The sequence below is a fragment of the Coffea arabica genome, chromosome 6c (assembly GCF_036785885.1).
Source record: "Coffea arabica cultivar ET-39 chromosome 6c, Coffea Arabica ET-39 HiFi, whole genome shotgun sequence".
Taxonomy (NCBI): Eukaryota; Viridiplantae; Streptophyta; class Magnoliopsida; order Gentianales; family Rubiaceae; genus Coffea; species Coffea arabica.
Genome location: NC_092320.1, coordinates 7,327,061 through 7,608,533, shown reverse-complemented (window position 1 = coordinate 7,608,533; position 281,473 = coordinate 7,327,061). Strand labels below are relative to the sequence as shown.

The following is a 281,473-nucleotide window of genomic DNA, read 5'->3' as shown; positions in this document are numbered from 1 at the left end:
GTATGTACAAATTAACAAAAAAAGTCTAACTTGCCTTTTGAATTGTATAAGTATCCAACGGAAACAGAAGAAATAATTCAAGCAATCATTCTGGTTGAAATAATTGTGCAATGGGCTGTCCAGTATCTCCACCAACTGCCATGACATAATACAAATATTCATCAATATCTTGAAAGAGACTTCATTAAATGTCTTGACAAAATCCTCATTAGCAACAAAGCAACAGGATTATAGTTAAGCTACACCCAGAATATCAACCTATAATTGATTTTCATTTTAACGAAAAAACAATATTCTTTAAGCAAATAACTAATCAGTCTTGAGATGGTAATACCTGGCTCCCCTAAAAAGGAATTCTAAAAACATGATTATTTTCAGCTTAAGATTTCCAATTCATGGTCACCCCAGAAAAATGGTCAAAAAATATATACAGCATTCTAGTGCAAAACAACTTCCATCTGAATAGTGTTCATACAAGGTTTTGAAGTGTCCTCAATAACTTTGAGACAATGCTTTTTTGTTGTGTTAATATATGAATGCATCATTAAAGCCAAGAAAATTACTGGCTCCATTACTAGAATCATTTATAGTGTTAAGAAGCGCATGACAAACATTCTGCCGTTATCGAATGTATGGTCATAATTTTAAGTTCACTATAGACAACTGTTTTCCCACAATTTATTTTCCTCGAAGACACGTAGCAGAGCAACAACATACTCACTAAGCTGTACACGTTACATGCTTCAAGTTCCATTTGCTAAACTCAGTTGCTATTTTTGACAGATAATCCATCAAGCAGCACACATCTTTCAAGCATCTAGCAATTTGAATTACAACTGATCCTCTATCAACAAACTGAATGGGAAACAAAAAGCACTCAAAACCACTCTTCTGGTTTGCTGAATCACAGTGACTACTACTAAATTACAAAATTCATCAATTGGCGTGCATGAACAAAACACAGAGATAGTGTGGGAGTACCTTTGACAAAGCAAAAAGTTGAGAATGCATCCCATTTTGGTCACGATTGAAATTCGGTCCAAGGCGATCCATTAGCGAAACAAAGCACCAGAATGATTCTGATTCATCTTTCATTACAAATAATATTGGAGAAAGAAGATCACTCATACCCTATAAGATCAAGAGAGTAAAAAAACATAAGTAATGACATAAACAAGTCGACTAGCTGCCATTTCTTATAAGACCACTACTCTCTTCAAACTAAACATACTAAACCCAAGAAAACTCCTGATCTAATAATAATGCTAAAGATTACACTACTGAAATGGAGAATAAAATTTTCATTATGAAACACCAATCTCTGATCACAATTTGTGAAGAATGTAAACAATCTGTGTGAGAATTTAGAGATGAATCGATTGCAGTGGCATTATAAAATTTACAGTCTGTTCTTTTTACCCCAATAATAAGTCAATAGAATTTTAGAATGACAAATTGAAATCTTAGCTTTCCAAATACAAGTATTCCTCTTGAGACAGGATTTCTTTCAAAAGTCCTTGAAAGAAAGGTTAAGTACTAATGGACAAGCACAAGAATTTTAAATGACATTATTCCGGGGGGATTTTGCAATCCCACATGCTGAACGATTAGAAATCCCACTTAAATTTCAATCCCAATAGAATTTGGTAGATTATTTTAAGATACTGTAATATTAAAAGGATTAGTAGTTTCTTCTACTTTCGATTTGATGCATGCTCTTTTTCAGGTAATATAGAACAAAACTCATATCTTAAAATCCAACGAACCCTTTAGCAGTATCCAGATTTTTCATCTAACTGATCAGCAAATGGTAAAGAAGGTGTCAAAAAAAGATGTTCTTAAGATCCATGCAATCCTTGGACTGCAAGAAAGTTATCCTACAGCAGTACACATCGCAAAAACACTTGGGATATCTTCAAGTTGCAAAACTAAGGAAAAGAATTTCTGTTGTGTGTTCAATTTTGTTGTTCAATGTTGTTACATAATCTATAAATTGGGTGTAAGACACATTAAATGCACAAAGCTATTGTTAAAAGTCCTCCAGCTATCTCAATCCACGAGGTTGCACCAACAAAATCAATTGAAGCAAAAACTGTTTATCTACCTGTCTGTTGTCACGATCAAAGTTGTAGAATAAGTGAGCAGCATATAAAAAATATATAAATCAGGTATATGGATTGTTTAGTTGAAGAAACCTATTATTAGAAGACCTAGAGCTATCTATTAAACCATAAGTCGCACCAACAAAACTGATTGAAGCAGAAACAGATAAACTACCTGACAGTACCCAAGATCAAAGTTGTAGAATGAGTAAGTGAGCAGAATGTCATGTAAAAGATTCACATTTGGATTGTCATCGCCATCATAGAATGGAAGTGACCTGTCAGTCCTCACCTTTAAAGCAAAGGATGAGATGATTAGAGGTAACATGCGATAGTTGCTTACTAACACTGACTGCAAAAATTTATGACAAGCAAAAGAACAAGATCAAGCATACCACATCTTTCTCAATGAGGCCTTTCCTCTCCCTAAATTTTGTAAATTTTCTTGCCTGCGCAGGTGATATGCTCTACATAGGAAAATCCGGCAAACATCAGATTTTCCTGTGATACGTACCAGCCCAGATTCTTGAACATTATGTGAGTATTAAGTTTCAAGAGATAACAGAAATCAAATGGACACCTTGTAAACAGAAATGGAATTCTTCCCTATCACTCTGTTGGATACAAGCATAAACCTAACAGATGCAATGTTTTGGATCAATTTGTATGGGTGTTCTTCTATCTAGTAATACTCCACAATAACATTTGATCACAATAGCACAAGAGTTTTGAAATATATACCTGATGTATTGACATCACAAGCAATACACATCACCTGAAAATATAGTACTCGCTACTCAGTTTACCCTTTCTCTGGCACAAGTATGCAGTTTCCTTTCACTATGTATTCTCTAATGACCCATTTCTCTCTTCAACCAAATACATGGGAACAGAGAATTTTTCAATGTGGATTTCGAGCTGCTTTATTAAATCAAAGTTTTAGATAAGGTTGGAGGTATATCTTCCAGAACAGAACCTAAGGAATGAATCAATATAAGATTCAAACTTTTCTGAGTTGCAAAACTTTTTAACAGTCCCATAATTTAGGTATTTACCCAAGTTGATCAAATTTCACCAAACAACTATAACTCTGAAATCACTTATGAAGAAGGCTGTTAAAGGTTTTATCAGGATTTATTGATTTACTGGAACTTCTCAATAACAATTACAGATCTTTTTCCCGGGAGCAGTAGCAGGTGTAGGGGGAAAAAAAAAAAAGTTGTAAAATAAGAAACCAAAGAGAACAGAAAAGCATAGGTTATGAACAGAAAAGATAAGAGTTTAACGTTAAAACGTAACCACTTAGTATTCAAAACATTTTCTGATCCAAGGCCCCCAACTTCATCAGTAGATTAAATGATTTGCAAACCTGCCATTGGTTTTTTAGAGTCTCATACTCCAACTTCTTAACCGACACAAGATATTCCCTCTCTGCATATGTTGAATCATATGCATGGTACTCCAACAAGCATGGCCAGAGCTGAAATCATGAGAAATAAAGTTAACTTCCCATCCTGTTTTGACTAATCAATCTACAAAATGAGAATTGATAATTCAATGGATAGCTCTGGTTTTCTATACAGACCTCTTTCCGCAAACTATGCTCCACTCCACCATAAAAGATTCTTTTCTTCAATGCTTTTTCATCCATCACTCGCCCCTCAGAATCCAAAAAAGTTGCCCACTGCAAGTATACTTAAAAAATTAAGAACCCACAATCTGAACCAAGGAGGTCATCCACAAAGTTGTATGCTGGAAACTATGTTGAAAGATCATACAAGCATTGCATATACAAAACTAAATGCAGAAAAGGACTTATCAGTAAGAAATGAGCCAAAAGTTGAACAAAAGGACTTTGTTCACTATTAAAAGAGAAGGTGCAGTGGAGGAAATCAAAGCACAATTCAATAGAAACACTAGACAAGAAAACCACTAATCAATAGCCACAGAATAACTTGAACATAACATCTCTCTCAGTATCTATTACTGATGACCAATAATATCTGCCAGAAAGCCTACTGAAGTTGATGAAAGTAGGTAAATCATTAAGTTCTTCATCAATGAAGGCAGATTCTTACGCATGCATGTTCAAGTGATGGTTTTCCAGATTACCAGCAAAACGAAGGACTTCAAGGTGGTTTCAGAAAAGACATGTTATATCATAAGCGCCCTAAAGATAATGCAAACAACAACTAGTGGAAGCATAAAGCAAAACCTCACCTCTTCGGGTCCCAAAGGAGGCTGACGTGGTTTTCCCCAAACTAGTGACAATTTGTCTAACTGCCAGAAGAAATTTGTTATTTAGAAATTACAGTCCAAGGAAATTTAAACTTACTACAAATTGACGTTCATAATACCACTAATTGGTGTCAAAACATGTAAATCAATAGAGGCAATGCTCATAAATCATTACGTAAGGTACAAAATTATCAACAGAAGAAGTAAACATAAAGCTTAAAAGGAAGATCCTATCACTCTTAAATCATGATAACAATGCTGTCATAAAGACAATCTTAGATAGTTTTTAACCATCATAATACTACATTTGGCATCCAAACTCTGTAAACAGTACATTCCATTTACTCTAGGAAAGCCCTACTCCTTCAAAAGTCATCGTACGCTAAACAACATCATCTCTCTCCTTTAAATTCCAGCCTTTTTGTGTTCCAAAATGAAGAGCCATGTGTATGAGCAATGCCTGCTATCATTAAACTTTTTGAGAGTCCCAGCCCTTTGAAGCTCATAAAAAGGATGGCTCACTCAAAGAAACAAGAACAATGCTTTTAGGTATTGATAAATGCCAAATTAGTCCATATAATCAAGACTAAAATTCAGCGACTGCTTCCTTTCATCCATTCATGAGGACCATCCAAATTTTCTTGTGATTGTAAGACATGGGAAACAGTATCTTCTGAAGATTTGGCATTGAGAAACTTCATTTTTCTCATCCTCCAACTTGCCCCTTTCCTCACAGTACTTGCTTGTAATACTCCAACTGCATGTTTTTAGCACATGGATGTGAAGGTTCATGTAGAACACTTAACAGCTTTACAGCTGCACAGATACAAGATGATATCAAATTTTACTGCTAGACTATTGTGATGCAAACAGTTCAGGAACCCCAAACTGGTTCAGAAACCTCCACACAAAGGACTTGTGAGTATTCTATGCGTAACTGAAAACCCTAAGAAGTGATCCACTTCAGAAGGGAATGGAAATTAAACTCCATCCCATCAGCCCGTAGATGATAAAAATGTGGCAAAAGTACCCCAAACCCTTGGCACATTCTAGAATTATTGTGTACACAACTTAAACTAAAAAACTCAACAATTAAGTCCAACTATAAGGAGGAGGTAACCCAACAAGGTAAAAAAGCACACAGAACTTTCAATAAAACCAAGGGCTCCTTGTTGTACCTCCTTACAATTGACAAGCTCAAAAACTCCGACATTTGTGGCAGCTTCTTCATCACGATTTTCATTCCTATGTGAAGTTTTCTGTTTAAAATGGACAAAGGCCTGCATCAGACAGTCCGGGCGTGGAAGTTTACACTAATCGGAACAATGTACTTCTGGATCACACTCGTAATACACCTTAAACTTCAAATACATTAGGCAACCGAGCATTTGAGTCTTTAAAAATCATTGGTCAACATGCAAACAGCCACATAAATTCCTCAACAGAAGCTTCTAAGATCTAGGATTGAGCAACTTGTTTGGCTAGAGAAACCAGAATATATCCATTATATACCTTCCTCCCTCCTCCAATCATTATATTCTATCAACTCCGGAACAAAAACCAATGGTGCCTATGGTATTTTACTTCAATAATGATTCTTGGACAACAAATTGAGAATTCTTTAAACAGTACTGAAGCAGATAGGGAAAAGTAGACAGAACACCTCCAGAGAGTCTGACACTACAGGGACTTCATCAGGAACCTTTGGGGAGTCATTAGATGCTGGAATTTGAGGGTAATCAACCAAAGATTGATCTTGTTTCCTCCTCTCATTAGCAACATAGCCATCCATATGTGCTTCTCGAAATAGTTGTGATGTTGTTTCACGGGCAAATCTGGTCACGAGAGAGAATTTTTCCAGAACCTGGATTGAAAGATCTCGAGCAGGATCATTAGTCTTCTGCCGCTGCCTCCCATTCTGACGGACACCACTAGAGATGCTATCAAAAGCACTCCCGTCAGTCTTCTCTTGATTTCCACTTGCTGGAGATTCATTAGACGTGACAGAAGTTGATGGACTATTTAACACAGAAACAGCCCTGGGTAGCTCCAAGGAAGATAAAGTTCTCTGAATAAAAGAATGTTGACTATATTATTGTAAGATTAATTGTTCAAATAGGCTATTAGTGATAAAATTCATCTCAAGAAATTAAAAATAAGACAAGAATTTTCTATTTGCAAGCAAAAGAAGTTGCTTGAAATGAAGTGCACCTGAAGGGGATCCTGAAAATCATTCACAACAAACACATTTGCATCTTCCGCTGACCTGGAAAAGCAAATATCTTCTAAGAATCTAGTCAAGTTCAAACAGTAAAAGCTTTCCAAGAAAAACTTGAAAGTAATCCAGTTGCAATCTCCAAAATCAGAATGGGGTCACTGTAGACCATAACAGAAAGTGGTTACATCATCAACAAGTCAATCACTGAGGCTGTTACAACCTTCAAGTATCTTTATAATGTTCTTTGCTATTATTTAAAGGAGCTCATTTAAGGCGAACACTACCAGTTAGCTTTTATTATTATTTTTTTACTTCTTTCTGCTCTGCCAGCAAAGATTGAAATAGAAGAGAAAGAAAAAGGAACCAAAGGCCAATGTAACTTCACTCCCATCTATCAAGCAGAATGGCTGCTTTATAGAGCACTTTGTGAATTGAATTTGGAACCACTTAGTTGCAGCAAGTGACCATAATCAAGGGAATAGAAGATTGCTTTAAAGAAAAGAAAATTACCAGACCAGTCATAAAGAAAGAGTACCTACCTCACAAGAAAAGAATGTTGCTTAACTGTTGCAAGAAACTCTCTAACACCACCATTATAGAAGTAAAGAGGAGGAAATGCTAGGCCTGAAAATAATAAGTCCATCAAAATAACTACGTAAACGACACAACAATTCCTTTTAAGTGCAGGCACATAGCTGATACTAAGACCAGTAGAAAAATCACTAAAATAAGAACCCACTTGGAGCAAGTAGCATACCAATTTACCAATTTAGAACATACGAGGTACTAAAACAATAAGATTATCAACAACATGAAATTGCAGTAAGCAACAATTGTGCAGGCAACATTAACCACATTAGTTTGCTCAAAAAGAAAGAGAGAGAAGACGACCCAATAAGAAAGTTCAACTGTGAACCACGTTAGAACAATCTGTAACATAGAGAGGGAGGGAAGAACAAATATTCAACATCTATCAACTATTGCTACATATGAAACCATTAATTTGTTTAGTCAAGTCATTTAAAGAATCCATACTTTTTGAAGGAACTAAAACCCATGTAATCGCATATAAGATGGAAGTATTGATCCAGATGAAAGACACATCAAAGTTTTTTAGCGTACCTGAAGTCAAAACTACAATAATATACTGCCACCCAATTGTGGGATTGTGCCTGCGAATTGACTTGATGTCCGAGAATGGTACTGCTCTTATAGTATAAAGATTCTTATCTGCAGAAGGCATTCATCAATGGAAACCATGAAATTCAATAACTAACCTATAAGAAACTAACAATCCATACAAACATCTCAGAATTATCAGAAACCAACCACATGATACTTCCTAAAGCTATTTCAATACCTAATTGATGATTGACGTGCTTCAGAGAAAATCACTCAAAAGGATTATTGACCATAAAGCATTCTAGTAGCTTGCACATTTTATGTTTAGAAGTGTATATCAACCAAGAGAGAACTTTACATGGACAAACAAAAATCAGTTACAAGACTAGGTGCACTCAAAACTCTTATCTAGGTTGCAACAGGACTAAACACACATAGCATCCTTGATCATAAGGCACATTTCCATGTCACAGCCACTATACTAGTTCTATGGCAGAGAAGATGCTTTAGTAAATTACGTTTTCATTCTTCAAACTAGGTAAACAAGCAAAAGAGTCTCAAGCTTCATTACTTGAATACAATTTGACAATTATTCAATATTTCAGTTAAGTCATCAGGAATACTGGTATGTTCAGTTTTCTAAGTACTCACAGTGCATATCAAAGATTTACTCCTTGAAAAATACCAGGATCTTAATAGATTTAATAACAAGCACATGCAGAGACTTCCTCTTTTATCCTAATGTTAGGTTGATTGAAACATGTGCAGAATCATCAGGTCAATAATTCCAATAGTTAATTACTGCTTAGCGAAGGGAAGTTGTATTAATTACCAAGAAATACATTTGAACTTGCAAAAATGCATAATCCAACTAGTAAGTTGTACCTTTCTCTGTCAACCTTGCATTTGAGTTTTGCCCTTTGTATGGGATCCACGTCTAAAATGTAATAAGCACCATCAAAACCAAAATAGAAAGATTCAACCACTTAAAGTAGACAATACATAGGAGATGGGATACAAAAAACACTGCATCTGATATGATTTCACATTTAATCCACAAACTCTATATGATTAGAAACGTTAATTTCATCTCTTAGGTTCAAAATCATGCTCAGTGTCAAAAACTTTAGCATTTGGAATCTAAGATTGGGGTATAATCATACTCATATTTTAGCGAAACATGCTGTTCCAATTTCAATTCAGTAGCCCTGCTAAATTAAATGCCACATCAAAAGACGCCAAAAAGACTAAAACTAATGTTCAGATATTATAGTGACTTCAATTACAATACATGACGTTCGATTGCCTCCACTAGGTAAATTGACAAAACGCTTTCAAATATTAAAAGTAATATTTTGTATGGTGTCAATAAATTTCTAGCTTTTTGCACTTTTTTCCCTAATTTCCGTTTGATGGAAGTCAACTTAGTCTCACAGCTCCACTCAATATATGCATTTTATCCCCATGACGAATACAAGCTATTTAACACAAGCAGGTAATGTCAAAACATATAATGTAGATGAAATTAGGAATAAAGCAATTAAGCAGCAATAAATTACCATTACTGTCGACACATGACCACAATTCAAAATTGACAAATTAGTATTACCATAAAGAGAGCAGTCCCTTGCTTAATCAACTTCAATCGGCCGCGGATCCTCTCGGACGCAAATTGAGTAGGATGAATTGTCACATTATCTTTCAAATACACGATCTCAGCACCGTCGGTTTCACCCGACGAGCTCCTTCTTCCACTATCACTCCTAGCAAAGCTTGACGAACCCTAAATTTCACATACGCACATAAACAACCAAATTAACTCTAAAAAATTGCGCATATAACCTAAGAATACAATTAGACCTAGTTCAAAATAATCGACAGTCAAATACAATGGAAAGAACGACAATCCGTGAGAATGATGATCAATCAATAATGAAATAGAAAGTTGTTGAAAACGAAAACTTACTTGTTGCATAGATGCGGCGTAATCGGCGTCGTCGGAGAGATCGTTAACCTCTGTTTCATGCATTGCCGTGGAATTCTTACTCTGTGTTATTGGGGTCTGTGTGCGAGAAAGAATAAAGGAACGGGGAGAGAGAGCGCGAGAGAGAGCTGGAATTTTATCCCCCACTTTTCCTTCGACAGGAAGGCAGGCAGAGGCGGGGCAAACTGGTGATGTGGAAGAAGACTATAGGCGGTGTTTGAGCGGAATTTTGCGCTGTGTCGTCTACGTGTTCGATTGGATTGGGAAGTGAAACGTCATTTGACCACTTGGGTCCCAATCAAGCGTTGCGAAACTTTTATTTTGGTGAAAAAGAAAAGAAAAATTTAGATGAGCACGGCTCCAGCTCACCAGTCTTGGGCACTCTATGAGCGCGGGCGGTGGTTGTTTTGACTTTTGAGTGGAATCTGACTTTTGGCCTGTCAACATTTCGGGTTTAGATTCGGACCTGAATCCAAACCTGTTTACCCTGATAAAAATGTGGATCGGATATAAAATATTGGATTCTGACCTTTATTTTACCTGTATCCGTTTAAATGAATAATAGTTATAAAAAATATATATACATATTATATTATATGTATACATATTAGTAATTATAAAATATATATACATATTAATATATAATTTCAGGTACAAGTATATTCCGAACTCGATTGGATCCAAATATGAGAGATCGAATATAAGATTCATTAGGTGTGCAGGTCTAATCCGGAACAAAAATAAATAAACAGATTTGGGTTCGGAATATTCGATTCCAGCCCGAACTTGACCCATTGACTAGTCTAATCAGGGCATGTCTTGAGATAGACCTATTATAGAGGTTCATGTCGATCTTTTGTGAGAAAGTATCCCATATTTGGCAATTAAGCCAACTTGTATTGGCATCACAAAACTTTCTTTCTTTCTCAATCTATTAGCATTTATACTTTACCATCATCTTGGAATCCTATCAATAAAAAAAAAAAAAAAAAAACTTTGTGTGCACGATCTTCAATTTCATTAGTTTGCTGTTGTTATTGGTTGGACATAAATAGAATGGATATAAGATGCTAACAGTGTAAAACATTCAAATTTAAAGCTTATGATAGAAGTTAAAAAATATTAATAGCCTTGTTTGGATTGCCACCATCTTGAAATCCTATCAATTATACTTACCATCAATTTGGAATCCTATCAATAATGCAAAAAGCATTTTGTGTGCACAATTCTCATTTCCATTAGTTTTACTATTGTTATTGTTGGACATAAGTAGGACAACTATGAGATATTAACGGTATAAAATGTTCAAAATTAAAGTTTATTATATAAAGTAAAAATTAGTGTTGTTCAGATTGCTAGTTTCTATAGAAAAATGTTCTCTGTACATTTTTCAATCATTTTTTTATCTTATATATATCTCTACTGTATATATTTCATCAAAAATTTTAAAAACTTACAATTCAAATGAGCTTATACAAATTTGCAAAATGAAATTAGTCCATAAAACTACGACATACCAACGTACCCGCTATTTCAAGGTGCTTTTAAGTTGAAATTTTGAACTTTTGAAAACCAAAGGACACCAGTCCCAGCTAATGTCCGGTGCACTTAAGTAGGTAATAGAATAATCCATACAAGCAATTTAGAATCTAATGTGCAACCTTACCAAACATTAGAAATTGTTTTACTTTCGTCAATGGTTTCCAAGACCTCACAACAACTTCTAATGAAGTTCATCTACATGTACTTTTGACACAACACACTGTTAAACAACCAACCTAAGGCCACAAACGAGTTAAATCGAGTCTAATTTTACCGTAATCAAGTCGAGTCTCGATTCAATTACCAAACTCGAAATTGAGCTTGAACTCGATCTCAAATTTGAGTAGAGTCAAGCTCGAACTCGAGTCTACTCGATCTTTTTAAAAATAAAAATAATTATTTTTTTATTTTAAAAATGAATAAAATAGTAATTTTAAAAATAAAAATATTTTTTTATTTTTAAAAGATCGAGTAGATAGTAATTTTTTCTAATAAATAATAAAATATTAGAGATATATACGATATTTCTCTATTATATATATATATATAATTATGTGGCTCGCTAGCTAATGAGTTTTCTATACTCGAACTCAATCTCGAATCAGGTTCAAGCTCAACTTGAGAGCTCGACTCTACCTCGATATTAATCGAATTCGAGTTGAGTTTTGACCAAGTTGACTCATGAACGATTTGATTCGTTTGCAACTTTAAGCCAGTGTATTGGTTGGTTTGGTGAAAATAAATCCGAGAATCAAGCCACGAAATCTCATTATTTTTCACTTATTGCTTACATACTCTCGTTTGATACAGAAGATTCTTGTTGACTTTTAGTTTAATGATAGTCGAAGACAAGTAGCTAATTTTAGTACTTCTTTCGTCCCTCTACCATAGTTATTAAACCCGGCCCGGGGAGGAACCCGGTGAAAGAAGTGGGTCAACGGGTTACTGGTTCAACCAGTGGGTGAGTGGTCCAACCGGTGGGTCACTAAATATACTTAAATATTATATTTTATAATTTTTGATATGGTTGAAATTATAATAAACTATACCATAATAAATACTCAGTTAGTCCAATTTATTCTAAAATCATTAATTCTTATAAGAATTAACGAATTCTAAATTTAATTAGTAATCAATCAAATATCTAAGTGTAATTATCTAATTTATTTACGAATTTTAAGTACAAAAAGTTATTAAGAATAATGTGTGTCTTTAAAATGAATTGTCTAATATGCTTCTTTTTAAATCCATTCATAACTTATAGAATTTGGGGAATAATAAAATTTTATTATAAGATTCCAAACAAATTTGTTTTGCTAAAATAAAATAAGAACAAAGGTATAATATATAATATCGAAGGGCTAAATAAGCACCAAAGGAGTTGCTGGTCCAGTGGTGAGGGCGCGGTGTTCTTCTGCATAAGGTTCGAAGTTCGATTCTTCCTAACAGCATTTTCTAAAAAATTTGACACAACAACCGGTTCCTTATAAAATCGTCCGGTTCAACCGAGTCGCCGGTTCGTTGACAAGTCAACGGGTTCCTTGCACAAACGATCTAATTATCAACCCAGCCCGGTTTCATGGCCGGTTCACCGGGTTGACCGGTTGAACCGCCGGGCCGGGTTTAATAACTATGCCCTCTACAATACTTTTGGCTTTTTTCACATAGTTAAACAAATCAACTACTTTTATTGGAAGAGTAAATCTAATCAATTATTTTTTAAAAATTAATTTAGTCAATATTAGGAGTATGACTAATCATCATATCTTTACATTAATTGCAACAACAATACTGATGAAAAGTTGTACCATTCAAGATTTCAATCAAAGTAATTATTGAATATGATAAATTATAGTCAAGGGTAACAAGTATATTAAATAAAAATATTTTAGTGAAATTAAAAGTTAACTACTCCTTCCATCCCACGTTTATAGTCTTGATTCATCTGTATCAAATTACAGTCCACCTTCCAATTAAAAAATATAAGTTAACCTTTAACTTTTTAAAATACCCTTATTTAATATATTTATATAAGTATATATAGTCTACCTTATTTAACGCAGTCAACTTTTTTAGCAATAATTTCTTTGATATATGTCTTGACTGGTGCAATATACCATCATTATTGGTAGTATAATTAATGTAAAGGTGTAGTGATTAATGATACTCCTAATATTAATTTAAGGGTATTTTAGAAAAACACTAAATTAGAATTACTTTTCTAACAAAGTTAACTAATTTTTAAAAAATTGTGTAAGAAAAATTAAAACTATTAAAGTGAGATGGAGGGAGTATAATATTTTAATTAGAAAGTGGATTATAATTTGAGATGTATGAAAAAGGGAAAAAAAAACCTATTAAACTAGGACGGATGGATTACTGACCACTGGTGTACCGGTCCGTATGAACAGTGTCTAGGAACTAGGAAGCTGGAAATTTTGCAATTTCAACTTCCTTATTATGTCGAGCACATTCCCCTAGAAGTGTCGTTAAATTCATTTAGAAACTCAAGGAATTTATTATGCATGACGCTTCACATGATGCATTGAGAATATAACAAGAGAAAGCTTTCTCCAATAATAATGGTAATTTCAACTATAGCTTCCTTGAGCCAAGGGTATTGTGTTCATCTCATTTAGCCCCTGTCATTTTTTGCCCGGAAGCATTTTTAACTAGTCATTTTGTCGTCGAGTAATGATGTGTTTTCTCTGTAATGTATCAGCAGTGATTCAGCACTATGAATATATGTGTGCACTTGAAATTTTCTCGACAGAATATGTACGTCATCTGCAACTTTTTGTGCTTATGCTTTATAGCTTTATGGGGGTTTACATTTTTCCGAGTGTTGAAACATGCTTCAATGAACTTAAAGGACAGGGAATCAGAATAGAAAAAAGAAATTCTGATAAGATCCCTTTTACGAGCGACCTGTTTCTTAGAAAAGATTTATCACAAATTGCTTGGTTTGACAGCGATAGACTGACATTTCCTTGTGAAGTTCGTGAATTATTTACAGGAGAGGAAAACGTAAATTAGGCGCTGTTCTTCGTGCTCTATGAATTTGAGGTATATATATGTGCATAAACAAACTCAAACTAGTACATATTTGCATTTGATGCCTGGGTAGTGATATACTGAGCCAAGAGGTCTTCTAAGTAAACTGGATCCGATCCAAGCAAGACGATGAAAAGGAAAACGATGAGATCATAGAATTCTTAAGCGTACTACGTTTTAGCAAGTCGTGGCTATAAAACCCATGGATCGGATCTTCGTGCTTATAATTCTCGAATTGAATATCTTACACGTATATGTAAATCTGTTTGGTCTTTTCGGAGACATAGATTAGTTGTTAGACGGATGAAATAAAGATACGGGATAACACGATGATGACACTATTTGCTTCTGACTATGTATGCTTCCGTGATTAAGTTGCTTAATCCAGAGTAATAGAACTACTGATTCTCCCCGTATTTCTATTGTATCAGGCAAGCATGGTTTGACGTAAAGGAAATTTTAACTAGAGGGATGCACGGCTGATGATGTTCCACGTCCAGAAAGATGGTATTCTTAATAGATTCATGATCTTCGACAAGATCGTGATCTTGTTAGGCCAAATTTTGAAAGTTTGGAAATCGCAAGGTTTTTAACCAGCGGCTGGTTCTGTAACTTAAAAAGACAGAACATATACAGCAGCAGCAGATCGAATTGCAAACGGAAGGCAGAAGAGAACTGAAGGGGATTGGAAGGAAGGGGGAGGCATCGGTTAATTAATGATAGGACTCAGGTAGATTTTGAGAGTCCGAGGCATTGTACAAGTGCTCCATGGTATTTGTTCTTGGGAAATTTTGCCTACGATCAAACGGCGGATCCCAACCGTAATAACCGAAAAAATATACTCTCGTACAAAGTTGCGGTCCACTAGAATGCATTGGTTTGGCAGTCTTTTCAGAAAGTAAAAGCCATCTATTCAACCACTAATTAAGGCAAATTCGCAAGAAAGCTTTCGGGCTCTTCTAGGAGATAAACATGCCTGCATTTCTGGACAGACTACAGGGGGGATCAATCATGCATCCACACACACACACGACACAGCTGAAGAAAGTGAGAGAGAGGGCCTTGTGGGGGGTGCAGCAACTCGAGTTCGTGGGCAGAAATGTTCTCAGTGTCTTCGCAAACTGACAAATGACGTTGGCCAAATTGACATGCATGATTGAGACACAACTATCAAGCATCAACTGCATCATATATAGAATAGCCAAGGTTTTGTTGCTTGAATCCGATTCATTCCGAGTTCGAGTTGAGTCTGTAAATTGGTTGGCGACCTTGTACCGTTTTATCAAAATATATAGATCGTATATCTCAGTCCTCAAGCCAATTGTTTGCTCTCTTTGAGATTGAAATAGTACGGTGTGGTGAATGAGGTTTCATGCAAAAAGGCTACTGGTGGAAGTTTATGTGGTGAAAAATTTCGGGTTTAAGTTTTATTAACCAAGGAAAAGTAAATCAAAGTTGGTAATTGTGATATTTTTATCGTCAATCGAACTTCGTTTCTTGACAATATAATTTGCTTTTGGGCTGACAAAAGAAGAAGTAGAAGCTTGCGTACGAAGAGGCTGAAAAGCAAACCAGACAATAATTTTAGTGTTTATAATACCACTACTAAGCGGGACTGAGACAACGTAATCCCGCTAATTGAATTAAACGAAAATGTTTAGTAGTATGACGAGAACAGCTCGCCTAAACGCACTAACTAGTAACTACTAGCAGCAGCAGTATGTAACTTTGAAAACGATGGGTTGCTTCGTTTTTCTCTCCTTTTGGTTTCAACTCCCATAAGAGGATTCAACCATCCCCACAAGAATATATCGTACTCTGAAAAATTTCAACCCATTCCTATCGTGAAGCAGCCAAGAATTGTGTCATGTTCTCCAGCAGAATTGAAGAGCCACCATGACAAACAAGGAAATTTTTTTTCTTCAGAAATGAGAAATCAAAGGGAAATAAAAAGGCCCACTAATGTTAGAAAGAAATCTTTGGTGAGAGGAAAACAGGGATATTTCTTAGCCCACCACTTTGATTAAGATTTAAGCATTATTAGAGCACACAAACTGGTCATATGTTGCTCTCAACATGACATGAGACAACAAAAATAAAGACAAGACAATCCATTACTAGTAAAAAAAAAATTCAAATGTAAAGCCATACAATAGAAACAAAGCCAACTTTTGACCATCTTTTCCACTTCTAGTCTTTGCAAACACACACAGAATGAGAGAGAGAGAGAGAGAGAGTCCTTAGGATGAGGGGTTGAGAATAGTAAACCAAGTTGATGAGGTGCAATGGCTTAAGGCGTGGGGGAATCTGTTTGGTTAGTGGCACGCGAACTTATCTACAAAAATCATGAGAGAGAGGGAGACAGAAGAGGGGTACCTGGGTAAGATTTGAGGGTAAGGAATTTCTAGAGAAAAAGAAACAAAAAAAAAAAAAAAGAGGCTTTCGGGATTTCCCAAAATCATCATAAGGGAAAAAGGTAGAGACCCGACGAGGATGAGGAAGCCAGAGGGCAAACGGAAAGGCCGAAAGGGTAGAAATTCAAGATGATTGTCCCCCAGTGCAGGCCCAAGGCAAAGGCTTCTTTAGCGCCGGTGTCCCCGCTTTGGCTCATGCGATCTTTAGTGATTAGAATAGGTGTTTATCAATTTGTGACTAAAATCATTAAGTTATTAAGATTGTGTCTCACATAATTTGTTATTTGATGAAGATATTTGCATATAAAGGGTTTGATTGATGTCACATTGCAACTTCATACGTACGCAGCTGCAGCTTCCTTCCGAAACTTCTTTGTATGTATGTATGTATGTAGACAATCCTACGCTGACATTCTGCACTCCTGTTCCCAAGGTATTTCTCTCTTTTTCCCTTGTCACCTTAGTGCCTTTGCTTCCTTCTACGTAATACAGTAGTATATTATTGTTTCTGCTAGCTCCCAAGCTTGTTGGTCTTTTGATAGATGGCTAACTTTAACATATAGAAAGTCTTACGCGCGGTACACGGCTCTATCTCATTATTCTACACATACCGTCACTACACCATAAATTATACTCCAACTGATGACTTTTGTTGTGCAAACTACTCAGCCGGCCACCCAACGGACGAAAACGAAATAAATGAAAACTGATCAAACCAAACCATTGATGTAATTAATGCAGGATATACGTAAAAAAGAAGGGATCAAAGAGGGTACACATAAAATTCTTCAAAATGGTAAATTAGAATAAGCCCTCGTGTTCCCGCATTTTGAGATCATATGCATGCTGCTCATGCCAAAGAAAAAAAGTTAATCAATGCGAGGACTATGAGCAATCATTAATAGAATGTTGTACAGAAAGCAGGGGGTTTGCAAATAAGCCAATGTAACGATCTCATTCTCTGGAAAACATCGTTAATTAAGTAGAAGCATGAGCATGGTCTAAAAGTGGGGAGCTTAAAATAACAATAGACAGAAAGTTGAGGTACAATGAAAAGGGGGGGTTGCCTGGGTTGGTTTTTTTGGTGGAGAATATTTTTTTCAGGTGCATGCGCGAGAGAGAGAGAGAAGGGGAGTCTTAGTCCAAGTGTTTGATTTTTACTCATTTGAGTGCAAACTAAGCATGACGAACCCTAAAGTAAGCTGCTCCCCTTAGACATCATTCTCCTCACCTTCTTCACCTTCCCATCCCGAGGCAAACCCTACCAGTATACATTCTCCCCTTCTTCTCCATCCTTCTTCGCTCTCCTCAGTAGTCCACAATCCTCAAACTTCTCCCCCTCTCTTTCCTTCACAAGATTCAGATTACGATGTCCTGCATATGACCCATTAATGTTGTCGTTGCAGGTTTATTCTTGCAAGTTTGTTTGCAGCCACGTTCATGATTATGCTATTTGCCCTTCTCGATTGATTCCATTCTTTCTTGACCTAAAGTAGAGGATATGTGTAGCAGCGGCTACTTATTCCTCAGTCAACATTCTCAAGCGTATGTTTTCCGACAATTTTCAGTGTCACTATTTTGTGTGAAACTGGCCGGATGAGGCTTTAGTTTATCAAGTTCTTTTTTTCTTCTTTGAATGATCTTCAACCTTGGTCTCCGTTTTGAAGTTGGAAAGGGATTATGATTAATTTTCATATCTTGATCGAACTTGAATAAACAATTTTTTTTTTTTTTTTGCATTTTTTTCTTGACGTTAGGCTTTTATATGGTTCAAACTATATATACGTGCAATATAAAATTGTTTTCACCTCAAAAGTCCAGAGTTTACTAGGATATGTAAATCATGATTTGACAGATTTTATGATCCCTACTTCAACATTAATGCCACCACCCAACCACCAACACATGTAATATGTATGCATTCGCCCACATCTTTTACTCCAACGTTGAACCCCCTCAATTAATCAAGCCTTTGTTGGATCTTTCCATCGTAAGTCCCCACATCTCCACTTAAACCAAGCACTATACATCATGTTGTTTTGCTATATCCGACCATAAGACCAATTCTTTCAACTTGATCGATATGCCTTTCTATGTTCCTCAGCGGGCGCATGCAGCTGAAACTGAAAGCCAGCTTCGTCTGGGATGCGACCACGTACGTGGTCATTTGGCGCAGCAGTACGTGTTTATGAAGATACAAACATGGTAGCTAGCTAGAGAGCATTATTTCGTAATCTAAAGTAGTTGAGGGAGCAAAATGGGAAAGCGATATTGGTGAGGTTCAATCCGAAGACGGATTTACGCAAGGTTTATCGATCGTAAACTCCGATCTCAGATTGAGCCGCGCCAATATCACTTTCTGTATGTGATGATCATCTGTTATTCCATTTGCACTCCAGACTTTAGAACCTTAAATATTGCTCTCTCTCTTTCTCTCATTATACTCCATACAAATGAGGGGACTATTACTGTTTGATTGCTAGAATAGTCGCATGACTCCATTGTTGCATCTTTTTCTACATGCCACCCAGTTTTAGTTCCTCCTCGAATTGATACTTTATGATCTGTTGCAGTGCTAGTTGCAAGGACACAAATCATGCAGCTGTGGGATTTACTACAAAGAAGCACCCAACTTTTTGTCTAAGCTGTTCTTTTGCATCCTAACCTTAAACATACTTAATACTATGCTAGCTTACATCAGTCTAGTTGAGGACTTCTCTATATATATATTATCCAAAAGGTTTTTGATGTACAAAAAGTTTATTGCTCAAGGTACGTATAGCATGTGGTAAATTTATATCTATATATATATATATATATATATATATATATATATATATATATATGACTCCAGGTGACCTATATATCCGATGACTTTATTTTGAATAATTCCAGTTTCTTTGGACGAGTTTACCTCAGTGCAGATCAAGATTGACCTGTAAACTTTTTATGCCTAAAAAAAAAATGAAAAGCGCTTAGCTAGGGAATACAGTAAAATATCTTGCATGGTTTATGTGCTTGCTCTTTGAAGCATCTTGCTTCTGTCTTTCAAATGAAACAGTTTCCATCCATCCAGTTTACAAGTGCGGAACCCGTTATATAGAAAGCATTGCCTGCTTGATTTTCCTTTACATTATTGATTGCAGAGACCGCCCGCCCCGTCAAACGCATGGTCGAGATGAAGTCAAGAACTCGGGCAATAAATTAAGCTGCTGATCAAACAGTTTCCAACTTACTAGAACAATGTGGAGGAGTTTGAGAAGAGAAGCTAATTAATTAGATTGATACATTAGGAAAATCCCATTATTATCTTGTTTCCGCGTGTTGTTATATCCCACTACATCTTTGTCACCGAAAAGTATTTCATCTTTTCTTTCTTTCTTTTTTTTTGACCCAACTTTATGGAATAGATTGAAAAATCCAGAGCAGCCACGCGCGGGCCTTTTACCTTTGCTATTTTCTAAATTTAGAGTGTGTGATTATATATTGAATTATATTCATTTATTCTTTTGTTACTGCTTTGTTGAAATTAAAAAATAATACCTTTTTAATATGATTACAAGAAACCCATCACACAAATGATGGTCAGCAGAGGAATAATGATAATAATAATAATATAATAACATCACAACAAATAACTCATATCATATATTATGTTGGGATGAAAACCAGCATTAGTCTCTACCTGTTGTGATCCATCAATCTGGGAGAAAAGGCTCTAAAGTCTGTGGGGACATCACGTAAGTTTCTATTTTCCTTTTCAAAATTACCTTAAGATTCAAAAATATATATATTTTTTCATTTTTATCTATATGAATTCCATATTTCTTTGAAAGTTTTCTGGGTTTTAAATTGGCGCTTACTTGTGATATGAATTCTGGTAAATTCCCAATAAAATCGGGGGTGCAATTGTAGAACAAAGTAAAAATCCACTTGAAATCCTCGGTGACATGTTTTTCTATGCCAATCCAATGCCACCTATAGTATTACACCAAGTGTCCTGTTATTATTTACACTTTAATTTTCTAATAATTCAACTTGGTTTGGTTTAACCAAGTGTAAATAATAACAGGACACTTGGCACAATATTATAGGTGGCATTGGATTGGCATAGAAAACATGTCACCGAGGATTCTAAGTGGTAAAAATCTTGAAATCTGTCTTGTGATTTTCCTTTTTTTTGTTTGGCTACAATCAAATACCTGATCGATAAGCCCCCGCGTGAATGGTCCAACGGTAACGCTTCTTACCGGTGACTCTTAAGGTCCTAAGTTCGAATCTCTGCTCCGCTGGATTCCTCCGCGCACTTATCGTGTTCATGTCAGGTTGGGGCGCCGGACCCGGATCGCAGGGGATTAGTCGGACCCCGTAAGAATTGACCCGGACACCCCTGTGTCAAAAACAAACCTGATCGATAAACTCTCAAAGAAAGTCCCCAAACAGAAGAACTGAGCAGTAAAATAATATCGTTAAATTCCAAATGCTGCTTGCTGCTAAAGGCCCAGCCATAAAGCTCGGAAAGTCCAAACTGCCACAACCAAAGTTTGAGTTTCCTGACAAGACGAGCATTATACTGGTGGTGGCGTGTGATTTATAAGAATTCTATATAAGTTTAAATTTATTTAAATTTTTTTCTATTAAAAATGAAAAAAAAAAAGTCATAGTTGTATCTTGGAATGAATGGAAACTTTTCTAAAGTTTCCTACCAATCCCACCGAATCAACAGCTGATTCAGGTCCTCCAAAAAAGTAAGCTCTAATATGAATATGATCGTCAGTCTTTGCCATTTGCAATTCGACTGGACACTGGACTCATTTTTCGGGAGACTCGTCGAACACTTCACGACGGCAAGTTATTAACAATTTAGGCTTTATTTGGATTGCCCTTTTTTTTTTCAAAAAAAATTATATTTTTTTATGAATACATTTTTCAATCACCTTTTCACCCCACATACATTAAATCACTACAGTATACTTTCCTATAAAAATTTTAGAAAATAACAATCCAAATGTGCGCTTAAATTCTAAAAGCAGGCTTAACCATGATATGTGTATGCATCATAAAACATCCATGTAAATTCTAAAATGATAATGGGTTTGTTTGTGCGAAGTAGTGGATTGTCCGTTTCTTTGCAGACAAATGAAGAAAGAAAAATCACCCTCAATTTCAATTTGTTGCAAAGGATAAGTTTGTGGCTTCTGCATCAGCTAAAAATATGGCATTCTCAAGAAAGATACTATAAAGTCTAAAACTACTCTGTGGTTGTGACTTTTACCGGCCATGTAAGGTAAAGTTAATGAATTAGATAAAATTTAAAGAGAATTGGTTATCTCATCAAGAATATGTGGTTAGGTCAATGTGTAAAGCATACCAGATTCTATCTTGAGCTTGACAGACACTCGAATTTTTAAAAAGGTGAATTTTCATGGATACAGATGTAGTTGCTGCCCGGTTGGTGGTGTGTTTTCTTCAAGCTACGCAAGCATATTCTTGCTTTAGACATGGTGTGTGTTTTCTCAATGATGTTAGGAATGAAAGCACTGGTGTTCCATGAAAAGCACAAATGACCTCTGCATTTCAATTTAATTAATTTGCAAGATGAACGTTAACAACCTGAAGCAGGTAGTACTCAAAAAGCAGCAAACAACAATCCCGGAAAAGAGAGTTTTCTGGCGACAATGGTATTTTCTAATTACAAAACACAGGGACTAGAAGACATTCTGCAAATCAAACTGTTAGATCTCAACGCTAATCAACCCTGAGCATCTAAAGAAAAGGAAGATAAACCACCTCCCCTTCTGCATTAACCTCATAACACATATTCTCATCAACATTCTACCACGGCCTTCGTATGAACTTGTTGGAGGCTTTGATCCACTTGAGGCAGTTCAGGACCTACTGTTATTTACCGTGCTGCTTCCCAGAATTCAATGGAGAATCTCTGATACTCCTTGATTGGCTGCAGCTGAGTTGGTGAATTCCATCATTTTTCTTCCTACGCCTTCCTGGTTGAGAAAAGCGAGAGTGATAAGATAGTATAGCAAGATCATTGAGGTCTTGGAGTGGGGTTAGAACTTTCACAACTTCATCCATTGACGGGCGGGATTTAGGATCCCTGCTTAAGCAGTTACAAGCTAGCTGAGAAACCTTTTGGACTCCTTTAAGGGAGTAATTAAGTTCCAGACGGGGGTCAACCAGTTGGTAAACCTTTCTCTTGTCAGCTAAATATGGCCGAGCCCATGTCACAAGATTTTGTTCTCCACTAGGGCGCTTTTTGTCCATAGACCTCCGACCCGTCAAAATCTCCAGGAGCACAACACCAAAGCTATAAACATCACTCTTTGAAGTCAAGTGCCCTGATGGAAATCAAAAGCCAAAATTATATTGCTCTTGCAAATACCAAAACCTCTTTAAGAAGGGATGTTTTGGGCTATGTTATTAGGTAATCTAAATTACATATACACTAGAATTTGGGTGCTTAAGTGGTAAAATCATTTGGGAGTGAAGCCGATTGCCAACTTAACAAACATAACAATGCACTGTTCTGAGATATTCAATGTAGTTTTGAATGAGTCACTGATTTCAAAATCTTAGAGTGCCTGAGATAGTGTAAAGATACTTTTCAGCGTGTGATGAGCAACAACAAGATGCAGCTAAGCAAGTTGAGTGAATCCCAAGGAGCTAAGTTTCCTCCCCCCCCCCCCCCTCTCCTTTCCCACTACCCCAGAGAGGGAAAAAAAATGAAGTAAAATCCCCTGAACATAATGGAATGGGGAACAGTGAATAGACGTGTTTATATACATATGAAAATTCAAATCTTTGTGTGTATACCTGTCATTACATACTCTGGTGCAGCATAACCATATGTTCCAACAACCCTTGTAGAGACATGTGTTTTGTCTCCTTGAGGGCCTGCTTTTGCTAGCCCAAAATCTGAAAGCTTTGCATTATATTCCTGTGAAATCAATCATACTGTCAGAATGTAATTTATGTTCTTGATAAAGCAAATTGTCTTTTACAATTTTGAACACCTACCGAGTCAAGCAGAATATTAGATGTCTTGAAATCTCTATAAATTACAGGTTCAGGGCCTCCATGGAGAAAGGCTAAGCCTCTTGCCGCACCAAGGGCAATTTTAATCCTGTTGGACCATGGGAGAGGTATGGTCCCTTCAATTATTTTCACAACAGCATTTGTTCGATGAAACAAATTAGGATCAGTTAGAGGTACAATATGGTAGTAAGCAATGTCAAGAGTAATTTATGCACGGATCCCTATAGGTAAAGTTCTTATAATAGAAGATTTCTCCACAATCAGAATTAGGCATCAGGTCATGGGTGGCAGAGAAATCCAATTGGAAATGCACCCTAGCAAGTTCAGTAAGAAGCTGCAAAGATCAAAGTCTACTTTGTCCATGGATTATGTCTGTGCTGCTTTGACTTTCATATTCATTTTAATATAACTGTTTGATAGACATTAGCACAACATTCCAACATGTTTGGATCATCAGTCTTGAAGAGGAATAAGAAAAATTATAGTGTCCATATTCATGGAAATGCAATCAGCTAGCACAGTACACATTACATTTCATTATCATGTTAAATGAATCTCCCATCAGTTTCACATGTTACATTTTTTGCCAGATGTATAGGCTACAACTTGAGATATTCCACTTAACCGAAAAGATTTCAAGTAATGACATAACTGTACGATAAACTTTAAAATATATCCACGCTTACTTCTAAAAAGATGATTTTCAAGGCTTCCCCGTGTCATAAACTCATAAACAAGCAGCCTCTGATCATCTTCTATGCAATATCCAATGAGTTTAACAAGATTAGCATGATGAAGCTGTCCAAGGAAGTCTACTTCAGCCTGCATGAACAAAAACTCACTTGTTGTATGTGCCATTTTGGGATCTTAATCCTTCAATTTGACATTATTCTACTAACCACGACCAGATAATCTACTAACCACCCATTCTCTGTGGCCTTGCAGTCCATCTGGCTTCAAGCTCTTGACTGCAACAGTGGTTCCAGACCCAGGTTTGGCTGGAGCTGTTCCATTTTCCTCTATCCATCCTTTGAAGACATACCCGAATCCACCCTCACCCAAAATGCTATCTGGTCTAAAATTTCCTGTTGCGGCTTTCAACTCTTGGAAGCTAAACTGAAGCAGCTGGCAAGGTGCTTTATTCTCTGTTGGCAGAGGATCAGGATGAGGATTATTAGAAGAGTTTTGTGCTTCATCTGGAGCACACATCTCGCGGTTGCTGGCATTAAGGTATCTTGTCTCTGTAGCTGCACTAACAGAATACCAATGGTAAGACAGCAAATCCGGTTGATTTTCTTGATATCAAGAGACAAACATTAGAAAGAAAGAAATTATCTGTATGAGTCCCAATAAATGAGAAGAGTAGAACAAACAAATACAATAAGCTGACAGGTAGTTAAACTCTAATATCATTCAGCAGAGCATCAGAAACATTCTCGAGCAGAGAAAAGAAAACCGTCGCATATTTTTATAGATATATACTTTCATCCTGGAACTGCTAAACAGGAGATTTGGATGCTAATGTATCCACTTATAAAGTGCTCAAAGCTGAAAATTGACGGATATGCTTTTACATTTTCAGTTCCAAACTACAGCTTCAAATGGTCTTGATAAGCATATACGTGGAAGTCAAGAGAGCAGTTCATCGAATTGTGTCAGACGGCGAGGGAGAGAGAGACAGAACCGGTAAAAAGAATTGATTAGGTAATCTTTTGCAGTAAATTAAGGCAAGCAAAACATGAAATAAGATTAATGGCAAGTAAAAAGAAAAGGAGACCCTTTATGATAGCAAGAATTTGGAAGAGATTTATGTTATTGGGCTCAAATATTGAACGAAGAACAGGAAATAGGAAACATTACTGGACAAAATTCAAACAAATCACTTTTTACACAACATAAGTAGTATCAATACCTGCATCATAAACAAGACTGGTCCTTGGGATGGAATTAGCAGAGTTTTTGGGATCAGAGGACTTGCAGGCACCACTAAGACTGAGCCTCAGAGCAGCCCAGCAACCACACTTCTTCTCCATGGTATCTTACTGCCTTAGCATTTCATGACGTCTAACCAAAATTTCTTGAAATGTCTAGAGAATCCACAAAATGGGCAAAGATTCAGTATGTCCACATATGGGGGAAAGCGCGGTACAGAAGACCAAGAATAGGAGTGCAGGAGCCAAAAGAGTGTGAGGAAAGGGGAAGAGAGAGAAGGGAATTGATTGTTATTGCGGTTGCTTTGGGCGATTGTAAGCATCATCATCACCATCATCGCAGTGTGTACAAAAAGAACTTTTTTCCCACCACTTTTGCTGTGGGGAATGCCAATCTCTCACTGAGAATTTTCTCAGTTAAGAATATGGAATTACCAAAAGGGGCGGTGACTATTTGATTTTAGTGAATAAGGTGATTCTCTTTTTTTTTTTTTTTTTTTTTTATCGACACAGGGGATGTGCATTTATTTTTAGGTGTTCCATGTTAACTCAAGCAGGCTTTCCTCCGAGACTGAGAGTTTGCTTTTTTGTTTTTTCCCTCACAATCAGCATTTTGGTAAAGCCATTCCCTTTTTACTTTTTGCATAAAAGAAAATCCCGAGTTCTTTTGTGTTTCGGAATAATCTGGGAGTCCTGTTTGCTCACATTGCATTTTCATGTACAAATTGCTCATATGTGCCATTGCCAGCTAGTTTTCTTTATGTACGTTCATGAATCCAGGCCAGTTTTGATTCTTTTCTCATCTCGTATCAAAGTGTTCTTTCCGTCTCAATAGCTTAAGCATGACCAAGAAAAAGCGAAATTTTGCGAATAATAAGGAAATTACTTGCAGCTCTTCTTGAGAATCTTTTATTTATTTTATTTATAATAGCGTCAAGTTGGAAAAATTCTGCGGTAGGGATGGCAATAGGGCCGGAGATCCCTCTCCCGTCCCTTGCTTTTAAAATTTTCTTTTATTTATAATAGCATCGAATTGGGAAAATTCTGTCATTTGATGGCAATGGGGTGGGGGATCCCTCCTCGGCGGTCGGATGTTCTAAAATCTCCCCGGCCCAGTTCCCGCTTTTTCTATCCATATACCCTGCCTATACCCCTACGGGTGCCCTCACTATTGTGTAATTATACTTTTTATGCATATAAAACATTAATGACAACGTTATAAATTATTTTTTAAAATTCTTAACTAAATATTCAATGTAAAATCAAGGTTAACAATCACTTTGATCTTTTTTTAATTCATTTCTCTACTTTTAATAGGAAATCTAAACTTACAATCATTATGTTTAAACAATGTAAAAAAATTGAAGTAAACTAAAAAATAATTAAATAATAATGTGTTTATGTATATATATGTATAAAACAATAATATATAGATAGTATTTTTGTTCAATTTTTATATTGATAACCTGCTCCGTTGAAATGAGGGGAGAAAAATCTATCCGGCCCTGCATTCCTATTCTACCACCGCTAGTTATGCACTTGACATCAAAAGTAGAAAGAAACTAACGACCAATAGAGCAAAGGAATTGATTCATACAGACACATGTCCAGGTCATTATGCTTGTCCGGCATTATCATTATCTCCTTTCATCAACATTATTATCATTGCCTTTGTTCTCTTTTTGAGATTAAATTCTGAAAACCCGTCAGTAACAAGTTATTGCAAATCGGAAAACTGCGACGTTTTGTAGTGTAAATCAAGGCATTTCATTGGCGTAGCTACACTCAGCTGAGGGAATCTTACATATATCAATTGCCTCTTCTTATAGTTTGGCTAATTATTCCATTGCAAAGAAAATCTTTGGTTATTTCCTTTCTTTTCTTTTCCTCCTCCTCCTCCTCTCTTTCCCGGAACCCAATTTTGTTATTTATAAAGTTCCTCTCTTCCCACGTATTGCCTCTCTAAAAAATCGAAACATGCTTGCTATTGATCACAAAAAAAATTATAAGAATTCCAAATAGTGAAAAGGTGCCACCAAACAAAGAAAAATGTATAAAAGTTTTTTAAACCAATGGAATAATATATAAGGTTTGATCAGAATGATTTGTGATTCAATCCATAAGAATTTGGATTCAAATTTCACTATTAGCTAAACCATCATTATTCATTAGCGAACAATTTGTAAGAACGATTGTGAGTTGGGTGTTTTTGGATTGCAATTTTTCTTGAAAATTTGTTACGTTTTCCGTGAACACATTTTTCAATCACTTTTTTATCTCACATATATCAAATCGCTACAGTAATTTTTCTACAAAAAGTTAAAAAAAATGCAATCCAAACAACTCGTGTAACCAAAAAAAGATCTCATGTTTTTTCATCCCCCAACTTTTTACTCTCAGCTTTTAGGGTTGTTGCTAAATCATGAGGCCTTGGTATTGATATCTCACATTATTTGCACACAATTTGGAATTTGTCTCAGCTAATCCTGACTTTTCTGTATGTTATCTACGATGTACCTCAAAGAATTGTGTTAAGAGAAATGTTTCTTTCTAGCGATTGCCAGCATATGGTGCAGATGGGCAGCTATGATTAAAGATCTTTTCAAATTATTATTTGAGACAATTTTGCGAAAAAAATATTATAACATTTTTTTGATGTGATGTATGCGAAATAAAAAAATAATTAAAAAATATATTAATGATATAAATAAATTATTGTGTGTGTAAATAAGGTGTAATCCAAACAAAGGATTAAATTAGTGCGGTTTGTGCTCCTAAATTTGGGGTTATTTAAGTTCTCTAACCTGAAGAAGCCAATATATATATATATATATATATATATATATATATATATATATATATATATATATATATAATTGTGTGGTCAAACCCACGGAACAATAATGGTCAACAGCATATTTGAGTGCAATCCCATCAATCCCTCCATCTCGGCTCTTTCTTCCCTAACACTTTAAGCATATGTGGAGTTTTTTAATATTATTATCATACTCCCAAATAGGAGAAGAATGGGAGCTTACGATTGGTCGGTTTCTCCTCAAGGTAAAGGGCGCTTTCGAAAAGGCAGGTAGATACAAACATGCAGGCACCTGTACTAAAGTGGACAAACAACCTGGTAAGGGGTCATTTCATCAACCACCATAAAAACAACTTGTATTTTATGATGCTTGGAACGAAGAAAAGTTTCTGTAATTGAGACATCCCACACTATTTTTTTAGGGATAATATCAGAAATCTTCCCCAAAGTTTTTCTTAATATCACTTAGTATCTTCTAAAGTTTTGAAAATATCACTTACTTCCTGCACTTTTGCTATTTGCATAATAAAATTTTTAAAAAATCCTAAACTATCCTTTTGCTCTTTTTGCTAAACAAAAGTACTCTTAAAAGTCACCATCTAAAAAACAATTGTCATGTACTACCACCATAACATAAAGTCATAGCTCGTAAAATTACAAAATTGAAACAAAAATATACTTATAAATAAATATATTAGCACCAGTTCAACTTTATATAATCAAAACTAATTTTTTATGAATCTTGTTTTTTTTTTTTCAACTTCTTCTCAACTCATGATTCAAGCCTTTAAATTATACTAAATTGCTATAAAAATCAAATCAAAATAACCAAAAAAATCATACAGTACTCTATGACAATCACTCAAATAAAAAAGGATTAATTGCATTTACCTCCCCTGAGGTTTGATCATATTACCAATCAATCCCTGTAATTTATCTAAATAACAGTCTCACCCTTTGAATGATCAAACAATTAACAAAAACCCCCTTAATGTTGAAAATGCCCTTATTGAGGCCATGTTGCATTAAAAAAAGAACATATTTTTATTTTATTAACCCTGAAACAATCCAAAAAAATAGAAAAAAATTTTTGCTTATTATTTTATAAAAATCATATCTTTGCTTCTATAAATAGTTTTGAATCAATAATTATTTTAAATCTTAAAAATAAATATTAAAAATTAGATAAATTGAAAGAACAATAAAAAAAGAAGAAATTATTTTAATTCCTGAAGTATGGTTCAAATTGAGGAAAACATGCCCTGTGCTCTTCGCAACATGGCTTGAACCACAAATTAGAACCATACTTGAGGATTTAAAATAATTGCTTCTTTTTTATTTTTCTTTCAATTTATTTAATTTTTAATATTCATTTTAAAATTTAAAATAATTATTGATTCAAAACTATTTATGGAAGCAAAGATATTATTTTTATAAAATAATAAGCAAAAACTTTTTTCTATTTTTTTGGATTACTTGAAGGTTAATAAATAAAAATATGTTCTTTTTTTAATGCAATATGGTCTCAAAAATGACATTTTCGGCATTAAGGGAATTTTTGTTAAATATTTGATCATTCAAAGGGTAAGACCGTTATTTGAACAAATTACAGGGATTGATTGGTAATATGATCAAATCTCAGGGGAGATAAATGTAATTAACCCAATAAAAAAGATAGACAACATTTACTTTACGATCATTTACAAAAAAAAAAATCAAATCTCATGGTTGTCTAAAAAAATAGACAAGATAGAATGTTAGAAAAAGGAAAAAGAGAAAGAAATGACTTGTGTTCCTTTTCCTTTAATTACTTGAGCTCTATTTATTTTATATGTGTCACGTAAGAAGTGAGGGTTAATATAGTTATTTTGTAATTAATAGGGGATGTAAGTGATATTTGTAAAAAATTACGGGGCTAAGGGCTATTAAGAGAAACTTCAGTGGAGCTTTTTGATATTATGCCATTCTTTTAAACCTCCTTTCTCTTTCTTGGTTTATCATGTTGCCGACTGCTCTTGCAATTCGTAACTTGACCGTGCCTTGCTGGAAAGGTGACGAGTGATGAATATTTGCCCCACTAAGTCGTAGGACCAGTTCTAGGCCCTACCCCATGCCGGACAATGTACTGCCTGGGGATTTTTGTTTTGAAAAGAGAGAGAGAGAGAGAGAGAGAAGAGGATGCAGCCAGCTGCATGGTGCACCCAACTTAAAGTTGATGGTCATTTCATGGCAAACAGGGATTAACCCTTGGAGGTAAAAAGTCTCAGAACCGCGTGTATAATTGGATAAACACTCAAGAAACCCTGCAAATTTTGTAAAGAATGTTGTGATAGTCTTGCATTCAATTGAATGACTTTACTTCTCGTTCAGCTAATATAGCATAAATTTCTTTCAAGCTAAAACTTTGTCACGCTAAAACATTGATTGTTTGGATAGTACTTTTATCACAAAAAATGCTACAATAATTATTTCAAATAATACACTGTCCATTATTGTCTATTTCCATCGGAAAAATTACCAAGTCCAGCATATGTTATGACTTCTCAAGTACAGTCACCAACATGGATAAGGTTTACATGTTTCTCCTTATCTTTTTGGTGTATTATATTAGACGTATGTTTCATTTTGTCTTCCAAAATATTGGGAGGCTCAAGAAAGAAAGGACAAATGTTGCAAGCCAAATAGTCGAATTTGCGCATGTATACTTTGAACAGACGAGCATTACAACTGATCTAATTCTGGGAAAGTGCAATTGATGTGCAGAAGTATCATGCATTTGATAATCACTCTTGAAAGGTTTAACACTGCATGAGCCATAATAGTCGAATTTCTTGTTTGGATTGCTGTTTTCCGTCAAAAAATTACGTCGTTTTTCGTGATCACATTTTCCTATTACTTTTTTCTCTCACATACATCAAATCGTTACAGTAATTTTTTCATGAAAAATCATGAAAAATGCAATCCAAACACAATCGAAGTTTTTTTTATACAATTTTATAATAATTGTGATGTTATATTTAGTTATTGTTTATGTAGGCCTGTTCCTTTTTTTTTTTCTCGATAAATAGAGGAATTAAGTTAACAGCAAACAAAATGAAGCAATTAAGGGTTGTTGAGTACAGCCATCCAAGTTAAAGTTAAGCCCCTACTAAAGAAATGAGGCGGATAAGAAGAACCTCTTGCTCGTTGTACTTCTTTGTCAATGAGTCTGGACAAGGGTTGGCTTCCTTATAATTATTACGCCATCAGCGCTTTTAGTATTTACAGGTATAATAGTTGTCTCTCCTTCTCTCTAACTTGGGAGGCAGACTACTCTTAACTCCTGCAACGTTTTGAATTTTACATTTTGAACTGGCATCTTAATTGACATATTCTAGATTGAGAACCGCTCGAAACAGCTGTTAGTAACAACCGTCACTTGCCTTCAACCTTGCCATTTTACCACGCTAATGCTTGCCTGGTGACTAACTAGAGCCGTCGTTGCCCAAACGGAAGGGTGGCCGTATAAAATTTGTTCAAAGATTCCATATAGATTTGATGGGCAGCTAAGAAATATCATCTTTAGGTTGAGAACTTGTAATTTGATTTAGATGCATATTGTCCACGGTTTGATAGTTCTGAGTATTAAATTTAAACATCCTTTCCGATTTCCCCCAAACGATTTTCGTCGAGTAAATAAAAGTGCAAATGATTGAACATAAATAACAACTTGTTTTGGAATTGATTTATCAACTATTTGAAAATAGGTTGTGTTTAAATTGTATTTTTCATGGAAAAAATACTATAGCGATTTGATGTAAGTGATGAAAAAATATAATAGGGAAATGTGATCACGAAAAATAACATAATTTTCCGACGAAAAACTGCAATCCAAACAAGTCCTAGTGGATTTAGACACAACTAGGATGACCCTTTTATTCTTTTTTCCCCTATTTTGAGAGTCCACTTGACTCAATAACAATAACTGTTAAAATATTACAAATGCAAATTAAATTAACTAAAGACAATAATGTTAGATTTTTTTTAAAAATCATTAAAAATAGAAAACATATTAATTTTTACTATAGTTATTAAACTCGATCCAGAGTTCAATCCGGAGAGGTGATCGGATTATGGGCTATTGGTGCAATCGCGAGTTGTACAATAGTTATATTATATAATATAATAATAAATTTTAAATTATAAAAAGTAAAATTTTTAAGTTAGTGATTCAGTCTGCTATTTAGTTGATAGTTTTTTTCGATTCATCGATTAAATCGTCAGATCGTTGGGCAATAAACGACTCTTTTGCTTAACTGATTTAATTAGCAATTCAGTTCGCTGGGTTGATTGGTTCAACGTCGAATCAGATCGAGTTTTTATATAATATATATGATTTCTACTAAAATATCGGAGAACCCATGGGATCTAAATAAAACCATATAAATTCCGCCACATTTCTTCTTTATTCGGCAGCCATTGAACTCGAGGATCTGTTTCTTAAAAAAACTTCGACGATTTCAGCAACCAAAAACGTAACGCCAAAAACTAAGCCAGGAAATCCCGCCGTTATCCTCACGCAGGCTTCCCTAACCAACCAATAGACATCAAACGTGTTTAACAAAACAACCATAGTTGGCACCTCCGTGGCACTTTCCAAGTCAAAAACTGCCGTCACTACCCAAACAGCATGTCACTTTAATCACCGGCGTCTCGTATATAAACTCGATGTCAGAAAGTTTGATAGGTTCCGAGTCAGAATCCATGAATCACTGCATGCCTAATCTCTCACCTACTTGACGCCAAATTTCATTTCTAAGTATCTGTAATTTATGAATTTAATTTGTTCTTTGATTCCTGATAGTAAGGAAAAAATAGGAATACAGAGATTATGTGGTAAAAATTAAAAAAGGAAAAAAAAAAGTATCAGTACTAAAAAGCTGTGAAATTTTTAGGGAAAAATTGGTGGTGGTGGTGGTGGATCTGTAAGAATCTGCTGCATGAGAGAAGAGGGGGAGGAGGAAGAGGCATAGGTTAGGAGAGGTGAGAGCAGACGAGTAGGACTAGAGTTGAGAGATTGAGGCGGCACAACATGTCTGCAATATTGTGCGGCAAGAGATCGAATTTCTTTGAGGATTTGCAATCGTCACCTTCTTCGACATCGCCGCCGCCCGTTTCCAAGAGAATTCGCTGCTCATCTTCTTCGCCTGTTAGATTTTCTCCGCCTCGGTCCACCGCCGCCGGAGGAGCCTCCTCTTCCTATTTTTCTGCTAATTTATTTACAGGTGTTTCGTTTAATTCTTCGGCCCTTGATCATCTTATTGGCCTCTTCCCCGATATGGACAAACAGGTTAATTTCCATTTCTTCCTGCTTTTTTTGTCTGTAATTTCCAAATGCTTTAACTTAAAATAACCTTTATTTTAATATGTAATTTGGCTTAGCTAACGAGTACTAGCTCTCATCATTGCTGTGATTCCTAACTTAGTTCGTTCGTCTCATGATAATCAGGTTTATATAGGTGTTAATTAGTGATGTGAGTTTAGTTAGAAGGTATTGCCTGTCATGATTGGGAGCTACAAATATGAGGTGAATACATCGTTGAACAAAATAGAGATTTTTTCATTAGTATTTTTGTTGACAGGGAACTAGCTTAAATGCTTCAGACAGAGGCTTTTAGATTCATCTAATGCACTTGATATGCGGAGATGATGCTGAAAGATACTTCTGTTTGGAAGTTTGTGAGGCTGGTATGTTCAACTTGCTTTTTAAGGAGACCCTGTGCTGGGAAATGTGTCTTCTAAAGGATTGCACTTTCTAAGCCCACTGCGTTGGGAAGCTATGATAAGAGGTGTGGAAGGGTAGTGGGGGATGCAGATTAGGCTGGGGCCTTCACTCAATGGAATTGGAGGACCAAGGATGGAATCATTTTTGTCTGAGATTCTAGCTGGCTGTGATTTGTTTTTTTAGTAGTGGAGTTTTAAAATCGCATGCTTTTGTTTATCATATCCCTTGTAAGTTATTAGATTACAAACAATACATAAATTGCTAAAAATCCATATTATACCATGCCCATGCCATTCTACTGAGTGGTGGAAGTTTGTGAATTCCGGATAGCGAAGCAGCTGGGAAGTAAGAGTAGACTGGTCCCAAATATTTGGACGACCATTGACCAACGTGTCCTTTAAGGTTTTAACAAGCTCTCATGTTGCCTCAAGTTTTTAAGTTAGATCTAGGACCAATAGTGGTAATTGAAGTGATTATAGTGGTGACTTCTTGTGCATGTTAAGAGTACTTCTAATAGATTGAAGACGGAAATATTATGTTTGTTGCTAGAGGACATCCTTTTCTACCGTGCAACTACTGTGTCAAAGTAATGCACTTTTTTCTTATGCTATACCAAAAAGTTGTCCAAGTTGAACGGTCGAAGGAAACTACTTGTGGGATTTTTTAATTTCTTAAGCAAAATAAGTAACATATGGTAATTCTAAAACCTAACAAGTTCCAATCTTTCTTGGAAGAGATTGTTGGCCTAACGAATGCACATCTCACACTTTTGTTTCGATATGTCCCTAGAGAATGTTTAAATGGCATAACCAACTCAGATCAATAACTTACGATATAGGCGCAGACCCACTAAATAAGAGTCACACTTTGTGCTCAAGGATGAAGTTTTTACATGTTATTAACTGTTACTTGAACAATTCCTAATTAAGAAGTTATTACCATTTAAAGTTCTTATGATGGTATTTAAGTTTAATTGAACCAACTAAATCTTTTGACAAATGAAGCATTCTCTTAAATGAAGTTATTGAAGCTTAAAGCAGTCACACTACCTTAGGAACTGGATATGGTGAGAAATCTTATGATTTTTGCATATATAATGTGGGTTTTGCAACAATTTATTAGAATTCTCATTGAATGTTACCTTCAAAGTGGATTTTTTCTTTTAGTTCATGTACTTTAAAGATATATTTGAGTGCCAATGGATTGTTTGAGGTAATGGATAGCTTTTTGATGTTTAGGTTTCAGAATGGTCTCAATTTATTGTTTGATGACCAAGTTTCATTCTTTTGGGGTTTGTAGTATAATTTGGTTTTAGTTTCCTTACTGCACTTGCACTGTCTTTTTTCTTTTTGGTTTTCTTGTTTGACATCTGCTCGCATTAACTCTTACACTTTGCCAGCAGAATATAAGACTTTAGGGTGTTGCAACCAATTGTTATAGAAATGACATGAAGTTCAGTGCATTGAAATGATACACATTATATATTTTACAAGTGCCATGTATCTATGTTGTAAGCTAATCTTTAACAAGAAGCATTAGCAAGACCTTATTTGAATTTAGTCTGACAAATTACGAACATGGCCAACCCAATTATCTGCAAGTTTGTTCTGTACTGAAATTTAGAATCTGTTTGCATTCTGATGACCCAACTTCTAATAATTGATATGCTAGTGTTCATAAACTTCTAGCGCTTGCTGTTTCAGTTGTTGCTGATACCTGTTGTGTGCCTGGTTGTTTAAATTTTATTCCATTGCCAGAAGAGTAAGAGCTTGGTCATTAGCAACTAACAACTTCTTGTTAATGCTTTTAATTGACAGCTACTTGAGCGAGCACTTGAAGAATGTAGTAATGATTTGGACTCTGCTATTAGGAGCCTAAATGAGCTTCGGTTGACTTCTATGGAGAATTTGGAATCTGCTGCAAGCAATGATGCAAAGGAGGTCCATGTCCAACTCCCAGATAAATGTAGGCCTTGATACTTGGTATTTTTCATAACAATTTACCTAAAATCCATTTTGTTTCTCCCAAAGCCCCCCCCAACCCCTTAACCGGGGGGGGGGGGGAAGCCCTATTTATCACATTGATGCCAAAGAATGTAAATCTTGCAAGTACTTGTTTGTGTCCAGCTAATTTTTTTTCCTATATTTGTACTAAACAGTCAAAGACAAACACAAGAATCTTCCTTGCACAATCATAGAAGGAAGGCTCACACTTAGTAGACCTGGTCTTTAAAGACCCAATGGCCTAGATTGTGCCACACCATCTCACCAAGTGGTGTGGCACAATCTGGGCCACTTGGCCTTTGTAGACCAGGTCTACCCACGTTTTGGCCTAGAAGGGATATTTATCATGCATCTTCTTTTGCAGATTGTGCAATAAGCAACGGGGAGTCTGCCTCTGTGCAGGATGCATCAGCCTCAGAAAAGCACTCCATTGACAAAGCAGAATGGGTTGAGCACTTTGTTGGAGAAATGATGAGTGCTTCAAACATAGATGATGCTAAAGCTCGTGCATCAAGGACTCTTGAAGTTTTGGAGAAGTCCATTCGTGTACATGCAACTGTAGAGGCAGCCCAGAGCTTTCAGCAGGTGTTTTATCTACTTATGCTTACTGTTGGATTGTCACTTTCTTGTTTTGTGCATTCTTTGGTCTCAGTTTTTTTGTTCTTGCAAGTAGACATTTTAGGTTGTGGCCTTTTTGTTTTTTGCTTCATTTCTTTTGATTGATTTTGTTGGCCTACAGATCTGTACAAGTAAATTATATCTGGTTCTCAGACCTGTTCTTTTGCTTATGTGATGCTGTAGGAGAATGTTATGCTTAAGCAACAGCTTCAGGCACTGATGCAGGAAAACAACGTTTTGAAGAGAGCAGTTTCTATTCAACATGAGCGACAGAAGGAGTTTGATGACAGGAGTCAGGAGTTGCATCACTTAAAGCAGCTGGTGGCTCAGTACCAGGAGCAGCTCAGAACACTAGAGGTAATTGCAAAATTCAATAATTTTGTGTATATCGTCCAATTCTGTGTTTAACTGCATGAAACCTTTATCGCGTGCGGATTGCTTTGTTGTTTAAAAGGTGAAAGTATCTCTAATTTGCTTGGCATGAAGCAGGAGCAACCCAATATTTTGAAATACTACATACCACCATCTGTTTACTAGAGAGTTTTTCCTCCACATGTTTGTTAGAGACAAGCTGTTAACTTTTCCTTTTTTTTTTTATTTTTAATAATAAGCTGTTAACTTAATTAGAAGGAAAAAAAAAAAGAGTACCCCTCCTTTCCTCTTCCCCTTGTAGGACAGTAGACACTGCTCCTTCAGTTGCCAGGTGGTTTTTCCCTCGCTTATCCGAAATAAGCATAGAGCTACAGTACCACATATTGCAATGATAAACTTTCTTTTGCTCTACAAACTCGGCTAGCAGAAAGCACTTTACCTTACCTGGTGTTATCCAGTCTATTGCTCATGGAAATGAGGGCCGTGCCATCTCTCTGACATAAGTCAGAAAAAAGTGGTAAAAGAAACTTTCTTTGTGAGCACAAATGTTTCCAGGCTGCAAGCCACATCTGTTACATCTTAAATGTGACGATGATTCTATAGAATAGTTGCGCCACTTCAAATGTTGGCTACCATGAAGCTGGTTATGTGTTGGTTCATCACTTTACTTTGGAACAGTAAATAATCCTCGACATGGAGATTGCCCAACTTTTTGTATTGGTTTTAAAAAAGCTATTACTTAAAGTATCCGGAGCAAAAATTTCCTTTAGAATCCCCAAAATTAAGAATAAAATGAGAAACGCATGCAGTTACTTTTAGAGGGAAAATTAGATTGTTTACGTTCAAAACTTTTTCTGCAGGAAATCTTTTAACCCAAAATTTCCTTGAACTTGAGTCCCACATGGTTTCCTTGAAATAGGCTTTTACCTATGTGTTCTTATGCAATTTTGACTGCATAGTTTCTTGGTTGTATCTTTGAATTGTTTTCTGCTGTTGCGTTTCTAGCGTACTGAGGCTTAGTTTCATTTTGAGGCCATTTGATAGTTCTCTGATGGTTTCATGTTCATCAGGTCAATAATTATGCTCTTTCAATGCACCTCAAGCAGGCTCAGCAAAATAACTCAATTCCAGGACGCTTTAACCCTGATGTCTTTTAAAGATCTTTGTCACATATATTTGATTATGTTGTGAGAAAAAGCAGAGGAAGGAGATGTACTCCCTTTGTGGAAGTTGTAGATCGTTTTCCTGAGATTGTTTTAATAAGATCTCGACATTATTTTGATTTTCCTGCAAGGGCCGTCTTTTTGATCTCTCACAATCTGAATTTGTGTCATGCTGGTATGTACGTGTGCGTCTGGTAGTTTCTTCGAACAAACCGAGGCTAAATATGTGATCCGATAATCTGCTCATTCGACGAGAGGTGGTGAGAACTGCTATTTGTTCTCGGAAACAATTGATGCACGTGCGCTTGGCTCCTTCACTCTCTATTTCTTCTACTGCTTTTCTGAATTTCAATCATATTTATTTATTTTTCTTCTTTTTTTTTTTGGGACTGTTGCTTGAGTTCATTGGTTGCTGGAACCGGAATCCTGTTGAGGATCGCACCGGAGTCAGTTGTACTGGCTAACAGCCTTGCATTTCCACCATTGGTTGTTAGATTCTTGGCTTCTTCTCATGGTAACTGATCTTATTCCCGAACAGCGTATGAGTTCAACCACTTTTTGAACAATATGGATTCGGGGTGGTTCTCGATGAGAACATATTCTATCTCCAATATCTGTTGTTGGAACTAAAGATGCTTTGCGTCCTAGTTACTTCCTAAGTAACTGATAGGAAAGAGCAGCGGAAAAACCAGTGCACTGCTAAAAGCCCAATCCTCACCCAGCTCCTCAGTTCCTCAGGCCAATCCTCACCCATCCTGGCTACAACTCCGACCGTAGAAATACAAATAGAGCCCCCCAGGCACCAGCGCTGCAACAAGTCAGCAAGAATGACGGTTGCGTTCGTTCCGGTAAATTAACCTGGATAACAGACTGTGTGTTTGGATAGGAGATTGTTTGAAATAATTACCGTAACACTTTTTATAATATAATAATATGTATGAGAGATAAAATGGTGATTGGAAGAATAAAAAAGTGAGTTGAAAATTATATATTTACGATACAATCAAATAATTTGGAGCCAAATATTGAAGCGTTCTTGGTTAACTTCCAACTACTTGATGCACTTCAAGTTCGAGAGAACAGATGTGGATATGGGGGTGGCATGCTATTAATTCAGAGGCGGAGGTGGGAGAAATCGTTTGACACGTAATTGGAGTAGGTTGTAAACAGTAAGATTTGACCATTTATGCTATAACCGACGCTCGTTGTGGATTAATTCAGATAGTTTTGGTCTACGGAGTTCTGGAAAAACCGACATCTTTGCTGTTTGTACTCACGATTTTAGCTTATTTGTAATGGTAGTAAACCGCCAACATCAGCCAAAGAAACAAAGAATTTACAGATATCAGATGTGAATTAAAACCATGACTTGGACAGACAGTCAGTGTTTCAGCAGAAAGGAAAAACTTTCGAATCTGGATAGACAGGAGAAGCAGAGACTTCAATGGTGATCCATCCAACTGCCATGTGTTTGCTAAACTTGATTCTTCACCTATGTTTCAAACAGCAAACTCGGCAGTAGGTATTGCTAGAAGCCTAAGCGCTAGTGCTAAAACCTAACCGTAAGGAGGATGATATACGTCCAATTACCTGTACAGTCTTGAGAAGAAAAGGAGGGGTATTGCAGTTGAGTGATTGAACAAAGTTAAAATTCTTTCCTAACCTTGATGGATTTAGGAGAAAGAACAGAAGCAAAAAGACTCATTCTTCAGGAAGCTGGAAGAAGCCGATGACCAGCTTTCATCATCCTCTTGAACTCGTCAAAATTAACCATGCCATCTCCATCCACGTCTACTTTTCTAATCATCTCTATACAATCTTCCAACTTCTTCCCCTCTTTAAACCCCAAGGAGGACAAGACCAGCCCCAGTTCTTCCACCGTTATCAACCCATCTTTATTTCCATCAAAAACAGCAAAAGCCTCCTTCAATTCATCCTCCCTACTCACCTCCTCATCCTCATCATCAGTGACGTCTCTCTCCTGTTCTTCCTCGTTCATTTCTCCTCTACCGATCAACGAATCAAAAGACTCACAGAACTCTTCAAGATCAATCAATCCATCCCCATTCGAATCAACCCTTCTAACCATATCTGCAATATCACTCTCAGTCATGCCCATCCCAATATTGTTAAGTGAATCTTTTAGCTCTTGCTTTGTGATGTATCCGTCATTGTTCTTGTCAAAAGTAGCAAAAATACTTCCTAGCTGAACCTTCTTGTTATCAGCACTTCTTCTTTTATCCACTTTCTTGCCAGACTTTGTCTCCAAAAAGTCAAAGCTGTTTGCTGCATGCGAAGAAGGGTTTCTGATTTTAGCACAATAAGATTGAAACCATGCAAGAAACTTCTTTCTATTGAAGTTTGTACTGATCAAACCAGCAACGAAAAGAAGCACTAATAGCAAGATAGCAGTCCACATCTTCTTTCTTCTTCTGTTTCTTCTTCAATTTGGATGCAACAGAAGAAAATACTACTGTATTGTTGAACTAGTATGACAGAGAAGACGGGCGGAAGAAGAAGAAAAATGAGAAAGAAGGAAGTCCAAAAAGAAGACGATATGGCCTCGGTTGGAGAAGCGAATTTTGGGCATGGAGGAAATTATGGATTTAAGTATTGGAGCATTAAACAAGTTACGCGTCATTCGGTGGAGAGAACCTTTTGAGTCTTTTTTTTCTGATGATCCCACAAACCGCGTGAAACCGTATTAACTGAAAATTAAATCTTGATGTGTACAGAGCCGTATAAAACAATGCCCTGTGTCTGCTGTGATGCTGACAATTATCAGAAGCCAATATGTACTTTGCATTAAATGTGGTTTCTTCAATCAGAAATGAAAAGGCATAGATCCGACAGAATACGGAAGTTAATACACATATAATAATCATTTACACAAAAACTAAAAATATAAAAATTCACGCATATAACGTGTGATGCTTCGAGCTAATTATTGTGTACTGTGGACTGTACTACTTTCTCATTGTGCAGAGGGTATGGTTCAAGATGTAATTAGTCGTCGTTTGTTTGGTAGACTAAACCACTCCTCGAGACAATTTGCCTGCAAATTATTCACTTTTTAACCCCATTGAGTCCTTACAAGACCTTGCCGCAATAGGGGGGCATATATTGGGTTTGTTTGCATTGCTTCATATTTCTTCAATTTTATTTGCTTACATCATCTTTACAATTTTTAATACACTTTTTTATCTTCCCAATATCTTTTTATCTCACATACATCACATCACAAAAAGTGCTACAGTAAAAATATCCCAAATAATCCCAAATAACTTACAATCCAAACAGACCCAATATAAGTAATGCCCCCTTGGCCTAGCTTTTGTTGTCCCCTTTTGGAATTCCAAAATATGTATCACGTTAAAAACAAAAGGGAAAATGTACATCCGAGCTTTGTGATTTCCATGAGTAGAAACGCATATACTGTCCACTTATATTGATCCTATTTGTAGACAGTATAATACAAGATAGAAACAGATAGCCAAGAAGATGGCAATGAGAAAGCGTTAAATTACTTTCAACTAAGAGGTTTCGTATTAGAAATGTACATATATATTGCACGTGAAAACGAATAAAAGACAAAGCAAAATTAAAATCTGAAGGGTAAAAGGCAAGTTACCTTCAAAGGTGTATTAGTCATAAAGCAAAAGAATCAACAGGAAATACCAAATGATTTAAGAAAAGATATATTGTTTGCCAATAGTGGCCGAATGAAAACAGCAGTATTTCATAGAATTATTTTGGGATTCATCTTTTGACACCAATGTGGGAAAAATAGTTTAATAAAATGCATAGAAATACTACGAGTACTTTCTACAATATTTAGATGCAAAAAGATGATGACATGGAAAATAATTAAAAGACAGGCACTATTAGTGAAAATGAGAAGGTTTGGGTTTTGACATGGAGAGAAATTCTCTAGCCAAGCACATTTTCTTCCCTGTAGCATGAAATAAAAATATTTTTCGATTTGGAAGAGATATATATATAAAGATCAATCAAGGCTTACGGTGGTGAACGGCAATTGCAGTTCCAAACTTGCAATAGAGAATAGGGTGCAGATTAATTATGAAGGAGAGGTGTGAATGAGTTGAAGCTAGTCCTTGAGTTTTACTGTGCCTTCTAAACGTATATATGCAAGGCCTTTATATATACATATATGTACCCTCAAGCCTTAACATCAAGGTTTTTCCAAGAACATGGGAATCATCATGTGGTGATCAGATGAAGAAGTGTTCTTTCAAGCTAACGTAACCCCAGGGCCTAGCTCCATCGAACATCCAGAAGGCGTGTACCTCGTACCAGTGCTAAATTGTGCTGCACCTTTGGTTTGATGATTATTATGCTCTTTTGTTTGTCTTTTGATGTTTTCCTCATGGGAAGTAGGTAGGTAGTGGGGGGGGGGGGGGGGGTGTTTGGATTATTGGAATTTGGATGATGATGTTCAACACAAAATGCTTTGTCGCGCAACCTGAAATCGAAACCCCTTGACATACTCTACTGCGTTGCCCTTAATCCTTGTGTCCATGAACATAAATAAATAAATGAGTTCGTTCTCCAACAATTTGATTAACACAAGTCAGTAGAAAATGGAGTACTTTGTGGACCTTGAAAGCTTCCTGCTGCAACAAGATATGTGGGTGCGGGTGAGCTTTCTAATTCTATCAGTATTACTATTATCCTTCTTTTTTTTTTCCGTATTCCTACCTATATAGACTATACCCAAGATGTTGAGTTTCTTGAATATATATATTAATAGCTTTGTTTGGTAGGTACAGTGGTGAAAAAGCTTGAATAATATTCCAACGCAATGCATCTCACATATAGACTATAGGATATCTGTCCCAAGGAGATCATCCGCGCAAGGCATTGCATCGGATGCTTTGCTTTGGAAATGCATATGTGAAGGGTGGATTTCTACGTGTCTTGGTTTGTGGCCCTCCAAAGGGGAGATTCGGCTAGCAAAAGTGATTCCACTGTGAAGGGCGCCTAGTTTCAGTTGAGTCGGTAGGAACTAGGAAATTAAGGTTCCTTTTATAGCCTCTATATTATATGTGAGAGCAAACTTTTTCGACGGTGTTAAAACTTAAAAGGGATGCTTCTCAAAAAGTTCAAATAATGGATTATGGACCGTCGTTATTTGGATGAGATAGTTAAGGTTTATTAGGCAACTATGCATATGATTTAGATGATTTTATTATCAATTTAGTGATAATATGATGCTCTGTGTCAGATAAATACAAAATATTAAAAAGTGAGGGTGAGAATTTTTGTGATGTCAAAATATTAATAGTTATTAGATCTTAAGAAAACAAAAAAAAATTAAAACATGATGTTTATGAAGGAAAAATAACAATATAATAAAAAGTGAGACAGAAAATAGCACAGAATGTGAGACAGAAGATCCGTCGTTGCATGTCAAATTATATCATATGTCCGCATCAAATTTGTTGGTTGTCTTCTTCTTCTTTTTTTTTGTCAGCAATGATACATTTGTATACCCTACTCTATCCTAATCTATGCATGAGATCCTCGGTGACATGTTTTCTGTGCCAATTCAATGCCACCTATAATATTGCGCCAAGTGTCCTGTTATTATTTACACTTTAATTTTCTAATAATTCAACTTGGTTTGGTTTAACACAAGTGTAAATAATAACAGGACACTTGGCGCAATATTATAGGTGGCATTGGATTGGTACAGAAAACATGTCACCGATGATCCCAATTGCCTAATCTAAGGGGGAGGGGGAGCCTAAGGAGGCTGTCGTAGGAGCTAGTGGGTATACAGACCCAACTAGACTAAGAGAGTGCTATGACACAGCCCTTAGATTTTTTTCGCTGCAAGTGAAATTCGAACCCTTACCTGCAGCCCAAAAAGGGACTTAAATCTCTCTCTGGTGGCCACTGAGCTATTGGCCCAATGGTTTGTTGGTTGTCTTCAAAGCAGCAAGAATGGGCCGTCGGGTACCCAATTTTCGCTCTCTTTCTCTTTTCGAATCTTATTAGAGTCAGTGGACTTCTCAATGAGTGGGTCTCTTCACCTGCATGAGCCCAGCCCAATTTTTCCCACCGCGGTGTTTACTTTGCTTCTTGGAAAACTTAAGGCCCAATACCAGAATTCTTCAATTTTAATGAGAAATTCTGTTCCCACGCAGAGGTTCCAGAGTAGATGAGTTTGAGCTCAAATTATTATCGGATCCTCCGGATGAGATTCGGGCCTTACTATCCTCAGATTGTATCAAATTGACTCATCTTAGCGCTACAGCCTCCATCAGAAACGGTAGGGCAAACTTGAAAGGGAATTCAGACTTGATTTGCAATGGTCCCTGTCAAAATGGCCATCTACGATTAAATTTTAGTACATTCAACCTCGAAAGAAAAAAAAAGGGATAATATCAGAAACCTCCCTTGAGGTTTCTCTTAATATCACTTAGCACCCTTGAGATTTTAGAAATATCACTTACCTCCCCACTAATAATTATAAAAAGACTATATTAACCCTCACTTAACACATAATTTACAACATATTAAATAAATGAAACTCAAAATTAAAAAAAAAAATGGAAGTCACTTACTTCTTTTTCCCTTTTCTCCATCATTCTCTCTTACTCATATTTTTTGAATGAATATGCAATATTATATTATAAATTATAACAAATTAAATTTTATTTATCTTTTACTTTTTGTGATTGTGATAAAGTAGGGTACTATTTATTTGCTTATTTTGAGTTGATTTTTTTTATAATAATTGGTATAATTTACTGGTTTGAGCAAGGGTTAAGAATATGGTGGAAAAAATATAAATTCATAAGAAATCGATTTTGAACATATCGAATTAAATTGATACAAATGTATTTCTTTTCAAATATCATTTTTATTTTTCAAATTTATATTTTTATGGGGTATAGCATTGTGATGTAATAGTACTACAAGAGATTGCTTTTGAAGTGATGGTTTTCTTGAAGTGAACAAAGTGACTTAGAAACATTTTTATTTAGTAAGTGAATGGGTAGTTTAGGGTTTTTAAAAATTTTGTTACACAAATAACTAAAGTAAGGGAGGTAAGTGATATTTTTGAAACCTTAGGGGTATTAGGTGATATTAAGAGAAACCTAAGGGGAGGTTTCTGATATTATCCCAAAAAAAATAAAAGGGAAAAAAAATGGTAGTAATAGTTAGGGAAGATTTTGATTTATTACTCTTTTCATTAAAATTAATTGACCAAGAAGTAAAATACTTAAAACGCTTGAGCGAATCCAAGCCCGAAGTGACCAAGAAAGGATCTTAAAGTACGGTGCATTTCTTGGAAAACCCAAGGCGAGACCACGGAACTTGAAAACCAACTAGGCCGGCGGGGGAGGGGACCAATTGCGTGCTGGGCCTGACGCGGAAGCCATTTTCCTAGGTACCAATAATTCGACCGTGTTAAACGGCAATTTTTGTGAAAGATTTAGGGGGAAAAAAAAAAGAAGACGAAGAAGAAGAAGAGAGTACCAATAATTCGAAACAAGAGCAGTATGTTCACGAAAGATATGGTTGTCTCAATTTACATATGGGTGGGGATTGGGTGCCCCTCTGTGCCCTGTACGAACAGGAAAGTTTATCAGATTGTACCCAAAATTAAAAGCCCAATCATTTTGTCTCATTTTCCAAATTTTTATCCGAAGAAAATAACCCAAACACCAAGGTTACAAAAGCAGCCATACAGTGCTACTCAAGAAAATATTTTTATCCTTTTTAATATGGCCCTTAGAGGCCTCGGAAATTATGAGTCCCGAGTACAAAAATCTCCCTTCTCCTTCCCACCTTTTAAATCTCGCCCTTCCTCCACTTAAAAGATATACCCTAAACTTAATCTTGGTTCATTTCCAAAATGTTCATTCCTGACCTTAATTTAATCGTTGTTGGATCAAGGATACACATAGAAATTTTGACAAATATCGTATTGAAGATTTTTTTTCTTTTTCTCATTTGATACCTAATTCAACCCGGTAATTTTTTACCTCTTTTTTTTTTTTTTTGGGAGGTGGTGGGGGGAGATAACAATACTGGTGACAATCTTGGCAGTTCATGGTCCATGTAAGGGTTGTATTGACTGGACATTTTCAGTTCTGCCACTGTCGCAGTAGGATCCAACTATTAGCACGGCCCAACTGTTCCTACTATCCAAAAAGTGGACTCCGCGGCCCGACTATCGACCCCATCTGCTTCTGGACCCAATGGAACGAAGAAGACGACACTGGCAAATTGCAATTATCATTTCCGTCCCGTTGTTAGTACGGCGTGATTCTTTTGATGGATGACGCCAGCCAACGCATATGCAAGATTTTCAGAAGTTGGTGTTCCATTTCTGGATCATGATATCCTATTTTAGGTTGTATTTTAGGATATTGAGATCTATAAAACTGTCAAAAGCATATACTTTTTATGCTTGTTTAAGTTAATTAAAACACGTGCAAAGAAATTTAGAGAGTGCAATGCTAATCCAAAAGATAAGGTTCCTCAATCATGATTATAGGTTTTTATGATACGACGACGAAATGCAATTTAATTGATAAGACGATTCACCTGTAAATGATAAGTTGCGAATTCGAAACATCAAGGGAATAAGTGAGTAACCACTCTTGATCCTCTCAGCAAAAAAATAAAATAAAATGTTTTAATCATATTATAGGATGATGTAAGAATTATGTAACATGAATTATCTACTACTCTATTAGTATATTCGATACAGACAAAAATAGTTAGTTTTGTGGTCTAACTAGAATTTCTGAGATAATAATTTCTAGGATTCCCTGTCCCCTTGAATGCTAAGCACTGTTCCTTCTATTGCAAACAATTTTCAACGCCCTTATTTCACATGTCCACTTATATTAAGTGAAAATTGGGTATTGGATGAAAATAGTTACGGTTGAGGCTTGTGTTTTATCTTATTTTTTGGTTACTATTTTATCTTGTTTTAATTCTTTTTTTGGCGATGATGTTATTCTTCTTGTGCATTGGGAATATTGCTTTGATTAATTTATTTCCTGGTTATGACCTTAATGACTAAGACCAAAACTTGTTTCTTTGAAAAGTTTTATCCTTTTTGTAGAGCAGCTGTGCTTTAAATGGTTTGTTTTGCCATTTTCACTTTTCATAACTTGCAACAAGCCCCCAAAAAAAAAAAAAATCATATCATTCAAGTCAAAAAAATTTCAAATATAACAAAAGAATGTTTAAATTGATAGATTTCTTCAGATTATAATTAACTATCCTGCCTAATCTCCTAAATTTAGGCACAGATTTCTTAATCTGGTAGGTTTATTTTAGATTTATAAGTATCCCCCTAAGTTCCCAAGGCCGAGCATGCTCATAGGACTTTGTCTCGAGCACTAATTTTTAACTTGATATTTGAAGCCCTAAAAACAAAGTAAGTGTGGTACTTTTGGTAAGAAAAGATATTTTTATGTGTTAAAAGTGCTTTTAATTTATTTGATGATTATCATGCCATAAGATTAGGAGAGGAGTTTTTTGCGTTAAAAGCACTTTTAGTAATAGCTCAATTTTGGTGCTTTTTAGAATAGTTTTTGTGATTTAAAAAATAAAATATTAAATTTAATCATTTTGTGCTATATTATGAACTAAATAAAGAGATAAAATACATTTTAAAAAATTTCAAAAAATTCATTATCTAATATAATAAGTAGTAATTAAACTGTGTCTCTAAATAATATATTTAAAATCGATTTTAAGACTCAATAAGTACTTATATATATATATATATATAAACTCTGTTAGAAAAGCATTTTTTAATAAGATACAGCAACCCCATCGATCCCCAGGAGTATTGCCATTAAAATATCGTAGCATATTATTAATTCAAAAATTAAATTCGTAATGTCGTTCATATTACCCTAATAGCACAGCAGCGTGAGTCTACCACATTTGAGAATACTGGATTCTACACCAAAATCTATCTCTACTCTAGGAATCCTGATCCCAGGAACCAACCAATAAGGCAATAACACCACCATGCAATGGCGATCATCTACTTACCACAACTGCTCGGGACGGTCGGCCAATTGAAGCACCAGTGGAATATGCGAATGAAACTCTCCCACGTGTGATTGACAATTACCGGGACCCACAAACTAATACTACTGTAGTTCTTCTTCTTTTCTTTTTCCGGTTAAAATTAAAAAAAAAATCACCATAAATGAAAATGATGACAAGTAGTAACAGAGACATCCTATCATTACCTCTTTTTTTTTTTTTTAAAAAAAAAATTTTAAATCACGATAAATGAAAATGATGACAAGTAATAACAGAGACATCCTATCATTCCCTCTGTCCATTTATGTCCTTTCTAAAACTCCCCCACACGCGTGCTTCAGCTCACACGTTCCCCCCTGACCATTTCCATCCAAACCGCCTTCTATTCCCACCGGCTGTACAGCCCCCGCATGCTTTGCCTGCTCGCAACCATTTCTGGTTCAAGGTAGCAAATCACAACACTACTATTAGGAATTTTGGATCATTTCTCTCTTTCAACTCTATCTCTATGTGGTCATTTTTTTGTTTATTTCCACCGTGACCTTCCTTGGTTTGTCAATTCTTTGGATGTTTGTGAAAACTGCAAACTGAATGAGTCGATTCCAAGAAAATTTAGGTATCTTCTTACTCAATAACCTGACTTTTGTAACGAGTTTTCACAATGTCTTATCTAATACCATACCCATTTACATTTGAGAAAATTCTATAGTACCTTTACACAATCATTCCCTCATTTTTTTTCATGTTTCGATAGTGGTCTATATTTTAAATGATTGATGTTCGTACTATTATAGATTAAAAAGTGTCAAGAACTATATTATCTTACCATCTAAAGGTTGACGCATCATTCAATTCAAGCAATTTATCTTCCAATACTGGTCACTAATGTGAATACCCGTGCTACGCACGGTGCTGATGTTATTGAAAGAAATTAAAAGAGAAGATGAATTAAAAAAAGTAAAAAAAAAAAAAAATTGTACTGACATACTTAAAATCTAAGATTTCTCTAGTAATCATTCAAAGTATGATAAAATGTGCACACCATTTAAGAATTGCGTGTTCGCAGAAGATAGTTATTGAAATAATAATTGAAATTTGTATTAGAAAATGAATGATGTATAGATAAAATGAATGTAATCGCATGCTTTATTTGATTTCAAAATAAAATCCTTACAAACATTATGCATTTGATTTGATAATCTTGTACGAAAGTGCGAACATTTTTCACACCAATCAACGCTAGTACGAAAGGCAACATTGGTAATTTAATTGATCCTATTGAATATTGTAGAGTCTGTATTACAAAAGAATGTTGAGTGAGACTTGTCTTTTTTGGAAGTGAACTTATTTAACCTTTTGAGATATTTTCAGTGGGATCACTGTGGTGTAAGGTTCGTGTGATCAACCGTTTTCTTTTCTGCAATTTTGCAAGTTTGAAATTGAGGCGCCATTAAAATCAATGACGGAGCCAAGAGGGACTGATGGCCCCCCAAATTTTAAAAATTTCAATTCATAATGTGTAAGCATATGTGTAAAACAAAATTACTCCCCTCTATTTTTTCTATAATTTTAGTTTATATTATGAGAGTTTATATATATATATATATATAATTAACCATCTTTGAATTAATTTTTTTCTTCAAAAAAAGTTATTTATCTTTTCATGCCTTTATAATTAAAGTTAATATTTGATGTTTTTATATGTCATGTATTTAAATTGATGAAAATTATTTTGAACATAACATATTAAGATAATTTTGTTAGGAAAAATTTTGGCCCCTTAGAAAAAAAAAATCCTAGTTCCGTTACTGATTGAAATGCTTGTAGGTGGGATTCGTCCATGGTGAGAGTATGTCATAATTTTTTTCTCACTATATTTGGTTTGTGTGGATGATAAATGAAAATGGGTTAGCGGTCATCAGTTTTGTGAATGATTATGAGAGTAAAATACGCTATAACAATAACATATGTAAAATTGTGGGAATTGTAATTCAAACGGGTTCCTAAATTTTAGATATGTGATTTTCGTAGTGATGAGTTTCTTAAATTATTAGTTAGTTACTACTATTAGTCGTGTGGTCAGTGTTAGTAGTAAATTTGGGGTTTGGAGATGTGATTTTGTAGGGGGTGATTATTATCTATTAATTAAAATTTTGGAGTTTTAATTTTGTGGGCTAGTGAGTCATGCAAATTGAAAAGTGAAAAGAGATAAGGAGAAGCAACAAGAAATATTGAATTAAAATAAATCTAAAATTATAGTAAAAAGGGGTTCATATTTCTGACGTTTGTGAAAGTTCCTCGTAAAAAATTTGCCCTCTAAAAACATATAGATGTAGATTCTACTAAAATGATCATACGTTGCACCAGGTCACATTTCTGAAATTTCTCTTTAAATCTACTGAATAGTACTTTTACAGTTTTGCAAGGAAAAGATGTGAAAAGGCCGACAAATTTAGGATAGGGGATTTCCTTGGGAAAAAAAAATTCAATGAAAGAGAAAGAAATGGCTATAGTTGGCAGCTTTACCGTGGTACTTTTACGCTAAAGCTTTGTAGCTTAAATTTGGAAAAAAATAAAAAGGCGCGCAACACAAAATGAGCTCTGGATCTGTCTCTACTCTATGGTCTCGTAGTATTATATTACATTACACAGGTGGTGGTCCCTTTTAATTTACCTCATGTAATTCCATTAACATATATATATACATACATATATAATATATGTAATGCTGACTTCCTTTTTGCGTGTCTTTTGTCCGGCATGATGTGGTAAGATTTGCGCTAGCTAGGTGTACAGTATGGACCCACTATTTATCTGTTTTATTCCATTATTCTAGCTTCTTTTTAACCATTCCGTAAAATTACACTTGATCAATTGTGGGACTGCACTGCAGCATGGATTCCCCTGTTTTTCATACGCTACTTTTTTTTTGTTTTTGGAGTTTATAATAACTCCAAAAACAACTCTAAATAAAAAAATAAAATAAAATAAATTCTCATCCTTTCTCTTCTCTCCTCCTCTCGCACACCATCACTAGCCATCAGCCACCGCCAACCACCATTGCGGGATTGCTAGCAGCCATCGTCCTCCCCCCCCTTTTTTTTTTTTCATTTAGTTCATAGTTTACAGATACAACCAAACGACATGACTATTTTACTATCAAGTACGAGCCTTGCCTTAACCGTCGACAATTAATTGGCTCAATATACTACTTACTTGACTAATAAATTATGAGAAATTAAAAACGACAAAAAAATACGCTTCAGTTGAACTTCTCTGCCAGTCGATCATCCTTGAACAAAATTTAGCCCGGGTGATGGTTGAATTTTCAAGCGCAGGCGATAGAGTTACTCAGTTACATTTTCCTTTTTTTTTTTTTTTTTCCCACCTCGCAATGCATGATGAAATTTTAACCTTTTCACCGTGGGTGGCAAAGGGACGGTTGGATGACACGTACAACCCTACTTTTAACTTTTAAATTCCGATTCCGATGTGCCGTGCAATCAAACTTTGCATAAAGGAGTACAAAAACAAAAGTGGGCCGTTTGTACGGTAATATATGGGAGGATGAAAACGCAAAATGTGCGCCGGCGGGCTGATCTGAACACCACCACGTGAAATCACAACGCACCGTGACAACGACAAGGCCAATTCTTTTTTTTTTTTTGTTGACAAGGCCAATTCGCCTATGGAGAAGGAGGCTTATCAATTCTGCAGATGTAGTTCCAAGGTCTAGGGAAAAATCGTTTTTATCATATTTCATCAAAATAAATTTTTTGATAATTTATCTTTAAAATGACAAATTTATATTTCTTGCAAAAATCAAGTTGATAAAATTTATTCCTAACATAAGTTTTAGATCACTTTTTTACCTCTGAATTGATGACTTATATATGGTCTTTTTTTAGGGACAAAAAAGTTATATCCTATTTGTGGTTAAATAAATAATACGATCCATGTTCATTTTTACCTCTATAAATGTAGAATTTGATTGAATCACGTTCATTTTTATCCTAAAATTAACCAATTTATATTCATTTTCCTACCAAAAAAGAGGCATTTAACCTTTTTATACATAAAAAATGATTACATCTGGGTCACATGTTAATTTCAAACTAAAAAATAGCTAGAAACTTATGTTATGACCAAAATTTACTAACTTGAATTTATAAATGACGTATATTTAACATTTTAAAAGTGAAAAATGAAAATTTTTAGTTTTTAATGATAGACCAAAAAATTCATTTGATGAAATATGATGGATATTTTACATAAATTTTCCTAAGTTTTTTGCGAGAAAATTTGGCAAGCAATTATTTTTAAAATTTTATTGATTGTATGACATATTTTTGGTCATCCTTCTATTTTTTAACCATTTTTTTAATCTCATCTAGATCACATCTCACCAAAAAAAAAAAAAATACAGTAATATTATTTAAAAATTTTTTCCTAATAATCTTCTATTGAACACACTCAATAATACTCCAATAAAACTCAAATTCTGATAGTATTTGGTTTGACAATAGAAGGTTAATCTTGATATTTCTTCAAATACCGTTGTGACATGAAAATTTGAGATTTGACAATAAAACCAACCAGACCAAAAAAAAAAAAAAGAACTAATTTTCCAATCATCATCAAGTTTGTCTTGAAAATACTAAGGGAACAACATCCCTTGATGTTCTCATTTTAGTTCATGTGACGAGGAAATGTGATCAGGCTGTTGAGGGTCGATGCTTGAGTTCAAACTTTCACATAATTCTGCACATCGAGAAGAAGCAAAATGAGGGAATGGATCGAGTCTTGCAACCACTCCGATGCTTAAATCAGAAGATATATAGTCTTCAGATTAATAAAAAAAAAAAAAGAACAAAAAAGAGTAAGTAACACCGAGTAAAAATGGAACGCCTTTAGATTTACCATTTTGAAGCCAGGGCAAGAGAGAGCGTTCATGGATGTGAGAGGACGACATGTAAGGTTGAGGCAAGGTGAGGATTTTGCCCCAGGGACAAGACGTTAGTGGTAGTTACGTGGGCGTATCGTATCATCATAGGTAAAGTAAAAATCATAAAATACTACTCCTTGTAAAAGGCTATAGTCCGTCCAAGATGACGCAGTACAACTTTTAATATAGGGTTGGCTTAGTCCCGTTAAAGCTCGATTAAAATATCCTTGAGATAAAACGACCTTGCACTATGACCAATTTAATAATCTTCAGTTGTTTTCATAGTTTTTTTTTAATTAATTAATTCTTATTCTATTACGGTTTCGTAACATCAAGGGAGAACATGCCCTTCCATACCTATTTGAAGCTTGTTGAATCATGAATGCACCAAAAATATACCCTCTTCTCAACTACACATAATTGAATTATCTTTCAATTGCGGTTAGTGAAGGTGTTTGAACTCTTATATCACCAACTATCCGTCCATTTGGGTTGGTAATTTTTTCAAATATAATGTTACAGTAATACAAAATTAAAATGACTTAAAAACATCTAATTCGTACAATATATCAAATATTTCAAAAAATATTTATAGTAAAAGTTTTTCTTATATACTGCTACAGTAAATTTTTTTAAAAATATCCCAAAAAACAGTTGATCCAAACTGAGCCATATATATATATATAGTTTTGGCATCATTCTTTTTATTAACAAGGAAGGCGAAGGAGGAAAAATTAAACAAAAAAAAAAGGAGATAATATTAATGCCATCCCTAGTGAATTATACTTCAACTTGAACTTGTGAAAGAATCTAAAGTGGACGATAAAAGCAAATATTTGAATCCCAACAACTACAATTATTAGTGGCATGATGCTAACACAATGTCATATGAATTTGCCCCGATAGTAATATATGATTGATGTTAATGTTGTGCATCTTATGAATATGTTACAACGAAGACCATTTGAATTAATGTTGCAACTAGCTCAAGAGAATCAAGACGGTTCAAATAGTGGTAGAAAATTCAAAGGGACAAAAAGATGAGTACTCCATTTTGGTTGCCTTGCGTTGCATTACATAATCCAAGTTGGGTGGGTCGAAGGAAAACTGGAAAACAACAAAACAACAAGAGAAAGAGAAAAGTAGCGGTAAGAAAAATCTAAAATAATCAGAGACACGGGTGATGAGGTGGACCTGACCATTGGGAGTGAAAACCTTTTCTCTTTAAATATCAATCCGGTGGCTTAGGTGGATCCCGCCATCCACCAACTAACATCAGGTGGGCCACCCTCAACAGCAACAAATACGGGCGCGTCAATTATTTTTGAAATCTCTTTTATGGAGTAAATTTTTCAGCAGTGAGCTCGCTAGTTTAGGTCCTCTTGATTAGTAGTAATTACCAGAGGTACCTCGGCTGTGCAAGGCACAGCCGCCTAGGCCCCCTAATAATTTAATTCAACATATAATAGCAAAATTTTGTGACACATAATAGACAAAAATACGAGAAAAATTGAGCATCAGAAGAAATTTCATCTATGAAGTTAACTCTTCTAAATCAAGGAGACAATAAACATAGCATCTATTAAATCTATCACTAATCTTGAGATTAATAAACAAGTGCATAGTTGAATGCAATTGGGAAGGAAGAAATCTGATTTTTTCTATGCAACGTTGAGAAACGATTTATAAAGAAATAGAAAAAGAGACTTAAATTGATTACATAAAAGAATTGTTTAAATGTAATAGTTGGTTAGATACTAATCAAACATAATTAATCAATATCCAAGGATTAAAATTTTTTCATTAATCTATAAAGGTTGATCTTATAGTCATAAATTAGATAATATATAAAAACAGTAGAAGTTCTTGTAGTTATGCAACATGACTTGCAATTGAAATCTTTTGTCTTATCATGTATGGTACATCTTTTGTCTTGCTCCATCAAGATAGAAGTATGGAAATAAAAAATGGGAGATAAATCATAGATTCCTCAGAGGAGAGTTATATCATATGTCAATAAATGAGAGTTTTACATTAAATTCCCATGTCTCTTATATAATAGGTAGACAATTAGAACGAATGAAAATTGATCCAAGGGTTATAATGTAATGTTATTGTATTAAAACTAATCTAACGGTGATGAATTAAACAATAGACTCACGTAGTCAAATCATTAAGGTTAAAACAATTCGTTAGGCTCAAAAGGAGAATAAAAGAGCCAAACTTGCTCAGTTTGGCATGAAAAAAAAAGCAAAAAAAAAAAAAAGAAAAAAGAAGAGGGGGATATGCAAGAGGCAAGGAAACCATATGCAAGAAAAATATTAGACTTCTGCCACTTGTCAAATTATTGAAAAGTCAAGTGGCAACAAGGGAGGCAAAGAACTAAACCTCCTTTCCTTCTTATATACATGGTAGATTAATATTTTGCCCACGCATGCCTCCTCTATTTGCTATTACTATTATCTTTTCAATTTACTTTTTAAATGATCATACGGGGCTCACATTGTATGCCAAATCTAGTGGTAAAGAAAACTTAAATAAATAGCACATGATAACTTAAATAATATAACACATGACATAAACATAGAAGTTGGCACTGAGGATCCCAAGTGAGAAAGTGTGACCAGCGATAGAATTACAAAAAATATGCTTTGGGAGAGCGACTTTCATACACGTAAATACTTCAAAGTCGAGATAAAGAATACTGAAAAATTTGCTGGGAAAAGTTTATTTTATAAAGGAGATTTTTGAAAATTTTATGAGAAAAATATATAATTTCAAGGACTTTGAGGGTTCCCTTATGGGGTTCGTCCTTAAATGGACTCAACAACACTAAATATAACAAAAGTAACATTAATTTAGTAAAATTTCAATTCAAGACTTTTAATTTTGAGGATTGTAACTTTAACTACCAGGTCTTATCAGCAGTATTATCCTTTTAATAGTACTACCCAACAAAAGAAACAAAGAAATTAGAAAAAAGGCATTAGAAAAGGCATTAAATATAAAAAATTGGTTGATGACGTAAGTAAATAAATTTTGACAAAATGCTCGCGAGGGGTTTTTTTTTTTTTTTTTTTTAAAGAATGCTATGGACACCGGCTTTCTTTTTGTGATGCGTGCGCGTCTGAATAGGGATATAAATTGATTGGCATATAAACTGTACCCGGCTTTCTATAGTTTATTTTAAAAGAAAAAATGATTGCAGTTTCAGCTGAAACACACATTCTGGCAGCAGAATATCATTGGCCAATCAAATGGTATAAAATCGTAACTCCCGGTATTCAGAAGGAAAAACAAATTTATCCATGGGACTGAGTCTTGCATGGGTAAGTTGGGTAAAGAGAAAAATCATGCACATGCATGAATGAGGATCCCCAGTATTCCAGAATGGTCACAGTTGCATTGTAGTAGGATCTAAATAAATATTCGTCTCTTTAGGGTTGACAGTTATTTATTTTTTGGAAGATAATAATAATAATGTATGTTAGCGAGAAGATGGATATATGATGTATGGAAGAAGCATAGAACTAGGGGGACCATAAGCACCCCATCCCTTTTATTCCCAATAAATTTGTATAAGATCATGCCCACATGGCTGGCATGTGACGGGGATGGGGTCTTTATCATATTGTATTATTACCCCTCTTTCTTTTCATTCCATCAACATCTAACCCTGCTCTAATTTTCCAATTAAATCTTAAGGTATAAGAGTCTCATCATTTCGTAGATTAAAATGAATTTATTCTATTCCATTGTATCTGTGTTCTTAGATCAACACGTAATAAGAGGTGAACCTACCGTCCGACTGGCCATAAAAAGTTTAAAATTTCATACGCTAAAAAAATCCCAAGTCTACGCAATTGAAATGTAGATGCTAATGTTTGAATTTGATGGCGTGCGTGCCCGCCTCTTTATTTATTTCGCAAGAGCCACGAAATTGGAAAAAGCGTGTTAAAAGTATGAAATTTATCCTCAAGAACCAATGGAGTTAGGGTGCGTTTGATAAAATTGAAATCTGAATTCATTAAATTATTGAGTATTAAATCTAATACATTTGAATGCATGTCGCATTCAGTGGTAACTGAATATCTTGTCACCTAATTTTGGGAGTAAGTTTTGCTAATTAGAAAATTTTCTGAACCAATTAATTAATTCAGATGTTCAATTTTTTACTATCAAGTGATTTGAATCCATTAGTTTTTTGAATGCTGAAGTGGATTATCACATGGGAGGGATTGAATCTAAAATAAAATTCGATACATGAGCTGCAGTTGAACAATTTAATTTTGGGTTAGAACGTTGGAGTAGCTGCCCCACCACAACTAAGCACTAGACACAAGTAAAAGCGGAGGGCAATGTGTGGGCAAGATTTAGCAATAGTGAGCGAGAGTGAGGAGAACCCTACTATCCCCCTCCCCTTCCGTCTCTATAAAGCTGGGGTTCCACAGATTACATATGCTAGTGTGGTCCATGAGGAATATGTATGGGCATGCCTTCACTTCTTCGCACTCCTCTTCCTTTACTCTCAACTCTCTTCCCTCTCCCTCTTAATTTATTGCTTATATCAACGACATCCCTTTGGGAATTCAGAGTCTTTATCTGTATGAGATCTAAGAACTGCAGACTTTGATCATGAATTTTGCAAGTCCTGTCATGCTTTTCCACAGCTTTCTTGAACTTCAGCCTGAATTTGATCCATCCATCCATCCACCCATCTCTCCCTCTTTGTCTTCTGGGATTTTTTTCATCAAGCAATGAAGTTCAAGGAAGCTGTGGGAAGACATGGCCACTCAGGACTTCACCCCAATTGTGCACAGAATTGCCTGCCTGCACCTGCAGGATGCAGCACAGCTGGTTTTGGTTGTTTCAGATATTATCTCTGCAGGCTGCAGGCCGCGCGGTAATTTTCTCATAATTGTATACTACTTACTCTCCCTCAAAATTCAATGTCCTTTCTTGACGCGATGTCTACAGCATGGTAGTTACCATTATCATTTTATTTTAACATCTGTAGCTACCGTTGACGATGAACCCGGCAAATCCACCAAATTCTGCTCCACGATTGGCGTGAATTCTTCCTTCTCGGTTTAGGTAAACGTCCCTTGTCTTAAAATAGTTAGAATTGCTCGTTATATGCATATTTCAAAGTTCATGCCACAATTGGAGGAATATTAGACGAAAGTCAAGATCACCCAGTTTCAATGACTTCTTACCTTTTTTTTTTTTTTTTTTTTTACCGCGGTTACAAAACCCTGCATGGCCGTGTAAAACCTCTCCCGTGAAACTCTGATCACTTTTTTTTTCTTGAATTGCCTGTTAATGCGGCGCAATGTTTTGTTTGATTTCTCATTATTATTTCAAGAGGTAGTTTAGTTATCTATGCTAGCAAGTTTAAGTTACAAAAGTATAATCGAAGTGGTGAAAACTGAAAGATGTTGCAGAGAAGATTCCCTGCCTTTCCTCTTTTTCTCATCAATAATTGGTAGTTCATCTTGTTTGCCCTTTGTTTTCTTGCTTCCCCATCATCTCATGCGTTTCCGTGAAAAAAGGTTAAACTTTGTCATTTTCTGAAAATTAAAAAAATTTTTTTTTACCACCCTCAACTCTCTCTCTCTCTCTCTACACACACTCACACTCACACTCACACTCACACAGTAGTAGTTCAGTACATGCACACGCAGAGACACATATGGATTCTCGCCTTCCTTTGATTAATACCCTACGACTCGTCGACTACTACTTTACTACATTAAACAGACCCCTCAAACTTGTGCAATCTTCGAAGTTAAAATATGTCAGTACTATAGTGTTCACTAATGCTTGGTGGTTGAGCTGATATAGTGCATCAGTAATAGTTATTAGGAGTTTTCAATGCATTTTTTTCAGAGTGGCAGCATATCTTTCTGGGATTATATCAAATTCCCGTCTATGTTGCAACTAGCCCAATTACGGATATGATCTCATCATCTAGGGAACTCTCTCCTTTTTTTTTTTTTTTTGGCCTAAAATTGTCTGAAACAATCTTCAAGCCGCAATTTGCGCGGCTCATCCTTCTCATCTCATCAGTGCACCATTATTAGTCCCTAGATTTTTAAGCTCCATCAGAGTCTGGTTCTTCTTGGAAATTGTTGAAGTTTTGCATTAACCACGATCAACAACGATGGGAGTAGGAATTAAAAGTAAGAGAACAGAAATTAAAAAAAGGTGCGTAAAGACATGCTACTGCTCAGAAGTGAGAATTTAAGGATGCGATTAGACCTGTCACGGGTAGCTGAAATATCTAGATGCGGTTTGGCAAGCAAAGCAGCAGTTTTGATTGGTGGTTGATGGGTAGGGCTGTTAAGATTACTTAAAATAGACCAGACATTGGGGCATGGCTGTCCTGTACCAAGTCTAAAATAGATTTGACATTCATAAAACCCATGAATGCCGTGGAGGTAGAGTTGCCTGCTCCCCTACCATTTTTAAGATTTGTCTGGCTGAAGATGCCAGGAGCTGTGACTCGAGTGTTTGCGTTGAGGGAGTCAGGTTATCACTAGTACTGATTTGGTGTTGCAGTACTAGGGGAGTGGGCAAGAGTTTACTGGGAGAAGCAAAGTCATCAGATGATCAGTCCTGAGGAGCTAATGAAAATTAGCCAGCATCTCTGCCTTGGGCTAGTTTTTTTTTATTACATATATAGTTTTTTTCCTTCCTCAAGTCAGTCAGACCAATCACTTTTCAGATTCTATTTCCAGTTATTGGTTTGGTTGAAATGCCAGAGTGACGAGCAATTCATAATCAAGTACGTCTATAATTAATGTCATTTTCTAGTTAATTTTTTATTTTAATCAGTTTGAGTTAATTTACCCTGTGAACCTGGCTCCGGCCCAAGGACCAATTCCCAGTTCGCATAGCACATAACCAACCACCTTGTTGGGAAACTAGAAAGGTCCGTCTGCAAGTTTGCTAGCTTAAGGCTTCATCTTCCCATCTATAAAGAAAAATCCAAACCACATTAACTCGCAATACTCTCGCATTACGAAGCGTATAGGGCATAGATAGCAGGATATCAACGTCTTATGTCGTGAATTGGGGACTGGAGTGTTGTAGGTCCTTCTTCTGAAAGTCCATTAAATCACGGATGAATGATACAAATCAGAACTCATGTCCTACATAGCAACAAATTAGATTCATTGTCCATTCCCTTCAATCTATCATATATGCCATAGGTTTCAGTGATTTTCGTAGAACTATGTGCGAACTCAAGGAAGATCATCTTAATTCTTGATTAGACTTTTTGAGCTAATCTACGAAGCCCTTCCCTAACTACTAGGTATGATGTGATGCAACCCCATGGAAGGCCGATTAAGTTAGGGGAGATGCACAAGAGCGAATAGCTGCATATTCCTATTTCCTTACACACATGGCGCATCTCTAACTTTTGCCATGCGTATTAACAATGAGGCCCAAGATTATACCTTTCTTTAAGGAACTTAATTTACTTGCAAAGTAAGTTCCCAAGGAGGAGACATTGTGATACCTTCCATGAATGACTGACAAGGCGATACGAAGGTAGCTGTCTTATGAAGCCATTGGACTGTGGTTTCTACTGTTTTGATTGGTAACAACTAACAAAAACACTGCTCGGAGTGAGTTTTTCACAATCATATCAAGAGAAACTCGATCAAAACGGACCAAAACTGCATAGGTCAAAGCCTAAAGGATCAAACTATAACATAGAACTTTAAAACCATTCTTCACTTGTAACCAAAACTAATTAGCAAGTTTACTCTAAAAGCTAGTTGCTCAGACTAGTTAGTTCACCAATAGTGGCTTAGAAAGTACTCAAAGCAAGGACCTGAGAGCGGGGAAGGACTGGTTCTGTACAACTAAAACGTAGTATAGCCGTAGCATGTGTATGTCCATTTTCATGAAGAACGTCTTGAAAATGGTTTCAATATGAGAGGAAGATTCTATGATATAACTTGTTTGCAAATTTAAATTAAGAACATGAATCAAAATCATATACCTTTCCAGAGAGCAGAGACTTACAATGCCGCTTTCTCTGAAAAACTTGGCCAACATCAGAGTTTCTTATTAGACCATGTAGACCATCCTTTCTAGGTGCCAACTAGAATGAGAAGGTAGTCTGCATCTAAATGGTTAAGTGGTTGTTTGGTTACAATTTGCTGACGAAGTTTCGAGCTTTATTCAGGCAAACGGCTTTCAAAGCCAATCAAGAGATTACGTTTTAAGGGTGCCATAGAATCCTCATTGGCTTATCTATTTCAGGTCGAAGTTTTATTACCGATCGATTGGCTTTTTTTGCAACAAATCTAAAAGTGTATGTCCCACATTCCCCATGGCATACAAAATCCAGCTACGAATCCACATCAATGATGTAATGCTTTAATAAATTCAATCACTTGGTGCAAGGAGCTATGGCATAAGTCTGTCCTTATGCCCCATTATCGACGGACAGAAATGGCAAGTTAACTCCAGCCATCTAGACTACTGGTCATCAAATGTTGTTCTTTGTTTGGCACAGGTGTTGAATCGAAAGCACGAATGGATAATGAGCGTTGTTGAATCTCCATCAAATGCTAATTATAAAAACCTACCGTGCAGTTTCTGTAACATCAGGCGCAGCATATTTTAGACTTGTGGACACTTTTTTCCCCTAACCGTGATCTTCGGATGCTGGAAATGATTTCTCTAAAATGTCCTAATGTCAACAGACTTGTTTTTTGTATTCCGCATATAGGGGAGTAGCAACATTTTCAAGAAGATGGAAAAGAAAGATTCACGTTTGGCCTGATTTCTCTTTCTGTTTCTCTCGTCTTGTTTGTCAGTCCATGCATGTAGTTTTGTTTCTCAATGCTTCTCTCTCTCTCTCTCTCTCTCTCTCTCTCTGATGATGCTCAGTCTCGATCGGCTTGTGTTACTTTAACATTATTGTGTTTATGAGGCTAATGGAGTTCATCGTAGTTTTGCATTAATAAATCCAGCAGCATAACTAAGCACAATAAGGGCATTAATTAGCCTTCAGCAGAAATTGATGGCGGCCCTGAATTGGCTGCTTTCTTGGGACAATATGACTTGGGGTTGCGACATATTTCTGCTCCTCCTAACAGTGCTTTACATTAATATATACTGTATTGGCTACCTCAGAGTTAATAAGACCGTGGCGTGGATCGTGCACGGTCGCATTATTGGTGAATCATTTATAGTTCATCTAATCTGATGAGCTGTATGTATGAAGAAGTTGGAAATTAATGTATTACCAAACAATTCTACAAAGAGACAGATCACATGTGATTAAATTTTTATGCAGCAATGCAATGCAATGCAATGGGTACCTCTTCTTCATATGAGTACGTACCAATGATGAGAAAATAATTGGAGGAAGAGGCCAATGTACGGACAAATAATCAAGGGGCGGGGAAAGGGGCCAATGTACGTACATCAATATATGCTTCTCTCAGCTTCTTCGACCCAGAAGAGTTCTCCCCTTCTTCTTCAACAATGAATTGCTGCAAACCAAAAGGGATTCCATTACGTACGGACGAAGAAGTGTATTCATTCATCATAAATTAAATGGGAGGGCTTTTTCAGAAGAAGTATAAATCTATATAAAAATAATAATAATAAAACGAAAACGAAAACTAAATAGATGGGGCAATAAAATAGAATACGTACGTACTTCACCCAGAATATTCAAGTGTGTCGCCCACCACACATGTAGAATAAGAACTTACTTACTGAGAGTATCACACGTTCCTTTCGGTTTTTTTTTTTTTTAATATAAAAAAAAAAAAAAAAAACAACAACACTTGCTTGGAGAGAAAGAGAAACAACCAAAGAAGAAGCAATGATTCCGTCCCGAAATGCCGGATCAACAGAATAGTGCTGTCGCTATTAGCAATGCAACTACCACTTGTGTTGTTAGAGATCTTTATCCGGGAAGACACGTGAATTCTTAACCAAGGCCACCTCTTCCTCTTTCATGCGAAAGTGCCACAACGTTAATGCCACTCACTATGTTGATGGAATCAGCCACTTTAATTCTCCGTCATTGCGAAATCAATCCCCATCCCCCACCTCCCCCCTCCTCTTTTTTTTTTTTTTTTTTTGTTAATAAATATATACTATTACCATTTGATTCATGATGATATGTGTGCAAAAATTGAATTTTGCATAATTATTATCATTCATCCAACACTAACTAACAGCGTATACACGTAAATATAATTATTCAAGGAACGTCGTGCAATTAATCATCTTTACCTACCTGGTTTTTTTTTTTTTTTTTTTTGTGGGCTATTTGTTGATTTGACCACAGAACAAACAGCATCAAATTCATGGTAGGATATAAAATTGGAGGAGTAACAATTAATCAATCATAATGGGTTTGACTTTGATTCGATCGTAAAATTTCATTGACATTCTGAGAGATGATGCCTTCTTGGCTTCCGCTGGCTGCTTTTTTGACACCCATTAATTAAGGGTCGACAATGGTGTCTAATCCTAACTTTTCATCACCCGAGGCTCCAGAGCCAAAAGCACGATTAGATGGCGTATCAGACAAATAAATGGCAACTTTTTGACCTGGATATGCGGTGGGTGATTTCAAACCTTAATTAATTACATGTTGAACCCCCATGCTTACCTTTGGACCAACATGCTTATTACCACCAAACAAAAGCATGGCCATTTATACACAGTTCATAGAGATTGCAATTTACCGGAAACACAGTTCATAAAGTAATAGTAGCTCACCACATGTGGTGGGTGCTTCATCGATCCCATGCATCATATCATAAAAGTACACAAGAATTAGCTACGAGCCTCAGAAGCCAATTAAAACAAGTGAATGGAGACGCAGCCGATTGAATTTGTTGGGGCAGAAGACAACCATCCATGACAGGGAACCGGTATTCTTCCCTTTTATCTATTTATTACAGCACGAATTGTAGAGATCCATCCTCTTACGATGACAGAACGGAAAATTTTTATAAGAGACTTGCTCTTTCCATGCCAGCATAGACCGGAACAAATGACAGAAATAGATTCTAACATAATACTGCCTAACACAGTAATGCAGGAGGACTCGCAATTCTCACAAGTAAAATTTTGATGTTGTTGCAGGCCGGATCGGAGCATAAAATATTTTTCATAACTTACCCACCAAATTTTGTTAGTTAAGTTTAGACAGCCTAGTGTTTGCAGGTTGGGTTTTTGACTGATGATGCAATGGACATGGGAGAATTCTGCAAGTGTGCCATGCACAGATTCTACTGTTTTTTTTTTTTTTCAAGAAAGAAGATGTAGATCTTTCCCAAGCTCTGTAACTGGTGCTTGAATACACATTTAATTACATGGATGACTTATTTGCTTACACCTTCAACGAACGTACCCAGGAAACAGGGATACGATCTTCAGGCATGTCAGCTCAAATAAGGCAATAATACAATGTGGTATTTGTGTCGTTTCATCCGGACTTGGAAAAAACCCTAATTTTCTTTTAACCCTTTTCTCCTGCAACATTAATTTGACCAGGTTTTTTCTTTTCCTAGGTGAAACCATTGTCCATAAATAACGCAGTAAATCGATTTGGCTAAAAATTATCAGACCCAAGTCTCCAAATAATGCTTTATCAGAATTCATACGAATAACCTTAATGTATGAGCCAGTCTAAAACTGAATTGGTAGTTACATACATGAAAGAAGGCAATGCAAACCTTGTGGTCCTTGTATAAAATTGAAGGGCCTAAAAACTTATAAATCACACATAATTTTAATGGTGACCAATAAGCATCATTAAAGTTCTTTCCCTTACCTCAACCCCTTGTTGCACCCCCTTCCCCCTCCTACCCACAACAAATAAATAAATAAATAATAAAGATAATAGAAAGGGGTAATTAGGCATTACCCCCCGGTGAATCTATTTGATTGAACGAAGAAAAAATTCATGAGCAGACCAAAGATGAGCTGTCGATGAGAATACATACCAGAGCGGAGAACTATCTAAACCATGGAGACAGTTGCCTGCCTGAAATGGATCCCAAAAGCGGGACTACAGATATCACCAAAAGACCATCTTGGATCATGTACTTTAAAAAAAAAAAAAATCTGATATCCTGCTAAATCTAATTGTTTGCTCGAATGTGAGACCATATTTTTGTTCACGAAAACATAGTCAACCATTTATGGAAGTTCCTAGAGAGCACTTTGTAACAAGAATTGATTCCTAATTTATATGGTTGTATGCTATCAAAGAAAAAATAAAATAAAGAGCATTAGCTTTTGAATTAAACATCAAATACAAGCTACCTCATCTCATCTGCAGAACATCAAACGATCTGATCACGAGTCTGCTAGTCTCGAGGGGTAAAAGCTGCAGATGAACATAACTGATAACGGGAGAAACTATTTAGCTTCATACAAAAACAAAACATTCCCTCGCAGGATGGAAAAGTCAAAGGCTGAGAATCTAATAATTCTGTGGTTATACAACATAGGACATCTACGTATATATTGTAGTATCCAAAACCTGCATCTACAGGTTCCGGGCCAGACTATAGACGCCGGTGACTATTGTCGTGAACACGAAGGGGAAAGCCAGAAAAAAAAAAAAGAGAAAAAAGAAACAAAACCTGAGATATCATGCAGTTAAAAACTAAAGCCAAAAAATCGGAGCGAGAAGTTTGTTGATCCTATTAGTATCATCCCACAGCTTTATTGAACCGCCATCATCGCGTCACCTCCACCGAAGTCTCGCAAGAATCATATTCATGGAGTGATAAAGCCAGATGCAGTTCAAGAAAGCTGTGGAATAAGACGAAGAGGACCATATCTAACTGGCTCTAAGCACGCAATATCGGATCTAACCCTAAAAGGGTTTTTTCTGTATGACAAAAGAGACGAGTGTTTTACTGTAAAGACACTAGTAGTACCAGTATAGAGAGAGAGAGAGAGAGAGAGATTTGTAGGTATAGGGGAAGACGAAGGGATGGCATGTATATATAGGGAGACTTGAGTTCTTTTTGCCACCAATCCCAAGAAGAATATTGGGCCTTAAAAGAAACTCTCTGAACACTTCCACCACAGCCTGTTCTGTTACCCTATTTAATAACCCGGAATCCCTTTGATCTCAATAATATAATGGTAGTTTTACGACCGCCCTAATTAGAATTGTTCCTGAGCTGTTAGAAATTTGTTATTTGTCTCCTAAACCATTAATTTTAACTCCATATGACTTTATATCATAGTATTCATAGTACTTTTTGCACTGTTTAAATTAATGACTGGGAGAAGATATGGGTAGAGTAGTTGAGGACAGCGTGTAAGTGAGAGATTTCGGATTTGAAAGAATTCACTTACAGTCTTACATTAAAAAAAATTCACAATTTAACAAAATTTCTAATTATTTTTTTAAAACTTTTCATCAAAAGGACTGAAGGGAGTCTTTTCAATCAAATATATTGCAAGAACTAAAGGACTAAGGATCTATCTAACAGGTACCCTACGGGCACCCGGTAAATATATTTTTAGGTGTCATATTTTTAGAAAGATAAAATTAATTAGGAAATGTAAATAAATACAATATATGGTATGTAAGATTAAATAGAAAGAATATATAAATACAAGGAAGAATAATAATAATTATTATTTGTATATACATAGTAGGTTTGGTAAATGCAAATATGTTAACAAATGCCCATGCGCCGTTAACAAAAAACCCAAGGACTAAAGTTTTTTCGTTCAAAAGTATTCTCTCAATACAATCCAAAAAAAAGGTATTCTTCAAATGACTGTGTTTTCATTTATATCGCAATAGAACTCATGGCTTTTACTCAGCTAGAGTAATGCACCACATAAGTTTATAATTTATAGTATTTTTTTTGGGTCCTACATAATATATGGTATTTAAATGTTGCAATTGAAAGTTTAAAATGCAAATCGGGACTTGATGGATAATAGTTAACCCTTAGAATGAGCGATCGTCTTCATTTTGGTCTGGACGTAGCCTCTACAATCTGACGGCTGTTGTAGCTTTGAGACAAGGGTCCCACATCAGATCTGTCCATCTTGATGGACGTGTAGTTCCATCGCCACGCGCTGCCACATTTTCCATAACCACACAATCATGGATTAAGGTACAGTGTTTTGACACCAAATTATTTGAGCCATTGGCGTTGCATTTACAGCTTCCAAAAACCTTCAGCGCACTCCAAAGTTCAGATCGTGTAAGCCCATCAATTGGAATACAAGAGCATTGTGATTGAAAACTTCGATATAAAAATAAGCTAAGTATATATATATATATATATATATATAATAAAATAATATTTCTTAGTGTGTGTATTCACATGATAAATTAGGTATGATTTAAGCATACTAACAGCGTCTAATGGTAACTGAAAAGTCAGCCGAGGAGAATGATCTGAGAATGATCTAAACAGATTGCTGGTTAAATAGAAACGATTCGATCTGCAAAGAGCGAAATGTAGGGATGTCCATCGAATTCGAATTCAGTAATTCGGAAGTTTGAATTCGAAAATTTTCAAAATTTTGACATATGAATTACCGACCGATTTCGATTTCGAATTTACCAGTTTTGATTTCGATTTCGATTCCGAATTCAATTCGGAATTCGGTAAATTCCGAATTCACCGAATTCAGAAACCTTTTTTTGCCTTTTTTTCATTTTTGTTAAATGTATTGTTATATAATATAAATTTTATATTGCATATATTATAAAAACTATTATTATATATATTTATATTAATACACATATTATAAAATGAAATTGAAATAAAAAATATTATTATATATAAATAAATAAATATTAATATATATATATATATTATAAAACGAAATTGAAATCGGAAATTCCGATTTCAAAAACTCCATTACCAAATTCGAACCAAATTCACATAATTCGAAATCGAAAATTTCGATTTCAGTGCCGAATTCCGAATTACCGATTTCGAAAATTTCAGTCGATAAATCGAAATTTTTCGATTTTGCACATCCCTAGCGAAATGAATCAAGCGAACCATGGGACTAACTCCTTGTGGTAGCTCCAACGCTCAAGTCAATTTTAAGGGTTCAATAGCACTAAATGACTTTGTATTGAGTTCTGTACCTTTCTTAGTTCGACCCTTTGCCATTGATAAGGCTTCCTTTAATTTGATAGATTGTGGTGATATTGAGTTTATTCTCTAACCCCGCAATAGTTATCACGTCCTAGAGTACGAGTCTCGTTAGGTTATTAGAAGTAGAGTTCTCCTTGAGTTCAAGCTTTGGCCTTACCCCGAGAACCCTAGACTAAGATGCTTGTTGCTCTGCTTCTGTTCGAGAAAGGTCCAAGCAAGACACATCAGCCCTGACAGGTGTTCGTAGAGGGTTTCTTTCTCTATAGTAACCATCAGAAAAATTCTTGTAATTTTTATTTCTAACATTACATCGTCAAGTTTAATGCCACAAAGCACAAGCCTTTAGATGTTAAAATATGATGTTCAAAGAAATTTTATTTCTAAAAAAGATCCGTGATTAGGTGCATGGCATATCTACTTTTCAAACTAGTTCATCACATGAAAATTGTGATTGTAATTTTGTTAGTTGTTACAGCAAGCATTAAGGGCAATTAAGTTCCGTGAACTCTAAATAACTAGACGTAGTGATCATGCGTGGAGGGATTCATGTGAACCAAATCAAAACAACTCAGGGTATACATAGAAAAACTGTATTTTGATCCTAAGGCGTCAACTGATTTGTCGAAAAATCTTTCCAAAATCACCATGATTTAAGGATTCAATCATATACATGTCCAGGATTTGTAGCGCATTGCTTATGTTTATCCACAAGAGATCAAATGTAGAGACGAAAATATTTACAAGAAATTTGCTAATCAGTGGTAGCGATGACCTTGCTTATTTTGCTGAAGTTGATGGGAATTCAAGGATACAATATGAAGGAACTCTTTTTTCTTTTTTTTTTTTTTTTTTTTTTTTTGAGGTTTAAAGTCAAGATTGCAAAACCCGTATGATTGTAAAGGTACAATATAGCATAAGAGCAATGATTTCGATTTTGAGAGGTAACTGCTCATTCACATAACATGAAAGGGCATAAAATTCTTATAAATTTCTATATATGGTGTCTTTTCCTATGTTTTTTTTTTCTTTTTATTTACGTAATGAATTTTCTCTCTCCTAAAATTTTTTAATAAGATTTTTTTCCTCTCCTAAGATTTTCTTAAAAAAAAAAAAAAAGGGCATATGGCTGTGACTTGTGACCAGTTAGGAATCCTAAGCAATTTTATGTACCGTCACTCATGAACATGATACAAGAATGGAGAAAAGTGGATTTATTTGCTCGAAGACGCGTTGGTTGATATTATTATTATTGCAATCTGAAATAGTGATTAATCAAATCAATTTAGCTATTTTCTGCACTGTTCCTCTACGCTCGTGTACCTTTTCTTGCGTCATACTTCAAAAAGGCCAAAAAGAAATTGATGATTCTGTTTCGAATTGATCGCCAATGAAGTCGACTCTACCTTAACTAATAATGAACAACCTGTGAAGTCAAAAATCTATTATCCTTCGTTACCGTATTAATGGTTTACAGTTCCCTCGATCAGGTTGTTGCCATTTTTTCTTTCTTTGCGATTCAATATATATAAGCTTCGTTACGTGCTTAAGAAATTAAGGGTGCGTTTTGATAAAATTGAAATCTAAATTCATTAAGTTATTGAAATATTAAATCTAATATATTTGAGTGGATATGTGAATACCCTATCACTTAGCCCCGTTTGATAACCCAATTTAACATTTAAATTTAATAGATTCAGATCTAACATATTCAAGCCGTTTGATAACAAAAAATTGAACATCTAAATTAATTAAGTGATACTGAATTTTCTAGGCAAAACTTGCTCTCAAAATTAAGTAATAGACTATTCACTTGTTATTGAATGTGATATGCACTCAATTACATTAGATTTAATATTTAACAATTCAATAACCTAATATATTAATATTTCAGTTTTCAGATTTCAAACTTCAGACTTTAATTTTATCAAATGCACCCTAATTTGTCTCTGTAATCATAGAGTCGACACCAAAAACAAATTGATTTCCCTTGTGATTCTTCAACTTTGCATTTTCAAAAGGATTTTTTTTTTTTCCAATTGGTAGGCACTGTTTTTGATAGCCTACATCACATCTTTATAATTATATACATTCTCTAATAAATTTTACATTTTTAAAATATTAACACTTGAAACTTCATCTTAACAAATACTCACAGACCACTTTTTTTTTTTTTTTTTTTTTTGTAGAGTTTCTTTTTAGCAAAAGAATGGTAGGATTTAAGAAACGAGAAGGAGTATTGGAATCCATTATGACCCCTAACTCTTGGGATCTCAACCTCAGCCCTAGAACCTTTCTAAAATACAGCTGGTGGTTCATTTCTTAAAGCCAATTTTATTGATTTACGTATTCAATTACCACTGAATCTGGATCATAAAATACAGTTGGTGATTCATGGAACCCAACACTCTACCGCACATAAAATTCAGAAGGATTACAGGCATATTGTTGCATTGGCAAACATGAATTACTGAATCTGGAATGCGAGTGTGCAACACAACTTCCATGAGATGAAAGTGGGAAAAAGCAATGCTTATGACAGAAACACGTTAGGGGGGAGGCCTAAAATTGTTAAATTAGAGGGGGAATGGGGGATTAAGGAAATGGGGTTTGCGGGGGATAACGAAAGAAAGGATGCAACGGTCTCACATGGCGGCATGTGAGGGTGACCCACTGTGGGAACGTGTGTAAAAAATGACATGCACCCCGTTTTTCCCGGACGAAGGTCTCGCTGTCGGGTATGGACGCTGATGCTTGTATCTGTACGAGATCCACCTCCACCTCAAGTGCTCCTCCCTCCAAAGCCCAACCCCCCTCCCCCCCCCCCCCCCCCCCCCGACCCCCTTTTTTTTTTTTTTTTTATCTTATTCATCATCTTCTTCTTCTTCTTCTTTTTGTGTTCGTGGGTTCATTTTATAATTGTACAGCTGCACGCTGATGGTGTTAATTAAGAAATGGGTATTGTGTTCGTGTGGGTGTGGCTAGTGTGTGTTGTGCGTGTGAGGCGGCTGGGACAGAGACAGCGACAGAGAGGGAGGTAAAAGACTTTCTAGTAGTATTCTATATCCAATACAGCCTTGTTCATGGAAGCTAGTGGGTTCTTCTAGTTTGAGTTAGCTGGCAATCACTACTTAATTTAGTTGATTAATGTACGTAGTGAAATTCACCTACTTTTCATTAGGCTGTACCTGTAAACATGCCTTTTTTTTTTTTTTTTTGTGGTTTGATTTCATCATTAATTTTAGCAAGCACTATTTCTATTAAATTTATCATCATTAATCACTTCTGAATTGCCAGCTGCACTTTCAAAGTGAAGAAGCTTTTAGATTTTTGCAGGCAAAGCAACACGAAATCTGAGCTGAAAAATAGAAGAATCCTTGACCTATTTCATTGAATTCTCGTCGAGTTAATGGCGGAATTAATTAAGTAGGACCTTTGATATGTAATGTAATACTACTGATTCTTATCCGAATCAAAATATAACTTGTGAAGCACTACTGGTAATGTATAATTGGCGAAAGCAAATATATTTCTAGAACACAGCTGAGAGGCACTTAACTAGTAAAATGCTCATAAAGGAAACTGGACATCGTCGAATAATAAAATAAGGCAATAGGGTTCTTGTACATTGCCAGTTTCTGTAGCTCTAAAATTCTTCGGTTGGAGATGTTAGACCTTTTTGCTATAGGGTTGGTTCCATCCTACAGCTGAAACATTTAGGGAGACAATAGTGGGGAAGAGAGACCATTTTTTTTTTTTATATTTAAAAATGTGCAATTGACGGACGTTTTGGAAAAGCTAAAGCCTTGTTTGGATTGCAGTTTTCCGTTGAAAAATTACGTTGTTTTTAGTGATCACATTTTCCTATTATCTTTTTCCGTCACATATATCAAATCGCTACAGTAATTTTTTCATGAAAAATACAATCCAAACACAATTTTTCTTTCTTTCTTTCTTTTTTTAAATAAAAAAAAACCTTTCAATAATATTAATAATAATATGTTTGAAAAGTTGAAGAGGGGCGGCTGTAATTGTAAACACAGCGAGGCTCTGCCGGTGAGTCAGAACAAGAAAGACCGTTACAAAAAATTAATAATGCTGTGACTGCAGCAAGGGAACAATAACGCCACCGAAGCAAAGGTGCATGGAGACTGACCCCTTTTTTTCTTTCCTTTAATTTTTTTTCCCTTTAATAAAACCGTACGTACATGATGAAGGACGGCAACTGTGTTGCAGCCAGGAGTACATATCCAACCAATCTATATTTCTGGATTATTTTACAAAAAAATTTCTGGAAACGGCATATTTATTTTAGCCAATGGTAAAAGAAGGGAAGGTTTAGTCTGTCGACATCTATCTATATAGTACTCCCTCTCTTTTTTTATAACTGACGTTTAAGAAATTTGCTCTTAAATACTTTTATTGTCGTTTTATTATTCCCATGCAGTATTAATTATTTTTTCACAATTTTACCCTTTTATCTCTCTTTTCATAATTGGTGGGAGTTAGTTTGCATTGCTTTTGGCCTAGTATTTAATACTCTAATGAGAGAAAACATGGGTGAATTGGATAATTAATGAGGGTACAAAAGGAAAGTAGTGTATAGATTTAAACAATGAAAAACTTTTCTTAATTGGTATGCAAAACCTTAAACGTCAGTTATAAAAAAGGGGAGGGAGTATTTATTTTGAGGCCAGTCTTTAAAAAGTCAACCTTGGTAATTAATTAAATTATACTACTACTAGTTAATGAGGAGGCAGCAGCAGAATTTACTTTGGCATTATCATAGCTCGGATCTACATGCCTAAAGTCAAGCCTCATCTTAGACAAAAAAGTCATGCGAGTTTCGAAGGCGTTTAATTAACTCGTTGGTTTAACAAAAAAAAACCCTTCTTATGTTTTAGGCGTAATCAATTTAGGAGCGTAGCTAGCAATTCTTGACAAAAACCTAAATAAATAATGTAATAAAAAAATTTCAAAGCTCTGTGTTGAATTGGATCCTAAATGAGAGTAGTACTTCTAACCGCTGAAGCGGGGCCAAACCGGAAGGACGGAAGGGATTCGTACGTTGGAATAGAGCGAAGATAATTTGCAGGGGAAGGCACCAATTATGGTGTAGGGGATTGCAGGTAAGTACGTGTACCTTTTGGGGACAATTGCATGGAGAACCATGCACTCCTTTGTCAGCATATCAAGGAATTCTTGTGTGCATATGCTACAAAGACATAATGCCCGAGACAACGATTTAAAAGACCACACTGTCGTTTTGATTTAACCCACGACTTTGTCTTTCCCATCCCCAGTCAGGAGTCAGGACGCTCTGTTCAACCATCTCTTGCTTCGCTTTTTTTAAGAGCCGCACTTTTCTTTGCTTCGACCCATTCTTCCCCTTTCAAGTTGTATCTCAGTAATAAAAAAAAAAAATTCCCTGTTAGGAAGTGAACAATCGTGAACATCCATTTCATTTCAATTAACTGCCCTTGTAGTTTTCCCGCATTCAGATCTGTCCGTTTTTGAATAATAAAGGGCAGGAGTCAGGAGTATCTTAAAAGAACCACGTACACATTATAGAACGTAGGTTGTAGTTTTCCTTTTGTTGCATAATGAAGAATTTAAAAGAAAGTCGCGAGGTGTCAACTAGTGGGCATGTCGATATGAGGTCCCCGAGGAAAATAGAATAGTTTGGGAGTTGGGACAAAACAAGAAAGTCCGAAGCTCCAATTTTCCTGTCTTTTTTTTTTTTCCCCTATGGGTTAGAAATGAAATGATTTTTTATTAAGCATAGGGGAATGATATTCGTAGACAACAAAAGATTGTTGAAAGTGTGCATGCGCAATAAACCAAAAATTATGTGGTGCAGACAACAGAGAAAATATCTCATTTTTTGGTGGTTGATTGTTGTGCAAATGATTTCTTTTTTTTTTTTTCTTTCATTTTATAGGTACAAAACGATTTCATGATTCAGCTTATCATGCAAACAAAATCTTCTGTTCATTAACCTTAGAATTGCTTCAGTTGTAGTCCTATCACTAGCGCAAATATAATGTTCAATTCATGGAATATATAGTGTGTTACCATACTAAGAATTAAATGTTCTTTATCAACTGTCCATCAACTTTGTCCAAAAATGTGCAATCAGCTCAACGCTTAGATTTTTTCTTTTCATGATCTTTTGAAAAAAATAATAATAATTCTTGTTTCGAGTGAATTACTACTGATTGATGATGCTTCTCCATTGGAGGAAATGCTCATATTTATAAGAGCAAATTATCCATTTGGCCCTTGAACTTTTTGTCTAAGTTAAATTAAGCCCCTAAACTATTTTTAACTGACTTTGAGCCCTTGAACTTGTAAATTTGGGCACCTGTGACCTTTTTGGCCAGCTTATCCGGTTTTGTAATCGGAAGGCCAATTCACACGAATGCCAGTGTGCTTTGAAGAAGGGCATTTTTGTCCGCATATTTTAAGTAAAAAGGGAACAACTCCTCATTCTTCCCTCCATTTTCCTAACCATCCACCAGCGACTGAACAAAATCAATCTCTTCACAAAATCATCCATCAACGACTGAACAAGCTTTATAAGCTATCTTCACTCATGACGCTTGGCTCAGGAGGATCCGATGTCGTGGGTCAGTCTTTTGCTTGTTTATCTTTGATTTTTCTTTTTGAAGATTTATCTTCGTTTATATTTATTTGCTTCAATTTCCAATTCGAATCTGCTAGGTGGATGTCTCGGTTGTTTTGTGCATCACCTGATGTGAGTTTTTTTGAGTTTCATTTCTTGTCAAACTTTCCCTGACTTTTTAAATGATTGAATATAGGAAATTTGGTGGTTCCTTCTTCCTTTTTTTTTTTGGGGATAAATATCTTTTTATTTATCTCTGGTTTATTTGTCGTTCATTTTTGACCTGTTAGAGATATTATTTGTTTCTTTCTTTCTTACTTTCCTGGTTTGTGGGTTTAGCATCTCAGTTTGATTGCTGCAATAAGTTCGGTGGATTGTGAAGGGGTTTTTCGAGATTTGGTGTTATTGGCTTTAGTTTTTGGATGTTCATGCAATTAATTTTCATAAATGGGGGGTTCCTTTTCATCGAATTTAAGTTTTTTTTTAGGCCAATTGTTACTGCAAAATTGTATTTCATGTTTTTCTTTGGCCATGATATTTGCATTCCAAAATAGCTCTTGGCACTCCACTCTAATTATTCGTGTTAGGAAAATGGAGGGAAGAATGAGGAGTTGTTCTCTTTTAGCTTAGAATATGCGTACAAAAATGTCCTTCTTCAAAGCATACTGGCATTCGTGTGAATTGGCCTTCCGGTTGCAAAATCGGATAAACTGGCCAAAAGGGTCACGGGTGCCCAATTTTACAAGTTCGAGAGCTCAAAGTCAGAAAAAAATGATTGAAAGGCTTAATTTTACTTAAACAAAAAGTTGAAGGGCCAAATGGATAATTTGCCATAGCCTTCATGGTCGTGACCGATCCATATTTATTGGGAAGCCTCATAAACTGATGACATTAGTATTCACATACTAGCGGTACACCTTGAAAGCAACCCTTTCCTTTCCTTCCCGTCAATGTCTTGAAAGAAGAGTAGTGGCTGTGGCTATCTTTTGAGTCATTGGGCTGAAGAATTATTGAGATCTTTTTTTCATTACGTAATAGGGTCTGTTAAGTCACTATATCCCCAGCTCATTATTACGATTTTTTTAAAAAAAAAAAAAAGAGAGAAAAAAAAAATGTTAAGTGATCCATGAAGGAACGTCAGCGTTAAGGGTTAAATGTTGGCCGAATTGTTTGTTTGTCTGTTTGTTCGTTCAAAACTCAAAAGCCTTCTTATTAGCCCAAAGTCTTTCTTGCTAAAGGGAGGGACCATATATTATGTATATGACCAGCTGCTGCTGCTTCTAGTCCGAGGAGACCAATACCACCACTATTAATAATGTCCTTAGAGTTGGTTGGGTGATCCAAAATCATACACTGCTACTACTATTTCTCCATCATACACTTTCCTGTCAAGAATAAGATTCACAAACTTGAAATATTTATCCTTAGTAGTGATGTGCTTAAAGCTGTTATGAGCAACAGATGCTGCTGCTGCTGCTGCTGCGGAGGAAGGCATACAGATCATGGTTAAATTAAATAATTTCGCAATAGTAATTTTTCTGCAAAAAAAAAAAAAAGTCCAGAAAAATGCAGTCCAAACAAAGCTGTGTACCGACCATTTATGTCAGCCAGCAATTCTTTTTTTTTTTTCCTCCCCCTTTCCTTTAAATTGATTGAGAATATTGTGGATGTTTAGAAAATGTATGCCTAAAATTTTGGACTCCATCAAAACCCTCTTTACAATAAACATGTCTTTAATTAATAACAAGATCTACACTACAGCGGCATCAAAACCTTGATTTTTAATTGGAGAAGACTTGCTTGGGGTCAAGCAAGCAGCAACCTACCTAATACACGCCAAAAGACCTTGGAAAAATCTTTTCTATCTCTCAGGTGTATGAACCAATGGATCCTGCCACCAAAAAAAAAAAAAGGGCCTTTGTAGTTGCGAGAAAGAGAGAGTGATGGTGCTTGGAATTGAGATAGAGACAGAGAATGACAATCCCACCCACTCTCCCCGGTGAAACATGAGGAGGCATCACATCCCATGATCCCATATGGAGTATTATCATATATGGTCCAGATCCTCAATATCTTCAGCAGGACTCTGAAATATTTTGCCTTGGGCTAATTTCAAAATTTTCAAAAAAGATTCTTTCCCCAAGTGTAGGCCCCCACCATAGGAATAGAGTCCACGGAGCACTCCAGTGGGCTACACGTACGCCATACCCACCCCTCCCCGCACCCTGTGCACCCCTCCACGCCCTTCGTCCCTCTAAAAAGTCCACCTAACCATCCCCTAAAGGTGGGCTGTGGTCCGCCCAACCATCCCAGATAAGGCACATCAAAATTCTTTTCACAAATCCCATTATAGCACGTTACTTGGTAGACTAGTGTGGTAGTCTTTGTTCTGTATGCCGGAGGAGAACACACAGTTACACACGCATGATGTTCACACAGTAGAACAATAAATGGACCTCAAAGTCCATATCCAATACACTTTAATTGTGGTATCGCTCCCCCATTGAATCTTATCACTTCTTTAGTCCTAACCAACCCCAAAGATTAACACACCGAAACGGTCCAATTGGATTGCTCGGGTTCAAGCCCAATTCTCTCTTTCTCTCTTTCTCTCTCCTCTCTCTCTCTCTCTCCTCCTCTTCCTCCTCCTCTCTCTCTCTCTCTCTCTCTCTCCTCCCCCTCTGCAGAAACCCTAGATCTGCCTCTGCAAATTGTCGATTCAGCTCTAGATTTGCTGAAAGATACCGCTTTTCTTCCTGGGTTCCCCTCAAAATCGAGTTTTTCCATCTGGGTCTTTGTCAAAACGAGTTCTTGTGCAGGTTTGAACTTTCCCTTCTTTTTCTTGAAAACGCGGAAATCTGACCGCTTATTTTCGTCATTTTTTCTGTCCCGCTTTCTTGTGATTTCATTAGAATTTTCTTTTCGTTGGTCGGTGGATTCAACCGATTTTACCTTTTGTTCTCATTAATTCTCCAATTTCCTTTCTTTTTCTTGGTTCTCATGTTTGATAAAAAGTGTCGTACGGTATCGTCTTCCTATGTTGTTTGGCAGATGATTTACAGAGTTGATCAAGAGTTCTTTCATTTTCCCCCCACTTTCTGCGTCTGGTATTTTGGTTTGCGAACTTCTGTTTTTCCTTTTCCATCTTTCAAATTTATTTTCCCGGCCTCAGTTGAAGCATTATTTAATTACTTTGTTTACCAGAGTAGCCCGATGAATTCCTCGCAAAAAGAGGAGTCCGACGAGTCCAAGAGAGGAGTTTCGTCTTGACTTTGTCTATTTAGGCACTGATGAAGAACCAAAACCACGGTTCTTTCTCGCTTTGGGGGAGGGTCTCTAGTGTTTTCTGGGCTGTTCTTTTAGATTCTTTGTTGAAGCCCATCTGTAGATCTGTTTTTGCTTCTGTCTATGATTGTTGACCTGTTGTTAGCCCAGTCAAATACAGAATGTCCTTTTTAACCCTGTTCGTGACCTTTTTTAGTAACGGGCCGTGATTTTAGCCCATGTAACGTATTCTGTCAGCGAGGGTCTGTTTGGTCATAAACAATATATTATTAAATATTATTCCTGCCCTGGGCCCTGAGAACTCCAGGACCTGGTATTGTGGCGGCATACTTAACACTTCACTGCCACATATAGAAGGCACAGCCCATTCTTATTCTGAGATGGTTGGATCCATTCGAGTCTATTAACAGTTGCTATAACATATTTTGTTTGCCTTCGGGGGACAAATTTTTACTAGTATCACTGGGAAGGTGGCCTCATCATCTGAAATTTTTTTTTCCTTTAAGTAAATTAACCGTTGCCCCAATCAATTTTGCCTTGGACGTTTTCTTCTCTTATTTCCCCCCACCACGGAAAAAAAAAAAAAGGCGACTGTTTGATACTAGACGTTTGTTTTGTAGCTTATTTCCTGCAGCTTCACTTGTTAGGTTTTTCTTCACTTATAAAAGGCGTTGTCTTAACAATAGGAGTAGGGTGGAGGAGAAATGGTAATAAGCGTGATGCCTGGACCTAAATATGGGGGCATTCGTTTGTGGAAGACTGTAGCTTTGACCAGGGCACAGATGAAATACTGCTGATGCCTTGGGCACAGATGATTTTTATCGTTCCCTGGAATTGAAAAGCTTTTGTGCATGCATCATTTATGGGTTCTTTCCTATCATCTATGGGTTCTTTCCTATGTTTTCCTGCACTTTAAACATGTTAAAGATTTGTTATAATGATGTGTCAAGTCTGTTAGTGCAACTTTCTTCCACAGATTATGCCACATATGCTTTGTGCTTGTCGTGGTTATGCACAGGGGTCTTTCTTTTGCCACACATTGCAAGTAGTACTATTTTGGCTTTTTGTTCGAGTCCACATATATTTTATTTTAGATGAATTGAGATTATTCATGGTTTTAGGTTTGCCCTCGCACTGGTGTGTGCTTATGAAGGATCCTTTATTCTCATGCGCATTCTTTTATATCAACCTTCTTTAATAATGTGTAACCTCTACCTCACATGTTCTGTTTATGTGTTCATGTATTGTCGGCTATCGAGTCTCGTTCTTCATTGAAGTTGCTGTTCCATTTTCCAGGTATTCTGTTTTGGAATAATCCTGCCTGCAGTAGAATTTAACTTCTTTTGGCCTCAAGATGTCAACCCCGACTGTTGATGCACCAGCCCCTGATATCAAGCCTGATATGGCCGCTGATATGACCGCCGATATCCCCACTGACATCACCGCTGATGTTGAGATGCCTACTGCTGCTGCAAACAATCAGATTGTCCCAGTTGAGCCACAGCCCAACAATATAGAAACACCACCTAGCAACCCAGAAACTCAACCTAACAAGCGTAGAAAGAAGAAGTCTATAGTTTGGGAACACTTCACCATTGAAACAGTTGGTGCTGGTTGTCGAAGGGCATGTTGTAAGCAATGCAAGCAATCATTCGCATACAGTACGGGCTCAAAAGTAGCAGGCACTAGTCATCTTAAACGCCACATTGCTAAAGGAACCTGCCCAGTTGTCCTTCGTAATCAGGAGAAAAATCAGTCCAGCCCATTTAGTGCACCTTCAAAGGTTGGTGGATATGGGGCAGGTACTGATACTCCAAGACGTCGTTACAGAACTACTGCACCACCTTACGTTTCATTTGATCCTGACCGCTGCCGTGATGAGATTTCTAGGATGATAATCATGCATGATTACCCCCTTAACATTGTTGAGCATCCTGGCTTTGTTGCTTTTGTTCAGAATCTTCAGCCTCGATTCGATATGGTGAGTTTCAACACTGTCCAAGGGGATTGTGTAGCAACCTACCTCAGGGAAAAACAGTCCATTCAAAAGGTGATTGAAGCAATGCCAGGACGTATTTGCCTCACCCTGGATATGTGGTCTTCTTGCCGAGGACTAGGCTACGTCTTTCTAAGCGGGCATTTTATTGATAGTGAGTGGAAAATGCACAGGAAGCTTCTCAATGTCATCATGGAACCTTATCCAGATTCAGATGCTGCTTTCAGCCATGCAGTCGCTGCTTGTTTATCAGATTGGAGCATGGAGGGAAAGTTATTCTCTGTCACCATAAATCAGTCCTTGAGTGATGCTGCAGTTGATAATTTAAGAGCTCTGCTGTCTGTCAAGAACCCTCTTGTTCTCAATGGTCAGCTCTTGCTGGGCAATTGTCTTGCTAGAAGTCTGAGTAGCATTGCCCAAGATGCATTAACGTCTGTGTTCGGAACGGTTAAGAAAGTTAGAGACAGTGTGAAATATGTGAAAACTTCAGAATCCCACGAGGAGAAGTTTCTTGAGCTCAAGCAGCAACTTCAAGTGCCTAGCACAAAAGTTCTAGCCATCGACGACCTAACTAAATGGAACACAACATATGAAATGCTGTTGGCTGCATCTGAACTGAAAGAAGTTTTCTCATGTCTGGATACTTCAGACCCTGATTACAAAGAGGCACCGTCACTGGAAGACTGGAAGCAGGTGGAGACACTGTGCACGTACCTGAAACCCCTTTTTGAGACGGCTAACCTCCTGACGGTCCCGACTGTTCCGACAACAAACACATTCTTCCATGAAGCTTGGAAGATTCAGTTGGAGCTTGGACGTGCAGCAGGAAGCGAGGATCCCTTCATTAGCAGGCTCACCAAGTCCATGCAAGAGAAATTTGACAGGTATTGGAAGAGTTGCTGCTTTATATTAGCAATTGCTGTGGTCATGGATCCCAGGTTCAAGATGAAGCTCGTGGAATTCAGTTTCTCCAAGATCTACAACGAAGAGGCTGCCACATATGTAAAGATTGTTGATGAGGGCATCCACGAGCTGTTCGTGGAGTATGTTGCGCTCCCGCTCCCGCTGCCACTGACTCCAACGTATGTCGAAGAAGCAAATAACGGTACCGTGAAGGCTGAGGATCCGCAAGGAGGGAATCTGCTAGCGTCAAATGGGCTTGGGCTCACGGATTTCGATGTGTACATCATGGAGACGACGAGCCAGCAGTCGAAATCAGAATTGGATCAGTACTTGGAGGAGTCTTTGCTGCCTCGGGTTCATGAATTTGACGTGGTAGGGTGGTGGAAGCTAAACAGAATGAAGTACCCAACCCTTTCAAAGATGGCTCGTGATATCTTGTCAATCCCAGTCTCCACCGTGCCGGTGGGCTCAGTGTTCGATACTGTGGGCAAAGAGATGGATCGTTACAGGTGTTCATTGCGACCGGAGACGGTGGAAGCTCTGATATGCGCCAAGGACTGGATTCAGGGCGTGTCTGTCGATACTTCAATTGTACCTGTAAAAATGGAAGTACCTATTTAGGTTTTTTGTTTTGTTACTTTGTACCATGTTGTCCCGTCTCGTCTCGTCTCGTGTCGTGTTTTAGGATATGACATTGTTCTAGGCTGGCTTATGTATTTGCTCATGTTCTTGAAGGAAAAACAAAAGGATATATGGAACCTCTTTTATTGTACCATCGACAGACATTTGGGTCCATTAGTTAGGATCAGATGCTTAAATGGTAGGAGGAGTTAAAATTGGTTGTTCGTGAATTGTGTTGCCGAGTGAGTCATCGGCTAAGTGTTGGTAGCCTGTGGGCCAAAGATTGTGCCCAAACCCAAACGCGAGAAAGGAAGAGGAGGCTGATTATTGAGCTGGGTAGCGAGTGGATTTGGTTCAGGCCATCTCAGGCTCAACGCTCTGTACCTTGGAGGTGTTGTGTTTGTTAGTGTCTACGATTTTACAGCAGTGTGTCTTACTGGACTGACTGGTTAACTATATGATTATTGGGGTCTGCAGCGGGTTTCTTCTGTGAATAAATTTTGTCAGGAAAACTTCAATTTGGATGATTCGCAAGTTTCGGCCTCTGTTACAAACATTTCAGAGCATCGTTCCTTCAATTTGGACAATTAAAATACCATACCTTGCATGTGTATACACACACTCCCATGGTTTGGTTTGTTTGTATGTACCCTTGAAACCAACCACGGTTTCAGTGAATCACCATCTTCTTTTCTTCCCTTTTTTTTTTTTTTTTTAGCACAATAATAGTAATAAGAAGGCGTTTGCACAATTCTTGGATTATTAGATGATGAGGGATCAGCTGCTGGGTTAATTGTTTTAAAAATGGATTGTTTTCAGCGGCCCAAAAGAAAAGCTTGAGACTCAGTGTTGGCCTGCAGTCCATCCCGGCCCACTTCCCAAACTAGCTGGACAAATCTTCAACAGCTACCCGCCAGCATGACGCTCTGAAAAAACGCCGTCGTCTTTACGGTTTTTATTTTTTATTTTTTATTTTTAAGCCTCCCCCTCCTCCTCTTTCATCACCGTGCCGTGCCGTGCCTTGCCGATTATTCGACTTCAAAACCGGAGGACTCTCTCCGGCCCTTTATTTTATTCTCCTTCTTTCTCCCAACTCATCTTTGTTGAATAAGTACATATACATGTGTTACGACTTGCGTGATTTGTTTTCCTTTCTCTTTTAGGGGTTGGGGGGTTGCCTCTCAAGTGATGGGATGTTTGATTATTTGTGGAGAGACTAATTGTTAGGAGTGAGTTGGATGGTTGAGTATCGATGATGACGGACCTGAAGCCATTCAAGCTGGACATTGATGAGCTCATCAGTGAATTTGCTCAGGTAAAAATCTTGCTCACTCAAGAAGTTACTTCTTCCATTATTCAACTGGTGTTAATATGTTTTTAAGCAGTAATATTTGGTTTTTTACAAAAGTTTCTCTCTTTAATTTTCATAATGGGGGTCGGTTTGTCCTAATGTTTGCATAGGCTGGATCGACTGAATTTGCAGAATTGAAGGCAATTTGGCGTTCAAGAAAGTTCTCTTTCATCTTTGAGGCCAGTCCTTCCACAAACCAGGCTTGCTTTACGCAGTCCCTCTTCGCCCACGCCATTGGTATATATACTCCTTGACCTGCTCTTCTGCTTGTGCCCTGAACTAGCCATCTCGTTTATTATTGATTCAGATAAATGTATGTGTGTTTTTCCGGCATGGGGTGAAGAGGCTGCTTGAACATGACTGATCGCAACAGGCTGGCATTCAGTAAATTAAGCTTGGCCCAGAATCTTTTTCCTTTTTCTATTTTTTTTCTTCAAATAGTGGTTGGTGGTTGGAATAGCCAATAATTATTTTTGAGTTATGTCTATCATTATCATGCTTGTATTTCATGATGATTAAATGAAATTGCATTTATATATATGATGTCTGTGCTAGACATGATTACTTTCATTAAGCAGAGAAACATGTATCTAAGTCTTGTAGACATGGAATTCCCAAAGCTTTTATACATTGATACTTCTGCCAGCTTTATAAATAGCACTCCCCCTTCTTCCCCCTTAAAAAAAAAAAAAAAAAAAAATCCCTCTTGGCTCCTTGTTCAGGGTGCTTAAACTTGCCAACCTCAATGTCATGAAAATCTTATTTGTTCCCCTAAGCCACACTGCAAAACCACTGACTAAGGAAGTGGCTGATGTGAAACTTTTCAGATATTAATACATGCAACTTCAGGATCCCAATACATGAATCATGCACTTTTTCTTCTTCAATTGGAAACAAGGGCAAATTTTGTCATCTTGGACTTATCTCTCTTGTTTTTTATTTTATGCAGGATACATGGTGTCTGGAAATTCCCTTTCACACAGACTGGGTGGGCTTTATTGCCTTTACTGCTTATTTGAGACTCAACCATTCAAGCCTCCTTTCAAGATTTATTTATGTCTACGTAAGTCTGCAATTCTCTTGGTGACAAATGAACTTCATCAAATATATCATACTTGATTGATTTTCTTAGATCATCAATTTATTGCAATTGTCAATGTTCTGTCCTATATCTACCGTGCTCTAGAAGCACTATCAGTAATTTCCATGTATGTGCATCTCTATTAGCATCTTTCTGCTGCAGATGTTTGGGATTTTGACTTCTAGAGCCTTAAAAGCTTGTTTTCCTTTTAAAGCTTCATGGCTTCCGAAATGAAAAACAAGATTATATGAAACTTTCTAGACTTCTTTTCTTGAAAACTGTGTTTAAGTATTAAGGCGGTAACTCTTTTCAAGTTGTTCGTAAGGTAAAAGTTGCTTTCAGACTGCAATTTTCTCCTGGTATTGCTATACTGAAAAGGGACAAGCTCATCAGTTTTTTGGCCGGAATGGAAGTTAGGAGTGCTCCAAAACAAATTACAGTACAATCACATGTTTCTAACTATGCTTACTTTTCCTTTGAACAGGTGAATTGAAGGAGCTTAGGAACATCATTGTCTGTGCTAAAGAAAAGGACATAAAAGTGGTTTCTGCTTTAGTAAAACATATGCTACAGAGGAATATGTTCCTTTTTGGATTTGTGGATATAACTGATGGCTCTGCAACAGAGAGGGTAAATGAAGTCTCAGACATTCAGAATGCACGTGTTCAAGTAGCATACAAGAAGTATATTGCTAATCTGTTTTGCTTTTTTCCTCTTGTTTTGTTAGAGATTACTTTAGTATCTCAGTCTCCTTATTTGACCTTTTTTTGGAAAGCCTTACTAACATTTGTGGTTCGACAGGTTATTTGCTAATACGCGGATTGAAGACTTCATCCACATGGACTTGGTAAGTTCAATGACCTGTTGTTAGATATCTTTAGACAAAGGCCCTCTAATGAAATTGATATAGAGAATTTTATTGGTTTGGATATGCACAGAATGGTAATATAATCGAGTTGTTGAATACTTCAGGCATATTTGGCATCAAATCAATAGAACTGTTTGTTCGTTTATTAGTTTGTAATTTTTATGAAAGTGCAACAATACTGCGAAGAACACTCACTCTTTGGGGGTTGGGTGTGTAAATTATATGATTGTAACTGTGGACTGCTTTTGGTTTTTGTAGTCATAAACGGTTCCACATCTCTGTTACAACAATGTGTAATGTTTTTAGGTTTATTTTCTTAAAATTTTGCTCTATCCCATTTTATTATGATTTTGCCTCATTGCTGTGTTTTCTACAACATTTCATGTGTTCCAGGGAATGGAGCTTGATGTTGATTTGCTCAAAAGAAAATCATCAGAATATGCAGCTGCTAAGGAACTAATTATCAAAGGTATCTTCATCAATTTGTACGTTTTTAGATCATTCTACCTAACATTTTGTATGTAGTGGTGTGGATGAGTCCATTTCGATGACCTGTTGATGCTTGTCATCTGTGTACACTAGTGCAAAAGCAATGATAAATTTTGTTTGTAAGAACCATACTTGTTCCACATAATTTTACGAGGAAATAAGAAAATGTTTAACATAAGGAAGAAGTATTGGCTTAGAATATCAAGTCTTAGCAGCATTTGCAAATCTGAGGATACAGTGGGAAGAAGCACGGGACTGAATTCCATTTTTTTTTCCCTCTAGAACAATCAAGAAAGTTAACCTTTATGTTCCTAAGCTTTCATCTAGTTGTGATTAATCAAAGTTGATATTTTCTCTAATACACTACACAAAGAGGACATAGGTTCCAAATTGCAAATTCAGCTCTTTTTGCCAAGTGACAGATTTCACGTTGAATTTTCAGCTAGCTCACAGATTTCTTTATTCTCTCTCATTTCTCACTTTTTCTTGTTCTTTTTAACTTATTAACCTTTCCCATTACAAATTTTAGTCATGGGTCCATTTTTTATTTTTCTAGTTCCCTCTTATATCTTCTCTCTTTGTCTTGGGGTTGGGCCTGGGGTCGTCGAAGGCGTATTTTGTTCTTGCTGCTGTCATGAGTCACTTTGTTTCCTTTCATTGCTCTCTATTGGTTTTATGTTTCAGTTGACTCTTATCCTTTCAAAATTCCTGTCGCAGAGGCTGGTGAGGTTATAGATGTCCACAGCATTGAGCACAATATGGAAAATAAGCAATTGATTGGGGATGTGGTGGAGAAGACTGCAGAAGACTGGAACAATGAGAAAGGGTTGTTCTATCAACAAACAGGCATGGGCCCTCTATCCATTACATCTAACCAGCTCGCACGGCTCACTGGTTCCACAGAAAAGTCCCATTTACTTGGGAGCGTGCCGCCTGGAGAACAGGAAACAAATAGGCATTCTATACGGCAAAGATGTGATGACAACTTTGCAGGAAACGAACTGGACAACTTTATACCTGAGCAAGACTTTGGGAAAATTAAAGAGCAGGATGATGGTCATGATGATGAGAACTTTGGCAATGAATTGGAAGCAGAGCTTCTATGTCTACCTGAATTTGAAGATGAAGGCAAAGATGATAAATAACAGGATGACAAAAACTTCAAAAGCACAGACTGAGGTTGTAGGGCAGTTTTGGCATTCTAATGACAAGGCAAACTTCGAAGAATGACGAGCCGCATGGATTGAGGAGCAGCATATGATGCTTATCCCCATTATTCGACGGGATGTTTTCTTGATTCAGGAATAGAACCTTGTCGACAATTGATGAACCCTTGAGGAAGGTTGAGGATGTCAATATCATCATAGCGCTTGAGCACTTGATCTAGCCTTGCCTCTTCAAATGTCAAAACATTTGGGAGGGGAGGAAGGGAAGTAAAGTACGCCTTTTTTCTGTTCATAATCGTGAAGTATACATTTCGGAGAAGTATAATATGCGGTTTCTATTTTGTACATACAACATACGGTAGTTTCCTTTTCCTAGTCCAAGAAATTATATTATGCCTTGCTGAGATTTTTGAAGTACTGCTGCTCTAATCCCCGTCTTCTCTTTTCTTCTGGTGGATGGTATCTTTTGAAATTAGTTTGCACTGCTTTAGGTTCCATTATGAATGAAGTTGAGGATAAGAGCAAAAGAAGGTTCCAATTTTGCAACTGCTGAGGAAGTTTTACTGGGGTTGTCAATAAAGCAGGCATCTGTTAAGGTTCATCTGTTTGGTCTCGTATGTTGACTTCTCAATGTGGAACGCTAATTTTGCGTCAATAAAAAACGAACAGCTTGGCTCGTTTACTCTAATCTTTTAAGTGGATCTTAACAATTACTGTTTTTACTGAATTTGGACAGCTTCTAAACTTTTCAAGGGGACGGGACATCATTTTGCTAAGAATTCTTAGTTTTGCACGCTCAAAGTATAGAGTCTTTTGCAGCTACGGAAAAATGTAGCCCTGTCTCCGTTCTCATGGTTAGCACCACATTGGAGTAACGTGAGATCATTTTATACTATTAGAAACCAAAGAGAACGATATATTCAGCATCGTTTGAATTGACATCGATCTAAGTTTAAACAAGAGCCAGGGGCTGCAACTTTATGCAAGTGGAAGAAATTGCAGCAAAAAATAGCACAGTATTCATGACAACAGATGATTAATCTGAGCTTGACCTCCCCTCTGGCTATTAGGTTGGATCCCGCGAGCCTTTTTCAGATCCTGTATCATGGTACATTTTCATCCGCATGCCACTAATGGCAATAGCACCTTAAGTTCGCACATCATCATGCTCAGGTCTCACCAAGAGCAGTGCATCTATAATTCCACCTCTACATTGTGGACTTTTTGATCCTCAGAAGGCATATCATCCAAGTTAAAGGTGACCAATCCAGAGGATGAATCATAGGCAAAATCAATCATACTTGATCCTACAGTGCACTTTCTTGGCTTAGTAGATGAGTAAGCACCGAATCTGCCACATCCCTTCACTTCCACTAGGACAACAGCAACCACTCTAATGCTCAAGTTCTCAACTGCCTCTCCTGCAAAGGCGTTACCTTCCCCTTGATATCCTTTTTCCACTTCAGATAACTGAGCTCCATCCTTGATATCATATTTAATTCCCTCGATGGCTCCACCAGCGTTGAACATGTCAATGAGACCAATAGGCGCAAAGCTAAATCCAGGAGCAAAGACCTTGATTGGTGTAACTGTAAATATTTCATGCTGGAGGACATTGAGAGAGATAGGCAATGCTGCATTATATGGCAAAGTAAGAAGTTCACCGCTCCAATGACCGTAGATGGCACAATCTCCAGTCCATTCAGGATCCATGGCAACTTCAGCTATAAGATGGACATCACGGGCCCTAATGTAGCCCGTTATGGCTTCAGATTTAGTTTGATGGAACGTGTTCTTTCTCTCAACAGTATTCCATGCTGCACCTTGACAGTTGTATACTCCAAGGACTCCAGCATATTTGTTCATATTCCATATCTTCAAGAGGCTGAAGCAAGATAAAGGTAAGTGAGAATTTGAAGCTTCTAATCACATTTTAGTTTACAAGAAACATAACAATTATTTTGGAGTGGAAATACAAGAGAAACAAACATAATACTACTAAAGACACAGTGAAATTGAAAAAAACTAACCTAACACCATCACGGGCTGGATCACAGAAAAGGCAATCCTTGGTAGGCCGAGCAGGCAAGCGGGCTCGAAGAATTGAACCATCTGGCAAGACGAGCTTTTTGAGGAGATCGAAGTTGTGCTTCCCTGGTGCATCACTGTGACAGTAAAAGAATGAAGATTTAGTCCAATGCGGAAGGAAAGTGTGTCGTTAACAAACAAAGGATGAGTAGTGGCTACACTAACAAATCTCACCTAACATATATAGGGCCACCACTGATGGCCCTGGCAGAACCATGATAATCAGCAGCTGGATGGAGGGAATGGAACATGTCCCAATCAGGCTGCATGAATTCACTGAGGAAAACACTGTTGTACGCAACTGCAGCAATATGAATGGTATGCGTTACAGGATCACGCGGAAAGAAATCATCCGACGCCCTCACTATGGCCGTCTGTTTGGAACTGTTTCATGAACCATGAGGACAAACACCATCAGATGATAAGAGCACCCAAATTTGAACACCCACTACTCCTGAGTATATTTGATTCAATGTGATGTGTCTAATTCTGCCTACCAAGTGATTTACGCAGGCATAAAAGATTGCTATGTTTCCTGAAATCCGCAATACTGATAACCGAATCAATAATTTTAAAGTGCCGCATATATCGGAGGCGTCTTGTATTTATTTCCTCTCCTAAATCAGGTAAAGTAGGGCTCTGTTGACAAGAAATCCTTACGATCGATTTACTAAGTATAATAACAAATCAGATAATAGAGCTACCCATAAACTGAAAGTAAATTTCGGAGTACGAACAAAAGGCCAGGAACATACCAGTAAAGTGCATCAGTGTTGTGGCTCATGCAAGCAATGCAGCCATTGTCAGGAAAATTCTTAGCAATGGAAGCATCAAGAGCCTGGTGATACTGCCTGGTCAGCTCAACTCTACCACCCAAACCAGCACCAAGAGTCTCCAATATGCACTGCTCATCCACCTTTACCCCATCCACCCCAGCAGAAGCCAAGTAATTATGCAATTCACTATAAAACTTGTAGACACTTTTGGGATTCACCAGACCCAACCCCTGCACGGCAATTGGATCAGTTTTCCACCCTGGCTCATTCTCCATGACTCCTTTGGAGATACTGGGATACTTCACTATTGGCCCATAATCCTCCATCTCCTTCACTCCAGGCCTTAACCCACCCCAATATCCAGTAATCGCGTGCCACACGTACACATACTTCAACCCGTGTTTCTCCTTAGCAATATTCACTATATTCTTGATCCCCACGGTGGGATCATCCTTCTTCTGAAACTTGGAATTTTCTTTAATCCCAGTTAATCTCATTAAGGGCGGCTGCTGCTTCTCAGACTCCACATCATCTCTTTTCTCCTCCTTAGCTTCATCTCCTCCCACAGATTGCCATCCATCATCAATTATGACAAACTTGGGTGGGGTCCCGCCTGCGGAAAGGCTCTCAATGCCAGCCTCAACTCCTTCCTGGGTCACCTCCTGGTAAAAAGCATCCCACGTGCACCATCCAAAGTAATCAATAATTCCAGGCAACTTCTTCTCGTGCCGCTGCCTGAAGCTCTTGAGATGTAATTTAACGGCCCTGATGGCATCGGTGATGGCGGCGAAAGGATCAGTGCCAGCACTAATATAAAGCGAATGCGTAAAAGATGATCCGACAGTGTCGGTATCCCCACTCTCCAGACACATTTCCAGCTCATCCTGGGAATTCCCCTGCAGAACCGCTCGAAATGGTCCTTCGACTAACGGGAGAAAAACCGTGTAAACAATCTTCTTATCATCGTCTCCACCATTCTCGGGTTCAAGATGCGACCCGTCTTTGGTTTCCAGCATCAAAAATTGGGTCTCCAGTGGAATTTCGCGCCCTTTATCTCCCATCTTTTGGGCCATCCACCATAATTTAAATCTGAAACAAGCCATGAATCGTACGTCACGCAATGTCCCAAGCGACACCACGTGCCTGCTGTTATCCTTATGGAATTCAGCGCCTAAAAACACGCCCTCCACCGGTCCTGACGCCGACCCCGACGTGGCAATCACATCGTCCGGCACGTTCGTCAGTATTGTCCTGTCCTTCACCACCAGCTTCTTTTCCGCAATCCGTACTGCCGGCGTGATCGTCATTTCTTCTTTCCTTTTCGCTCCAAATTCTGCTTCAGTTCCCTGAAAAAAAAATTCAAATCCAAAAGTGCATCACTCTCGGGTAGCATCTAACACTCACTAATCACATCATCAAGATGCAGCATACAAAATTACTTATACTGAAGAATTAAAATGTTGTGCATACCTTGTATGCTAAGATTCGAGGAACCGTTGAATAGTGGTAGTATTTAGCAATAGCAAGGCTAGAAGGGGCCGATAGTCGCTGAACAAAGCCAAGAGAAGTTGAAGTTATTAATGGTGAAGTGAATTGGAGGGAAGAAGAGAGGAGCTGCCAATTTATAGTGGTGGCAGATTTAGCAGTACTGGAGATTGATATTGATAGAGGTACCATTTGTTTGTGACAATGGTGCCCCTAAACGGTGCTCCGTATATGAGCGAGTTGGGAGGGTAGGGAGGGTAAAATAAATAAATAAATAAATAACTGCCGCAGGTACGCGCATCCGACGGTGGAAGAAGAGGAGATAAGTTGAATGGGTCGATAAAGTTGACGGCGGATCAGATTGCCACGTCGGATCCACGGCATTTCGGCAGTCCAGAATGCTAGTGACAACTTGCCAATTGGAAAGTGGACAGATGCACAAGTCCAAGTCCGTGTCCTGTTTGGGAGTCGTGCAATTATGGATGAATTTGTGAGCTGTGGAAAATTCAAAAATGGGGGGAGAAATTTTGAACAACTGGGGACACGTGTTCTGTAATGACTGGACTTTAATTTAGTGGGCTTCCCACTTCCCATGAGACTGCTTGCGATTGTTTTTTTTTTCAACATGCTGTTATTGTGTGGTTTTGGCTGATCTGTTTCCACGTCAGGGCCTTGGGGGTTTGTGAAGGAGCATGGTTTAATGTTAAAATCGTGTCGAGGCCGGCCAGATCCATACGCCTGGATCCAACAGAGTGTGAGGTCATCTGACGGTTGAAGACAATAATAATACTATTTGTTAGTGCGTTTGGAAAGTAGGTCATTTGGGATAATTTTTTTTTAAAAAATATTATAGAATTTTGTTGATACGATGATGTATGTGAAATAAAAAAATGATTTGAAAAATACGTGTAAACCAAACACGTTCATCTTTCCTTTCCTTTTCTTTTTTTTTTATAAAATATTATAATTTCATTAAAATTAGTAGAAATTACATCATAAAATGTACACAGATATCAAAAAAACAGATCTGAATAAAAGATACTTCAGATCTAAAAAATAATAAATATTACATTATTAAACTCTAAATTTAAAAAGTAAGATAAATAATTATAATTCTGTGGACATCCGTGCATATTTTCAATCGCTGGATCTGCTGATTAATCGTAACCTTGCCTTTCTGGATGAGGATAATTGTTTGGGTCGGGGGAGATGGTTTTAAATACGTACTATGATTTAGAGGTCAATAATCAAAGGGCTGGGTCTTAAGCCTGATTAATAATTGGGAGGGGGGGCCAGTGGAGTTAGTTTATTCATTTTCGTGGCACCTAAGAATTGAATTATAGGAGTACTACGCAAGCGGACAACTGGGGAAGCTACAAATGGCAGTTGAATGTTATGAAAATTATCGGAGAAAGAAGCAGCTTGCGTTCTTCAGGGAAGTGATTGGAAGACGTGGACGCTAATCATTGTTGGGGGGGAGCACGTGGACGCTGAGCTTATGTCTCAGTTTCGGCGAGGAAATGCATTATTAATTGAATGGGTTAGGTTTGACGATTTATAGCGGCAGATGTCTTGGATTTAAATCCCCCTTTCTCCACAACTTCCATTCCTCTCCTATTGAATTTTTTTTTTTTTTTCAAAAAAGAAAACAAGAGCTTATATCTTAAAAAAAAAAAAAAAAAAAAAAAAAAAAGCTTATGTCTAAGTATATTACTTGTAGCTTGAGAAATGACCTGGCCCCAACTCTCTTCCCAGAGCTTCCAGCATTTTCTATATGATTGTTTGGAGCTTTTTGATAATTGGGATTGCCTTTACTACAATCTCACGGCATTATCGGTGATTATGTAACAAGTGACAAAGAAATGGGACGAAAAATTCTAATGGATTGTTGGAAAAGCAAAAGATATTTTAGATTCTTTTGACACAGTTTTATGAATTAATAGTTTATTTTTAGAGTTAACATTTTATACGACGGCTAGATACATTATTATTATTATTGTTGTGTATGACATATTCTGAGTTCAGAGAGCTGAAGTGTAGTCAACTTGTCTCGTTAGGGTAATGGCACAATAATTGAGATCTGGTCCTTCCAGTTCCAGCCATGCCACGTTATTCTTCACGCGATAAAGTAGTAGTTTTAACCGGGAACTCCTTAGTTTGCCGTGTTCTTCTGGAGTATTTCTTCAAAACAAAGCCGTATGCATGCTGTTCTTTCTCTTATTCGTTATATAATTAATTATGATCAAGACAACTTTTAATTCATTGCTCTAAAACAGGAAAAAAATAAAAAAAAAAATCCATGGAGAGGTGCATGCGTTTAGGATAAGTAAGTTGCAGAAATATCTTTTTCTAGAATTTATTGGGAGCATGACCAAGCGAGGAAGGGATAGAAACAAATTCCATTGCGATCCCATGAATTCCATAGCATGACCAAGCCTTCTCTTAGGATCCCATGAATTCCGTTTTATTTTATTTTTTCCAATAAACTATCTCATAAGTTTTCTTAGTGATAGTTTTCTATTTTCCCTAATAATCCATGGCGAGAATTTTAAATTCTGTTAGATTCCTGTAGAGATTTATATATATTTTGTTGTTAGATCTGAATTTACTTTAGAACTAATTGTCAGGTTTGAATATTTTTTGGATCTTGGATATATTTCGATAAATTTCATCACTATTATTGGAATTTGAAATCGTTGATTAACAGATCTAACGATTGCAGCACACGCAAAAAGGATTTATGTATTAGAAAACACTTTTAAAATTTATTATTCATAATTTTTTAGATCTTTTATATACGTTAAATTGCAAATTTGTAATTTTTCTAATGCATATTTAATCTACCATTATGATAGTAATGTAAACCAAATAGTGCTGAACAATGAAGTATCCTTGTTATTAAAAAAAAAAAAAATCCTTGCCATACTTCTAACACTAAAAACAAAAAATGGGGATCAATTTTGAAACACTCGTATAGACATGGACTTTACAATTTGTATGCTAGAGTTCTTGAACACGACCAACGTGCTTATGACAGCATCTTCGTGTCAAGACAAAAATTAGACGATGACTGGTCGTAAGAATATACGGAGTAGAAGCAACAGGCTGACTAAAAGGAGAAGCGTTTTGATTTTTTTGTGACAAATAAAACGACAGCAGTAGTGGCCTCTTACTATCTTATCCAGCAGAGTGGGGGACACGTATGCGGTAAAAAAAAAAAAAATCCATTTTTTGTTTGTAACTTTTGTTTTGCAGCAAAAATATCTGTGCGGGGATATCCTGCATAATAAGATCTGTCTGTATCTTTTTGTCTCCTAGGCCTTTAATTTGCCGGGAGTCACATGTCTTCGGCCGTAAGATTCGCGCGCGTCACGAGCTCTACAGATTAGACTCGAAACAGAGCAGTCGTTTTATGGCACATAAGACTTCGACCGATGCAGCGAAAGGAAGGCGCTTGCTGGGGGAATAAAACAGCCCCTCGCATTTTTTGGCAAAATAAACAAACTGCAGCTCAGAATATCTAAATGGTAGAGTCGGATTATGCATACGCGGCTAGGGGAATGGGAGGCAGATTACTGCAATTTCAGTTTTTCTTTCTAGTTGATGAATTCAAAACCTTTTAATTTAACTTCAATTACTGGATAAAGAACTACAGCTACTTGTTTCTGTTACACTCTGAAATTTATTGGAATACAATCTGGATTTAATTAACGTTATTAACCAATATTTTGCAGTTGAAATATCTGCAAAAAAAAAAAATACAAATCCAAAACATCAACATATTTAATTGAATTGGCCGAAATGATAGAATTGATATCGTGTCTTCCTACCAATTGGGTTCCCTGTCAACAAAAATTTATCCAGCGCGCACTTTCAGACAGCTGCTGCGTTTCTTTTGTCAAAAAAAAAAAAATCAATTAATTGAATTAGTGGTGGTCAAGTTAAGCAAATAATCTATTCACACACCTGATCTCAATACTGTTGTTGTGGTGTGCTTGTGCATTTTTGGTTGTGAATTTTGATTCATTTTATGTTGTATAATCTCTTTTGTAATATACAAAACAATTTTCAAGTACGTCCAATATCAATGAAAAGTTTAAAAATAAAAAAAAAAAATCTTTTTTCGACGCGTTTAAAAAAATTTATTCTTTTAGCATGTGTTGATGAGGTATCGATCTAATGATTAAAGTTGAAATTTTAAGAATTAAAAATTTTCTGTTCAAATTCCTTATTCCTTTTCTCGCTTCTTAAATTCCATCCCTTCTATGTTAAAAATATTTAAAAAAAAATGAAAGGAAAAACATGCCGAGTGTATTAGAAGAAAATCTTTTGGTCATTACCTATTGAAATTTGATTTTCATCGGAAATTTTTTGATTGGTACATGGCAATTGGCATGTGATGCTATCTACAATACAAATTGGTGTTTCAAGTAAAGACATCAAACGACCTCTTGTTTCACATAAAAGCGTCCCACTGGTTGCCATATTGATTTTAAGGACAATGAATTAATGACAAATAATTAGAGTATTAAAATATAGAACTAAATTATAGCACGTACCAGATATCAAAATGTAGTTTTTTTTTCTCCTCATTTTCTTTGCGCTTCAATATGCATCAATGGTTAATCAACATCATACACTCAAGAAGCCTAGACAACCAGTACTTCAAATTCTTTAACATACGCACAGCTGCCCTTTCAATTAGGGCTGGGCTAGCCCGAGTCCGGCCTATTTCGCTTATAAAAAAGTCCGATGAGCCTTATATTTAATAAGATTGAGTAGAGTTCGGATCTAAATAATAGATTCAAATTAGATGCGAGTTGAATTTAGATCTTACTAGGCTCAAGTTCGATTTAAAGTCCAACCTGTTCATATGTATAATTACATATAAAATATATGTAATTGCATATTAAATGCTAATATAATATATAATTATACACATTAAAATATTAATAATTTCTATACACATTTATCATAATTTATAACTATTAACGTATTATAGATAATTATGTAGCTAATTATAAATTTGAGCCGAACTCGATATGAGCCCAAAACTTAAATAAAATTATGAGTCGAGTTTAAACTTTCTAACCCAGTCCCAAATCTGAAAGCTTGGTTTATGGAATTCAATTGCCACCCTTACATTTAATTGGATGCTTGAAGATATTAAGGTCACCCAATCTCTCTTCTTCTTTTTTTCTTTTTTTTTTAAGTTACGACAAAAAGTAAGGGAAATATTCAAATATAGAGGTAAATAGTAGTGTCAACTAATAAAACCTTTTTAACTTATGCAGTATGCAGCTCATTCAAACAAATGAGTGAACTTTGGAATAAAAGATTGAACTTTGGTTTGGCAATAATTGACAATTAATTTAAAATACATATGATCAAAGACAATCCATCGGTAGATAAGTTTTTTTTTTTCTAATGTCCACCTAAAATTGGGATCATCTAGTAAGGTCAATTATAGAAAATACTATGCATTTCAGTCACTATTACATATATATATATATATTTTGTATATGGTTCTCAATCATTCACTTCATTTATAATAACTAACATAATCACAACTTAAGCGTTTGAAAAAGTATTAAAACGAAAGTATTTGATTGATAGCCCTTGGTTAGAATGATAGGTTAATATTATTGTGAGGTAATTCCTAAACCTACAAAGTTGATATTGAAATCGGAATTCTTTTTTTTGTTTTTCACTCACGTGAATAACAAGAAAAAGTTTAGTTACCTTTCAGCAATTACTGCAAATAAGAAGGGAGGTCTTTTCAATTACAACGACCATCAAGGGCCGACAGCATAATTTATCTGATTTTCTCTTCTTTCCCCCGTCTGCAATTGGTAGTCTTAAAATTGGCGCCACAAAATTTTTCTCAAATCCTTCCCTCTTGCGATTCCAGTCAGGGTTCCTCATTTCCATCTTCAATAACGAAATCAGATGGCAAATCTGAGAGATCAATTGGAAGAAATCAAGGCAATGCTGGGAGCACGAAATTCTTCTTCAAATCCTCAAAAACCTCATAAATCAAATGCTTACTCAACACTCTTAAGCCTCCAAGAGCAGGCCACAACTACCAACGACGACTCTTCTTCTTTCATTCAGCTACTCGGAGATTCAGCTAATATTCTTGTCTCCTCATTCGGTACTGACATTTTAGATAACGATGAAGAAATGTGCGTAAGCTTTTGTAATTTTTTTTTTTTGCCTTTTTCTTTCCCGAACTTTAAACAAATTTGATATAGTATTATTGTTTTTTTATTCGTGTGTTATATTCAACAGTGCTGCTCAGGCATTGAAGTGCTTGGGATTTATGATTTATCATCCATCCATTGTTCCAATGATTACAGGTAGCTTTTTTCTGTTTTTTAGGGTAAATTCTGAATGTCAAATAATATTCTGGGGTAATATAAACAGGATCTTGAAGTTGATATTTTTCTTGTTGAGTAATCTAGGTGATAATGCTCATATGATTCTTGAGTCCCTTTTCAAAGTGATTACTACCACCAGGATTAAGGTACATTGCATTTTATTGAGTCTACGAGGCAAAAAAAAAAAAAAATCTTTTCAGGGATTTGTCCAGTCTGAAGTTTAAATTAATTTAGCTCGCTTAATTTGGTTGGTTTTGCAGTCTGTTTGCAATTTAGGAGTGTGGTGCATATCAATTCAACAGTTCAGTGCGGCAATTTTGGATTCACATTTCGACTCTTTGTTGAGGATAATTATTTATGCCCTTGACAATCCTATTGGTTCTATCTCGATTACATTTGAGGCCATGCAAGTAAGCTTTTATTCATTTAATGATATTTGCTTCGTGGCTTATCTTATTGAACTATTTGGCCAAGTTTGGATTGTTTCATCTGCGATGAGAGTCCACATTTTTGTAATGATTAAACTTGTTTTGAGTGCTAAGACCATAAGTGAACAATGATGAATTGGTGGTTGCCTGATTCCAGTGGCAATTCACAGATTGCTAAGTTAATTGACTAAATATTGTACAACTTTCAGTCAATAAAGAGAGAGGAATATATGTTCCTGGATTTTCTTATTGCAACGTGATAAGATGAAAACCATGTGACTTTTGTCCATTTTAATCAAAACATCCAGCGTAAACATGGAGATTGACAGGTTGGTGAACTGAAAAAGAGTGTGTTAGTATAAAAGATACTAACTCAGATCCATGTTAGAAAACTGGTAGAATAGTGCGTGTTGGTTTAAAAAATACCAACTAAGATCTATGCTAAAACACTGTTAAGAAGGGATGTGGAGAAACTATTTGATATGGATCCAAATGTGAAGAGCGATGGGAAATTTGGAAGGTTTTATCACTTGTTAGAAAAGATAAATGCAAGCATAAACAACAAGTTTTTCTTTCTTTGAATCTGTTCAAACTCACATTAGCTACAAATTATGGTGGCTTGAGTTTGTGCTGCTTTGACCTCTAACCTGTACAACATGTTCTCGAAAATGACTATACTTTCATGAGAAAGTTACATTTTCAAAAGGTGTGCTCGTCTGATATTCCATGTAAAGCTGTCATAGCTGACCTTAATCTTAAATTTGGGTTGTTTATTATGTTCTTACTCTTATGTCTCTACTATGACAGTCTGTAATAAAGTTGGCAACATTATGGGGTGAAAAGATGAGACATGTGTCAAATGTATGGGCTCCTCCAATTTATAGACGGCTTGTTAGTGCTGATAAACGGGAGAGAGAAATTACGGAGAGATGCTTGCTGAAGGTTAGGTATTTGATATGTCCTACGCCAGTAACCCTTTCCAAGGTATATGTAGGCAACTCTGGCTTATCTTCCATGCATGTGGTCATGTCAATATACTTGCTAAGGAAAGTCAATCTTTCATTTGATTGAAAGTAGGTACAGAAAGGGTCATTGGTAATGTCTGTTAGACCAGACTCTGCTGTGCAAGTGCTTTCCTTTAGCTTTAAGGCTTTATCCATCTGTTCCATCCAGCTGCTAAGTTAATGTATTTCTTACTATAAAGCTGCTTTAATCATTTGTCACATTTGATGCCAAATCTATTAAGACTAAAAAGTATTGTTTCTCTTCTATATGTCTTTGGCAGACTATTCTCTTAGATGTGAAGAAAAAATTGCTTCCCGCCATGAAAGAATTATTGAATCTTGGCCTGAAGATTGAGACCATGCGAGCATGGGGATGGTATATCCGTTTTATTGGACCTTCAGCAATGAAAAGCAAAGATTTAGTCAATGAAATGTTGAAACTTCCTGAGCAAGCATTTTCTGATTCTGACCCACAAGTTCAGATTGCTGCCCTGGTATCGCTTTTTGATCCTTCAAAGATGAGCATTGCTTTAACTGCTGGTGATTTTCATCTATTTTCAGTACAATGTATGGTCATACTGAGCCCCTAATAAATTAGTCCAAATAACATGGTATTAGTGTTCAGTTGGTCTCAATGATTTTTAACTATCAAGTTAATGCCGGAAAATTTCATCATGCACTTAGACGTCTTAGTTTCTAATCTAACCTTAAATTAGTACATCAATGTAATATTTTTGTGGTCATGTGCCAGATGACCTTATTATGTTGGGCCACCCAAGTGTTTGCTAGAACACTAGCTTGATTTCAATTATTTTGAATGATTTTAAAACTTTAAATGTGACAGTTGTAAGTTTATTTTTGGTGTTACTGGCATTTAAGTGCTACTAGGAGAGAAAGAGAAATTTTTTTTTCCCGAGTTTCGACTCTTATTTTGTGCATTTAATGGCATCTGTCTTCCTAGATAGAACAAACTAGAAGGTATTAGCATGAGCTCATGTCTAGTGCCAAATTTACAGTCTTATCAGTGCCAGGAAACTACTAAATGTATACCAGAGAGGTTGTTTTATATATGGAAGCCTTGACCTTGAGGTTAGATGGAGCGAATTAGAGTTGCTCCGGTGTCTATCAAATAGGTAAATGAAGTGAAGATGTGCCATTCTGTTTGCAGGTCGCCTGGGAAGCTATGATCGATGCTTTAGTTCTACTTCCAGTCCAAGCTTCTGAGATTGATGCAATTCAAATATGTGATAAACCACGTGTGAAAATATCATCATGGGATAATTATCAGACCGATGGAGATAGATATTTGAAAAAATTAAAGCTTATAATGACACCCCTAATAGGAATCACGTCAAGCAAATGTCATTTATCTGTGCATGTAGCCTGCCTCAACACATGGTCTTATCTGCTACACAAACTGGAGACTTCTATCAGCTCTGATTTGGTGATAAAATCTGTCTGGGAGCCCATCCTTGAACTCATTTTGCGACATGGACCTGATAATCAAAGTGTCTGGTTATGGAACATTTGCTTGGATGTGCTTGATGCTTTTACTTCAGCAAGAACTGCAAACTCAAATGGTGGCATGCATAATCTGGAGAAGAGTAGGTTATTGGAAAAAAGCTCAGCATGCTCACGGAAGCAGTATGCAATTAAATGGTCACCTTGGAATCTGAGCCAGCTTGATTTCTTTATTAAGATGATTGATATTGTCATTAACCAAGCTTCAAATGCTGCTGTTTCCCTTGAATTCAGAAAGTTGGCACAAAATGCTGCCTTAAAGTTATTCAGATCTCTTTTGAGAGCAGTTCAAGGTGCTGTAAAATGCATTTCTGTACCTTATGATGAAATTATGCTGTGTCTGAATACAACTTTTACATTTTTGAAGAAGATTTGTGAAAAAGTGACTTCAGAAGATAATTGTTTTGTTGATTTCTCTCATGCTTCCCTCCAGCTTTTGGAGTTGGTCGCTGAGGAGATAGAACCCTTGATATTGGAATCTCCTCTATACAGAACAGCACTAGATCTAAAGTGCCTTGATGAGTTAGAACCAGTTTGTAAATTTAGATCATCATGTGAACCAGGTTTGTGGCTCATTTCAAATATGGACATGGTTTCTCCAATTGTGTATTTGAGTGTGCTTTATTTCTCAGTGGCTGTGAAGTTAACTTCTAAGGCTTCAGACTGCAAATCCATAACAGACAGGATGTGCAGACATGTAAAGTTGTCCTTATGTTCTCATGGTACTCTGGATATTCTCTCTGTCTGTGTTGGTTTGTTGTACAAGTACGGGGCTTTTGATTGTTTAGGCATTTGGAAAGGTCTTGCTAATGGTCTTAAAGATTATTTAGATGACAAGAGAAACCCCTCACTTTTCAAAATGGGATCAAAGAACCATGGTTGTGCTGTAGTATTTCATCTCCTATCCTATCCTTTTGCTGCATGCTCACACTTGCAGAGCCAGCAACGGCTTCAGGATATTATTGAAGTGTGGAGACAGTTATATGTTTCTGTTCATCGTGATTCCCCACTGCAGTGTTCGACTGATTTGAATTTTTCTGAGAATCTGTTTGCAATATTGGATGAGTACTTAAATGATATTACTGTGACAATTGACAGTCGAGCTAAGTTTCAGCAACGGGACAAGAATCAGGATTTTGACATGCTTTTATTGATTGGAAATGTGATTTCTTGTGTTATGGAGCAATTTGTTTCAGAAGTGCGCTTCATACGAAGTACAATGAGCAATGGCAATAATAGGACTTCCAGCATTTTCAAAACTAGCTTGGGATTTGCTTTGAGGTAAACAGAAAATATGCTGATTGGAATTAGCTTGTGAACAGTTTAAATATAGCTAACAGATATGAATTGTCAGACTATTGTTTAGACTAATGTTGGGATGAAATCTATATGTACTGCTGCGTGTATTCTTCTGATAATTAGCAGCTCTTTTACGTTTTGTGTATAAAGAATATGTTCGCATGTTTCCTGTCATGTAAGTTGAAAATCAAGTCAATTGCCCAGACAGCATCAATTGTCATCCCTTCATATTTGCTGATTAAAAAATCACCGAAGTTTTAAGGCCCCATCATACAAGTTTTACACATATGGCAAGTGAAAAATTATTAATAGCTAATATATTAGCAACTTCTTCAGCATTTGCAGGCCTTTAGACATTAACTTGTTGGCTCTTTTATGTCATGGGGTAGGTTCCTGAAGCTGGCTTTTGCAGAAAAAGAAACCATCGTGCCAATGATACAGGCTCTATCTTCAAGGTTGTTATTGATGCTACATGGGCATTTACTAATATTTCATGAGTATAGCATTAGTTTCTGACTATAAATTTCAGGTTGTTCTCAACATTGATCCAGTTTGCAGACAGCCTTCAATTGAAAGAAGATATTGTTGCATTCATTGAGGTTTGTTTTCCTTCTTGTTCTGCGCTGCTGCAGTTTTAAAGTTCTAAAAGAAATATTATAAAAGGTCTAAGACAGGATATCATCTCTAGTTTGTGAAGTAAGGTGGAACTGGGATACTTTTTTGGTTTAATTTTTTTTGGTTTCCTTTTCTTCTCTATTATCTCCATTCTGGGTCCACTGCCAATTCATGTGTAAAGGAGCCATAAGAAGGCCTTTTCTCAGTTTCCATTTACATAACTCGGATATCGTACATAATGGAAGCATAAGAAATTTAGGCAGCTTAAAGTATTCTTTGATGGGTTTGCTCTTGAAGCACATCTTTCTGTTAATTCAGGATAGTTACCTTTGTATGTACTTACTTTTTCTTTTGCTCAGGCTATGACAAGTCCATTACTTGAGTGGCTATCATTGGTGGCAGTTAATGATCAGAAGACCACCGATCAGCTTCAACTTTTATGGACTAAAGTCCTGAATAGCTTGCGGAAGAGTAGGCCCTCAATTAAGTTTGATTCCGAATTCCTAAAATTTCAATCATCTCTTCTTGAAAAAACTCTTGACCACTGGAACGTCACCATCTCTGAGAACACCATCAACTTCTGGAACTCTACATATGGTGAACAAGTACTTCTAGAGTACCCTCATAACTTGCTACCAGTCTTGGACAAACTTTCACGAAATGGAAAAATAAACATCTGCAAAAGCGTCTTGGCAATTAGTGGAAAGAATGGTTCTGGAGTAACAAGCAACATCTCTCCTCAGCGATATTCTGTGACTGCAAGAGTAAATAGCTGTTCGAAAAGAGTTGAACTTGTGGGGGATGCCATGAATGATTTGCAGGGTGAGAATAAGCTGCATTTGAGGTCAAAGAGAAAACGGCCTGATTTAACAGAACATCAAAAGGAAGTAAGACAAGCACAGCAAGGACGTGCAAGGGATTGTAATGGACATGGCCCAGGAGTACTAACTTATACTAGTGCTGATTTCTCTCAAACTAATGAAGAATCACAGGAAAGCCAGGGCATTAGAGATGCAGATTCCATCCTGGAGATGTTAAGAAGTGTTCCTTGATTATTTTGATCAATTGAAATGCCGTGTTCTGAAAGAAAGAGCCTGTGCTGGGATCATTCTACATTACGTTTCCGTAGTCCTGCTTTAGGCCTTGAAACAAGAGGTGCACTTTTTGGTGCAAGGTCATCTGATTCAAGTTTTTCGAGGATCGTGCTCCATGAGAAACCTTTGTTGTCTTGTGACTGGCCATAGAAGACTGTTGGATGGGAAGGCATTTCATCGACTTGAGAAGCCTACGTCCTGGAAATGAAGTAACGAATTGCCGATGCCTCTCCTTTATCGCCTGGTCAAAGACATTGAGCAATGAGCAATGAGCAGCAGCTCTAACAAGAGAATCTGCAAATATTTGGAAGGCCCGCTCCGTGAGCCAAGAGTTGACCTGCACTAAGTTTTTGCTCTGCAGTCCTGGACTAAGGAAACAATTTGCCTGTCCAGCCCCTTGTATCAAGTTGAACAAAAAATTTTGGCAATTCTTCCTTGAGTAATCGAGTTTCAGTGAGAGGGTAGAACTTGTAAAATTGTTCAATTAAATAGTGAACTCACCATTTAAGAATTAATGACAAGTAGGAGATGATGCATCTGCTACTGATGATCTAAGTCCGATCATGGTACTGATCTTTTCGAGTTCTTTACACTTGGAGAAGAGAAGGAATTATGACGGGGTGTGTTTGAATTGAATATTATTTTTTAAAAAATATTTTAAAAAATATTATAATATTTTTTATGATGCGATGTATGTAAAATAAAAATTTAATTAAAAAAATATTTAAAATGCAAGAAATTTTTTTTCCTCCCAAAATTATAGCAATCTAAACAGACCCGCAATCTAAACAGACCCACCGACTCTCGCTTGATGAAGATTTGCGGGTTAGAGGAGCAACTTTAATATCTCTAAAAAAAGTTGAGATTTTGCATTATCAAATTAGTGGAGTCGTAAAGACCTGTGTTTCAGTTTGTATTCAAGTCGATTTAACTGTATTGATCGTTAAATAAATGACCATATATAAGGAGATCCAGTCATTAATTTGTTCCATTTGGATTACTATATTTTAGAGTTTTTATAGAATAATATAATGCTGTAATATAATGTATGTGAGTAAAAAAGTGATTAGAAGATGCGGCAAAATTTTTTTTGAGGAAAAATAGCAATTCAAACAAGAGTAAAAACCGCAACGGATCTTAAGGAAGCAAAAAAGAATTAAAACATGATGTTTATGAAGAAGAAATAGCAATATAATAAAAAGTGAAACGAGACAGAGAGTGGCATAGAGTGTGGGACAGAAGATCCGTTTCGAGTAAAAACTCACGATCTATTCAGAATTTGCCGATTGGCTAGGTCCAACTCATGATCTATTTGAACCAAACTTCCATCCTCTGAAAGGAAAAGAAGCCTAAAAATCTATTCTCTAACATTACAGTTCATTACTCTAAAATGCCTTTTTCACGTATTCTCGAGTTAAAGGTGTGTGGTTCTTGCTTGCTTTTTCTTTACGTGCTTTTTGCTTGAAAGTAAACGTATGCACCCATGAACGTTGTTGATGTCGGCTCTCAGCCAAGCAGCCCTCGCCATGGAGAGAGCTCGCGAGGTTCTGTCCAAAAAAGCTTTGTCCAAATTGCGCGTATTAGACCACGATTATATATATATATGCTTAAGAATATATAATTAAGTGAACTAAAGTTTTTTGTTCGTCGGTCTCACTTAAGAAAGCATTAAAGGCTTCTGTTTATTGGTCATGAATTGCTTGGCGGAATAAATATCTGCATATATCCTGTCCCTTTACTTCCTTTTAAACATCCAAGCGATTTGAATCTTTATGTTGCTTAGGGTATCTCATCTCAAGGTAAAGGATTGCTTGACAAGCATAGAAAATGGTCCCAAAAAAAAAAAAAAAAAGGAATGTTTCTAACGAAATTCCAAACCAAGCCAAGAACAATAATGCCCTTATTCATCCACATTCATAGAAATGAGCAAGAGTCAATGGATACAACACCAATGGTGGTACGCCAATGCACAAATACAACTAGTTTTACTTACTTAACCAGTCATCCTATATAAATCAAGAATGGAGCATTGAAAACAAAGTAATTTTCTGCCAAAACACAATAATGGTCTTCTTATAATTCAATTTTTTAAAAGCTTCATTTACAACCATGTACATGACATAAGAGCTGATTGATGCGGACATATATGATATTTTTTCTTTCCTCTTATAAATACTAGTAGTAGCATATTTGGTTGGACTCTCCTTGCTGCATTTTATCACCTGCGGAGGGTCATCCCTGCTGTCACACATTTCTTTCCTTCTATTTAAAATAAGCCTATATCTTTCCTTCTATTTAAAAATGAACGCACGTTAAAATATACTTTCAGGTGTCATATTTTAAAAAATATGAGATTAATTAATTAGAGAAATTATATACATACAAAAAAAAAGAAGGTAGGTAAAATTAAATAGTAAAAATATATAAATTCAAGAAAGAATAATAATTATTACTATATATACATATATAATAAGTTTATAAGGTGAATTTTAGATCTATTAACGAGTGTTCAGCGTACATCCTTTAGAAAAAGAAAAAAAAAAAAAAAAGATGGCTCCAAAATCTCAAGTACCATAAACAGTGCAAAACATTTCCTGTTTCAGACAAAAAACTGTGGTTTCTTACACCGTCCGATCATTCCAAATCAAACCCAAATCGCAACTTTCTCTTCCATCCAACGGCCCCAACAAAGTCCACGCCCACACCTTCCTACTCCGCAGCTGCACCATAACACTGAATACCAATAACAAGATGGCTCATGTCAATACGGGGAGACCCCCCACCCCCTGCCCCGGCCCACCCGAGCCGAAAATCAAGTGATTAACTCTCAGTATAACAACACCCCCTCCCCGCCCCTCGTTATTTCTCTCTCTAGATTTTTCACTCTCTCTCTATCCATTTCTATTTTCTCGCAAAATCAACCCGTCTCAATCAATACGCAATCTTCCAATACGCCCGTGCATATATACAGATATAGAAAGATTTATCTTTTTACTGTCCGTAATTTGAAATTCTAGGGTTTTTTTTGGTCTGGTTATCGCTCAATCTTCGCAATTTAGATTCAAATGTGGGGAATAAAGTAGAGTAAGTGGGGACGGAGGGGTTTTAAGTAGAGAAAGCTAGGGTTTTTGGATTAGCTGCTGGTACTTTTTTTTTTTTTTTGTAATTAGTTTTATTAATTCTTGAAGTCGATCTGTGAGTGTGAAATGGATTCTTCTTCGTCGATGTCGTCGCCGGCAATCATGGTTGGGGATAGCAATAATAACGTTAGTAGCAATAACAGAGATGGTGCTTTGTCGCCCACGGCCGCTGCTTCTCTGCGAGGGTCGATGGAGGATGACGTGGCTCTCTCAGTAGCTGCGGGGCTTGCTAAGGAGGCGGCTCTCTTGTTCCAGGCCGGGAAATTTGCGGAGTGTGTCAGTGTGTTGAAGCAGCTCTTGCACAAGAAAGAGGACGATCCGAAGGTTAATTTAATTTTTGGCTTTTGTATGTTACTTTTATGAAGCTTTCTCTTCTTTAATTACATTTTAGAGTTTTTTTTTTTTTTAAGTTTGGTTCTTTATTTAGTGTCTGTGGAAGTGAATTACGATTTGGATTAGTTTTTGACGTGGAATATATTTATTTTGGCACATTCAGAGGATTATTGAACGTGAAAGTTTACATTTTAGTTTTTTTTTTTATTATTTATGCGACTGCTTGCCAAGAGCAGCTTGCTGTTGGAATTATTAAAGAAGCAATTTCTGAGGTCAGACTTCATATTTTGTTGCAATATCTATCGCCAAGGTCTAAGGTTGTATCCGTTATAAAAGACAGATGCACTTATAATAGTTGGGAGTTGTGGTGGATTGTGATAACTTGGGAGACAGATGGAGGTGGAATTCTGATGATTGGTTATATTGGCCTTTGAAGGCTTGAGAATGAAGATGGCAGCTTGAACATGTCTGTTTCTCAGCAGTAGTTTGAAGTTGCTGGTTCAGCTTGTGTTCTTGGAGCTCTGGAAAGATACCAGGATTGTAAGAGGAATAAATTTGGGAAAAAGACGAGTGTCGTGCTAACTTATGTCTGTAAGATGTTCCTTTTTGGAGGAATTTGAGATTCTTTATGTTTCAATTTTTTGTCCTTGAGAGAATTACTTTGTGCTATGCTTTCTAATGGCACCCTCTAGACTGATGGTTGTCATAACTCTGTGAGGTTCTTATATTGGCCCATGTATATTCTTCCCAATCTACCTGGTTGTGTTTTTTTGCTTACCTGGAGCCAATTGATGATGGTTGTACAGGTTCTTGAATAGCTACTGGCCTGTATTGTAACATAGGATGGCGGTATTTTCACATTTACTTCTATTTATCTTTGTCTCCAAGAATGGTTCGTTTAATGGCTTTCTTCAGATATAAAAGTTGGGGACCACTACATAGATTCTTGCCGAGAACTTACTAGCAAGGCAGTTGGGCTGTTTGTCCTTACCTCCTGATTGGATTTTTGGATACTGACTGCTGGATGGTTTCATTTATTTTGTCTGAGAAGAATGATCTTGATGTAATTTGGGGATTGAATCCTATCGTTTTGTTCTTCTTGTTAATGTGGATACAACTGTAATAAGTCGTCTTTGGTAATAGACTCTCTGCTGGAATTCGCTGTTACATAAAAGTGATGGCAATCTTTTACATCTTGAGGAAAGGATAAACACAGGATTCAATTCCTTGTGTAGTGCTCACACTAAATTAACAGCACAAGCAATTGAACAACATGATTTGTCAAATCATGACTCGAGTGTTCACCTTTTGCACACAATGTTTTAGTTGGCAGACATCTTTGATGGTGTAATTCCCTAGAAAAGATTCTTTGGCCTTTTGATGTTCCTTTTGTTAACTAGAATAACATTGGGATTAGTCGTGCATTCTTTGGTGGTCAAACATAATATCCCGCTGTTACTTTGTACTTGAATTAAGAAACTTCAGTCTGTGTTTTTCTGTTGGGTGGTTTTCTACAAAGATGTGAAGATATATAGACATGAAAATTTGCATGTAATCTTTTAAGAGCCATTGTTTGCTAATTGGAAGTCAGAATTTTTAAGATTCTGTCAACAGAGATTAGTTTTTATGATTGTTTGGTTTTTGTCTCGTATAGGGCTTATGTATTCATTATCCTACTTTTCTATATCCTTGATTATAGATTCTTCACAACATTGCTATTGCGGAATACTTTCAAGATGGTTGTTCAGACCCTAAGAAGCTTCTTGAAGAACTCAATAATGTTAAGGTATGCCTTCGTATGGTGCTTTACTTCTTTTAAGTAGTCGTACATGAAAGTGGATTGATTTATCCTTTTGCTGGGCTTCTTTTTCCCAAAGTTCCATCTAGACATTCCAAGAGTTCCATCTAGACATTCCAAGAGTTCCATCTAGACATGCCATGTTGTCAATTGACAATATTTGGATTTATGAGCTTGCGTCTCTTGTGTTGGCACAATTTGTAAAGAATTGGCATTATTGTGGGAAGGAATGTGCAATCATAAATATCAGCTGGGACGTTTGAGTTCACTAGAGCTTTAACTAGGAGCTCGGATGATATTTGGCAAGGTTCTGCTTTCCATCTTATTGGCATTTATTTTTCAGAACTTTTACGATAGAAGTGCTATAAGATCATACTTCCTAACCTAATGCATTTTTCGGCAATCAGATGTTGGTTTTAAGATCCTGGATCGATGACCTGAGTAGAATTAAAATTCATATAGTAGTTTCCGGAGTCTTTATTTGTCTGTGCATATGTGTGTGTATATTTTTTCAGTTTTGGACTCAATTAGGTTTCTGTATTGGGTTCATGCACCGTTTCTAATCCTTTGCTAAATCAGTGAATTCCATTTGTCTTCTTTGTAGCACGTCGGGCCAAACCTCTGATAATTTAAGCACATGAGAGTTTTTGGTGACAACACGGCAGTTTTTAATTTGCTCCAATTTTGAACGTTTGTTTATATAAAAGGATTATCCTTTTGCTTGAGAAAAATGATATTTCACCTCTCCACGTCACATATACTTCTTAGCTAAGCTCAATTAAATCTGATTCAGGAATAACTATTTCATATCATTTTGAGAATCAGGTTTGAATACTTATGTTTTTGTTGGAGTGTATGGAAGCATCTTTGTGTCACCTTCAAGAGCCAGATTTGACATGTTTTTGGGAAATTAGACCTGTATGCAGTCTTGGGAATTCCTGGGTGGAAGTTCGAGTTTGAATTATTCTTCAGATTTGATTGTGTTTCTTTTGATGTGGAGTTGCATTTTTAGTAATTTTTATTGCAAGAGGTTTTCTTGCCTTTTCAATGATGGTCTTTGTTGCTGCCACTTATTTTTGTGAACTTTATTTTTTTTTTTTCACATGTATCTAATTCAACAATAATTGTTATTCCATTCTCTATTATAATGACTTTCCAGTGTTTTGTAAGTTGTATAGCTGACATATTTCTTTGGGATTTTATTTATCTAAGGTTGGGACAGAAGTTTTTGTTCTGCTCTTTGGTTTAATTGGAGATGATATTTTCATGCTTTATTTATGTTGCATTTGCTTTTGTTATTCTCTACCTATAAATATCTGTGTAGTTTATTATCACGTTATGAACCTTTATTCAATGTTAAAGATATGTCAGTCAACAAACGGATGCTTGAAAGGTTTTTGTGGGCTAGCATTTTGCTACCGTTGGATTGTGTGTTATGATATTGTATTTGACTGTGAAGTAAGTTAAATGGTCATTCAATAAAAAATTATTCTTCTAAGTGGCTGTGATAAGAATTTTGATTGGATGAAGTAGCAGAAGATAGTTGATCATCCATGGTAAGCATTGGTTGTGCTGTTTTCTTTTTCTATGCTTTATGGATTCTCCTATATCAATTCTCTGATGAGAGACTTTCCAATCTTATGTTACGGTCTCTCGTATTTTTCTGTCAAGATATGAATTAGAAGTTTGAGTATACATGTTTAAGCTTTTGCAAGTAATTTGAGGAATAAAGGACAAAGAAAAGGAAAGGGATAGTGGATAGCACATATGAAATCGATCTACACTTGTCAAATTTTAGGAGTACATTGGTCCAGAAAACTTGGAATTGGGTAGTTGTTGTACAGTGCCACACTAATCCGGGTCTGAACTATCTCTGTCCGATTCTTACTTCTAGTTACTTCACTTTTTCTTTTTTTTTTTTGGTTTTATTTTCAGAAACGAAGTGAAGCACTTGCTCATGCATCTGAGGAACAACAAACAGAGTCAGTCGGCAGCACTAGTAGACTTGCAGTTGGAAGTAAAGGAAATAGTAATGTATCAAATTCATATTCTGTCACAAGTAGCCTGCCTGTTGTCTACACTGATGAATTTGATACTTCGGTTACAATATTTAACACGGTATGCTCATTTGAATGGAATGAACAGCTATTATCTTGGCTCTGTGGGTTTCTTGTTTGTGGAATGTTTTTGTGTGCGTGGTGTTAATCTGAATCATTACATTATTCTCAGGCAGTCATCTGGTTCCATCTCCATGAATATGCAAAATCATACAGGATTTTGGATGCATTGTATCAAAATATTGAACCCATAGATGAGGTAATTATTTGTGGAATAGATGTTGTCTTATTTCTTTTTTAAGTTTCATTGATTAATCTCTGAATACTTGCAGGGGACAGCTCTACGTATTTGCCTTCTATTGCTGGATGTAGCATTATTTTCGAACCATGCATCTAGATCTGCTGTAAGTTCTGCTTGATTTACTTGTTTGCTTCGTGCAAAGATTTAGTATGGGCTTAATTGGACGAATGTGGTTCTTGGTACTGATTAACAGGGACTCTAAAGGAATGCTTGGTTTCCACTTTGGAGCATGCTGTTCTCCATTCCTTAATTATACTTCGTATAAAATACAAGTGTAAAAACCATCTAATATAATTATACAAAAGAGGAGCTCTGCTTTTAGAATTACCTCCTCTTTCTTTTGTAGACATGCTCTTTTGTTAGTTACTTTTTTCTCCCTTATGATCTTAACCACAATAAGTTCCTGGAGTAAAATGAAACAAAATAAGAAGAAAAAGTTTCAGATAAATTACCTACAACTAGCATATATGTTGAATAAGCACAGACATATTCTATGCCTATAGCGCCAGTTTGGATGATAGACAAGGGAAAAAGATAGATGACAAACAAAGAGAGGAGATAGACCAACCTTTGCTGAGTTCTTCACAAAGCTCATTTTTTCTGTATAAAAAGATAAGATGCCTCTGTAAATTTTTGGTATGGTCTTAACTTCTATTTAGTATGATTTTAACCTTCAAGAGGTCCACATGGATTGCGCCTAGGTTGAGGGAAATCATACAACCTTGCCTCCGCAGAATATATTACGCATCCTCTTTTTTTAGTATGATTTTAACCTCTAAGAGGTCCATATGAATTGGACTTGAGTAGGTTGAGAGAAGCCATACAACCTTTGTTCTGCAGAGTATATAACTCATGCTCTTTGTTTAGCTAATAATAATTATACCTGTCTTAGAAGTTGGTTAGCCAGATCTCATTTGATCTAGTATTGACACGACGAAGGAAAAAGTCAAAGTAAGTTATATGGATACCATTTGAGACCCATATGCATCTTATGGAGGCCAGATATGCTCATCTAGCGGTGAGGGCAGAATCTCCTGAAAAGTTAATAGAATCTCTTGCCTGGTTGAAAAACTGTGTTTCATGGATAAATGTGAACTTGAATGTCTATGCTTTTCATTTGCCACCATTTCCTTTTCTAGTTATCTTGAAAATTTTGTCCCTGTTAGAGTCAAATACTATAGTCAAGTTTCATGAATCCGTCATAAGGCTGCTTTAGCATCAAGGACTATTGAAAGTTGGATCTAGATTGTTAACTTCATATATTTTGGGAAAAAATTACCAGTATAGATGTCATAGAGCAGCGCTCTTAAACTGTGTGTTGGTCAAAGTCGCCAATGAAGATGGGATCAATATGGTACTATGAAAAAGATAAAAAGCTTTATGTTAATACTACTGTGTTTCACTTGTCAAAAGAAAAAATATCCTTCTAAAACTTTGAAATTTTTGTGTAAATCTTTTAGGGATCTATATATTCAAACGCACAAGTGTGTGTTGCATCAGGATTGATTTCATTTTATCCTAGGAAGGTTTTGATTGATTGATTAAATCTAGAAATGCACGTATCTATGATTGTCAATGACAAGACTTTCCCTATGGTGGGTTACTAATCAAGTGCTTAGGGAATAGTTTGCTATATTATGAGTTCTCAGAAGTGGTTTTTCATATCATGGATTCTCTCTACTTTATCTTCTTGGTTATAAAATCTTTGAACTAATTGATGCCTCTTGCTTGTATCTTTGATTTACAATTTGGAAATTTACTTTCTCAAAAAGTAGTTTAGCTGTCCTTTGTTGAGATGCACTTGGTGGATCCCATCTTGTATGCAGGAAGGCTAATGTTCTTGTATGGTCTTTTTGAGTATTTGGGCCAATTTAGCTGAATCATAGATTACAAGGTGTCACATAGCCTTAATGTGTATGAATGCTAATTCTCCTTGTCTTTCCTGTCTTGTGATCTTAATTCAACTGAAAGGAGAAACTGAGTACATTGCATGATACCCCTGCTGCTTGGGTTTAGCAAGGGGGAAGTAAAATCATATTAAAGCATTGATTTTGCATAAAGAAATGGACTATCCTTACCAATACCAATTTTTAATGGGGCATACTTTTTGACTGAGACTCATCTTTACTCTTGATGCTTTTGGAGAGGAATACTTACCAGGATAAAGAGGTTAGAGAATCATATTAAGGTGGTGGTGGATCAGAAGATAATTAGTGATAGAATGTGGTTGGTATTTAAAATTATTTTGTCTTGGACATTCCAATGTAATGTGGATGAACTTCCCAGATATCATATTTTTGAGCATATGCAGTGTACGCCTCTATGGATAATATGGCCAGTCTTGATACAAAGTCTTCTTGACTATCTTAACGTCTGTATGTTTTACTTCACATAAACATGGGAAGATAGTCTTATAAGTTCTTAGTCTTCTAATAATCTAAAGGCTTTTGCTCCTTGGATAATGCTTTCACAAGAGAAGTTGGACTGGTCAAGCAATTTTCAGTTAATTTCCTGCATGGGTACTTATCCTTGTTGACACATCCTGGTCTGATATGGTCATTGTTCTTTCTGCCCTGATCCCTTCTCCCTGAGTGGTGCTGTACTGGCTAAGGCAATTTTAAGTTTAGGCTACCATGTTGTCCCTGATACTGTGTTTGCACCAACTAATGTGGTAGAGCTATTGAAGTTTATGCTTTCAATTCGCACGGGAGAAATACATAATGGGATGGGAGCCAAAAGTGCCAAGTCTTGGACTGGTATAAGGGAGGAAAGAGAATAGTAAGTGAAATTTTATTTCTTTTTAGTCTCGCAACTGATTTAAGGACTGCTTCATTGTTTTCAACATGGAGTTGGAAGTTAAGTGGTTGTGATGCTTCTTGTTTACCATACTGAAAATGGGACGCTTCCAAACACGGTAGTATTGATTGTTATACCATGCTATTATTTAGTCCTGTTGATATATATTGCATTTATTGCAAATTTTGGTAGTAGTTGTTTAATTGTAGTTTTGAATGGTTACAATACCCTTTTATTCTTTTCTTGTAATATCTGATAATGTACACATTAAAGCTATCCTAAAAATATTTACTTATGTATACTCATTCAGTTGTCATTTGTATTGTTTAGGATGTGATTAGCTATGTGGAGAAAGTATTTTGTGCTAATAGCATGACCAACCAAGTAGATAATGGAAGCTCATTGCATCAACCTACTATGGTGTCAAAATCTGCTTCATTTTCTGCTACAATTCCTGGTGCCTCAAATTCTGATTCAGCTTCTTCTGCAAATGTTTTGGAAAGTTCGTTATCTAGAACTTTATCAGAAGAGGCACTTGAGGATGAATCATTGCAGTTACTATCATCCCTGGATATTGGTGGAGAGAATCTGCCAAGACCATCTAGTCTCCAATCTTCAAATGATGTTTCAAGGACTCAAACTGACGATTCTATCTCAACGGTTGATCTCAGGCTTAAGTTGCATCTTTACAAAGTCAGTTTTCTGCTCCTTACCAGAAATATCAAGGCAGCTAAGCGTGAAGTTAAGATGGCTATGAATATAGCGCGCGGCAAAGATTATACATGGGCACTTTATCTGAAGTCGCAGCTTGAGTATGCTCGGGGAAATCACCGTAAAGCGTGCAAGCTTTTGATGGCATCAAGTAATCTAACAGAAATCGGAATTTCTAGCATGTATTACAACAACTTTGGCTGCATCTTTTATCGTCTTGGGAAATATCACGCATCAAGTGTATTCTTTTCCAAAGCATTGCGTTACAGGTCAACTTTGTTGAAGGAGAAACCTGTAAAGCTAGCAACTTTCTCACAGGTTAAGTCTTGGCAGATGGCATATAACTCTGGTCTGTCGCTCTTGTCTTGTGGGAAACCAATACATGCTGCTCAATGTTTTTACAAGGCTGGTCTAACTTACTACAACAGGCCTCTCCTGTGGCTGAGAATTGCGGAGTGCTGCCTTATGGCACTGGAGAAGGGGCTTTTGAAGTCCAATTACTCTAGTCCATCTGATGGCTCTGATGTTAAAGTTCATGTTGTTGGTAAGGGAAAATGGAGGCAACTTGCACTGGAAGATGGGGTTTCAAGAACTGGGAAGTTTGATTCTGTTGGGAGAGATGATTTTTCTTTCGGCAACGGTAGACTGCCCGAGTTGTCAATGTCCCTTGCTCGGCAATGTCTTTTAAATGCATTGCACTTGCTTGAAAGCTCTGATTCAAAATATTTGAAGTCTGGTTTGCTTTCTGATTCTGCTGCTGAAGGAAGTGAATCAGGAGACTCGTCGTCTTCCAAGGCCACAAACTACAAGAATCTAGCAGGTGGTGATCCAAAATTATTGAATGCAGCAGTAGGCTCAGGGCAGGCCAACACAAATGGGGAGGTAAAAGAGCAAAAGGGTGGAAATGGTCAAAACACTTCTCTGCTAAACTCTGTGAGTGATTATGAAGATATTTGTAGGAAAGAGAACCAAATGATCGAACAAGCTCTTCTAGCTGATATGGCATACGTAGAGTTAGAACTAGAAAACCCACTAAAGGCTTTGTCAACAGCAAAGTCTCTTTTGAAACTTTTCGAGTGTTCCAAAATATACGTCTTTCTGGGTCACTTGTATGAAGCTGAAGCTCTATGCCTGCTGAACCGGCCAAAGGAAGCTGCTGAGCATTTGTCCGTCTATGTGACTGGTGGAAGCAATGTTCAACTGCCATACAGCCAAGATGATTTGGAAAAGTGGAGTGTGAAAAAGATAGTGGATTTTGAGGAACCGAATGGTGGGCCTTCATCTGTTAATGCATCGTCTTCTGATGAATTTCAAGGTTTTACGTTCCTCAAGCCTGAAGAAGCTCGTGGAACTATTTGTGCTAATTTAGCTCTCCTGGCCGCAGAACTGGGGGATCCTGGGCTGGTCCAAGATGTTATGCAAGCGACAGCTTCGGCACTAAACAGTCCCCACGTTATTCTTGCTACTGTTTACTTGGATCTTCTGCAGGGGAAGACACAAGATGCTCTTGCCAAGTTGAAACAGTGTAATCGTATTAGATTCCTTCCTGGTAGATCGACGCTGGATGGCTCTAGTTGATGGTCCGGGTTGTATTGATGGTTCTTGTCAGTTTTATTCAACCTATTTCTTAATTCGAATCAGCAGGTAGGTTAGCAATCCTTTGAAGGGAGGATTTGTAACATATATATAGTTCAAATCAGGAAATAAGTTTTTAACTTTCGATTTTTTTGTTTCTCAAAAATTTTCCTTGGTAGGCTGTAGTAATAGGTGGTGTAGCTGAGATTATTTGATTGTCTCAGATGCCCACCTAAAAGATTTGAGATGTAGTTTTGATTCAGGTGATTGTGTTTTAGAGCCTAACGTAGTTCAGCTTTGAATTTGTAGAGAATGTGTCATTGAGAGATGAATCAAAGAAATTTTCAGTTTAGTGTGGATGTTCTTGTTAGGTAGTGGTCTTCATATCAGCTGTAGTGAAGCAAATGTCTTTTAGCTTTCCTTTCTTTTCCTTTTTGATAGGCAAAGATTTTCACCTTTCATTTGGCAACTTAGGTCATTTGTTGTTCATTAGAAAAAGGTCAATAGATGATGATGGTCCTTCACATGTAACTTTATAGGGGAGGGTCCAAATTCTCATTTTTGTATACAACACGAAAATAGAAAAATTATTAGCTCTTCAATGGTAATTAGGCTAATTAGCTTACTATTAATCTAGAGTTACCACTTCGCAACAGCAATTGCTTGTGTCCGCCTACAGTAATTGCCACCTTAAACTAATTGATAATTGTTTTGAATTTTTCTAATAGACACTGCTTCTTCGTACACTTGAAATCACAACCAATCTAATGTGTAAATAGACAAATCAGCCAAAAGGGGGCCTGGAAATGAACGGATGTGAACCATCGGGTCTCTAATCATATGTCGTTCTTTTGTAACAGATTAATGCGATTAGTCCTCAGTGTTCACTGTGGATAGTAGCGTGTTATTTCGGGATCTATAATTTTTAGCTGTCGAGTCAAAGCGAAAACGGAAAGGGAGCAACCACTACAATCTTGAGCCACCACCGAAGATTTGTTTAAAGAAAATACGCATTATTATTCACTATAATATTCTTATCATAGCTCTGAGGTAAACTTTAACAATAGCAGTGAACTTGAATTCTAGCGTGCAAATAGTGAAGGCCAGACTTGCTAACATTGAGTTCAAAGCACTTTGCAGGAGGAAAACTTTTTATTACTAATCATTAACAAGCCCCTTCGAGCCGAAATGTACGACAAATTCAGTCAAATTATAGCAGGGGTTTGAGTCGATAAATAAATCATGCAACCGCTCATATTTAGGATTACTCTCTGTTTTTTTTTTTTTTTTTTTTAAGAGTCGGCGGTTTTAGACGCTGAACCTTTTACTTATAATTTTTTTCACCTGACCATCCAACCCAAGTGTTCCTCTATTTAGGACTACTTAATTTCACTTAGAGCGGAAAAGTTCTTGTCACCGGTGCTAAACAATTATTGAGGAAGGTTATCGTGGACTGAGCCAAGAATACTTCGCCTGATAAGTTTTAATGGAATTCTAGTGATGGCTGAAACATTTTCTGAATTGATCAAAAGTTACAGCAACAATGTTTGGCCACGGAAAAATCGTCAAAAGTGGAAGTATGAATTGCAAAGTGCTCTAAATACCATAAATTAATTTGAGCTTGCAAATTACTCCCCCCATCCCACTTTGATAGTCCTGTTTTCCTTTTTCTGTCCCAAATTGTAGTCCACTTTCCAATTGAAGAATATAGTTGTCTTTTAATTTCTCTAAAATACCTTTATTCAATGTAAGTTGTTATTGTTATAAACTACCTTATTCAATATAGATTGTTAGTAGCATTGAATATAACCTACCCCATTTAATGCATTTAGATTTTTCAAAACATATTGATATATAAAAAGTCAACTTTATTTAATGTAAGAGTATTTTAGGAAAATAGCAATCTAAATTTGTTTTTTCCAACAAAGTTAATTATTTTTTCTTAAACTGTGTGAAAAAAAAAACTAGAACTATCAAAATGGGATAAAGGGAGAAAATATTTGATTAGTCCTCTTGTCCGTACTTTTCTTGTTCCTTTTTGGAAATATGAAAATGTCACAGCTTTGATAGAACTATTACCTGCCTGAAATTGAAACCTTAATGGTGAGATTTAAAAGAAAAAATAAAAGGAAAAGAGTGATATTTAAGAAGTGAAGAGGAGGGATCAGTGAATTTGAACCCAAGACTTAAAATTTCTCATATAGAAAGACTAAATGGTGAGACTTGTGTTGTCCTTGTATAAAAGAAATTAAGGCTCTCATTTTTTCTGAGGAATTAATGCTTTGTTATTGACTGCAAATATGTCATATTTTTCACAATATTCGTCGGCTGATAATAATTGGTAATTGGTACACGTCTCCGCCCATTGGAGTGTTTTTTTTTTTTGTCAGCAACGATACATTTGTATAACGATACACATCTCCCCCCGCCCATTGGAGCGCTTACAAAAGCAAAAACAGAAATGAAGTACCATCGATTCCATAATTGGTACGTGCATGCATTTCTGTTTAGCCAGAGTACAATCAGGTAAATTTGACTAACAAAAAAGAAGAGTACAATCAGCTAAAACGCATCCTTTACGAGAGGAAAAATGAATGGGAAAGCTGAGGAACCACAATAAACTGATAAAAGCATCCATCTTCATCAATTAATTCCTTGCCTACGACACAATAATACGAAAGCACACATGAATACAGTTTCATTTTAATGAATGGGTGTACAATAATGCCGAAAGTAACACTTCCAAATTCCAAGCAAACAGAAGAGAAAAAGAAAGCAGTGAAAAAGAAGGGTTCGGGGTAGGGGTGATAAGGAGACAGAAAGGAGAAAGAGATAACAAATTGGAGACTTGGCATCACATCCGCTCATGTCGACAACATTTGTGCATCAATCAAATTAACCTGCAAGACCATCAACCGTACGTCATGAGATTTTCTGTCATCTGTAGTTTTAAGAATTAGTGAAGTCAATTACTACCATGCATGCGCAGGAATCAGGATTGCGTTGGTTAACCAAACAAAACGCTTGAAGCTAGCTAGATAATTACTAGTGACCTCCCCTTAATTAGGTACACCAAAGCAGATACCTCTTTTCCCAAAAAATTATTGAGACTGCTGAAATCGAATATCCTTATTTAAAGTCCGACCAACTGGAAAAATGCAAGACCTGATACCGATGCATCCTGACCATGCATTATAGGATGTACCATAGAACAAAGAAACACTAAAGAAATGTCAGCAGTCGGAGTTTTATACTAATATCTAAAGCTATACATGTATATATATATATAGTATTTTATAAGCATGGGAAAAAAGTTTAGCAAATTTTCCCAAAAGAAAGGAGAACGCAAAAGAATGCAGGAATAACCACGAAAAGTGGGGGTATAGAGAGGCCTGCTCTGAGAAAGAATACTCAACTCAGATCAATCTAGAGAGAGCAAGTGTAACCGGGAGGCGGTGTCTTCCCACAATAAACAAGGAGCTCGAGAGCAATTGGGACGAACATTTCGAGGTTGAGAGCCTTGAGCTTGAGTGTTGTACACAAGCAAACGGCAGCTTCAACATCAACCAGCCCTGAAAGAATTGGGCAGCACTCATTCACAACGGGATCTCCAAAACCAATGTGCATCACTCCACCAAGAAGATCCGCGCAAGCTCCCATCTTTAGGGTATCAACAGGACACTTGGCCTGCTTAGGTTTTTTAGGCTTAACCGGTGGTGGCGGGCAGGGTTTTGCTTTTGGCGGCTTCGTGGTGACTGGTGGCATTGTCACCGGAGGTAGTGTTATAGGTGGTAGGGTGATTGGTGGGTTCACAACTGGGGGTAGTGTCACAGGTGGCAAAGTTACTGGCGGCTTCGCGACTGGGGGTAGTGTCACAGGTGGCAAAGTTACTGGCGGATTCAGCACTGGAGGTAATGTGACCGGTGGCAATGTCACTGGTGGCTTCACAATGGGCGGTAGGGTTATGGGTGGCTTCACCACCGGGGGTAGAGTTACTGGCGGAAGGGTTACAGGAGGCTTGACAACTGGTGGGAGAGTAATGGGACCTTTAGGAGTTTTGGGCTTAGGGGAGCAGGAGCCACAGTCAGGATCAACAGGATTGGCAGAGGCAATGAGGAGCATAGAAAGGAGTAAAAGAGCCGTAATCTTGGAGGAATCCATGATTTTGTGTGGAAAAGAAGAAAGAGGAATGAGGAAGATGATTGGTGAACACTTAACACTGCAGAAGATGAATGATATCATATATGTTATATAGATTGATGATTGAACCAGTTCTGAGAGTCCGAGAGTATTGAGTGAGTGAGAGAAAACAAAAACAAAACAACCCTAAAGCAAAGCACGTGAAGATGGGGTGGGCTCAAAGGCAACTGCCAAATTGTGCTAGTTGGCAAACTCACCCTCTCAACCTCAACCTCAACCTCAACCTCAACCTCAACCTCGACCTCAACTACATGCATGCATCAGTCTTGCACTCTTACTATTCGATATTTTTATCTACCACTGTCACTGCAGTTTACTGCATCATACAACCGGTCTATCCTGCTGCAAAATACCCTAGCTATACATTAAAATGGATGGCTTCAACTTTTACTGCTGAATTCTTCCTCAGCATTACCGGACAAGTTACTCCTCCGAGTTTAGAACTCAATTAGGGTTTAGATATACACTTCACCGGTTCAGAAACCAATTAAAACTACTAGGAGGATGCGATTGCATTGCAACAATTTTATAGGGCCCAGTTATAACATAGACTGACTTCGTAAATTAATTAGACTAGTTCAGCTTTGTGTCTTCTGTTAATGAAACTTCTACTTCTACGAGCAAAAGCATGGGCGTCCATTGCAGTTCTTTGTAATCGTAAATTACGGAGGAAATTAATGTAAGAAGCAGAGCTAATGCAGTCGTCCATCGCATTTTATGACCCGTATCATCATTGATCAAAGCCTTTCAAAATCTAAGCAGACAGTTTTTTTTTTTTTTTTTTTTAAGGCAAAAAAAAAAAAAAAAGGGCAGGCAGACAGTTCACATCGGCCGATGGGGAGCCCATACTTGGTTACTCCGCAAATATCTTAATACCAGTGAATCCACGTTACTTCTGCGGGGATGGATACATCACTTATTTGTTTGCAAGTGCATAGGCATGTGCCAACTTAGATTGCTTTTCGGTATATAAATTGCAAAAATAGACCTCTCGTACGATATATTGCAGGTTATAATTGACAAGTTTGGTTTAAAAAATAAAATAAAATAATGTTTTATTTTTATTTTTTTGGTGGTTTTACGATCAACAACAGTGCAATAATTCGGCTTGGAGATCCCTATTCTAAAGCAAGAATAATAATGTCGACTAAGAATATTCAAGATCAAAATTGTTTCTGCCACAAGAAGGATGCCAACTTTTGTTTAGCAAGTTGATTTATCAATTTTCTCAGCGAAGCTTGGGCCCGCTATCCACTCTAAAGAGACAATCGATCTATCTAAGGCCATTTTTGCGCACAGCATCCCCACAAACACCAGAAAGTAGATGGTCTAACAGATACAACATGGCATCAAAAATCAATTTTATGTATGCAAGTTTCTGGGTATGCATGGGATCAAGAAGTACGTGCATGTGCAGATTGCCTGTCGCTTGAGAATTTTTATTTTTATTTTCCCCTTTTCTCTCAGCTAGCGATTTATGTAAATATTTTTGCGTCAGGTAATCCAAGGTTGTACCTTGTAGCATAAACTTAGTCCTGCGTTTTCAAAAAAAAAAAAAAAAAATATATATATATATATATGGCCTGACTGAGATAGGATCCTGAAAATGATATTGAATTTTGGGATTTCATGCTCGCGGTCACCACTGTATGAGTCGTCATGCTCGATCCCACAAAATTATTAGAGTTTCGAACTTAAGTAGGACTCGGCCCAAAATAATTATATGTAATATATCTTTAATATTTGTGTATTTTTAATTATATGAGTATCTATATACTCTTAATTTTTTAAGTTAAAATATGCATAATTATAAATTACGTTTATTATTAGTTATGTACAAATAATATAGTTAAATATCTAATTATTTGGATTGGACTTTAATTGGACCGAGTCTAATAAAATTCAAATTTAGCTCATATTTGAATCGAATCTAATATTTAAGCTCAAATTCTGTCCAATCCAATTAAATAGTATAAGTTTTAGCCTTTTTGGGCCGAGTTCAGGCTGGTTCGGCCCGTTGACGGCGCCGGTGTAAGCCCAGTCAGTCAAAATTTGAAGTAAATAAAGCTCAGAATTTGCGCTTCATTCACCATGTCCAGGTTGCCCTATACTTGCCAATGACTGGCCAGTGCTGGGAACAATTCCAGTGCGCGTTTGGAGAACCTTAATCGCGAGTGAAAAAGGCCCCCCCCCCCCCAACAAAAAACCTCCGCTCTCCAGCTCAACCATGAACATTGAAGGACAAAGCAAGTACAGAATTAGTGGAAGACGTCATTTCTGGTCTCTGTCGTCGATGAGGTGTTGATAAGTCGGCTCAGTGTTTTCCATGTTACTGTACAGAAGGGACTCTCATGTTTATGGTACTTATAATAAGCTCTGGTAGTACCCAAAGTAGTATTTCCTGTCACTTAATTGCGCACTAGTACTCCGTCAAGTGGAAATGGAATAATTAGAAATGAAAGAACACTACCCTGGAATCACGGGTGCAAGAAATCTCATAAATGATCAATTATGGATGAACCCTGCTTCTCCTTTTGACTGAGACAATACATAGAAAATGAAGTGATATTCATAGATGAATACTTGCGGGTAGAGTTTTCTTTTATAAGACCACAAATCCTTGGCAATTGTTAACGCCAATCATGTAGAATTTAGGAGGTTGGTGTCTCAAGATTTTGACTAATAATGAGACGTCATCAATTATTAAATATTTGAAGGTTTAGTGTCCATGTAAATGCGGCATTATCGAGCTCATGCAAGCAGGAGGATTGTTATAAACGATCGTCTTTGCACAGCTGAATTTGCAATATTCGCATGGTTATCTTTTGCCAGAAGTGTTTACATATACAGAAAAGGAGCCAACAATTAGATAGAACACATGGCAGACAATTGATCAAAAGCAGACTAGTTCGCAGCAGAAATTTTGGAGGCAAATGCTAAAACAACAGCACAGCAAGAGCAGCATGTGGAAAGTTGAAATGGGCCGGGTAGAGGCAGAAGGGGGCTGAGTACAGCTTAGAGGTTGTGGATGCATCGGCATCATGCACATATGGTCACCACCACATCCCACAACTCACCCAGGCTGATGATGGTGCGTGTGTTTGGGTGGGGTGTTCATCCCTGAATGGGGGCCTGTTACATTTGGTAGCTGAATCATTTTTTGTAACCTTGTGCACATCCGTGATTCTGCTTACTTCGTCCTGATATGATAGGTCCTCTTATATTTCTTGTCTTTTTTTTTCCTATATTGCTTTCTCGACTTTTGTCCTCAATCTTTCTTTCTTCCACTAGTAAATATTGGGTCGCGTGAATATAAATACTTGGACAAGAAACCGTATATGTTCTGCTCTAGACCGGAATAATAAGTACGAAATGCAACTCATATGGCTGAGAAGGAACAAAGTAACAGCTTATTATGGAGCTACATCAAAAATTCCCCGAAAAGATGATGGTTAAAACTTAAAAGGAGACGGAAAAAAAAAGGGTCCTAATTCTTTGATAAATTTTCTCCAACATTTCTGAAAGATCCGCGTCAGTCTTATTGGTTGTGCCTTCGCACCGGAAAACATTCCCTTAACTGATGAACAATTAAACAGGGTGCCATGCCACAGAGGACTGTTAAATGAAGAGGATTAGATACAAGGACAGTGCACCTCATGATCATGAATTAGTCATTAATATCTATTAAGCTCGTAAAGAAATTGTTGGAATTACTTCCAGTTTAAAAGCACAACGACTGTAAGAGGGAATTTACTAGTATATGGATAACGCAGTGTAGGAGGAGAAGGCGGCTTTTTGCTGGAGGTAAAAATTAGTAATTGCATGGTGCAATGGTATAGAAGGGAATGGAACTTCCCATGTCAAGAATGCAAATTCCAAGTTCACCATAGAGAGAACGAGGGAACAATAATGGAACTCAAAACAAGGGTAAATCCATTGAGGTCATTTACAAGTACCAGCCACAAATTGTTGCGCTGCATGGGGCATGGGCCTCTTAATTACTCTTGTCCTATGTGTTGTCCAACATTCAGAGACCGTGATGGCAGTAAATTCCAATGCTTCAGATTTCCTGGTCTAATGAATGGTTCCAAGTGTTTATTCCATCCATCAGATGATTAGATGATCAGGTCTAGTATTCCAGTTGATTTGGTGGTTCTGCATTGTCCAAGTTTAACCCCATCGTTTAAAGAACAACCATAAAAGTAGAAGAAAGAAATCAAGCGACTGAAAATCCCAGGTGATTTACTAATGAGACGGAGGAGGGGGAGAGAACAGGAGCCTATATTTCGTAAAGGGCGCCTGTATAAGCTCACCTTGTCCATGTCTCTATCGTCTGATCCCAGAGCAAGACACATCAGGAATGGCCATGGGATCAAAATAACATCACAGCTCGGGAAATTCTTGTTTATTTTTTTATTTATTTATTTTCTGGAAGCCAGCTAGGGATATTAGACCTTCAAGAAAAGGTATCGAGTATCTGAAAGGTAATCGTATGAATTTAGGAGGTAAAAGATACTCCAAAAGAATTAACTTATACCTGATCGATCGTTTCTCGATACCACACCAGTTATAACCATCTTTATGCTAACTTCTGAGTTTCTTTTCAATATAAAATACTTGTTGTACTTGACGCTAATTACTGGTGCTCTATGCACAGAAGAATGAGGTTAATGTTGGAACTAATACGTGTGACGGAATCTTTGAAATTGTTGGTGCGAAGTTAGGAACGTAACTGTGATCCAAAAGTTTAAGCTATTAGGTTTCGGACCTTAGTTACATATTAACCGTTCTTTCTCTATCTTTCGGATCAATGTGGGACATAATCCTACCGGATCCCCTGCCCATGGCTCACTTGGTCCAACACCAATCAAACTCTTTGGCACTTTGGTCCACCACTAAGAAGAAAATTTTTACCGGCCCAACTCCAAGAAGGATCCACTTACTCATGAGTAATCCAGTCTCACAACCTGAAACTCTGATACCAATTTGATAAAGAGAAATATTTCGAGAGAGCCCACCAAAAAGCCCAATATGTAAATCAGAAACCCAACTCTAACAAAAAAAATTTAAATTATTAGGTTTCGGACCCTTACTTACATATTAATCGTTCTTTCTCTACTTTTCGGACCAATGTGGAACATAATCCGTTACTTATGAATCTAACATTATGCTCTCACATTGCATCAGAAACAATAATAAGTCACATTTGCTAACTTGGACCACGTTACACCAACTACAAAATCTGGCTAAATTGCCCGTGAAACTTGGTTCTCTGTTTTCAACAAAGCACGTACTTGTAACAAATCTATAATGTGCATCCTCATGCTTTCTTGCCAGTCCCTACGCTGCCACAATCGCATTATGCATTTTGTCGAATTCGAGCACTCTTGAAGCAACTAAAATTCAGATTTTCCTTGTACCAAGACCACAAAATCCACATGAAACGATGAAGCAAATGTGCACGTACTAATTAATGGTTTGAATTGCCAAGGAAATGCACAAAGAAAATAGAAGAATAATGAGGAAATATTGACACAACCACCAGAGCAATGCCAGAAGCCAACCAAACGGGAACACCCATGTCTAAGTTCTCATAGAAGTTAATACTCTCTTACCAGAAATCATAACATTAAATGATTGATTTACCATCATTAGGTAACGGTACCCTTCAAAATTTTACTGCAGCCTTACTTCACTAGAAGCAAAATTTTAAAGCGCGAACGAAATCCAATGAATTCGAATGGACACCTCAATATTTTCTTGGTGGATGAATTCAAGTGCCAATTACGTACAAGTCTGTGATGTGTTTCACATCTAAGTTTAAAGGAATGGAAGCCGGAACCAATTGCTTCTATAAGGTGCAAAAATACCCTGAAATTGCAAAAGCAATCTAGCTCTTGGAGAGGCGTTTTTCTAAAATATGCAGGTGAGCTGTTTCACTTACAGGGCAAGAGGCTTCGGGGAATCTGGATAGACAAACTTCTGTGCCCTTTGGATCTTCCATTTTCCCCGGTTCGTGTTTTGGCTTTTTAATTTGGGGTGGGGAGGTAAATGCGCTGGGATATTTGGTGCTGCAGTGCAAAGCACAAAGAAAGTAGTACAATCCATGCATATAAAGCATTATGTTTGTAATTACTAATATAATTACAAATAGTATTATCATAGCTATGAAAATTGAATTGTGAAAATTGAAAAGGTAAATACAACACGTGGTGGAGAAAAATTATGACCATCACTATTGTCATAACCATGAAAATTGAATTGTGAAATGCAAAGGTAAATGCAACACGTGATGGAGAAAATCCAAGGATAATGATGTAATAATGGCAATTTGACTTTAGTATCTCAAATTGTCAAAAACTTAGAGGAATTTTACGTGCTTAATTACATTCTTGACAAGCCCTACCTGAGCTTTAGGACATGCATACCAGGACTTTGATTAGCCCTTGGAAAAAATATATTGTATCTTAGGGATTATTAGGACCTAGAAGAACCCACCTATTTAATTCAAGAAACTCGAGGAAAATAGTCTTTAACTGCTGAAAATGATAATCTTCAGTTTTCAATAAAGCGGGCAACTTAACTACTATTTACCTTCTTTAAAACTACATATACATCTGTAGAGAGAAGTAATCTCAATTGCAACAGAAGTTGGGAAGTGCAAAGAGTACTACACTTCCATATCTCTAAGTTGTTACCAAAATGGAATACTGGAATATGAGTAAGAAATGGAAACTTGCAACCTTTCGTACCAAAAAAAAGAAATGGGAACTTGTACACTTAATATAGTGGAAAACCGTTGAAATGACGGTTATACCTAATACTTTGTGTAAGATGAGGCCAGATAAGGACCATCTTCATATTTGAAACTCCCCTCATCTGAGGAATCTAAGAATGCATTATAGCTGTTTCTTAGCCAAGGTAAAGATCTAGTGGAATTAGGGCCTGTTAGGCCGTTACTTGTGAAGGTTTTTGAAGTCAATGCTCTCCACCATCTCAAAAGAAGTTGATATGCTAAAGCTGAAGACTAATGAAACAAATGATTAGCTGGCTCTTGTTTGGGAACTTTCAAAGCTTGTCAAATAACATAAGAAGATGTTATCTGTCTTGTTGATTGGGTATTGTAAGAGTGCTTTCAACATTTTCAGTTGAGTAAACATGAACTTGCATTAGGATACCTAGTGTTTTTCTTCTGATGCATGGTCAATAATGTGTTCCCCGTGGGTGACCAACGTCATGGTAAGACCGTAAGAGTAGGGTCTCCCTGGCGGATCGTTATGGTTTAGTTCATAATAACCACACTGCCACCCTGCCAATTGCAATATGAGCCCCAGCTTTCTGTATTCCCAAAGTGTTCACTTATTTGATGCTTAGTTTGACATATCTTTGTGAAAAATGTGAACTTCCGGAGTAAGCCAGTATTGTCAATTTGTATGCTAAATGATATTATATTTGTTTCAGATAATTCCTATTTGTGCTGAGGAGGGATCATCTGATAAAGAGCTTAAGTGCGTGAAAGAGTTAATGCTGATTCTTGGTAGTTTTCTGCTGCTTTGAAGTAGGTTTAATATAAAGTACTGTATTGAAAATTATACTGCATAACTTACACAGAATTGAAGCAGCAGTTGTTTTATCTGTCATTAGGTTGAAGAATATTACACGAAGGGGAGAGAGTTGGCTTGGCACATTTGTCTGATGGGGTGGCTCTTTACATTTGTCCTCAGAATGATAAAATTTTCACTATTCTTGCAATATATGGGTTCTTGAGGGGAGTTACAACTTTTCAGGGCAAATCAGACTCTTTTATTGGTTGTGTAGTGTGGCGGAAGAATCAAACAACGACTACTTCTGTTGCAAACACGAAACAGCGTAACAGGTCATACACTAAAGAGCCTATATTATCCCCATCTAATTCTTCCACCACCAAGCAAAGCATGGAAAGCATTACAGTTGCTGATAAGATAGTTGTCATCGGCAAATCTTCTGGAGCTGAATTGTCAACAACTCCTACTGTTCCTGAAAGTTCGTCCATTCAAGTTGCACACCAAAGACCTAAACAGTAAACATCTTAATCTGTCTTCTCAGACATCCAAGGGGTACCCTATGCCCTATGGAAAGGGAAGCTGCTTCTGATGGTGTTCCTAAATCTGTGCAAGCTAATGCATGCAACAGAATTCCCAAAATTGTCCCTTCCTCTCCCACCCAGTGCCGTGAAACATATGCTGCCAATTGATGAGCTTGATGATCTTCCTGAGTTCGACTTTGGAACCATCTGTGGAAATGCTTTTTCTTCAGTTTCCATGTCTATCAATGTGTCAATAGCTAGCAAGCTTCCAATTGAAAGATAGTTGATGATACTGTTATGCCTAGTATTCCCGGTACGTATTCAGAATCTGCTTCCAAGAGTAGAAGCATGGTTCAAAATCTCGGTCGAGTCGTTACCGGAACGGACCCCTCCGATATAATATCGGGATGAGATAACTCTGAAATACTTAACTTGTCGAAAAGTCGGTCAAATCACCGAGAACTCGATCGAGAAATCTGCGAAAAGAATAGTCTCGGCCGAATCATCTCGAGTCAACTCGCAAATTTACATTTTATAGATTTTCTTTTGCTATTTTTATTATTTTGTTTAGCATATTTTTTAATATTATTCACAATTTTTAGAATATTAAATGATTTAAAATTTGCATCTCGTCAAAAACCGTGACCGATATGTCGAAACTGATGTGGAACGGTTCGGGACGTGACCGTGACCGTGACCACGACTTTGAACCACGAGTAGAAGTGATAATTTGAGTAATCCTGACCTTTCTTCATGTGTGAACCAAGGACTGCCTCTGTCTGGATGTATTGCTAACCAAGAACCCCCGTCTCATGTTTCTGGTAGATTGAATGATCAAAATGGTTCTCACAAATATGCCACTCCAAGCGCAGCAATTATTTCAGCTTTGAGGCCACCTTCTGGTTCATTTGCCGCCAACCATGCAGTTCGACCAGCTTATGGAAGAAATTGGAGGCCATGATACATGAATGCAGGATCTGTAAACTGCTGTAAATGAATGCTAGCAAAGTTATCACTGTGTATAGCACCTCACAGTCGAAATAGTGATGCCTCCCTGCTGACAATTTGACCATCGTATATTAACTTTTGGAATCTGAAACTTTCAGGTCTAATTCTTTTCTGGTTGCTTCTTGACATCTGGATATTAAATATTTCCTAATGATTAATATTTCCTAATGATTAAAATCATGATATCCACAATGCGCACATAATCTTCATGGCACCTCCCTGAATGTCCTTTCTCTCCCATCTCACATGTCGGTCAAGCAGTTGGACTGTCATTGTCCCTTGGCTGTATGTTGACTAATCATTTTTAGTCATAAGAAACAGCTTTACTGGCCGTGGAACAAATAGAAATTTGACAGCAGAGTGCAGAGAATTCCTTCTATTGAAGTTGTTGAACGGGTACTACCACAAATTGCTTCTATCAATACGATTTTCAATTAACTTGTGAAATTTTCGAAACGCACAGTTGCTTCCCAACTTAGCCCTGATTTATGTCCGAAGATTTGGCTGTCCGCTGATAAGATGCATAAAAAAAATGAAAAAAAAAAAGTACCATCCACAAAATTTAGAAATTTCCATTATAAAATACAAGCTATATACAAGAGCAAACATGAATAAAGGAAATAAACCTATCGAGAACAATGTACAGTTATTATAGGTGATGTAAAACTACCCAAGTACTCTGAATTATTTAGACGAAGCTTTTCTTGATCTGAAACAGCAGCAGCATAATTGAAGCCAAAGAATAAACACAACAAGGAAAAGACAGATTTACAGAAATTGGGGATTCAAGCAGCTGCTAAGTTGTCAAAATCGATATCGTCCACAGTGAGCCAGTCGTTTGACTCCTCACCTTCTGAATCTTTGCCTCGCCTGGTTGACAATCCCGGGTTATTCTGACCACCCTGAGCTCCAGAATTTTCAGTTAATCTAACCCATTCACTTGATTCACTGGCTGATGAACCTCTTCCATTTTGTGTCCGCCTAAACCCAGACACTTTATCTGATGGATCATTATCTTCATCCTCTAGATCACTGAAGGAAACATCATCCTCATTTTGAGGACGTTTCTGACCATCTAAGGATTCGGGTACACCAGCATCTTCATCTTTTAATCTCATTCCATTTTTCCCAGTTTCAACTTCTCTCTCTTTTGTAGTGTTTGCAGTCTCAGCTGATGCATCTTTCTGCTCAGATAAACTTTTATCTTCTTGTATTGCACTCATCTCTTGACTTAAAGCAGGGGTATTGACAGTTTCAGAGATACCAGAAGCCACTTGTGCATTACTCTTGTTTCGCAGTTTCAGCAGAAGTGTCTCTCTCACTTCAGTGATCTACATATCAATCAAACTTAATTGAAAAAACAAATAGAAGCATTGCAATATTACTCAGAGAAGGAATCCATTGAATGATCTGAACATGCAAGTTGAGAAAAGTAAAAATGGTCTGAACATGGAGATGGATCTTGCCTCAGAAGTTGATAGAAGATCCATGTCAGTCTCATTCAATCTGGGAAGCAACAATATAAAATATATCATCCAGAATTGCCCATCACTCAAATGACTGCAGGTCCGCCTCAAAGTCCCAATACTAGGCACCAAATCCTCAATAGTTGCAGCATGTGATCTTTGATTATCAGACATGTCAAAATCTGCCAGAGATAAAACATTTGAGTAACAAATCAGGAAATGAGCCCTTATGACTGAATTAGCTGCAACAAACTGTGCTTGTAAACCATGGCCTTCCTGTGCTGCCTATTCTGATTCCGAGAAGAAAAAGAAAGAAATAGATAAAAGAAGGGCCCTAGGAGAAAAAAAGAGGGAGGGGGAGGGGGGGGGGAAGAAGTTATGCTTCTTTTTAGCTGAAAGGTAAACACACAAGCGCAAAGAAGGAGCCAAAATTCCTAAGGTCACAAGAACAACCGTATATATCGATGATTTGGTCCAAGAGAAATTGTAATCAAAGAATACAATTTAGAAGGCTAATTCGGAAAAAATGCATGAGTAGTTAATCCATTGGATTATGTGGTAAGAACCTTTGTGCATTTCAATTAGCCAAAGATCTACTGTTATGAGTTGTTTTCCTAATTCAGATTTCTTTTCACAGCATATGCAGGTATGAGACCACAATTAATCGAGTTCCACATTTGGGAGTGCAAAATGAAACCAATACCACGACTGTTTTACAAAAGGGTAATAAAAAAAAGTAGAGATACACACGCTGCTCATGACAAGCACTCCTATTTTTTGTACCTCTCAATTCCTTTCCATTTTAAAACTATTAGCGAACAACCACAAATTCTGGAATTGCAAAAATGGTTTCAGTTGTCACCTAAATTTTTCAGTTCTGTAAGAAAAGGTATCATTTGCCCTCACAAGAGCCTCAAGCATTTCATGAGGAAATTATGGGAATGTCCAATAATGCTCTCAGCTGTCGGTTAATTTTTTGAGTCATACAAGAAATGGTATCATTTGCCCTCGTATAAAACACAAAAAAGGATAAGAGCATTAAGCACTTAATGAGGAAATGATGCAATGTCCAGTAATTAATGCAAATAAATCCAACTCCATCAAGATTATCCTATACATTGTGCCAATGAACACAATAACAATTGCTCACTCGAATTCCAAATTCCAAAACAATGTACTGTCAAGAAAAACTAGTTGCTTGAATGTAAGGTAACCAAAAGACAAAAGAGAGAGAAAAGATCAAGATTTGCTTTGTACTGATATTTACTGAAAGCTCGGAGCAGCATACTTCAATCTATGATCTAACTGGAAAAAATTCAGTCCATCAACTACAAGCTATTACTACAAAATCATCAAATTAACCAACTCAAAAAATTAGTCATCAAAGTAATATTGAATTGGTCAATAAAATGTTAAAAAGCTCCCAACTTTCGATTTCAAAAGTGCCACTCAAATGGTTCATAGCCACATCCTAAACCACAAATCAAAAATACAAAGAATAACTTGACTTTAAGACTTTATCCTAAGACAATTAACATGCGAATAAAAGGGGGGAAAATTTTACCATTTGGTAGAGAAAGAGGAAATTCTGTCCAAAGCTCAGGCCGTAGAGAAATTTCCCGAGCAAAGTCCACAACTTCCTCCCTAATTCCGGCAACGTCCTGTTCTTCTAGGTCCTCTTCTTCACCTTCTCCTTCTCCTTCTCCTCCTTCATCGATGACGTCACCTTGGAACTGTAGAAGATTAGTAGCAAGCTTCGAAATCCCAGAAACGGCTATGTTGGAAGAAGAAGAGAAGAGGGATTTAAAGCTGCCACCGATTTCCTCCAAGTCCTTTCTTATTCCAGTGATAGTTTCAGATTCCGAGGGAGGCGACGCCGTCGCATAACCATCACCTGCAGTCGTGGAAGTGTAATTACTGTTGAAGTCACCGGCATTCTGACGTTGGGAGGCCGGGGGAGGGGCCAAAAAGGCGGCGACTCCCCGGAGATGGTAGGAGAAGGTCTGAGAGAGGGCAGAAAGGTCCTGTTTGACGCCGGAGGGAGGAGAGGAGGCAGAATTGGGTGAGGCGAGTGCAGGAGAGTGGCGGGTTGTCGAGGGTTTATTGTCTTGATCGTCGCGATCGCCGTCGTCGGAGTCAGAATCTGATTTGAAAGGGTTGGGTAGAGAAAATGATGAGAGCCAGGTTGACATTTTTCTGTTTTCTTGTTCTTGTTGTAGGTACAAATTAATTTCTCGTTAATGATTCGCTTAAAAGGAAAATGGGGGTAAAACAAGAAGAAGGAAAATGGGTGGACTGAGGATTGAGGTTTGTGGAGAATGGGCGGCAGAATCTAGCAAGTGATTTTGAGTACGGTCGGTCTTTCTTCCTTACAACACTACAACTACCACAGCTTGGCTTCTTCCGAAGAGTACAGCCTAAAGAGGCAAGGCAGAGACCAGAGACTGATGATGGGTTTTCATATACTCCTCCTATGTTTCTGCAGCCACAAAACAAAAGTGAAGCAAACAATAATAATAATATCATGAATTTCTCCGACCTTTTTCGTTTTTTGTTTTTCTGTTTTTTGGCCAGCAGGATAAATATATATATATATATATATATATATATATATATATATATATATATATATATATATATTTTTTAAAAGGAGGAAGAAAACGGTAAGTGACAATTAATTTCACTGATTATTTTGCTAGCTCGATTTGTAGCTTTTCTCCTGGAGAACAATTCATCCAATCATTTATTCTTATTGGCTGGTCATTTAACTCCTCCTAGTTGAAAACAACGAAATACCACAACACATTGGTAAAATCTGCAAATCGATATCGAAGTGATCGAACAACAGGAGTACTTGAAGATTGCTGTCGAAGTCTGTTTACTCATTAGGAATATAACAACATGCTATAATTTGAAACCAGTCTATGAGCAAGAATGATGAATTCAATTTCGTTCAATACGAGTACATTAATTGGGAACGCAAAAACATATTTTACAACAAATAAAACTCGGAGAAGGGAGCGTGGGGTGGGGTGGGGCATGAGATAAAAATGTGGTTCTGCTCTATAGCATAAGCAGCTTACAAAATTTTATCCAATCCCAAAAGCATATTATTATCATCGTCCGTGAAGCAAACAATCAATGATTTATACTCTAACTAATTATCAAACAAATTTTTATCCTATCTCCTGCGCTACACAAATTATGGTACACATCTATCCTCCAGCATCTTCCAAATATCAAGAATCAAACCTAAATCAGATCTTTCCTCTCCTAGCTGTGTTGAGCGAAACAAGATTTTCTTACAGTCACCCAGCTCAAATGAGGCCTGAGTAAGGATTGTATGCTCGAACAGGCATGCCTGAGCCGTAGGGGTGAACACCAGCTCCATATTGGTTGCCAAAAGGATTACCGGGTTGTTGTGGGCTCACCATCATCACCTGCTGTTGCTGCTGCAACATAAAATTCTGCTGCTGGTTGGCCATGGCTGCCATTTGTACAGAAGGCGGTGCAGCCACTGTATTGGACGCATAGAACGGATCATGTGCTCTTGGTAGCATCATTGGACCGCCCATTGGTGCTGCTGTTTCCCATGGATTATAGCTTACTGTCTGCTGGTTGCTTCTTCTAATTGCATCATCATATAAGCTGTCTAATGTAAGTTTGTCCAGCCCACCAGCCTTTACAAATAAAAGTAGCGCGAGTCAGTACAAAAGATTCATTTTGAAATCCAACTGCCCTTAACAGAATGGTATCAGCATGGGAAAATATACGTATCTATAACAGACGAACAGAGAAACTTAAAGGACTGTACTCTTTCTTAAACAAGTCAAGATATTTTAAGGGTTTATTGGGTCCCCATAAACACCAAGATCTATTTAAATATATATATATATATATATATATATGAAGAATTTGTGACCAACAATACATACCAATTTGCTGGCAGTGGTGGCACTTTCATTTGAACTAGGAGCAGTAACTAGTGCCAACTCCCAGCCTGTAGTTCCATTGGTCAAACCAGTAGAAGCTGGCTGTTCAGCTACACCTACAATGGCAATTAAGCAGAGATAATTTAAACATGTATTCTCTAATGACAACCAAATTTTCAGGCAGACTAATTTCTAGTTTAAACTTACCAACTGGTACAATGGCTAAAGCCATGGCATTCTTCTCATCTAACTCTGAGGCTGCTGGAACTGGATCATTCAGACCCTGACAACAAAATCAATGCAGCCACCTTGAAAGGCCTGAAAAGCTGGTCACGATATTTCTTTTTAATCAAATAACACTATGACTTACCAACAAGTCTGGTGGTTCCACAACAGGAGCTTCCACTTTGATGGGTTGTGGTTCAGGTTCAGGTTCAGGCGGAGGGGGTGGGGAAGGTGAGACTTCCTCTTTCACTTCTGGAGTCTTTTTGTACTCAATGGCTAAAGTTACTTTGTCAACTGTCTGCTTCAAAAAATGTACAAGTGCAGTTATAATCTCGTAGAAGCTTCTATATGAATGGAACTTTTTTCACTTTCGAAACTTTCAGTCAAAGTGGATTTCTACAAAGTGAGAATGTGCATGTTTGGTGATAATAAAGGCATTCATAGGTATGGGGAAGCAGCAAATTGAGAATATCAAATTGAGGCAATTGTTGACACATCTCTGTTGTTTGAAAGATAATTAAACCAGACAGAGGACGGTATGATAGCTTTATGCATATATGTTCATGTGCAAACATGACTCCCATACAGATTTATTACACTCTTTTAACAATTGAATACCAAAGCTTCTACAGACACATAGTCAAAGGGTAGCAAGTTGGCCTAGACTTCCATACCGAATCCCTATGAACTGTTGAAGATCGAGGTGCTTCTCTCACATACTCCTCCATGGCTTGTAGAAATGATGCAGGGGGCTTCAGTATAGATCAACAATATAGCAAAAGAATAATGTAAAAATTAGAAGAAAATTCAACTGAAACATACATTTAAAGTAAGGCATTCAAACAAATCAAACCTGTTCGATCTTGATAAAACGTTCACCACGTCCAACGTCAAGGCTTTTGCATACTTCATAAAATTCTGATAGACTCTCGGCCTGAAAAAAACAAAGATAATTAACAAAACGCCTCAATATGGGGTGTAAACATCTCCACAGACTTTGGGATCAATTCAAAAAGATCCAGAAAATAATGAACAATGTAGAACCTGCAGGCCAGCCCTGCGGTAGATATCCAGAGCCTTAAGAGCATCATGACGTTGCATCTCAAAAAACTGTTAAGATCAAGATGGTATAGTTTGTCATCAGTTGTAGTGTTCTATAGTACTACCAGCATCAAGCTATCTACAGGATAAAAATCCTAAATAAAAAGCCTACCTTGTCAACCAAATTAACTGTGCCATCACTAATAGCATTATAAATTTTGATGCTTTCAGAAGCAACCTACAAGCATGAACTGGAAGAGTAAATCACCAGAACAAGAGAAAATCATATGCAGCTAATTTCTGTTTTTCAAATGAGACAAAACTTACCATTGAAAGTGCCAACTGAATCACAAAATTGTGAACTGCTGCTCCTTGTGGCTGCACAAACATCAGACTATGCTTCTCAACAGGGTAATAACAAGCATGGGAAAGGTATACCAGACAATAACTGAGGTGATGGTCCTTGATTTGCAAATACTAACATGCAAAACCCACAAATCGAATACTTCATGAAAAACTGAACAATGATTGAAAATTACCTGGCAACCAAGAACACGAAACAGAAGCTGCTGCAAAGAGGGCAATTGTTCAAGCAACTCTGGAGTTTCCAGATCTTTAGTTCTCTGGCCAAGCATCAAAATTTAGTTCATCAAGATATGATAATGTAACCACAAAATCTCGCAGGTTAACATAGACCTTTAGCCTGCTTTGCAGCAATTTTTTTCAAAAAAAAAAGAAAGAAAACAGCAAAGAAGTCAAGATATCATCAAGTAGCAGTTCCTGAGGTAAGGTGAGGAAGCACATAAGCTAAAAGTAACTGGAAAACTCATTTAAATCAGAAACAAAATAAGTAATCACATTAATAGGTTTTCAGAGAAAAGAAGTTGCTAACTTATTTTATACACCCACACACACACATTAAAAAAAAACCTTTGAGGAAACATATAGTAGACATCCTCAAACTACTATTACCCACACTAATCAGTACCAGAACATATAAAACTTAGACAATGATAAAAGTTTGATATATAAATGGATTCTACAACCTTAATATGCTACATTCCAGTGTTGCTGTTAAATTCTCTCTGAGTAATTATGAAGTGTTGCTACCCAAAAGGAAGCTCATGGTTATACCACCAAAAGCAGATGAAGGCAACATAACATAGTCTAGAGTTGTAATATACACAGAACAGCAGCAAACAGTCAGATGCAACCAAACAAATAAACTTTTGTGCCATAGTTTGTTAAAAGAAATGGGCACAAGCACACTAGGATCTGAATAAAAATGCTGTCCTTATCCCCAAACTATTCTATTTCTTAAAATTAGTCAACCAAGAAAATTTCACAATTTATGCAATAGAGAAGAAAAAAGCACATTAAAAGAATAAACACAGGATGATTATTCACATGAAATGAGTTTCTCACCGGACGATCTGTCTCAATATCATACTTTAACACCCGGAAACACTCCAGCCTTTCCTCCAAGAATAATGCATAGGTGCGCACCCAAGCAGAATAGTCCCATGCTGAGTAAACAAGGTTGTAAATATTTCATTCTAGAATGACTTTCCTCGCGAAACTACCAATGGATTAGATAAGTAAAGCAGATAAAAACATACCATTTGGACTCGAATCATCCTTGAAATGAGACATGTTGAGCATGTGGCTTCTGCTTCTACCATAATTTATAAGTTCTTCCTGGAATGTTGGGTCCACCTCTCTTAAAGCACGATGGATGACTATCAAAGTTTTCAAGGCAACCTTGAGAACAACAACGAGTCAATTTAACAGCAAAAACAAGTACCACAGAGGGTGTTAAATAAATGAGATATCATTCAGTCAGAGACTAATATGCTACATTATCTGCTGCACATTTAACTTCCTTATAGGCATGGTGACTTTCTCATATGCATTTTATACAAATGCTGGACAGATATCCATTTCATTTACATTCAGGAGTTATTTTAGGCCCAGTGTGAATCTGAAACTTCTGGAAAATGACACATTGGAGACACGCAAAACATATACAGTAGACCGAGCTGTTCATGTAAAATATTAGGGGTAATTCACAATTCATTGAGCTCAAGCACGAGTTTCATATGATCACCAATCTGATATGGGGGTAGAAAGAAAAACTGACTATGGAACTATAGTTATTGTCTCAAATATGAAGATTCATCCTCAAGCAATATACTATGTACTAGTGCAGTTTAAATACCTAATACACATTAGGTGCCTTAGACTGCAGATGAAATCTGATGGCCATGAAGCAAGAAAGGGAAAATATATTTTTTCACTGCATTTCCACACGACAGAGGTGGTCTACAGTATCGCATTAACAAGTTTGCTTTCTATGCAACTCATCACACATACCGCCCAGTTATGTGTCCTTGCTAATCGTCTTGCCAGAGCATGGATGCAGTATGCAACGTCGGCTCGTGGTCTGGTAGCCGAAATAGCAGCAAAAATAGCTGAAATTATAAATCCAAAAATTGTATTAGGCCCCAGTGTAGATCCCATTACCTGATTAATAGATATGCAATAAAACAGGCTATGAAGGGATACAAGCCCATCATAGTATAACGACAGCCATTTGACGTGCAGGGAATGTACCCCACCCACCTCTTATGTGTTTTTCTTTTGCCGGTCGCTCAACATGATTTGTTGCCTTAACAATGGCAATGTCCAATTCCTATAGAGTCCAAAAGGTAGATGTTCTTAAACACCAATAATGGAAAAACAAAGAATGAAAAAGAAAAAATAGATCAAACAAACATTGATACCTTGTAATCACTATTTATTTTAGCCAAACTAACAGTCGTGGTATCCTTAAGTGCTCCAAGAGTTTTACGCAAGCTTTTCTGTGTCCCTCCTCCAGACATTCTCTCTTTTAACTAAAAATATCTGCACAAAAACCAATACGCATAAAAATGATCAACGGCAACTTTCTTAGGAATATCAAGTTCAAACAATCTAGATATTTCATCTGATACTCCGGTCAAGACTTCCTAACACAACCACAAAATAGTTCTTGTCATCCAAGAACATATGCGATTCTAATACTTGCATACAAACCGAAAGAAGTATCTCTAGGTACCACTGAGAGTCAAAAGTCAATACTTTGTAGCTGATGTTGCAAATTCACAGGCCACAACACAAACCAAATCTGATCCAAGATGGCTGTACGGTAGAAATCCTAGAATTTAGATGATAACGTAGCAGAAGCTGACCTACTATTCAACAATAATTACCAATTCAAGCCCTTTAGACTGATCTCTTTCGTTATCAAGTTTAGTATCAATCCCTCTGGTTTTTACATTCTATACATTGTTTTATGGATCATAAGATTCCAGAATTTCCTCAGTTGTCCTAAAATATTGAAGAAAATGCGAACCAGAATTGCAAAATGAAAACGCGACATCAGTTCAAAAGAAAAAGGAAAATTTTATTGAAGTAAAGAACAACCCACAAATATGAATCAAACAAAAGGATGAAAAACCAAAGTACGGACTAAGCAACTCATTATCAAAGATCCAAACACACCATATTGAGTTACAAACGTCACATATTCATACTTTTCAGCTGAGCCCACTAATACATAATAAGCAAAAATCAGAACCCATAATCAAAAGAACCAAGATTATGACTGGAAAAAGAGCATCCCAAAAAAAAAAAGAAGAATAATAAGAAAAGTAGAGTCTCACCAGAATAGAGAAAGAGAGAGAGAAAGAAAGAAGGAGCACACAGAAATGAAGAAGAAAAAAGGAAAAGGAGAGAGAAAGGAAGAAGTTTATGGCCTTTAGGCCTTTGAGCAGGGGTGAGGAGACTCTTTGTATGGAGTATAGTCTGGTAATTTTGGTATGGCGGAGGTCTATTACAGTCTACTGAAGAAAAGTCATCCCAAGCAATTGAATTGGTTTTGGTTGGCCGTCGGCGTCCGTCTTATTTCATCGCTTATATAATATTATTATTAACTATTATATTGTATGTACGCCATTAAATAACAATAAATAGTTATACTAGAAACTTTCTTTATTTATGCACACCAAATAACAAAATAGTAGTAGGACTAGTGGTATTTATAATTACTACCATTTACTGATTACTACTACTTCCAAAAAGAATAAAGAAAACCAATATTCTGCATATCTTAGTTTCTATTTCTATTCTTTATTTAATTTCTTGTTTTTTCCTCTTTGGTTCTTTAATTAGACTTTGCACACACAAGAGAGGCATCTTAACTTGCAATGCAAACGTGATCAAATTGAAATGAGCAAATATATTTTTTAAAAAAAATTAAAATGTTAACCTCACAATAATTATAGTTGATAGTATTCGATCGTATAATGAGTATATAGATTTAATCTCAAAATTATATTTGTAAATGTTGAAAAATATGATCTCTTTTTTGTACACTGTGTGAGTAAGGATAGTAAATTGTTATAATTTATCAAGCATATTATAGGTACGTATCTGCATGTCGCAAAGCATCTTCTATCTCACTTCAAGAGATAATGTATAGCAATTGTTGGAATTTAAAGACAAAAAAAATTAAAATGAGGTGATTATGAAGGGATAATGTATAGCAATTGTTGGAATTTAAAGACAAAAAAAATTAAAATGAGGTGATTATGAAGGATACGTGACGATTTAATAGATGTTAGAATAGAAAATTATACAAAAAAAAAAAAATGAGATAGATAATCCTTTATGTTTACAGGACGGAGATTTAATTCGATTCAATGAATAAGGAATAGGATGCCCTCTTTATATTCCTAGCAACTAGGAGGACTTGCAACAAAGACAACAATGCAATTTTTGGTGCTTTTGTTACCCTTGGCTTCTGAGCTTTGAAAAAGAAAAGGGGGAAAAATATGGGAAATACCTTTTCATCATGTTTCGTGATGCCTTTGGTTGGTGGGAAGGGATAAATATTCACAATTTGTTGTCATCTAAATCTAAAATGCGAGTATCTTTATCAATTTCACTGTTGCAATTTTATTGTGCGCCTTTATCATTTAACAGTTATTATCCATCCTAACATTTCATCTGGTGATGTACGAGGAAAAAGTTTTTTTTTTTTTTTTCTCTTTGCTTCTTTTTGATGGAAAATTGCAATTTTTATTACTTCAATTGGGGCATATCCCTGCAAATCCAATTGAAAAATAATAACTATAGCATTTTTTGTGATGTGATATATGTAAAATAAAAAATAATTAAAAATATATTTATATATTTATATTGTAAATAAAATATTATTTAAAATAATTTAACAATCTAGAAATGCTTGAATTGTTCCGAAGAAACAAAGAAGCCTGCCACTTTGGCTCAGTACTTGAAGAGGGACAGAAACAGCTGGAAAAAAAAGAATATATATATATATATATATTTTTGGCTGCCCACAAAATAAAACAAATGTAAACTCCCCTGAAAACAGTACAGTAAAAAAGGAAAGAAAAGACACAGTCCTTTTGAATCCTAGTAGAGTACTGTATTGTTTTAAGGTGGAGTAGAAGCTTTTAAAAATTAGTGAGAGTACATATTTTGGGTGACGGTGTCCGGTCAGGAGGGTGTCAGAATACGGAACGTACAAAAGGGCCGAGTACTACCACTGCCGGCCCGGCTGGGTTCTGCCCGCGCACAATCATTGATGAAGAAACAAGTACAACCAACCTTTGATGAAGAAGACATATGGAGTCAATGGACCATTGGCATTGGAATTGCGTTGGAGGCACTCGTGGTTCATCAGGCGACAGTGTGATTTTGGCTGGGATCTTGAGGTCTGCGTTTGACAATTGTCTACATTTTCGTAGGTACACCAATTATTATTACTTGTATTAGTTCCCAACACCCTTCCTAGTATTATTTGTCCTATCCAAACACTACAGTAATAAACTTTCATGTGGGACGTCTTCATCGTTCACGTTGTATAATCCCAAATTTCTCCTCTTCTACCTTTCAAGCCAAGGCTATACATCCGAAAGAGATGCAGCCCGCCGACGACTTGTGGCGACGCTAATTTGGCAAACGCGTCGTTTGCGGACCACCGCCACCACACTATTCGCCGCTGCTTTTTCTGTTTGACTTCACGTAATGTGAAAATTATTTTTTAAAAAAAAAAGACTAAGAGGGAAAATGCACCTTATGTGTGCGCAGTGTTAATTAAAAATTTGATAAATATGGGTAGTTAGGCCTTGAAATCTCTAAGCACATTGCAATAATAATACTAGTAATGGAGAATATTGGTAGTTAGGTTGGGCCTTGAAAATTCTAAGCACACTGCAATAATTGGTAAACATGATTTTTTTTTTTTTTTTATTTTAGGAGTGAAGGAATCTGAATATAAAATCTCTTATCCACAATCACTCTCATTTTATCATTCAATTGAAGCCTCTCTTGATAAACAAGAGAAAAGCGGTCGAGATATTCGCATTGCTCTTTTTTTTTTTTCTTTCCTTTAGAAAAGATGTTCTAGAAAGGAGAAGCAATAAACAAGCAATGGAGTCAAACGTTCTTATGAGTTACAACCAAAAAAAAAAAAAAAAAAAAAAGACGAAAGAGGTTTTTTTTGTGGTGGTGTATGTAATTTTTTTTGAAGTTTTGAACAAGTCCTTAAGTTTATTTTAATCGATGTCTGCCCTGTCCCAATGTGACTGACGTTGTTGACCTTAATAAAAACAACAAGGGTTTGTTTGGTAAACAAGTTTTTGGCCAAGTTTATCCGTTATAAGTTTTTTTAACAACTTTTTTAGCTATAGTAATCTCAAAAAACTTTTCAAAATTTTTAAACTATATACTTCAAAATATCGAAAATTTTATACACTTTAAAAATTTTTCCTGCAACTTCTACCGTAAACTACAGTAAAATTTTAGACAAATACCCAAAAAAACTCATTTGCCAAAAGGGGGGCTGTAAATTAATTGATTAAAGAACTCTATCGCGTGATGTAATTCATAAGATAACGTACAAACTTTGACGTGTAGTTTTTTCTAATTTTTTTTAACAAGATCCGCTTATGAAGGTATTAGGTATCAAATGGTTATTAAAGAATGGACTATTGTCACTCTCAGCTTCTAGATTCCAGCAGTAGTAAATAACAAAAATCTTCAAAATAAACTACTGTTCGTGTGTGTTTGTGCAATGCAAACTTGCAGCGTTATGTCCATGTGTTTTCGGCTATGCATGGACGGCTTGGTGGGGTAGGCAGTCGCACCCCTGAATTCAGAGATTGGGACAATTGAACATGTAGAAGGTGAAAAGTTCTCACATCCCAATCCCCCAGAGTTACGTACATTTGCAAGCAAAAGATCCGCGAATGCAAGTTTTGAATACGAAGCGTTGCGTACATAAATTTTCACCTCGCGTTTTAATTTTCTTCCCATGGAAATTTCTCACCAACAAGAAAAGAGGAGGCATTTAAATGTTTTGCAAGATAATGATGCGTAGACACCAGTCTTTGTTTTTTTTAGTTTCTTGCATACCCCTATGTATGTTTTTCAGCCAAATAAATGGAATGGTACTCCATATTTTTTGATGATGGTGATCTCCTGTTTGAAGCTAAGAGATGACCACCATTGTTCTAGAGATTAAAGACAGAGACAGCTATTGTAGAGATTAAAGATGAAGAAAACTTACGTATGGGTAATCAAAACAAAAAACTATTAAACTTAGTTGGAATGACACTTTGGTCTGTAAACACAATCAAAATTCTCATCAGCCAGTGAAAAGATTTGTCTCATGAATCATCACCATCCAATAAGCAACAAATGTCAAAGCTTATGCGTCATTCTCATTCATGTGTGGAAGTGAATTTCTTACCAATTAGGGGCAGTTAGTTACTAACATTTACTGGGATAGTATTATATAATAAGAAGGAAGAAGGGTAAAACTGCATTGTGGTAATTATGGTGGCTTAGTGGATGGATGGAGTCGCTTAATCAGGTGCTGGCCAGCCAGTCGTGGTATGAAGAGAAGACAACAGAAGAAGCATTTTCTTGTGATGATGCAAGAGCAAAGCAGCTGAGCCGGACATCAGTTTAAGGCTCTGTTTGGTTTGGACTGTTATTCTCTCTCTTTTGACTTTTTTAGTTTTTGGGTTATACATAAGTGAGAACGTCGGCGGGTGGGCTGATTGTGATTGCAGCTCATTACCCCAAGAGGGTCAAGGCGAACCGGAGAAGAGGAAAAAATAAAAATAAAGGCAGAGGGGTTTAAACCTTAATGGCAATAGTTAGTAAGCGAGTCACCTCCAAAACTGGGGACCACGTTGTGGCATAATGAGCGCCAAGCGGCAGGCTGTGTTGCCAACCAATCGATTCCCCAATGCACTTGGAACTTGGAACTTGGAACTTGGACTGCCACTGTTGTGGAAAGTTTGACGGCAATTGTTATGGAAAGATTATAGTGACAATAATTATAGGGTTAATACCACTTTGTCCCCCTAAACTTTGAACGATTATCCACTTCAGTCCCTAAACTTCAAAATGTGATATTTAAGTCCCTAAACTTATAAATACTTCCCACTTAAGGAAAATTGTTAACAAATCTTGAATGCCGTTGGTGGTCGAAATGTCCCATTTTATAAGGATTTAGGGATTTAAGTGTCCCATTTTATAAGTTTAGGGACTTAAGTGGGAGGTATTTATAAGTTTAGGGACTTAAGTATCCCATTTTGAAGTTTAGGGACCGAAATAGGTAATCGTCCAAAGTTTGGGGGGACAAAGTGAAATTAATCCATAATTTATATAGGAGTAGAAAGTTTAATAGATAAGATATGAGAGTATCATGCTGAATCTTGAAGGAATATATTTGGAATAATAAATAATGACACAATTTTTTTTTAACACCAAACTCATTGCTGACACATTATATATAGAGAGATGTAGATACTTTTGTTGGCAAATAAGGACAGCCCTTTTTTTATTTTTCGTGGCTTTGCTATGCTTAGCATTTTTTTTCTTTGCCGTGAGGAAAACCATTCTCGAGTAATCTGTGTAGAATGGAAGGTCCATAGCAGTAAAGCGTGGTTGATTCTGCACGCGAATGGTTAGCTGGTCAAGTTGACTATTCTTTGTAGCGTTCTCTGACCCTCTCAGTTAACCAAAATCCATTTGACTAATAATATCTCGACACCTCAAATTCAATATTGGCATCCGGTATCTGCTGTGACTTTTCATTTCTTTCCGGCCTGGCAAAAGCCAACACACGGTTACGTTCAGGTCTTTGCTCAACAACAATGAACAGCATAAATTCATATGATGCATCCGCATTCTTTCGTCTTGGAAAAAGCTAGTGCAACGAGACTTTCTGACTGCTAGAGGAAAAAGGGCTCTTCGGGCTGGCAATGAACAACACTCTACTAAAAGTCAAACATAATTTTTCCATGACAGATTATGGAGTTATTAGACAACCAAAAAGACTAGTGGAAAAAACTAATGTAACAGGATTTCCATCCATGCCGGTGATTGGCATGCGAGAGATCACCAACCAAAGCTTACCAATTGCGTTGCTTTGCTTTGGACTAGGTTCCTCTGTTAAAAGGTTACTTGGACAAATTAGCGATGAATTCAGAAATGATGAATTGGGAGACCAAAGATATTCTTCGTTGGTAAAGAATTTCCCACAAGAAAATCAACGACATCCCAATAACGTTGGGTGATGAAGACGTCGTCAACTGCCTGCAGCGACATACATTAGAATAACAGATAATCACACAGAGATTCACCTGCCTCATCTTGTCGCTCTTGCAGATGGGAGATAGAAGCAGATGCTTGCAGATGTAATCACCGAAGAAACATGATAAAACCGAAGGAAAAGCACGCAACTTGTTCACTTCAAATGAATACTTCCATTTTCGTAATACACAAGCATGCCTTGTTCAATAGTGAGAACCAGGCCATTATTCGTCTGCAGAAAACGAATTAGCGAAACCAAAGTCTGAATCAAACGACAGAATGAAAAGACAAGAATTGTTTTCCTTGATACATCCGTAATGCACAGCTATAATTTCAACAGCGCAGTTGGAACATTTGACTACTTAACAACAGAACCACTTTTTGTGATTGTGACAAAAGGGCATGAAATCTTGATTCTGTCATCAGAAAATAACCTTCTATCTGTTGAAGCTAGAAGCTAGCTAACTCCTGTCCTCAAGACTATGATACATTGCCCGCAACAAATTTTAAACCAGAGAACGAAAAAAAGAAAAAACCAGTTTTTTTTTTCTGAAGCAGATTACATCACAGCTAATTATGAGAGAAGAAAAACCAATTTTGAAAGAGGGGAAAAATCTAATTTTACAGTGGGACTATAAAGAGCATCAAAATTGGCAGAGACCTATTAGGGATGATATTTAAGATCTCTTCACAACAGCACTAGCAAAATGTGGATGATGACTGAATTCAAAGTAAACCTTAAGCGACGGGTCAAGAGTTCCCAAGTGGCGAACAAGATTTAGGGCGACAACATTATGTTCTGCCACCTGCTCTATCATGCGGAGTTCATTCAGTTTTTCTGGATCATTTGAATAACTGGTCCTCAGTTCCTTTGCAGTTCTTTGAGCATCCTTGAAACAATTGTACGTAGACGATGTCTGCCGAAAAAAGAGACTAATCATGATTCGCAAAACATAATTCTAAAAGGAATTCACCAAAATACAAGTGCCATTAGAATACTCACAGATAATCTAGCATGGTTTATAGTTTCTTTGAATGAGACGTAGGAAACGCCATCTGGAATGCAAGCTTTCTGCAAGAGCTCAAAATGCTGAAGAAATCTCTGAGAAAAATGAAATTTGATGAGAAAAAAGGCTTCATCTGTAAAGGAAATTCCTACGCTGAATGGAGAAAAACATGGGAAAAAAATTAATGGAAAGTAACTACATCAGCAGACAGATGCATTCATATACAGGTCTTTTAACAGGATATACAGGTTCTTTCATAGTCCATTTCAGCATCTAATCTCTTGGTCAAGCATATTCAATCTTTAAAGTCCAATCACTAACAAAAGATTGTAAAATAAACTTGATTAAGAAAAACGCTAAAGATAAGCCTATCAGATTATTCCTCCTCCTCCAGAAAAATTAATTGTTTGATAAATTTAATAAATTCCATGTTCAAACTCAAAATGATGCTCACTGTTGAAATGCATACCTCATGCTCACTGTTGAAAGGACCCACACTTTGGAAGGCATTGTATTCATTCCTCAGAGCTGCAAGCATCTGAAATAGCTTGATGGTTATCAGAAGTTAACAGATAATAAAATGAATCACTCTAAATTAAATGAACACTCCAGTAAACAAGAAGTGGAATAAATGATAGAGCCAAGCATTGACTGATGCAGGAAGAATTTATTCAACTCTTAAATAACCAAAGTTGATGGATTATGAAGCTCATACCATCACAAGACCTTCAGCAAGACATATCTGGCACTGAAGCAGTGAAACAGCAGGTGGAATCTGGTGGTCCTTGGCCCCATCCTTCACGGAATCTCTTTTCTTCTTTCCTTTCCGCCTACCTGACCAGTAATGAATAGTGTTATAATATTCTTAAAAAATTCATCATCCATTATCAAATGTAAATCACTCAAAAACCGCATAGGCAGAAGATGTGCAGAAACAATTGATAACCCAATACAAGGGTGGGGGCTGGGGGAAAGAAAGAATGCAAGTTGATTGACAAGATTGACAACTACAACCTTTTCCTATATGGTAATTGATTCCCTCAGAAAACATGACATTGAATGATCAGTATGTCAAAATTATTTCCATTCTATGTTTTTTCACTGCAGATCAATTATGCAGCAATGAACACGTTAGAATTGAAAAGTTTATTATGCACCTGGAAATGCATCTTTGAAGCCAGATAATTCATAGCAAGGCCAGAGGAAAAAGTTAAACAAAGTAGACTAGTATGTTACTGATAGAACTCCTCTAGTAGTAAATCTTACACTTCAGAATTTTAAACTCAGCAAATGGTTTACCAGACGTGCATTAGCTAAGACTAATCTAAATCGGCCCAATTTAGGTGTTTTGGTCACAAATTACTAAAGAGAAGTCTCACAGTATGACTTTTGTGTTCCTAAGAGGGAAGAATCATCCATGTCAGTAGCAGCAAGCACTGATGCATATTGAACTAGCAAATTTCATGTTAGCTTCTTATGCTCTTAAATAGTAAACAAAGAGGTAAAACCAGCATACTCACTATTTTCATTGCTTCTCATCATTTTGATGTGTGTCCTTTCTGCAAGCTTGATCAGAATAACATATATGTACCAGTATACCATGCAGTAGTCACATGGTGAATACAACTCCAATTCGAAGCCCAAGGTAAGGAAGCGAGTAGCTATCCAGTAGGTTTGCTCCTCCACCCAAATGAGGATGTAACTGCAAATATTCATGCCCACATCCTAGAATAAAGACAAATAACTAATAGATTAAACAAAAACCATTCACTTTGTACAGTGTAACAAGAATTTTTACATTTCACTGTTTACACTACTAAAATTTTATGGCTTCAAAATGATTCATTCAACAACAGTTTCTAGGGAGAGGCTAGGAAAGAATGATTGGCCACTAGTTTGTACAAAATTTAACAGGAAAAGTGTATTATTAATAATCCAGTCTGAGATCTATGCTAGTTGAGAAAGCTCACAATGCCAGTGAAAAAAGGAATTTTTTTTTCCTACAATAGAACTTGACCCACAATTTATTTTGTAACTCCAAGCTGCATAGATGCTGCTCTAATAAGGAAAAAAGATGGAATTCCGTCTTCATGTATTTCTTTCTCAAGGGATATGTCGAATTTAAGTTTGAAATCCTTTGATTCATTAACTATCAATTTGAAGATTTAGCATCGTTAACAAAGTATTAACAATCACATGAGGCAAAACGCAGTTTGGCTTTAAAACACAATGACGAGGCATGAAGGTTTTACCTCATTAGAAGTGTTTGATATGTCCCCATACTCCTTTCTGAAAGCCAGTTCTAGCTATTAAACCAAATAAAGAAAACAAATGCATCAATTAAATGTCACAATGCTATGTAACATAAACTGGCTTGGTCTATAAAGTAAATATTCAGTCCACCTATACACAAGTTCAAGTTAAGCATTGCACCCAAAGTGGGATCAAGTGGACTTAATAACAGTGTTTTATTTTAGTAAAAATGAGATTATAAGAGAATAGACTCATTTAGGGAATGGCACCTGTGCATGGACAATTCGCCACTCTTGTAATATTTTGCCGAGCTTACGTCTTTGCCATGCGGAGTTGGTACACAGAATTCTAAGCAAGTTGGTTAGCAACTGCATTACATAACAAATAACTTTTGTAACAAGTAATCAAACCAAAACCCAAAGCAAAAAAAAAGACCAGATAATCATTAACCATCACACGATATTAAAGTTCTTCATCACACTTTTAGTATGAAACTGTATATAAAGGAATAACATTAAAAAAAGAAAGACTAATTGGACAGGGACAAAGAGTTTTCAGAACTAGACCTGCCCAAGTTGTATAATGGTTTCATTCTTTTGTAAGTCATGGTTCTTCACCGTATCAGGTAATAAAGAAGCTTTACAAATCATGGCAAACACAGGATCACGTCCATAGAGTTTTCCTTCTTGAACAAGCAAAAGCTGCTCAGTAGAATTTAGCATTGCATCAGATTTTATCGCATTTAAAGAAATTAATTCAATATTATAAGACAATAAAGAGAAAACAGACTGCAGGAACCAATATGATCTGTAAACCATCACGTCCTCCCAACCCCACTTCTCCAGCCAAAAATAAGTAACAAAAAGAAAATGGAGGGTTAAAGAAATGACAATCTACAACTTGAAGGAAACCTTAGCTTGCTGAAGCTCGTTGCTCAACCAAAAATCTTTTCCAGTTTAAGCATTGTGTGTATCCAAGTACTTGAACATGAGCAAATTTGCATAAAAATCAAAACTCAAAACTGATATGTACACTTGCCAGCATTATAACATTTAAGTACTCATGCAAAGATGCCAGTACAATAATGTATCAGGAGGCAACTCTGTAAATAACCTGAGAAGGCAGTTTATAGCAGTCACAGATTGAAATCTACTATTAGCAACAGAAACTTGAGTCAGAGAAAAAAGTTAGGTTGACAAAAGGATGAAGCATAACATATCACATCCACTAGCACAATTAATGCTAATATAAGTAAAAAAAAAAATACCACGGGAAGCCAACCTGGAGATAAGCTCTAGCAACCAAATCAGGATGAAGCTTTTGAAACGCAACAACAAAGCGCAAAACCACTTCAAGCACAGGGTCCAAGGTGTAGGAACAAATAACTTCAAGATCATGTAGAAGCTTCTTAAAATAATCAACAGCCTAGTAGAAAAGCCATAAAAAATTCAATTTAAATGAGCAAAACTATCATCAAGCATCACAAGATAAAACACAAACCTCAAATCCTAAGATTTGAAACTCACCTTTCTCCAGCTTAGTAGTTTAATGGCACGAGGAGGAGTAGGTGCTGATAATCTACTGTTCAAGGAAAAATCAAACCCAATAGGTTGACAACCAGAAGCAGTTGTTTCGTCGTCAGTTGCATCTTTGACAGTTCTGCATATACTCTTACACTTCAGGAATTCTTCTAGTTTAAGCATAGAATCTAGCTCTGACAAGCAGGAAGTGATATGTTTCCTTGCCAACTCCAAACCTTTGCCTTGTGGCCGCCTCATACATGTCAGGACATGATAGAAGTGCTGGATACAAAGAAAATACAATTTATACTCGGAAATGAATACCAGGGCAACATTATAAAACAATCTATGACAGAGCACCCACAAACCAACCCACTGACTCCTAAAAACACAGAGATCAAGAAATCTGACCCCTTATTTCTCATGCTTCCATCGGCAAAATTGACCCTTCAGAACCATATGGGTGTAAGTAGTAAAATTATGCTCCTCACATGAAGTTCCTTACTGAAGTACAAGTCTCTCTTATATGACTTAAATGTGCAACTCAATGTACGAATGTTAGATGCACTGATGATCTAATTTCCTCTTTAAATCAAACAATAAAGAGTAATACGAAAAAAAAATTCTAACTAGTTCAGAAAAAATCCAAGCCAACTATAATTTCAGTGGGAGATGTCTACTGGCTGTGGCAATAACATCCATGTGTTGATCTATCTTTTACTTCTAGAAGTGAAAGGGTTACTCCTCAACAGCCCTAAAGTCGTTTTGATGGACATACTTAGTCTGTCTTAGCAAAATATACGTCACAAAAAAGATCTCCAGTCTTGTCAACTTTCTAGATGATAAACCATACTCTTACATGACAAACACAAGTGATCAGAACCAGGAAACAACCCGGGTGATCTCATTTTGTCTCCCATTGCCTAATATGCACAGCATCTTCTCTGTGATTACAAGGATATAAAATGGAAACGTCAACAAACCCTAATCACCTCAGCAAGTTCAAGTTTGCTACCAGCATAATCAAATCAAGAACAAAAATCATATGAATAGGAAACACAGGAAGAGACCTTACGAAAACGTAAGCGGCACAATACAGCTTTGCACAATCCTCCTTCAAGATCAGCATTAGTCTGTAATGGTTCTATATCTGCAAAGCAGTACCCAATCAAAGTGTTACTGAATATGAAATTCCTCATCTTCAGGCAATGTGGAATGGAAATAGGCGCATACACCACATAGTGGAAGAAAAAGAAGCAGAGAGGCAAATAAACATTAGACATAAAATAGATTTCCAATAGCAAAGATCAAATTAATCACCCATCCCATGATAACTTTTTTCGGCTCCATAACACAGTATCTACCTTGGGATGGAAGGTTCTCAATTACAGGTGATTCACACCAAAAAGTACCAATAACCAGATAAAAAAATGCATTTACTAGCTCATTAAGATCAGGAAGAAAAAATGGGTTTCATTTTCGAATTTCAGATGGACAACAAACTGCAGATCTCCTCCAAAACCACTCAAGGATATTCCCTTTCTTGAATTCATATTCAAATCTGAAGTCATCAGTGTGGAACTCTCAATAAATTTCAACAAAAGACTTGTGGAATCTTGGTACTTTCATGATCATTCGTGTTCAATCCCCCCACCCCCGAACTTCACACACACACGCGTGCGCATGTAAATACACATCAATCTGAATACAACCAATCTGAAGCACCAGGATTTTAAAAGGTCCATTGTCCAGAATCAGTATTCAGAAGTGTTAAGTAATAATAATTAAATACATGTCTTCTCTTCCATCACCCAGCATTTAACCAGTCCTTAGGGCAATCGACTTTTGAAAAGACCTGAATTATCAAAAGAATAATCTGCAGCTGCACTCGTCAGAGATGCCCAGCCAAAACCAAATCTGAGTAATGCAACTTCAATATAAGGCCACAGCAGATCAAGTGAATAGCATAATGTCAAAGCTATTTGTGATTACATTCAGTCAAAGCCACAGTAGAGAATGGCACTTGAAACACAGCTATTTAACAAGCTGAATTAAGGAGGAAATAAATACTTTTTCCAACGAATTATACCAATAAATACCAGAGAGCAGAAACCACAAAGTCCTTTTGAAAACCTAATCAAGGCTTACATAAGAAACAGAAATAATGAAACCCACTAATTCTAGTTATGTACCTTCTAGAACTCTTCTTTTCGTGGATGGAGCTTTAGAAGCCCGCAGTTGGCGAGAAATTGTCTCGTCTACAGCATGTAGAATGGACAAACATTTTTCATCTCCTTCACCCTTCAAAGGAAGACCATATGTCATAGTAAAAAGATCTTCTTCCTGTCAATAAGGGGGAATAAAAAAAGGGACAGAGATCATAATTCTGATTAAGCATATCTATCAACAACATTTGCATATGTCAAAATAGATTTGGAGGTTGCAGGCTCTAAAACTTTTTAAAGTACAAAATGCACCAATTATAAGAACTGCTGAGTATGCTTACTCTCCACCTAAGATGCAATTTCACCAAGAAATTACTCTCTCCAAGGTCAAACAATAATGCAAATCTAAAAGAAATTTTGAGTCATACACATCTGATGCCTCAAACAGTAGTTTTGAGGTATTTAATAGTTACAGAGATATCAATTCAGTACTCTAGTGGATTTGAAAAGCAGTTGTAACTCTGTATAGATAGGTGACTCAAATTGTATATATCAGCTTGCACCCTCAATACACCACTCTGAAGATTTCAATTAGAAAAGGAATAGGTTTAGGAAATTTCTTATCTAAGAACATCAATCAAGTTGGGAAATGTCTAAAGCATCTCACTTAAAGTTGGATTCCTAATCAATAGACATACGGCATATGAGAAACAGAAAGGACACCAGAGCAAAAGTACATATTTGAAAGTTCATTTCCAGGAAGCAGACCAAGTCTTTCCTCCTTTTTATCACATCAGGGATATTTTTTAGTTTCAATTTTCTGAAAGGTAATCCTTGACAAATAATTCTACTCTCGCATGTTTTTTCAATATGATATTTTGTCTTTGCCCTGGTTTGATAGGAAACAGAAATTTGGAAGGATGAATTCCCCACTAAAATCAACAATTGCAATGTTTTTGAGAAATATGCAAAGCAAGGTAGAAGAAGAAAGCCATAATTTACAAAAGTACAATCTGCTAGGTTAGCTGCTTATTATTCTTAGAAAATGAAATAAAAAATGATAAGGTTGAGGCTAAGAATCCATCTTAGTAAAATGAAATCAAGAATTTTATTTTCTGAAATATACCCTTGAGTCATCACAGTCTTTTCCAGACACCCAAGCATATTGCGAATGAGGCACTTGTCAGCATATGAAAGTAAACAGTCAATGTAAAAAATCTATGCAGACGAAAGGATAAAAACACACTTAGAAAGATTGGTACGAGTGATTCTAGTTTCTCCAAGATTAAATAGAAACAGATAGGGTGAACGTGATAAAATGGCAATTTTTATATCAATTTCTTAATTTGCACGAAGGAGTGAAAGAGTTGTTGGAGTACTTTACTTCATTTGTCCGAGCATCTGAAACTGCTGAAACGACAGCATTGCAAGTCACTCGTACGACCATGCAATAAGAATGTAGTAAAGCATGTGAAGATATTCTATCAGGTCTCAAAAGGTAGATACAAGAGAAAACAGTTTGTGCAAGTGAATGACCCTTATGCCATGTCGCCTGCATTGGAAGATGATAGATTTATCAGAAAAGACATCATTTCTTCCTAAGTGAACAATGGGAAAAAAATATATACTAATACTAACCTCACAGGCAAGAAGATGATCCATGATGTCAATAGTACATTGAATATCAATTGTGCTGTTAAAACTCAAAGGAACAGGAGCAGCACCTTTCTCAATGGCTTCATCGACAGAACAATAAGTAGAAACGATGCCTGAATCCATCTTTGGGTCCATAATCTGATAAATATAGATTCAATATATTAGTAAAACTTCACATAAATTCAGTAAATCAGTAAAACTTCTACATTAGTAAGAGAAACCATAAAACTCATTCACCGTGCTTATATCCATGCCAAAAAAGATAAGGTAAACTAAAAGCAACTAGAGGAAAACTTCTAGCTTGGATCAATTGAACATAAGCACAATGCAGATAGTCAGTGCCTTGCAATCACACTTAAGCAGTTCAGCACAGCCCCTAAAGGACATCCACGTAAATTTTTTATCAAGTTTATACAAAACAGAATATTAAAATTGTCTTAACAAGATTATTGAAATGTAAAATACGTCTACCTAGCTAATAAAGCTCTTCTGATGCCAAAAGGAAGTAAAAATAGTCCCCATGGGTAACGCAACCGTGAATTGAACCAACACTAAAGGCATATTGACACAAAGAATGATAGGCACGCCCTACTTAAGCATATGCACCGTATATTTTCTGGAAAACATGACCCATCAACACAAATTACCCTCGCACCCTTTTGCATATCAAGATAAAACAGCATAAAGTTTGCTGATATGAAACCATAAATTGAAAATGAAGCTTTGTGACAAAGACAGTGGAGCATTACCTCCAAGGCTGACATGGCTGCAAAAAGATTAAAATTTTCTCCATGTATTAGCTCCCCATCATGAAGATCTGAGAAGCATGACAACATTATGACCAAGTAAGAATGATTGCCTACCGTCAGCCTAGCAATCTATTCTTTTCTGTCATTTTCAAATGTGTAATACAGCCTAGAGTGAGGTTGTGAAGTACAAAATGTAGCATGATAAACAAACAAAAAGAGAACCACGCAGTTAAATGTAAAATATGTAATCAAATCTACCCTGCTCTTCCCTCAACTAAGTCGATAATAGCAGTATAATATTCTAGTAGAAATGAAAGACTAACAAACAATTACCACCATGCTAATCGAGTAAACGACCCCTGAAACTTGTTCCAGCAAAAGAGGGAAGAAACGCCATAAAGCCTGTAACTTTCCAGACAGCAGTACATTACAATGCATAAAAATTTCATCTTTATTGTAAAATATTGCCAGTCCTATCTCATCATACATTCAAGAAAGAGGCAGCAAGTATAAAGCAAAAATCAGACAAGGAAAGGGTTAGCTATTGCAAAAGAACAAACAAGTTTATCCATCAAGCAAAGCTTCTCAAGTCAGTGTTTTTCACTCATGTTATAAACTCTTAGCTTTAATTCACAAGAAAAAGAACAGCGAAATTATAAAGAAAAATACACTACAATTAACCTATTGAAACTTGTAAAATTGTTAACTTTCCGGCGTCAATAATGCTTCACAGACATTTTTAAAAAATGGAAAAAAAAATTAAAAGAAAGCTAAATTAGTCATCTATTCAGAGTGTGGGGGGAGTAGGACCTTGGGAGGCGAGTTGGAGAAGAGGAGAAACATCAGCCCAAACAGTCTGATCACCAGACGGAAACGAAGGGTTTGACGGTACTTGGGCGTCAGTATTATCAGCAAATTTCTCGATTCCGTCAGTCATCTCTGCCGCCATTTCTTTCAGTTCCGAAGTGTTCTTTCTTGAACTTTCCCGTTTCTACTCCTCACACGCCAATGCGTATTTTGGGGTGGGCAGCTGATTCCGATTCCAATACAAGTTATTAGATTCTGCTGTATGATCGTACCATTCACGCTGCGTGGGAAGAAGACTGAAATAAGCAGACGACCACGACCACTGCCACGACGAAACCGTCGCAAACAGGCGGAGGTATATGGGTTTTGGGTGTGGGCGGTTGCCGCTTGGGTTCAGAAAGGGAGCGGGTCGAATCTGAAATGTGATCCTTTTCCTTCTTTTTCTTGCAGGACTCTACAACCAAAATATAAAAAATAAAATGATTAATTTTTCCTACCCTGTTAATTTTGAATGAATGACAATTATGAAAAATTTGAACTTAAAATATAATTTTTACACATTTGTCATGAATATAGCAGTAATAGTTGTCAGCATATATTAAAAGGGGAAATTAAGATATTTCAGTAGTTTGGTGGGTGTGGGGGTGTATGTAGGGGTGTATTCAAGTCACATTAAGTATAGCATTGAACTCAATAGTATGTTTGGATTACACATTATTTCCATCTTATTTACATATATTAACTTGCTTGCATCATTAACATATTTTTTAATTTTTTTTTATCTCACATACATCACATCAAAAAAAGACTACAATATTTTTTTCACAAAATTATCTCAAATTATTTTCCAAAGATACTTGAACTCGAACTCGAACTCAAGTACGAACGAGTATTCGAAAAGAATCTCAACTCAACAAAATAGTGGCTCAACTCGAGTTTAACTCGAAATCCCATCCAAGCCTAAAAGAGTCAGAGTAATGGGTGTTGAGCTCGACCTCGAAAGCTCGAACTCTCAAACTTGAATTTCATATTTTAAATTTTCATTGTTTTAAAGATCTTGAATTTATGAACTTGCCTTTTTGTCATCACAAATTTATTAAGTAAACAAGTTTTACGTAAATTTGCTAAAATATAAACCCAAATTAGTAATTTCATAATTGATAAAAATATAACTTGTTATATATGCATGCTACTTTCATTGAACACTTGCATAATATATTTAATGCTCAGATTCGACTCACCAGCTTAATTGAGCAGTTCAAGCTCGAGCTTGAATTCAGTCAAATCGAATTCAAACCAAGCTTTTAATCAAATTGCTCGCGAGCTACTTGTGAGCCGCTTAACTCTCCATCACCCTAGGCATGTGTACTCAAACACATAATATATATATATATATATATATATATATGTATGTATGTGTAATTAAGTTAGGAAAGTACAAGTTGACACCTGTACATTAAACCAAAATTAATTTAGTTGATACTAGGAGTTTGTCAGCACGTAGAGAAACACTTCTACAAGTGCAGTTACATGCATCAAATTATAGGTAATCATAAGATTTGAATATTTCCTAAATTTAAAATGAAACACGTAATGTCAATGTATGAAAAAAAAGAGTATTGATTTGTTTCTTGTTTTCATGCTCGTTGCTCAGTGCTCAGTATTTAGCATTACTTATATATGTAGTGTGACATAGTAGAAAAATAAAATAATTATAATTATAGGGTAATTATAACTAATTTGTTTGATCAGCCTGCTAGAAGTTTTTCTATTCGATCAAAACTTATAGAAAACCAAGATTAAAATCACATTTGAACCCCCTTAAATCAAAGTTTAGATAAAATTTAATGCCTCATTTTGAGGAGCACTAATTGCAACTCAGAAACATTTTGGACATAAAATTTACTTCTTCTGCGAGGTTGGAGTTCAGACAGATTTCCATTACTTTCGAAAGTTACCATTCTATGTTGTCAAAAATTGGCAATTGAAGCAATAATTGTAGTTTGCCTTCGAAAAAATACCAAAGAGAAACCTAGAAAAAGTTTTCAAAAAGAATAACCAAGACAGTGATCAAGTAGGCAGCCTCAGATTCAGTCTTCTTAACCACACGGAGTGCAGCACCATATGAATTACATCAAAGGGCCGAGCCGGCCTATTCAGCCTAAAGTGCCTTTGCAGCCTCCTCACTCTTTTTTGCAATCTTACATACCTAGTCTCGGAAATTCCTAGCAAAATTTCCTTCATATCTGGGATCTTATCAACTGGAATGCTGACAGAAAACTCATTCCAGTTTAGAACATCACTGAATGGTAAAAAATAATGGTCAGAAATTATAACTGGAACACATCCTGCGTATATGGCTTCAACCACCCTAGCACTGGCCACTTCATATCCACTTGGGCACAGGCAAAACTTGCTTTGAGCCATTAGCTGAGTGTAATTTTGACCCTCTGGGAGGTATTGATGGACTCTTATGTCGTTATCCTTGTCTTTCCAGTGCTCAAACAACATCTCCCTTATGCAGCCGTGGACTCCTCCAGCAAAGAAGGCAAGGATGGGGCGCATTTTTGGGACTAGGCCTTTGTCTGGGATGGCTAGAGTTTCAGCTGGTCCATATACCTCTGGCAGTGATACATCTCTCCCAGGATGGAACCCTTCGGAGGTATTGGCATTGCAAAGAACTCTGATGAAGTTCTTGAAGAGTCGAGGGTTGGCATCTGAAATATCTGGTGCCTGATTGAGTAACAGTTTTAGTTTTTAGAGCATTGAAAAAAAACACACAATACAAGAAGTCAAAATTTCAAGAAGAGTATTTCTGAAATATAGTCGAAAATACCATGCTACCGTATTAGCCTTTTGGATTTCAAGGTTGTTACTCTGTCAAAGGGTGTGAGCATAAGATGAGCTTAATTAGTGAAGCAGATCCTCGCAATTTACTTGTCCGTACATAGGAGAATGTGTGCAACTTTTCAGTTATGACTTGTGAGTTGTGGCGTTCACCACAATGACAAAATAAGTGATTACTAGGTTCAGTTGGATGGTTTTTGAGATGGCTTTAAAGGAATATCCAGATTAAGCTGCTCGCTATTTCGACCCCCCAAAAAAAAGAAACCGTAAGCGAATCCCAAATTAAACTTTAAAGAGGAGAGACCAAGGATAGCTACATGATTAACATCTTTATGAAGCAGAAATCCTCATAGTTAATTTTTGGTCAAGATAAGAAAAAGAAACCAAAGAAAGGAGGATAAAGATTTGTACCCAGTCATGACATGAAACCATGAAATGATCGGCTCCATTGCTTCTATTCCAATATGGATACTTGTTTGCTATGACACCTATATAGTCTTCAACCAACCTTTGCAGCTGTTCCCGAGAATAGTTAGTGACGGGCATGTAAACATAATTAACAATGTTAGCTACGCTAATGGGGATAAAGAATGCATGCACTTCATCAGGATGGGAAGCCGTCAAAGGGTTCATTCCAATCTCCATTTCCGCTATGAATTGACCTTCTATTGCATAAATATCTTTCAAGGGCCCCTTGTGTACCAAGGGATGCTCTCCTTCTCTGTAAGTCCACACCTTAAATCTCTTGAGCATTTCTATGTGGCTCCTGCAGGTTAAAAGGCCATTTTTTTTTTTTTTTTTACATTTTACGTGAGAAAATGTATGATCCATTAATTAAGTACAGGTATGCTTATCAGCATGGACCAGCATGAATTGATGCCATTTGAATAACTGGCAAGAGCATGCCGAAACTTAACTGGTGGAAAGCGTATGGACTTCGGTAAACGGATCCTCTCGGAAGGAAGTTCTCATTCCTGTAGGACGAGTAATTTCTCCGACGAATTGCTTGGTGGATGGTCGCCCGTGACCTGGCTAATTCTCCTTCGATATTTGCCAAACTCTTTTTCTGTAATTAGCAGGAGGACAGAAAATCACTAAGCAAAATGATTAACAACGACAACTGCTTAGTACATTGACAATCAGATAGTAGAGGTCATGCGATATTAACTAATGTTTTTATATCGATAGAATGAAAGGAGCACTAACTATTCGCACTTTGACTTTGGCTGCAACATGATCTTCAGAATTGGCGTCGAACACAGAGCTCCAGAAAGACCCTTGTCGTGTTTTGTGGCCAAAACTTGCAGGGCTGATTGTATAAGAGGAAGCCAAGAAATTTATGTTATGATTATGGTTCCAGGGAGAGAAGAGAAGGATGATCAGAAGAATAAGAAGAGTCGAAAACAGCAAGAATGTAGAGCAGCAATAAACTGGCATTTTTCTTTCCCTCGAGGGAATTTCAATTTCTTCGAGAGGCTGGATATACGGAGAGATGGATGCAACCGCAAGCAGTGTGCTAATAACCTGAAAATGACAGATATAGAGTTTGCATAGACCAAGAAAAGAAGGCAGAACTCAACTAGTGAGCTTAATCCTCATGCAACTCTAGTGCCTCAAGAAATATATTATTGATTCTTGTCACCTTTTTTATTCGTTTTGATGCAGTAATTAAGTTTTCGCTCCGGTAAAATTTAGAACTGCTGAATGAATGAAGGATGTCACTAGTTGAATTAATTAATTTAGAACTGTTTGTACTTCTTGTTTTGAATCTTGCAGTGAATTCATTCCTCTTTCTTTTCCTTTTTTTTTTTTAAAAAAAAAAAACCCCCAAATTCTCTTCTTCTTTTTCAAGTAGATATGGTGAGGACGTTGTGGCCAAAAGCAGAACCATAAACATCAAAACTGTAGCATGACATGTGATTGGTCAAATGGTGCAAGTCGTAGCTTAGCTATGATTTTCACAGTTGCGGAAATATGCAGCATGTGGGTTGCGTGCCTTTCATTTCTAGCCATGCGCAGAAGCAGGAGAAATTGGAGGCGTATCCATGCAATAAAAACCATGCATGTTAAGACCATTCTTGAAAGTCGACAAAGATCGTCCTAGAAAATTAATCAGTATTGACTTTTCATCCCCAATCTACACGCACTTTGCCCCCCCGCCCTAGCTTTTGGTTCTTGAATAGAGTTTCGCCACGAAGCCACTGCCAATACGGCAGAGGGGATCCAATCTAACAAAAGGGCTTAAAGACTTTGATGACGCAACGTAAAGTAGCAGGGCTTTTCTTGGGAAAAGATAGTTGTTATACTAATAAGGTAAGGTTGGTATGATATCTTAAAAGAAAAATAGACAGAAATCGCACAAACTTGCGCTCCTATTGGGTCATATCGTCAAACAAAGATTAAACAGCGCCTTAGTCATTTGAAACTTGAAACCATCAGCATCACCCCTCATTTTTTTTTTCCTTTCACTTAGGGTATTTCAGCCTTTCGACCAGGCGAACCTTCTAAAAATATATGGAGTTTTAACTTGAAAATACACAGCGAGATAACATACGAGAAGGATCACGAGACCTACTGATAATTACCATGTTACGAAACCAGTCGAATTATCTGCTGTCAGCATCACCTCTCACATGCTGCCTACATTTGTCGCGGAAAACTTGCTTTTTTATCGATCGAGTTTTCCGGCACAAAATTCTTTCGCTTGTCCCATGTTTCAGGCGAATCAGGATCACAAAAGTTTGAGCTCACATTCATTTTTTTTTTTTTTTTTGAAGTCAATCGACTTGTTAAACAACTAGTAATTAATTCTGAGCTTTCTTCTAGGTTACATAAAGCAAAATGCTTTTTGTCGTTACTTGACTCAAAAGAAAAAAAGAAGGGGAAAAAATAAAACCACGTAATGAAACAAATATAACCTGCATAGTGATATTCAGCCCATCAGCAGTTCTCTTTCTTTCTTTTTATTCTTTTTAAATGAAAGATTTTGAATTCAGGTCTCTCGTAATTACAATCCCTCCAGCCACGCATCAGTAGTACTTATTATTATTATTCAACGAGGATTTTTTTCTCTTGAGCAATTGACCTTGATCCATTAAAATGCTTCACCTTTTTTTTTTTTTTTTTGCCCATTAAAACCTTCACTTTTTTATTTTTATTTATTTTTTGATAAATGGAAGGTCTTCAATAAACTACAGCCCTAACAAGATTGGGCTGTGATAAAAAATAAGAATAATTAATAATAATATGAAGGATGACTTTTAGGTTGGAATAAACGGGATTATTGCTTATGTTAATTACCGCCATACTTTGAATCCAAGGTTCATCGAGTTCGTCCCCTGGACTTATTTAATGAGACCATTAATTACCACATGGCCAGAGAAAAGAAAACCCGTGATTTCTCAGGTTGTCTCAGCGCCAAGTAACTAAAAACCCATCACCCCATTATCATAAATCAATCTTGAATTGCCTCCCTTAGTTGATTTTTGATTAAACCATAGAGGCAGAGACGTAGTAGTATTATAGTAGTATATAATTAATGTGGTCATGAGGGCACCGACATATTTTGGTTCAGGGTAACAAAAATGGGATTACGTGTCTACATCTAGGAAAAAATATCAGAACATGCTCTTGTTGTTTGCTAGATTTCAACGATCAGTTCAGTTTTGAGGACTCTTGCAGCGCGCCTGTCAATGCTTCATTGTTGATGAAACACCTAGCTAGTACGAGTTAAGTACTGCCCTAGATGATCTAAAGCTGGTAAAGAAAAATTTTTTTATGCTAATAGCTAGGGTTACCTGGTGTCTTTTGTCTTGTCTTAAAAGTCTTAACGATAAAAATTTGGATAATGATCGTCTGGAAAGCGAAGACCTTGCAAAAAAAAAGTATATATATATGCTGATAGTGTATGCACTATCATTGTTTGATTCATGATATGTGTGTAAAAGTTAAATTTCAAATTCAAATTTTGCATAGTTATCGTTCATTCAATGTTAACAGTATATGCCGTTAATATAAGAAAAATTAATCCAATATATATATATATATATATATTTCAGATACTGGACAAAGAATTGGGCTCAGATTTACATTACCAGGCAATGGGGGTTGCGTAATCAAGCAGCCCACCACTGATATGGATGTGAGCAGCTGGGCCAGTTTAGGTTTAAAGTAGAGATCACATTTCTGCACAGCGGTGGCCGAGACGCTGTGTGCTGCGATTGATAAATCTAAACGAGCATGGGCCGCATCGCGCCCATTACATAAAATGAAAGATGACGACGCAGGCGTGGTAACATTAATATATCCCATCCTATGTAATAAATACTAAGCATTTTTCGTTGCCATCACATTGTTTAGTGGCCTTAAACATAGGTGCAAGTAACATCACATACATGAACACTGATATCAGATGTAACATTATCCTCACAATTGCAATTATGACTGTTGACTGATATGTAAAAATAAAAAAAATATATCAATGAAGAATGGTTTCTTCTCTATCTACGAACGAGGGTGGGCGAAACTGAAAATCAACCCTCATAGCTGTAAAACAATCTCAAGTACTAACTGAGGTGGCAGTATATCACTTCTCACACTCAACTCTGCCGCGGTACTCAAGAAAGATTTTCGCAGCACCATAATGTGCCAATGCACCCAGGACCACGAAAACATGGAACAGTTGATGACTCTGACCTGTTAGATCAAAGAAACCAGGCTTCCATCTCTCCGGGATCCGGCTAATATAAAACACTGTCCCTGTTATGTAGAATAGTGCCATGGCTGCCTCGTAACAAAGTATTACATTGCGATGAGGATCATTCCAATTAACTACCACGGAATGGATTGCAGGGATGAGGCCAAAGAATCCCATGGACATGAAGAGAATAGCTCGAAAAGCGCGATATTTTCCTGTCGAAAATGCTGGAGTGAGCAGCGTTATGATGGTGCAGATGCCCATCATTGTGATTCCAATGAGATAAACCAATTGCCAATGGGGAGAACACTGGAAGACGTAGTAAATTGGGGGGAAAAAGGAGGTAATTATCATCACTGTTATCCCAGCATAGTCCATTTGCAGGAGGAGGAGGTTTAGGCGCCGGGAGTGGCAAGAAAACAGGTGGCAAATGCTGCTTGACAGGAGACAGAACATTGAACCTCCCAAGAAAATAAAGAATGGCCAACTTGTTGAGGCCATCTCCGGGGAAGTCATCTCCATTTGTAATTGTGGTTCCCGCTTCAGGTCAATGAGTTTGGTCGGCCCCTGCAACGAAAGAAACATTTTACTGTTAGCATTCCTTCCATTCACATCAAACTTAGATTATGTGATTTGGTGGTCAAGAACCGGGGACTCACCACAGAAAAATCCTCGGAGTTGTGAGAGACATTGGTAGATGCACTAGTGGGAAAATGCCTGCAACATTCGGTACATCATTTAATTTAAGTCAGGACTTAGTTTCAAGGGATCGCAGCAACTGTAGTAACCACTAACTGGAGTAATCAATTTTACTTTGGTCGCAGTTAAAAAAATAAAATAAATAGAAAACTCATTATTATATCCCAAGGTAATAAATTGAGCATGTCTCGCATGGTTATGTTTCTTAACGCGTGGCGTGGTCCATCCCACATCTCCCGCCCCTGCCTAATCCTGATGTCCACAGGCAAGCCAGAAAAGAGATGGATAGCAATAAATACTGGTCCAATATAAATTCGACATTGAGGGCAGCCCCAGAATCATCATCATATTCCCCCGAAGATGCTCAGCATAATCAGCGGCTACAGAAGCCTCTGTCTATTTTATTATGATGAACGCATTTTCGATTGACGCATCGCACGTGACGCGACTGTGTGTATATAACTACAATTCTTGAGCTGTCAATTTGTTTAAAGAATGACCCAACTCAAAGCCAGATGAATTATTTTAGTTCAGTGTTTAGTAAACCTGCACAGCGAATGATAGGCGACAGCTGCCAGTTGGTAGATGCCAGTTTACGACATCATATTCTCCCACATGCTGGGATTCACTGCCGTGCCAAAAGTTGGAACAGAAAGCATCTCGAAAATAGAAAATTCGTACGGGAAATTTGGTGATTATCAGTTTCAAGTGACCATATAGAGGACTGAATGAATTTGCAGATGAAAAGGGACGAATTATTAGCTTTCCAGAACAGCATCCAAATCGGCCTTGGAACATAAAGAAAACCAGAGCAAGCAAACTCAGTTGTGGAAAACTTACCTAGTAAACATTGTAATGAAATCTGCCACTCGAGAAAAATGCACTGAATTTGCTATTGTCAATCCCAAAAACAACACAAATCCCAGCAAATGCCTGAAGAGACATGAATTGGAATGCAATCACGAAATAGTAGTATCAAGATGGACATAATCAAGCGACTCTTTAAAGGCTTTAAGCAAAACAGAAGGATACTACTGAAATCAAGAAAAGATGAGCAATGGTCCTGATAGAGATAGTAAAAACTTACGTCCAAACGTTAAGGGTCTCATTATGCCAACGGAATAAGCTAAAGAAAGCTTCTTTGAGAGGCCAATCAGCTCTATAGTAATTAACTATGAACTCGTTGTCTTTCATGTACTCTGGCAATTGATGAAATGACAAAAGACCGCATCTCTGTCGACGTTTCTCTATGCCTGTGCAACCCTTCAATTTCTTGTTGCTGGTGCAGCTGAATTTTTCCTCATCATCATCGATTTTGCTTGTGATCGCTGGGCTCACCTCCACAGTGACCAAGTTGCTGTTGGCCTGCTGCTGCTTCTGCAGCTGCAGCTCCTTCTTCTGATTCGCTATTTCCATCACTACCTTGGATTTTCTCCTTGCAACTTTCTTATGCATAATTCGACTCTCTCCCCCCTCCAGGTAATTTTTACGTTCTTGTCTTTCCCTGGGGTTTGTTTGTCAGGTTGATGATAAAAAGGAAATCTTTTTTCGTTTGGCTCTGGCGTGTGGGGGGACAGGAGGAAGTTGCAAGTTCATAACTGCAACATCCCCATCAACAACCCACATTTAAAGAGCGTGCCACAGAATATCTCCCTTTTTTTTTTCATTATTGTTTTGTGGGTTGGGGGGGGGGGGGGGGTTGTGGAGCTCCGCTTCCATTCTCCCAGTTGACGGGCAATCACAAAGTTAGCTAGGCCAATACGGTGTGGTTAGGTTATCAGTAATTTCCTCACGTCACGCTGGTGTTATGATTTCGTTTTTCATTCAACACATGGCAATCGTGACAAACAATTTATGTCCCGTTCTACTCCTCTCAGAATTCAGGATAAAACTTTATTGCACTTGCTGAGAGGCCTACGCGCGTTCAAATTTGATTGAGCGAGTGGGTTGATACAATTGCAGCCGTCAAGGGATCAATGTAGGAGCAAGAGATACTGCAGGGAGGCACCACTGAATTTATTTGAAGATAGATAAGGTGGTACCACGACATCTTTGAAAATGGAAACCCATGCACATTGGGTTCTTAACCACTGAGCTCTAACTCGGTAGGGTGAGAGGTCAAGGGTTCAATTCTTGCCTCCCATCAAATTATCTGTCTCTCATGGATAGTTCAGTTGGTCTCAACAAGCCTCCTTAGGAGTTGGTGTTCAGTGCCCGCAAGGGTTTGAGTCCCGTGATTATCATGTTCAGGGGATGAGGCCTTTCCTCCCGAGCCGGAATGGAATTAGTCGGATTCCGTAAGAATTGACTCGGACACCCACTCTGTCAGAAAAAAAAAATGCACATTGGGTTCTTGTAGACTGTAGAATATTCTGCTGTCAAAATGCTTTTATGAAATTGTTGAAGAGGTAATAAAACCGAACGCCAGTATGATTGTGGGGAAATGTCATGTTACACGTTGGAAATTGTTTGGAGATACTTCAATTTCCATTAATATAATCAAATACTATTGTCATCACAAACGCCGGGAGCTTTCTTAGATTGTGTTTGGATTGCATTTTTTATGATTTTTTATAAAAAAATTATTATAGCGATTTGATGTATGTGAGGGAAAAAGATAATAGGGAAATGTGATCATGAAAAATAACATAATTTTCCGACGAAAACTGCAATCCTAACAAGGCTTTAAATATAAGACATGTTTGATGTTTCTCATCCCTTGGAAATTTGGCGACTCAAGACTTTTCTTTTTTCCCATCCAGATGTTCCAAACCGCGACTTTTCCCTCTCTAGTCCGCCGGACGTCAATGGAGCCCTGATTGTTCACCGGTACAGCTGCAAATTGTGTATTGTTAGTTGCAAAGGTTTCCTAACCATTTTGGTTGGGCCAATATTAGCTGAATTATCCTTTTTGATGGATATTAGGCAGCCTCTAGTCCACTGGCGGGACAAAAGTCGCAGTCTTTGTTGACTCTATCGTTTTTCCAATTGCAAACCAGTAGTAATCAGTAACTGGTTGCCTTTAAGACACTTCAAATCTAACGACGTACGACTTACTTTCATTGTCCACGTGATAACGTGTCAGTATTTTTTTTTTTTTTGTTTGGGGCAATAACGTGTCAGTTCGGTATAATATCCAACTTGTAAAAGAAAAATACGAAGAATGGCCATCAAGGGATATCCGTATTTTGGACAAATATTCATCCGCTCCCGTAGACTGAGCAACAAGTGGATGCATGGGAGAGGATTGGATTGAGTGATAAAACGGAAAGGATTGTAAATAGAAGATATTGAAATCAAAATTTCTCACCTACCAAAAAAAAAATATATATATATATATATAGATATATATAGTTGATACATATTCCAAAAGATTTGCAAAGGGCACATTATTGTATCTTTTACTTCCTTTTCAGTGAAGTTATAGTTTGTTCCACATTTATATATATAGGACCTAAACCCTAAAATGAAAAAAAGGAAAAAAAAAACAACGGGGAACTAAAAAGAGAAAAATTTTTAATTCTTCCTTTTGCGTGATCATATGTTGTAGACACCATTGAACCGTTAGAAAGGTTACGAACTGTAATGCATAACAAATAGAAAAAGCTAATGTTACGAGATTAGAAAAACTATTTAGAACCCGTTTGGAATTATGGTAACTTATTAAAAATACTTCACCTTATAGAAATTTTAATAAGAGTGCTTACTAAGTGTTCAAGTACTTTTAACTATATTGTTTGGATGTATAGTTCAATAAGGACTTATTGTATTGGATAATATGTCATTTTAAAATTTTCGAATGTATTTATCTCTTTATTTAGTTTATAATATATGATACAATGATTCAATTTAATGTTTCGTTTTTTTAAATACAAAAGTTATTCTAAAAGCATCAAAATTTAGTTTTTGTTAAAAATATTTTTTAAAACCAAATGTTCCATTTCTAATTTTACGGGATTACTTTTAGTATCTGAAAATGCTTTTGATATAAAAGCACTGCAAGTCCAAACAGGGCCTTAAATGCGAAGAATGAGCGGTTAATGCATTTGAATCACAGTACAAAATGGAGATTTTTTGTCTCATGGTAGCCTGCTTCAGTCCCCTTACGAAACTTTCGTTACTGGGTTAGTTATCCACTTCACATGTTTCTAGCGATTCACATGGCATCATTAAATGATACAAGTTTTGAATAAGAATTTACAATGCACTAGGACGCCTTTGTTGTTGATCATTTACTCCGAGTACGAAATGGCTAAGTTATCAATCATTAATTGCAAATTTGCAGTGCATCAATTCACCAGGAACTCGTAATACCATGTCATCGAATTGCGGGGAACCTCTCGACGTCGATGGCCCTGAGTTTTTAAACTGTGTGGGTACACCGGAGCTAAGGTCGGTGAAATTAATCCACTTGGCTGGTCATAGTTGCATGATGGATGTCAACGCCTCCGAGAGTAATGTAACTTCAATTCATCGTACTAGTAGACTCGTGGTAGCAGTAGTACTGTTTGTGACCACTACAACAAGAATTAATTAATCAGTTGCTTTGAAGCTTTAAATATTTTGGGCGAAGTGAAATAATCAACCAGAAAAGGCTTCATAAAATGACAAATCCAACATCCATAACCATTTTGCGGAGGAGGCTCCGACTTGTATGCGGCAGGCATGGCACCACCGAGGCCGCCATATAAATCCAGACATGCACTTGGCAATTGCCCATAATTCCTTCCCTTTTAGAATATGTATGTATATCGCTGTAGTACGTACTAGACTAGTATTTCTTTTGGGCGAGTAATCGTTTCCTCTGTAGCAGCATAAATTTCGGGATCGGAGGAGGCTTTGGCGAAAAAAGAAATGCGTAGCTGTAATTAATCTTTGGAAATTTTGATGGCTTGTTTAGCAATAATATGTTTTCTGCCTTCGCGTTACGCTAAGCTAGTTTTTCTTGTTTTGGTTGGACTTGACAGAAACAATCAGGTCGAGGATGCTGAAGTGGTCAAGGAAGGACGGATTACACATGTTTAATGGCCGATTTCTGTGGTTACAGTTCTTGCTTGCTGTATATTTGTTTCTTGTTTGTGCTTTTGTCCGGTTGCTGTATATTTGGGCGATTTCTTGTTTGTTTTGCTGTATATTTGTTTCTAGTTTTTCTTGTCCTGAGGTTGAGTGTGCCCATTTAGAAGGTGAGAGCAAACATAACCTGTCATTCCGTCAAAGAAGAAAGAAAGACGTGCATGTAATTGTGCGAGACATTCAAAGCGTAATCCCACACTCAACCTGGAAAGGAACAACTCATTGATCCTATAGCTTTCAGCATTACAACGATGTCTCCCTCAACTACGATACAAAAAGGAATTTACAACACCTATACGGCATAACTTAGTTGGCCACTTTAGTTTAACCCATTTATCAACAGGTCGAAAGCACCAACCGTGCCAGTTTCAAAGCAAGAACGAAATTAACGAATAGAATCATACACTGATGGTTTTTATCAGGGTATCATAACAAGGTAGCAAAACTTTTTGCTTCGAGGATCTTGGCAACTCTACGAGCAACGGAGAAACAGGCCAATTATTAACACGATATATATAGTTCATGTCAAACTTTTCTGTGATGTGCGGAAGTGCAAATTTCTAGCTTTTGAGAACCCCTAGCTTTTCCAACGAGTCGCGCAGCTCAGCACTGCTGCAGTCTTCACTTGTCTGAATAAGGTTCGGATTGTCAAATGCCACCACATCGGTAAGTGGGTAGCTTCTGTTGGCATGAAGTTGGCTGCTTTCTCCACTGCAAACTCCTTTCAGTATCACAGACTTATGCACACCACCAAGTAATCCTTCATAATCAGTGTCCCCACTTTCTCCAACAAAAACCACCACTTTTGACAAATCCATACCCCATCGAAGATACAGGTACCTAAAGAAGATGTTTAAGAATCACATGTGATCAAAAAATCTTTCAAGTATAACAGAGAAAATAGTACTTGATTTCTCTCATGTTCAAGAAGACATTTTCCAGTACAGATGTGCTATAGCTAACTATATGACCTGACACACAAGCAGCAAGAGGAAAAAACAGTAGAGGCTGTCAACATGATTACTTCCTCCATTGGTATATTCTAAGAATCAATATTTATGGGCATGACCAGTAATACTAGCTCAGTTGTCAATGATAAAAGCTATACAAACTACGATCTCAGAGTTCTCTTTCAGTATTAGGAGGATGGTGCATTGATTGCAAGTATCAAAGCTAAAAAGCAAGATGACTTGAGGAAACAACAGGAAAATAATACAGAACTAACAGTTCTGAAAGAAAAACGCCATCCTCATTAGTATATCAGAAACAAACCTGAGTGCCTGGCAACGAGCTGCTAGCACTGGAATGACATTAATCTTACTCCCGTTTTGACAATAAATCACATGACAACGAAGAGCCTGAATCCTCATTACTTTCCTGAGTTCCCTCACTGGAGGAACCTGTAAAGACAAAATTATTTTTCAAAAAATGTGTTTGATACTCTCCTAGAAAAATGCACAGAGTTTATAGTCACTGAAATAAATCAATAAGTTATTAGAGGCTATATACATCTCATGCAAAGGACTAAAAAGAAAAAAAAAAAACATATCGGACCGCTTGCATAAGCATGAAAAGGACTAAAAAGAGCCAAGTTCTCTAGAATGTGCTATGATTAAGCAAAAGATCTCTAAGAACATTGAATACAAGTACCTAAGGTGGCTATCCAGAAAGGAGGATTTGAATTACGAAACATAAACCATACATCTAATAAATTTAGAAGCATGAAATCAGCAGTAGGCAATAAAGTAGCTAGAAAACTGAAGTAAGAACCTTGATGAAGGGAACATTCAAAAGTATGAAAAATTGCTACTGTTAAGAGAATTTTATAAAAGAAAGCTACTAGTAAAAAGTGGTTGCATTGAGCCAGAATTCGAAACTAAGAAAATAATAATCTTGAACAATGCTACATCAAAATTTGATTATGAGGTTCATCAATGACTTCAACAACATCAACCACAGAGAGCTCACAAAACTAAGTTCCACAATCCACTCAGAGAGAGAGAGAGAGAGAGAGAGAGTAGGTGCTGAAGATAGGAATTTGGAAACTTACCACTCCTGGCTTGCAAACTTTAAACGAATAGCAGTAGTCAGCTGAGTTCTTTTCATCTTCAACCACAATGTGTTCTTTGTCATCGCCCTTCTTATCAGTAATTGAGGCCGCCCACCGCACCAATGTCTTCCTCAACCCTTCACCACCCCAGCGGTATTCAATATGTGAATGGTAATACAAGTCAACTATGAAAGGGTTCTCATCAGAGTGAAGTGATGAATAATAAAGATCACCACCACTGTTGCAAATAAAAGCATCAAAATCAATAGGATTCAGACGCTCTGAAACCAGAAAAGAATGTAGTTCTGACAAGTTAAAAGATGTGGCTAATATAAATCCTATAGAGCCTTCTGCCTTTTCCTTCTCCAAAGCATCAAAAATCCTTTTGACACTTTCTGAAAGGGCACCACAATCCACTGCAATTACAAACATGTATTTCCTCCTCCTGAGTGCTGGGAACTTACCAGCACCAGAGTTTTGGTCACCTTTGTCTGTGGAACCAGATTTCTGGGTACTCTTCTGCACGCCCCTGGACCAACTCAAAACTGCAGTTTCTAACTTGCTTTTTCGATCATCAAGATCCAAAGACCCATCACCATTTTCCTTACCCACGTTTTTATCCCCATCAAGTGAAAACTTCAAATTCAAAGATATATCCTGTATATCTCTTAAGGAATCACTAGGTGAATCAGATTCTGAATTTTCATCATCATCATCATTTCTCAACCATCTTGGTTGCCTTGGTTTGCAACTTGCTATCTTAGTTAAATATGTTTTACAATGTTCAGGCCATGAGAAAAGGTGAATGTTTTTTAATCCATTTGCCCTGCATTTTGCCCAAAGTTGCTTGTCAGCAACCAGCTTCAAAAGAGCATCAGCAATGGACTGTTGATTATGTGGATCAACAAGAAGACCGTTGTCAAGAACCTGTCAATGACAGAATATTACTCTGACAGATCTTGTCTCCAGAGAACTTTCCACAATATCATGTAAATCCTTCATGGTAGTTAAATTTGCAAACATAAACATTTGCATACCCTGTGTATGTCGACAGGACCACCATTTCTAGTTGCAACAATTGGCAAACCGTGAGCTGCTGCCTGTTGAATAGAAGATAAATCATTGGCGCCATAGACAAACTTAGATCAGTTTCCTGAGAAGGTTACCTCTATTAAAGTAAGTCCAAAAGGCTCGATGAAAGCTGGATTAATAAAAACACCCTGCCAAAACATAACTAAATATGGTTAGATAACTAAAGATGCATTTCCTCCAGGAATGCATATCTCCAAGCAAATATGTACAAGGCCTCCTGGATTGACATACTCATAAGGATAGCAAACGTTTATAGAAGACATACAAATTGGCATGAAATCTAGACAATCTGCAAGCTACATTAATACATTACTTGTGCTGTTTACTACTTTTCACTATATAACAACGAGTTCTCAATTGATGGCATGCCTATAGTTGCCTTTCACATTTGTTCTTGTCCAATCATTCAGTTACCAACCTGCTTGATTGCATACCAACCTGCTTCTCAACAGATGGATAAATCTACCACTAGGCAATGTACAACCACCACTATTCATCATTAGCTATAACGGTAAAAGACAGCAAGGAAAAGAAAGGTACCCATCAAGTGAAGAAGAAAGAGGGAGCTTAAACCACTCATAGCATACAGCTGTCAATGACCCTCTCCTATTCATCTTATAAGCGATCAACAAACAAAAAGAATGCCTGAACGCATCACACAGCACCATCCAAATGTACTAAAAGACAGATTAAACTCAACTACGTGGAACTGTAATCACACTGAGTCAGAATCGGTGACAAATAGCATATGTTCCATGCACCATGCAGGACAGAGATAAGTTTGGCAACATTTAAATTGAGAGAAGAATAAGAAAACAGATTACCTTCGTCTTTGCTGCAAGACGGTATATGTCAGGAACATCGGACTGCTTGTGATGTTTTGGATATGCCACTTGACCATAAAGATCATACTTGTCTATCAACTTTAGTATTGAAAGTAGAACAGAAGCACTAGTGCTTGACATTTCATCAACATCATCACGGTTCCCCATTATCAATGTCTGCAAATTACAAAGAGAAACAGCTCAATCTACTTTTGTCCCATATTGAGGGGAGGAAAAAAAAAGGAGTCACACTAATAATCCAACTCACAAGGTTAGCAAGTTCTTGAAGTGGACGACATTCACCAAATGCTTTGACCAATGTCGTTAGGTTCTTTTTGGGATCTGGCCTGGCAAGGGCTAGTATCATAGGCTTTCGTGGATTTGTGAAGTAGCGCATTATCTGCATGACACCACAAAAAGAGAACTTGCATAACAGCAAAAGGAGAAAGAAATAAATGAACAAAATTAAGAGGAATGCAGCTGCAGATTAGGTATTATCAAGAAAATTAAGACCTCTCCCCAAATATGTGGATCCGGAGACTTTCCATCCTCATTTCCTTCCGTCTCACCATCCATGTCACCATCATGTGGGACAATGTGATGGAACTCCATCCCAGGAGGAATTACCTGCAAAAGAAATATGTATATCACATAAAGGACTTGATACTTCACTTTCCAGCTGATCTTAGAAAGGAGCCAATCTGATCAACCAACTCTCAAAAATTTGATCCAATATCAGAAAGAATTATGAGAGCTTAATACATGAGATAACTTATAAGTCCATGAGCAATTCTAGTTTGTTGCATGCTTCATCTCTCAAGAATTAAAATGATATATGGTGACTAAAAGTTACAACCAGGGTCATAAATCAAGCAAATTCAGGAAATGCAATTGCAGAAGCAGCAAGAAAAATAAAAGAATCAGCAAAGGAGTCAACAAAGGCAGACACTGCTACAAAATATTTATACTTGACAAGGAGCAACAGGAGTCTATATACATTATTCTACAAAAATAAGGAATATACTAGACTCGAAGTGCATAGCATCTTTTCAACCTTAGCTTAGTCAAGTACAACTCGCTTAAGCAGAAAAAGTATCCAACTTAACATGTATAGGCAAAGTTGAAAAGCATATTTAAGAAAACCAGCAGTGTCTTCCACCAAACTCAACATTTGATCTCAATCGTAGTAAAAAATTATACAATAATTGAATAAACAAACAAAGATTTTGTGGTTTACAAACATTAAACAGATAAAATGTAACTTCATCAGCCAGTATAGTTCCAAGCAAAAATGAAAACTTACAGCCATTCGAGGCATGAATCTGCCATAACAGCTAACATTGCGCCTGATCCTAGCCCGCAATTTCCTTCCCAGGATTGGATCAAAGCCATCATATAAACGCCATTGCTCCTCAATCTCCTGTCTTGTGCTTGTTATGACAGTTTCAGAGGCATCAAGTGATATCTCCTCTGCCTCTATCCTGCGCATTATTTTGTACGTAGAATTTATTTCGTCCCTTGACAGTCTACCCTGTCTCAAAAGTTGCTCCAACTTATCTCGACCAAGGGAATGACCAGTGAAAAGCATGGGAACATTTAGAGCCCCAGACAGAAGAGCTGCAGAATCACCAGCATCTGCATAATGTCCATGAATAGCAACAGGCCAGACAGGATGTCCACCACCAACTTGCTCACCAAGAACTTTGGACATCTGGATTATATGGCTAAGTGCACCATCAACAAATTCAGAAAGGTAAGGCCACAGAAGCTCCTTAGGAATGTATTTGTCTCTAGGGCCAAAAGGAATGCGAATAATATAAGCCCCACTGCTCTCCCCCATCTCATTTAAACCTTCTGAATTTCTAGGAGGCAGCATCTCGGTGGGTTCACCGTAACTCCAATCTACTTCCAGTGATGATACCTGCCTCGTAAGTAAATCAACCCGATATACACCTGGCATTGAACCTAAAGCCCTTGCAAGTTCGACTACATACTTCACCTGAAATGCATGAATCCCAGTGTCTTACTCATTTCTTTTGGATAAGCAGCTAGGTTACCAAAAACGAAACAAAATTTTAATGAAGTACCTTACCTAAGATTCCTTGAGCAACTATGAGAGCACAAAAACTACCAGAAAATGCTGTCTAGCAATCATTCAATGAATGGGACTAGGCTTAGTACATGATAAACAGGATCTTATAACCAAATATACCTGACCACCAGTATCAGAATCCCGTCCAAGCTCCATGTTTTCGCCACGAATCAGTCCATGAAGGCTGCAATAATATTATGTGTTAAAGAAAACAGTGAGGATAATCACGTAGACAAGATATCACAAACAGCATCATATGAAACAGAACAAATCTTTCCAAATTCTCAAAACATTGCCAGCAATTATCATTAAACTGATTTACAGGGAAAGACTGCAGAGGACGTTATGAACATCACGTTAGAAGAGCCCTTTGAGATCATCCCTCTCTCAGCATTACAAAGTAATGAGCCCGTAATGTGTGAACTTCTATACCTTATCAATACAATATACCACTTCTTTTCCTTCTGTTGACTAGCCCATGCTTCCATTGTTTCAACAGAGCTTATTCTGGGCAATCGACCCCTATTGCTCTCACCATGTGCCAAAAAGTCACCAACTGTATCTCCTTTCTCCCCCTCTGATAAGTCTTCAGACATATCAGCAACTGCTTCTCTGCGGCCCCTTTCACGTTCAAGACGGCGTTTCGCCATCCTCTGAGCTTGCTCTCCCTCAAGCTACAAAAACAGACCAATAATTCCATTCTTCTCACACTGCTACCATGCACAGATGAGAATCAAGAAATCACATATTTTATGCATTTCTTTGACAAGAAAAACAAAATGGCATGTGTTAATCGTCCTTTAAAGACCATAATGGAAAAGAAAGGCAAGTTATACTAATTCCCTCGTGCACTAATGACTAACTTCCTGTTTTGGATTCCCAGAATAGTTTCTTCTAAAAACACGAGAATTTAACTTACTATTATTCATTTGAATTCCAAAACTAATTAACTTTCACACTTTAATGAGTCTACCACCATGTTTGCATCCTAAAGTGCTCAATAATGACAATAAATTCTGACGACATCTTGAATGGCCTCATGGCTGAAGTTCTCAGCTTGCTCAACCAAAAAACATGTCATTATTCCAGTACACGAAATTTTGGGCAGAACTCACAAATATAAAGCTAATATCATTTTCGTTCTCCACTCTTCTACACAATAATTTACTGATTTTGCTCTGAATTCAAGTACAAGAAACAAAAAATAGGGTAATGACGTAGTGTAATCGATTAATAAAAGCAGTGACAACCTCTATGGGGAACATATAATGACTTTATGGCAAAATCATTTCAAGAAAAAAGGTTTTAGGGAAAGAAAAAATGTTTAATACATGCAGTAACAGAAGTACAGACTTCGTACTTTTTGTGAGTTGTCATAGAAACTGACGCCACAAGAAAGAGAAATAAAAATACTCATAACAATAGCAGACCAATGTTTGTTCTTTTCTACATGACACACTCAATACTTGATGAAGCATGCAAGGTCACTTAAAATTTTGAGCCCTATCATCCATGCAACTCGAATTTGTTTATTTCAGCTATCACCGTTGAAATAAACGCACCAATATGCACATAAATCTAAAATTCCATCAAATTGAATCAAGCATATCCATAATAACTATATTTTAAACAGATTTCGCGCTAAAAATTAAAAAAACAAAACAAAAAACAAATAGGCCAGTAGAAGACCTGCTTTTTCTGGCGAGCCAAATTCCAAATACGCCAGCACAAATTCTCAAGCCTGGTATTCCTCTCTTGCGGACTCCGGGTCGCTTGCGCCTATCCAACGTTAAAAAATCATTCATCCATTCATAAATCTCAACTCGAACACCAACTTCCTTTTTCGTCATTCTATATAGTTCAGAAAAACAGGGTAGCAGACTAGAAGTAGTGGTGGAACACTTACGCGGGCCCAAGAGCGGTGGAGATCGGTCTCATCAAAGCCGGTGATGACCTCCTCCACGAAGTAGCGAGTTGGGCTGAACCTCCCTCTTTCTCTGAGCAGCAGTGACGACTTGGCATCATCAATCCCTGGTCCCACATCTAATATCGCCTCCAAGTAACTGTTTATCCAGTCATTTCCCGCCATCACCACTGCCGCCGCGCACCAGTTACGCTCACCACCACCACCACCACCACCGCGCTCCTAGAGTTCAGATATACACTATTTACAGGCAGAAAACAAACGAAAAGAAAAATGGCTGGGGCTCTGGAAATTTCTGGGTTTTGAATAATAGGGATGGGGGAGAGTGGAGACGTGATGCAAGGACACAGTCACTGGTAAATTGATTTTTGGGAGAAAAATGAAACAACAGAGAGAGCGGTGGCAGCGGAGTAAGAAATGGACGCCACGTATATAGGAGTGTGTGATTTCCGAGACCGTAAAATACCGCTACCACATTCATAGGGGGTTTTTAACCATTTCCATTTTTATTTAAAGTGAATTTTGACATACCTCTGCCACTTGAGGTCTGTACTCTTTGGCAATTGGAAACACCTCCCATTAACTGTTCTTAATTATACCAAAGCCCATTTGTGATTGTTCATCAACCATCGCCATATTACATGCATATGATGAATTTTGCCAGTGATTTCCCATTCTCTTCTCGTTTTTAAATGTTTTGATATTGATTGAATTTCTCCATTTGATAACATGTACACTAAGTATTTTATTATATCTATATTAGTTGAAGGTTTGAAAAACTATTATGATAAGCTGCACTTGAGAATTTTTACGTATGCTATTGAGCAATAAAAGCAAATAATCAAATAGATTGATTGTGTGTTCTTTTTTTTTCGTCTAAATCTATTGTGTACTTTAAGAACGTATGACGCATCTTTATTTTGTAAGAAGTAACTAAATCTTATAAAAAAAAAATGCTATGTTGACTTCTATAAATAATAGGACAAATTTTAGAACACATTATATATTTCATATGCAAATGCTAGGTATATGTAAATCGTCCTACATTCAAATATTCATATGTTGTTAGAAATAAGAAAACAAAAATAAATTACCTTTGTATATTCTTATCAAGTAAGATATATAAATAGACGTATTTGACGAAGTCATATAAAGATATATAAATACACGTTATCCTCGAAGTCATAAAAGTCATGTAAACAAATATTTTCCACTAGAAAGATCAGTTAAAAGTTTGCACCTAATCTCGTGTTACTTTCATATTATTTAGATTTCTTAAGCAAAATTACTGAGAGAAGGTGTTCATAGCTTAAATTCGCCGTTTGTCAAAAAAGAAAAACTTAAGAAAAATTTTAAATTGGACAAAAAGAAGTATTGCCTTTGACGTCAATAATGAAAGGGGTCTTCCCGACGATTACGACAAATATTGCGGAGGCTTGTGTTATTAAAGGAGACACATTTCATTTGTTTCTTCCTTCATACTGTATTTTCTTACGGTCTTAAACGGTAGAATGTTTTGCTGGAAAAGTACGAGAACCAGTTCCTTGAGGAAGGTTGGCAATTCACGCATACACTAGACCCGGCCTGCTCAGCGTACGAATGCTTGGGATTCATAGAGAGTGAAAACCAATACACAGTCTAGCGAGTAGAGAATCTATTAAATTTTGCAACTAATTGACTTTTTTAGAGTATCAGATTTCCGCAAACTTTAATGAATAGTAAAGGAATATAAAGGATTGTTCTCGTAATATGCTCTGAGTTTTTCATGGGACACAATTGCCCTTGCTTTGTCAACACAAAATGTCAAAAATTGAACTGCCTTTCAAAGTACTTTTAACTTTTTCTAACTCCAAGTCTACCAATCAGCACGAGCAAAACTAGGGACGTAAACGGGTCGGATCGAAATCCGACATTTAATGAAAATATTTGAATTTGAAATTGGATTCAGACAGGTCTCAATACATTGGTTCGGATTTCCATGATTGTGAACAATTTTCTTTTAAAAATTAATTGAGTATGATCATTTTTGTTTATACACATAATTTAATCAATACAATATTAACAATATAATTAAATTAATTATAGCAATCACTTGATTTATAGAAACTATTTTTTAATTTAATATTAGTGGCTTAGTAGCAAAATTTGATGAAATGCATAAATTTATATTAAAATATGGAAAAATCGTCCAATTTTTCATCCCTCACATTTCAAAAGATTAATATTTCCATTCCTCACTAATTATGTATGTGAGGGAAACCCTAAAAAAAAATTTGTGTGAATACATTTTGTTTAAACATATGTATATGTCTATTTGATTTTGCTTAATAATACGAATAGCATAAATATATGTATGTGTCTATTTAATTTCACTTAACAATATGAATACCATATATTATATGTGATCATTTGATTTCATCTGGTATTAACTAGTAAATAATCTTGCATTCATTGTCAAGTTAGCTAATAAAGCTATTTTTAGTCAAAATACAATAAGAATATGCAAATTAAGGTTCTATTGGTAAATATTAGTCATAATCATACAAAAAGAGAAGATAGCTCACAAGTTGACCCCAATTACATACATGTGTTTATGCTATTATTATTAAACAAAATCAAATGAACATATACATGTGTTTAAAAAAATGTATTCACACACATAATTAGTGAGAAATGAAAATTTCATTTTTGAAATGTGAGGGATGAAGAAATTCATTTTGTGAAATGTGAGGGATGAAAAAAATCATTTTATAAAATGTGAGGGACGAAAAAATTGATTTTATAAAATGTGAAGGACTATAGATCAGATTATGTAAAATATAATTTGACAAACTTACCCTTAAAAAATGATCACGTGCCTTGCACATGATGGATTCCGGCAAAAAAATGATCGGAAACCTAGTTAGGGACTAAATTTGTTCGATGTGAATATGTAAGAGATATAAAATTATACTTTTAAAAGTGAGGGACGAAAAAAGTTATTTTACAAAATATGAAGGACATTTTGGACGATTTTCTCTAAAATAATTATACTAATCAGATCCGGGTCAAATTCAGATGGGCGAATCTATCACTCATTTTGTATCTGAAAAAATGGACCAGCTCGGAGTTAGGTCCAAACAAAAGCCATAGAAATGATTGCAATTCCGGAATCTGCACCTTTATACAAATCAATTAGTTCTTATCTAGCATCAATAAATTAGAAAAAGACAGGGGAGTTGAAAAATACCAGATTCTTTTTGTGGTGCTGCCCAAGATCATTGCACCGAATGAAATGTTGGTTTTTTCAACTCACTATTTGATTTTCCATTTGACCATAAATATATATTTAGTATAGAGCCGAAGTGTTAGGTCTGATGAATTCGTACTTTTGGCTTTGTGGAGTATCATCCTAAAAACTCCAATGAGTTGCAAAGACGGCGAATTTGAAGGGACATGAATATGTCTGCTAGCGAAGAAATGAACGGAGGCCAAACAATTGTTCGGGCCATTTAAGTTGCGGAGCCTAATTAGTCTTACCATGAAATGTCCATACACCAACATGACTGATCTCCAACTTGCGTGTGGTATGCATGTTTAGAATTCTTTTTTTTTTTTTGAAATAAAAGTTTGGAAGTATTTACCTTTGAATCCTATCAACATAGTGCTTATATCAGCGAAAGCATGCGCTCAGAACCACAAGTTATTTACAAGTTTCCTTAGAAATTACCCACTAATATGGTCACGCAGAACCATAAGTCATTTATAAATTTTTTTAAAAATTATCCACTAATATAGTTCTCATATTAGCAATGAGATTTGAACATACGATTTTTTGTGAAGAAATGACCCGTTCTTACTAACTGAACTAACTTATATTTATGCATGTTTAGAATATTATTTTGATATTCTACGGTGAATGGACACTATAGCGGCAAAAGAAATAAACATTTCATTAAAACAAAGAGAGAGTTTTGAAATGTGAAAGAGCAAGTATTTCTTAAAATCTAAACATGACAAAAAAAAAAAAGGCGGAGGAGCTAGACCATTCAAAAAAAAGAGAGCGGGGTGACTGATATCTACTTATGTACCAGTTTCTGGTGCCGACATTAAGTGATAACCAAAGTCCAGGAGCGATAATGTAAATAAATGAGAAAGTGGACAAAAACAGTCTAACACGTGGAATGATCCAAGATTTTTTTTTTTTTTAAAGGGAAAAAAATGTTGAAGATTAGCTGTAGCCCTTCACCAAGAAATTATTTTAAAGTACAAAAAGAAAGCCAAGCCTCTTTGCTAAGAAGGTCCACAAGCCATGCTATAAAATGCTACCTGTTCATTGTTTTCCTCGCAATTATGCAGCATAAGTAGGTCCACCAAACTCATCTTATAGTATCTGTTCTCATAACAATTCTTTAATAAATTTATGAATTTCTTATGTCAATCACATACACCTAAGGCATTGGATGCTTGCCAGGCCAACCTTTTTATTTCATCGAATTCACTGCCCGCGGCCAAGTGTTACTATGCCCGTAATTCTTACTATAATAGTGCTAACGAATCAAGTGATTGGGACACGTGAAGGGAATATTCTCTTGAGCCCTTTGATCTTCGAAAATTTCAGTTTCGGACCTGGTGGAATTTGAGAACGATGTGCCGGGGAAACTCTCAAAAATCCCACAAATAAATTTGCGGCATAGCGAGCAAGACAACAAAATTACGGAAATAGCTGTAAAATGGATGGGGATATTGCCTCTCCTTCCGTGCAGGTGGCTGTCAAATTGCCATCTGATCATCTCTCTCTCCAGTCTTAGGCTTGAGGACAAAAACTAGTTATCCACTTTTTTTTTTTTTTTTATGGAGTGGGTGTCCGGATCAATTTTTCCGGGGTCCGACTAATCCCACTCCGCCCTGAAAGAAGAGGTCACATCCCCCCGAACATGATAATCACGGGATTCGGACCCTTGCGGACACTGGACATCAGCTCTTAAGGAGGGTTACTGAGACCGACCGAATTGTTCATGAGGGACAGACAATTTGGTGGGAGGCAAGGGTTGAATCCCTGACCTCCCACCCCACCAAGAGGGGTGGTGGCCACTGAACTAGAGCTCAATGGTTCAAAAACTAGTTATCCACTTGCTTTGCACAAACATGTCGAAGTCACGCATAACAATAGCAGTCATTAACCAACTACTCTTAAAATAACTGGTCACCAAGAGAGTTTTAAAATTTTATTTGGTTATATGTCAAGAAATCAAATTCCTCAGTCTATATTCTAAAAATTCAGGGGTTTCTAGAATGTTTCGTCAGCGAATGCGTGAGCATCCATCTGAATAGGTGACGATTTAGTCCCTTCGAATTTCCTTCTTGGTCATGTTGGATCATCCCCCTCCCTATAATATAGAGACGGAATAAGCCTATCATAACAATAGCAGTCATTAACCAACTACTCTTAAAATAACTGGCCACCAAGAGAGTTTTAAAATTTTATTTGGTTGTATGTCAAGAAATCAAATTTCTCAATCTATGGCTCCGTTTGGAATGTGAGTTTTTTAGGTGTTTGTCTAAAACTTTGGGCCTGTTTGGAACCTGAGTTTTTTGGGAGTTTGTCTAAAACTTTACTGTAGTGCACTGTATAAGTTTTTAAAAAATTTTTGTAGAAGTTTTTGTAAGGTAAAAATTTTTTTTATAGAAGTTTTTGTAATGTGAAAAATTTTGTAGAAGTTTTGGTAAGGTGAATTTTTTGTTCCTTTTCTTTTTTTCTTTTTCTCTTTCTCTTTCTCTTTCTTTTTCTTTCTTTCATTTTTCTTCTTCTTCTTCTTCTTCTTTCCATTACCCGTTACCTCTGCCTCCCACCTCCGCTCCTCTGCTAGCACCACCTCTCTTTTTTTTTTTTTTTCTTTTCTCCTCTCCCCCCTCCCTCTCTCTCCCCCGCCACCCCTTTCCTCCCCTCTTCTCCACCACCCCCTCCCACTCCCTTCCCCGTTCCTCCCCCCTTGGGCCGCCACCCCCTTGGGCCGCCACCCCTCATACTCCCTCCCCCGCCACCTCCCTATGCCCACCATCCCTTTCCTCCCCTCTCTCCCCCACTCCCTCTGCCCCTTCCCTCTCTGCCCCGCCACTCCTCTCCCGCCACTCCCTCAGCCCCTTCCCTCTCTGCCCCGCCACTCCTCTCCCGCCACCCCCTCAGCCCGCCCTGCAACTCTTCTCCCCCGCCATTCCTCTGCCCCTTCCCCCTCTGCCCCCGCCACTCCTCTGCCCCTTCCCCCTCTCTCCCCCGGACAACTGTGCCTGCAGTTAGGATGAGGATAAAGCACGAGGCGCGGATGGAGCTATCAAATGGGGTGAAATTGGAAGGGGCGACGTTGGTTGTTGTGAGGCCCATAAATGCTAGTGGATGTGGTGGTCGCGAACAAGGGAGTGAGACGGAGGAGCAAAGCGGGGATGTGGGATTGGCGATGGGGGCGTTCATAGGCGATGGAGTTTATGGGGAGGCTGTTGAGAGGTTGCTCAAATGCAGCTGGTGGGTTCGGTGGGGAGGAAGAAGAAAGAAGAAGAAGGGATTTTTTTTTTTTGGATATTTTAAATGTGCAGATAAAAAACTTTGAGAAGTTTTTTGAGGTTCCTGTAGCAAAAGTTGTTAAAAAACTAGTAGGTAAAAAACTAGCTTCCAAACAGGCTCTTTATTGTAGCTTACTGTAGAAATTTTTTAAAAAATTTTTGAAGTGTGTTTTTTTGAATATTTTGAAATGTATAGTTTAAAATTTTTGAAAAGTTTTTTAAGATTACTGTAACTAAAGTTTTTAAAATACTTATAGCAGACAAATTTGACAAAAAACTTGACTTCCAAACAAGGCTATATTCTAAAAATTCAGAACTTTCTAGAATGTTTCGTCAGCGGAGGATGCGTAAGCATTCGTCTGGATAGGTGAGCATTCGTCTGGATAGGTGATGATTTAGTCTCTCCGAATTCCCCTCTTGATCTTGTTGGGTCATCCCCCTCCCTATAATATAGAGACGGATTAAGCCTATCGTGTCGGAAAAAAAATAACAGTCATTAATCCTCATAAAATTATCCAAACATGTCCCTTGTTTTTTAAAAACAAACAATCCCCCTCCCTTTCTACCCTTCCAAGTTATGAAATTCGAGTTCTCCCTTTTATATAAAACTTCTATTTGCTTTGGTTTAGTTGAGATCAAAGAATTAAGGGTCTTAATTAACGTCTGTCTCTAATTCATCTATCAAATTTTGGAATTAACTAATGACCTAGCGACTAATATTATCTACATCCTATTGAAATTTGAAACTGCCTGATCTTCAACATGGCACAAAAATCACAAGAATATCAGGAAAAAAGTTTGTCCAACTTTAGCAGGCTAGAATTTATACGCAAGGACAAAATTTTGGATAAGCCTAGTGGACTCGTGACCGATGCGCGCGACAAGCGGTGGTCCAATTCCATCCTGCTAAAAAAATCTCATTTCATTAGGCTCTGCAACATGAATCTTGACAATTTCACTGAACTTGAAGGCCAAAAATAAAAATATCGTCCGGTTCGATTTGATTGAGTGCATCAGAATCGCAGTACACCATGTTTTTCTAGGATAGGGATCAGGTCTTGATGTTCCCAAACTGGCATGTCAACTTCACTGGCTAGAGTTAAAGACTTGGGACGTTTTTCTAATATCTCACCATATATGAGAAATCGCTATTGCCTCTTCTTGACATGCAAGTTGCTTTCATGCCTAGCTTAGGAAAACAAACTTGATCCGCCAATTAAGGTCGTCAGTGCCTTTCCCAGTGATAAATGATGGAGAAAAGAAAAACGAGATTTATGGGCATTTAATTCGGGAAAAAAAAAAAAAGTTGCATAGGGGAATTTGGATTTGAACCCCTTGTGATGACTCTGTAGTTAGAGGTGCAGACGATTTTCGAACTTAAATGAACTAATAACGAGTTTGCTTAGTCAAAAATCAAAATACAAGCACTCAAACAACTTGAAGAGGTCGACTCCACGCTGATAGAGCTCGAGTTCGAATTTAACTAATTCGAACAGCTTGAAGATTCAAATTCAAGCCTAATATGTCACATTCGAAAACCCATCGAGTTTAATCAATCTTCAAATTCATATATACTTTTGTTTGGGGGTTTTCTTATTTGTTAGTGTCAAATGTCTGTACCTTTTTTTATTTCTATTTCTATAATTCCATATCTAAAATTATATAAAATCTTAAATTTTTTTTTTTGTCAAAAGGAAAAAAAATTATACTCTAAGTGACATACTCCTTACACAACAGACACAAACTAAAAGACAGCCCCCTCTAAAATGCTTCCATATTCACGTCTAAAGTTTTGACATGTCGTGTTTTTAAAATTGCTCTTTGTAGGTGAATTCAGAAAAAAATATCAAGATTATGTAGAAGTCAAATAAATTCTGAATCTTATGTTGTTGAAATCAACTCATTTCTTTCACATCTCTAGGTAAAAAAAAAAAAAAAAAAAAAATTTTGTCATAGTCGTTTAAAAATGTTCGAATCCACTCTCTTTTTTTTTTTTGGGTGTGTGCCTATGTTTCGATTTTGTTTTTCTCATTCCATATATTATTTGAAATCGTAGAACTATCTAGCGGCGGACTCTGAATGGCCGATGGCAAGACTTCGTTGCCGTGTACTGAAGGGCTTCGTGTAGAATTTGGAAATATTAGCGGCAGCCCATTATTTTCAAACACTGGGCCTTCTGGATGCACGGCCAGCTGTCTCGTTCACTTTCAATCTCGTTTGCACTCCAGTTTGACAGACTAGCCTGTGGATCGACAAGACAAAAAAATCTTCCACAAGCCTAATTTACAGCCCGACAATAATTTATTTATCTTGGGGTGTTAAAAAAAAAAAAAAAAAGAGCAAAGCAACTTGCTTTGCCATTTCGCCTAAAAGCAAAAGTGTTTTGTAAATTACACGTTGTGATATCCTCACTCCTCCTGAGAAAGATCTTTTTTTTTTTTTGAAAAAAAAGAAGTTCAAGATAATAAAATGAATAAGTTAGAATTTGAATATTCATTCCAAGGAAATCTTTATCATAGTTACTCGCTCGTCATTTATGATTGGACTAATAATAAGTAGTAGATATGAGGAAGGATATAAACTAGTTTGAGCATCGAATTGTGGAAAAGTTGGCTCGAAATATCACTTAATCGATGGAAATTTCACCGAAAAAAAAAACTTAATCGATGGAAATGACCAAAAAAAAAAAAAAAAAAATCCATCCATTTGATATTTATTTTCAAATTGGCAAATATTTGTCGCTCCATGGTAAGATTTAGCTCAGAATTATCTGGTCAGTGAATTGACAATGAAGATTTTGTTGATTGCTCTCTGATAATGAGCTTCATTTTTTTCCCCCAAAAAACAAAAAAAATCATAGCCCAACAGAAGATGTAGAAGACCAACAAGCAAGTCAGACATGCCAGAAGAAATTCCAGTTACCGAGCGTTAGGAAAATGTTAAAAGAAAAAAGTTTTTCCCCCTAAAATTAAAAGAAAAAATGAAAAATGGTCAAATGAATCGACCCATGATGCAGCAGCAGCCAGCCAGCAGTTACTTTCCTGCTCCTCTCGTCCTCTCTGGTTTTTCTTTCTCCCTCCAGTCACGCCAACGCTATGGTGACATTGCCGTGATGAATTGTGGTCAACTACAGGTGGGAACGGGCCGATTCTCATACTACCATCTATCAGTGGAAGTCCGAGTCTTCAGCTTCGCACGTGGTTTGACCTCACAATTTGCAAGTTCGTGGATGTTCACACGTGGGGAACAATTGTTGTTTGCTTCCGCTAATACGAAAACAAAGAGTAGCCCAACATCAATTCATTCATGAAGAAGATGTTAACTTCAAAATATAGTCCCCCATCCCCCCTCCTCCCCCCCCCCCCCCCCCCAAAAAAAAAGAAGAAGAATACATTACGATTTATAAACAAACAAAGATAAGTGAGTGTTGGATCGAAGATTATTTGAAATTTTTAGAAATATTTTTGTAGCATTTTTTGTCTGATGATGTTATGCATGCGACATAAAAAAGTGGTTAGACAAATGATTACATGTTCACATAATTTTGAAAAAAAAATTTGTTTTTCAAATAATGTCAACTTAGAAAATGTTATTCGAATGCCATCCTAGGAAGACTATTCTAATTCTTTGTTTTCGTGTGTGTGTGTGTTTGTTGGTAATAGAAGCACAAGAAAAAAATACTCCCCGAAGAACGGTAAAAGTAAAAGGGAGTAGCTAAAATTTCAACCGTCAGCCCGTACCCTTTCAAACCTTAAAAGTTCCACGTCATTTACCATCCGACAAAAACAACATGTCGTAGCGTTTTACACTTTTTACTTGAGAGAAGAAAGAAAAAACGAAGGCCTTTGGTTGGATAATCAGTCAATGATGGCTTTCGAGTCTGGGGGTAACTATGCAGTGCAGAATACAACAACGGTCAACAATATCCAAAAGTCTGGAGGAGCTGGAATGCATCATCACTTCACAGCCAGGAATCTGCACTAATAAATTGGGTTTAAAAAAATAATAATATTAAGCAGAGACGGCCAATTTGTTACATCATATTCACAGCAACTTTACCGTCTTAACCTCCCGAAGCCAAAAGACCGAACTGCTGCTTCGCCAGCCAGCAAGCTAGGGCCGGTCTTTCTCATTTTTGCCTTTGATTTTTCCTTCTGATGAATATAGTCCAACCACCACTAAACATATAACACTTTAAAAAATCTCCACATTTCCTCCTCTCAGCCGCCTTTACTCAGGTTTGCTTCATTCCTGACTTCAATTAATGCTTGACCATTGATTTCTCTCCCCGTCTGCTGCTTTATATACTAATTTAGAACTCCTTTCTTTATAGTCGTTGGGGAACAGATAAGATTGGCGCTTCAACTTTTTGATGAAGTGGGATTGTGAATTTGAGCTGTTTTTGCAACTGGGAATTTGGGTTTTTATGTGTTTGGTAAAGTTGTTGAGGAGAAATATTTTTCTTTCTGATTGGCTGGTCTTGTGATTGATGAATTGGTAATTAGTTCCTTGATCTGGGATTGTTTGTGTTCTTCTATTTATTGAACTAAATTTGATAGGGAATTCGGCGGCCTTTAAGGTTCTCATGATGCTGTGATAACTGAGTTCGGAATGTTCTGATTTTTTGGTTCTCTTGCATTAATATCTTTGCTTCCAACTCGGGGTTTGAGCTCTCCTCTTTCATAAAAATTGGATCTTTCTTAATTCAGTTTCTGTTTGGAGGTACCTTGGCACCAGAGTTCTTGGTGATGATCCATTGAAATTTTAAGTGCTTATGAATATTTCGGCTGGTTTGTCTGGAGCTGTTTCAGAATTTTGACTTCAGGGTATATGGTCTTTTCTAGTTTAACATACAGCATATCTGCTTTTGTTCAGCTTCTGGATTAAATTCTAAAGACTGATTGGCTTGAGAACCGTGTTTTGAGAGGTTGCTTTAGCGTTGTTGAATCAAATTCTGCATATCATTTGAGTTTATACCACACAACTACTGTTTCACTTTTGCCAGTTTGTTGTGTTCAAGTTGCTTCTGATTTCTTGGCTTGGCGTAGGAGTTGCAGCTGAGTTTATCCCTTGTGGAGCCTTGAGATTTAGCAATGCTAACACCATTTCTTGGATTTGGAAGATGGAATTTGTGGGCCGTAGTACATTGCTGACCATCACAGTGGTAGTTTTGAGTTTATTGGTGTTGGTGCAGTTGCCAGGACTATCAGCTTCTGGTTTATTAATTGATTCGAATACTTGTGGAACATACCATATTGGCTATTCAGATGATCTTAAAGAGAGATTGTTCTACATTGATGGAGAATTAGTGGATAGAAATTTGTTTTGCAAAGCTCTCAGATTCTATCAAGAGAATCATTGCTTGATTAGGGGAAATGCTAGAAGTCAACATTGCAGTTTGTACGATTCATTGGGTAAGATCCATTCACCTTATACCTGTCCTGAATGCTATTCTGTTGGACAAAATGTTATTTGAATTCTTAGTATATAGTCATGTTCAGTTAGTTTCACTTAGATGTTTACTTTCTATGAGAATGCACCCTTTTTCTTGTTTTGCAGATGAGCTGCCTTTCAGGGCAGGAAGAAAAATTTTGAAGGAAGGAGTAAGAGAAGAGTCGATGGAAGATCATTTTAAAACACAGCAAATGGAGGACAAAGAAGCCAAGTATGTCATATTCACCCCAAAAAACTTGGCCATGGCAGCACCTGGAGTTCTTCTTCTTTGCTGTGGCTTAGTTTGTCCTTGCTTTCGTCCAAGAAGAAAAGAAAGTTCTGTTCCTGTATTTGAGAAGGATCCAAATTCAAGTGAGTATTATTATGTTCCTATTTGATCGCAAGATAATAAACAGAAGCAAAGATAGTAAAACGATTTCCCTTGTATTGATAGTCTTACGATAGATTCACTTCTTTTGATCTTTGTGGTCATTTAAACTTTTAGTATTTTTTTTTTTTTTTGCAGTGGACTCAGTTTCCTCTTTAGAAATCAATTCAGTTCCCGAAAAAATTCCACCCAGTCCTCTACGGGTGCCGCCTAGTCCTCTACGGGTGCCACCTAGTCCTTCTAGGTTTTCAATGTCACCAAAACTTGATAGAGTTGGATCTGTTCATCTAAATATGAGTCAAGTTGTGAGAGCTACCCAAAATTTCTCACCATCATTAAAAATAGGTGAAGGAGGTTTTGGAACGGTTTACAAAGCACAGCTACCTGATGGCCAGGTTGTTGCCATTAAACGTGCTAAGCAGGTAACTGACTGCATCAAAACTCGATCTAGAGTTTGAAATAATTTACAATATCTTATATTTCCATCTGCAATGTGGACTTTGCTTAATAATATGGTGTGAGACCAAATACATTTCTCCATTTTTTTGATACTCCAGGATGATAAAACACTATCCCTTTCGCTCTTTTAGTTAGCAGTTTATATGTAAAGAAAGTTGAAATAGGCTCAAGACTAGTATCATGTGTTTTATTAAGTTTTTGACTGGCGCTGTGAGGCATTGTTAGACATCTTTTCTGGGAATTTGTATTCTCCTTTCCCAATCCCTCAATCAACCAGCCAAGTGATTAAAAAAGTTGAAAAAAAAAAGAAAGAAAGAATGAACATTGAGGCATAAACCTTCAGGTTTACATTTTTCTTGAATGAAGCAAATTCTAAGTTGATTTAGTATGAAAAAAGACTAGACTTCGAGGTTTCCTTCTTTAGATGTACCAAGTACAGTTACATCACTTTGCTTTAAAGATTAACTGAAAAAGAAAAAAGAAAACATTAAATGGAGGATTTTTTACCATTTATTTGAAAGGGAGAAATCTTGAACATTATACAGGGAAGATGCTATGTATGTGTGTACTACCTGTTAAACCTTACTTTAGGTTCAATTATCTTTGAGATTTTCCTGGCCAAAAGATTATATACTACTCAAAATATGACCAAGGCAGGCATCAGGATTTTGATTAGTTGCTGAACATGTTGACTGATTGTTATTCTGTTTATCCACAAAGCTATTGCAGTCAAGGCTACATGTCAGTGTAGGGTGAAAAAATGCAATAGACTAAGTTTTAACAAAACTTAACCAGTGATGAGTTCAGACATGTGAAGAAATTATTTTAGGGATTTCCATAAGTTGTGATTTTGGTGAGTCCAATATCAGTTTAATATTGTCTTTGAAACCATGGAACTTGCTTAAATAGTGACATTGGTGTAGACTTTGATCTAAGTCACCATAACTCAATCAATGACATGACCAAATTTGATCAGTTCTAGGTCCCTTCCTGAAAAGGAACTCCCACATCCTCGATGGAATGATAAGAATTTGGAAACCTAAATCATTTTACACTATTCAATACTGCTCTATCTTTGCAACAGTAAAATTGAGTCTGTGTATCCACTTGGATCTTAGGTTATTTCTTCCTGGTGTTAATGTATGTCTAGCTTTGCTGGTGATGGAACCATGAGTGACCGAAGGTTATCTCACCTTGTTTTTTCAGTATAGTTTGTTTGATAAAAAGTTGAAACAACTTTTGTGTTTTTTTAGATGTAAAGATCCAAACTTTTTTCTGGCTACTTATTCTCATGAATCTATTGCTTCCCAAGGCTTATGAGTTGCTGACACTTACCTTTCACAGGAGTACTTTGACACCCTACGAACTGAGTTTAGAAGTGAAGTTGAACTACTGGCCAAAATTGATCATCGGAATCTGGTCAAGTTACTTGGTTATGTTGATAGAGGAAATGAGCGCCTTATTATTACAGAATATGTACCAAATGGTACTCTAAGAGAACATCTAGATGGTAAAGAATTTTGACTCTTAAACCATTAGCATTATGCAAAATGAGGAAAATGACCAACTGATGGTCCGTAATATTTCTTGCAGGTCTACGAGGCAAAACCTTGGACTTCAATCAGCGACTTGAGATTTCTATTGATGTTGCGCATGCCTTGACGTATCTGCATCTGTATGCAGGTGACTACCTTATATATCTATATAGCCGATTCACTTCCTACTTACTGCACAAAATCTCATTGAAGGATAATACTCAACTTGGAACATTAGGAACCAGTCGAAAAAAAGCATCTAAATTTGAAGGGCTTCTTGTTTTTGCTAGAAAATGCCAATTTTTAGCATACTGTTATAGAAATTATCAATAAGTAAAACTTTTTACGAGCTGACCCACTTGAGATCTCCAAATATATGATAAGCTAAATAGTGCATAATCTGGACCAAGGAAACATCCACCCTAAGCAGCAACAAAATCGTGCTTCAATGCTCTTTTCTTTTATCAATGGAGAAGACAACCTTTAGGATTCTCTTGCAATTAGTTATCACAATGGCATTATTTTGTAGATTAATGTTATGAGGATCTTAAACTGCATCGTACGAAATTAAAGCAGTTTACTGGTTTCTATTGAAGACACTCTTACAGTTAACCATACTGGTTAGTCTATCGTGTTAAATGCTGATATTCACTTAAACATTTTCTAATTCCATTTCAAAAGCCTTTCAGAATTTTGCTATTTCAAATGTGCTTCTCCTATCATTCTGCTTTTTGATTATTTGGTGGAAAGACATGATCTTAATTGTTGACTTTGCTGCAGAGAAGCAAATAATCCATAGAGATGTGAAGTCATCCAATATTCTTCTGACCGAAAGCATGAGAGCCAAAGTTGCCGATTTTGGATTCGCAAGGCAAGGAGAGATGGACTCTGATAAAACACATGTTTCGACTAAAGTTAAAGGAACAGTTGGTTACTTGGATCCAGAATATATGAAGACTTATCAACTCACATCGAAGAGTGATGTATACTCATTCGGGGTTCTGTTAATAGAAATTTTATCAGGTCGTCGTCCAGTGGAGTTGAAAAAACCTGCTGAAGAGAGGGTGACAATTAGATGGGTATGTTTCTTTTCCTCGTCTTTTTGACAACAATTTGACTTGGCTGCCAAGACTTTAAAAGCTATTTCACTCGGCTAGCTAGTTTTACTCTTAACATTTATGGCTTGTGCACTTCCCGTGTACCTAATCGCATGGGTTCTTGAAAGGCCAAGGGATCTGTCTGGAGTAAATTTGCTTAAGAGTCTGTATTAAAACAATGGTGTTTGTCTTGGAAGTCTTCCTGTATGATTTAATATCATATGGTAGTCATAAGTTCCTCCTGTCAGGTTCATGAACATCCACGTACCAATCAGTAGGTATTGTTTTCAACTGGGACTTGGATTAGTAGGTGAAGACTAAAAGGGAAAAACAAAGCAGAAAGGGAATAAAATGCATAAGATCATTCTAGTGAGCTTCTTGGTTTGCATCATCAATGTCAAAGGAATTTTTAGTTGCTATCTTGCTGATCCTCCTGTTCTGAGACAGTACTTCTTATGCTACATTTTGTTTGAATTCTTCGGCAATGATCAAAATGCATTGTGTTGAACATCTCTGTAGTTTTTCATTGAGATCTATTCTGTCCCATGCTATGCGTATAACTGTGCTACGTTTGATGACCTTTCTCAGTCAAGGAACTTTAGTAGTCAAATTTATGGAATTACTAAGTCAAAAAAAAATTTTTTTTTTGAGTGTAAGTGGGAGGACTCAAACCCAGGATCTCTCACTTACACTCCCTCCCCACCAACCCACCAACCACCCAACCCATAATGATTTCCTAGGCAGAAAGACCTAGTGAATATGGCCCTAATTTTCCACAAGCAAATAACAGCTCCATGCTCTTTCCTGCCTCATTGGATTTGATCAGAATTAAGAGACCACTGTCTAATGACTTCTTGGTCATTTGTTGGGCTGGCATCTTTCAAGAGTCCAAGTTTCAGTGCTTCCTGTCACATTAAATGTTTCTGATTTTACAGCATATATCTTCCAAAAATACATTAGTTGGAGACATTAATTTAGTTCTGTTTGTAGATAGATAGTTAATAGCTGCTGACTCTCTGTTAGAAGGGGCAAAGTGAACTGATTTTATGATGATGAAAATTCTGTACCCTTTTTGTAAATTTGAAATAGCATAGTGGTAGGAATAAGTGCAAGATTGAGTCGAAGTCTGTAATGTTTGATGAGTTATGCCGTGACTAATGTAAATGTGCAACAATTGATTACTGAACAGGTGTGTGTGTGTGTGTGTGTGTGTGTATTTGAGGATTATCCAGTTGCTTGCCCTTACTTTTCCTGGTCGGATGGAACTTAGGGTGATAAGTCTGTTGAGCCTGCATATCAGTCTGTTGAATTACCTTTGAGTGCTTTGAGGCTTCGGTAAAAGTGGCAATTTAGCTTTTAATTCTTAAAAATTAAAATCTCAACCAGATTTGGATTGTTTACAACACCTCTCCCATCGTGTGCATGCAGGCTTTTGGCAAGTATAGTGAAGGAAATGTTTTTGGCATGCTCGACCCCCAAATGCATGAAACAATAGACAGGGAGATACTAATGAAGATGTTTGGTTTAGCTATCCAGTGCGCAGCACCTACACGAGCTGATCGTCCAGACATGAAGGTAGTGGGAGAGGAATTGTGGGCAATTAGAATGGACTACATGAGAAGGGGAAGGAGTGAGTGACTTGGAAGTTTGTAGTGGCTTTTTTTGTTGATGCTGTATAGAAAGACCCTGTTTTGACAATTTTCTGTTGGCCTTTATTTTCGTCAATTCCACGTTTTTCTCTTATGATAATGATCCGTTGCCTCAAACTTGGTGCTCATCAATTGTGTAGATGCATTTGTATTAGCTTTTGGCTTTGCGTCACTCAGGGTACCCTATTCGAAAGGATGATAGCTGTTAACGACGGCAATACTTGAATGAATTACATCGTTAGTACAGAACATTGCTCTTCGGAACAAATTGCAGAACACTTGCATGATTCGTTGTCCCATTGTTCCGTTTTCTTTTGCTTCGGATTTAGAACCGTGAAAGATTGAATGGATGCAAGCAAGGCGGACTACCTATTGGCTTGATCAGGGTATGATTGATCCTTGTAATGAACGTGGTGCGGATGGAGGAAATGAAGCTACGGAGACCCTCAGGGAGTGGAAACCCACGTAAATGTGGATGGGATGTCAGCCATTTTTCAGAGCCTTTCCTTATTCCCATCCCAGTTTCTCTGCTGCATCTTGCATCCCTGTAGCTACTAGTTTGAAAATGGTTTAAGAATGAGCTCAAGTGTGATATACTACTAGAGTAAATAATCACTACGAATCAATCGGGTGAAAGGATGTTCAAATTTGGTTTTCAAAGCAAAGCCCTGTGTATGCATAAAAAGACTAAGAAAATGCGTTCACGTCTTAATATATTGAGAAGGGAAAACGTATGACAGATGCTTGAAAGCAGTGTTCTGCTTCACACAAGTCAAGTGACTGATCAGCTGATCATTTTGAACAGGTAATCAAACAATTCAGACCTTATCTATAAATTAACCTGCCACTCTCCAACATTACTCTGTGAGTAGTCTTCCCGGAATCAAGATTCAAGAATGAAGATGGGGTATTCCAAGTGGTTGTTTGCAACTGCATTCCTCCTTCTCCTCCTGCTGGCGCTGGCCATTGCCCATGACACAGGTCCGGACATCTCCATTTTTTCTTGTTCTGTCTCTTTCGGGTGAAATTATAATATTCTACGCAACCTTTTGACTTGTCCATATTGAGCATGAACCAACTACAGTAATTGTGCACTTATATGACACCCTTTAATCCGGGGAGAGGAAGAAAAGATATTTCATATTTGTAGCTTAATTGTGCGTGTATTTCTTTCGGAAATCTATCGAGGATGAATCTCCTAAAATTTCTTCACTCGAGCCGCCCAAAAAAAAATTTTTTTTTTTCTTCTATACACAAACGGGTCTAAAATAGCCAGATTAGACCATGTACGGAGTTCTTTGTATGAAAAGATTGATCGTTTTAAACATCTCTTGAAGCCATTAACTACTGCAGAGATGGGTCCAGTATTGTGTGGAGATACAGGAAACGAAAAGGGTCCAAGTAGAAGGAAGGCCGCGGCTGTGGCGGCAATAGAAAGGACGTGTGAGACACCGAGCAAGCGGTTCAAGGGGCCTTGCGTAAAGGAGAGCAACTGCGCCGCCGTGTGCCAGACCGAAGGGTTTCAGGGAGGGAAATGCAGGGGCCTCCGCCGACGCTGTTTCTGCACCAGACCTTGTTCGTCATCTTAAACCATCGAGACCGCAGCTTGTGTTCGTGGCTACGTAAAATAATAATAACTACTACTACATACAGTACAGATAGCTATGACCCTCTTGGAATATGCATTCTATCAAGAAGAAGAATATTCACAAAATCATCATCAATCAGTACAAGAAGAAATCTTAAGATTGAAGTATTAGATACTGAGCTAAGGAGGGAAAAAACAAAAGTTGCCGTACTGAGCAGATTAGTTAATCATAAAATATACTACTACATAGTTACATAATTGGCCCAAACGACTTTTGCTGTTGCTGTTGGACGGAAATTGGAGACTCGATAAAGCTTTCTGCTTACTTTGCATTATTCACGGATCCATCAAGACTATTCGTACATTTCAGTATTTTTGTCCTGTCCTTTACAATGGAAGGACGTTTTATCTTCTGTTTGGTACAGGGGGCTTGTTTATTTCCGTGTTGCCCATTGAATTCTCTCACAAGATTTCACGACGATCAGCCTAAAGAAAAGAAAACGATCATTTAGCTAAGCTGAGCTTGAGCTTGAGTATGGAACCAGAAGAAAGAGTCCTCGCTCCAATTCTGCGTCTGCTTTTCAACATGCTCTAAAACTCTTGTTCCCTTTGGTCCGGCGGTTAAAGTAAACAATATTTTGTGCTCCAGTGATATTTGTGGACGATAGAGACGATGATGCAGAAGAAGACATAAATTTGAACTGGCCATGATAAGGAGGGTTATCTCTTTGGGCGGGCTGAAGGGATATCTATCCCGACTAATTTTCCTTTTGCTTTCTCTTTTGCATTTAGCTTTTACCAAAGGGATGAGACAACACATTGAACAGGCATCTCCCGAGTCCTGCCCTTTGAATTCACGAAATAGAGTATCATGCAAGTGCTACTCGCCAACTTATTCAGTCCGTTTGATGAATCTGAATTTAAAATCTAAACACTGCTGAAACAGCTAGCTAATGTGCTGAACTTTAAGCACGGAAAAGAAAATCTTAATGTCGAATCTATTAATATTGTTTAATAAACATGTTTAATTGAGTGCTTAGTAAGTTGAATTGTACAGTATCCTAATTCGACAATTCCGCCCCGCTTACTATTATCCATTTCTCCTTTTTCACTTGCGCATGGTCATATAAATATCATCCATTCATCCTGGTTTGGCAGGAGAGAGTTTTCAATGAGGGTAGTAAGAGTAGGTTATGAAATTATGAACAACAGTAAATGCAGCGAGAGTCGAAAAATCCTGCACGGAAGATTTTACTAGCTAGGCTCCCTATTTTCCAAGAATTGATGAAGACTCGACAGAGAAAGGGCCTTTAAGAAAAATCTGTCCTGACTCGATGACTCAGCTTACAAGTGGTGGCGCTGTCACACTGTCATTTGCCCTTACTAGTTACTGCTACTGCAGCAGTAATGGTGGGGCTGTCACACTGTCATTGCCCTTACTACCGCAGCAAGTAATGGCACCGCTGAAGCTACCTACCAAACTCTCTCATTTCCTTTCATGCACGCGTCTCTGATCTCTGTGCAACCATTTCTGCCGCCACCTGTCGGGCACGTTCTGTGGGTAGATGTTTTTTGACCTATTTTTTCATTCATTTATATCAATCGTATCTGGCTACCGATCAATTGGAAGACTCGAGTACGTTATGAAACATTTCAAGCCCTATAAATAAACCAGCATGCCATAGAGAGGCTTCCTCACCCACTTCCCACGCTCCATTACGAGTCCTTCCGATCTCTATAATATGATGATGACGAAGATGACGTATTCCATGCGCCTGTTTGCAACTGCATTCCTCCTGCTGATGCTCTTCATGTCCACAGGTCTACACCATGCCATCTCCTCCTTGTTTTTGTTGTCTTTTCCGTGCTCTTATCATTTTGAGTTTGTTCCAAACCATGCATGCATGATGAACATTACATCACATCTTGGGCCGACAACTTTCTTCCCTCTAATGCCTTCACGACGAGTGTGGTTCTTGTTACGCGTTTAAACAACCACTGTGGCTACTAATTGGTTTTTTTTGTATCGTGTGTGTGTGTGATATGCTTGCGTTAAACAGAGATGGATCCAGTGAGGGTGGCAGAGGCAAGGACCTGCGAGTCCCTGAGCCACCGGTTCAAGGGAACGTGTGTAAGAGGGAGCAACTGTGCAGCTGTGTGCCAGACCGAAGGCTTTCCAGGGGGGCAGTGCAGTGGCCTCAGAAGACGCTGTTTCTGCAGCAAACCTTGTTAGATCATCTTCTTCACTCGACTCCCCTGATCGCCTGAGGTTGTTCCACTCCGCTCTAGTAGTAGTACTACTATTGTAATCCTCTAATGTCAGCCCCGAAATAAATTGCTAGTCCCTTTCAAACACGGAGCTACTTTGTTCAGGTGTTTGCTGCTTGACAGTTTCTAGGCTATTTCGTTTTTCTCTTCTCTATTATGAATGAATTTATCATTGTGCGCTGCATATTGTTTTTGGAAATTATTAGAAAAACTTGAGGCCGTAAAACGCTTCTTTTTTTTTTTTTCTTTTTCAAAATTATTGAACATAGTCGACAAAAATGTCCCAGATTAGCAAATTAGAGGATGCTATTCAGGGGCCTTACTGATCAGCAAATTTCCGAAGGAAACTAGTTTCAAAATTCAGCCACGCTAAACTAGTCTAAATTTTAGACGGGAGGGGACACATGGTGCTCCCAGATTAGCTTGAGATCTTCCATAGTTTAGACGAGTAGAGATCCTAATCCACAGATACATCTTATAATTAGCATAGCCAGCCTTCAGAGCTAGTTATTATTATAACTAAGTAATAGTAACTGCGATGAAGCAACGAGAACAGAACGTGGAAATGTGAATCGGCATACCACATTGTCAAAACCACCGTCATTGCAAAGCAAAGCAATCCGGTGACTGCTTTTTCTCACCCTCCGTGATGAATTGGCCCTTTTACTCGTACCTCATATGTGTCTATCTTTCTCACCCTCTGCTTCTGCTTACATGCCTCCTCCATCTAAAGTCTAAACGGGGTGAAATAATAGCATAACTCAACAGGTCTGGCGGCAGCAAGATGAGCATCTTTTAGATGATCCCTATGAATTCTCTACGTCAAAAGGAAGTTTTAGAAAAATAATATATGTCATATTACCTTTCCGGACCCAGTACAGCCACAAGGGCTGCCTCATAGCAGTGCTTTGGTAAGGTCGCTAAAAAATTTTACTCCAAATCGGCCACTGAAATCTCAATCTTCTCCACCTGCTCCTCAGCGACGAGGGATGCACATTCAGTACGTGTTCTGGCATGAAATCATGCCTGGTCAATATCCCCACAACTGGCACTCCCTGAAAAATCCAAAAACAGCATTTACAGGCAGTTGGAGCAGGATAAAAATATAAACATATAAAAATAAAGATTGGAGAATAGAAGTTGACTTGTAAAAGCACGGATACAAGCACTTAGGACCTATTGAATCAATATCCCCACAGGAGAAAAACATACGGTGAAGGAGACTTCAATTACCCAATCATTTTCATGACTTCAACATGAATCATGGACCTCATGTTTAACCCAACAAGAACTTGTCTTGAAGAACCAAATCGATCAGGCAGCGAAAGGATCTATCTTGATCAGATTATGGATAAATTGGACGGATTCTAGACAATCAAGGACTGCTCGAGATTGAATAGAAGGGTAGAATGACACCACAATTCAACGTGATCTTGAATTGATAAGTCAATTGAAAAATTCAAGAATCCTCTCAAGTATTCAAGTTGGATCTCTTGGACAAGAGATGTTGCTAACACAAAGTGTTTGCTGGAAATTTTCTTTTATAATTCACCTCCAAAAAATGTTGGACTTTAAGGCTCTTTTATAGCCTTTACAAAGACTCAAAAGAAATCTAACTAAATTAGAAAACTTCTTAACTAAACCTAACTCAATTCTAACTAGGAAACTAATTCAACTTAAGGCTTAACTATGGTTAACATGACCTAATTTTTTTTTTTTTTTTTTTTTGGTGTGTCCCGCAGGGAGTGGACCCCGCAGACTATTCACCACCCTCAGCAACTTGCTGGCAGCAAGGTTCGAACCAGGGACCTGAGTCTCCATCTTCAGCAACCTCAACCACCAGACCAAGCCCTGAGGGCAACATGACCTAATATTTTAATTAACCAAACTAATGATTCATTTAACTCTTAAGCTAACATGAATCAGACCAACTAACAATACTTGAACCAACCACAACAATTGGCTGGAAAATATCATAAACACATGATACTAAGGACTTAATAACTAAGTAAACACACTAATTCTCAAGAAAGGAATGGCTGGAACGTTGGACTTCAATTACTCAACCATCTTCATGACTTGAACAGGAATCATGGACCCATGTTCGTATCATGTAATTATTGCAGTAATCTCTCTCTGAAAAACAGAGAATTGTTTCTGCTATGAAGGACGAGAGAGAGAGAAAGAGAGAGAGGTTGCCATAATGAATATAGATAGTCATGTATATCATACGTGTAAGACAGGCAGTAAGAAATGAAAGCTGGCTAGTCATGAAAGCAGAGACTGACGTAACTCCTACTTGCAAGACAGACAGTAAGTAATGAAACATTTTCAGTTCCAAAAAGTAAGGAAAACAAAGGTGATGGGGAGAGAAATGAGGCGCATTTGAAATTGCAACTAATAAAAAACAAGAGCATAAGTTGCTGTCCAAGTGATTTTTTGCCATATCAGAATAAGTACATAGTAAAATTCTTACTCCAGGTATTTTTGGAACAACCAGCATATGCCTCAAACCGACTTCCCGGAAAAGTATAAGAGCCTTTGCCAAGGACATCGTCTCTACCACAGAATATGGTGAAGTGTTAACAAAAGGATGCAAATCTACGAACATATTCATCTCTTCATCTGACAAATCTATATCTTCAATCCTGTCTCCATTTCCCAAACCCTTCTTTGCAAAATCATCTGCCATGAACCGTTTAAAGGCATCAGAGAAATTAGGCATTGGACTATGCAAAAAAGCTTTCTTCTTCAGCAATGTGATGAGATGGGCACGGAGGATAAGACCAACCAAAACTGGGGCTTCAGAAAATGGGGGCACATCCACCACCGGAAACCCATTATGCCCAGTTGTCTTGAGGACATGAACTATATTAGCAACCTTCTCAATGCCTTGGAAAAGCTGAAGTGGGCCGGTGACCACATCCCCAACTGTCAGTTGCCTCATGTACGGTTCAGCATGAGCTTCTAAGTAAGGAAAACCCTTTGACCTCATAATCAGATCGTATATATTTCCATTAAATGCATCAGCTACAGTCTTGGAAATAAGAAGAACCAGCATTATTAGGGGCAGCAATAATAGATTGTTTGTAAGTTCCAAGATAATAACACATAAAGAAACAGTCATCCTCATAGATCCACCAAGAAGAGAAGCAGAACCTAGGACAGCAAAAAGGCCATGGTTGAGAGTTGAGCGTGAACCAACTAGCATTCCTACAAGCCGTCCATAAGACGCGCCAGTAACAATAACAGGTACAAAGAGGCCTGTAGGTGCGACAATGCCATAACTAAAGATGCTCAGGAAAAAACAGGTGACGAAGAAGATTAGCATTGAAGAGTGCTGGAACTCAGCATCAGTATTCTTGCTGAAAAGGTTTTTGATTGCATCATCATTTGTATTGAAAAAGAGGCTGGCTAAATCATTGTAGTGACCAGGGGCACACTGAAATTTCTTATAATTCCCAGACCGGCCAATTGTTGGACAAGGCTCTGAAGGATCAAGCGGACAAGGACGGCAAGATGCAATCCATGGTAATCCAAATAGAAGACAGGATGTGCATATGGATATACAGCAAGCAAGAATTATCTTGAAAAAAGTGCCTTTTCTGGAATTGGAAACAGAAAACATTGGATAATGTATCTGCATGTGCCTTAAAAAAAGGAAAAGGAAAATCTTGAAAGCAGAAGTTAGAGTTTGGGAACTTACTCATTAATCAGATTGTAGATTCGGAGAACCTTTTCAAGTAAACTATTGTACAAACTTCCCAATATGCCCCCTACAACTCCAAGAAGTATTACTGGAGGCACATCCCATAGGTGATAGGGAATATCAGCTGAGGTCACATCATACATGATTAGCCCCCCTTTACCAAATAGTCCACATTTTCCACTCAAACAAACATCAATCAAAGCACGAAGGACAATCGCAACAATAGCAGCTGTGAAGAAAGCTCTCCACAGAAGAGCACTTCTCCACCTGCAGAATAAATAAATCTTTCAGTGCCTGAACAGATGTTACAAAAAGAAGTTCCCAATGGAAATAAATAGTTCCTAGAAAAAGCATCATATTTACATGAAGTGCCAAATAGTGAGAGGAGACACTGTTGATTTGCGTCCAATGTGACAAACATACTGGTAACATCATCTTTAGGATGTGGGACAGAATCATATTGCTAATTCAGGGTGGTTCTAAGAAACATCTGGAAGACCGACGAACGAAGTTGTACAAGTTGATGTGATATAGAGGAAATGGAGCAGAAAGACAGAGTGAATGACCCATTCCTAAATCAAGAAATTAGTTTTCCCAATTACAGCACAAAGTGTACATATAATCTAATAACTTAAGCCCATTAGTGCACAGTCCTCAACTTCTCACATGCAAAGTTTATTTTACCACCATCTCACGACAAGAAACAGCAGCACCATAAAGTTTCTCTCACCAAAAGCATGAATGAGATTATTTAAAGTACACCATCCAATTCATTTCCTTCAGCTTCCTTATTGGTGTAAAAGCAAATGATCTTGTAAATTCATAAAGTTTATGGTTAATCCCAAAGGGTTAGTTCAAAACTTAGTGCTGCTAGGTACCACCTGATTTCGATAGGCTTTCCTTGCAAGCTGTCAATTCCAACTCAGCAATTCAAATCTACTAACATTACAATGACCCCCCAAATTTCCAAGCTCACAAAGTAATCAAAAGTTTTTGCAAGGATAAAGTAATCCATTTAAGCCAAATACTAATCTGAACAGAGAAACACACTCAACCCTCTCTAAAAATGATTCTAAACATGATAACTTAAGACTTACAACTGCACAACCAAAGGCAAAAATTCATGAAGCAAACATCCAAAAGGAAAAAACAGAAATCTGAACATTGAAGTTACAAAAGCAGAATTAATATAATGAAACTCCCAGAACAACCAGCCTTCAATTTCAACAAGAGCATAAGTATGAGAAAACTAGAGCATCATCTGACTGATAACAAAGGCAGAGCCTGTAGGTTTAGCATACCAAGATGCCATTTCTTCGAGAGCAAATAAAACACCACCAACAGGAGCACGAAAAGCAGCAGCAATCCCAGCAGCTGATCCACAAGTTACCAAATCTCTCCGATCTCGATCATTTTTAAAAAACCGCAGCCATTTCCAAGTTAAACCATACTTTTTTGACCCGCCCTGGCCCAAAATTGCAGCAATGCATGCACCAGTATGGACCATTGGTCCTGCCTTGCCAACATTGAGAGAGGATGACACAGCAGAAATGCTACCAATAATCTGGACATTTAGGCCCATGTCAAATAACTGCCTGAATTTTATAATAGAATCTAAAAACATGAGAAACTACAATCTGTAAGAACCCAACAGTACATGGTGAAGAAAAAGCCAAAGTAAAAAAAGAAAAGTAGCAGTTCTGGGCAAACTAGTCTACAAATTTCCACCAAGTGAATATTAAAACCACGATGGGTGCTAGTAGTTGCTTAGAGTGACCATTAGAGTCACCTCCAACGAAATCTTGGTTTGCTAGATTGATTGTTAAAACAACAGGCATATCTATTATCGAAGATATGTCCCTTGGAACAGAACCTCATAATTCTCCCAAAACGATACTTAGCTACTACAATTGGATCCTAGTGGAGCGGGCTCAAACATGATGAGATAACCATTTCTTGACACATACAAGTTACACTAAACTCTCCCAGAGCCCAAATCCCCATTAGTCCAACATGTCTCATTGCTTTCCCCTCTGATTAACTGCTTAAAAATGCTTGTACAGTCCATTAGAAGATTTATGTATGCTATCATTGCCACCGTCAGTATCTATGCATTTGGCTTTCTCTCCTACCTCTCTATCTATCAATCTCATACTCTCTCTCCCTCTCTGTGTGTGTGTGTTTTTTTTTGGGGGTGGGGGTAAGGGTGTGTGATGCATCTGAGCGTGTGAGAAAGGGGAGGAGGGGGATATGGGAGCTGTTACGCAGGGTTACAAATATCACATAAGTAGTTAGATAAGTTCCAGGATGATCTGCTGTATAAAAATCTCCCACTATGCATTGATACACACAAATGATCAGAAGTTCTTGCCAAACCATGCACATATCGGTTTCAGACTGGAAATTGCTCAAAGTAAGCAGCATAAGAAGGAAGGGAAGTACAGAATAAATGAACAGAAGATATACAGACAAATTTTGTACTGATCATAATTACCTTGACAAGCAAAGTTCTTAACGAAAATATTGCTGGTGCATCTACGCCATTCAAGTAAGCCTTAACCTCTGGTATACCTGAACCAGCACATTCCGGGGCTATAAAAGCCGTAATCAAACTTGCAAACAAGGTCAACGCAAAATTTGATGATGAAAAGATAGCAAAAGCTGCCACAAACCTGTTCCCAAAATTTTTAATCACGTTAATCAAACACCCTCAAAAGATTATTTTTATTAAAAAAAAAAACCGATCTGCAGTCTATAAACCTGCATGCTAAAGCATACTTACAAAATACCTAACCTTCATGACTTTGTGAACAAAATATTATAGCCTAACTAATCAGTAGTTCCACACCCATAAAGTCCTTTATACCATATGCAGCAAATGACAAATTACATCCCAAAATGTCAAATTAGAAACACAAAATTAACAAAACATGTTGAGTAACAACAAATTTTTTTTTAAAAAAAAGGGTGAAGCATCATCACCTTCTCGCCAACATCATGTCGGAGGTGACAACAAACTTCAAACCTGCAATGTTTTCAACTGCAAGGTTGTTGAAGAAGCCCACAAGACTGACAAGAAGTCCAATAAGGAAACAGAAAGTCCATTTCATGAATATGTACTGGAAAATTTGGATCTTCCGATTATTCCTCCAATCTTGCTTGAAAAGGGCATTCTCCATAATCCTAAAGCCCAGAGATTAATAGATTCAGCCTCTAAAGCATTGCAGATTCTTAGTTAGAGAGATGAAGTGAACTATAATAAACTAATTAAGTGTTAAACACGCAGTAATGTGGTAAAATTCAACAGCATCTGATATCAGTTCAATCTGAAAATGATGTGAACCAGCTCAAATTGGTACGCAATGAACACATTTATCTCATCTGCGAGACAGATGAGCAGTAGCAAATGGAAAAAACGGTAAAAACATGTCCAAAAGGTCTTCCATTTTCACATATTGGTTGAATTTGACTTCCGATATAGCGCACAAAGTCAACAACAGAAGTGCCATGAAGCTTGACTCATAGTTCAATAATAACAAATCAAGTCAACATTCACGAACTGAAACCCTGCGGACGCATAAAAATATGTTCTTCTATTCGTTTATTCCCAGAACGAACAAATACTCGAATAATCGAAGCTATATTTTGGAAAGGCCAAAAAAAAAAAAAAAGGAATGCAAGTAGGGAAGGTAAAAGCCGACGTAGTAGCGTGAGTTAGTACTCGTAGTCAAGGCTTTCGATAGCGCAGAGATTAGAGCCGACGATGGCAAGTTGCGAAGTGGTATTGGAAGCTGATCTGCGGAGGGTATGATGTTGTTCTTCGTGTTGTTGTAGCAGAGGCTGTGAGAGCAAAGATTCTTCTTCCACTGCAGCCTCCGCCGGAGGTGACGCGGCAGCCATGTTACTCTGTTATTGTCAAAACGAAGTAAGAATCACCGGATTATAAGTACTGGCAATGCATTAACGAAATAGATAGAATTGGGAAAATCAGCTAGAATACGTACCGATACAGGTAGGGATGATTAATGATGAGATGGGGGAGATGGGACGGAGACTGGAGACACAGCCCAATTGGCAACGAGAGGGGATGAGTCGAGACCAGAATCCGAGCAATAAATTCAATCAATTTTTAAAACTGGAGTACTGAGCAAGACAGCAAAGTTTGCTACGACCACGCCCAAACCCACCCCCGACTTCCCCTTGCTAGTTTTTTATGGGATACAAACCAGTCGGTAGAAGTAGAACGCGAACCCAGCCAAATTTTGTGAAGGAAGAAAAAATTTAAAAAAGAAGAAAACGGATAAGGAAGCAGGGTACGAAGGAAGAAAAAATTCCTTTTTCCCTGGGTACTCTTTCAACGTGGTTTCCTTTTTTGTCATGCTATAGCCTATACGGTAACCCATCTTTCGGTGTTATCGACTTGCCGTCCCAGTCGCAACCAACAACCCAAATTTCGATGTTAGAGTTGAGACTGGTTGTCCACCGAGGTGCAGGTCAAACTTGCATTCATTTCCAAGAGTTTCTCAAAGTGTCGTCGGCGGATGCAAAGTCATCCATTTATTGAATTTTATAAAAAAAAGTTAGTAATCAAAATACAACATTTTATATAATTTATGGAGACATAAAATGTTGAACGCAGAGCATCGGATTGAGACATAAAGTTTGCACATATATATAATGGCAATATTCTATTTTGTATATATGTGCAATTATAATTTTATACATTGTATTATTTTATTATGCACAAATATATTATGATATGGTGTGTTAGTTCATTCTAAATTGTCTCTTGGTACAAGTTTCTGAATGAGAGAGAAAGCGTGGTATAATAAAGCATCACTGTACAGGGGATTTGGGGCAGGAACGATTGCAGAAATCAATTGTTTCGGAAGATTGATGGCCAAGATTTGGTCAAAAAAAATTGTAAGATCCAGATTTTATCTTGTATATCATTTTTCACATTATGTGTGGGGTGTACAAAATTTTATTTTATAATTACACGTTGTGCAACATGAGTTATATTGTATACAAAATATATAACAAAAAAAAAAATCGACTGTTCCTGCCCAAATCCCTTTACAAGTGAAAGATCTTTCATAGTCTAGTCTATGTAACCAGCAAACATGGATTGGCATTTAACCAAACATTTTCTTGCTGGCACGTCCATCTCTATGAATTGCTTGTCGTATAGATATTTGTGGCTGCAAAACTTCTGAATTGAATTGTCATGCCGATACGTTACATTACATATCACATTATAAAAATTATTATATTATTACTATTCTGAAAATTTCTTTTGAATAAACTTCACAATTCGAAGTGGTATAATATTAATTTTCGAAATTATCATCACTCACACAACTACGAAAGTTTGGATTGTTTGTTTCCGTCAGAAAATATTGTCGTTTTCCGTGATCACATTTCCCTATCACCTTTTTTCCTCACAAATATCAAATCGCTACAGTAATTTTTTCATGAAAAATGACGAAAAATGCAATCCAAACACACCCTAAGCTTGCCGCTTCGTCAAGTTGGAAAATACCGAAGCCGCTTTTAGTTATTTTATTTTTTAGGAACCGATGTCTCATTTTCACGCGAGTCACGTTTGCAAATAGCAAATCCGATGATCAACCAAAATTCTGCTCATCGTGTACTAGCAAAACAACGTCGTGGCAATTGGTGTGGGCATTCAAGGTGAATTGTCCCAGATTGCTATCTTAATCCCACTTTTTGGCAAATTGAATTGTGTCCAAGTACTCTATATAGATCGAATGACTAGTTGTAAATTTTTTCTAAGGAATGAACCTATTGAGTTGGGAGAGTCTGACGGGGACTGAACCAATATTAGAGTAGACGGGTGAATTACTCACTTGTATGGATTTAAAATACTTCTCATATAGAGGCACATTGATGAGAGGCAAGGTTTGAATTCCTAACCTCTTACCCTATTATTAATGTGGTGACTAACTTCTCTTGAGAGTTGGTTGTCACAATGCATGTATTATCGAGAAAAAAAAGGTGGTATTTCATTTCTGTGCCATCTTCACAATTCACATAGACCAGCCCCCAATCATGAAGCCATGATCTTTCGCAGGCCATATGAAGCAGGTCCATAGTTCGGGATCCAGCCCATTCCAAATTAAACCATGTCCATGGAGTGTCCGTATGTAGTCCACGGCACGGAAAGCATCCTGGGTAGTGTGTGTCCAACAGTAGCCGCGGAAAGCAGAACTGACCAATAAATTTGGAGTACCCACGCCCTGACACCTATTATCACTTCACTTCATCACTTTTCTCATCCAGTCCCGCTCCCACTCAATTAAGTAGGGATGTAATCGAGCCAAGTCGAGCTCGACTTGACTCATATGTAACTAAGTTTAAGTTTGATCGAGTTCAAAAAATTGTAACTCGAAGCTCGACTTGAAAAACTTCCTTTAAACTCGACTCGATAAGGCTTGACCTTTAGTCAAACCTTATCAAGTCGAGTCTAATCAAGTTTTTTTTACTCGACTCGACACATTTCCTTTTTCTAGACATTTTTTTCTTTTTAGGTCTTTTTACAATTATGTTATTACTTTTTTGTCATTATGGAATTTTATTATAATGAAGAGTATATAGTAAATTCAGTATAAATTATACCCATAATAGTCATTTTATAATTATAATACATATATATTATTTAAATATACCCCGCCTCGACGAGTAGCTCAACAAGCCACAAGTCTCAAAACATTAGCTCGAAACTCGACTCGAAAAACAATCGAGTAGCCCGAGGCTCGGTTCGAACTTGATCAAACCGAATTCAAGCCAAATCATTTACCAAGCTACTCGCGAGTAGTTCGGCTCGCCTACATCCCTACAATTAAGTAAACAATAAAACCACTGGGCCAATGGCTCAATAGGCATTAGGGAGGTCTGTATACCCACTAACCCCTACCACAGTTTCCTTAGACTCCCTTTTCCCCTAGATTATGATAGAGTAGGATATACAAATGTATCATTGCTGAAAAAAAAAAAAAAAAAAGTAGACAACTGAAAAAAGATTTTGATATCTTGTCTAATGCAGGATAATTTCTTGATCCCTTGTTTTTTTTTTTTTTGGATTATTTGTCAATAAACAACATCTACACTATTAGGGAAGCTCAATTAGGCTAATGGAGGTGTACTTCTATATAAGCTCTAGGATTTAATTACAAATACAAGATTGGATATACTTGCAAATGTAAAGTTTGAATCCTTAATCTACGACCACACCTCTTTCTTATTTATTTTTGATTTTGTGGCAATTGATCAATTATTTTTTGCGGCTAATATTGAGATTTCAAAAATTTCTCTTTTTTCTTCCTCCTTTTTAAACTCCATCCCTTTCTTCTTTAAAAAAAGAAATTAGAAAAAAAGAAGCCCATCTATTTTGATACTAACGTTTGAATAGCAATTATTTGATGTGTATGACATAGATAAATTAAAAAAATATATATTTATGATGTAAGAACTATCCAAACACAGGCAGCTGTGGACATCACTAGTACTCGTGCCATAGCTTGTTTGGAATCATATAGACGTGGATAGTCCAGCTATTCTCTTGCCAAACTACCAAGAAGATTAAACCACCTAGTAATTAGTTGCAACAACTTTCTCCCCTTTTCTCCCTAATAAGGACGACTACAAGTTTATCCAGTTAGGAAAAAAAATGTCTCCATTTCTTGTATTCCAAAATTAAATAAACGTATGTCATGATGTAAATATATAAGTGTTAAAGTACAAGGTGCATGCTTCTGCATTGAGTTTCATCCAAATTTAAAATAGGAATTTTCAAAGCAGACAAGAGAACGACCCCACCTAACAGTTCCTTTTTTCATTCGGGTTTGTGTATTATTATACGTCACTATCATGGATAGATGTTGATGGATTTTAATGTCCGCATCCTATAACAAAAAAAATGAAACAAATTAATACATTTTCTTGTTTTTTTTTTCCTCCAACGTTTTTTAAGAAATCTCTACCGCGTTGCCTCAAAATTATGGGATTCCATTTTTAGTTTATTTATTTTCTTTTAAATTATTTTTACAAAATTTAGACAGCGTTGTCTCAAAATTATTGAATTCCTTATTTAATTTTTTTTTTCTTTTCTTCCGCTGTTTTGAAAAGTAGGAACACTAATTCCTTGGACCACTACTTCTATGTATTATATATATACCGTATTTGTTTAGATTTCCTTTTACTAGTTTTCGGAGGAGACCATTTATTCTTTGAAAAAACCACACTTTGAAGTTAAGGATTATGACAACATTGGATAATGACAGGCGTACTTTTGAAACCATGGAGCCCAATGGAAAAGACATGCAGACCCCTAAGCGCAAGTTTTTTTGATCGCCAAGGATTATTCATTTTTCCTAGCCTTATAAATAATTTAGTGAACTAATGATCAATAGACAAATTAAACGCACTAATGATAGCTTCAATAACAATTTAGTGAAATAATAGTAGTATTAATTCTTTTAGATTTGTTTATTTATTTATTTTTGTGTTTTTTTGGGGATGGGTATCAAATTTGTTTAGAAAAAGTGGTGCGACCTAGATTGTGACGTGGAAAGAAGTTATTGGCCAGAAGTGCCCGTTCCAGGGTCAACCCAACTGTCGGCATTATACAGTAGTAGTATAAAAAAGGGTTGCAGTCTAAAAGCCTCTTGTCTTGTGCAGCACTGTGTAGTGTGTGAGTGCGTGTCGCAGTGCCTTTTCTCTCTTTTCTTTTTCTTACTCAAACTATTGGACAGTAGTATTATTATTAATTTTGGGAGCTTCGGACACTTAAAAAGCGGGCATTGGCCGGTGTGGCCGGCCGCCCTCAGAACCGAAGAAATAATCATGATAATGGAGTACTAAGACGACTATTGCGTGTTACTGAAACTAGTCTAATCGTGTCACCCTTTAGAAGTCCAAAATCCAGTCATTTAATCCAACAGTAGACAAAGTACTCTAATAGCCATTGAGGCCTTCTCCCCACCCCTGAAAGGTGAAAATCAGAGCTTCGGACAGACCACCAAAAACTGAGCAAACCTTTTAGTTCTGGTATTGATAATAAGGAGTGAGCGGAGTCGGCATCGCTTTTCGTGAAGTGGATATGGGATTTGTGTTGGGGCTAGTGATGGGAGTGATCGTCGGCCTGGCTTTAATCGTCGGCTTTGTTCGCTCCGAGAATTCCCGATCCAAACGCCGCTCTGAGCTCGTAAGTCCACTACTTTACATACGCAATGCATTCCTACTACTACTACTACGAAAAACCAAACCTTGTGCTCCATTTAGATGCTCTTTTTTTTTTTTTTGGTTTGTTGTTTATGTTAAAAATTTGAAAGGCGACGACGGTAGCGGCGTTTGCTAGGATGACAGTGGGTGATTCTAGGAAGTTACTGTCGCCGGAGCATTATCCTTCCTGGGTGGTTTTCTCCCAGCAGCAAAAGGTATTGTATTGTGATTTGTTAAAAAATAAAAATAAAAATATGTGTCTGCATATCTTGTTTAATTCAAATAATGTGTTTTTATGGTTGGTTGTTTCTCAGTTGACTTGGTTGAACCTTCAGCTGGAAAAGATCTGGCCTTATGTCAATGAGGTACATTTAATCTCAATAAATATGCAGGCACCTGTTTTGCACCTTTCCTTTTTCTTTTTTATTGGATCTCGGATGGTTAGTATTGATTTTTTTTTGTAAGTGCATTGTGTTGATATGGATAATTTTGGGGGCATAGGCGGCTTCGGAGCTAATAAAAACTAATGTGGACCCGATTTTGGAGCAATACAGGCCGGTATTGTTGGCTTCATTGTCATTCTCCAAGTTCACACTGGGGACCGTTGCTCCTCAATTTACAGGTATGAAAGTCTTGATTATTGAGGTACTTTCAGTTTTGTGTGTCTATTTAGCAAGTTTTAGTTAATTTGAGATATGATTATTTATTATGCATTCCGTAAATTTGTATGCATTATCTGAGGTGAGTAATGCTGAAAGGAACATAATGACGAAGATTAGAAAGTCTGATCAGTAGCTGATACTGATCGTACTATAATTTTCTTGTTATTTTGGCCTAGTTTTTTTGTGAATAAACTATGGAGTAGTTTTCGAGTTAATAGGCTGAAGGAAGTCATTTAGTAATTCACAATTGCAATGTTGAGGCTGTTGAGTAGGACCGAAATAGCAAGCAAGCTACAATTCTTGTGAACCAAGTTCTCAAAAGAGATGGGGATCATTTGAAAATAAATCTTAATGAAAAATTATTTCTGGTTTCCACGTCAACATCTCCGGTGGTTATGTATTGAGAGTTGGAGGTACATGAGATTTTAGTGCATCCAATTGCATTTCTTTTACTTATTGGCTCATTAAATTTTATCTCTATGAAGTTTATTAAAAGTTTTATTACGACTTCTTGGAGTACATGTAATTGATCAAAGGCTAACAGAGCTAATCATCTAAAGCATCTTAAGTAATAGTTCCATTCTGACTTGCAAAATCTTGTTTTTTTTTTTATTTTGTAAATTCACTACGAAGAGATAGGAAACTTTTTTGAGACCAATCTGTCATTTCTGATAATGCTTCCAATTTTGAGAAGTGTCATAGACTACTCCCATATTCATGTTGGCTCTGAAAATCTCTCAATTTCAACAACACTGGTTACAGATTTCCACTTTCATTTTTATCAGGCCTAACAATTAGCAATTTTGTCTTGGAGGTATGTGGAACATAAGCTACCAGATAATTTCATGCATTGAATTAGGAAAGAATTGCCATCTACCCTGTAAGTGGAGTTCTTGCTAGGCTTATAACTGCTGACAGTCTACTTAATGAAGAGAATGCCCTTTGTTCTTTCCTATTGTTGTTGTTCTCCTTGTAGAAATGACTATAGGAAGACAACAACAAAGTAGGAGTATCTCCCATAGAGATGGACCTTGCAAATAGAAATATGGTATTATAGACTACGTGAGAATGGAATTAGCATCCGCCGCTTAGAATTTTCTTTTGACAATCAAATAGTAAGCATCAAAATTTTTTTTTCCCTTTTCTCGTCTGAAGCATATGGTTCTCCTTTTGATCACTAAATATAAACTACAAGCTGCATTTTTATATACTAACTGTTTGTATTCATAAAGATGGCATATAGATATATTTTTATATCGATACTCATACTAATCAGTTCAAATTTCAGGAGTTTCCATCATTGAAGATGGAAGTGAAGGTATAACCATGGAGCTGGAGATGCAGTGGGATGGCAATCCAAGTATAATACTTGATATTAAGACCTATCTTGGAGTTGCATTGCCTGTGCAGGTATCCTGTGTGTGCTTTCTCAGTCTGTCTGAGAGCTAGTGTTTACCTTTTTTCTTTTCCCAAGTAGCAGAATGATTTACTTTCTAATGGTTATTAATGCATCATTATATCCACGAGTCAAAGGCCTATGTAACTGACAGTATAATCATAATAAGTATCATTATCTCTGCATCATATTTAATTGCGCAAGAACAAAATCATTACAAAAAGAATTTCATGCAACATCTATCTTCAACACAATTTTTTCTTCAGTAGCCCCAATCAATTTGTATATGTTTCTGAAGATTTTCAATTGATTTACTGCTTTATCTTATTGCGATCATTACTTGTGGTTTTTGACACAGGTGAAGAATATTGGTTTCACTGGGTTGTTCAGGCTGATCTTTAGGCCATTAGTGGATGAGTTTCCATGCTTTGGAGCTGTATGCTATTCTCTGAGAAAAAAGGTTAAAGTCTATTTTCTAAACTAGATCAATCTCTTGCAGGTCTTGGAAGTAAAAATTAAGTAGGGTTTTAATTGGAGAGAATTTTGGAGAAAATTCTAGAAACTCGTGTTTCTGCACCTTTATTACGTGTAGCGAGATGAATATGTAACTGTTGCATTTCTACATGGTGGAAAATTTCCACTGTGTAATGTTGGCTGCACACATTTACAGTAGTAGTCTGATAATCCATAAGTATGGCATCTTGCTCACTGGTGCAGTCAAGTAGCAAATGTATGTTTTAGGGTATGAAGGTTGGTATATACTTGCAAGTACAAATGCTGAGAAAGCTCTTGCCATTAACTGGTGTGCTGAATGACATTGCTGATCTTTAACAACCTAGACTAAGTCAACAGTGGATACTCTATGTCCTAGAGCTAACAGATTCCTCAGATGAATAGATTTTAAACAAAACGTTGCATGACTCTATCTGGATTTGTTGCACTCGTGGTGATCTCTCTCTCTCTCTCTCGCACACACACACTCGTGCACACAGAGACACGCATATGTATAGAATGCACACATACATAGAAACAGACTCAAACAAACCAAATTTGGTACATATACATGCTGAATGGGATACCCATTTTATGCATAATCGTGCATGCTCTTTTTTATCTGTGCATATGGTGATATTTTTTGCTTACTTGTTTGATTTGCAGAAAAAGCTGGATTTTACACTTAAAGTAATTGGTGGTGACATATCGACTATTCCTGGCCTTTCCGATGCCATTGATGTATGTTTGAATTCTATTATCAAATTCTGTTTATAGCCGAGATCAGGATATTCTTAAATCTTGTTTACTGTCTTCCTAGATATGCACACAATATTTAGAAATTAACTGCAAACCGTATTTGAACTTTTATTTCTCTCTGCTGTAGCTTGAAATATTTTTGTTTACCATCGCGGTGTTCAACCCTTTGAGATTTTGGTATTAAGTGCATAATGGTTGATTAGTGAACTTGGAAGAATTGTATCTATGTGGAAAGGGGTGTTTAAGTGTTTTCTTCATATCTATTACCATACCAAATACTCTTTCCTTAATGTTTCTGCTTTATGTATTCAGGGTACAATACGGGATGCTATTGAAGATTCTATAACATGGCCAGTTCGAAAAATTGTGCCCATTCTGCCAGGGGATTACAGGTATACAAATGTTGGCTATGCAACTGCATTACTGTAGTCTTAGCCATAGTAGTGAAGCAAGATTGTCAAATTTAGAGACGTATACAATGAAGCAGAAGGGACTCTGTCACAATTCAGCCAAAGCTGTCTCAACTTTATGTAACTCTAATGATGTAATCAACCATAACAAGCTGAAGTGACATACAGGTTGATGGGACGTCTAAACATGAGATAATCAGGGGCATATTAAAAATAGATAGGGTCTTTAATGGAACAATAAGACAAGCAAGGGGTGGTGGGGGAGAGTGGGATGGGATTGTGATGAAGAAAATTGAAGTGTTGGTGTCTCTTTCTGCTGCTCATGACAATATTGTGGCTGAAGATATCAGTCCATTGGTTGTTAATTCTAGGGTAGGGTGAATTAATACGATCAAACAGCTACTTAACCCCAAAGGTGCCAAAGAGATACTGCAACTGTCCGTAAGTGTTTAATCACCCATCCAGTCGCTTAAGGAAATTTGCTGTGTATTCTCTCCCCTCCCTGCAACCGTTGGACTCTTCATGTTTTCTCTTTCACTTTGCTATATGAAGCTGTTTCATTACCTTCTGTTATGAATAAGATTCCCTAGCAGCCTAACCTTGGTGCAAATGCTTTTTTAGAGTGTGAATGTGCAATTTTTTATTTTCTCATTGTTTTCAGTTTCATGCATTTATTACACTACATATAATTTTCTCTGTGTAGTTGACTTTTTCTGTTTCTTTTATTAAGTGATCTTGAACTAAAGCCCATTGGCATCTTGGAGGTGAAGCTTGTGCAAGCAAAGGAGTTGACAAATAAAGACCTTATTGGCAAATCTGATCCTTTTGCCAAGTTATACATACGTCCACTCCGTAATAGAATGAAAAAGAGCAGAACCATTGTGAGTTATCTTATTCTTTCATGGGTTGACTTCGATCCACTCATCTTTCTAAGGTATTTATTAACCATTTTCTTCAGAACAATCAGTTAAATCCTGTCTGGAATGAACATTTCGAGTTCATAGTTGAGGATGCGTCCACTCAACACTTGACTGTAAAAATCTATGACGAAGAAGGAGTTCAGTCTGCTGAACTAATTGGATGTGCTCAAATATATCTGAAAGATCTTGAGCCCGGAAAAGTGAAGGATGTGTGGTTGAAATTGGTGAAGGACTTGGAGATCCAAAGAGACAACAAAAACAGGGGTCATGTGAGAACTCTAGTTTCCATCTTTTATTGAAATGATAATTATGATATAATTGCAGTTTTATAAGTTTACTTGGAAACTGATTAAATTCATGCTGAACACCTGTAGAAGTCATAATGCAAATGGTCCGGAATAACAAAATGTCTGGTATGTAAGATGCAGATAACCTCTGATGTTCTTGCTTGTCAGTCGATGGAGTGCGGAATTCCTTCTTAATTAATATAGTTATGAGTGATGGCATGATGTTATAAGTTTATTTCTTGTAGATTTCATCTTCAGAAATTTTTACTGAATATGAAAATTGAATTTATCGGCAGTTAACCTAATTGAACATTAGGACAGACTGTTGATTGATTTCCTCTGAGTTTTAATCATCTTACTGGGTTAGTTATTATTCCATAGACCTATACTATACCTTGATTGTAAAATCCTCATACCTTGATTGTAAAATCCTCAAACTTGATATTTTTAATACTTGGTTGAGGAGCATTAACTTCCATTAATCTGGTTTTATTCGAAATACAGATGAACCGTAGGAGCCAATTAACACCTAAAATGAAGAGAACATCGCTTTACATGCATTGACATAAAATTTCCGTCTCAAATTTTTTTTTTGGGAGGTTGGGGGGGAGTAACTTCTACCAGTGTTCATGGAAAAGATAAAAAGAAGAAAAATCTATGGCTAAGGACTAATTGGGTGTTACATTCCATATAACCATGCACTCTCTTGATATATTTTTTCAATTTTTTTTTTTAGGTACATTTAGAGCTACTGTATTGTCCTTTTGGAATGAAGAATGGGTTTACTAATCCTTTTGCAAAGAATTTCTCCATGACTTCACTAGAGAAGGTTCTCAAAAATGGTGCAGAAGGAAAAGAAGTTGCCGAAAATGGAGATGAAGCCAAGAAAAGAAAGGAGGTGATTATAAGGGGGGTACTTTCTGTAACTGTTATATCTGCTGAGGATCTGGCACCAACAGATCTTATGGGGAAGGCTGACCCTTTTGTAGTGCTCACTATGAAGAAAACTGAAGCAAAGAACAAAACCAGGGTTTGTTCTATGCCGATGTCTCTTACACCTTAGCTGAGTGTTTTCTCTTTTCCTGATCCAATATGTTTCGGTCTGATGCTGATAGTATTCTTAGTGTTTAGCATAATTTGCCTACATTTCCAGATTATGAACCTTCTACATGTCCTTTCTTTTGTGTATGTAGGTTGTGAACGAAAATTTGAATCCAGTCTGGAATCAGACTTTTGACTTTGTGGTTGAGGATGGATTACATGATATGCTCATAGTTGAAGTCTGGGACCATGATACATTTGGCAAGGTAGGTGTATCCTGCCTTTTGTATATTTTAGTTTTGCTTAACCTGACAATACTCTATGGTAGTGGTGCATGCTGGAAATGGAGCAGTTGGAACTCTATTCTTAAACACGCCTCTGTTTCATCAACTTTAGTAATTTTGTTCCAGTCCTTAAGGATGGGTTTAAAAGAAGAAGGCAGTTTTTCTGGCAAGCTTGTTTACCTATTCAAGTAAAATGTAAGACATCATAGGACATCAAACATGGGAACTGAAGTAGCTATTACATCTGGAACCAAAGGAACACGGTGGGAACAGGTCATGTAGTTAATTTATTGCCCTAAAAGAATTTGCAAGGAAAATGGTCAATTGCCTGCAGGTGGTTGTGTGCGGAATAATTTTGGGATTAATTTCACTTGCATCTTCAAAAAAGTGTCTTATGTTGCCTCAATCATTGTCATAAATTTGTGGTCATTATGCAGGACTATATGGGAAGATGCATCCTAACACTAACAAGGGTTTTACTGGAGAGTGAATATAAAGAGAGCTTCGAGTTGGAAGGAGCTAAGTCTGGGAAACTGAACTTGCATCTCAAGTGGGCGGCACAACCAATCTTCCGGGACAGGGATTAGTAGACACCCCCCCCCCCCCCCCCCGGCGACTTGTACAATTATATAACGTAATTACCCCATATAAAGAACATGATTAATATATGAATCCCGAAATTGGTAGCAGTCGCATTTTGCTGTATATAAGTGCTTTAGGATGACGGCGAGTCTCTTGTAAAGCAGCGGAAATTTCGGACTTATTACAGCCCAATAAACAGATTTGACGCATCCTTTTTGATTGTTTCAGCTCTGGTGACTGCTGTTCTTCAACGCTAATCGTCGAGTTGCTTTTTAACTCGGTCACTTTCTGGAATTTTTCCAGTTGCCTGAGGAAAATTTGTTATCGTTGGCACAGGGTTTCAAATTTTCAGCCATGTGACAACTTATGTTGGCAGTTATTACTTTCTCACATCCAAATTGTGACCGATGATGATTTTGCACATGCGTTGCTCAGAAATAAAAGGTCTTAAATCGAGTCTTATTGATTTTGTTACTACCTGTTGTACAAACAAGCAGAAATACAGAAACTTGGGTAGAGAGGTACCCGTGAATTACAAATAAAGGAGCAACAAGACTGTAATTTGAAATAAAAAATGATTGCCTGGACCGACTTTTCCAATTCCAAGATATGTTGCATTGAAGTGATTCTCCAGGCAGTCTCCAGAACCATCACCTACTTCTGACAACTGCGATTAACAACAAAAGCCCAGACCCCACCAACAAATAGCGACGACCATCTTTCTGGAAGAAATGCCATTAATTTCAGAGCAAGAACCATTCTACCAACTGATGAAGGCAACACCGCCGAACTTCGCAAACAAAGCAAGCTGCATAAACAAGCGACTCTCCCCAACTTGAATAAAACTGACTTACAGCCGCTCGCTAAGTGGCCTGTTCACAATCACAGAGTAAAGACGATTTTTCCTTAGGTTTCTCCTCCGCTTACTGGTTCCCCTGTGAAGAGAATAATCAGTGTGTGAAAATGCTATAGGGGAAGCTTCAGAAACCTATTTAGAAGATCCTTGCAATAGGAGTAAAAATGAGGAAACAAATTCCCGAAAATTGAAAAAAAAAAAATTATATCTAGAAAACGCCCCATATCAGTCTCATAAGCAGACCTGATAAAAAGATCAGTGGCATTTTCATACAATTATAACTCAATAAGACATACATGGTGCCACTCACCAGTACTGGTTATATAACATGAATGCGTCAGTCGCTACTTTTTTCCCATCATCGTTCCTGTTCCAGTGATATAGTGCATGCGTCCTATTCTTTATTTCTAATGTAGAGTGTCCATAACTTGCTTCGCGAAAAGCAGAATATTCTGGTTGAGGATCTCTAAATCTGCAATAACAATGACAGAATTCGATAGTTACAAAGTAAGAAACATGGGTAACATTCAAAAGGTCACCACGACACTGTAACAAGGAAGATTTTTCACTATATGCAGTCTGCTATACCTTCCTGCAAGACCTTCCTGATTTCCTCCATCACCTACGGTAATATAAACAGGAGCTGATTTGTCAGGTACAGGGTAAGGATATCCACTTGATACATTGTAGTGTATGTTGGAGATGCGATACTGAAATTGGAAAGCAAGAATTAGCTGTTATAATAGGTCAAATTACAGCAAAGAACCATTGCTCAAAGAAGAAATCAAGATCTCAGTCGTTGCATCTTCAACTTATAATAAATATCTGGATATGCTAACACCAGGATGAACATTTTACATATCATTTAGAGCAAACTGTCATTGATTTCCAAGACACACACCCAGGAAAAGGATGATACTTTCTCTACTGACTACAACAAGACTGAGTAGATATCCTGTTCTTACTCTTCAAGAAAGGAATGCAGCAAGAATAAAAGCCTGGTCAACAAGTACTTTAAAGACGGAGAAAGAGGACAAACCGATCTTTCATAAGCATGGACATGGCCTGCAAAGACTACATCAACTTTATACTTAACAAACCAACTCTCAAATACTGTTCTCATACTTTCTCCTTCCATGAAATGGGCTTCATTACTGTTGTAAATTGGAACATGCATCAAGACAATGAGCCAAGGAGTCTTCTTCCGGTCAACCCTTTTGAGTTCTTCTGCAAGCCACCTCCACTGCGGTGTATATTTGACTGCCAAGATGAACAAGATACCAAACAAGAAATCTATAAGAACATATCACGATCATCTGCTGCCACCTTTTAAGGAACAAATGAAATAACTAGTCTCAAGAAGAAAAGCTCTGCCATAAGGCATAGACAGACAATCTTCTTATAAATACAGTATTTGATGGTGTGCACCAAAGCAATTAGAAACTCCATAGGCCAAGGCATCCCTTATCTCAAACCAGGAGCACTAACACCGATAGTATATTTTAGTTCACAACAAAACCGCAACTGCTTGCTGTTATTATTTGAAGAAAGAAAGACGAATCTATCATTCTTTTATTTTGATCCCTCCAAAATTAGATATTTGCCACTAAAACCTACAACAAGAGGCAAGCAAGTAACGCGATACTATTAAAAATAGGCCTTCAGAGTACGCCAACGAAGAAAGAAATGCGCATATAGTTTTCATTGTGAAATGCATCTTCACTTATTACCTTTAAAAACCAAGGTACAAATAAGAAAAAGCCAAAGCATTTAAGGGAGACGTAAATTACCAAAGGGAGAATAACTAGACAGGACAATTACATGAGCTGATCCACGCCGGATAGCATACCAAAGAGGATCACTGCTTTTGGAGGCTGGATAAGGTGTAGGGTATCTGTGGAGATATGACTTGAATGGAGTTACTTCTCCCTATGAAGACATATTTAAGAAAGTGCAGTAGTCAATAGCAGCATGGGATTACATCTAAGATGTGCAGAAACTTTAATAACTAATCTACTTGTGATTTAATTCCATATGTACTCTGCTGTGCCCCTATGATGTCATACTGTTTCGACTAGGAGCAAAAATTTAGAAATCCAGACTACAGGTGGTCCATAATTAAAGCATTAGATTGAAACAACACATTCTCATAATGAAAGTTGGAAAACCATAAACTTTTACAGGAAAAGTCTCATGCATAAAATCATACACACATATGCAGATAAGGTCAAGAAACAATAAATGAATAAGTCACCATAATCCTTACCATAAACTTTTAATGGATCCACATATCATCATAGTTCTTTTCCAGGTGATACTCTTCCTCAGCCTAGTTATGCAGGAAAGCTTCATTTAAGTGGTGAAATTTTTTTTCTTGCTTTTACTTTGTCTTTTTTATTTTATTTCAGTTTAAGAGAGGGCTCTCTCTTGTTTCTTTTTCATTGTGACAGGTAGGCATTGTTGTTATCAAAACGAATCTGCCAGCAAGATTTGGTTTCTGGATTAATAGCTTTTTGCCACTGATAACATAAATCAAACTTCTGCCCTCCACAGGACCCCCAGAGTGTTCTAGCACAAATAAAGCTGGGCACATTCATGAAACTCCAGTTCATGTGTTAAGAGAATTCTCATTGCTGCATATATCTATTAACTCATCTTTGTCACTCCAATATGTACATAAGTCCTAGCTTCCAGATTAATCATTTCCCTATGATGAAAAACAAATTTTTGCAATCATGAGACAGCACAACTGGAAAAGCAAATTTATTTCGTCTGTGCACTTAAAACAGCTAGAATTTCAACTAGAAACTGAAGAACTTAAATAACATAAATGATCAATGGAAAACAGAAAACCCAATACTCTTCATCACATATGCTGTGGTAACATTTTACCATATATGGCATGTACTCAATCTCATGATTTCCAGCGCACCATATCCATGGCTGGTATGCTGCACTCTGCTCAATGAAACAACCCCATGTGTCCCAACGCACACCAACATCATGATACTGGTATCTATCAGCATAAGAGAGATCCCCGACAAATAAGACAGTTTGTCCACCACTCCGCTTATAATGTTCAAGAGTTGAAAGAGAATTGTATGTTTGACCCAGATCACCTGAAATGAAAAGAAGGGCGTAGCCATATAAGAACAGGAAAACTTCTGTACTTAGTAACTGGAAATGTCACATCCAGAAATATCCAAGATAAGTTAGCGTATTCATCTTTTATTCAAATTTCTAAATGTCACCTTTTGGGATTAAAAAGGAAGTCATAAGTTGCAGGCCAACTATGCAAGGTTCCAAAGGAAATTAAACCACAACACCAACAACTAGGTAAGGTTAGAAATTATGATGATGAGATGCTATCAAACCATAAAAATTTGCAATGTGCAAGCTCAAAATATGAGTTTCAAATTTCTGTAGGCAATCCCAGGTGCACTTGGTACATATAACTTTTATCAAATTTCTGTAGGATACATACAATGGAATAGCCTCAAGGCTTCTCAAATAGGAAACTAAGAGAAAACACAAGTCCTCCTGAAATCAAAATGATAGGGCTCAATGTGATTTAAATAAATCTACAGTTTGTCAACTCAACTATTACCACAGAGTCTTGAAAGCATGGATACGATTTTCTATGCTTCTGATTTACTTCAACTCACAGCTTACATAAGCAACATAGCTGACAAGTTTTGGTCTGAGTCTGAGCAAGGCAACTGCAAAAAGCTGACAATCATAGTTTCCTTTACTAGTAGTACTAGCCAATGAATTTATACAATATTCACTGAGATTCATTTCTGTGGCCTGAAATCCTCTCATGTTCAGAAAATTACACAGATTTAACATGAATACCGGCAAGTAACAAACAAAACAACTTACCTATGATTCCAAACTTGTAGGAAGCATCTGGATCAATTCTTGGAGGTGTTTGAAACCAAAATTTCCTTGCAGAATCATGATCACCAATCTCATAGTAGTACTTCGTGTCATACTAGGCAACAGAAATAAATGTAGTACACAAACTTAGAAACATATTTGCATTTTGACATTACACCCAATAATGAACACTAAAAATTACATGAAATTTCTGTAATCATACCTTGGGATAGTATTTATCATGCAAGAACTGAAAATAAAACTTTTTTCACATATATAGAAATTTAATTATTGTCCAATTAAAAACTCATACCATCTAATACTACCCCAAATCCTAATGGTTGAAAGTTATGCAAATATAATAATTACCTCAAGACCATCAACAAGACACTTGTGGATATATCCAGACTTGTAGTTGTGGAATGTGTAGTTTTTAACTGTCCCCTTTGCAGTAAAATCATATTTTCCTTCTGATATGCCATATCGCACTTGGCTGGATCCTGGTTCATCAGGTGTCACCCAAGAGATTATAACTGCCTTCCCATCATAGTCACCCTGTGTGATGTGCACCTACGGCAGAAACATTGAATTTTATAAAACCATGAAGGAACACATATTATCCATTTTTCTATTAAAAAAATTTAAAAACCATAAAGTAAAGTAGTAATGTTCGAGTGAGAAGTAGCTCCATAGAAATAAGTTCCCAAGGCACATCTTGAAGGCAACCGCTAATTCTGAGACATCTTTAGCAGTCCAAATTGAATAACAACACGCGCATCGTAAAAGAACACTAAATTGGGTAAACATGTGATAAACATACAAAGCAAAAGAAACCAACTTTAACATTAATAACCAAAATGTCGAACCCAATCATCACATAGAACTATCTTATCAGTCAAAAGCATGCAGTATGAACTCGGAATCCAGATTCAATTCTAAGCACCTCCATTTTTCCATCATTTGATGCTCCAAACATGTGGAATCTGAAAAAGCTAAACATACAGTTGCAAACCAAATTGGCTTTCAAAGTTTTCGCGCAGTAAGGCTACGGGCAAATGGTTATGCAACCTAAAAAAGGCTAGGAAAGGTAGTAGGAAAAGGGACTTACTTGCTGGGGAGCATTATAACCCTTGGGAAGTGCAAAAGCTTCATTATCGAGTGGAATATCGGTAGATGGCCACTCGGAACGAATAAAGCTACTGGTTAAACCCGCAATCCCATTGTGTACGAAACTCAACAAAATAGAAAACAGCAGCCAAATGCGGTTCGATAACATTTGATTTCTCCCTTATCCTCCTGCACTACTGCACCAACAGTTAACTAACTAATCAATAATGTGATGATGTGAGACGCACACAACCAAACCAAAAAAAAAGGTATCACCAACAACCCCCGATCTATCCTGATAGGAACCAAAAAAACAATGAAACTGATTTCAAGGAATGCATTCCTTTCTATTATGATTTCCGCGTCTTGGATCAATTAATACTTTATATTCTCAAGCGTTGCAGAAGAAAAAAAATATAAAAAAAATAAAAGCACAATATCAAAGGACTAGCTATTTGTAGTTTGTTAAGGACAATCTTTATGCCTTGTAGAAATCTATCAATCTCTTAAGCCGGCGACTAGACTAACGAATTCCGTTAAAAGAAAGCATTAACATAGGAAGAAAAAGGTTTTACCTCAAATCAAATCAATACAAGAAGGTGCAAGAGGGGAACGAGCAGTTGATCCGATAATCAGAGCTGTATCTATATAGTATGTACTGTGTGTGCTTGATAATGGTATGCTGATGAACGGCGTTGGGATGGACGGACGGACGGACGGAAATGAGCGGGGAGAACTCAGTGAGTTATGGTTGGTTGGTTGGGTTCGTTTGTGGTTTTCTGTCGGGACGGAGTCGGCGTGAAGTGTCAGTCACCATTCGACCAGGCAGGGCAGGCAGGACGCGAACCCGGTTCAGAGGGGAGCATCGTTGGCGGGTGGCTGGGGCGCGTGGCTTTCTTTATTGGGTGGAATTAGTCATTGGATATTCCGGGTGACCCGACCCGTTGTTCCCTCATTTTAATTGTGGGATCGGGAACCGTCCTCCTTTCGCCATTTGCCCACTTGAGTTTAGAAGCATGATTGCACCAGAACGACTTCGGGAGACCATTAATAATTTAAAGGCTTAATCACATGTTGACCCCTGGAATGTGAGTTGAATTGCAATTACCTCCCCTGTAATAAAACAACCAAACAAATTGCCCTCCTCAGAGGAATGGTCAAACGTGTGTTCAGATTTTTTGGATATGATAGGTGTCGAAAGATAATCACGCCGCGAGACACATATCGCTTTGGTAGATTTTATCCTTAGAAATAGGTGTTATTATAGTATTTTTATTTAAGTGTTGTACCGTCTACCAATATGGTGATACAACAGCACATGTAAATAATTTTAAAATTTTCAATAAATCCTTTGTAAATTAATACCTTTGAACCATACAAATTTTATTAATTTAAAGAGATATTAATTAATTAATCAATAAATTAATGATTTATTAATTTATTAAGTGTACTTAAAATTCTATCGAATCAATATAAACCAGTCAATATCTACTTGACTTAGAAGTATATTTTAATTCTATTAATATCTTTAATTATGCAGTAATTGATATCATTTTTCTGTTATCAATATGTGAAAAAGATTTAGTAATACTAAATGATAGATGGCAAAAAGATAGATATCCACATGCACGTGAGATGTTTTCTATTATACCCACTCACATAATACATTGCGCATTTGTCATCAGTTATGATTGATTTTGGGTGAGATTAAGTTAGATTTAAGTTTTAAGAAAAAAAACAACAATGAACTCATATTTTATAAAAATATAATATGTAGTTTTAGTAAATTATTAATTTATTACATGAATGGGACCAAATGAGTATTTAAAGTTTTCAAAAAAAAATTATTATCTTATTATTTTATCTAAATTATTAATTTACCTCGTTAGCCAGAGTTGGGAGTAGAAAAAAAATTATTATTTAATATAGGCTATTAATTTATTGAGTATTATTTCATGGAGGTTTTACTGTACTTGAGTTTTTTTTCTGAATAAATATTTTAGTTACTTATGATAATTTATGACATTTAAATGCATTTCATAAGAAATACATATGTGTGTGTGTGTGTGTGTGTGTGTGTTTATACATCATAAGGTATTATTAATAAGGACAAACAAATGAAAAAGTGAAATGTTTTTATGAATATTTAATTTCCATTTTTTGTTATAATGAATTATAAAAAATTAATAATATTTTTTAAAAATATGGTATATATTTAACCATTGAATAATACTAATGTTATATATATAAACATATTTCACTTTTAAAGAAAAAAATGAGAGTGAAATGCATATATGCCTAACACTAGTTGTGTTGATGTTTTAGAATAATTAGATAAAAAGTTGCAAATCCACTTAACGAAGTCGACTCCACAAAGGCACAAACATAAACACGTTGATTATGTGGGGTCAAACTTGAATGTCACCATTTTGAGAAGCACAAGATCGACCTGGAGCATGAAAAAAATAATTATGTTAAGTTGTAAGGTACAAGTTGTATTAGTTATAACAACTGGGTGGTCGTGCTCATGCAGCATGCATGGCCCCAGCAATCTCGGGTACATTCGAGCAAAAAGGACCTGATGCTCTTGATCGTCTAAATCCTTATAGACGATTAAAAATATTGATGGGGCTTTCCCTTTTTAAAATAGTACATCTAAGCATTTATAACATGACATCAAGCTAAAAGAAAATACAGGAAACTAAAACTATTCACGGATAAATTCTTTCTTAGCATATACACTAGTACATTTTGTGTGTATTTTAGGACGTATAATCCATATTAACGGTTAAAAAAAATGACCGAGTACAAACTGTCCCTGCATTACATTTTGAACTAATGTTCTTGACAATATTACAGAAATAAACAGTCCCAAAAACATGAAGAAACTACTAACTTATATCCATTATTTAATTTATAAACGCAGAGAGACTATACATACATACATATCTTATAATTATTAAATTTGCAAATTACTGATAAATATATTCTAATAATTTCATACTTTTTTAGATCTAAGAAATTAAAGAAACGAACTTTATTCTATAGACACATATTGATTATTTGGACATCTATTTGTTTATTTTTCTCTTATTTAGATTATTGTCTTTATCATTTTTTAAATTCAACTAAATATTAATATATTATTTATAAATCTACTTCTCTCCTTTGGTACTTTACCGCTATAAATTAAAAATGATCAAAATTGAATCACAAAATTTAAGATTAATCGAGAAAAAAAAACCTAGCACAGTAGAGGATTAGTTTTGTCTCTTAAGAGACAAATTGAGAAAAAAAAATTAAGAGGTATGCTGCAAATTGACCTTTTTTCTTTTGTGACTAACTCTTATAATAATTGGGAATGACTACATTTGCTACACCCTTTTTTTCAACTATATATATATACATATGTATATACACACAATAAAACAGCTACTTGACTCGTAATTTTCTACTTTTTGGTGTTGTCTTTTTGTTGAATTCAATTGTTGTCCTGCACTACTAGTGTGATTTTGACGGAACAATTATTGGAACTCTAATGTATGTGCTGCGCGGAGATCCATATTCCACGTTTGATTCTATCGAGTGACCCTCAACTTCCCCTTAGTGTAATCCCTCCGAATTATTTCTGAACCTTTTTAGGTTCATTTTCTCCGCAAAATAGAGGATATGGTGGATTTATCGTCTTAAAAAAAGAAAAAGAAAAAAGACCCTCGACTTCAAAAGAGAGGCAGCGTTTGATCGTGGAGGATGCTACGTGGGGAGATTGCTGGGGTGAATTCTTAGTTTATGATGAAAAAAAAAAAGAATTCTACAACGAGGGCGTTTCCTGGAGGGGTTTCTGTAAATGGGGGTCTTCGCATTTTGAGAATGCGAGCTCACTGAGCTCGCATTCCGGAAATGCGAGCTCAGTGATTTGTGTCTGCTTTATTCAGTATGCTGAGTTTCAAATGATTAAGAATGATCCAGGATGGGAGGAGGATTTTGGAGGAGAGGAGGCGAAACACCTTCAGCTGTTAAATGGGAGGACAGGATCATAGAGATTCGTGAAGGTTCTTGGTCCTACGTTTCTAGTTCGATCGGCAAAGCCCCTGGTATGTGCTTTAATGTAGCTCTTTCTCATTGCTTCCACCTGTTTTGATTCTTCAGTTATGCTGTTTCCTTCTCAACCTCCGTGCTTATTTTACATGCAATTGTCATCTAGTGCAGAGAAAGTTGTAGGCACTGCAACACCTCAAGAACCACCTGAGGAGTGGCAAGCTTCATGGAACATCTCAACAGGAAATGAACTATTAATACGTTGGGCATCTCCGACATCCAGTTCAGGCTTGAATTTTGTCATAAGAAACAAGGAACCTACTGACAGGATGGTACAGCCCATTTCCGGAATCACTGATTGTCAAAATCACTGATTGTCAAAATCCTTTTTTGTTTTAATACAAAAATATAAATCTCTGCCTCCAAAAAAAAAAAAGCAAAAAAATTTGCATCTCTGTAATGCGAGCAAATGAGAGCTCGCATTCCAGGAATGCGAGCTCTCAACAGAGCTCGCATTCGTGAAATGCGAGCTCTCCTGAGCTCGCATTTCACGAATGCGAAGACCCCCCCGACAGAATTCCTCGCCACAATCACCCCTTTTGTAGAATTTTTTTAAAATTCATCACAAACTTAGAAATTTCTCACCCGCACTCCCTACCCTTCTCTAATGAATGATGCACGGAATTTCTTTATTTATTTCTACAACTGCTCTGGTAGCTGATGGTCTTTTCCTTGCAGTTCCTACCATGACTTCATAATTTTGTCTACTTCCAGCCTATTACGCTGTCAAACAATAATATCTAATCCTACGACTCTGCTTTTAATTATTTCGTTCCCTGGACAGATGGATTTGCTCCTATGATTACGTACTTTTTTTTTTTTTAAGTGAAAGATCTTAAATTATCTATCCTAAAATGTATAATCATTTGTCATGTTGAAAAACCCTCTGCTACTTTTACTTCAGGGGATGTGTGACTGATTTATATACACGACGCTGCCCTGAATTGGTGCTAATGTTTATGCTTCAAATGAGCTCTGTCAAAGACGTTAAGATATATCAAATTAGGCAGTTTTATTGCTCGTTTTAAAATTTTATCAACCAAAATAGAGTAAATAGAAAAAAAAATTTGGACAAACAAACTATTTACTTTTAAGCCAATCGCCACTTTCTTTCTAGGTCTATGTTTGTGTTCCGCAACGAATCTTCTGTTTCATTTCCAGTGTCACTTGCTGTCATACTTTTTATTATATTTCTATTTTTTTTCATAAACATCATATTTTAGTTCCTTTTTATTTTTTTAAGATTCAATAACTATTAACCAGGACATCCAAAAACATAAATATACATATTATAAGCATAGAAAAAAGCTAATTTATATTTAAATGTCCACTAAAGTTTTGAAAATAAGCTTATATAAATATAGTTGTTTTGCATCTATCAATGATTACAAACATCTCATTTTCTTTTACGTAAGACCTACAATACATTCTTGGCAAGTTTCAACCTATTTGATTATATTATTGAAGTCTTGGACATGATTTCAAAGAAGTCAAATAGAGCTTATTTCAGTTTTTTTTTTGGGAAATTAAATATTTGAAATATTATTTGATAGAGTATTATTTGAAATAATTACTGTAACACTTTTTGTGATATGATATGTATGAGATAAAAAAGGTGATTGAAAATATAAAAAGATGAGTTAGGAAATGTGTTTATGATGCAAGCGAAATATTATTTGTAAAAAACTTGATATCCAAACAAAGCCACATACGTTGGACAACATCTTGCTTCCACTCATAGCATATTGAATATAACCAAGAAAGGACAATGATTACCAAGTTTTGATGCAAAAAAAAAAAAAAAACAATGTGTAAATCTCGAAGAATAATGTTGCGGCTCTGTTTGGATTAGGAGTTTTTTCCAACTGTATGTTTTTTAAATACAATATTACAGTAATATACACTAACAATTTTTTCATGTATGCCATGAACTAGGGCGAATTTCTATAAATAATGTGAATAAGAGAAAAAGTCAGAGAAATTGTGTTGTTTCAGTGTGTGTGATAATTGAAGGGTCGCCACATTTAAAATTATCGGCTACCAAAAAAAATAAACTTTTTTCTTTTTCTTTTTCCATTGAGAAGCAAAAAAAAAAAATTTATAAAGATGCTTCGCCGCATGCAGATATGGCAATGACCAAAATTTTTTAAAAAAATTTTAAACAAAACCCTAAAGTGTAATAACTAAATCCTAAACCCTAATTTATAAACTCCAAATCCTAATTCATAAAACTTAAATTCAAATTTATAAACCCTAAATCCTAATTTATTAACGCTAAATCCAAAAATAATCTTAGAATGTATTATGCCTTTAAACAAAAATTACTTTAAAAATATGATATTTTGTGTTCGCCATTAATCGGTGATTAAATACCGATTAATGGGTAAAAACGAAGTTTAGATCCCAAATTCAAATATAAAAATTGATTTAAATTTATGATGTTGCATTCTAGATATGAAAACTTTTTTTTTATTTTACGAATAATTTAAAGTACCATAAATAATGCAGTATCAATTGTAAATATTTAATATAGCAAAGTAAAAAGTGTTATCAAAGCATAAGGCTACAAACTACCCATAAACACTACAAATCGTAATCACTCATCAATATATCTTTTGCCCCTATCGCGCGGGGTGTTAGAACAACTGTATCTTCAATGCATTCTCCAGTGTGACAGATCGGTCTGCAACTGTAGCCGTTCAAACATCCTAAGTAGTGTCTCGAGCATTTGTTCGTTCTTATCATCATCAGAGGGGGAGCCTGGCCGCATATCGAACAGGAAAGATTTGTAAATGTAGTGGAAGGGCCTTGATGCAGAACGATGTATGCATCTGTCTAAAAAATTGGTGAAAACCCCATTGAAAACCCTAAGAAATCATATATACGATCAAAATTTTCACCAAACCAGCACCTATTATATAATCGAATTCGAATAAAGTAGTAAGTGTCACATGAAAATGACCTCCGAAATCAGGCACATATGGAGGTGTGGAGAACGAGCAAGAATGAAAATATTGAGTGATAACAATAGGGTCATAACCGACATGTAATAAAACATGAGGAGTCTATGTAACAGGAACATTCTTATCACGTAATGCGGTGGCCCTTTTACGACGCCTGCCTCTCTGATTTTAATCACACACCTATCTGGGTAGATGCTCGACAAGCATCTTGAAAGGTGCGGTGTGAGAGGCAGATGGACAGATATCCTAACGGTTAAAGGGTCCAATTGTTGTTCGAATCTCCTGATTCAAGTATTGTAATGTCCCGAATGCCTTTTCCCGTATCAAAGTGAACTCAGGATGAGTACATCGAGCAAAGATTCTTCGAATCGAGATATTTATTACAAATCAATTTGATTTGGGATATGATATCAACCTGTTGAAAGTAAAAAAATGTTTATTGTAATTATTACATATATTATTTTTTTAAAAAAATAAATACGTGCTTTGACGTAAAGCTAAAATGGTAATTAATTACCAAGTAGTCGAACTGTCTTTCGTCTTCTCAATGACTATTATATCGCAACAGCAGCGAAACAGGAGCTGATATGTGGCAGACTGTCCGATTATGGTATCATGTCATGTATTCATCTATAGATATGTTGGGATCGCTATGATATTCTCAAATATATGCTTCGACATAACGCTCTCAATTTTCAATCAAATGACTATGGTATTAACCCCAACCCTTCCTAACCCATTCAGATTGATATAGAGAATGCAAAGTCTTGTCATCGTTTATGTCTATGCTGTTTGGTATGAGTTGATGTATCTCAAACAGTCATAGCATATACGGTGGAAGGTGAAATTGACTACCTCCCAATATATCAGCGAAACAGTTGATCGCCATATGTGACTTCCGGTAGAGTAATAGGTGGAAAAATATGCAATAAGGTCGTCAGGATAAGACTCTCAAATAAACTATCGCCATTTATTACCAATATTTCCAAGTAATTACTACTACTTACTATTACTTTATTAATGAAACACTTATTACTATTTTTAATTCACTATTACTAGTATTAAATTTCTAAGTAATTATTACTAATTACTACTTTTTTATTAATCAAACCCTTATTACTATTTTTTATTCACTATCACTAGTATTGCTATTATTAAGTAATTATTAATATTCACTATGACTAGTATTAGTATTATTATTAACCAGTTACTATTACTATTAACTATTAACTATTTATTATTTACTAATTACTATGCACTCTACTGTTTACCATTTGTTCTTTTCTACTATTAACTAATTATTTTTACTATTGATATTTATTATTATTATTATTACTATTATTTTCCTTTTATGTTGATATTTACTATTACTGCTGTTACTATGTACTTTTACTATTACTATTACTTTTATGATTTACCTTTATTGTTATTTTACTTTTATTTTTACATTTATTACTATGCTTAACTTCGGAGTTCTAATGGAATCCGGTGCATTAGTGCTGGTTTGATCGCACTCTTACACTTATTACTACTTACTATATAGTACTTGTACTTTTTTTTTTATAGTATGGCATTTTGACAATATATTACATATATTTATTTATTAGTAACCACATGTACTAAATAGCAATATTAAGACGTAAAAACTTGTAAATTCTAAACATGAACACTATTCATTAATAAACTATTACTAATTTAACTTATTCAAATACTAATCAAATGTAACAAATTAATACTAATTAAATGTAGTCAACTAACAAACAAACAAATACTAATTAAATATAATTAAATGTAATGCATAAGATCTGTATGAAATTCATACCTATTGATTCGCTGGAGATTCTGGCCATCCACTAATTTCAAATCCTAGCAACGATTTTTTACTACCGATATAAGAAATCAATGCGCACAACGGGCTGCATAATGGAAAGGCACAATGGCAAGAGTTTTATCACAAAAAATTGGAAGGCACAATTGCAAGTGTTCATTGTCAGAAAATCCTAGTAATGGAAGGAAGAAATTGGGAAGACTCATAATGTAAAGATACAAATGGGATTATGCTGGTGATATATTTATAACCAGAGCATTGTTCTCTTGTTTGTATCAACACGATCTAGCTGTTCCTACGGAATTAATCAACGGAAAAAAAACTTGTCACTGGAGTTTACGAACAGGTGTTCAATGATTAATCAACGATGCTGGAACTACACTGCATCCACAGACGTTTGATATTTAAAAAAAAAAAATGCACCATTGATCAAGTTGTGATCAACAGTGCACAAGTTACGCCGCATCCAAAAATGAATGCGGCTAAGCTAATCGTCGCATGCAACGACTGCCGTATATATATATATATATATATATATATATAGCAAATTTCACGGAATGTCACTAAACTATTGCGAGGTGCCGGTTATGGTCATTAAACTTTTTTATTAGCAAAAAATGTCACTAAACTATTAAATCTGTACTGTTTTGGTCACTCCGTATACTTATGCTGTTAGGGGAAACAAAAAATAACTTTTTGAGGGGCAATTTCATCTACACGACCTTTTTCTTGAAACTCTCCAACATAAATTGTTTGCAGGAGATGGGGTTAATTCATAAATCTACAGACATATAGAACTTTGGAAATGGGGGAGGTAATGGGATCTCCTTTGAGGTCATGGAGAGAGGAGTTAGCCAGTTTAGTTGAAGATATTGGGATAAGATTCAATGGCGAAGTAATTGGAATTTCGATGCTCACATTTGAGACCAAGAAATTTGGGGTTGATTTATTCGGGAATGAAATTTCGACGGAGCTAGAAAGTTTCAAGGATCAAATCAAAGGTTTTGCCAACGCTTGGGGCGAAATGGTGGTGGAATTTGGCAGAGGCTATAAGGATGTGTTTCAACAGACCTTATTGACTGACGACTCCTAGATTGTCAAGAAACTAGAGCCCATTTGCAGGCACGGGAACTTGAAATTCAAATAACTAAAATCTTGCAACTTCGAATCACAAGAGCTGAGAACTCTACTTGAATGGTTCACCGAAGAAAATGTTAAGGAAAAGTCCTCAGTATCTGCTTTTGCTAGTAATGGTGGTGATGATTTGGAGGGAGGGGGAAAAGAGAAGGGTGGGTGATTTGGATGTTGATTATAAGAAGGAAATATAAGTAAAAAGTGCCGTTGATGCTGATGATATTTAAGGTGAAGGTTTAGAATGATCTGGAAATGAATAACGGGATCTGCAAATATCTTCCAAGAAGGAGAAGAACTAAGCCTCAGAAAAATTTCTATAGGCCCACCGGTAGACTGAGTGACTTAGAATTTGCCATGTCATCATTAGACCTCCTCCTTCTAAACACATACCCTGCACAGAGTTGCATTTAGCTGGTCATGGAAGTCCGCAGTGGACTTCTCTCCCGCTATCCTCAAAATTCATCACAATCTTTCTACCTATTACCACCTTTCAAAACAAATGTATCCCCTAGATGAGAAATCATGCCAAAAACAAATAAATTTGGATTCTTTACACCAATTTTAGTAGGTTCATCGATCTTATGTTCTTCAATTATTTGAAACTATTGAAAATTTCCTCTGCTCTATTTCTTAACCATCTCTCCAGAAGCTCAGCAATTCCTTTTTAGATTTCCTTTTCTTCACAATCGGACCTTCAAGAAAGATAAGTATTTTAGGTTCATAAACACTTGTTTTTTCAAAAATTTAATAATTTTCCTCCTTGAATCTCCAACACACTGTTCCACACTTCTCCTCTATGTTTGTCAAAAATTTTACCAAAATTCAAAGCCCCACTGTTGTTCCTTTATTTACCAGACGAAATTTTTCCTACAAAAGTTGTGCAGACGAAATTGCCCCTTAAAAAGTTATTTTCCATTTCTCCTAACATCATAAGTACACGGAGTGACCAAAACCGTGCAGATTTACTAGTTTAGTGACATTTCTGACTAATAAAAAAGTTTAGTGACCACTACCGACACCTCGCAATAGTTCAATGACATTTCGCGTAATTTGCTCATATATATATATATATATATATATATATATATATATATTAAATTTACATTCTTTTTTTAAATTGTTGTGTCAATTAAAAAGATCAAAAGCAAATTAACTCTCTCCATGCCACAAATCTCATTTGCGGCGACTTTTACTAGAGCACAAATTTGTCATGATTTCTTATTTTCGTAATATTTACAAAAATTCACCCATGAACTAGTTATATATTAAACTTTTTTTTCTTTGTCATTAGGGACAACTTCTAATCTATTCCTATACTAAATTACTGTACTCTCTGAATTTTGTAAAAGCAAGAAACACTTTACCTTCTTGCAATGCACTGGATAAAATTTGAACTCCGACCAATTTGAACCCTTCCTCAACGTTCAACCAAGGACCGATGGTTGCAAAAACTAGTTACCTAGTACTAAGCAAGACTTCTTTGAGACAGCCGACGCATCGCGAGCATAGGATGACCGTATCGATTGATTTACCAGTCAATTGGGACGAAACAACGAAATTCACGCGCTTAAACAGGAAATCAAGAATGGTCGTCGGTTCAACCTTCAGCATAAAAAAAGGAAAAAAAAAAAAAAACCTTCAGCATAATAAATCTAACTACCAGTACATATTTATCATTCCTCACTTCTTCTTCTCCTGCCTATGCGTCTCAAACTATCCTTCTTTCCGTCAGTCTTCCTCTCAAATAAACACTGAAAAGTCTTCTCATCTTCTTTCATGGATGATGGGGTAGCTGTTGAAGCTACCTTCCGTAACCATCATCAATCCCAAGTCTTGAAAGTTCTGCAAGCCCTCAAAGAAGCCTCCCACCAATTACAAACCAAGTCGGCTGATTCCTCCAATGCATCTGTCAAAGCTCTATTGGAGCTCGAATTTGTCTCCAACTCGATTCTTTCTTCTGACCCGCACCTCACAACTCTCTCAGCCGACCTCTCCGACCTCAAAAACTTGATCCAAAGACAGCAAAGTTGCGAGCCCACAACCGGAATCAGATCATTTTTGACTAATCGATTCAGAGCCCACGAGATCTCCCGCCTTGCCAGCTCGATCGAGTCCGAAATTCAAGCATGGATTGATAGGGAGACCATAAATAACCTCACTGAAACTTTGGAGGAATGGTCCAGCTCCAACAACATCGTCCTCGGTTCATCTCCAGCTGCTTCGAGGGACGAGGAAAGTTTGCTGGCTCAACTGAGTCAACTCAGAATCCGGCTGGTTCAGGGCTTTGACATAGACTTACAGGACATGCTGTTGAAGTCGAGGTTGCTCCAAAAATTGAAATCTTTGCTGTGCAATGGGCATGTCTCCAAGAGGGTTCACGAAATGGCCGCGTACAGTTTGAAAGAGTTGGTGCTTTTCAACAAGGATGTGTTCGTTGGGGAAGTTTTGGTGGGACAAACCATCAAGTCATTGGTTTTAATGGGAACTTTTTTCAGTTTAGACGTCCTTAAATCGTTGATTAAAGCCGTAAAAAGCCCATTAGTCGATGAATTGGAGCCATTTGGCGGGATTTTGAAGATTGTTAACACTCTTGATTCTGCGGATATGGCAACTAAAATCATGGCGCTCGATTGTTTGATGGAAATCGGGTATTACGGGAGGAAAGAGGCTGTTGAAGCAATGCTAAGCGCTGGGATAATCAAGAAACTCGTATATTTGCAGAGGTCAGAACTGGGAGGTGATTTGGTAGACATGGGGAAGGGGAAGAGTGATGAGTTTGGTGGGGAAAATGGGGTGAATGTTGGCGGGGTGGAAAAAAGTGGGAGAGGGAGGAAAGGGTGCAAGGAAATGAGGTACTTAGAGTGCCATCCGTTTGCTAGTTGTGTGGCAAGATTTGCAGTTCAGGTGGAAGTTGGGGAGGGGCTGAGGCAACGGGAGAAGAGGGCGTTTAAGCAGGAAATATTGAAGAGAATTAGAGAGGCCTCTGTTTCTGATGCTGAAGCTGCTACTGTCATCGCTGAGGTTTTGTGGGGTTCGTCACCTTGACGAATTGCATGATATGATCGGCTTTTATGATCTGCAAAAGAAAAAAGAAAAAAGAAAAAAAAAAAGGTTTGGGTTTCTTTTTCAGGTTTAATGATTCTTGTAAACAGATGGCTATAGAACGCTATTGTTGTTGTAGTTGTTGGTTGTAAAAATTGTACATGTTTTAGCTGCTTTTTGAACGGAGACTTCGCAGGCTGCAAAAGCTTTCGAAGTTAGATGGGAGAAAAAATAAGGTAGATGGTATCGGCATTGTGTATAGCAGGAATTGTCCGAAGTTGGTTCTCGTGGAATTGTTGTTGGGTCATGCGAGTATAATACTCGAGTGACTGTCCTTTTGTCTTTTGATTTCTCCCTCATTTTAGTGGCCACTGGATCCAGAGGAGGAAAAGTTGCCCCTCCACACTGCACACAGAGACAGACAAAAGATTATACATGATTAAAAAGTTTCATAGCATTATTGATGTGACTCAAGAGGAACATTCCAGACTCACATTTGCCTTGAACACTTGAGAGATTATGCAAGCTGCATATAACTGCGGAAGAGTAGGGTTTTTTTTGTTAATTTAATATTGATATTCTGTTTTTTATGAAACATTTCATCTACTCTTTTTGTTTCATCATTTCATAAATAAGCTACGTTAAGAGGGTCTTACAGTAGTAGTTTTTTTTTTTTTTTTTTTTTTTTTGGGTTTTGAAGTTATATTTTTGAAAAATGTTCAAATTATTTTGATTTAGTAGTCATTATTATTGTCAACTTTAACCCTAGCATACGTTCTCCTATCCATATTGAGAGGGATGTGATGAGAGGAAGGTCCATGATCTTATGTTTTGGATAACTGACTAATATTTGTGTGTATATATATATATATATATATATATATATATATATATATATTTTTAATGTACTTGAGAGCCAAAAAAGACAAAAAAAGAAAGGAAGTTTAATTATGATAACCAAATGCATCATGCATGCTTTGAAAAGGATAAACTAAGCTCGTGTTTCTTTTTTGGGATTTTGTTGGAGGAACTCTGCACGATTGGATCGTTCTGAGTCTGAAATAGCTAAACTAGTGATTTTTTTTGTTTTTTGGCCCCTTCTTTACTTTGTCGAGAATGGAAATAGTCACCCAAAGCGAGCTTCCTCGCTTTCACCCACCAGTACCGCCCATGCTCTCTTTTCTTCACACATAGGTTATTGGGAATCTTCTTGAATACGAAGTGATTGAAAGTCAGAAAAGTTGGAGGAGGAGACCAAAAGAGAGATCATGGTTCATGTCTGGAGAGGTGAATTTGTGAGACAGACGACTCATCCCCAGCAACACAACTGGAAACTAGCCGATGCCAACCATTGAGTGAGTGACAAAGAAGAGCAGTGGAGAGGAGAAAGAAAGAAAGGGGCTCTTTTATTTAATTTTTAACCAAGCAGATCAGGATCAGGTGCGGTGTGTATAGGCTATATCACATTCACAGTCAAGAGAGGATAGTGAATATGATGGTAAACCCCCCCCCCCCCCCCCCCCCTCTTTGACAAAGCTGCTCATGCCCAGAGCAGACCATTCTATGTTTCGGCCTGCTCCACGGTCTCCACCCCCACCTGGGTACCATTATCAGTCAGTGCCCTCTTCCCGTCCCACAAAATCAACATCACCCCTCTTCGCCACCACCATTGCCTACTGGTGTGGTGACAACTCACCCGCCTACCGTCTTCTTGTTTCAATGTTTGGTTTTTATTTAGGCTCACAAGTTTTGAAGAAATTAAGCCGTTTCTTTTTTGCCTTTCTCAATTTTCGAACAAAATAAATAAATGGCTACAAGAAAAGTAAAAATCTATCTTAAGGAGAGTGACGTGGCTTTCCAAGAATCACCGGATCTACATGCGTACCGAGTTGATTTTTCTTTTGTACACATTATATACTTTGGTCTCCACCGGAGGGTGCATGTCGGTTGGTGATGTTAATGACCAGTGGGGATGCAAGATACAGCTCGCATGCGAATCAAACTGCTCGTCTCATGTTTGGCTTCTTCCTATGTTTTGTTTTTCGTACATAAGTAGCAGCAAGAATCGTTTGTGAGAGATTTTTGAGGTTGAATTCAATACTACTAATAAATGGTTAAAAATCCAACAACAATTGGAACCGAACTTGTCTAAATTTACGACTTTGGTTTGCCCCCACTAATTGCGATGAAAAGTAGTAACTTATAAGTAAGAGAAGCTCACAAATACACGAGCATTGCAACCGAAAAAAAAAAAAACTTCTTTTATTTTCCCTCTAACTATGAAAAAATTCCAAGCATGTCTGCGCCTGCTGCTGGGATTTCCTATACACTTGTTAAACTTCGCTCACCAGATGTTACTGCCAAGGTCCTACGATACACATTGAGAACAGTTCAAAGCCTTGCTGCCATCCAAACCGGAGGATCATGGTGTTGAGGCATCTAGTATTAAAAACTCAAGATAGGCCTATTGATCAACTAAACTAAATTTATCCTCTTCACCAGCGCCCCCCAAAAACCCCAAAAAAAACCCTCTTTTTTGGCATTTATCCTACTGAATAAAAGCCTCTACCACAAAAAATTCCCTCAATTAAGAAGGCCAGCTATAAAGAGACAATGTTTTACCTCGGTGGGTCTGTTTAGTCATCATGGGGCTTTCTGCGCAGCAGAACTCTAAAAATTGAGATTGCTGCAATTAAAGCTATTTCCATGCGTTCCGAGCTACTGGTCTTTACACAGAGCTGCCCTATTTTCCGACTATTTATACTTCCATTCACACACATTTTGGTACTACGACTCAATCTGAAGTCAGACTCTAAATTCAAACCCAATACTGTCTCCCTGTCCAAAGAAAGAACTGTCATTGAGACACCGACCTTATCATTTCTGACCGGGTAGTCTCTACCTCTCAAAGTAGCTCCAAAGCTCCCACCATAAGCAACTTGACCACCACCGCCCATCTGACCAGCACTCATTGACAACTTCATCCTCTTTCCAACTACGATGCTATCTTCAACCTTAGCACCCAAGAAATACTTGTTTCCAAAAGAAGTCACACAAACACCACAATCAGTAAGATTGTACTTAAAATTCCTCAGCTTTATGTTACCGTGAACCGTGCACATTAATTCTTTTCCACCGGATTGAACATCAAGAGCTACACTGTATGTCTGTCCCTCAGGATCCAAATAACCCGCAGCACATTCAGATTGAATACTAAAATCTTGCTTGTCCTTGCTCATTTGTCCAGTGACGCAAGTAAAGACATTCTTTCTTATTTCTGCAGATGTCTCGAGGTTAATTCCGTCAAAACCCACATCACGATCCCATCCATGAGGATCAAGTACTGGCCTTGCAAGCCACTGATCACTTGTCAGCAGGCAGCGATATCTGTGGACTGGACAATCAGAATCAAAACTAGGAGGAACAGACATATCTGGCAAGAGAACAGGCTCAGGCGCAACCTCCTGATCGTTGGAATGGTTCTCAGCAGCCAAACCCTGACTATTGGAAAGTTTTTCCCTTATTCTTCGAGATTCTTCTAGCAGCTGCTTTCTCAAATAGAGGGTCTCCCTGTAATCCAACTCATCCAGATATTGCTTCTTCTGAGAACTTTTCAATTTCTCAAATTGTGCTTTCGTTAAAATACGAATTGGAGGTAACTGATCATAACCATCATCTTCTTCAAAGTCTGAAAGAAGAACCTCATCAATTTTGTTATCTGATTCATTCAGCTTCAGTTCAGTATGATGCTTAAGAAAAGAAGAAAGAAGATGAGGAAGAGAAGGAAGTCGATTACTACTAAATGGTCCTAGTTGTATGCTGTCCCTAAAATCCAAGAGGTTATTCACATCGCCCAAAACTTTGGTACATAAGCACAATAAAAAAAATTGATACTTCCACACTTGTCCATTTGGAAGAATTTTCTCTCCCTTGCTATCAGTCCTGCAATGAGGATGATTATCCACCAGAAGTACAGGATTCTCAAGTTTCGTATCCGACACGGCCTGGTGAATATAGTGTTGTACCAAATCTGTGCAGTGACTGATGAAAGAACCATAGCTGACAGGATAACCATTGGGACCTTCAGGAAGCGATGAGGAAGCATGAGTCATGACGAGAATGGTGTTAAACCATATTGCTGGATTAAAGACTTCAGTTACAAGCTTCAGCAATGGGAAATCGCTATAACCCATGTTGATCAAGTCTAAGCGTTCAAAATACAATATGATGTCCGGAGGAGATTTTCTCACAAATTGCTTCACAGAGTGTAAAATTTTCCGGTTTTTTCTGAAGGAACTTGGTGATGAAGGCAAAAGGCCAGGAGTGTCAATGAAGGAAATTCTAATACCATTCACAGTTCCCACAATCTCCTGAATGTGATCAGTAGCAGGCTGAAAAGCATTAGTCGGTGCCTTCATTTGATTCAATATGGAATTTATGGTTGAGCTCTTCCCAACACCACTTTTGCCCAGCACAAGTATTTTGATGGAGAAATCCAGTTTAGGAATTCCAGATACCTCTCTTTCTGCTGCAATTTCCTGAGCCCTATCAATTCTTATATTCACCCTTCTAAGATCTGATTCCCCTGCTCGTATCAACATTGCAAGCTGAAGCCGGTATAAGACCTTTGACACCAAAAGGTTATCTTGTGAAAAGCCAAATCGCCTAAGAAGACGCAAGAACTTAATTTGAAGACACTCAATCTTCCCCACCGGGTCTAACTTCTTCACATCAACTGTACAATTAGACTGTATAGAATCACGACCTTCAATTTGCCGTGAACTGAAATTATCCTGATCTTCCTGGCTATCACCAGAAGCGTAAGGGGCATCATTTGGATTCTCCTGATTATATCCCGAATGGTGATATGAACCGGTAGAAACAGGGACTCTGACTGAAGTGTGAGCTGAACCAAAGGAATTCAAAAATCAATAAGTATAGGACAAAATGAATCAAACAGAACACAAACTCAGGGTGATATATTTTCAGAATCTAAAAAATCGAGTAGACACGGGAAAATTGATTCATAAATTTAGGTTTGCCATGGGCACAGTAGAAAGCATAAATAGGACTGCCTGCAGTTTGTTATAGACTATTGAATGCAATTCTTAGCCCATTTAGCCCTCAGCACAAGCAAGGAAGTTTTACAAAATGAATCTACATAAAGCGGCTAGAAATATTCCAACTATCAAAGACTACAGGAAATTCAAAGTAGCACCAAATGATGAGTGAACTCTTCGTATCCATAAACTATTTATAAGAAATTAGCAAACATAGTTATCTTTTATTCCTCAGACATATGCACAAGCTGGAATAATTTGGGCCTAAAACGAAACTATCCTTTTGTAACATAAAAAAGTTTGGAACTAATGGATTTGTAATTCCTACACAATAAAGAGAACTACTACTAGTACCAATAGCTAGAGAGACAAAAACTGTACCAAGCAGGAATAAGCAACAAGCATTATTCTTATCATTCTGAAAGGGGATAAAACTAAAAGTTAACTTTTAAGACCTTAGTGAGCCACCTTCATAATAAAAGTTTTGGTACAGTTGGAATACGTCACACATTCCTAACAATGACTCACAAAGTTTCTTGCTGATAATCATATGATTAAGGGCACAAAATGCAACTCTAAGTTGGAAACCCAGAAACCAACGTCAACAACTCGTATTCTAGTTATCAACAATAAACAAGGACATACAAAAACATAAGCCAGAAATGAGATACAGGACATAGCTCACATAATGAGACATAATTATCTAACAAGGAGACCTTCTAAAGATCTTAGACATACAACTGGTACTTGCATCTGAACATGTTGAACTAAGGGAAATGATAACATGGATACCTTCGCTGCGAAACTCTTCATCCAGATGTCCCTCAGATAAAAGGCTGTCATTTGCAGACAGTGGCCTAGATGTGGCTAATGAGTTGGATAGTAGCTGAGATAAAACCCAATCCTTGACGCTCATCATAATTCCTTCAGTTAGATCATCGAATTGTTATTATTAAACTGTCCATGCAGATGTACCTCTGCTTAAACTAAATTTGCAGGATTAGCAGAAAGTGCAAACAACATTTAACTTGTACTAGTAAAATACGTTCTCAGCTATGTCTTTAACTATCATGCGTCTCTGACCCTTACAATTAATATAAAACTAGCATAGTTACAATTTAATTGTCAGATTTTAGTCTCAGCTAATACTTATGCATATAAGTAAAGATAGTCAATAAATTATTTCTCTCGTCTGCCCAACAAAATCGTCTGAACAGCAAGGTGTAGCATTTAAATCAATGCTAGCATCGTTGTAGCCCAATAGTCCAAAGTTTTCTTCATAACTCATTCCTTCAATCTCGAACTAGAAATAAATTGTAGGCCGCAGAAGAATAGACAGCATTCAACCCTCTTTCTTTCTTCTGCTTTCTTGTTAGTAAATTCTGCTAAATTTCTTCAACTAACAGGAAGAAATTTATAGAGAAATGGATTAAAAAATAGATAAATAAAGGGACTTAGGATGGAAAGTATTGATGGTTACCTGATTCGAAGTTAATCGCCAGCTATCCTCCAAGATTCAGAGCTTCAGATTAGCATTCAGAATCAGGCATAAATAAAAAAACCCACCTGTTCTCCGCCCGGAATTTTCCCGATTTTTCGTTTATTCTTTGTTAAAAACTCAGTTTATCTGGAAATTTAAATCAAGGCCGCCGGAGAAGTATGTCACTTTGAACAGAAAAGAAACCCCCTTTGAAATATATAACCTTGAATTCATCAGTTGTGAACTTCGGATTTCCAATCAAATGATTCGTGCTTGAGAAGAGACAAGAGTAGAATGAAAGGGGATAAATTTGGGGGTTTTATGGAAGGATAAGAGCTAAAAAACAATTGCGTTTTCAATCTCCGCCTTATAATATCAGAATCAATAATATTTGAAAGAAAAAAAATTCAATTATAGGACAACTCCTTTTGTTCTATCCTTGTGCGCGGTGGCCCCCACCCCCCACCAGCCCCCAAAAAAAAAAAAAAAAAAAATTCTGATTTTGAGGTTGCCTACTGCACTATTACTTGCTAGACTGGTGCTAGAAGTCCATAAGAAATGTTAGGGACCATATATATATATACACACACGCGCGTATTTGACGTATGCTCATAGTTCTCCTAAAAAATTCTAGGCTCCGTTTGAATTAGTCATTTTTTGAAGTGTTTTTTAAAATTTTACTGTAGTGGTGTATATGAAAAATCTTTATTGTAAATATTTTTTGGATTGTTTTTAGAGGTATTTTTGAAAAATATTTTTGAGTATTTTTATAATTTATAATTTTTTGGGATTTTTTTAAATATATACTAGCTATGTTTCTATATATTAATATTTATTTATTTATATATATAACATTTTTTATTTCAATTTTGTTTTATAACATGTATATTAATATATATTTATATATGTATATTAAATACATATTAATATGCATATTAATATATATAAATACATATTAATATATAGATAAATATACATATATTAATATATATTAATATACATATTGTAAAACAAAATTGAAATATATATTTATATAAATATATATAAATATATTTTAAACAAAATATTTATATTTATATATAAATATATATATTTATTTCAATTGATATAATATAAATAATATACATAATTGAAATATACATATTAATATTAATATAATTTATATATATAGACTATAATATACATAATTGAAATATACATATTATAAACAAAATTGAATTAAATATATTTATATAAATAAATATATTTATATAAATATAATATAATATATTTATATAAATATAATATAATATATTTATATAAATATAAATATAATATATTTATAAATATGTATAAATATATTTTAAACAAAATATTAATATTTATATATTAATATATAATATTTATTTCAATTGATATAATATATACAATATACATATTAATATACATAATTGAAATATACATATTAATATTACTATAATATATATAATATAATATAAATAATTGAAATATACATATTATAAAACAAAATTGAAATAAATATATTTGTATATTTATATAAATATATATAAATAAATATATTTATATATTTATTTAAATATATAATATATTTACAAATATATATAAATATGTTTTAAACAAAATATTTATATTTATATATGAATATATATATTTATTTCAATTGATATAATATATATAATATACACATTAATATACATAATTGAAATATACATATTAATATTAATATAATATATATAATATAATATACATATTATAAAACAAAATAGAAATAAAAAATATTATATATATAAATAAATATTAATATACATATAATATAAAACGAAATTGAAATCGAAAAATCTGATTTCTATTTCCAATTTCAAAAACTCCATTACCGAATTTGAGCCAAATTCCCATAATTTGAAATAAACATTTTCAAATTTTTTTGTATATTTGGAGTTGTTTTTGATATATTATTTGGATATAATGTTTTTGGAGTTGTTTTTATTTGTATATTACTATAACATTGTAGATGAAAAAATTATTTTTCAAAAAATGCTGAATCCAAACAGAGTTGCCTGGTAAAGTCATGAGAAGAGGAAACCTACATAAAATATATTTCGCTACCCTAATAGTTTTTAAAAATTTAAATGACCTTTTTTATTTAAGTTTTGGCTTTATTAGGTTAATTTATGACAAATGTTGTGAGCCTTTTTGTATATTTGACGAGATTGTTAAGTGTTTGACATCCAAAATTGTTGAAAAAGTGCATTTTTAATTTCTAATAATGGCTAAAAATTTTCAAATATTTATTGATGTCATCTCATCCAGAACAGTAAAGGTCCAAGTTGCTGGATTTTATAGTGACGCCATAGAACAATGATACAATGTAGACACTAGCACAATTGATGTACATATTAAATACAAATATAGAAATTAATATGATAAGATAGAAAGAATAAAACTTGGTATTTTTTTTAACACTATGTTCAATATTTAATCTCTATCATTCAATTTTAAAATACCTTATCTTCACTTTCAACTACACTCTGCTAAGACCCTGATCCCAATGACGCAGCTTATACTACTGTTTATTTTTTTTTTATCGCAACAATAATATTTCTATAATCTAATCTATTATATTCTACAGGAAAGGGGAGCTTAAAGAGGTTGTATAAAGGGCTAGCAGGTATGCAGATCTGACTAAATCAAAGGGATGCTCTGATACTTCTTTTGAATTTTTTCACTTCAGGTGTAATTCAAACTCCAATCTACAGTTCAAAAATGAGCTTAAGTTTTGTTTGATAACCCAATTCAGTACTTAGGCTCCGTTTGATAAAATTGAATCTGAATTCTGAATTCTAAATACTGAAACAATTAATTTGCTGAATATTAAACACTGAAAAGAGATATATGAATATCTGAATCTTAATGCTGAACATATTTATACTGTTTGATAGACATTTATAACTTAATGTTTAATAAGCTAAATTGTACAATTTTGCCCTTCTATCTTTTAATCCAACAAGAAAATAGAACATATGATTTAATTAGCTTAAAATTGTTAGGTATGAAAATGACAATATTTATTTTTAAATCAAAGTAATATAAAAGAAGAAATATATTATGGAAAAGTCCAAATATCAGTGCAAATATATTTTTAAATCAGAGTTTGATAAGAAAAATCCAAATATAAGCAAAAGGAAGCTGCAATAAACAAGTTTTAAATTCACAACAAATTATATAGAAATTTAATTACTTCAATGGAAAAATGTTGAAGCAAAACAACAAATAATCAATGTCACTTACCTTGGAAATAATGAATTTGAAAATGGTGAGCATGGTAGCAATAAAAAAAATTGGGAGGAAAAAAATGACAAAATTATGAAAGAGTAGAAAGATGAAAAAAGATAAGGAGTAGACAGATGTGAGGAGTATGGAGAAATTGTAAAAAAATCATTAAATAGGAAGAAAATAGAAGTAGAAAGCCATTAGACAGAGAATGTCAGGTTGTTTAATTAGATAAGGATTTTGAATGTAATTAACAAACAATGATAGATTTGGTAGATAAGATAAAGTAGTTGAAGTAAATCTCTTGATTCTTATCAAATTAAACATTCAGTTATGATTCTTGTGCTGAAAAAAAATACATACAAATTCAGTACCACTTAATAAATTCAGCAGAAAAATTTTTATTTATCAAACACAAAAAACATCTGAATGTCTGAATGAATTCAGTTTCAACACTTTTTTATGTTATCAAATAGACACTTAAACTTGATGGATTTAGATTTTAATATATCCAAACTGTTTGATAACGAAAAATTGAATATCTGAATTAATTAAGTGACACTGTTTTTTTACATAAAATTTGCTTCTAAAATTAATTAAGTGATAAATTATTCACTTATCATTGGATATAATATGCACTTAAATATATTAAATTTAATACGTAACAATTCAATAATTTAATAATTTCAAATTTCACTTTCATCAAATCCACTCTTCGTCCTTTTTTGGTTTGGCTCAGCGGTTTGCAGCTTACTACTGGTTGCGGCGGAGCCGAGGAAATTACTTTGCTTGGAATTGCAGTACGAGCACCAAACCAGCAATATGTTGTTGGGATTCGAGTCTTGTGGCGAATTCTGATGCTAGGATTGTTGGTGCAGGTCCTATATAACAAAAAAAAAAAGATTCACAAAATATGTTGCTCGCCCAAAAGCCAAAGCTCAATCGAAGATCACTAATCTGCAATCAAAGGCCCGGCGGCAATTTGCTATACTCCACGTCACGTTCTCTGTTGCTCAAACGCAATACTATTTAGATTCCCATAAGCAAAATAGACGCAATGATTAATCATCAGACCTTTGGCTCAGTGGCCACCACCTAATGGCCACCACCTACTTGCTGGGATGAGAGGCAAGGTTCAAACAAAAAATGTCACATTTATATGACTTGTCTTCAAAAAATTCAGGTGAATATGCTGTGCACGCGTCTAATTCGATGATGATTTAGTCCCCTCCGACTTATCTCTGAACCTTCTTAGGCCCGCGCCCTTTCCTTAGTGTAGAATAGATCTTAGTGTAGAATAGATTAGGTTTATCGTCTCCGGCAAAAAAAAAAAAAAAAAAAAAAAAAATATATATATATATATATATATATAGAGCAATGGTTGATAGCACAGAGTCTCATAATGCACAGAGTCTCATAGTGCAAGGTCAACGCAGAATACCAATCCCGAAATAGATTCCAATCAAGGCAATAGCAGTTATAAAGAGGATCAACTACTTAGTTAGTTTGACATCAACCAGCGTTGAAAATTCTTTTATAAGCTGCTTAGCATTTGGGATTTAAAAAAAAAAAAAATCGTTCCAGCACTTGCCCTTGGGTTCTAATATTTGAAAAAAAAAATAGGACAAAAATTGGGAAGGGAATTAGTCGAACTAAAACCTACTATTTCTTTTAGGAGGATTCTTATATTATTGTGTCAAAATTACCTACATCCAGGTCGGAGCCAAAATCCAGCCTCATATGAGGGGCAAACTGCAATCAAAACTTGCCCGGAGGAAACAAGAGACTGCAGGCAAGCCAGCAAGAGCAGCTCGTCCCAAGTCAGACATTTCTTTTCATGGATGCGCGAAGCCTGCTATGATGTCTCATAAGAAGGCACATTTAGTTGCACTGCTTCTTCCAGCAGTAAACCCATACCCTCACCAGCTGCAGGCTTACATTTGTTCCTGCAAACTCCCTGCTTGGATCAGCTTCTCACGATGCAACCTGTCTCTCACTTGCTTTGTAATAGAGCATCTTCTGCACGTAGAAAATCATGTAACCTTGTGCAGCTCTCACAATGTTATCATTAACCTGAGTAATCCACGCATCATCGCACTTGTACCACTGATTACTCAATCTCAAGTAAGTTACATAGTGACCGGCATCAAGTTTCCCAGAGTGAGTGATGACAGCAAACAACTCAAATTCTGAAGACAAATCATTTGGAGAATCCGATTCATCACCATCAAACGGGAAGATTCTGTTTCCAAACCGACTTCTCAAGATAGATGAAGAGAGGTACGGTGACATGTCCAAGGAAAACGGAAACTGAAGAAAGCGATCAACCTTTTTCGACATTTTCTTGATATGAGAATGCTCAAATCTTTTAATATGAAAGCAAGATACTAGAGGAAGCTTTCTTATGGACATCTGTTTAAGAGATTCCTGTCTTACTTGACACTGTTGGCAGTAGAACTTTTGGTCAGAGCCTAATCTCTCAGGTCTTGTAAAACGATCTAAACACCCCATCAAGGTAGAAACCCCCGTGCTCTGGCAAGCATTCTTGGAATCTGGCACACCATCGCAAGAATGATTGGATTTTGCAGATGTCATTTTTGCAGGACCCCCTACATTTGTTTCCAAGTCCAAGGAAATGTCAATGCATGGATCATATGTAGTCGATGTAAACCCACAAGCCGTACACATGACATCCGACCGCAAGATGCCAGAAAATACTCTATGAGCGATACAACAATCGCCACTGCCTGCTGAAAAGGTAAAAGGATTTAGTTAGACTATATGATGTATCAGGGAAAACATTTACTGATCCTTGAGTTTTACAGTGGCTTGCAAGATCAATATCTAATAAAGTAGACATAATAAACTGCTAGATTGATGCACATTGATACGAGCATTCACAGCACCAACTAAACTACTACACATCCACAAAAAAGGTAGTTCCAGGACCTTTATAGTAAAACAAAAAACACCATTAATTTCCGTTCTCTTCGCTCAAATATATGCAATTAAATATATGTTAAATTTTTAAGTTCAAGAACAATGATAAAAATTAATGTACAACAAAACCCCATAACAAGGCTGCAGGAGAATCCATCCCCAAGTATTTTCTGTAGGAGGAGATAAAATGAGGAGCTAATTCTTCGCTATGGTGAACAAATATCAGGCTGATGAAAAGGAAATCACTGAAGCAGAACATCTAAGAAGCATCAAAAGGTGGGGGTTGTTCTAGGGGCAGAACAGAACATCAACCTCGAAAGAACAACAACTCCACCAAAAAGATGCCAACAAGATCAAGCTGCAAAAATTACTATACCACAACAGTCTGACAACCATTTAGAGTCAATCTCAACTAGTGGAGAACCTGAAACTTTCTTCGAGCCTCCCATGAGTTGCCTCAGAATTAAAAACCCTAACAACGACAGCGCTGGAGTTAACATTGAAATAAACTTGACACAATAATAATCCTAGACTGAGACCATTTAGACTAGAAAAAGTACAACTTACTGGAGCAAAACAGATTGCAAGCTTGCTCTTTGGATACTGGCCCTAAATACCAGAGCACTCATCAACTGCCTATAGCAAAGAAGAAAACCTAATTACACAGCCTGCAATTATACGTTGCTGTCACTCCATGATCTAATACAGTAGTTTTTGGATCAATCATGATCATTTAAGATACTAGAATACAAAAGATGGGCCCAAAATGACTGCCAGGATATTCTTCATCATGATTTTAGCCAATAAAATCTAGTTGCTTCAGTGATTTTTGAAGTCAGATTTTCTCGTGATTCCATTGAAGCTATAACATTTAAAACTTCCTGAAACAAAGCCTTCTACCAACTTTTTGCACTACACATCAAAATTGCTGAATGCATGCTAAGATGAGACAGATCATAGTTGTCTGTATAAATATTGTAGCACAAAGGACAAATCTTCAAGTATAAAGCATCAAAACACGACCCTGTTGCACATAAATGTTCAAATTATCAGACCACAACCAATCATTTGATACCAACAAGCATAAATATTTTCAATCCACCAACATTCTAAAAATTAGGACGCTCAAAACTGTTGTTCCACATTGCAGCTTACAGGAGGCAGAAAGTACATGAAAGCTTCTCCGAGCCAAAAGGATTGACGATATAATCCAACTAAAATGAACTCAAAAAACTATCCTGTGATGAGTTATCACAAAATTACAAGGTTCGCCTACCCTGAGTATTGAATTTTGCATGATTGCATGCAGAATCAACAATATGTTTGCCCTGCTTAATTTCCAATTTTCATGCGTGTTGCATTGATAACAGAAATGAGAGAAAGTAGATTTCAAGACATTTACTTTGAATCTGGGGCTTGCGTTTGTCCTTTTGTAACTTCTCATGAATCCCATCGAGCATGGAGATGAAAAACTCATGTGCATCCTGCTGTTCATAACTTGCAAGATTTGATGCATGCTGCCACCAACTAAAACAGAAAATCTAATCCCATGAAAATCACAAATTGCATGAACTGCCCAACCTACTAAAATACATAGGTAAATATATCACAGAATTGAACCCAATACAGAACAGACAAATGAACTTATGCAACTAGAGACTTGAACAACAAGCAATCACAGGTAAACCATTTTATCTCGTCACTCATAAGGCATGCATGGGTAGCTGAATCTATTGTTGACCTGGATGAAGCAGTCCTACTTCGATAATTAATACAAGTTCAACATTAACCCAATTGTACACAAGTAGGCACATTGACACCTTTCAACTAAAAATCAAATCTTGACCACCAAAAAAGCAAATCCGACCAAATTCACAAACCCTTTTTTTTTCCTTCCAAAAAAAATGCTAGCTGTACATTTTTCTTCATGACAGTATCATTATTACCAAAAGAAGAAAGATGAGGCTGTATTGCCAACAAAATTTTCTGTTCAAACTTCTAACGTACACAATTATACTACACCAGTTCATAAGCATTACAAAATTTTCCAATCTCTGATATCAAAAGATCCACAAGGCAGACCTGTATAAGAACTTGGCAGGGCTATAGGGCGTCCGGTCCCCGGAAAAAACAGCTGAGAACATTGCATCCAAATCACAGGCCAAACACAACCTAGCCGCATTCTTATTACTATGATTGTTACTATCATGACTTCTAGTACTAATTACGTTATTTCTTTGCTGACAAAAATACCGATTATGCTTATCGCTCAGGAAATAATTCCGCAATGGCGGGGTATGCAGCAATGCCTGCAATACTGAGTTCATAAAACAAGTATTTCCCAAATTATTAAGGCCCCTCAGCCCCCAGGGGAGCTCCGCGTCTGCCTCGCCGAGTTGACTCGGCCGACTCGGTAGGGGGCTTGATTTTTCTACAATTAGAGCCCGCTCATTCGGATCAGGCGTCCAAGGCTTGTACTCCACTCGCCGCCGCTTCCGAAGATTCTCTGCCGGCACCGGCGGAGGAGGACAGTGGATCGAGCCGATCGCGGATGAGGCGGCAGTCTGGGCGAGGACCACGGCGGCGTCGAAGCCGCTGTCGTAGACCTGGTCCTTGCAGACGCAGCAGAAGAGCTCGACGCGGTCAACATCCACCGCGATGGCGTGGAAGGAGGAAGGAGAAGAGCAGCCGGTATTGTCGTCCGCCTGCGCGGCGTGGGAAGTTGCGTGGAGCTGGCAGGAGACGGCGGCGCAGGCGATGCATGCGAACAACCTCGGGGACGAGGCCTTACAGGCGCCGCATTGCACAACCTCTTGACCGGGCTCCCGGCGAACGGAGACCCGGCCAAGGGGGCGGACCTCAAGGCAGTCTTGAAGGTTCCGAAAGGGGTTGGGTCCAAGTTTAGATCGGAGCTCCAATAAATGCGGACAAGGATGATTGAAGTCACCAGCAAAATTATTACTAGCAGAAATTGGCTTGCCGTAAGAAGAATTAGCAGTTTTATTAGACGTGGTATGAACAGGGCTTGAATGAGGGAAAGAAGCGTTTTGCTGGAAAAGGGATTTCTGAAGAGGGAAGTGGCTTCGATGATTTTTATGAGAGGATTTGGGTGATGATGACATTTGGTGAAGAAGAATAAGAAGAAGAGGGGAAAGAGTTGAGGAGGAGGAGGAGGAGGACCGGAGGAGGGAGCAATAGTAAAAAGAAAATGGGAATGTGAAGGAGATGGGTATACTTCATGGGAAAAGAGAATGGTGGCGCGATGGCGTAGGAGCGGAAGTAGACTGGATTTGCTATGGTTATGGTTTGTTTCTCTTGTTGGATTGGACGACGATGAGTTGAGACTTTTGAGAGATCCGTCTATACTTTAGCAGTACTACTTTTCCTTCTTTGTTCTTTCTTTGGGCGTTTCCTTTTCCTTTTCCTTGTGTTGTTTCGTTTTAGCACACTGGAACGAAGGAAATTTTGACAGCGAATTCCCTTTTGGTTTTCCTCTTCTCTTCTTTTTTTTTTTTTTTGGTCTGTCTTTTAAAGGGAGGTTTGGGCCGCAGAGGGAAGGGAAGGAAGAGATTGATCATCGAAGGCGGCCGCAAGTGTGAAAAGAATTTTGGGTTAGTACTGTTTGATTGCTTCTACCAGCAGGAATCTTGGAGAAGCAATCCGGCTGTGGAATCTTGGATTTTTAATTCTACCACAGGCAGCATGGCACAACTCTTTGTTTTGCACTAATTACTGTGGAACAAAATTAACTAATGTATCATCTTTTACATAGGATTTTGTTACTTGTTAGACTTTTAAACGGATTTAACAGCCATGGCAATTACTAGGGGCCAACTGTCAGCTTCTTTATTTGGATCCAATTCGAAGGCAATTAGAGTTGTATTAGATATGTTTACTCAAAATAAGAGTTACGGCCACAAAAACAAGGAAAAGAAGAGAAGAAATGGCATCAAGATATAATTACACGATCATATGATTCACATATCGAGCATCCAAATGTCAAAATTGAATTTGTTCAAAGACAGCTTTGCTAACAAAATACTACTAGTAAAAGACAAGATACTAAGTAGTCACGGGGATATTACTGATGATTTTCTCTTGTTTTATTACTTTCCCTTTCAATCAACGAATCTTCTCCTGCAGAACTAAATGAAGCAAATCACCACAGCACAAACAAACCGATTTCTGATCAGCAAATTAATGTCCTTGACAGAAGGGAACATTATTAGTCCAGTCGGTTGTACAGAAGTTTTGAACTATCAGACAGCAATCTGTGATACTCTTGTTCATCATTGCAAATCACCTCCCCAACTGGACGAAATCAATAATAATATATATATATATATATATATATATATATATATATATATATATATATATATATATATAAACGCATGAGCATGTGTGTTTGTGCGTGCATTATGGTATCTTCCGCTGCATTAAGATAACAGAGAGGCATGACAGGAAATTATCACCACTTTATAAACAGGATTGGCAAACAAATCAGCAACAAGACACTATGCAGGCCTCTTCTCCTCCTATTTGTTGCTTCTTTTTTTTCCCTAAAAGCAGCCAATACTCGCAGCACCTATGTTCGGTCACAGGTGGGATATCTTCATTCAACAGTTAACTAAAAGAAATGTCAAAATGATAACATACACGTAAAGATTCTGCATTCTTCTTGCTAAGCAAAAAGTTGTCCATCAATCCCTGCTCTTCACGGGAACAGTATTTACAGCAGGTAAGTGGGGGATGCAGGCAATTGAGCAGCACTCGGCGACACCCAAACACTCGGGCTAATTCTTTATGTGTTATTAATATTCATTCGTGAACTTTCTCTTTGCAAATGTCAACCACCGTTATTAGGAGTGTTGTTGTGTCTGTATGCAACACTCAATGGTCTTCCACGAATTGGCCTCAAATAATTTCTGAATAAGTCTGTATTATGATTATCCATCATCAAGTCAAAACGTTCATCTTGTCATCATATGCTTGATCAGCCCAAAATCAAACATTTACCACGAAACTTAGACATAGCTTGCTTATTCATGCTTCCTTTTTTTTTTTTCCTAATTTTAGGATCACCCTCTAGTAAAAGTGAATTACGCTGGGACTGAAGACATTCAAAGTTTAACAGTTGGAGTTCAGATGTGTTACGTTGAACTTCTTTAACACTAACCAAGTTTGCCACTATAACATGGCGCATGCGATAGAGGACGAACCTACAAAAACAGCTGTGGGAAATCTTACCATGGAAGGGGAAAGCCGGACCCTCCGGGCACAGAAACCTGTTCCAAACTCAGGTTAATAATTGCCTTTGTTCCTTCAGCCAATGTTCTGCAGCCTCTAGCTTTTCTAAAGCCACATTTATGTAGGAGGTGTTCTGAAGAAGACATTAGCTCTAAAAAGTGTTATTGCTTTGTCAACAATGTCAGTGGTGTCTGCATATGTTAAAGATAAGAAATACTTCAGAAGTTAAGAGTTAAAATACTGATTAAACAACAAAGAAAGCAAGTTATTAACCCTAAAAGAACCAGAAAAACAAAGAAATTCTAACCCTGAACTGAAACTAGAGCAGGTCCCTTTATGTGACTTTTTAGAGGAAGAAGAGGGCATCCACAAGCTTTGGCAATCCCTTCCTCATCAACAAAGCTGGAGCCATAAACCTGATATACAAACAATCAACTTAAGACCACGCTCTAGAAAAGTAGTTGAATGTGAAACATATAGCCTCAGTATATGTGTTCTATCAAACAAAAAACTAAAAAGAATTTGGCAAACTAAGTAATGTGGACTTTGAGTATAAAATCCGAAAGATGTGCTATCTATTAACAGTGCTGCAAAAGCATGAAAACCAAGATAATAAGAAGAAGAGAAAAAGGTATTAAGCACTTTCTACAAATGAGAACAAACTCATTCCCTAAGCTTCATGAGGTAATCATGAAAATTTATACACCAAGTCAGAAAACACAATCCAGGAGGCAAAGGGGATGCACCACGAATCAAGAATGAAGTAGAATATAATAGTGATAGCAATAACCCCTTAGCTTCATTGCTGCAAGAAGTTCAATATCTCCCTCACATCATATTGCTTTACCACATACCAACTTGTCTAGCTTTAAAGTCATGTTTTTTATCACCAACCAGAGACAATCTAAACTTTTCCTAATGTAATGTGAGCCTTACATGATCAAGAAACATCTTAATCCCATTGTCTTATTCAAAAAAAAAAAAAAAAAAAACTAAGAACAAAAGTTCAGCATTGTGAACAACTATTGCGGTTTAGCAATGACCCACGAAGGAAAGCTCTAACCTAGCCAAGATAAGATCTTTATGACACACCATTTCTCCATCCATTCGGGCACTGAGAAATTCGTCTCTTGTTATTCTTTTTTGACCCCTTCTTCTATTGCAGATAAACTACCTACTCTCTATTAATTAGCTATTAAAAAATAAAACAAAATAAAATAAAAAGAAGACGACACCTGACACAATCTCTTAGTATATAATATCAACAAGAATCAATAGCATTAGCAGAAGTACCCCTATTGCAGAATGACATCTAGAAATGGAAATAGTATCTCACCATTGATCTGGATTCTGGTCTGATAAAGAAGGGGTAACCGGTGGTTGATCAGAAGTCAGCCCGACGAGTAAGCATTCAACCCGACACAATTTTCAGTGTCGGGCTAGTCTGGCCTTGGAAATTGGAAGGCTACAAATTGAATCCTGTACGGCTTTTTTGGGCTGAGAAGTGGAAACAGCGGATTCTGGGCTTATGGCGCACCGTGGGCTCTGTTGGACATGGGTTAGTTTACTATTCCTTCCATCCCACTTTGATGGTATATTTTTTTACATAATTTAAGAAAAATTAATTAATTTTATGAGAAAAGTAAATATAATCTGCTTTTTTATAAATATTCTTAAATTAATATTAATAGTATAACTAACCGTCATATCTTTACATTAATTGTAACAATAATATTGATAAAAAGTTGCACTATTTAAGGCATGATGAATAAAGTAAGTTATATTCATTGATAACAAAGTACATTACATAAGGGCACTTTAAAGAAGTTTAAAATTAACTATATTTTTCAATTGAAAAATGAATTATAATTTATGACGGATTAAAAAGGATAACAAAATTATCAAAATGAGACAGAGAGAAGGAGTACCTCATGCGCTGCTAGCAATGTAGATTATAGATAGAGAATTATATGCAACGTGTAGTCTAAGCAAGGGAAAAGAATTATGCCCCAAGCAACGCAACGGAAATTAGGAGAGTGAATTAGATACTATTTCTAGGTTTGGAATCCATAACGTGTAAAATTCATTAGACTTGTAGTACAGTAATCCCCTCTCCCGTTTATACAGCCGTCACACTTGTAATTATTTTGAAAATGTCCAAACAGTATGTCACTCTCTTAAAGAAGTCTTTTTTTTTTTTTTTGTCAAAATGTCATCATTTAATATATATGTGATGAAAGTTACAATATTCCTAGCATATACATACTACTGGCACACGGCCAGGACATCTTTGTGGGCTTCATTCTTAAGCCACACAGGGAAGTCCAGCTCCCACCTTGCTTCATCAATTAGGTTGATGGCAAACTTTGCCAAACCATGACTAGTGCGATTATGTTCCCTTCCAATAAATATGAAGGAACATCGCCAAAAGGATCGACTAAGATGTACGATATCATCTACCAACATATCTAACAGAGATAATCCAATACATCTGTGATTTATTCTATCCACTAAACACTTACAATCTGAGTGTATGAGTAGAGATGTCCACCATTCTTCCAGAGCTTTGAGCATGGCTGATCTGATTGCTTCAGCTTCTAATATGGCAGCATCTTTCATCATTCCAGTAGGGATTGCCCATGTTTTGACCAGTCTTCCATTATGGTCCTTTGCTGCAATCCCCCTCTATTTCTCTTATTGTCCATTGCTACATCCGTGAACATTAGAATGGCATGTTGATCCTGGAGCTCTTTTGTGATGGTCCTCGTTGGCACTTCTGGCTCATCATTTTTGCTTTCCCCATTCTCCAAGTCCCACATCTGTTTGTACTCCAACCATTCTTCTAGATCTCTACTTGAAATCAGGTTACCTTTTGTGCTTTCCTTATTGAAGTTGCAGGCATTTCTGGCTATCCACAATTGCCACAAGAAGTTTATTGTGGCTTCTACATGACTGATGCCGTTAACTCTGCTTCTAGCACCCTGCAATGCTTCCCACCACCTCCAGAAATTCCAAGAGCTTTCTTGAATACCGTCCTATTTGATAGGGAATGTCTTCCAAGCCTCTCAATAATGCTTTATCATATCATGTTTTTATCCTACACTATTGATAACTTTAATCTACAACCTTTTAATAAAATAGCATTTGATAATATGAGCTCCCATCCCATGTGATGGCGAATAATTGGCTATCACACAACTCGTATCATTACAAGAAATTTTCCAATTGCTTACCTCACATGTATATTCTCATATGACTTTTTTTTTGTGATTAGTAGATACTAGCATAAAGAAAAATAAAAGTAGCAAAATAATAATAATAATAATATATTGAGATGACTGATGAACCAACCTTTCCTGTGCACAAGGCCTTAGTATATATGTGGGATTGCAACAGACAAATTTGGCATTATATTCGTTAGACCTACCCATACTAAAAGAATTATGAACAAAATAGTTGGAGCACTTTTTTTTTTTTTTTTTTTCTGGTTTGGTCAACTCTGCAGTTTCTTCAGTTCATTGTTTTTTGTGAAAGAAGTCGCAATCCATGGACAGGTAGGGCATAGTTTATGGGGTGGGCAAGTTGGTGACAAAGCACACAGCCGGCCGTTCAGCAAGCATCTCGGGCGGACATTTTGCCAACTTCTTCTCTTTTACTTCGCCGGATCAACCAAGTTTATCCAATCTTGAAAGCAATTCATTCCCCAAATGACTTAAAGGCACGTTAGATATTGCTTTGCCTTTCTACATCGAGGGAACAAAATTCACCAATGAGGCCAAAAGAGTTTGCATCTCCCTTTACTAAGAAATGCAGTCAACTTAATCGGCATTCCTTGATAGCCACCAAATGGATGAACCCGCCACTACAATAGATTACTCTAATCCATTTCGTGCCTAAAAATCACTTTCTTTTTTCCTCTTTGGAGGTGGGACTAACAAAAGATCAGAGCTGGTCTAGCAAAATTTTAGTACAATTCGAAAGCGGGCCAAGCCTTTTCTAAGGCCAAAGAATGAGGACAATGGGACTACTGCACCTGTACACAAAGGCAACCTACAAGAGCAAATTCAATAATGGCGAAAACTTGCTAAATGACGATGTCAGGTTAAATTAGTTCTGAAAATGATGATGCCAACATATAGGGGACGCTCGCCATGGGTCCTCTTTGGCAAGCAAGCTCATGGATGTCCCTCACGATGTCAAAAACTGCATCCGGCTTTGCGAGTTGCAGAGCATTCTCTGACATTCTCGTGAGCTCATCCGTCTTGGTGGTGAACCATCCAGCCACAATCCTGGCTGTTTCCTTGGGGCTCCTGGTAAATACCCCCGCACCGTTGTCGACTACATATGGAACGTTCCCTTTTTCCTGCATTGCCACCCACAGAGTAAAAAAACCAAGCTTAATGCGTGAAGATACATCCCTAAACTAATAAGAGAAGAAGCCAAGACTTGAATTTGATCCCTTACTTGTCCAGGGATGTAGTCGTTGAGAATGATAGGAAGACCTCTGATCAATGCTTCTGTAATTGTACCAGGTCCAGCCTTTACATTTCAAGAAATTAAAGCATAAAACCATTGCTCCAAAGTAATTGAAAAATGATCAGATTGGATTGATTGTTGAAGACAATATGAAATGCAAAGATCGAGCACTACTTACTTTCGTTATAATGCAGTCGCAAGCGCCCATCCATTTCACCATCTGCGTCTCAAATCCTCTAACCTATATCGGCAATTGTAGCTATTACTTTGAGAACTTCAGTTTCACTCAGGTTAATAAACACTTTTCAAGTTTCGCCTACCTTAACTGGGATCTTCCATTCAAGCGATTTTAATGTGTTGGCTAGGTTTTCATTACGACCACATATGACGATCAATTGGCCAATCGGTCTGCTGAGTTCTTGATCAAACAGGGTTTCTCCAAGAGCCTTTGCGGTTTTCTTCACAGGGCCCATCCCTTCACCACCTCCCATTAGCAAAACTGCTGGCAGAACTGGATCCATCTCAAGCTCGACTCTCAAGTCATCCTACAGAAAGAGAACAACCGCATAAAAAACTAGTACAAATTCTTATATGTGAAACCAAAAGTATGTGCGCCTTCCCAAATTCTCATAGTGGGAAGTACCGACTGAACTTGTTTGTTTCTTTAAAAAAAATAAAAACGAAAAAACGAGAACAGACTAACACATGAGAAATTTTGCTTTGGGCTACTGTATTCACCTTCGAGAGAACAGCACGACAAAAAGAAGGTCTGATAGGCAAGCCAAAGACGCGAAGTTGAGATTCTTCCAAGCCATCTAGCAGAGCCCGTTTTGCTACCTCATCTGACGGACAGTATAATCTATTTACTCCTGGATGAAACCTAAACACAAGGAAGTGTGGATTTTAGGATGCAAGAATCCATATCAGGAAGCAAGGATAAAATTTATGTCCAACATACAACAGCAACAGACCAGGTGCGATGGCAAGTATTGAGGTCAGTAATGACTGTTACAAAGATCACTTTCTTCTGTAGGCCTTGCCATTTAAGAACCCACAAAGGAATATGCTGCATAAGTGGATGCACACTGATGATAATGTCTGGCTTGTACTCCATTAGGCCGGCCTCTACTTCCCTGCATTATTAGACAGCAAACTAATAATCAGAACAACCAATGACAGTTGAACGTTCCACAATAATTCTTCACTACTCTTCTGGACTAAATAAATCCAATAATGTACTCTGATGACACACATGATTAAATTTCGCCCAGGCCAATTGATTGATTACACGTTAATAATTAACTGACTGTTTTAACTTGTAATTGATCAATTAAAGACAAGAAGTTTCTGACAAGAAACATCAAACAGAGGGGGTGGCGGGGGCCGTGGAACATATTAATCAAGAAGTTCAAACGGGTTGACAGAGTCATGCGGGTGGCCAAACCGAAGCAGAGAGGCAACTATTTATGGGAATCTTCTCAACGGCACAAGCTGTGACGCAACATGGAAAAGACTAAAAGAAACATCAACATACTTTGCGTAAAATGCTGCAATCGCAGCAAGATAGAGGCTGTGTATCCATCTAGGAGAGGTACTGTGAAATGCAACGTTCCAGAGCTGCACGTGTTTAACCATGAACTTGTATTGGTTTTCCATGTTATTCAGTGGCCAGCCCGTATACTCTTTCCAGACATCCTTCACGATAATCTGTAATCAGAGCAAATTAAAACAAGATAAACTCGTGTAAGGATAAAGAGTTGATGAAACTTATGATTAGCAGTGCAACTAGTCGTCAGAAAAGGTCAAAATTGTCAGATCATGGTGAAAGCTTCCAAAAGCAACCGAAAGGATCCGGGCAGGAGGACTAAAGGACATTAACATTAATGCTTCCAATTTCAAGGAAACTTCGTTGCTACATTACATGAGAGAGAGAGAGAGAGGAAGCAACAACGTATAGAAACTGCAGGTAGCAATTAGTTCGAATTATTGTGTGCCAGAAAATCTGCATGAATCTTAACCGTATAGCCTGTAAACTTAAAGCACATAAAACGGCCATTTAGCAGGGCAAATTATACAAAGGCATACTCATTTGCATTAAAAACTACCCTAATTTGCAAAGCATTGCTCAAAAAAAAAAAAAAAAAGAAAAGCAAAGTCGCGCTGCAAAACACAACTCATGACATCAGAAACATGCTGGAGGAAGGATCAAAGTTACCGACAATTGGATCATCTAGATAAACTAACTAACGATACAATCTCCAAAAGCCAAGGCTGCACGAACACAGATGAGTTTTTATGCAGAGTTTGGTAAAAAAAAATCCCACAAAAATGGTACTCACCCTATATTCATCACCAAATTCCAACTTGAACGCATCCCTGATGGCTTCAGCAGAAGCTCTATGACCACCACCTGTATCACTCATGAGAATCAACACGTTCTTGGTCCTCTCAGCACCTATCTGTTCCATCTCCATGATGTCATCCTCATCTTGAATGTCATACTTGGCTCTCTTCTGGCTGCTCCCTCCAAATCCATACACCCCTACCCTCTGAAACACCGTATTTATTGATTTCCTTGGCGATGCAGCCATCACCATCTCTCTGAGATCTCACAGACTAAGCAATCCCTCTTCTCACCCCGCCACCGGAACACAGAACCCCAATAAATCCCAAGAAATTCAGTCCCCTGCCCCCTTATACCCCCGAAATGGGATTTTCCGGCAAAAATGAAAAAGAAACAAACTTTTTAATGCCAATGTACAAATGATCAAATTTTGCCAGCAACCCAGAAAGGAATTCAAAAACCCAAGAAAACCCGGGAATTCAATTTCCTTTCTAACGTTGCTGGGAGGATGATGAGGATTTTTCAGGGAATGAAAGAGAAAGCTTTAAGTTATAGTTTGGAGATGGGAAGAGTTGGTTTGTTTTTGTCAAGTGCTATGGGGAGAGCTGGCTCGGCTGGCAAAGATGGTTGGTTTTTTCTGTTATAAAAGAACAAGGGGAAAGAAGGGTGCAAATTTTAGATACTGGAATGATGCCTCGGAAATGTTTTGGTTGGCTGTTCAACTGCAACTTATAGCCGTCGGATATACATTTGCATTTGCGGGTCGGAATGTTCTGACGCGTAGATTCGAATCTTTTAATTAAGTGTGAGTTATGCCTCTACACTTACCGTAGTTATAGTAATTAAATAGTAGTATTAGTTTTTGTTGGTGTATTTTTTTTTTCCCTATTTTAAGACTTGTGTCTTTTTTTGTCAGTGCGTCTAATATTCTCAGGTATATTTCCATCACATACCTGAGAATATTGTCAGTGTTATTGAATTTTTTAATTATCTCTTGTAGCTTGTGCTCCTCTTCTTCTTCTTTCCATTGGTGAGTTTTGACAATTTTTCTATGTTGTATCACATAGCATCATGCCCAGCATTATGCAAGTTTGTGCCCTTAATAGGTAAAAAATCTATGCATTAATAATTTGTCATATTTATCTAGTTATTTCTGTTTTCATCATATTTATTTAGATATTTTTGCTTTGGTATCAAAATTTATGAACTGCGATCAAATAGCGTATGAACCTGCCCGTCTTCAATTTGGACAAGTGGCCCTTTCTTTTTTATCTTTTTTCTTTTAGTGTTCTGGAAGGAGGACAAGGGACAATTCGAAAATTGGAACCTAGGTGACCATGTAAGTATGTTTGGATGGTAAATTATTTGAGATAATTTTATGAAAAAAATAATGTAATATTTTTTCGATGTAATATATATGAGATAAAAAGATGATTGAAAAATATGTTGATGATAGAAGCAAGTCCAGTGTGTGTAAATAACGTGTATTCCAAACACTTTGTTTGAGTGAGTCGGACCTTTAATCTAGTACAAGTATACAACCATCTATTTCTCCCAAAAAAAAAGAAAAAGAAAATGTCAAATGCAAAATACCAGTGTAATATTAACAGAAATGAAATAAATGAAATATTGTTGGCTATAGCTATATAGTAAATCAAAGAAAAATGGTTAAAGTAACGGCAAGAAAGCACAAAATATATCCATCATTTAGGGAGTTTAATAATATAGTAAACCAAAGAAAAATGGTTAAAGTAACGGCAAGAAAGCGTTTTAGATGGGAAATTTGTAATCAATATATATTATGCATATATGGTAATTTTTTCTTCATAACAAAACATATCCATCATTTAGAGAAAGAGTTTAATAAAATTATTGTTCCTTGCGCGTTCGAGTTCAAACCAGTGGTGCATGAGAGTCCCAATAATGACGCGGGTGTCATGGGTAGCAAATTGTCAGTTTTTGGCTCATAAAATCGAAAATACCATACCTGCCTTGATACTGTTGCCGTTAATAAACATGCAAATTGACCCGCAGAAAATGATACCGCAACAGAAAAGCCTGCGTCCGCGCTCATTGGAAATACTCTAAAGTTGAAGACCCAGATGGCTAAAAAGTCAAAAAAACAACTCTCTCAGATTTAATCAAAGTCCAATCCTCAGAAAAGCAAACTTTAATCGGATGACGTGGACCACGTATTTGTGACTATTGAATACCGAGCTGCAGTCTGGCAATCAGCTGAGCTGGTTGAGACCTGAGAGCCCGAGCCACCCCATCATCGAATGGAAAAGAAAAACTGGAAACGGCGCCCTTTTCTTCTTTATTCTGTCTTGGAAAAACATTAGTTATCATTTTGATCCCGTGGAGGTCAATTGTATATTTGTCCGTCTCGACACCGTCTTAGGTTAGAACTGTGATAGTGCTTGGAGGGAACCTTCTCAGAATTCGATCCCTGGTCCCTTGAATAGGGGATCTTGGAGATGGCTACCGTATTAGGGTCGTGATAGTACTTAAAGGCCCGTGACAGTGCTTGAAAGGTCGTGGTAGTGCTTGGAGGGGGACCTCCCTAGGATTCGATCTCTACTATCCCCAAGATCTCTTACTCAAGAAACTAGAGATCGAATCCTAGGGAGGCCCCCTCCAAGCACTACCACGGCCCTAGCCTAAAAGGGCGTCGAAGCGAACAAATACACAATTAGCCTCCACAGATCTATTGGAACGTTACAAGTTCCCAACTTTTTTAAACGTGGGAAAATAGATAAGCTACAATTTGACAGTTAATCAAACCATCATGCTTTTTAATTTTAATTGCCATGTGAACAATAATAATAATATTAGATGATGATGATGACGATGTAATTCTCTCTCTGTCTATAATTGTTATATTTTTTTTTTTTTTGGGTTCTTTCGAAGAAGGATGCTGATGCAGTTCTCCATTGCGACAAGTAAGGAAGTTGCTAGGAAAATGACTCATTTACCTGATATAGTAATCGGGACCATAGTAGTAGAAAAGGCCAATGGAAGCAATCAAAAATAAAAGCTATTATTGTTTGAGTTTCGGATCTTCAGAGACGGAAGGAAGGCTGCGTAGCGTCTGAGAAACCAAGTGGAGCTTCATTTCGTAGATGACTATGAAATAATAACATAGTTGAAAGTTGAAACTGTAACAGAAAAGTATTCTTATCTTTCCATCCAAAAAGAAAAAGAAACAAAAGAGAACCATATATTCCTGTTGGCACATGAAAAGGCTAGGATGAGAAAAATAATAAATAAAAAAAAACCATGAAGTATCCATATACGCTAGTTTTAACCAGGGGCCGTAAATTTGTCAAAAATGGTGAAGAAGTGGAATTACAAGTTACAAGCCATAAACCCGCGTCTTTTAATTACATACATGTATGTGATTTCAGCCGGAATTATTTATACGCTTCTTCCTTTCTGCTGTACAGTTTGGAGGTGTTGAATATTTACTTGAAATTTGCAGCGAAGACTTTGAACTATTGAAGTCTCGGGGTTGTGACTGGTAGCTGAGTCTAGGGGAGACCTACAAGTCCATCATTCTTTTCTTCCATTCGCAGAGAGAAAATATGGCTGACAATTCACGCATGAGATTTCTGTCGTGGGATCAGAAACCATGCTTTAACAAGCAGCAACTAGCAAGTCATCCAAAAGTTGTAATCTTTTCTAGGGAAAGCCTACGTTTATATCATCCTAGATTAAGCAGGAGGAAGTCAATCCTTTCACTTTTCTTATATCTGGAGTCTCTTCGCAACTTATTAGTGTTGCAAATATACGAGTATTTGAAAAAAAAATTATTTCACATTGAAAAATTCAAAAGACTTTCCATTATTTTATAATGCTTAGTTTTTTATTGGATTTGTGTTGGTTTGGTAATTAATATGGATTCGTACAGGGAAGCTGAGTTGGGTCGATTCAATACAAACCGACGGATTTGCACTTGCTCTTATTTTTTACAGGAAGTAAAATTTATTTTCCTGTTTCCAAGATATGATCTTATCTCTCTTAAACTTGCGCAGGGCAGCAATGGTTTTAATTTGGTATTGTTATTCTCAGCATTTGGAAAAAAAAAAAAAAAAAGTCACCTCCTTTCTGAGCATATAAAAAACTTAAACATTAAGACATTGAAGGGTTGACGTCAAAAGCCAGGTATCCAGTAACGGAGCCTAAGGATGCAGTTGTAAAATCACAATGCAAAATGGTTGAGACTGGTCGAGTCAAGAGGGAGGAATTGGACAACCAGTTAATACTAAATTTCTTGGTCAATTTATGGGACGTGTTTTATAAGCCAAATGGATAAAATCTAAGTAGATTTAGGCAAAGCAATTAGACAATCCACGGGATAATCTTTTTAATTTTTACACTACTGGGGAAAGGAAATGATTAAAATATGTTAGATAAAAAAAAATTAAGTTGACATAACTACTGTGCTTGATATAATTTTCGTAACAAAATGGCCATCCGTTCTTGAGAGCTAGCATTTATTTACAAGCTACGTATATTCAAAATTGGAACACCTTCTTCTTCTTCTTCATCGTCATCTTCTGTTTTTAATGCAGATTCTACACAAATCGTACCGTAGATTTATGAATGGAGGAGCATTCACAGAGCGGGCACGGTGGAAGAGCATCATTAACCTGTTTGAAATGCAAGCACCAAACTGAAAAATGTGACAAAAAAGTTTGAAAATGAAAAGTAACTGATGCATCACTAACTCATACTTTCGATGAAAAAAAGGTTCCTGAAATATGGGATCAAGAAATTCAGCACATCATATTCATACGGCCAATCGATGAATAGGAACCTATTTTAAAACACTTTTTAGAGAGTCTATTCTTCGGGTTGAAGCATCAACATCGGCCAATAGATCGGCAAATCATATATAAAATTAATTGAGAAACAATTTAAAGAACAAACAACATCAGAGAGAGTAGAGTTGGCACCTGCTCTCCAAGAATGTAGAAGAAAGCATATACCAAGGGGAGGAAACAGCAAAGAACAAGAGCGAGGATGGATGCCAGCGTCAGAGCACAAAAGAAAAGGAAAACATCAAAAAACAAGAAAAGTCCAGCAAGCCTGCATGTCCAGTTACCAATTACTAGAGGGTTAAATCAATATCTTCAAGAAACTAGTGATAAAATAAAACCTCTTAACATGCCGCCCCGGAAAAAAAAAATGTTATCAAATTTTGATAATCTCTTTTATCCTTGCCAGGATACAAACGCTAGACATATCTGAAGACAAATCATAGATGACACCTCCTAATTCTTGGAAATGGACAGTTACGCCTCACAACTCTGAAATATCGGCTTGGCCATGAGGGATAAAGCCATATATAATGAAAAAGTAACCAACGCATGCTTAATTTTATGTATTTTTTTTCCTGTTTTGTATAACTTTTTTCTAATATCCAGATATTGCCCAAAAAAGGAATTACAGAGAGAGAGAGAAGAAGAGACGCACTTGATGCTCCTGGAGAGGCGACGTGGATATTGGTGCATGTAGAGCCATGCAAGATGAATAATGCATTGAAAAGCATATCCGGCGATCCAAAATCTCATGGGGTTATGGGGCGACTCTTCGCTGCTTGTCGTCAACACGATGATTGCTGAAACGAAAAAAACCACGGCTTCAACCAAGTCAATGGTTCCGAGTGCAACTTCCACGGTTCTTGGAGGAGCTAAGCGGCGGAATTCATCTCTGTCCCTGGTGACCCGGGTCGCGGCCATTCCTATAATCATTTCTCCACAATCATAGTAATTCCTTAGCAAATTCTCTACCCGAACCCATGCAAATGCCATTTTTTTTTTCCTTTTTCATAGGAAAACTTGCATGGGTTTTGATAAATAATTCTGCAATCGATTTGTTGATATCATTCAGAGGAGCGAAATCATCAACGGAGCTTGGAGGAAAGGCAATTCCCCCAACTCCGGAACAAAATTTTGAAGGGGCTTTTATCGAATTGAGATGTTCGTTCACGTTGTTTGTTTATACGTAATGCTATCAAATGAAGAAAAGACAAGAAAGCATAAACCGTAGATCTTACACTTTAATTTGGATAGTTTGTAGATTTTGTGCTCCTACATGTTGCGATATCTCGATGACCTATTTTCCTATGTACCACATGTTTAGTCTTCTGGTTGCTAACGAATTCAGGTGGATCAGAGGCTCCTTGGCCGATCTTTTTTTGGATGCTTGTCTGTGATCTTGCGGTTGACTTACGAGCGGTGCTCTCAGAAGAACTCAAGATTGATCGCAAGACCATGCTATGCTACATTCGCAGCTGCAGAATTTTGCTGTATAAAGTAGAAGCTCAGGTCTGTGTCTCATACAAACATTTATAGTCAAACAAACAGCAGGGAATTTAACTGCCGATGTAGAAGACGTAACGTTCGGGATTCAGAAAGTTTAACTACAAGTTTTGTTTTGCTTCTTATTGAATAAAATATCAAAGATGAGCTTCACCTTGTTCGTTCTACACAGCTTGCTTTTGTCCCTAAGTGAGTTTAAAATACAACACTCTCATGAAAGAGTAAAATATTGAGTGTTTCAGGAGGCTGTCCAAAACAAGACAACCTGAAACTGATGCCAGCTGACAATATACATGTAATTGCAGTAACTCAACCAAGTAAAGTTACAACTTTTGGTAAAGTTACGACTTTTGTGAGATGAGAATCGATGAATAATCCGATTATGCAATAGCTAAACCAGTACATTAAAGGATTGAAGTAACAGAGCATATACAAATCAAGCAGAACACATGCTCTGCCCCATAGCGGATTATTGACGATTATTTTTCAGCCTGCTACTCGTACATAGTAAGGAAACTTACAATAGTACTCCACCATAAAGGGAGCAGGGAAAGGTGCATGTATCTGTTGACATAACGCAGCTGCCTATATACTCATCTAACTTGTTTCTACCTTACTTTAAAAAGACCTAGTAATATCCTAGATAAAATGTTAAAAGGCTCTACTATCACACCAGTCCTAATCTTCAACCTTGGACATCAGGCTCGCACATGTGGGACAAGGAGGATCCATTTGTTCTTCTTGGCTAGTTTTCTGCTCCAAACAGTCTGCATGGTAAACATGACCACAAACTAAGACTGCTACTACAGAGAGATCGCTAGATGATCCAATGCCTCCATTGATGTACGGTTTCTTCCTCAAGAGCCTCTCGCATATTCTACATGCCATCTTTCCCACATCGTGAGATACTGCATCCGTAGAAAATGAACTCGATCTGATTCTTTCTGGTTTTAGAAATGCTTGATCCCAATTTTCTGAAAAGATAAGTTTCAGATATCCAAGTGAGAAAAGAACATAGTGATCGAAAGGCTTAGAGAGTTTATATTAAACATATGAGTAATGCATAATATGCCTCCTACTAGGATATTAGGATAAAACTTCTCTGCAAACGTAGATTTTAGACCAACTAATATTAATTTTAGCTTTCAAATTCAAAATTAATAAAATTAGAGAGCAAATCTTTTTTAGTATGAAACAAGGCCAAATTAAAAGAAATTAGGCTCATCTATGGGTTTGTTATGTGGAAAACAGATAAAACCTCAAGTATACCTGTATGCTGGCTGCAATCATCTGAACGATACTTATTAGCAAATTTGAGGAATATATTCTCATCTATTGAAGGAGTAACCTTTCCACTTGATGTGGATGCATCAGCGCGGTTCCCCGAATTTCTCCGATAATACTTGCGGCTACAATACCGAGGATTTCTTAGTAGCATAGCGCGGCTAAAGTGCTGATGATGAGCAGGCAACTGTGAAACCTGTGGTAACTTAACAGAGTCATCCATGATTTCTAAGATGGATGAAATGGGCCCTATTGCACTACTTTTGACTTGATCAGAAGATTTCTGCGCTAAAACCAGGACAAACAATGAAAACTTGCACCCAACCAAGGCCAGAGATAAAGATTTTACTTGAAATAGACATCAGAAGCCGAATTTTGAAGCCCAATTACATGAAACCAAAGCTTGAAATTTATGGCTAAACTATGTAAGACACTGTAAGTTCGCAAAACAAAACCTTCTCCTCATCCTCTCCTCTGCCCTTACCTAACCCTGACCTCCCTACCAAAATGACAGGGAAAAAAAATAGCATGAAAAACAAGAGGAAATGGAAGAACCTGCTCTGACGATGCTTCCATTTGAGATGACTGTTGCATAACATCTGCAATATATTTGAAACAGAACATACTTTTCAGAAACAATTCAGATGATTATACATGAGAAGATCTCAGTGTTGGAACTTTCAGTTTCAACCAGCAGAACCCCCTTCAATGAAAGATGCAAAACAAATGTAAAAGGGCATTACATGTACGTAAATTTACTAACAAGATGAACTTTCTCTAATTAGAGAAAATTACAGAATTATTTCTATAAGGCCACAACATTATCTCAAATGTTTTAAAATGAAAATCAGATTTCTCTGGCAATTTGGTAAACAGTATTAATTTGAGCGTTGTAGTCAGCCCATTTTATCAAAATTTACCATCATGTACATGTTAGATGATGAGTAAGAGAGTTTTGGTACACACGCATCTTGTGTAACTTGGAATAAAAGAAACGAATAACAGAATTCTTTAACATTCCAAAGAAAATCCCAAAAACAGCTTCACTGAAGAAAATTTCAAGGACAGTTTGATTAAAAACTAAAAAGTAGGTGGAAACTAAGATTATTTTCATGAAGATCAACCCCAAGGATACCGAAAGCAGAACTGAGACACTAAGTCAACTTCTGACTCATCACAAAACAAGTTGGCAGGCAGTCTAACCAGGGTCACTAACTGAATAGCAATGCCACTATCAATCACATTAAATCACATTGATATTGATAAAACCCTCATTTCTTATGTATATACAACAGAAAGTCTCTCGCTAGCAGATAATTTCATAAGCCAAAGTTTGACAATTGTGGAGAAGGATGTCACAGGAACACATTCTATATCTAAATAACAGGTAGAGCCAACAAAGTTAAACTGAAAAACTCTAATCTTGCACCACCAATATCAGTTCTATACTCTGTTTATATCAATATACATAACCGTGGACTTTAATTTACGCCAATACACAAATCCATATAGCAAATGGAGCATTAGATGGTGTTCCTGCTGATAATTACAGCTCAAAAGTGAGCCACATTGTTATTTTTAATCTCTTGATACGTAGTTGGATTATATTTCTTTTTCACAAGAGTTCCAAAACGATAGGAAAATCAACACAAACTCTAAAGTAATAGCTCAACTGATGGTTCTCTAATATTTCTATCCCAAAATATAGAAGTACATACCCAACAAGATTACCTTTAAAAAAAAAAAAAAAGATCACATTTTTTAAGCTAGAAAGGAGTCAACAACAATTATTTACTCCCCAATCACATTCAAAATATGCAGCTTTTAACCATAAAACACATATCGAGTTGAATTATGACCTAAATAACAATAAAGATTACAATGCCAAGTGTACCAGACTTGCAACCAGCAGGAATATAATTCATCTATCAAACATACAGCTTAAGATCGGTATTTGGTTTTCAAAAAACACAATTATATTAATAAGAATCATCCAGCAACAATTCTTGCAAAATCAATATTTTCCCTTTTAAAACTCATGCGCATTCATTAAAAATGACTAGTATTTTGATCATCAGAAGCCCCAGATGTAAAATATCTATCATCGCATAAAAGTCTAAGACACAAGAGAGAAAGGAAGATGGAAAAGAAATGTCAAAACATAAAAATAAACAAGAATCCCAAAAAAAAAAATAACCAAAAGGAAAAAGAAAAAGATCACCTGAGGGAGGAGCTTTATTAGGGTCGGTTCTTCTCTTTCTCTTTCCCATTATTGATTTTTTTCAGTAATATATACCAAAAAAAAAAAAAAAAACAATGAAATAAAAGCCGTAGACGAAAATGGTCTGATATATTTATTTCACTAAACAAGCATGTCCATAAGGTTTTTTACAAAAGGATGAACACAAAAAAAAAAAAAAAGAGAAAAATTTAACGGCCAAAAGGGCAGGCAGGAAACACAGGGTTTTGGGAGGGTTATTGGATTTAATTAAGAAGCAAAAAGGGTTTGTGGAACAGCGAGGACGGAGCAGCAGACACCGGAGGTACGCTCAAGAAATTAAAATTATAAAGATCATAATATATAAACAGACGGGGAAAATGTCAGCAGTTACATTTGGTGGCTAAATGGAGAAGAGTGAGTGAGAGAGAAGGTGAGTTAAGATTGTAGGAAGAAAAGCCGGGAGGGAAAGTACACGTGTTCTCCGATTATGATAATTCACCCTCTGGGAAATGATTTCACTTTACCAAAATTAAAATAGCCAACATGTTGCTTTCTATTTCCTTAAAAATCATACACCATTAGTCTATATTAACCACATATTACCCCTATAATTTTTTGAACTTTTATTATTGATATAGAAATACATACAATGAGACTATCTCTCTTTTGTATACAAAATGAAGTGACATTTAGGGAAAAAAAAAATGAATTGCCAACGGCATTACTCATCTCTTTATTGCCTGTTTAGGGCTGCAGTATTTTTGCTTAAAAAGTACTTTTGGAGAATGAGATCACTCTCAAGGTATTTAATGAATATCATTCCTTGCATTTATGAGTAGAATTATTAGATACTAAAACACTTTTAGCACGTGTTCAAAATCAGTACTTTTTAAACAAATTTTGTGTTTCAAAAAATTTAAAAAAAAATTACTATAACTACTTTGTAATAAGTTTCGAACTAAATAAATAGATAAATATGTTTTAGAAATTTAAAATTATATTTTTCAATTAGAAAAACACTTGTGCAAGTATGCAAACACAATATGATTAAGCACTTATGCAAGTATGCACCAAGCGCTCTATTAATTGAAATGTTTTTTGATAAGTTATTGCAAATTTAAACGGGCACTTAATATGCTAGTCATTATAAACCATTCCTTAATACTTTTGTCGAGAGAGTGACATATTTTCTCTAGAGGAATAACACATACAAACCTCTGCGTGAATGATCCAGCGGTAGCACCTTCCATTGGTGACAACTTGGTCCAAAAATCGAGTATCTACTCTGCTAGATTCCTCCGCGCACTTATCGTGATTGGGTCAGATTGGGACGTCGGGCTCAAGCTGCAGGAGATTAGTCGAGCCCATAAGGATTGATCCGAACATCCTGTGTTCGACAAAAAATAATAATAATAACACGCACAATACTAGCATAATAAGTTTTACATTCCCTAAGTCATGGGGTTAAAGGGGCCAAAGAGCACCTAGAAAAAGTTCATGGGGTCAAAATGCAATCAGCGCATTTTTTTGGAATTTGCTTGTTGGTATAAGAAGAAAACTAAAAGACACGGGTACGAGATCACGTATTAGCCTAAAATGCAAAGAGCTTTCGGAAAAATGGCATCCTTCTTTGGGCCATCAGAATTAGATTAAGCCTTCCCATACGATTACCACTTACATGAAAGGCCCAAATCAATGCACACAGATTTGATAAATGGATCTTAAAACTGAAGCCCGTACCGGCTCTGGAATTTTTCAGGCAACAAACACATTAGCGTGGCCGCCCCGCCCATAATAAAACTTGTTCTGCTGTTTTTCCTGAGGTTACACATCAAATTCGAATCAGCCAAAAGGTCACATAACACGTCTCAAATTGGAAGAAGCCAAGAGTACAGATGAGGCGGTTCCAAATCCAAAGTACTTTTCTTCCGAAAATGATCCTTAAAGTTGACCTGTTTGATTCTTCAAAACCAGTCCAATGTTTCTGAATGTCAATCAGATTTAGCAGACTCCATTTACTGTTGACAATAAGAACTAGTGTTAATGGCAGCATGCACAATTCAGAAATGGTTTTTTTTTTTTATTTTGCGAATTAATTTTACATAAAGTTTTCATCACTAAAGCAAACTATGTTATTTTAATCTTTTTTTTCCCCGTTAATTGATGGTTGTTTTGTAGTTACAATACTTAGAGGCTGTTATTCTGTTAAGATGTGTTTATATAGTTATGGTTAAAAAATAGTTATCGGTAGTTATTTTAGTAATTCATATTTAGTAGTTCAAACTATTGTTAGACATATATTACATTTTAATTGTGTTGGTACAATTTTTTAACCTTTTTTATTCACTATTTTATTTTCATTTTTTAAAATAATGTCAGCACCGTGCATAGTACAGGTATTCATACTAGTAAAGTAATAATACCCAAACCTCTGTCTCTCTCCTTTACATTTAGTGAGCTTCTACGTGTATGATTTAATATGTATTTAATTTAATTCGATCTCACAATTTAGATGAATTAAATCCTCCGTCTTTTTTTTTTTACTAGAACAAAGTGTTTAGGTCAAAAACAGAAGGAATGGAGGGTAGTGGAAGCCCGGAAGGTGGATTACTGGCTCCAGCTTCGCAGAGGTGGTTACATCATATACTCCGTGTATTAAGACCTATAAAGTGTATTATGGGGTCAGAGGGAAAATTTTGGAACTTATTTGATATTTCTGCGTGCTTTCCTATCTTGTTTCTGGTTTCTTTCATGTCTTTGTCTTTTCATATCCTCTTTTTGTGATTGACAATTCTGAATCTCGTTGCGTAGAGCATCTGCAATTTCCAATCGCACCGTCCAATAATTTTTTCTTATTCTTCAGACGAACTGTAACATCCATGAACGAACAAAATACACCGTACCAGCAACCATTTTCTTAGCTGAAATTAATCATTTTTGAATTCCAACAAGCATTTTCTGGACCCAGACTCCTTTTTTATTTTTTTTTTCTTTTTTCCTTTTTGGGTTCCCTTTTTTGCCCGTTTAAGAAGGATCGTTGAATTGGTGTGCTTGGCCAGTTTTTTTTTTTTTATTGGATCTACCTCTATTCTTTTTATCAGACCCGGATCTCAAAAGGACATGTGACTGATATTTTGGTGCTTCAATACTCTTTTTATCTTCGCTGACTTTTCAGACCTATTATGTGTGTGTCTATATATATATATTCTGCCATGCATTATCGGCGTGATTTTTATTGTAAGATCATGTCTCTTGTAGATAAGACTGTCAAAATGGAGTCAGACCAACCCGAAGTTGGCTAAAGAAAAAGTCTGATGAATCCAATCTTTTAGTCAATCGGTTTGAGTTTGAATTTAAAAATTAGACTCGAATTAAATATGAACTGAGTTTGGATCTCATTGGACTCAAATTCGATCTAGGCCGGGCCCTATATATATAATATTTATATTTTGATATTATGTATAATTATATATATTAATATATTATTACTAATTACTAAATATATACATGTTACAAAACACACAAATACATCTGAAAACTCTTCTATGAACTTTCTTGAAAGATAATGCATAACTGAATCTTTAACTTTTCTTATTAGTTGAATAAATTTTTGTATTGGTATAATATTGATTGATTTTTTTTTTGGTCTATAAATACAAATCATCAAGCATGTTTGAATTCAAATCACAAAACCATAAAAGAAGTTCCAACTTTTAAAGATGTATTGGTTTATGACCGCATGTTTTATTATTATTTTTCATGTATTTTGAACAAATTAGACATAAATATTATGAAAATTTTTTGGTTTATATACTTTTTAAGAACTATTACTTGTTCATATTTAGTTTTAATGTTATAGTCTGATAAATATTAAATTAGTTTTATAACTTAATAGTTATAGTAATTATATTAAGAAAATTAAGGAGTAATAAGTTAATTTAGATTAAATTTGAATAAGAATTACAATTCGAATATTATATGAGTTGAATATGAATTTCATATTTATTAATTAAAAACTCATAGTTCAAAATTCAAAATTATTATAAATTAAATTAATTGAACTTAAGTTTACAAAAGTCCGACTCCTTAGGCTCGATTAATAGGCATGTTTGCAGATCTCGGCGACTTGCTTGTTTCTGTAGTTATCTTAACTTCGAATGAAATTGTCAACCTGTCATAGTCGTTTTCAGCTGTCATCCACTTACCTGGCCAACTTGGATGATGTTGTTTGCAAAGTCAAAGAAATTTTCATATTAATTATCACCTTAAAGAAATGAAAAACAAAGAATAAATATCTCTCTGACCAAAAAAAATAAAAATAAAAATAAATTTCCCATGCCCAGAATTATGGCTGTTTTTTTTTTTTTTTTTTTTTTATCAAAGCCTTTCGTAAGGCTAGACTTTTGTGACTTTACAAACCTAAATCCCGAATAAACCTCAAAAGTCGGCAACTCTTGAGATTCCTCAGGAGACTTATAAACCCATCTAAATCCCCTTTCAGCTCCGATGTGGGATAACCATTTAAGGAGGTAGCTGCTACTAAGATCTAAAGAGAATTATGACTGTTGAGAGGTGAAATAAGTGTCAAGGTATGGAGTTGCAGATGCAATCCCAATCTCAAAAATCTGTTTTTGGAATACTAAAATCCAATCAAGTTTAATTGAGTTAATATGGATATTAAGAAGATTTTTACAGGTATGTAGTACATTCATCTGATCCGATGACGATTCAGTTTCAGTCAATTTCTTTAAGTTTCTTTAGGCCTCTCTACCCTGGTGTAGGTTGGATTAGGAGTAGGAGTAGAAGTAGGCTAAATTAGCTGTTGTCGTCTGATATTAAAAAAAAAAAAAAAAAAACTAACCACCCCTTCTCTCTCTTTCCTTTCTTTCCAACAAAACTCTCTATTTCCTTTCTCCTTGTAGGATTTGAAAGTTTTCTTGGGACAAAAAAAAAAAAAAAGAGGAGAGAGTTGGGTTGTGGTTAAGTGGATATATCACTACTGCCCTTAAACTTATGAATTATTTTCAATTACTTGTATTGACAAAATGTTGGTTTTAGTAGTATTTATGCTAGAATGTACTGTAATTTAAAGGGGAACAACAAAAAGAATAAATCTATCTGTCCATGCAGAAGCCAAGGACCATAAAGTGAGTGAGCGACTATTGCTTGCTGGCATTTGGCAATGTTTAATATATTGACGCCAAATGCCACTCAACTTTGGCACGAATACCAAATCTAAAAATGGTTCTCTGTCCAGTTACCCAACATCTGTGGCGTGGCACTGGATATGTACAGAATTTGCAGTCTGCGCGCACGAATAACATTATTGCATTGTCACTCATGACTCAACCCTGTTGTCTAATTTGGCATAACTGAAGCCAGAAGGTGAGATCTGAGAAGGGTGATGGACCTGATCTCAAATTAAGAGCTTGGCTTTTAAGGGTCCACAGTGACTACGGAACATCCATGACAGCATACTCTTAACCTTCCATTCATTGGCCCTCTCCCCCAACTAGTCTGTTGTCTGTTCCTCTTCAAGCTGATCTCGACAAACAAACCGCATCTCAAAGACAAACGCAACAAAAAATAACTTAAAAAAAAAGGGTACTCCCCACTCCAACTACGTACTAGTGATTAGTGAAGGCAACAGATACATACACTGAAATTGAAAGCTACGTGCAGGATTATCCGTTTTGGAGGTTTATGCACTGCCGAATAGACTCAACACGGCTCAAGGGCCTCTCAAATTCTTTGCTGATTATCTCTTTTCTATCTGTTTTGTGAAGCACCATCTATTAAAGATTGCAAAATGGAGGAAGAAAGTTTTGGAAAGCCATAAAGCCATAGCGAATGCTTTTTTTTTTTTTTTTTTTTGTGGTCTAAAGTAAATTCTGTTCATTATTCTTTTTCCCTTTATTTGATTCCAAAAGTTGTCTTGTCATGCTAGGGAAAAACATCGGATACCTTATCTTGTTTTTCCTGAAAATAACATGCAGCTCCAGAGCATTAGAACCTCAGCATTAGTACTTATCAAGTTATTCTTTGGGGTTTTTCTGGCTCAGATGTAGTGGTGTCGTCATACGAACCATCTGCCATGATGTTTACGCCAAATAGTGACCGGTTACTTTCGGTCAGGGGTTAACTCGCAGTGCTCCTCGAATATTAAACTGGTTTCTTGCTTCCGAAGTTCAACAGATTGAACAAAAAAACAATTCTTTCATTTGGTGGGGACTTTCCTTGATGAGTAATTATAAAATTACACATAAATACGTGGGGTGAATGGGAGCAAAGTATGTATATGTAGCAGTTCGACTGTTGCTTTTCCTCTGATTTTAGAACCATGAGCCCACATTATTGCTAATCCCTGGGTACTTTGGCTTCTAGTAGATCAGTTCTAGAAAAGTGTCAGAGGGATCATCATTCATGGCATTTACTTGTCAAACTTGGCCTTTTCTGCTGGCACGATGACTGACTCCATTGCTGATATCACACCACCTTCATCTTCATCATTAATCAATTAATTAATATAGGCCGAACAAACTTGTCACAAGATTAGCGTTATAATTAAGTACTCCAATATTAATCCATGCAAAGGCCATCGAATTTGATACTGATCATCATGACTAACGTGTACAATCTGCAGCCGCAGCGACCTAGGTGGAGGAGATACCTAACTTAAGATGGCGTGCTTCTTTTTAGTTGAGACTTATTAGTCTACAGACCCTTCCTAAATCACGCAACAGTTCCCTTTAATAAACCTGCTCTTCTCACGTAGACTGAAAAGAAAATGGCGTTTGTGCTGAATATGGAATGTATAAATTGGGCTTTCTACGACGACATGGTATTGGTGGCGCTTTCTCGTGAAGGGGCACAGTCATACATGCTCATGATTTTGGTTTACGCAACTGGGAGTTGATGATTTTGGACTGATAATATTTTGTGGACCGTGGCTATGCTCAACTCTAATTATATGTCCAATAATTCCATGATCTAGGTTAATAACTATCAAGTTTATTGTCATCTAGGTTAATAACTACGAGATTTTTCTTAGGGAGTGTTTTACTAGTAAGTGCTCGTTAGCATATTTAAATCACATTCAACCTGCATGCGAATGAATATACTTAGAATTATTGACCTTTCTTGCGTTTTTTTTTGTGCAATGTAAACTTTTGAACAAATTAACACTTAAATATATGCATGTGTAATGCACTTATTTAATCTACCAATGGATTCTTTCTTTTTTATTTTTGTTCTATATTGATAGCGCAAAGATTTCTTTACACGAGTTTGTCTGCACGTATGTTACGTGTATGTGTTCAAACACGAAATCATTTTATTTTTCATACATGTGTCATGTAATTAGACTCATCTGCATAAAATCAATTTTTACAGCACCGACATAGAAAAGAAAAACTCAACAAAAACACAATAATGTGTTATGTTTCCTGTTCTTCTAATGCATTATCGTGCATGTTTTTCAATGCAAATAAGTGACAAAAAAATGAAATAGGTCATTAGGTACAATCTCTTTGGAGGAAAAAATGATGAACAAACGCAGAATAATAATAAACAATTTTTGTAACGGATGCCATACATTCTATACAATCTATCATGCATATTCACACTAGTAATTATTACTTTATGTTACATTTATACATTTTTTTCTAATTAATTTTTTTATATTTATATATTTTTTAATTAATTTTATATTTTTTAAAATATAAGTAACATTTAAAATACATTCTAAGGAGTGTTAACAGGGCACCGGTTAGATAAACAGGCTGAGTAATAAAAGCCAACCGATCTGATCTGGAGAATCGCGCACAGATGGGAAAAGACGGGCAAGGAAAGGAAAGGAAAGGAAAGGTGCGCTTGGTTGATGCTCTTCTAAGTTTATCGGAATATGCCACCTCAGCTAACTTTGATTGGTGATGAGGAGAGATGACAAGATAATATTGAAAGGTTCGTTTACGGCAAGTATTAATTACGGTGAGATTCGGATTTGATCGTACACGTTAATTACTACTACAGTACTTTTTACCCCGCCCCGCTCTGCTCTGCTGCTCGACTAAAAATCTTTTTTAATTCCATCATCGTCGCTAGTCGCCAAGTTGGGGTTATTTTCTAATCTCTGACTAATCTCTGATTCGCTTCCCTTGTCAAACTGATAATAATTCATACAATCACCAGAGTTTCTCCATCCCACATCGAAAGATTGTGGAATAGTTACTCTGAATTTAAGATCCTCAGCCGCATCTCCTGTCACCAAATGATTGGATGGTGTTGATTTGTAGGTCCTCCTTAAATTGACTTTAGAATCCGATTTGACGATGACTCCCGAGTGTTTCTAATCTAATTATGTGTGTTATTTCTTCTGTCTATGAAAAAAAAAATACAATCACCAGAATTTAATTGCTTGCGTTTCTATCTCCTCTTTATTATCAACGTAATTGATTTAAATTTACCGGGCCCATCACCTTATATTTAATTTATTATCAACGTAATTGATTTAATTTTACCGGGCCCATCACCTTATATTTAATTTAATTGGACCTCGACGTATTTTGAAAATTATTTATTTCACGTAAAACTGTGAGTGTAAAATTATAACAAGCATGCAAATCTAACGAATGCTGAACCGTTAAAAGAGATTTCAAAATTAATCTTTGGAGAAAGTCAAAAAAGAATACTACTAAAAGACAAATAAATGTGAATCAAAGGATCGCTTAGGTATGAACATTTATAAAACCAAGAAAACTAAACAATTCTTGCTGTCAAAAACCGCTAGCTATTTTTTTTTTCAATAAAAAAAAAAAAAAACCGCTAGCCATGATCTGGTGATGTCAACAGTGAATGGAAAGCAAATGACGTTGGCAAACCTACATAGATTCCGCTGGCAGTTAATCTAGAAGTAAAAACCTTTGGGCTATTATTGTACATGGTTTCTGCTAAATGGCAACATGTCAAAGTTTGAATTGACTATTGTGTATTTGGTTTCTTTTTTATTAACAAAATTGATGTGCTGCATTACGTATCCAACAAAGAAATCGGAAGTAATACCCGGCAATCGGGGGTTTCTAGAGTTTAGTAGCGTCATCAAATTTTTATTTAAGTAATACACACATCACTCATAATTGATGTGGAATAGAGGAAAAGAAGGAAAAAAAACACTAAAATTATTGCCAAAAGCTCGCCAACGACTTTTAACCGCTCCATAATTTTAACCGACAATCGGGGTTTCTCGATTTCTAGAGTTTAGTAGCATCATGAAATTTATGAAAGCAGCCAAGAAACCGGTCCATTAAGGAAAGTGTGATAAGCATGTAATTTTGTATAGTAGCAACCATGCCATTATAACCACCTCCAAAAAAAAATTATTAAAATTTTCTTTTATCAAAATGATTGGAATTGATTAGTATTTTTTAGGATTAATCCGTACTAACCAACATAAATGCATGCTATGTATGCAAGAATTTGTATACAAGGTTAATGCTATTTTTGAATGCGGTGAGAATTTGCGTATGTATCCTAGTTTAAAGTACATCGGAGTAAAATTAAAATTTAACAAAATTCATAATCCATCCCCTCCTATAAAATACACGAGCAAATTTGGCTTTTTGAATTAATGTTGCATATATTTTTTAGCGTAAATATTTTTTTATACTAACCTGTAATGATGCATGACACATAAATAAAAAGTGAATTTAAAATTTAAATGATAATGATGTGACATTCATTTGTATGAAAAAATCTTTATATTCTCCGTGTATTAAAATTAATTCCCCATTTTTTC

The 281,473-nt window shown here is 36.7% G+C and overlaps 28 protein-coding genes and 3 long non-coding RNA genes across 61 annotated transcripts in view; 11 read left to right on the top strand and 20 right to left on the bottom strand.

The window, feature by feature from the left end:
* Positions 1-9,863, bottom strand: part of LOC113694243 (uncharacterized) — an 11,611-nt gene extending 1,748 nt beyond the window's left edge. The window contains exons 1-15 of one of the 2 annotated variants that reach the window (XM_027213126.2): positions 9,647-9,863; positions 9,290-9,463; positions 8,566-8,617; positions 7,681-7,788; positions 7,098-7,182; positions 6,552-6,606; positions 6,004-6,408; positions 5,519-5,599; positions 4,323-4,382; positions 3,688-3,786; positions 3,472-3,582; positions 2,498-2,569; positions 2,278-2,394; positions 982-1,131; positions 35-135 (exon numbers count right to left, since the gene is read on the bottom strand). In XM_027213126.2, the coding sequence (XP_027068927.1) occupies positions 35-135; positions 982-1,131; positions 2,278-2,394; positions 2,498-2,569; positions 3,472-3,582; positions 3,688-3,786; positions 4,323-4,382; positions 5,519-5,599; positions 6,004-6,408; positions 6,552-6,606; positions 7,098-7,182; positions 7,681-7,788; positions 8,566-8,617; positions 9,290-9,463; positions 9,647-9,709 (1,733 nt within the window). In that variant the 5' untranslated portion in view covers positions 9,710-9,863. The remainder of the gene's footprint in view (positions 1-34; positions 136-981; positions 1,132-2,277; positions 2,395-2,497; positions 2,570-3,471; positions 3,583-3,687; positions 3,787-4,322; positions 4,383-5,518; positions 5,600-6,003; positions 6,409-6,551; positions 6,607-7,097; positions 7,183-7,680; positions 7,789-8,565; positions 8,618-9,289; positions 9,464-9,646) is intronic. The other variant, XM_027213127.2, reaches the window with a different exon arrangement.
* Positions 9,864-22,220: 12,357 nt separating this feature from the next.
* On the bottom strand, positions 22,221-26,058 carry LOC113691488 (serine/threonine-protein kinase PBL34-like). Its single transcript, XM_027209632.2, has 6 exons — positions 25,640-26,058; positions 24,649-24,974; positions 24,414-24,549; positions 23,710-23,843; positions 23,506-23,629; positions 22,221-23,030 (listed from the first exon to the last, which is right to left on the bottom strand). The coding sequence occupies exons 1-6, from the start codon at positions 25,758-25,760 to the stop codon at positions 22,576-22,578; spliced, it is 1,296 nt and encodes a 431-aa protein (XP_027065433.1). The 5' UTR covers positions 25,761-26,058; the 3' UTR covers positions 22,221-22,575.
* A 7,141-nt stretch (positions 26,059-33,199) lies between these two features.
* On the top strand, positions 33,200-38,523 carry LOC113694037 (uncharacterized). Its single transcript, XM_027212889.2, has 5 exons — positions 33,200-33,802; positions 36,055-36,202; positions 36,605-36,825; positions 37,042-37,215; positions 38,301-38,523. Exons 1-5 carry the CDS (start codon positions 33,545-33,547, stop codon positions 38,385-38,387), a joined length of 888 nt encoding a protein of 295 aa, XP_027068690.2. The 5' UTR covers positions 33,200-33,544; the 3' UTR covers positions 38,388-38,523.
* A 1,205-nt stretch (positions 38,524-39,728) lies between these two features.
* Positions 39,729-40,952, bottom strand: LOC113694038 (calmodulin-like protein 3). Its single transcript, XM_027212890.2, has one exon. The coding sequence runs from the start codon at positions 40,810-40,812 to the stop codon at positions 40,102-40,104; it is 711 nt and encodes a 236-aa protein (XP_027068691.1). The 5' UTR covers positions 40,813-40,952; the 3' UTR covers positions 39,729-40,101.
* Positions 40,953-57,749: 16,797 nt separating this feature from the next.
* LOC113693984 (uncharacterized) lies at positions 57,750-62,191 on the top strand. The gene is made up of 2 exons (XR_003449214.2): positions 57,750-58,291; positions 58,406-62,191. It is a non-coding gene; the product is annotated as an uncharacterized lncRNA (long non-coding RNA).
* Positions 62,192-62,664: 473 nt separating this feature from the next.
* LOC140008400 (uncharacterized) lies at positions 62,665-66,455 on the bottom strand. The gene is made up of 2 exons (XR_011815787.1): positions 65,707-66,455; positions 62,665-62,906 (listed from the first exon to the last, which is right to left on the bottom strand). It is a non-coding gene; the product is annotated as an uncharacterized lncRNA (long non-coding RNA).
* Positions 66,456-77,638: 11,183 nt separating this feature from the next.
* On the top strand, positions 77,639-82,115 carry LOC113692550 (zinc finger BED domain-containing protein DAYSLEEPER). 2 transcript variants are annotated; one of them, XM_027210966.2, is made up of 2 exons: positions 77,639-77,975; positions 79,738-82,115. In XM_027210966.2, exon 2 carries the CDS (start codon positions 79,796-79,798, stop codon positions 81,959-81,961), a length of 2,166 nt encoding a protein of 721 aa, XP_027066767.1. In that variant the 5' UTR covers positions 77,639-77,975; positions 79,738-79,795; the 3' UTR covers positions 81,962-82,115. The 2 variants fall into 2 exon arrangements, with proteins under 2 accessions (XP_027066767.1, XP_027066768.1); XM_027210967.2 differs by lacking the exon at positions 77,639-77,975 and adding an exon at positions 78,777-78,911.
* A 775-nt stretch (positions 82,116-82,890) lies between these two features.
* On the top strand, positions 82,891-87,330 carry LOC113692854 (uncharacterized). Of its 2 annotated transcripts, none has more exons than XM_027211441.2 (7): positions 82,891-83,276; positions 83,423-83,549; positions 84,262-84,375; positions 84,878-85,076; positions 85,195-85,240; positions 85,655-85,730; positions 86,468-87,330. In XM_027211441.2, exons 1-7 carry the CDS (start codon positions 83,214-83,216, stop codon positions 86,893-86,895), a joined length of 1,053 nt encoding a protein of 350 aa, XP_027067242.1. In that variant the 5' UTR covers positions 82,891-83,213; the 3' UTR covers positions 86,896-87,330. The 2 variants fall into 2 exon arrangements, with proteins under 2 accessions (XP_027067242.1, XP_027067243.1); XM_027211442.2 differs by having other exon boundaries at positions 83,077-83,276; positions 83,445-83,549.
* A 452-nt stretch (positions 87,331-87,782) lies between these two features.
* On the bottom strand, positions 87,783-91,502 carry LOC113692853 (probable galactinol--sucrose galactosyltransferase 6). The gene is made up of 5 exons (XM_027211440.2): positions 91,251-91,502; positions 89,760-91,126; positions 89,179-89,388; positions 88,947-89,081; positions 87,783-88,801 (listed from the first exon to the last, which is right to left on the bottom strand). The coding sequence occupies exons 1-5, from the start codon at positions 91,455-91,457 to the stop codon at positions 88,111-88,113; spliced, it is 2,610 nt and encodes an 869-aa protein (XP_027067241.1). The 5' UTR covers positions 91,458-91,502; the 3' UTR covers positions 87,783-88,110.
* A 5,590-nt stretch (positions 91,503-97,092) lies between these two features.
* Positions 97,093-104,161, top strand: LOC140008399 (uncharacterized). The gene is made up of 10 exons (XM_072052554.1): positions 97,093-97,450; positions 97,557-97,624; positions 97,730-97,791; positions 97,906-98,055; positions 98,881-99,057; positions 99,359-99,571; positions 100,246-101,879; positions 102,287-102,352; positions 102,427-102,496; positions 102,872-104,161. Exons 1-10 carry the CDS (start codon positions 97,215-97,217, stop codon positions 103,562-103,564), a joined length of 3,369 nt encoding a protein of 1,122 aa, XP_071908655.1. The 5' UTR covers positions 97,093-97,214; the 3' UTR covers positions 103,565-104,161.
* A 2,381-nt stretch (positions 104,162-106,542) lies between these two features.
* On the top strand, positions 106,543-116,669 carry LOC113693765 (uncharacterized). The gene is made up of 6 exons (XM_072052553.1): positions 106,543-107,070; positions 108,779-108,865; positions 110,813-110,995; positions 111,107-111,193; positions 111,267-111,338; positions 114,362-116,669. Exons 1-6 carry the CDS (start codon positions 106,813-106,815, stop codon positions 116,318-116,320), a joined length of 2,646 nt encoding a protein of 881 aa, XP_071908654.1. The 5' UTR covers positions 106,543-106,812; the 3' UTR covers positions 116,321-116,669.
* Positions 116,670-118,939: 2,270 nt separating this feature from the next.
* LOC113692188 (uncharacterized) lies at positions 118,940-120,602 on the bottom strand. The gene is made up of 2 exons (XM_072052552.1): positions 119,734-120,602; positions 118,940-119,217 (listed from the first exon to the last, which is right to left on the bottom strand). The coding sequence occupies exon 1, from the start codon at positions 120,557-120,559 to the stop codon at positions 119,744-119,746; it is 816 nt and encodes a 271-aa protein (XP_071908653.1). The 5' UTR covers positions 120,560-120,602; the 3' UTR covers positions 118,940-119,217; positions 119,734-119,743.
* Positions 120,603-130,137: 9,535 nt separating this feature from the next.
* LOC113691423 (uncharacterized) lies at positions 130,138-133,575 on the bottom strand. The gene is made up of 3 exons (XM_027209552.2): positions 132,621-133,575; positions 131,057-131,238; positions 130,138-130,921 (listed from the first exon to the last, which is right to left on the bottom strand). The coding sequence occupies exons 1-3, from the start codon at positions 133,246-133,248 to the stop codon at positions 130,376-130,378; spliced, it is 1,356 nt and encodes a 451-aa protein (XP_027065353.2). The 5' UTR covers positions 133,249-133,575; the 3' UTR covers positions 130,138-130,375.
* Positions 133,576-133,981: 406 nt separating this feature from the next.
* On the bottom strand, positions 133,982-140,098 carry LOC113693614 (putative clathrin assembly protein At5g35200). Its single transcript, XM_027212169.2, has 16 exons — positions 139,959-140,098; positions 139,038-139,158; positions 138,877-138,946; positions 138,628-138,725; positions 137,874-138,015; positions 137,680-137,780; positions 136,794-136,877; positions 136,582-136,632; positions 136,427-136,492; positions 136,258-136,323; positions 136,067-136,147; positions 135,888-135,965; positions 135,359-135,511; positions 135,196-135,271; positions 134,992-135,104; positions 133,982-134,736 (listed from the first exon to the last, which is right to left on the bottom strand). Exons 2-16 carry the CDS (start codon positions 139,134-139,136, stop codon positions 134,374-134,376), a joined length of 1,641 nt encoding a protein of 546 aa, XP_027067970.2. The 5' UTR covers positions 139,137-139,158; positions 139,959-140,098; the 3' UTR covers positions 133,982-134,373.
* Positions 140,099-146,209: 6,111 nt separating this feature from the next.
* Positions 146,210-156,514, bottom strand: LOC113694249 (uncharacterized). Of its 6 annotated transcripts, none has more exons than XM_072052545.1 (17): positions 156,090-156,230; positions 155,613-155,681; positions 155,280-155,347; positions 154,513-154,668; positions 154,259-154,426; positions 152,902-153,052; positions 151,780-151,859; positions 150,716-150,991; positions 150,471-150,614; positions 149,756-149,890; positions 149,459-149,557; positions 149,189-149,242; positions 148,457-148,661; positions 147,652-147,770; positions 147,406-147,474; positions 146,933-147,031; positions 146,210-146,846 (listed from the first exon to the last, which is right to left on the bottom strand). In XM_072052545.1, exons 3-17 carry the CDS (start codon positions 155,292-155,294, stop codon positions 146,607-146,609), a joined length of 2,010 nt encoding a protein of 669 aa, XP_071908646.1. In that variant the 5' UTR covers positions 155,295-155,347; positions 155,613-155,681; positions 156,090-156,230; the 3' UTR covers positions 146,210-146,606. The 6 variants fall into 6 exon arrangements, with proteins under 6 accessions (XP_071908646.1, XP_071908647.1, XP_027068944.1 ...); XM_072052546.1 differs by having other exon boundaries at positions 155,616-155,681; XM_027213143.2 differs by lacking the exon at positions 155,613-155,681 and having other exon boundaries at positions 156,090-156,514.
* A 1,638-nt stretch (positions 156,515-158,152) lies between these two features.
* On the bottom strand, positions 158,153-160,755 carry LOC113691583 (probable glycosyltransferase At5g20260). 2 transcript variants are annotated; one of them, XM_027209789.2, is made up of 4 exons: positions 160,149-160,755; positions 159,851-159,999; positions 159,345-159,699; positions 158,153-158,819 (listed from the first exon to the last, which is right to left on the bottom strand). In XM_027209789.2, exons 1-4 carry the CDS (start codon positions 160,368-160,370, stop codon positions 158,157-158,159), a joined length of 1,389 nt encoding a protein of 462 aa, XP_027065590.1. In that variant the 5' UTR covers positions 160,371-160,755; the 3' UTR covers positions 158,153-158,156. The 2 variants fall into 2 exon arrangements, with proteins under 2 accessions (XP_027065590.1, XP_027065589.1); XM_027209788.2 differs by having other exon boundaries at positions 160,140-160,698.
* Positions 160,756-163,304: 2,549 nt separating this feature from the next.
* Positions 163,305-165,926, bottom strand: LOC113692060 (heptahelical transmembrane protein 1). Its single transcript, XM_027210399.2, has 4 exons — positions 165,416-165,926; positions 165,169-165,261; positions 164,289-164,346; positions 163,305-164,196 (listed from the first exon to the last, which is right to left on the bottom strand). Exons 1-4 carry the CDS (start codon positions 165,781-165,783, stop codon positions 163,519-163,521), a joined length of 1,197 nt encoding a protein of 398 aa, XP_027066200.1. The 5' UTR covers positions 165,784-165,926; the 3' UTR covers positions 163,305-163,518.
* A 3,674-nt stretch (positions 165,927-169,600) lies between these two features.
* Positions 169,601-177,715, bottom strand: LOC113692535 (probable sucrose-phosphate synthase). 2 transcript variants are annotated; one of them, XM_027210952.2, is made up of 13 exons: positions 177,366-177,715; positions 177,149-177,238; positions 175,892-176,133; positions 175,580-175,643; positions 174,671-175,366; positions 173,881-173,994; positions 173,636-173,767; positions 173,368-173,544; positions 172,618-172,671; positions 172,489-172,551; positions 171,452-172,378; positions 170,674-170,801; positions 169,601-170,241 (listed from the first exon to the last, which is right to left on the bottom strand). In XM_027210952.2, exons 1-13 carry the CDS (start codon positions 177,546-177,548, stop codon positions 169,962-169,964), a joined length of 3,150 nt encoding a protein of 1,049 aa, XP_027066753.1. In that variant the 5' UTR covers positions 177,549-177,715; the 3' UTR covers positions 169,601-169,961. The 2 variants fall into 2 exon arrangements, with proteins under 2 accessions (XP_027066753.1, XP_071908644.1); XM_072052543.1 differs by lacking the exon at positions 177,366-177,715 and having other exon boundaries at positions 175,892-176,169.
* A 10,236-nt stretch (positions 177,716-187,951) lies between these two features.
* Positions 187,952-194,598, top strand: LOC113692718 (calmodulin-binding receptor-like cytoplasmic kinase 3). 8 transcript variants are annotated; one of them, XM_072052539.1, is made up of 10 exons: positions 187,952-188,158; positions 188,254-188,417; positions 188,643-188,746; positions 188,978-189,334; positions 189,480-189,725; positions 189,880-190,163; positions 191,545-191,710; positions 191,794-191,883; positions 192,516-192,814; positions 194,261-194,598. In XM_072052539.1, the coding sequence occupies exons 4-10, from the start codon at positions 189,043-189,045 to the stop codon at positions 194,468-194,470; spliced, it is 1,587 nt and encodes a 528-aa protein (XP_071908640.1). In that variant the 5' UTR covers positions 187,952-188,158; positions 188,254-188,417; positions 188,643-188,746; positions 188,978-189,042; the 3' UTR covers positions 194,471-194,598. The 8 variants fall into 8 exon arrangements, with proteins under 8 accessions (XP_071908640.1, XP_071908639.1, XP_027067030.1 ...); XM_072052538.1 differs by having other exon boundaries at positions 188,969-189,334; XM_027211229.2 differs by having other exon boundaries at positions 188,630-188,746.
* A 785-nt stretch (positions 194,599-195,383) lies between these two features.
* Positions 195,384-196,070, top strand: LOC113692719 (defensin-like protein). The gene is made up of 2 exons (XM_027211232.2): positions 195,384-195,462; positions 195,835-196,070. The coding sequence occupies exons 1-2, from the start codon at positions 195,384-195,386 to the stop codon at positions 196,068-196,070; spliced, it is 315 nt and encodes a 104-aa protein (XP_027067033.2).
* Positions 196,071-197,638: 1,568 nt separating this feature from the next.
* LOC113692720 (defensin-like protein P322) lies at positions 197,639-198,424 on the top strand. Its single transcript, XM_027211233.2, has 2 exons — positions 197,639-197,890; positions 198,130-198,424. Exons 1-2 carry the CDS (start codon positions 197,812-197,814, stop codon positions 198,300-198,302), a joined length of 252 nt encoding a protein of 83 aa, XP_027067034.1. The 5' UTR covers positions 197,639-197,811; the 3' UTR covers positions 198,303-198,424.
* A 201-nt stretch (positions 198,425-198,625) lies between these two features.
* LOC113692717 (putative chloride channel-like protein CLC-g) lies at positions 198,626-206,610 on the bottom strand. Of its 6 annotated transcripts, none has more exons than XR_011815785.1 (9): positions 206,051-206,610; positions 205,768-205,952; positions 205,029-205,229; positions 204,541-204,718; positions 203,348-203,610; positions 202,044-202,313; positions 200,814-201,942; positions 199,200-199,392; positions 198,626-199,107 (listed from the first exon to the last, which is right to left on the bottom strand). XR_011815785.1 is itself a non-coding variant. In XM_027211225.2 (8 exons), exons 2-8 carry the CDS (start codon positions 205,944-205,946, stop codon positions 199,258-199,260), a joined length of 2,355 nt encoding a protein of 784 aa, XP_027067026.2. In that variant the 5' UTR covers positions 205,947-205,952; positions 206,051-206,610; the 3' UTR covers positions 198,626-199,257. The 6 variants fall into 6 exon arrangements, 4 of the variants coding, with proteins under 4 accessions (XP_027067026.2, XP_071908636.1, XP_027067027.2 ...); XR_011815786.1 differs by having other exon boundaries at positions 198,626-199,071; XM_027211225.2 differs by having other exon boundaries at positions 198,626-199,392.
* Positions 206,611-210,889: 4,279 nt separating this feature from the next.
* LOC113691391 (synaptotagmin-5) lies at positions 210,890-218,349 on the top strand. Of its 2 annotated transcripts, XM_027209511.2 has the most exons (13): positions 210,890-211,272; positions 211,400-211,504; positions 211,604-211,654; positions 211,791-211,911; positions 213,240-213,361; positions 213,706-213,807; positions 214,506-214,580; positions 214,911-214,990; positions 215,739-215,889; positions 215,967-216,197; positions 216,952-217,245; positions 217,409-217,522; positions 217,978-218,349. In XM_027209511.2, the coding sequence occupies exons 1-13, from the start codon at positions 211,168-211,170 to the stop codon at positions 218,125-218,127; spliced, it is 1,701 nt and encodes a 566-aa protein (XP_027065312.1). In that variant the 5' UTR covers positions 210,890-211,167; the 3' UTR covers positions 218,128-218,349. The 2 variants fall into 2 exon arrangements, with proteins under 2 accessions (XP_027065312.1, XP_071908634.1); XM_072052533.1 differs by lacking the exon at positions 217,978-218,349 and having other exon boundaries at positions 210,900-211,272; positions 216,952-217,277; positions 217,409-217,495.
* A 200-nt stretch (positions 218,350-218,549) lies between these two features.
* LOC113691392 (bifunctional purple acid phosphatase 26-like) lies at positions 218,550-224,834 on the bottom strand. Of its 3 annotated transcripts, none has more exons than XM_027209512.2 (10): positions 224,540-224,834; positions 223,966-224,161; positions 223,227-223,427; positions 222,861-222,972; positions 221,871-222,097; positions 220,769-220,907; positions 220,018-220,238; positions 219,567-219,688; positions 219,289-219,450; positions 218,550-219,057 (listed from the first exon to the last, which is right to left on the bottom strand). In XM_027209512.2, exons 2-10 carry the CDS (start codon positions 224,131-224,133, stop codon positions 218,973-218,975), a joined length of 1,437 nt encoding a protein of 478 aa, XP_027065313.1. In that variant the 5' UTR covers positions 224,134-224,161; positions 224,540-224,834; the 3' UTR covers positions 218,550-218,972. The 3 variants fall into 3 exon arrangements, with proteins under 3 accessions (XP_027065313.1, XP_027065315.1, XP_027065316.1); XM_027209514.2 differs by having other exon boundaries at positions 223,966-224,158; positions 224,540-224,751; XM_027209515.2 differs by having other exon boundaries at positions 223,966-224,153; positions 224,540-224,678.
* A 3,060-nt stretch (positions 224,835-227,894) lies between these two features.
* Positions 227,895-228,249, top strand: LOC140007973 (uncharacterized). Its single transcript, XR_011815398.1, has 2 exons — positions 227,895-228,058; positions 228,169-228,249. It is a non-coding gene; the product is annotated as an uncharacterized lncRNA (long non-coding RNA).
* Positions 228,250-239,161: 10,912 nt separating this feature from the next.
* Positions 239,162-244,022, bottom strand: LOC113693727 (translocase of chloroplast 90, chloroplastic). Of its 2 annotated transcripts, none has more exons than XM_027212351.2 (3): positions 243,570-244,022; positions 242,882-243,488; positions 239,162-241,935 (listed from the first exon to the last, which is right to left on the bottom strand). In XM_027212351.2, exons 2-3 carry the CDS (start codon positions 243,006-243,008, stop codon positions 239,666-239,668), a joined length of 2,397 nt encoding a protein of 798 aa, XP_027068152.2. In that variant the 5' UTR covers positions 243,009-243,488; positions 243,570-244,022; the 3' UTR covers positions 239,162-239,665. The 2 variants fall into 2 exon arrangements, with proteins under 2 accessions (XP_027068152.2, XP_027068151.2); XM_027212350.2 differs by having other exon boundaries at positions 242,882-243,013; positions 243,570-244,021.
* A 4,252-nt stretch (positions 244,023-248,274) lies between these two features.
* Positions 248,275-253,471, bottom strand: LOC113693600 (ubiquitin C-terminal hydrolase 22-like). 2 transcript variants are annotated; one of them, XM_027212149.2, is made up of 3 exons: positions 251,862-253,471; positions 251,182-251,306; positions 248,275-249,586 (listed from the first exon to the last, which is right to left on the bottom strand). In XM_027212149.2, the coding sequence occupies exons 1-3, from the start codon at positions 252,899-252,901 to the stop codon at positions 248,814-248,816; spliced, it is 1,938 nt and encodes a 645-aa protein (XP_027067950.2). In that variant the 5' UTR covers positions 252,902-253,471; the 3' UTR covers positions 248,275-248,813. The 2 variants fall into 2 exon arrangements, with proteins under 2 accessions (XP_027067950.2, XP_027067949.2); XM_027212148.2 differs by having other exon boundaries at positions 248,275-249,589; positions 251,862-253,467.
* Positions 253,472-253,712: 241 nt separating this feature from the next.
* On the bottom strand, positions 253,713-256,246 carry LOC113693601 (actin-related protein 2/3 complex subunit 3-like). Of its 3 annotated transcripts, none has more exons than XM_072052531.1 (4): positions 256,122-256,246; positions 255,337-255,445; positions 255,030-255,162; positions 253,713-254,090 (listed from the first exon to the last, which is right to left on the bottom strand). In XM_072052531.1, exons 1-4 carry the CDS (start codon positions 256,134-256,136, stop codon positions 254,069-254,071), a joined length of 279 nt encoding a protein of 92 aa, XP_071908632.1. In that variant the 5' UTR covers positions 256,137-256,246; the 3' UTR covers positions 253,713-254,068. The 3 variants fall into 3 exon arrangements, with proteins under 3 accessions (XP_071908632.1, XP_071908631.1, XP_071908633.1); XM_072052530.1 differs by lacking the exon at positions 253,713-254,090 and adding an exon at positions 254,199-254,367 and having other exon boundaries at positions 256,122-256,245; XM_072052532.1 differs by lacking the exon at positions 253,713-254,090 and adding an exon at positions 254,199-254,717 and having other exon boundaries at positions 256,122-256,244.
* A 1,048-nt stretch (positions 256,247-257,294) lies between these two features.
* Positions 257,295-257,651, bottom strand: LOC113692350 (uncharacterized). The gene has a single exon (XM_027210747.1). It carries the CDS (start codon positions 257,649-257,651, stop codon positions 257,295-257,297), a length of 357 nt encoding a protein of 118 aa, XP_027066548.1.
* Positions 257,652-258,339: 688 nt separating this feature from the next.
* LOC113692029 (monogalactosyldiacylglycerol synthase 2, chloroplastic-like) lies at positions 258,340-262,534 on the bottom strand. Its single transcript, XM_027210365.2, has 8 exons — positions 261,845-262,534; positions 261,040-261,212; positions 260,477-260,638; positions 260,244-260,385; positions 259,826-260,050; positions 259,684-259,746; positions 259,494-259,568; positions 258,340-259,392 (listed from the first exon to the last, which is right to left on the bottom strand). The coding sequence occupies exons 1-8, from the start codon at positions 262,100-262,102 to the stop codon at positions 259,132-259,134; spliced, it is 1,359 nt and encodes a 452-aa protein (XP_027066166.1). The 5' UTR covers positions 262,103-262,534; the 3' UTR covers positions 258,340-259,131.
* Positions 262,535-268,539: 6,005 nt separating this feature from the next.
* On the bottom strand, positions 268,540-272,191 carry LOC113691894 (uncharacterized). 2 transcript variants are annotated; one of them, XM_027210223.2, is made up of 4 exons: positions 271,681-272,191; positions 270,015-270,058; positions 269,445-269,742; positions 268,540-269,149 (listed from the first exon to the last, which is right to left on the bottom strand). In XM_027210223.2, exons 1-4 carry the CDS (start codon positions 271,727-271,729, stop codon positions 268,854-268,856), a joined length of 687 nt encoding a protein of 228 aa, XP_027066024.1. In that variant the 5' UTR covers positions 271,730-272,191; the 3' UTR covers positions 268,540-268,853. The 2 variants fall into 2 exon arrangements, with proteins under 2 accessions (XP_027066024.1, XP_027066025.1); XM_027210224.2 differs by having other exon boundaries at positions 269,445-269,655; positions 271,681-272,188.
* Positions 272,192-281,473: the final 9,282 nt, after the last annotated feature.

Bases quoted from the DNA above. Each gene is read 5' to 3' on its own strand.
- LOC113692854 (XM_027211441.2), top strand. From the start codon at position 83,214: ATGATGACGGACCTGAAGCCATTCAAGCTGGACATTGATGAGCTCATC. The intron at 83,550-84,261 runs GTATATATACTC...TATTTTATGCAG, and splicing joins CCTCTTCGCCCACGCCATTG to GATACATGGTGTCTGGAAAT. The intron at 85,241-85,654 runs GTAAGTTCAATG...CATGTGTTCCAG, and splicing joins ACTTCATCCACATGGACTTG to GGAATGGAGCTTGATGTTGA.
- LOC113692719 (XM_027211232.2), top strand. From the start codon at position 195,384: ATGGGGTATTCCAAGTGGTTGTTTGCAACTGCATTCCTCCTTCTCCTC. The intron at 195,463-195,834 runs GTCCGGACATCT...TAACTACTGCAG, and splicing joins GGCCATTGCCCATGACACAG to AGATGGGTCCAGTATTGTGT.
- LOC113692029 (XM_027210365.2), bottom strand. From the start codon at position 262,102: ATGGTGATGGCTGCATCGCCAAGGAAATCAATAAATACGGTGTTTCAG. The intron at 260,051-260,243 runs GTGAATACAGTA...CTCTTTCTGTAG, and splicing joins GTCGTGCTGTTCTCTCGAAG to GATGACTTGAGAGTCGAGCT. The intron at 259,393-259,493 runs GTAAGGGATCAA...GTGGCAATGCAG, and splicing joins ACGACTACATCCCTGGACAA to GAAAAAGGGAACGTTCCATA.
- LOC113692718 (XM_027211231.2), top strand. From the start codon at position 189,043: ATGGAATTTGTGGGCCGTAGTACATTGCTGACCATCACAGTGGTAGTT. The intron at 189,335-189,479 runs GTAAGATCCATT...CTTGTTTTGCAG, and splicing joins CAGTTTGTACGATTCATTGG to ATGAGCTGCCTTTCAGGGCA. The intron at 191,711-191,793 runs GTAAAGAATTTT...TATTTCTTGCAG, and splicing joins TCTAAGAGAACATCTAGATG to GTCTACGAGGCAAAACCTTG.
- LOC113693765 (XM_072052553.1), top strand. From the start codon at position 106,813: ATGGATTCTTCTTCGTCGATGTCGTCGCCGGCAATCATGGTTGGGGAT. The intron at 107,071-108,778 runs GTTAATTTAATT...CCTTGATTATAG, and splicing joins AGAAAGAGGACGATCCGAAG to ATTCTTCACAACATTGCTAT. The intron at 110,996-111,106 runs GTATGCTCATTT...CATTATTCTCAG, and splicing joins CGGTTACAATATTTAACACG to GCAGTCATCTGGTTCCATCT.
- LOC113691392 (XM_027209512.2), bottom strand. From the start codon at position 224,133: ATGTTATCGAACCGCATTTGGCTGCTGTTTTCTATTTTGTTGAGTTTC. The intron at 222,098-222,860 runs GTAAGTTGTTTT...TTTTCATTTCAG, and splicing joins CTACAAGTTTGGAATCATAG to GTGATCTGGGTCAAACATAC. The intron at 220,239-220,768 runs GTAATTTACGTC...TCATCTTGGCAG, and splicing joins GTCTAGTTATTCTCCCTTTG to TCAAATATACACCGCAGTGG.
- LOC113693614 (XM_027212169.2), bottom strand. From the start codon at position 139,136: ATGTCTGGAGGAGGGACACAGAAAAGCTTGCGTAAAACTCTTGGAGCA. The intron at 138,016-138,627 runs GTATGTGTGATG...GTTGTTCTCAAG, and splicing joins CAAGGACACATAACTGGGCG to GTTGCCTTGAAAACTTTGAT. The intron at 136,148-136,257 runs GTTCTACATTGT...TGTTTTTTTCAG, and splicing joins ACCGCAGGGCTGGCCTGCAG to GCCGAGAGTCTATCAGAATT.
- LOC113691423 (XM_027209552.2), bottom strand. From the start codon at position 133,248: ATGTCAACCTGGCTCTCATCATTTTCTCTACCCAACCCTTTCAAATCA. The intron at 131,239-132,620 runs GTAAAATTTTCC...TATCTCTGGCAG, and splicing joins TCCTCTTTCTCTACCAAATG to ATTTTGACATGTCTGATAAT. The intron at 130,922-131,056 runs GCAAGATCCATC...ATTGATATGTAG, and splicing joins ATCTTCTATCAACTTCTGAG to ATCACTGAAGTGAGAGAGAC.
- LOC113692550 (XM_027210966.2), top strand. From the start codon at position 79,796: ATGTCAACCCCGACTGTTGATGCACCAGCCCCTGATATCAAGCCTGAT.
- LOC113691894 (XM_027210223.2), bottom strand. From the start codon at position 271,729: ATGGGAAAGAGAAAGAGAAGAACCGACCCTAATAAAGCTCCTCCCTCA. The intron at 269,743-270,014 runs GTTCTTCCATTT...GTTTTAGCGCAG, and splicing joins TGGAAGCATCGTCAGAGCAG to AAATCTTCTGATCAAGTCAA. The intron at 269,150-269,444 runs GTATACTTGAGG...TTATCTTTTCAG, and splicing joins TGATTGCAGCCAGCATACAG to AAAATTGGGATCAAGCATTT.
- LOC113692720 (XM_027211233.2), top strand. From the start codon at position 197,812: ATGATGATGACGAAGATGACGTATTCCATGCGCCTGTTTGCAACTGCA. The intron at 197,891-198,129 runs GTCTACACCATG...TGCGTTAAACAG, and splicing joins GATGCTCTTCATGTCCACAG to AGATGGATCCAGTGAGGGTG.
- LOC113692535 (XM_027210952.2), bottom strand. From the start codon at position 177,548: ATGGCGGGAAATGACTGGATAAACAGTTACTTGGAGGCGATATTAGAT. The intron at 173,545-173,635 runs GTGAGTTGGATT...TGTAATTTGCAG, and splicing joins TTCAAGAACTTGCTAACCTT to ACATTGATAATGGGGAACCG. The intron at 172,552-172,617 runs GTAACCTTCTCA...TCTATTCAACAG, and splicing joins TTGGACTTACTTTAATAGAG to GCAGCAGCTCACGGTTTGCC.
- LOC113692350 (XM_027210747.1), bottom strand. From the start codon at position 257,651: ATGATGAAAGATGCTGCCATATTAGAAGCTGAAGCAATCAGATCAGCC.
- LOC113693600 (XM_027212148.2), bottom strand. From the start codon at position 252,901: ATGTCATCATCACCCAAATCCTCTCATAAAAATCATCGAAGCCACTTC. The intron at 251,307-251,861 runs GTCTGCCTTGTG...TTTCTGTTTTAG, and splicing joins CCTGCCAAGTTCTTATACAG to TTGGTGGCAGCATGCATCAA. The intron at 249,590-251,181 runs GTAAATGTCTTG...TTACCTTTTCAG, and splicing joins ACGCAAGCCCCAGATTCAAA to CAGGCAGTGGCGATTGTTGT.
- LOC113694249 (XM_027213143.2), bottom strand. From the start codon at position 156,228: ATGGCGGCAGAGATGACTGACGGAATCGAGAAATTTGCTGATAATACT. The intron at 154,427-154,512 runs GTTAGTATTAGT...CTTCCAATGCAG, and splicing joins ATCATCTTCTTGCCTGTGAG to GCGACATGGCATAAGGGTCA. The intron at 146,847-146,932 runs GTGAGTATTCTA...TTTTTTCGGCAG, and splicing joins TAAACCATGCTAGATTATCT to ACATCGTCTACGTACAATTG.
- LOC113692188 (XM_072052552.1), bottom strand. From the start codon at position 120,559: ATGATATCATTCATCTTCTGCAGTGTTAAGTGTTCACCAATCATCTTC.
- LOC113691391 (XM_027209511.2), top strand. From the start codon at position 211,168: ATGGGATTTGTGTTGGGGCTAGTGATGGGAGTGATCGTCGGCCTGGCT. The intron at 214,991-215,738 runs GTATACAAATGT...TCTTTTATTAAG, and splicing joins ATTCTGCCAGGGGATTACAG to TGATCTTGAACTAAAGCCCA. The intron at 217,523-217,977 runs GTAGGTGTATCC...GTCATTATGCAG, and splicing joins ACCATGATACATTTGGCAAG to GACTATATGGGAAGATGCAT.
- LOC140008399 (XM_072052554.1), top strand. From the start codon at position 97,215: ATGGCAAATCTGAGAGATCAATTGGAAGAAATCAAGGCAATGCTGGGA. The intron at 99,572-100,245 runs GTATCGCTTTTT...TTCTGTTTGCAG, and splicing joins AAGTTCAGATTGCTGCCCTG to GTCGCCTGGGAAGCTATGAT. The intron at 101,880-102,286 runs GTAAACAGAAAA...GTCATGGGGTAG, and splicing joins AGCTTGGGATTTGCTTTGAG to GTTCCTGAAGCTGGCTTTTG.
- LOC113692060 (XM_027210399.2), bottom strand. From the start codon at position 165,783: ATGCATAAGAAAGTTGCAAGGAGAAAATCCAAGGTAGTGATGGAAATA. The intron at 164,347-165,168 runs GTAAGTTTTCCA...CGAATGTTGCAG, and splicing joins TTCATTACAATGTTTACTAG to GCATTTTCCCACTAGTGCAT. The intron at 164,197-164,288 runs GTGAGTCCCCGG...CTTTCGTTGCAG, and splicing joins ACTCCGAGGATTTTTCTGTG to GGGCCGACCAAACTCATTGA.
- LOC113694037 (XM_027212889.2), top strand. From the start codon at position 33,545: ATGTCTGCAATATTGTGCGGCAAGAGATCGAATTTCTTTGAGGATTTG. The intron at 33,803-36,054 runs GTTAATTTCCAT...TTTAATTGACAG, and splicing joins TCCCCGATATGGACAAACAG to CTACTTGAGCGAGCACTTGA. The intron at 36,203-36,604 runs GTAGGCCTTGAT...CTTCTTTTGCAG, and splicing joins TGTCCAACTCCCAGATAAAT to ATTGTGCAATAAGCAACGGG.
- LOC113694038 (XM_027212890.2), bottom strand. From the start codon at position 40,812: ATGTGGACTGCTATCTTGCTATTAGTGCTTCTTTTCGTTGCTGGTTTG.
- LOC113693601 (XM_072052530.1), bottom strand. The intron at 255,163-255,336 runs GTTAGAATTTCT...TGTCTTCTTCAG, and splicing joins TGCTCTAGTTTCAGTTCAGG to AACACCTCCTACATAAATGT. The intron at 254,368-255,029 runs GTAAGATTTCCC...GACCGAACATAG, and splicing joins TCCGGCTTTCCCCTTCCATG to GTGCTGCGAGTATTGGCTGC.
- LOC113691583 (XM_027209788.2), bottom strand. From the start codon at position 160,370: ATGCCAGTTTATTGCTGCTCTACATTCTTGCTGTTTTCGACTCTTCTT. The intron at 160,000-160,139 runs GTTAGTGCTCCT...TGCTAATTACAG, and splicing joins CCAAAGTCAAAGTGCGAATA to AAAAAGAGTTTGGCAAATAT. The intron at 159,700-159,850 runs GTTAAGTTTCGG...TTTAACCTGCAG, and splicing joins AGTCCATACGCTTTCCACCA to GAGCCACATAGAAATGCTCA.
- LOC113692717 (XM_027211225.2), bottom strand. From the start codon at position 205,946: ATGGCTGCCGCGTCACCTCCGGCGGAGGCTGCAGTGGAAGAAGAATCT. The intron at 205,230-205,767 runs GTACTAACTCAC...TCTGGGCTTTAG, and splicing joins ATCGAAAGCCTTGACTACGA to GATTATGGAGAATGCCCTTT. The intron at 202,314-203,347 runs GTATGCTAAACC...TTTATTCTGCAG, and splicing joins CTCGAAGAAATGGCATCTTG to GTGGAGAAGTGCTCTTCTGT.
- LOC113691488 (XM_027209632.2), bottom strand. From the start codon at position 25,760: ATGGAGAAGAAGTGTGGTTGCTGGGCTGCTCTGAGGCTCAGTCTTAGT. The intron at 23,630-23,709 runs GTAGGTGTTCAA...TTGATTTCACAG, and splicing joins CTAATATTCTGCTTGACTCG to GAATATAATGCAAAGCTTTC. The intron at 23,031-23,505 runs GTATACACACAA...GATTTCCATCAG, and splicing joins ACCAGAGTATGTAATGACAG to GGCACTTGACTTCAAAGAGT.
- LOC113693727 (XM_027212351.2), bottom strand. From the start codon at position 243,008: ATGATGAGCGTCAAGGATTGGGTTTTATCTCAGCTACTATCCAACTCA. The intron at 241,936-242,881 runs GTATCCATGTTA...CCTTTGGTTCAG, and splicing joins TGAAGAGTTTCGCAGCGAAG to CTCACACTTCAGTCAGAGTC.
- LOC113692853 (XM_027211440.2), bottom strand. From the start codon at position 91,457: ATGGTACCTCTATCAATATCAATCTCCAGTACTGCTAAATCTGCCACC. The intron at 89,082-89,178 runs GTGAGATTTGTT...TTACTGTCACAG, and splicing joins GGTGGCCCTATATATGTTAG to TGATGCACCAGGGAAGCACA. The intron at 88,802-88,946 runs GTTAGTTTTTTT...ATCTTGCTTCAG, and splicing joins CCAGCCCGTGATGGTGTTAG to CCTCTTGAAGATATGGAATA.